The sequence below is a fragment of the Misgurnus anguillicaudatus genome, chromosome 21, assembly GCF_027580225.2.
Source record: "Misgurnus anguillicaudatus chromosome 21, ASM2758022v2, whole genome shotgun sequence".
NCBI classification, from domain to species: domain Eukaryota; kingdom Metazoa; phylum Chordata; class Actinopteri; order Cypriniformes; family Cobitidae; genus Misgurnus; species Misgurnus anguillicaudatus.
The window spans coordinates 31021064-31290570 of record NC_073357.2 but is presented as its reverse complement, the minus strand read 5'-3'; the positions used below and the strand labels follow the sequence as shown (position 1 = coordinate 31290570).

Below are 269507 nucleotides of genomic sequence, written 5' to 3'. Positions count from 1 at the left end.
TGTCAAATGACCTCTGCCAATAATCTGACTTTTCTTTGTTAGCTTAAAATTTCTTCTCTTTATTTACATTGAACGGGTAAGTCCAAGAAGGCTTCCATGTCGTTCCGCCATTTTGAAAAACTATAATAGCAGAGAGGGAAAAAACAAAAAGCACTAGCCTACCACAACACGTTTTCGTTCAGAACACGTAAACCAGCTGAAACGGAGATCAGTGATTACATAACGGCTACTGTAGTTGCAACACGCATTTGAAAAAGCGAGGCACTAGAGAGCACTATTTGTTTGAATGCAAAATACAATTTCACCACTAGATTGGGGAAAATCCTACTTACTGTCCCTTTAATGTGAAATATTTTACTAAACAATGTGCAGTACTGAACTAAGAATTCATAATGTTCAGTACTTCAGTCTGAACCTTGCAGTAAACATCTGTTGATGTGTAGTATGTTGTGGTGTTTTGTTTCTTATAATTTTATCGCTATATTTTGTACTCATTTGTCAAGTGTTTGTACCTGAGCACCGATATTAAATCTTTCCACCAATACCGATTATTCAGACTAGGGATGCTCCGATTGATCGGTATCATCCGATCATCGCTTTAAATTACTTGATCGGTACTCGCTAAATTTGCCGATTTAATGAACCGATCTTTCTGTTTACTTTTTTCATCATATGGCTTCTGAATGTGGGTGCAATTTGAGACCATTTTTACGTACTGCATTTTTACAATGCGTTGCTCACGTGTGACCTGCAAATTTGGATTTCTTTATTTCCCTTTACAAAGATTTGTGTATTTTCTTTGAGGATGCGCTCTGGTTCAAACATGCAGCGCAATGCGTCTTCACATCCCATTAAACAGCGTATACACTACCCAGTCTCACAAAGTTTCGTGATATAGTCACGTATTTTTTTTTAATTCTTTTTTCGTGCTATTATCACGAAATTTCGTGTTTTTTCGTGATCGTATAACGAATTTCTGTTTTATTGGTTACACGACTGTAACATTAAGTAACTTGAACAAAGATTTCTTTGTTGAAGGGCGTCAATTGATTATTTTGTGTTCACTGAATGAAAAGAGCATAATCATTCAGCTAACAAATATTATTTTGTTGACTGGACTTAGATGTATAAGTTTTTTTGTCCAATTCGTTCACCCAACTTGCCAAACTGAGTAATCTGAACAAGCAATTAAAAAAAAAACAATGGTCGGAATGGTTCCCAGCATGCATTGCGACATGTTCACTTCTTTTGTGTATATTCACTAAAAAAGATGACTTTTAATGTTTGCTGGATTTATTTTTGTTGTTATGTTGTTAATGTTAGTTATATGTTGTATTTAGAGTAATTTTTAACTCTTTCACCACCAGCGTTTTTAAAAAAAGTTGCCAGCCAGCGCCAGCGTTTTTCATGATTTTCAGAAAAGTTTAATGCCTTCCAGAAAATGTTCTTCTTCAAATATATAAACATACAATATATCAAATGAAAGAACAGACCCTCTGCTTTCAAACAAAAAAGAACGTTTCATCCTACCTTCAGCAGTTCTTTTATAATCAGCTTTTGAATATGAGTAGGTTTCTGCAAAAACACCACATTTTGAGCAAAAAGCAGTGATAATTCAATTTTTGTGACAGACTTTTCATAGAGATCCCATTCAGAGCGATCTTTAAAACAGACACGGACATGCAGCAGCTTGCCATAGGGCAATACTTCCGGGTTTCAAAAGTTGCGGAAGGTAGATAATAGCGGTATTGCGGAAAGACGGAAATACTCGTCATTGGCGGGGAAGCGTTTTCTCTTGATTGACGAGATATCTTGTCAATGGCGGCGAAAGAGTTAAAGAATTATGTTTGTTCATTGTTACCATGATTGAGAACTGTGTGTTCAGTGTAGAGGGCAGCACAATGAGTTGGCGCGCATCATTGTTGCTTTACAGCAAAAAGGTCTCTGGTTTAAGTCAGAGAAAGACTTTGTTTATGAGACCTTTCTGTGTACCGTCCAAAACACGTAGATTAGTTAAATTTGGATATACTAAATTACTCTTTACCCAACTTAGTCACTAGTTGAGTAAACATAGAAATTTGCTTATTACCTAATCAGTTTAAGTTGGTTCAACTTTTTGGTGTAAGTTGACATTACTCAGTAAATTGAGTTAGGTGAACTACATCATCCAAACTCAAAAAAGCTGTGCAGCAAGTTGCCTTGAAAATTTAAGTTAAGTCAACTTTTTATTTTTTACAGTGCATTGTCGCTTCGGTTTAGGGTTAGATTTGGTGCTTGCATTAGAATGTCATTTTATATATTGATCTATACTATTTTTTCTTATTTTTTTTATATGTCGCCTGGCGTTAGGGTAAGAGTTGGGTTTTGTTATGGATGTCATTTTATGTAAATCTAACCCTAAACCGAAGCGACAATGGTAAGAAAATAGGACAAAACAGTCAAGTAACCAATACGTGATAATCACACGAAAACAGGAATTCGTTATACGATCACGAAAAAACACGAAATTTCGTGATAATAGCACAAAAAAAGAATAAAAAAAATACGTGACGTATACAACACATGTCTATCGCAGACATTGCATCTTCATCCCGAAAGTTTATAATTTGCATGCATTTTAAAGTTTTGACACTTTAAACTTTCATTTTACCTTGCAGCTGCTCTTGCACCCGACGCGCGCAAACAGACAGCATGTCATTCAGCACGACATAGCAAAGTTTTCTTGCATCTTATACCTGATCCATTTGTCAATAATATTAAAGAGAAAATCACATTCTGCTCTTGACTGAAGAACTGTTTTACTTTAATTTAAAAATGCATCTATATTTAATTGTTTTATTTTCATCACTTTTAACAGGCGTAAGCCTTTTTATTTGCATATTAAATTGCTCTTTGTAGAATGAATATTTGTTGTGCTTATTTATTTGATTCTCTAAAAAACTATAATATACCTGATTAAATAATATAACAAACGCAACATCGGTGCTATTACTTTATCTAGTAAAAAGGTTAACAGTTACAATCATCAAAATGCTACATATCAGCTTGAAGAATCAGTGTCGAGCATCACTAATTAAGACTGATATCTGCCAATACCGATGCTGATATACCAATAGTTTGGTAGTTATATTAAATCACATTAATTGAGCTAAAATCTATTGCATTTTCCTGTTCTATTTTGATTGACAGGATATATCGGTCATGACTATCGTCTGTTTTGTAACTATTGGCTGATAGTGTAAAAAATGCTTTTATCGACCAATACCAAGTGCATCTCTAGTTTGTACTGATTGCACCTTAGGTTTGCACTTTCGTTGTACTACATTCTATTCTAATTTTCTTAATTATGTTGGATCTAAGTTCATTTTTTGGGTTTTAATCTTCTGACACTTATTTTATACATGTATTGATGTCTGACATTGTGTTCTCATAGATTTTTATATCGTTGTCCTGCTCTGTGTGAGAGAAATGGATTTAGTGGAATGAGGACCAGGCCAGTTTCCTCCATCCATTGTGTTATAATTGGCTAAAGGCTAAAAGGGAAGAATCAAATTGACCCTCATATAGAAAGAGTGCTTTTATGGAGGCTTAAGTAATTTAACAGCTCCCACCATCATCATCAGCCCTCCTTCTCTCTTGAGGCCACGCACCTGTGGAAGATAGAGACACCAGTTCTTGTCCATCCAGGTGTCAGACACACTCTATACCATCTTACTTGTAATGTAAAATTACACTACATTGTCAACCAAGGCATGTTGATGGTTTGCACTTGCAGAACAAGCATACACGTTAATCTCTGTGTCAAAATCCTTTTTAAACCAACTGTCGGCACATTTTGGGATTTGAATAGAAACTGGTTTGGCATGCAATTATTCTAATCTTCAAATGCAAGTACTTTATTTGTTAAATCATCCGCTTGAAATTCCTTAAGCTGGATAGTTTCATGGTAGTACAAAGTACATTACTCATTACTAATTATCTTCTCATTGACTTTGCAAATACAATGACAATAGAACAAAGTTTACTCCAACAAAGCACAGAGGAGATAATCCCACATACAATAGGTCAGTTATTGGCTCCTGACATTGGGAAGGACTTAACGCAGATCAAAGAAAGTCACGCCATTGTTATGACCCAGCAGAAAATTTACTCTTCCTTCCTGTCTGTGCAACATTGTGAGAAAAGTTTATAGAAGCTATTTTAAAAGCTGGAGGTAGTTTTGGCCATAATAAATATTAAAATTTTCTGCTGTATTTTTACTTGCTAAATATTGTTTTAGGATCATACTGTACAGTTAGGTTCACAATTACAAGGTTTAATTGATCAACATTATGCGTAGTTGTCAAAAACTAACAATATAACTAATATATTTTACAGAATTAATAATCTAGGTTCATAACACATGATAGAAATAGAAATAAAATACTAAAAAATTAAATACTTTAAATACAGTTTCATTCGTTCATTCTTTGAACCTGTATGTCCATTGGTAATGTCATTACCACATTAACTAGGCTATGTTTTACATCTTGATATTTTTATATATATTTACAAATAATATGGTTTATTAATGCGTTTTTAGATTTAATTGCTGAAAAATTTTAACAAATTGAAACTTATTGGAAATTAGTGTGAATAATAAAACTTATAGCATTAGTTAACAATTCTTCTACAGCATTTATTAATCTTAATTTATGTTAATTTTACCGTTTACTAATACATTTATAAATCAAACGTTGTAGCTGTTAACATTAGTTAATTCACCATTGACTTACGTGAATAACTATATTGACATTAACTAAGATTAACAAGAATTAATAAATGCTAAAAACTATTCATTGTTTGTTTATGTTAGTTAATGCATTTACTAATGTTAACTAAAATAACCTTTTTGTTAAGTGTTACCAACTTATTAAACTGAGTTTAGAACCGTGAGAAATCCCAGCAGCCACCTATTACAGAAAGATAATAAAAAAGTTAAACCGTAAAAGGCATAATTTGGTTGTATCTCAAGGGGCGAGCGGAATGGCTATTAGGTTCTTGTTAGTTCAAGCTCTGGGATTCTTACAAATATTTGACTCAAAGCTGGAAGCGGCACCTGACCTCAGCAATTCATATCCCCCTCCGCATGTGCCCCCATCTCGCTAACCTCACATAAGCGTGCTGCCCTCTGACACCTCAGGTGTGACTGGGCCTTTGAAGTGTCACAGAGGTGTTAGTTTATGAGAAACAAAGAAGATTCCTGCTTGGCCTAAATCAAGCTGTCACTCAGCGGCTGCAGGGGAAACAGCAGTACTCAGTCTGTCATTACATTCACACAAACATCATCACAGCACCTGAGACCCAAAGACGCCCTAGAGCTTCATATAAGAACTCCAGTTAAGCTGGGCTCTTCATCATTTCATTATTAGTGTGAAAATGGCTGTTTGGGTGATACCGGTCCTTAGGAAAGAGTGACGTGTCCTGAAGCGTATGTCATATTAAGGCGTTATTTTTTTCAGTATTTTATCCAGTTAACGGGTGATGGGTTGTTATACATCCTATGATTGAAATATTGGTTATACTGATGACATGTTGTCTAAGCCTGTAAGTCTGAGCAGGGTTCTAACAGGATAGTTTCTTACTGGAGATGTTAGTTTCACTTATTTAAAATCCAGTAGTTGATATATTGACAGTTTGAGTAATAATTCATCAAACATGACAAAATTAATTCATTGGACACCTTTGGGATCCAGTAAATGATATTGTTGCATCTTGCGTGTCTCCCTCAGCAATGTATGAAAACATTGAGCAACAGATGACTTTGAGCTGGAGGCTCTGACATCTATAGAGCGCTGTCAGTCATTTAAATGTTGTAGAGAGGACGTGAAGGGTCACTGGCGCCACCTTATCAGATCTGAATCTGATATAAGTATTCACTCAACCTTAAGGGCTTCTTTGCTTTATCTTAATTATTATACGTGATCTGAAATTGTTTGAATGTTGATTTTATTTCGAATAAGACTTCTTTTGTGTTTTTCGCCATTGAACACACATAAACCAAATTGTGTGCTGTAAACTAAAAACTCTAATGTGGCACAAAAGGGTGCCGTTCTTCTCACTGGAGGTCTCTTCACAAGACAAAGCATCTGCATTTGCCCACTCAAAACACCAAACACACAGACATAAAGGGGATTGATCACTTAGACCAGCATCGCTATGTCAGTGCAACCAGTCGCCTGGCAACATGTTAAAAGGCCTAAAGTGCATTGACAGGAGACAATAGTCCTGGTCAGCATTTGTTGGGTGCTTTATGGCTGACCAAACAGTCTTCGACTTTAAAACTTTACTAACAAGACTGCAATTTAAATTGTACTGTGATTCAATACAATGTCAGTGTGATGCATCTAATTTGCTCTTTTAAGTTTTTAATAAATTATAAAAGTTTTTATTATAAGTCATTTTATGGTGTCATTTTGACAATATTTACATATTGGTCTCCGTAATAGATGGATTCTTAATCTTAACGAATATTAAATTTACTTCAATGGTCTACAATTGACCATTTAGCAGCTTAACAAGCTGTTGTTGAGCTAATATTGGCAGTCCCACCCAGTGTTGTAATTTGTCTCACAGTCTCCGTTCAGGAGCATGAATTAAATGTTGACACAGTGATTTCATGCACACACAGGCGTTTGGGTGGACAGACCCAAGAGTCTCTCCTACACCTGTCGCTGCTTTCAGCTACAGCCATGCTGATTATTACGGCCGTGCTCAAATATCCTGACACTTTCAATTGACTGGAAGAATCAATGGTGACCAAACCTTAGCCTATGATAAAGAGGCTGTACTGTTTGTTGGAAATGGCCAAAGAAACTGCAGATTTTTCAAAATTAGGCCCATGCATTTTATGCTTGATTTGTAATGCAAACTTTGCACAAAAATGTAGATTATGTAGGGCAAAAAGTTTGATTTATTACCTTAATTCCTGCTTAAATTATCAAAGAGAATAAGGTTAAACCAATCTTTACAGACAAGTCTGTGAACATGTGTGTGTCTGTGTGTGCGTGCGTGCGTGTGTGTATTCTTCACTTTCCAGTCTGCAGAGCTTGTTGATTTATTACCATATAAATATCTTTGCCACCCCCTGTCTGAACATGTTCAGGTATTTTCTCATAAATATACACGCCCCAAATTAATAATGTCACCACGAGAAATAAATAAAGCTATTTGGCCTCCTGCTGCCCATAGTTTCCTTCAAATAAGTTCTGTGAGTTGATTTCAGGCTTGATGACATTAGTTTTCCTACAGTGTGATTATAAATAACAGGTTGCTGTCTTTTTTGTCTCCTGCTGCCCGGGTTAGTGCTGGCACATTATTCAGGCCACTGCCCACATGCATTAAGAAATTGATAAATTGTACATGCTAATTACTATAGATGCTTCTCCACTCTAATGAATTAAAACTGTTCTTTGGTTTGTACGGAATACTGTATTAAATAAATTATCCTTTTCTATTTCATTTTAGAGCTGATGTTTCTGATCACACAGTTAAGCAGAAATGTCTTTTTTACAAACTTTTTGCTTTACAGTTAATCACAGGTGTAGTTTAGCACATATGGTTGTGTTTCACAAACATCTGACAATCAGAATGCAGATAAATTTTTTGTACTGTATATCATTTAAAAACAATCAACATATATTCAAATGTTTTGCTGTGTAAATTTGTATTTAAAATAAATGGCACTTAATTAATTTGACATTTAGTTATCTAATACAATGTCATACATTATTCATTTTTTTGAGGGTGAAACCGAGAAGTGTTGTAATAATAATAGACTTTACTTATACTTCTACTAACATTGCATAAAATAGGTCAGTAATTGCCTCTATTTTTACACTAAATTACTCAAATTCACTGTGGTTAAAAAATAATTATTTTTTGTTCGTTATAATAATTTATTTGTTTAAAATTGGTTTTCGATTTTCTTTGTTTTGAATGTTTGCTGTATGTTTTCAATTTTAATATTTGCTGTATGTTTTCAATTTAAATTCGTAATTAAAATTATATATATGGGTTTATTTCTATTTGTTTACCCAATTTAAAACGTCATGTGTTATAACGCAGCGCATTTGTAAAAACAGCAATAGGCTATTTGTGCTTGACACTTTATAGGGGACCAGCTGATAAATGTAAGGATATTAAATCTTAGTAAATATGTTGGATCACCGCAAAAACACTGCGTTACAGACGTTTAATTATGATAACTGTTAAGTAAGAACACTACACTTTAATATTTGATTTATATATGTTGGCAAAAAATATCGAAATTTTGCGCAGCACTATGCGTTTTTAAGGCAATTGTCATTAAAAAGAAAGTCTTGGAAAAATGTTTAGAAACGCCACCGGTTAGGAAAGTTGGCATAGGTAAATCCAGCTATTTATTTAAGTTAAGGAATGCTTAAGAAATTTTTAATACAACTATACAAATTCGAGCTAAATTTGTTTAATACTAACAACAGTGACATCTTTGCCGTCCAATTTTCTGCTCCATAAGTGCACAGCTGAACTTTAACAAGCTTACTGCAACTGTGACCAACAAGTACCTAAACGAGTTCAGAGATTTATTCGTCTGTCTCATCCATTTTACAAAATGTGCATCTCAAATTTAAATTATTATGTTCTGATTCTTATTATTGATTTCCTTTATTTGCAAAATCAATAATTATTAGCCTAAAATTCCCCGTTCCTGAAAACGACTTGCGCGTATATTTCTAGTATGAAGTAGTTTTAACAGAAATGAATTGTTTTAACAAATATGACAACCCGATTAAACTGTAAGTTTTAAAAATCTTAATGAGGTTTAATGACAAATTTTGCATTTTATTTCATACGCGTGAAAAGCAGCATGCTATAGCAAATACAACAGAGCATATTAACATTTACAGGAAACGTATATACAGCTTTCATAATATATTTTCATCGAAGCGGATAAGTTAGGCTGAGCTTTATTCACAGAACAGTAGCTCTTGTAACATCACACCAAAAGTGCATTGTAAAAGTTTTTCAATGTTTTTTTACTGTGCCACATGGAAACACCGCAGCATCTGTGCTTATTCATGCAATCCTATTTACTCCATGTACGTCGACGAGCCCAGGCAAACAAAGCCCAACTTTAAAATGATCTACATGAAGAATATCAAATTACCTTAGGAAAATTAACTATGGTTTTACCACACACAAAAAACATGGTTACTGTATAGTTATCTTAAGATATACAACAAAATAATATGTTTTTGTTACAACAACCATAGTTTTTGTAATAAACAATGACTTTAAAAATGATAACCAATACACTAAAAACATGTTCCTATACTTTTATATAATAAAACCAAACGGTTAATTTTCGTAAGGGTCAGATTAAACCTGTAATGAACTATTGCCCAAAACTTCGAACTCGACGATTGTTCACTTATTTTCATTTTTGTTCCTTGTGCATTTCTCTTCAATGATTCTTATATAAACATGATGAATAATATGAGGTAGCCTAACTTTATGAATATTAGAGAAACAGACTTAACAGAATATTTAGCTCCAGATAATTTGTTATAGTCTGTTTAAACTTTTAGAGTTTGTTTTGGTTAAGCAGGCCAAATTTATTTTCCTTTTCTTGCCTTTATTCGTCGTGTAGTTGATGCATGAAAGTCTCTTTTTTTTCTAAAGTTTTAAGTGACCTCCTGACAGTGAACGGCGACCGAGTGGATCAAGGAGGTCGGGGACGGTGTGACAGGGCTGCTCTGGCTCGTCGCTGTCTGTGGAGACGTCGGGCTCAGGGACTGTGGAGTGCCGGAGAGGAAAGCTGGAAGGTGCGCATGGAGAGCCGATGATGGAGTGGGTTTGATCGGTACAGGGATCGCCGGTAAACTCTGTGTGCCGTGACTTAAGGATTTAAGCGGTACTCCATAGGCAGTACTATACTCGGCACTGGACATCGTGTCAATCACATTACTGCTGTACATGTGGGGCCAAGCTGTGCTCAGCTGGTTGTGTATTTGGTAACCCGTAGACATGGTCTGCATCGTGGAGAAAGCAAGACTTCCTGGCATTTTGTAATCTCTGGCAATGATGTTTTCGATGGCAAACGGATGTTTGAAGGTGGACGGTTGAGAAACACTTAAGTTGTAGCCGGTCATTTGAGGTAGATGTGTCCCTAAAGCAGTCAGTCTCAGTTTTGCTTGTTGCTGGAGGTAGTGCGCAGCTTCCGTGGGTTTTTGCAGGTGCTCGGATGTGATCATCACTTTGAATCTCTTGCGGCGTCTTAAGAAGCTCCCGTTTTCAAACATGTCACCGCACCTGGGATGCAGAGCCCAGAAACTGCCTTTCCCTGGCTGGTCGGGTCTCCGCGGGATCTTTATGAAGCAGTCGTTGAAGGAAAGGTTATGGCGCAAGGAGTTTTGCCAGCGCTGCGTGTTTTCTCGGTAATAAGGAAATCTGTCCATGATGAACTTGTAGATTTCATTGAGCGGGAGCATCTTCTCAGGGCAACTCTGAATGGCCATAGCGGTTAGAGAAATGTAGGAATACGGCGGCTTCTGATCGCTGTACGTGTTTCTTCCAGGACGAGGCATTTTCCGAATTACCTTAAGCTTAGAGAGAATGTCTTGAAAACACTCCGAGTGCACATGTGGAAATTTTACGTCTTGATAAATTCGGGGACTTCATTTGTCAGGTACTTCATGTCTATTCTTGTAAAAAGTTTTGAGCAAGTTATGCAGTGCGTTTCATTCCGATGTTGCAAACGTCTACGTTTGTTTAAAGAGTAATTGTAAAAAAAACGATATGCACAAAAGGCTACATATAGTTAACTTCAGCGTATTCTCCTAGTTTCTGCGATGTTCTGACTCTTACTGTGTGTTAAAGTCTCCGACCGTCTGTCCTCCTTCTCTATCTCTTTACAGGGCTGCGCGCTGTCACATGACAATCTTTCTGAAGGAGGGGCGCGCGCACGACATCTTCAAAACCGTTTTCACCACTTTCACGCGACCCCTTGAACCAATAAAATTAATCTCTGCCTGGGAATAGAGCGCGGGACGTCCGGATGTGAGATGTCATCTATAGCTAGTGTGCACGTGCGCTATTTAGCTAGCCTACGTGAACTTTGTAAACACGTAGCAGAAGTGAAAATGAACTCGTTGAGATTATAATTTAAGTCCTATAGTTTTTAGTAAAGTCCTTAATAATTATTCTGTCATCATCATCATTACAACAATTCTAGCTTGTTCGACTTTTACATCCAGAATTGCATTTAAATTGCATCTGAAGCAGAATTTGATTTTGTGTCTTATTTATATAATTAATTGTGATGTTGTACTATTTATAATAACTAGCCTATATGGTCTGTTATAAATCATATGTATATGTATGTGTGTATGTGTGTGTGTATATGTGTGTATATATATATATATTTATTATATAAATTATAAAAAAATGTTTACGAGTTTTAGAATAACGTTTATCCAAATTTTAGAAAAAAGCACTACTATAAAGTCGCAGGACAGAGTCCATTTGTGTGTGTGTGTGTGTGTGTGTTCCTTCAAATCATTCTTTTCCAACCAAATAGCTACAACTAGACAATCACACCGGACCACACGCACGCAACACCCTCACACTTCTTTATTTAAGTAGCCTACAAAGAAAAACGAGTGTGATTCATGCTGTAATGTAACAAATTATTGTTAAGAATATATATTTAATAATAATAATAATCGGACATTACCTTAGTTGTTGATGAGGCAGCAAAATGATGGTGAGAAATAAGTTGTCATTATAAAGAGTGAGCGCAGGACTTGATATACTGAGGGACAAAAACAAAGGTCATGACACGAGAAGGATCACCTCGAGAGACTGATCTCAGGAATGCACACAATCATAAATAAAAGAAGAAAACGATGCCCCCAAAAGAGTCAATTAACCCTTTCAAGTGAAAGAAACGCCTAGGATTAGTTAATACTTTGATGAACAAACAGAATATATCTCATAAATGTAAACACAATGAGTTTTTTTAAACACAGTGGATCAATGGGCACAAATTGAAGAATTGAAAATGTATTTAATCGCCTCTGCGTTTGTCCTCCTGATATATTCCTTTAAAACATTTAATTTGTGAATTGTAGTTGTTTTAGTATTTGAGCTTATAGTTAATTGCTTATTTTATAATTATATTATTATTAAAATAAAAAATACTACTTACATTTTTTTATTAAAAAATAAATGTTATGCTATAAAAACACTGTTTTAAATAATTTAAAATAATTAGTAAAGTCAGGCACTTTGTGACTTCTGACAAATGAAAATTAATCGATTTAACTTTGTAAATTAAAAAAAAATTGTAATGCATAAATTACCCACACTAGTAAATTAAAACTTTGTTAAATATCATATAAATTATTAAAAACATAATAAATAAATGTTTATATATTAAATACATTAATAAATAAATGTTAATTTGCAGTAAAAAAAACGGGTGAAAAAGATATTTCATGCATCTGGTCTATATTTAATATATATTTGTTAAACAGCTCCTACACAGATAATTTATATAACATTTTTGGAACAACCAGGCCACTGCAGGCGTGAAGACATGCTGGAGGAGGGGCTTTAGAGTACATGGGTTTTTTCATCATGGAAGCAGGTAGGGCTGTCATGCATGGACTGAGAATGAGTGATATCACTGCTATTTCTGAAGACCTCATTGCACAGTTAATGAACATAGTTAACAATGATTAAAACCTTTTATGCTTTTATAGAACTAAAACAGACAAAGTAACTACAATTATATATATATAATTCATGTAAAAGCAGAGTACATCAAATAGTTAAAAAGTGTGTGTTTATTACTTCTGTATTGTCTTTTATTGTTGTCATCATTGTCGCATTTCGAAAGCCCTGTAAGTGCTGAAGATAGAAAGTGATTAATAATCTGGTGTATACCAGCTCTATGACCTAGCTGCTCCTGATGTAGCGCATGTGTGTATGTGTCAAAATGTGTATAGATGCTGCAGTTAACCCTTGACCACTAGCAGGTTGTTGCTGTATGTTGTGATAAATGATATTTAGTCTAATGGAGTGTCCTGCTGAGAGCTTGTGACCCATCTGTGTCTGATAGATGAGACTGGCCTGTAAATACAGCCCTCTTATACCCATGTTGCCTCATTATCAGTCACCCTATAGCCTCACTGCTTTCATTGCTTAGTCAGAGAGATAGAATTCTTATTGCCAAATCAAGATGACACTTTATTTTGTTGCCATTTTGCATTTGTTTTGACGGTCGCACCCAGATAAGTTTATTCTTTTGTAGTCTTCTGTTTAGTACTGATGTATTTGAATTAAAACATGTTTAATCAGTGCACGCATGCCTTGAAATATATAATGTTTTTCACAATCACACAAGGGTCATATAGTAAAACCAGAAATATAGAGGGTAAACAATGCCTGTTACTATACACAACTTGAAGTGCCTATGCTATCTATACATTAAATATTATAGCACTTGTTGAGCAGTCATGACAGTTCACCTAGAGTTCATGAAGATAACCAAGACATTACAGCATTCAGGCCAGTCCACATAAAAACTACAGGACAACAATTTGTAGCGACAACAGTCCTGATGAAGGGTTTACCATTTAGTGTAGTGCAGGCAGAAGATAATACAACAGAGTATAGTAAAGAAGATGGTCCTGAATTTAACCATGTCTGATGCTCAGCCGTTTGAGTCAAAACATTTGTTAGGTTCATATTGCATTAAAGAAACCGATTATGGCTTCTGTTGAAAGGAACAGATATACACTTAAAGTGATCGTTCACCTTAAAATGAAAATTCTGTAATCATTTACTCATCCTCATGTTGTTCTAAACCTGTATGAATTTCTTTTTTTCTGATGAACACAAAAGAAGATATTTTGAAAAAATGATGGTAAACACACAGCAGATAGTGACCATTGACTTCCATAGTAGGAATAAAAAATATGATGGAATTTAATGGGTACCTTGTGTGCTTACCATCATTTATCAAAATATTTTCTTCATCATTTATCACAATACTTCCATAATATGTTTTTCCTACTATGGAAGTCAATGGTCACTATCTGCTGTGTGTTTACCATCATTTCTCAAAATATCTTTTTTGTATTCATCAGAAAAAAAATTCATACAGGTTTAGAACAACATCAGAAAGAGTAAATAATGACAGAATTTTCATTTTAAGGTGAACTATCCTTTTAACAATGTAAACTTAAAGGAATAGTTCACCCAAAAATGAAAATTCTGTCATCATTTACTCACTCTCATGTTGTTATAAACCTGTATACATTTCTTTGTTCTGATGAAGACAAAGGAAGACATTTTGAGGAATGTTTTTAACCAAACCGATCATAAGTCCAATTCACTTCCATAGTAGGAAAAAAGAAGTAAATGGTGCTCATGAATGGTTTGTTTACAAACATTCCTCAAAATATCTTCCTTTGTGTAATGTTTTTTAAGGTATTTGGAAAAACAACGTCTTAAATAACTTCTAAAACAAATTCTAAAACTAATTAAGGCCTTGTTTAATGAGGCCTTGTTTAAAGGATTAGTCCATTTTCTTAAAAAAGGATTTTTCGCTGGCGCGTCACAGAACTGGACGAAGACGAGAAGTTGTGGTTTAAAAGTGCATATTTTTTATATTTCTTGCCAAAAATGACAATCATTTCGCTAGATAAGACCTTTATGCCTCTTTTGGGATCATTTAGAGTCCTTTGAAACTGCAATTTTAAACTGCATTAAAACTGTTAGGTGTTGGGGTCCATTAAAGTCCATTAAAATGAGAAAAATCCTGGAATGTTTTCCTCAAAAAACATAATTTATTCTCGACTGAACAAAAAAAGGCATCAACATTTTGGATGACATGATGGTGAGTAAATTATCTGGATTTTTTTTAAGAAAATGGACTAATCCTTTAATCTAAACCCTGTCGTTATTTAACATTTGATGTCATGAAAAGAAGGTGGTCCTTACATGGTGCAGGCTATTTTAAAAAAGGCTCCAAGATTTAATGGGGCAGATTTGAATTAAATAGTTACATTTCAAAATTGTTAATATGGAGAATTGATTATTTATCTTTGATATGTCATTACAACCTTTGAGTCATCATTTCCATAGAGCCCAGACTTATTGTAATGTGATTTGAATGCATTATTTACTCTCAGTCGACATTTGGTTCTCAAGAGTCATATAACATCTCAGTAGTATTTGGTTCTGCCCTCTTGTTTATTAATGCAGATGTGTTTTCCTTACTTATGTATTTATGTGTCTATGCGCATACATTCTGGTATATTGCAGGTTTTGAATACAAGTCTGAGTAAGTGGCTCTGAAGTGTGATGGTCGATGATAATGTTTCATGCAAGCATGCAGCTCCTTATCTACTAAAGCCTGCTATGCATCTCTGGTACGACTGCAAATATTACCAAACGAGTGTGGTGTTAATGCGTGACCACGCTGGTGGTGACATTTCATTAAACAGAGCCTCTGTTTTTGTATTGAGTTCTTTTGGTCAGTGCTGCAGATTTATTATTTTGGTATCTCCTTGCTTTCATAAGAATCTTGATACTACCCTCTTTTAGGGTCCCAAACTTTAAAAAAATCCCTTGTTGCACTTAAATTTGTAATTTTAATCATCTTGAATTTGCAAGGCATTTTAGCCAACTATTCTTTTCATTACTTGCTGCAACTTAAAAAAGGTAAATTAGCTGAAGTTATTTAAACTTATTTTTATATAACAACTCATGCAAGAAAGTTTAAATAAACTTAAAACATTTAAGAGCATGTGACAACATTTTTATTTAAAATACACTTTATTTAAAGTGTACTGATGTTCTGATCTATAAATGATCTAAAATCAGGCCTGTTAAATGATTGCAGCTTGAAGATTGAGTATTCAGGTTGAGATACAAAGATACTTATATAATGCAGGACATGTGTAAACACAAATGCACATTCCACATGCACACACTAGGCCAAGCTCAGTATAATTCGGTAGCTCAGAGCGTGATATTAAGCACCACTCCATGTAAGGATATTGCATCTCATAAGCTTCTCTTCTTTAAGGATGTCCAATGTCTGTGAATGTAGATTTGCATATATCTATATGAATTTTGTCTCTCTGTTTAAATAATGTCACGTTAAATGCTCCAAATGTGCTCCTTTTGATCAACACATATAAAACCTGTGCCATTAAAACAATGAAAAATCTCCTTTATGTCATGTATCTACTAAGATTTAAAAAATGCTGTACATATATATCACTGTACATACTTTTATGTATGTATATATGTGATACATGTATTTCTGTATACACACTTGATATTAGTAATTCACAATAATAATAATTAATCCACTATAGGTATTTCACCAAATACGGAAAATTTAATTTATGTTAATATGTTACGAAATGCTAATAAATTTAGGATAGCTGATCAATTAAAAGGGAAGCAATTTTGAATGCACTAAAGTGAATATGCTCAGTTATCCTCCATTCGCTGAGGGGATCATGAATATTTAATCCGTAATTAGCAGCGTAATTTTTCCTCGGGAGTCATCACACCTTTAATTGGATTTTGAAGTAGTAAATGTTAAGCAATGTTATGGGTGTTACTCGTTCTCTGTGATGTCAGGACAGCTAACGTACAATGACTCAGATCAAAGACCCCTAATCAGAAGTCTGAGGCAAACGCTCCCCGAGTAATATGTTAATGAGATATCTCTTTCGAGAAAATAATGGGAGGAGATATTCTAATAAGGAGGATTCAGAATAGCGGCCCTCTCACTTACACTCGCATGTTCATTACAGTAAATGCACTATGCTAATCTAATGAGGTGGTTTGGTAATGCCCTGTTAATTTATTCAGTTTTATTAGAAGAATGAAATGGAGCACTCTAATATTGTGGTAGACACTTATCTAGATGTGCAATTTGAGTTGTTTTTGGATAAGATCAATAGTTAATGCCGAGTGTAAATAAATTTCATTTGTTAATTTCTATGCAAAGTGCATAATTATAGAATTGACCTCCCTCAAGAGGCGAATTTGTTATCAGTTATTGAAAGGAGAAAAATTCGTGAAAGTATAACCTAAATGAAAAAATTTAGTAAATATAGACTTTTTTTATATTATGTGGGTTAAAATGAAAAAAAGTAAATACTGTATTGTTATTAGACATCAGTGAGTAATAACACAAGATGATCCAAGAAGCACATACATCAATACACTCTAAAAACAAACGGTGCTATATAGCACCAAAAGTGGTTCTTTGCTCGTAATCATAGAAGAACCATTTATCTATCATACACATTCACAAAGACACACACAACCTCTACCAGACACAGACCTCCCCCTTCCACCCATTCTCCACCTGCCATATTAGCAGGGTGGATTTATGACATCGTTAGCTTAAAGTATTAGATATGCAGAGACAGACCATGACTTTTATTAATTAGATTAATCTACAGTCCTTTACTCACAGTCTGATTAAGTCTGCATGGCTCAGAGAAACATATCTGTCCCCTTGCTGACATGAGTGTCATCGCTTGACCTCCACCTTACCAATTAATCATCAAAACCTGGGTTCATCTTAAAGATTGCACTAATTCTGTTAATCTTAACATTTCTAGATTAGCTTTTTATAATCAATCTTTTGCAGCGAATAGTTGAATGGTTATATCTGCAGAAATGAAGAAAAAAAAATTATATGTAACCTTATTGTATCCAAATATTACCACGTGACAGACATATAGTCTATTCTTAATCATAATCGTGCTGTCTGCATGAAACTGCATAAGCGACGGAAGCCGTCCACAGTCAAGCCATAGAAAAGATAACCGAGTTGAGGTGATGGATACGCCACCGTGAGCAGGAATAAGTGCGTTCGTGTGCTTGATAAAGACGTGAGAGTGACGAGAGTTGCAGACTGACTCTGATTAAAGGAGGTAGAGGCTCTACTTCATCTTGTCTCGTGTCTCGCGTGTCTTATGATATCTTATCATTAGTTCCCCTGACAGTGATTTAGCAGCTGCTATTCTCTTTCATTGCCAGGGAACAATGTTTAAAAGTAACCTTCTTTTAATAATCATGCCCATCTATCAACCCCAGTACTGTCAGACTACAGTGGCGACTGTGTAAAGGTCTCTGAAGACTCGAGGAGTCATGAGGCCTTCAGAAGAACATCTGAACCCTAACGTCCGCTCATGAAGAGTTTAAAGAGTAAACAGATGAATCGATCAGAGGCTCTTATCTGCATTGTTTTCTTACCCGATCCCCTTAAGGTCCCCAGTACGCACCAGAGCGTGTGTTTGCTGTCATCGGCTGCGTGCGTTTTCTCTGTTTGTTGTGCGCTTATGTACGGTAGGGTAGATGATGTCTTGTATCTTCATCGAATGAGATCAATGACCCTGCTATAGTGTAGAGATAAGGTTAATCATGAGCCTTTCTGACAGCACTCATTATTTCCCAGCCATTTATCTCCAGGGATGAGACAAGCTCTTCATAGTCATCTGTGTTCGGTATAAGGCAGTTCAGCCCTGTGAATGAGCACAGAACGCCTTCAGTATTCCTATAGTCTGCATTTGTAAAGTACAGATGTGTGTGCGCTTGCCTGTGAGTTTGAGGAGAGATAAATGAGAGCGTTCGGGATCCGCGTTGTTAGTGTGAATGTGTTGACATTTGGTCAATACAGTATTGGCATTCCGGTTAAGCAGAGGATTAGGCTGATAACAGTGTAGTAAATAGATTGTTTGTTGTTCTGCCCACCATAAATCAGACAGTACAACCAAACACAAAGAGATGTAAGTTTTTGCATCAAAGGAATATAGGTCAGATTTGGCCCATGTGTTAATTTATTTAATAGGCTAAGGTCACTTTTTAAGCAAATTTATTGAGTTTAGCCCAAGTATGAAATCCTAATTTGAAATCTCTCATGAGTAAAATAACTTCATTTTATGTGATTTAGCTGTATCTCCAAATTCATGTGATGTGTAATTTTGTAAAAATATTGGATTATCTATGCACTGCTTATTTTCATAATCAGGGGTGTTAACATTAAATCCTTAATGTCGTTTCGCAAGGGTTAGAAGAAATGATAATCTATATGACACTAATTGAATGTGCTCTCTGTTCGGTAGAGGTTGGAAAAGTTATGAATCAAGAAATAATCAGTGTGCTAGATGAAAATATGTTCACTTAATGAAATGGACATTGGTAACTCTTCTAACTTGGTGAAAAGAGATGATTAACCCTCATAAGACTCTATTTTCCTGTATACGTTATAGTCCCTTGGGGGTAAAAATGACCCCAGAGATTATAAGAGTAATTACAAAAAATATATAAATTTTTAATGATACAAATAATATATAATTTTTTTTCATTTACTTCCCATCTATGCATTAATGCTGTTTTTTGGGAGATATGAAGTACTTTTATACCCATTTACCACTCAATTCCTCAACTACACCATTAGCTTGCCTGAAACATATCAAATTTTTATGAAACATTCACATAAATTATTATCTAAATTTGATTTAAATTGTTTTTCAGATATTGATCTAGATGTTACGTGTTGAATCCAGCCATTTGGTGTTTAGAAAAAAACAGTTTTATGGTTACAGTTTAGGAAATAAATCACTTCGACCAACAGAGGCCCATAGAGACCCATTCTTTATTCATACATTTTGTGAATTTATGTTTATATAAACATTAGAAAGGACAATAAAAATAAATATTATTTCAAATAGTATAATTTTTTGTAGTTTTTGATGCATTTTGAAATGTCTGTTTTTTTACAACTCGCCTGAAAAGTCCGCTCCCCTTCTCCCTCTCATAATGGGAGAGGGAGGGTGTTACTGCGCCGAGTCGAAGTACTCCCAAAAGTGCTATTCCGCCATACAATATAGTTACCCTTTTAAATCCGCTTAATTTGTACCACGTTTTATTTTGTACCACCAAACTTGCTCGTATAACTACTCGTCTTAAATAGAAAAACCGTTGATGTGTTTGGTCACTTCCGACTTTGTCTCTGTTTGGTGCCATTGAGTGAATGGGGCTAAGCTAAATGCTATCGAAGTGTCGCAGCGCGCCCCAGCGCTTACGTGCACGCACGAGGTATGTATCAACTCTTCTTAGTTAAGGTAATAACATAGTTTAATATGGAAAATGGATAGACTATTCCTTTAAGGGATGTACAATATGGTCATGCAGAACAAGGCATTAATATGTCCTTTATAAGCACTAATAAACAGCCTATATGGAAGCTAATAAGAAACTAGTTAAAAGTGAGAATTGGTCTCTACTAAAGTGTTACCGATTGGATGTAAAAAATTTGATTGTATGATTACTAGGGCTGGGTATTGGCAAGGGCCCCACGATATGATACATTTCACATGATGCAGTGTGTCACGGTAGGGTACAATACGTTGCAATACTTTTTCTTTTTTTTTATCAGAAATGTAAAAAATGGAAGTGAATTTTTTTAAGTCAAAGTGCTTCCACACTGCAGGCGTTTTTACATTTTTACCATTTTCTCACTCCCGCTAACTTCTGAGACATTGGCTGAATGGCCGTATATGACAGACATCTGGACAGCGACAACTACAGCAGCGGCGGAGGAGGTATTTTGACTCACACAGAGGGATTTTATGATTTATTTATGTCCATAGTAGAGATTAAAATATCAATACACTATCATGGAAAAATCACAATAGTTAGCTGTATTGATATTTTTGCACAGCCCTAATGATTACTACATCTGAATCAAATCACTTGCATCAATACGTTGTAGTAAATAGTCAGGCTAGGGCAAGCTATTGGATAAAGTTAACCACAAACAGCCTTTAAAGGTGCAGTGTGTACATTTTAGTACATCTAGTGGTGAGGTTGCAAATTGCAACAAACGTTTCAGTCCATCGTTCACCGAAACGCATAGAGAAGCTATGGTAGCCACCACCGGACAACCATGTCATTGTTGTAGACAACTTAGTAAAAAAAGTTTGTCCGTTAAGGGTTTTTGTAGAAACAAAATAACGACTTCCATGTAAGGGGACCCTCTGTGTATGTAGATAAAAACATCTCATTCTAAGGTAATAAAAACATAACACTTCATTATACACCACTGATTATATAGTTATGTATTTTATATTGCATTTCTGTCAAGAGATCCTTTAAAGGTTAAACACTGCACCTTTAAATTGTAAATTTCGTTAATGTAGATTCATTCATTATTGTGTAATTACAAAGAATATTAAATGTGTTGGTGATACATTTATGCAAAAAACGTATAGGTGGAGTGTTTTAGGCACTCTGATTCTTTTGATTATTACCTGAATTACATTAAATGCAATTAATGAATCTGTTCATAAAATGCATATATGAATAAGTTCAGGGATGACTAAGAATTGAAAGTAATAAAGATGACATTTCAATCAGATGTTAATAATAACAATAAAGAGAATACGAAGCAAAAAGGACATTGAGCCTGGGGCATTATTATAATTTACAATAAAAAAATAAAGATGTGCCTTATGAGTCTTTTTAAAATCTTGCTCTTTGTATATTTTTAAAATTAAATTAAATCAATCAATTTCTTGATTATTAATAATGAAAAACCACAGTTCTTTGTCTCTAACTCAGTGTATTTCAATGCTACTTCCAGGAACTATCTGAAGTCTACACAAGTCCTTGTCTTTAAACGGCTCTGGATGAGATACATATACAGTGTAGCCTATGTCCAGTGGGTTAGCAGTGCAAGTGGACAATTGTATGTACAATTTAGGTGCAGCTCTATTAAAATTTTTACCAATATTTACCTTTGAGGTACTAATATGCACTTTTTTAGGTATGAAGGTGTACTTTTTAAAAGGGGTACCGCCCCTTTGGTACCTAGTACCTTTTTACTATATGTTTAATGCAATCAGTGCGGTTTCATAACCTTGAATGTGTGTACTTGTGTTCTGATGCACTGTTGTTTGTGTTAGTTTGTTTGCATGTCATATTTATTTTAAAATATGGGTCAGGCATTTCATTGTGTGGTGTGTATTTATATGTGTAGATGGATTGATGTCTGCATTGATTATCAGCATGTACTGTATCATTAATTATGTAGGAACTGCTCTCAAGGTCACAGGGCTGGAAATTTAATTACGCTGCCACTTTATTAAGTGGTCCATTTAAAAATGCTGAATCGCAGTAATTAATTTGGGGGGCAGTATTCCCACAGGAAATGATTACTTTCGCTCCTCCTCCCAGATTAAGGGTTTGTGTGTGAATGTAAATGAACATGCATAGATAATATGTCATTTCCTATGTGGTTGGTTTGACAGCTGCTTCATATGTGAGTTGTGGTGTTTATGCTATGGCAGATTTTTCAAAACTATAGGACAACATAGACAAACACGTCGTCGGTTTAACACAGGGAATCGTGTTTGTAATCAACACAACCAGGATTCCACGCTGTAGTGCAGTGGTCTTCACTATTTTTTCATGAGAGCCACACTGATAGGTCAGGGTCAATAGAAAAGCCGCCTTTACTGCGAAGTATCAAAAGTTACATTCAGTCATAAATAGCATGTCTGCTTATCAATCTGTCAATCTGTTGCAATGCAATAAATACAAGGGCAACTTGATCTAATAGGTATGGTTTTCTAACAAAGTTAGCGTCCCGAGCAGAAAAGACCGAAAAAGCGCATGCCTGCATGATCATATCATTGGATTTTTTACTGCCATGCGAGCCACAAATTAAAGCTTGCCGAGCCGCGCAATGAAGAACACTGACTTAGTAAGTCGTAAGCAGAGATGTATAAAGTACTAGGGACCTAGACTTGAGTAAAAGTACAAGTGCTCTATCAAAAAAGTGACTTGAGTAGAAGTTGAAGTGCTCTTTAAGCACAGCACTTGAGTGGAAGTACTAAAGTATTAAACATGTTTTGTACTTAAGTATTGCAAGTAGTTTATTTTAAAATATACTACTCAAGTACTGAAAGTAAAAGTACAAGTATTGTGTAATGTAGTTATTAAAGAAAACAGTCAAAAGTTTGAATATAATATTGTTTATATTACTTCAAATGTTTAAGCTAAAGGACACTCACAATTCCTTTGGCTGTAGCAGGAGTACAAGGACATGAATGTTCAGATCATTCAGATTAATTTAACTGATCTGGCGATAGAGAATTCAGAATGAATGAAATATTAGTCGATATAATGGTAATAGGTAAAGGTACAAGGTGTTTCAATGAATTTAGGTTTCCTTCTTTCGCGCACACTCGCCCTTTCTCACGCTTTCTCTCTCTCTCTCGGTCTTTCTCGCGCACTTTGGTTCTCTCTTCGCTTCACATTTGTCCACAACCCCAGCTCATATTTGTGAGTGAGAGGGAGGGAGTGGTCCGCCCTTCACTATCTCCGATTGGTTTAGACCACCATGTGTGTGTGTTTAATGTGTATCACCGCTCTGGCAGTAATAATGTGGGTTTGGAATGATTTGTAACATTTTATTTTTATAACAAGTAATGATGTAGCACATAAAAAATGTATCGGAGTAAAAGTATTAAACTCATCGAAAATGTGTACTGAAGTAAAAGTGGAAGTAGGAGAAAAAAATAATACTTCAGTAGAGTACAGATACTGTCTTTTAGTACTTAAGTACAGTAGTGAAGTAGTTCAACTTCGTTACTATACATCTCTGGTCGTAAGTCATAATTATGACTAAGTAAGTCATCATTACGACTTCCGACTTACCAAGTCATAATTACAACTTTCCTCGTCATCATTACGACTGTCAGGAATGGTGAAGGCTGAACCCAAGTGCACACAACATGGATGAACTCAAGGACTTTATTTGAGAAATACACAGAAAAAGCAAAACCCACGAGGGGGCAAAATAACAAGAATAGGTAAATGACAAAAAAACTGACTTGACTAAAACAAAAGAATAAACTTGACAAAGACTTCACAACAGGATCACTTGACTGACTTGACAAACTATAAACTAGATACATGTAAGTTTACAAAACAAACTGGCACAAGACAGCAAACACAAGGGCATTAAATAAGGGAGCAAATCAAGAGGGGAACAGGTGATATGAGTCAAACAATGATGAGGGGATTGACGATGAGAAAGAGGGGGGCAGGGCCAGAAAACAAGACATGCAAGCACACAGCCCAAACAAAAGTCGTAATGATGACTTAGTACAGTGGTCTTTACAACTTACTAAGTTGGGGGCGGGGTCAGGAAACAAGACACGCAAGCACACAGCCCAAACAAAAGCCGTAATGATGACTTGGTATAGTGGTCTTCACAGGGGTTACGACTTACCTTGTCATTATTCCAACTTCCGACTTACTAAGTCATCATTCAGACTTCCGACTTTTAATACCAAGTCATAATTACAACTTCCGACTTACCAAGTACGACTTACAACTTTCCAAATCATAATTACGACATCTGACTTTTATTCAATCCAAGTCATAATTACGACTTCCGACCTACCAAGTCATAATTACGACTTCCGACCTACCAAGTCATAATTACGACTTCCGACTTACCAAGTCATAATTACGACTTCCGACTTACCATGTCATAATTACGACTTCCGACTTACCATGTCATAATTACTTATTCATAATTACGACTTACCAAGTCATCATTACGACTTACCACTTACTACTACTTACCAAGACATCATTCCGACCTCCGACTTACCAAGTCATTACGACTTCCGACACGTTATAATTACGACTTCCAACTTTTATTACCAAGTCATAATTACGACTTCCGACTTACCAAGTCATAATTACGACTTACAACTTACCAAATCATAATTACCAAGGCATAATTACGACTTCCGACTTCAAGAGGAGAACAGGTGATATGAGTCAAACAATGATGAGGGGATTGACGATGAGAAAGAGGGGGGCGGGGCCAGGAAACAAGACATGCAAGCACACAGCCCAAACAAAAGTCGTAATGATGACTTAGTACAGTGGTCTTTACAACTTACTAAGTTGGGGGCGGGGTCAGGAAACAAGACACGCAAGCACACAGCCCAAACAAAAGCCGTAATGATGACTTGGTATAGTGGTCTTCACAGGGGTTACGACTTACCTCATCATAATTCCGACTTCCGACTTACTAAGTCATCATTCAGACTTCCGACTTTTAATACCAAGTCATAATTACGACTTCCGACTTACCAAGTACGACTTACAACTTTCCAAATCATAATTACGACATCTGACTTTTATTCAATCCAAGTCATAATTACGACTTCCGACCTACCAAGTCATAATTACGACTTCCGACTTTTATTACCAAGTCATAATTACGACTTCCGACTTACCATGTCATAATTACGACTTCTGACTTACTAAGTCATAATTACTTATTCATAATTACGACTTACCAAGTCATCATTACGACTTACCACTTACTACTACTTACCAAGACATCATTCCGACATCCGACTTACCAAGTCATTACGACTTCCGACACGTCATAATTACGACTTCCAACTTTTATTACCAAGTCATAATTACGACTTCCAACTTTTATTACCAAGTCATAATTACGACTTCCGACTTACCAAGTACGACTTACAACTTTCCAAATCATAATTACGACTTCTGACTTACCAAGTCATAATTACGACTTCCGACTTACTAAGTCATAATTACTTATTCATAATTACGACTTACCAAGTCATCATTACGACTTACCACTTACTACTACTTACCAAGGCATCATTCCGACCTCTGACTTACAAGTCATAATTACGACTTAATTACGACTTAGTACTTACAAAGTCATAATTTCGACTTACGACTTACCTTGTTATTATTACGACTTACCTCGTCATCATTTTATGACTTGGTAATAAAAGTCGTAAATCGTAATGATGACTTGGTAAGTCGTAAGTTGTAATGAGTCAAACAATGATGAGGTGATTGATGAGGAGAAAGAGTTTATTTTTATAATTTTTATAAAGTATCTCTGGAAAAACTACTTTCAAAGCATTTCTAAGCACAGCACCTACTGACTGTTAATGTGTTATTGTTCTAATGCAGAAATTATTTATCAAGTTTACTGCTCCAAGTAAAATAAAAACTGTTTCCCAAAGTGTGCGCCATGATCTGGCGTCTTAATACTAAACAAAGCACCCCATAAAGTTCAAGGATTTATTCACTTTATTTATAACATTTATTTTGTTTGTTCTGGGTTTTAGAATTCTTACTAGTTTTAGTCCAAAAGTATAATTAAAGTGTTATTTATATGGCAATATATTTAAGCAATAGACAGGGTAGCCAGCAATGTTTCTCATACACCATGCCTAACACAACAACTCTGATGCTCTGAATGTAGATAATAAATAAAAAGTAACTAAATTCAATCATGCTGATTAATCATCATGTTTTGTATTGTTTATTATTACTAAATGTATTCTTATTGTCACACATTGTCATTACACAAGATTCTTTTACTTCGTGGCATTGAAATAGCAGGACGGGTTACAATTAACTCTGAAACTGAATAAAGTCAGAGGAGCAGAATAAGTGGAGGTTAATCTGTCCTGCTCCAGTGGGGGAGGATGCTAACCTATCCTAACAAGAGAAAAAACAACATCATGGTGCTTGTGGCTGTTGAGGATGAGCTTTGGTACAATGGACAGACAAGCAGTCATCTGCAACCGAATGACACAATGAGCCATCATCAATGAGCGGTTGACATCTTTCTATTTAAACTGAATATGAAGGTTTTCCTGGACTTATTCAAGATATCATAGTAAAAATCATATTAGGGCTAGTGTGTTATCAAACGTTTTGATTTTAAACATTAACTTTAACTTAAATTAACTTAAATTTCATGATTCAGATGTTAATAAAATGTAATTTTATTTTACGGCATTTTGTTTTATATCAATGACAGCTTTTAGTAAACCAAAACAAATGGCCTCAAATGATGTATTATTATGCAGTCTTAATGTTTGAAAAATATCCATTTTGTGCTTAATCACTCTGTAATATGGCAATGGGGAAATTAATTAGGCTTATCCCAGTCTCAGGGGCATTGTTGTGTTAATTGTTCCCATTGACTCGCATAATTATTTGTTTGCTGATCACATTTGCATACTCTTGAAAATCCTGCTGATATATGGTCTAATGATTGCTGATAAACTCTACTGTCTGTAACAGTTCATGCAACCAGATGTATGAGACAGAGAGAGAGAGAGACTCTTAATGAAAATCAGCTTAACTCATGATTCATGAACAGTACATTGGCAGCATCCTCCCGCATGCTCTGGTCTATAAGCAGGGTCCTTGTGTTGCATGTAAATGAGAGATGCTCTGAGAGAGGTCAGAGTTCAGAGGGTGAAAGTTCCCAGTGAATCACAGGTTACTGAGGTCAGTAAAGAACAGTGTTGATCTCAAACAGATTCATTCTTTTTTACCCATGTGTTTTGGACAAAACTATGTTTCAACACAGAATTGTTTTTAAATTGTTAAATATTTAAATATTTTTGAATCCACTAGTTAGAAACAAACCAGTTTCCTCACAGCAATAAAAATTGACTAAAAAAAATCAAAACAGTAAAAATGAATCAATCAACTGCAACTTTGTTTCTTTCCATTTTAAATATGTTTAAAAATCTACTGTGCTGACTGCGGAGAAAAATACAGACACAGCACATCAGGCAGGGATAAATCTGACTTAATCTTACTCATTTAACAATATTGTTGCAGTTTCATTAGAGAGAGCCATTACGCAGCAAAACAAGAAGTGAGATGCTAAATAAATGTTAACCAACTCTGCATGCCAACAAATAACTGAAGAAATGCATCAAATTGAGAGAAAAAGCAAAAGGTCTAACGCAAATGAAGTCTAAATAAATCTGTGGTGTAATGTTCACGTATTCTGATTTCTAAAGTAATTCAGTTTGACACCGTAATTAAATGAAGGAAGCAGCTTCCATTCCTGCCGGCCTCTCTGTATCCATCATCGTTTAAAACTCACCATCCTCCACTGCACACAAACACACGCTCAAGAGGAGATGAATAAGCTAAACGAATGCCATTATTCCAACACACAGAGAACAGAACCATTGATCAAATTTGATGCTTTGGTTTGTGTTGAGCCCACATTCTTTCATTGTATCCAAATAATTGCATACCATGTTTTTATCTATTTACCAGGTGCCTTATTTGCATTCTCTTAAAAAATGAAATCATTGCATGGATGTGTCATTTCAAAAATCTCAATAAACACTTCCATTCATTATGAAACATCAACTAAAGCATGGTGAAAATCTCCACTAAACAATGATTTATCTGTGTTTTTCTATGTGTAGATGCTTATTCGGGCATCTACTGGCATCTTCATTTTTCTGTGTTAAGTATTACTAATGAACAGCTGAATTTAGTCTCATTTTGGGCTTTTAGTTGAATCTGTAAGCTGTAGTCTGCCATTTCTTACTATAAAAATGATCAGTCAGTAATTTAGTTTGCCAAATGAAAGATTTAAAATTTCTAAAGGAAAAATATAATTATTATAATGTTTAAACAATGGGTTTGTGTCAGAAGTGTACAAATTAATACAATAAAATGAGTTGGTAATGATATTGAATTATAATGTCTGGGATATAACTTGTATTAATATAGTAAAAGTCTGTTATTTTTTATTTTTTTTACTTATCAGGTATCTTTTTTGTATGCAGCACAATTATCTGTTTAGCCTATACTGAAATATTTTAATATACATATTTTTAAACATAATACATATTAACTTGTGCTTTCAATGTCTGTAATTATAAGTACAGTAGCATCCAACGAGGGAAATGTGTACTATGCAGCCATCTAGTGGATATTTACTGGCAAACGTTGTGTGCCGATTATTTAGCATGTAGCATCAAATATCGCGGGAGCCATTCAAAAGAACAGCTTTCGAATCGCTATCGCGGTGCTTTGATGTCATAAGGTGCCGACCAGACTGCGCAGCATAGAGTCGAACACGTCTATGCTCACATCGAACACAAAGGGAAAGTAACAATAGAAAATAATAACCATTTATTGGCATATGTAATTAAAGCAAAATAAATGTAAAAGCAGGATACTATTTATACCTTTCATTATCGAAAGACCGATATGCGTAAAGGTGCGTTTCCTTCCACAACTTTGGTACAGGACCTTTTTGTCCCTCGTGTGTTTCCGTAGCTCGAAACGTCCAAGTTTGGAAATTGAGGAAGTGCGCAGACAGCGGGCAAATCACAAAGCATCACCAAACATCCAACGGTTTTTTAAACAGTTCATTCACTTTCGCACAGAAATACACTATGGCATATCAGCTTTACAGAAACACGACACTTGGGAACAGTCTACAGGAGAGCCTCGATGAACTAATTCAGGTAAAACTACTGATTCTTAGGAATATTTTCTAGCTTCAGTGCTAGCCAGCGCACTTTAATGTGTGATAAACAAATATCTAAATAAATACGATGGAATAGTTGCACATCCAGACATTCACGCTCAGTTGTTTATTATATTATGCTTTCGTGCAGGTTGTTATTTGTATTGATTGTAATGTTTGAAGCCCATGGTAATGTGTTTTGTTTGTTAGTAATTGAGTGTTAGCCAAAACCAGCTGTGATTGTAATCGAGTTGCTCTTTGGCAGAACAGTCCGACAAAAACAAGTAACGAAACTTTTTATGAGTCAATATTTTAATATGTTTATTATGCTTACTTGTAATATGTTTAGCGGCATCGAGAGCAGTTTGGGTTTTAACACAAAATAGACTGTCTGTGTTTAATAACAACAGTTACACTGTCAGGGTAACATACTTTGATGTTATGAAAACATCCATGATTGTGTCCAATACTCAAACCTGAGATACTTTAAAAATGTGGCTGTATATGTTTTAAGTCAGTGATGATGATGCACCAGAAGGTTTAGGGGGTTTAATCATAGTCTAGGTACATATATATTCTCTCATTGTTGATAAACAATTAACAATCTTTTTTTCATTCCACAGACCCAACAGATTACTCCACAGTTAGCCCTCCAAGTGCTCTTACAGTTTGATAAAGCTATCAACACAGCTCTGGCCAACCGGGTCCGCAACAGAGTCAATTTTAGGGTAAATCTGTTCTGTTTTGAGACCTGGTATTAACATATGTTCTGGGTTTGTTTTCTGTTCACTTAATCCATCATAAAAAGCACCCTACTTTCCTGTCGAGCAGTCAATGTGCTAAGACAAGGGTTGTAAACATGTGACTTATTGAAGGGTTGCAGACCTTCAATATTCAGATAGTACAGATTATTCACTTTGAAAGTGCTTATTATATAAATGCACTAAAATAATGTTTTTTAGTGTTGTGTCGCAATTAAATGCAGGTCTAGACCTAATTTTTGCAGTTAATGGTCATAGTAGACAGGTTTGGATGCTAATACAATTTGTATTTTTTGTACAATAATATACAGTGAGGAAAATAAGTATTTGAACACCCTGCTATTTTGCAAGTTCTCCCAATTAGAAATCATGGAGGGGTCTGAAACCGTCATCGCAGGCGCATGTCCACCGTGAGAGACACAATCGGAAAAAAATCCAGATATCACATTATATGATTTTTTTGTGACTGTTTATTTGTATGATGCAGCTGCAGATAAGTATTTGAACACCTGTCTATCAGCTAGAATTCTGACCCTCAAAGACCTGTCAGTCTGCCTTTAAAATGTCTACCTCCACTCCATTTATTATCCTAAATTAGATGCACCTGTTTGAGGTTGTTAGCTGCATAAAGACACCTGTCCACCCCATACAATCAGTAAGAACCCAACTACTAACATGGCCAAGAACAAAGAGCTGTCCAAAGACACTAGAGACAAAATTGTACACCTCCACATGGCTAAAAAGGGCTACGGGGAAATTGCCAAGCAGCTTGATGAAAAAGGTCCACTGTTGGAAAATGGAAGAAGCTAAACATGACTGTCAATCTCTCTCGGACTGGGGCTCCATGCAAGATCTCACCTCGTGGGGTCTCAATGATCGTAAGAAAGTTGAGAAATCAGCCCAGAACTACACGGGGTTGCTGGTCAAGAGCTGGGACCTCCGTTTCCAAGGTTACTGTTGGTAATACACTAAGACGCCTTGCTTTGAAATCATGCATGGCAGGGAAGGTTCCCCTGCTTAAACCAGCACATGTCCAGGCCCGTCTTAAGTTTGTCAATGACCATTTGGATGATCCAGAGGAGTCATGGGAGAAAGTCATGTGGCCAGATGAGACCAGAATATAACTTTTTGGTCATAATTCCACTAAACGTGTTTGGAGGAAGAAGAATGATGAGTACCATCCCAAGAACACCATCCCTACTGTGAAGCATGGGGGTGGTAGCATCATGCTTTGGGGGTCTTTTTCTGCACATTGGACAGGGCGACTGCACTGTATTAAGGAGAGGATGACCAGGGCCATGTATTGTGACATTTTGGGGAACAACCTCCTTCCCTCAGATAGAGCATTAAAGATGGGTCGAGGATGGGTCTTCCAACATGACAATGACCCGAAGCATACAGCCAGAATAACTAAGGAGTGGCTCTGTAAGAAGCATATCAAGGTTCTGGCGTGGCCTAGCCAGTCTCAAGACCTAAACCCAATAGAGAATCTTTGGAGGGAGCTCAAACTCCGTGTTTCTCAGCGACAGGCCAGAAACATGACTGATCTAGAGAAGATCTGTGTGGAGGAGTGGGCCAAAATCCCTCCTGTAGTGTGTGCAAATCTGGTGAAAAACTACAGGAAACGTTTGACCTCTGTAATTGCAAACAAAGGCTACTGTACCAAATATTAACGTTGACTTTCTCGGGTGTTCAAATACTTATTTGCAGCTGTATTATACAAATAATAGATTTCTGGATTTTTTTTGGATTGTGTCTCTCGCGGTGGACATGCACCTGCGATGGCAGTTTCGGACCCCTCCATGGTTTCTGGGTGGGAGAACTTGCAGAATGGCGGGGTGTTCAAATACTTATATTCCTCACTGTATATAAAATTAAATCTAAACTAAAAATGTACTTTATTCTTCTTTTGTCCACAGGGATCACTGAACACATACAGATTCTGCGATAACGTTTGGACATTTGTTTTAAATGATGTTGAGTTTCGAGAAGTGACTGACCTGGTCAAGGTGGACAAAGTAAAAATTGTAGCATGTGATGGCAAAAGTAAGACAACAAGAAATATGATTAACTGTTGTTTGTTTTTATTGCTTGATTTTTGTATTTTATGGTGTTTGGATGTATTGTTACATCATATAATATTTCTTTGTAGACACTGGTTCTAATGCAGCTGAGTGAGAAGCAGCGGGAGAGCGAGGAAGAGAGGAAATTGCTGGCTGATGGAAAGGATGAAGAGAATTAAAGACGAGGCACACAGCAGCGAGGACTGTGTATATATAATTTATTACAAGAAACAGTTCTCCAGCCTTCATACAACATCCTGCTCAGTGGAGGACTGACAAAAGTATGGAGCACACAAGGCCTTGGATGTCACATGGATTTTTTTCTTTTCTTTTTATATATAAATATATATAATTTTCATAGAATTGCCAATTATTTTCAGTTTGTTACAATTTAGCTTATTCTCTAATAAACTTTTTTTAAAGTTTGAACATTTAACCATGAACTTTTATTATTTGCACATACCATGAATCATTCAAAACCGTCAAATTAGTAATGATTAATTTAATTATGTAAAATGTGGTCCTGAACAATAAATCAGTCGGAGGTGGAGGTGCCTTTAAATATTCCATTAATACATCACATTAATTGTGTTTATTTACTAGGCAAAGCTTTTTTATTGATAAGTGTGTAAGAGAATTCTGATAAGGATAGGGATGATTAATGTTTAAATAATTGGTTGAAAAATGCCACTGAGGTCAGTGTTGCAAAATGTAAAAGTAATTCTGTTACATATGCATACAATTGCATAATTGATTCCATCACATGGAGTTCAGTAAATGATAAACTTGTGCTTGGATTACAGATTAATGTGCAAATATGTATGCAATATTTTTGCTTTAGTTTTTAAATATTTTCATTTCTGGAAACTTTGAGCTTCTCCATCTAAATCTATTTCCTGGTCTACTATTACTTATCAGGTCATGGCTTAGCTATGCATAACTGTACTATATTTAGCATTAGACCCATTGTTGTTTAGACTTTTACCCAAAGTAGATTTACCTTCAATCACCATTTATTAAATCTCCTGCATTAAAGGGCATCACTCGTAGGGCGACTCCATTAAGCCTGATTACACACTCACATAGTGTAGCTGAGGAAGAGGGTCTTTGTGTCATACAGTTTGGATTTCTGTGGCTTGCTCCAGTGGGACATTCTCTGAGGAAGTCTTAGTTGTCAGCTTTGTTTAGTAAGGCTGGGTGGGGATGGACGTCGGAAGGTCATAAACTTAAGGAGTGAGTGAGTGTCTGGCCAGACAGTGGGAAAAGCATCTGGCTCTGTTATCATGGAAAACAGAGGATTTGGAGGAAGAAGAGGCAAAGAGGGTTCATTTAAGCGTGCATCTATCAAACGTACCTCATCTGGCTCTCAGAAGGTAAGAGATCTTTATTAGCTATAAACGCCCCCAACTTTACCCACCATAAACAACAAATTAACTTGTAGTGGAAAAAATGTGTATTGTTTTTGGGAAAGTAAGTGATGTCTTTTTACTCTTGGGATGCATTGCATGCTGGAAGATTTGACTGGGGTTCATAGTTAATATCTGAAAGCTGCTTACAGTAACTTTCAAATATTTATAGTTTTAACAAAAATTTGGTTTCTCTGTTGTTATCTTAAAAATTGGCGAATAATTCAGATTCAGTCGAATACATGGGTGTAAACTAATTCCCAAGTTGCTCTTGATTTGTAAGAGCTTGCTTGCAAAACCGCACACATGCATACAGTGCTGAACTTGATTTCTGTTCAGTTATGAGCACTGACCTAGGTGCTATAAATCCCACTTTAATTCTCAATCTTATGTGATTAATGGACAGTTTTGTGAAATGAGACCATGACCCCAGCAAAAACGCACAAACAAATGCATACATTAATCTGTTTTAGGATTTTTAATTGAAGAAGTTAAAAAAATCAAAATTTGTGGAAAATGTTAGTCTTTTCTTGCCCTTTGTACTTGAAAACGGATTACTTTTAGTTGCCTTTAAAATTATGATAAAACAAATATTCAAGAAGTGTAGTTTGATTTGCTTAGAGAATAATCTGAACACAGCTCTTTAATGTTAAAGGGGTAGATGTCGATTATTGTTAGAGCTCTGGTGGAATTTATTTTACTCATGGATTTTTAGGAGAATTCATTTTTTTTCATTCTGTTTGATTTGGCCAAACTCCTTCAGGAAGTTGTTGTGTGGACTTTTTGAAGCACCGTCATACACTGTAAAAAAAACGTAAAAACAGAAATTCAGGCAGCTGGGGTGCAGGGAAAATACCGTAAAATAACGGGCACAATAAATGAGTAAAAATTTTCCGTAATACAAAATTTTTTCTGTAATTTTACATTAAGTGAATTTCAAATTGAATAAAGCTCGGATAATGCAGAATTATATTACAATGACTACAAATAAATTATTGAGAGGTTGAAGAGAGCTCTTTTCCCCTCCTGGGAAATTCCACATCTGTTTCTATTACTAAACCTTTTAGGATTTGGCAGAATATGCCCAAATCCAAAGATGTCAAAAGCTGCCGACAGATGTCTGTACACAAATCTCACATGAACATGGGACAGAGGCAGATTATGTTTCAGCGATATACTGCTCTTTGTGAATGAGAGAGCTTTTGCTTAATTTGATTCCCATTTGAGTTTAATATGGGGATGCCACAGTAACATTATAGGTTACCTCTCTAAAAAAAGGCAAAAACGTGCTTGCAGTTTTCGATACAAGCTGTTGGCGAATGGCAAGAGTCTTAAATTTTCATTTGAATATTAGCACTTGAGACATTTCAATTTTTCAAATGATCATATCGCTCTAGCACCATCCTCAACAAATAACGTAATAAAGAGGTGTGGAGGGCATATGGAAGGGATTAGCAGATTAGAGATGGCTAGGTCCCTTCATCTCAGAGTGGGCTGTAGTTTGGTGGTATTTTAGTGAATTGGTTCAGTGAAGAGGTTCAACCAGGGATAATCTTCAACAGTGGTCATGGGATGTTGAGACTGAGGTCCAACACACGTGATCCAGTTCAGTTTAATAACCACCTCTTAAAGGCGGAGTCCACGATGTTTGAAAAACGCTTTGGAAAATTAGACGGGCCGTCTACCAAAACACACTTATAGCCAATCAAATCAAATAAAATGCCGGATTGCGTATGTGTGGGGCGGGTCTATCAACAGAAGGTCCAGATTCTATTGGGGTAGGGGCGTGTTTGTTTAGGTGATTTCAAATATCAACATTGGCTTTCAAACATCATGGACTCCGCCTTTAATAAATGAAGGCCACAGGCAGTTGAGATTAGGGAAAAAACTGACAAAAATACAGGTATGGCATTGTGCAAGACCACTGTCTCACTCTTCAGCAGACTTCATCAGAGGTCTGCCCTTGAAAGTCTAATATACATCTAACCATAGCCCAAGAATAGACGATGCATATACTTTTAGAACATGTAAAAGAAATAAAAGCAAACACCTTGAACAGCTGTTGACTTTGCTTACATGTTGGAATATCATACATCTTCAAGTTATTTTGGCAAAAATGGCATGCAACCAAGTTCAAGATTATTTAGGGTAGAAGTGGGTTACTCATAGCCGGACTATATTGGGTCTATATAGCCGTCATTTCAATGTCTTGGTTTTTGCTTGCTGGGTCATGTCTAACAATTCATTTAAACTTGCATTACGATGTAACAGTATTGGGTGTTCACGCTCGTAATTGTGGTCCTCTCAGATGTTTTACTGGAGGATGTAGTTTCAATACATGGTTGGGTCGAAAATTGACATTTTCTAGGCAAATTTAAACCCAACAGTTTGGTTTGTCCATATTTTACCCAACGCAGCATTTTCAATGTTTATTTAAAGAGATAGTTCACCCAAAAATGAAAATTCTGTCATCATTTCCTCACACTCATGTTGTTCCAAACCTGTATGAGTTTTTTCTTCTGTTGAACACAAAATAATATATTTTGATAAATGATGGTAGCCTCACTTTATTTATATAGCATATTTAAACGTCATAGGACTGACCAAAGTGCTGTGCAATAAAAAAAAAAAATCAAAGTAAAAATACACAGAGAAAATAATAAGAGCAAATAGAATTAAACGATATAATAATACGCAAAGAAAAACTACTAAAACAAGAAATAATTACAACCTATGTAGGATTAAACCAAATTAAAATGAAAAGGAAAATGATTGATATGCCAAGGAAAACAGGTAATTTTGTCGACACCACAGAACAGAGCAACATGATCTCACTGGAAGCTGTGTTAGTCATGCAAAATGGGATTAATTTATTTGTGTACATGGCACGAAATTCAGCTTTTGTCGTGCCTTAAGCACGAATGTATTTTATGTGACACTAGCACGAATTTCTATAAATAGTTTCCCTTGTCTGTGGCACGACTTTCTTTTTCATGCATTTTATGTATTGTTATCTCTTTTTTTTCCCCAGTTTCAAATCATTGACGCTTGGGGATGGGGTTAGATTTGGGGTTTAGGCTAGAATATACTTTTATGTTTTGGTTTCTACATGTTTTTTGTCCCCTTTTAAAACTGTTCTCGCCTGGATTTGGGGTTAGGGTTTGGGTTAGGATGTCTAAAAATGTAACATAAAGTGATTCTAACCCCAAACGACAATGGTAAGAAAAAACAATGAGAAATGATACATAAAATGAAACAAAAAGTCGTGCCACGGACACCAAAAACGATTTATAGAAATTCGTATGAGTGTCACGAAAAAGCTGAATTTCGTGCCACGGACACGAATAGATTAATAAAATTTTGCTATAGCACGACTTTCTGTGAGATCAGGTATGTATACACTGTAACAAATTTCTGTAGTTTTCACAGCATTGTTACTGCAAAATGAACAAATCCTTAGTGTAGAACATTTATACAGTAAATATATTTATCCTGTGAATCATAATTCAGTTTATAGTGGTTCAGTTTAAAGAGGTTTTTTTTAGATGGTTTAACCAACTTGAAACACATTAACATGCACATATTTTTTCAATTTTACCAAAGAAACATATAGGTGCTCATTATTTTTTGGTAAAATATTTGCTTTAATTGAAATTAAAGTATGTGATTATTACTGCAATTTAAATTTCAGTAATGGATTTTGACTGTGACTAAATCGTAAGTTTACTGAAAAGTAGATTACAGGAACTTACTTGCCAATTGCTGCCAGCAAGTTAATGTAGATTTCATAGTTTTTTTTTACAGTGTACTGGAGAGTTGCAATAATCTAGACGAGAGGTGTTTGGGCATGAACTGCCATCTCTCAGGTTTTGTCAGTTAGAAAGTGCTTAATTTTTTATAAAACTTGATCCAATTACAGCAGAGACTTGTTTATCTTAAGTACTCGTCTAACTGTGGGTTTACACCAAACACGAAGCGTGCAATCGCATTGCGTTGCTCGCTTTAGATTACTCGTGGGATTTAACTTCGTGTCATGCGAATTTTTCGCTCGAGTTGAATATTTTCAACTTGGGCGAAGACGCGTTTGAGGCGAATAGCGTGTATTTTCACGGCAAGCGCGCCGCCCATATCGCGTCGTTTGCATCGCCCCGCGCGAGGGCGTGTCTGGTCGCGTCTTTCCATTGGCTTATGTAATCTACTCGCGCAAATCGTTGAACTCGCATCTGGTGTAAACCCACAGTTAGAGAACACCCAAATTCCGCACCTGCTGAGACCTAAAGACAGAGAGACATCTTAAAAGTCGAGGTTGGTGGCCTTTTTACTTTCTGTGGGCGAAACACAATCACCTCAGTTTTATATTCATTTAATGACAGAAAGTTTTGGGCTTTTTACGTATTGACTTCCTTAGTATGAAAAACAAATACTATGGAAGTCAATGGTTTTCCTCCACTGTGCTTTATCTAAAATATATATCAGAAACTGATCTTTAAAACTTTTTCATTTTTGGGTGAACTATCCCTTTAAGTATATTTGACTGTATATTGGTCAGAGAGAGATGTTTTTAAAATTTTTGTGTCATTATCTAAAGTGATTTACAGGCCAACTGTTAACTCACACATACCTGCACACGTACTGTAAATACTGCATATGTAAATATAACAAATTATGCTATTGTGCTTTTCTTATTTGTCAGTAATAAATTATTTCAATAAACAGATAAACTGCCAATTTTCTCGATCACTTTTCTTTACAAAAACACTAAAAAGAAGTAACAAAGATTTAGGAAATCTTTAGGCTGAAATTGACATTAGTTGAAGTGACTGAAGTACATGTTTAAAAGCAAAAACGTATCTTCCGTGTCTTACAGGTTCAGCGGGCATGGATTGAAAGGACATTTTTCAAAAGGGAATGCATTTGCATATTCCCCAGCAGAGAGCCCAACAAGTCAGTTCAATTTGTTTTTCTCTGTATAATTTAGATTATTAGGTCTAAGTAATCTGGTTAATAACTTTAAGTAATCCAACATGAAGATATAAAAAAACTTTGATAGTACAAAGTAGCTTGTTCTTGAAAAAACTGCAGAAAACTTTTCACACTAGCTTTGGTTGCTCACGGGTGCTTTTCCCCTATCTGTTGCAGGTGTTGTTGCGGTCAGCTGGTAAACCAGCATGTGGCTATTCTTCCTGGTTCCACCAATAAGAGTGCAGATGAAGGTCAGGGATTACAGACTGATCCTCCCCATGAGAAATGGTCCATTGCTAAGCACACGCAAGCCACGCCCACCGACGCATATGGCATCATCGAATTCCAGGGAGGAGGCCATGCCAACAAGGCCATGGTAGTCCTTTATTACAGTTTATAAGAACACTACAATCCTTAATATTGCCCTAAGCAGTGGAGTCACTATCACTTTTTTCCTCTGTTCAGTACATCCGTGTATCCTCTGATAGTAAACCTGATCATCTTCTGCATCTGATGGTAAAAGAGTGGCAACTGGAGCTGCCCACCCTACTTATATCTGTGCACGGTGGCCTGCAGAACTTCGATTTGCAACCCAAACTCAAGCAGGTGTTCGGGAAGGGTCTGATAAAAGCAGCCGTCACCACTGGGGCCTGGATCTTTACTGGGGGAGTTAGTACAGGTGATTAACTCAATTAACAGCAGCAAAAATAAGATAAAAACAAGTTACTATTGTGGAATTCATAGTATGAATCAACTAAAACCTTCATTTTCCTGATGCTTTATCATGTGATTTTAGTGTAAAGCAATAAATTGCATGTGACTCCACCACATGACACTGTAATGATGTGCATTACCAAATAATGGACAATCCTTCCTTTCATATTACACAGGAGTGATTCGGCATGTAGGAGATGCGCTGAAGGATCACTCCTCGAAGTCCCGTGGGAAGGTGTGTGCCATTGGAATTGCACCCTGGGGCATTGTGGAAAATAAAGAAGATCTGATTGGACGAGATGTAAGCCCTACCTGTAATTTCACAGGAGCGTGTACTTGTATTCTGCATACTGTTTGGGTGTATGAGCAGGGGCTTCTGTGTTTATGGTTTGACCAGGTGACTCGACCGTACCAAACCATGTCCAACCCCCTCAGCAAACTTTCTGTGCTTAACAATAGCCACTCCCACTTCATTCTGGCTGACAATGGCACACACGGAAAGTATGGAGCTGAAGTCCGTCTGCGCAGACAGCTGGAGAAACACATCTCGCTGCAGAAGATCAACACACGTAAGTCAGCGAAACAACTTTTATAGGACAAACTTTGTTGAAGATGTAATAATTAATAATACTAAAAAAATGCCTATAATAAAGGAACAACTTTATAAACTGTTGTTAGTGTCCATGAATGTTGGATTGATGAAGAAAGAGCCTATATGTGACCTCCTGGGTTTCCCTTTGTCATCCTATGCCTGAAGTTTCTAATGAGGCAGGGACAGCAAAGGGAGGTCCAGCCGTCAACTTATACTGCAATCAAAATAACCATTTAAAGTTTTTTTGTCTTATCAGGTTTGTATGAGTACATATTTGTGTGTTTGTACAGGTCTGGGACAGGGGGTCCCTTTGGTGTGTTTGATCCTTGAAGGAGGGCCGAATGTAATCTCCATTGTGCTGGAGAGTTTGCGCGAGGACCCTCCTGTCCCTGTGGTGGTGTGTGACGGTAGTGGCCGAGCATCAGATATCATTTCATTTGCTCACAAGTATTCGGAGGAGGACGGGTGAGGAATACATTGATGATGATTCACACTTGTTGCCTGTTTAATGTGTTTTAAGTGGTTAAAGAGTTATGAGCACATTAGTGAATGCTTTTTTTGTCAAATGCAAAAGGTTGTTGAATAAAAGTGTTTTGGTGCATTTCTAAAATGCCTTTTTTATACTGAATTCCCTTTGAAAATAAACGTATTTCCGTCTTTAATGCATTGTTCTGGCACAGGCTGATTAATGAGAGCGTTAGAGATCAGCTTTTAGTGACCATACAGAAGACATTCAACTACAACCGGAATCAGGCACAGCAGATTTATCTTATGGTGATGGAGTGCATGAAGAAAAAGGAACTGGTGAGTAAATGAAAAATGACAAAATAACGCAATAAAGAAAACTTTGTGCCTTTTGCTGTAGTGTACCGTATAATACATGCAATATTTTATGGGGCTGATATTTAATAAGACATCTTTGTTGGATTGTGTTATATTTTACAGATCTGATAATAAAAATCATTATCATTTGCTTTTTTTTAGATCATGCATTTTCCTGTCTCATATTTACAACAGACATTTTAATTTCATCCAATTGAGCACTTCCCTGCTTTTATAAAGACATTCAATGCTGTGTGATCTCAGCCACTAAAGTGATACACACAAATTTTATATTTGTAGTCAAATAGGAATCGGTTGCTAACATTGAAAATAAGCATGTTTGTGCATTATTACTCAATTCTTCTATGTGGCAATTCTGTGACTTTTTACTAAGTTTAAGGTTTAAAGAAAAATTCCACTATTGCAAAAATATGTTGTTTATTGTTCCTGAATTTTGCATGCTGTAATAAAATGCATATGTTTTGGATTTATTGTTATTTTTCTTTTGTTCAACTTTTTCTCTTCTATCATTTGATTAGTGCTGCCTCACGATTAGTCGCGGCTAATTGTTCACAGAATAAAAGTTTTTGTTTACATAATATATGTCTGTGTACTGTGTATAATAATTATGTATAAATACACACACGCACACACATGTATATAATTAAGAAACATTTGCATGTTTATATTTATATAATCTATATTATATATAAATATTTATTATATAAATATATTTTTTTATTATACACTCACCTAAAGGATTATTAGGAACACCATACTAATACTGTGGTTGATCCCCTTTCGCCTTCAGAACTGCCTTAATTCTACGTGGCATTGATTCAACAAGGTGCTGAAAGCATTCTTTAGAAATGTTGGCCCATATTAATAGGATAGCATCTTGCAGTTTATGGAGATTTGTGGGATGCACATTCAGGGCACGAAGCTCCCGTTCCACCACATCCCAAAGATGCTCTATTGGGTTGAGATCTGGTGACTGTGGGGGCAATTTTAGTACAGTGAACTTATTGTCATGTTCAAGAAACCAATTTGAAATGATTTGAGCTTGGTGACATGGTGCATTATCCTGCTGGAAGTAGCCATCAGAGGATGGACATGGTCAGAAACAATGCTCAGGTAGGACGTGGCATTTAAACGATGCCCAATTGGCACTAAGGGGCCTAAAGTGTGCCAAGAAAACATCCCCCACACCTTTACATCACCACCACCAGCCTGCACAGTGGTAACAAGGCATGATGGATCCATGTTCTCATTCTGTTTACGCCAAATTCTGACTCTACCATCTGAATATCTCAACAGAAGTCGAGACTTATCAGACCAGGCAACATTTTTCCAGTCTTCAACTGTCCAATTTTGGTGAGCTTGTGCAAATTGTAGCCTCTTTTTAATATCTGTAGTGGAGATGAGTGTTACCCGGTGGGGTCTTCTGCTGTTGTACCCCATCTGCCTCAAGGTTGTGCGTGTTGTGGCTTCACAAATGCTTTGCTGCATACCTCGGTTGTAACGAGTGGTTATTTCAGTCAAAGTTGCTCTTCTATCAGCTTGAATCAATTGGCTCATTCTCCTCTGACCTCTAGCATCAACAAGGCATTTTCGCCCACAGGACTGCCGCATACTGGATGTTTTTCCCTTTTCACACCATTCTTTGTAAACTCTAGAAATGGTTGTGCGTGAAAATCCCATTAACTGAGCTGATTGGGAAATTCTCAGACCGGCCCGTCTGGCACTAACAACCATGCCACGCTCAAAATTGCTTAAATCACCTTCCTTTCCCATTCTGACATTCAGTTTGGAGTTCAGGAGATTGTCTTGACCAGGAACACACCCCTAAATGCATTGAAGAAACTGCCATGTGATTGGTTGATTAGATAATTGCATTAATGAGAAATTGAACAGGTGTTCCTAATAATCTTTTAGGTGACTGTACATGTGTGTGTATTTATATAAACATAATTATTATACACAGTACACACACATATATTATGTAAACAAAAACTTTTATTCTGCAAACGATTAGTCGTGACTAATCGTGAGGCAGCACTACATTTGATTCCTGTCTATATATATAAAGATATATACAGTACATTCATGCTATCTATACCACAAATCCATTCAAAAAACATCACTGGAATGGTAATGAAAATACTTGAAACACATCCACAAAAAAAAAACAAATACGGACCTATGTGTATTTAATGCATTTATATTACACTCTAAAAAATGCTGGGTTGTTTTTAACCCATTGTTGTGTCAAATACAATCATTTTCTGGGTTAATTTGATCCAACGCTGGGTTAAAAATAACAGAATTTATATACAAATGGCATAAATCTATGCTGTTCATCATATATGATATATATGAAAAGTTTGGAATGAGATAACTGTTTAATTATTTATTGTCCTACTTGGCTTATTTTGAGTTATCTTATTTTGGAACCAAACTCTTAATTTACCATACTGTACATACGGCACTCTCAATGAAAATGGTACAAAAGCTGTCACTGGGACATTAAAAGGTCCTTTAAAGGTGTAGTGTGTAATTTTTAAAAGGATCTTTTGACAGAAATGCTAAATAATATACAAAACTATATTATCAGGGGTGTTTTTATCGTGAACCGTTTTGTTTTTATTACCTTAGAATGAGACGTTTTTATCTACATACACAGAGGGTCCCCTTACGTGGAAGTTGCCATTTTGTGCCGCCATGTTTCTACAGAAGCCCTTAACGGACAAACTTTTTTTATTAAGTTGTCTCCGTTGATGACATGTTTTTCTGGTGGCGGCTACCATAGCTTCTCGTTGCATTTCAAAATCGATGGGTGAGCAGTGGACTGATCCGTTGGTTGCAATTCGCAACCTCACCACTAGATGCCGCTAAAATTTACACTGCACCTTTAAAGTGCTAACATGCACTGTTTTGATACAAATGTGTACTTTTTTTAAAAGAAAAGTACTGCCCTAGTGACAACTTTCATACTTTTTCTGAGAGTGTACAGTCTAATTTGTTATTATATGCATTTGACACACTTTTTACCTTTGTGTTTTAACAGATTACAGTGTTTCGCACAGCCTCCGAGGGTCAGCAGGACATTGAGATGGCTATCTTAACTGCTTTACTGAAAGGTATAAAGCCTGATCATTCGACAGTATCATAATCTATACTAACATAACAACTGGTTTTCCATATGCAACTTTATCATATTTCTTCATTTTTATTTTTATTTTACACCTCCTCACTATAATGGGTGATATTTTTTCTTTGGGTGTATCAGGCACAAATGCCTCTGCTCCAGACCAGCTGAGTTTGGCTTTGGCCTGGAATCGAGTGGACATTGCTCGCAGTCAAATTTTCGTCAATGGACAGCACTGGCCTGTAGGTGATGTCATACACACATGGCTCATAACACACAATTCGCCTGCAAGTGCAGTCCTTTTTTTTAAAGAGGTCAAATAAAGTAATGTGACCCAAGTTTGTTTTTCCATACAATTCATTAATCTATGTTGTCAGCCTTCTGGGTCCCTTTCGACACCGTCCACAAATCAGCAAGATAAACCAAAGAGCCCAACCACCAGCCGTGCCAGCAAGGGTAAACCTGTCAGAGGCAAGAAGGGCAAAGGTGCCAAAGGTAAACCTGAGGCTCCTGAGGAGACAGACCCCAGAAAACTAGAACTGCGTAACTGGGTAAAACATTCCCTTTAGTCACTTTTTGTTGGTGTACACATGCTTTATTTACTTTTGTGTATTATTCAGAAGGCAAAGCAGTACTTTTTTTAAACACATCATACTGTTGGTTTCAATTTTGTGTAAATGTGTGTGTGTTGATGTGTAAAATAGGTCCATTCTCTGGAGCAAGCCATGATGGATGCGCTCGTGCTCGACAGAGTGGATTTTGTGAAGCTCCTCATTGAAAACGGCGTCAATATTAATAATTTCCTCACGATCCCGCGGCTGGAAGAACTCTATAACACGGTCAGCTTGCAAACATGAAACATTAGAGATTTACATGTTCTCAGTTTCCCTTTACTGTTACAAGGATGCAAATATAATGACAACACGGTGATGTGTCCCACATTTCCAGCTATTAAAGCTTTCACTGAACTCTAATCTACTCATTTCATGCAATAGGGCTTAAACGTGTCATTTGTGTGTTCAGCTTTCCATTACTGTATTAGTAATCTGTTGTTTAGAAAAGAGCACTTAGTCTGCGTACATCTGTGTTTTAGTAAAGCTTACTGAGCTTTTCTATGAACTATGGACGGTGTTTTATAAGTCTTTTTGTCATTCAGAGATTAGGACCGATCAACACACTGCACTTTGTGGTCAGAGATGTGAAAAAGGTACATTTTATTATTAGTATTGAGCTTGACTGTGATATATGTCCCAGTCTTTTAAAATTTACTCTTTTCTACATCAAATCAACCTACGTATTATAAAGAACATTATGTAAAAATATAATCTTGATATCTTTATTATTGACATAATCTTGACATATTCATTATTATTATTATGAGTAACATCGTGTCAAAAATTGAAATCATAGTGAAATCAATGACCAAAATCAAACTTTGATGCTAATTGTATAATCAAATTATGAGACTTTGGCTTTCACAGACAGTGTCACATATTTTAAGTTCAACTGTTAATACAGTAGCATAAACATTTGTTTTGAACTATTATTATGTCTTCTGTTGCTTGTTAACTATAGTAAAAAATATTATTTTAATCTTTTAAACTGTGAAAGTAGGTGTTTATTTGGTGTGTGTGTGTGTGTGTGTGTGTGTTTCTGCAATCCTCATACATTAGACTGACTTTGCACAAATGTAACAGTATGTACAAGAGTTATTTTATGGCATTATGCCATTAATGTTTCTAGGGCAACCTACCACCAGATTACCAGATCACTCTGATTGACATTGGGCTGGTTCTGGAGTACCTCATGGGAGGAGCATATCGATGTAAATATACAAGGAAAAGCTTTCGTACACTCTATAATAACCTCTATGGGCTTAAAAGGGTAAGTTATCGCCAACCCCTAATACACTTTTACAAATAATATATATACAAGAATATATCATTATTTGTAAATTATATATACATTATTATAGTTAATGTTTCCTGCGCACATATATAATATTTTCTTTTTAGTTTCGACATTTTAAGGAAATATATTGCTTCTGCACTGTTTATAAAAAAAGTTTCAGCCATTTTTTATTTAATAATTTTTACTAGTAATAGTCATTTAAATATATAAAAGCTCAAGCAAACATCTGACTGACATTCCTCTGTTCTTTTTCAGCCAAAAGCACTTAAACTTCTGGGTATGGAGGTGAGAAAAGTCACCACTATCTAGCAATGTTTCCCAACAAGGAGGCCAGTGGCCACTAGGGGGCCTCAGCTGACTTCATTTAATTACTTAAAATGAGACAAAACAAACACTAAAATAAGATAGAATTAAAATATTTAGTTTTGTGATTGTGGGAACAATTATTGTTGTGGACTGTGATGCGTGAATTTAAAAAAAGTTGAGATCTGCTGCAACAGATTTCTTTTTTTACTCCAGTTTTCAATCTTATCCTGTTCCCTCAGGACGATGACCCAAGGCCCAAGGGGAAAAGGAAGATGAAGAAGAAAAAGGAGGAAGAGATCGATATTGATGTTGATGACCCTGAGGTCAGTCGGTTTCAGTATCCCTTTCATGAGCTGATGGTTTGGGCTGTGCTCATGAAGCGTCAGAAGATGGCGCTGTTTCTCTGGCAGAGGGGAGAGGAGGCCATGGCCAAAGCTTTGGTCGCATGTAAACTCTATAAAGCCATGGCGCATGAATCTTCACGGAGTGAACTTGTGGACGACATCTCACAGGATCTCGACAACAATTCAAAGTAAGCAAAACCTAATATACTGAAACATTTAAAGAATGCTCACTGTGATTTTAATTGAAAAATAACTGGGATATGGTATTGTACTGTATGGTGGATATGGTATAATTGTGGTAAAGTTATGGCTAGCCAGAGTAGATCCGGTTCTGTATGCTCATTGGTCAATTAGTCAATAAACACTTTACCAAGATATTAGTATCACTACGCGATTCTCGTTACTTTTTGTTGCAAAGTTACGCTCTAACCTACTATTTATTTATTAGGGTCAGGGATTACCTTCCAACTAAAGGACTGTAATGTTTATTTTAAATGCCCTTAAATTTCACAAGACTTTAAAAAAATGTAAAATAAATCTTTGGTGTCCCCAGAGTAAGTATGTGAAGTTCTAGCTCATAATACCATATAGATAATTTATTATAACATGTTAAAATTTGAGCAAAAATTTGCCGTTTTGGGTGTGTCATTTTAAATTCTATGATATGATCTTTGCATTTAATGGTAGTGCTGTGGTTGGATAGTGCAGATTAAAGGGTGGTATTATCCCCTTCTGACATCACAAGGGGAGACAAATTTCAATCATCTTTTTTTTACATGCTTGCAGAGAATGGTTTACCAAAACTAAGTTACTGGGTTGATCTTTTTCACATGTTTTAGCTCTTCAATATGGAAAAAGTCAGATTTTCATGATATGTCCCCTTTAATATCCTCCAGAAGTGGTTTTACATTTTAAGATTTTTTGTTAAATTATATTTGAGTATTGTCTTATGCTTAAAAATGTTTTGCACCATCTTTAGATTAAGCCAGATTTTATTTTACTGCAAGTTATAGTTTATATAACTGTAATTTGTTGTGTGTGTGTGTGTGTGTGTGTGTGTGTGTGTGTGTGTGTGTGTGTGTGTGTGTGTGTGTGTGTGTGTGTGTGTGTGTGTGTGTGTGTGTGTGTGTGTGCATACCAAAGCAACAAGAGCCTTAAACAATTTTAAAGCTTGAAAAGCAAAAATGCTTTACATCGGTGCCACAAGAAATACTATGGTATTACTGGTAGTGGTATGGTATTTACTAGTAAAATTCCTAGATACACTGCCAGAAAAAAATGGTCAAATAATGGTCCCAAGCGGTCACTGGCATTACTCATTGAGAAGGTCCTAATCTGCATCATTTAGGTATACATTTGGCACCAGTGTACTTATAGATAGGTCTGGTAATATGAACTCACTAGGTGCAAATGTGTACTTTTTGAAAGGGTACAACAACAATGACAGCCAGGGACCATTTTTTGACTATTTTTTTTCTTATTGTGTACTATAGTGTGAATTTTAAGGTACACTCTAAAAAACAAACTGGGCTAAAGACGGTTTCATCAGACGCACGTGATACACGTCTGGATCCGAACTTTACTTCCGGTTTCGTTTGTTTAATGGTCTGACTGTTTGCTAAACTGATCTCTTGAACAAATGCCTCGTCGAAAATAACAAATGTTTTGGTTTCCTAGGTAATCTATGTGTTGTTTTTTTGCTTGTTATATAAATAAACTATGTTTAAAAAACTTTGTTGTTATTTATTCTTAGCGGAGTTTACCGGAAGTTACGTGTGGACCGCGACAGCCGCTTGTTTATGTTGTTACTGTTGAAACGGTCTATATAGCACCAAAAGTGGTTCTTTGCTCATAATCACAGAAGAACCGTTTTTAGTGCCATATAGCACCAGTGAAGCACCCGTGTAGAACCATATGGGGGCCATATAGCACCACTATAGCATCACATATGGTTCTACATAGCACTATGTGGTTCTACACAGGTGCTTCACTGGTGCTATATGGCACTAAAAACAAGCAAATAACCACTTTTGGTGCTATAAGCACTGTTTGTTTTTAGAGTGTATATCACACTAATTACTATACAACTTACTTACTACAGTTTACTTTAATACTAAAGTATAGGCTACAACAATATTTTTTTCATATGGGATATTGCAAATGTAGTGAGAACTGAAGGGGACTGTACTATCCTCAGAAACTGGTACCTTATCCTTATATAGAATGTGTCTTTATTGACAGAGTAGGTTTTTTTGGCTATTTTCTAAATCACACACAATGTCCCATACTTTTCTTTCAGGGAATTTGGTCAGTTAGCATATGAACTGCTAGATCAGTCGTACAAGCACGATGAACAAGTAGCCATGAAGCTGTTGACTTATGAGCTTAAGAACTGGAGTAACTCCACCTGTCTCAAACTGGCTGTGGCTGCCAAACACAGAGACTTCATAGCTCACACCTGCAGCCAGATGCTGCTCACCGACATGTGGATGGGATGTCTGCGGGTGGGGAAGAGCAACGGGCTCAAGGTCTGCAATAAAACACACTACATTCAATAAACATTGGCTTTAAACGTAATTTTTATTCATCTTTGTATAATTCCATATCATCTTTAGGTGATCCTTGGAATAATCTTTCCTCCAGCCATCCTTCTCCTGGACTTCAGGACTGGTGACGATCTGTCTTATCAGAACTCCAAAGACAAAGAAGAGCTCAAAGACAAGGAGGATGATAACAAATCCGGCAAGGTAAAGTTATGTGCATACAGTCAGTGGCGGCCAGCGACTCTTTTTTTTGAGAAGTTCGTCACAACATGTATGTAGCCCGTCATGTGTGTGGTTTATAATTTCAAAAAAAGTGTTCTGCGCGTCGAGTGATTCTAAGTGCATCACGTGTCTTGTCAAAATAAGTGCCTGCTGAAGATGCGTCTAAAGGGTTTATGATAAAAGAGACGCTCGTGTTTGCCAGATACTCACATAATCTCATTCGTTATAAGAGTTTAGTGTTAAGAGAGTGTCTTGCGTGCATTTTGTGAATGTGAGCGTCTCTTTTATCATAAACGGTTTTGACGCGTGTGCAGCAGGCACTTATTTTGACAAAACACGTGATGCACATGGTTCACATAACGCAAAAACAAATATTTGCAAAACACGAGCAAAACACATGACACTCCCAACACATATTTTGAATTTGCGCCCCTCGGATGAGCAGTCACGAGCCGCCACTGCATACAGTACTTATACTGTGGATCTTAAAGGGCACCTATTATGGCCTTTTTTACAAGATGTAATATAAATCTCAGGTGTGCCCAGTCTGTGAAGTTTCAGCTCAAAATATTCCACAGATCAACAGTGAGCGCTTTCAGTTAAAATAGATTTGAATAATACAGTCTGAGACAATAGTATCTACTGGATGGAGTACAACCCGGTGCTAAGGGTGGAAACTATGGTAATGCAGGACTGTAAGTGGGTGGGGCTTTATCAATGTGACCGCACATTGATAAGAGAATCAAAAGGGCATGTATAATGAGACTGCTTTGGTTTAATGGGCATTAAAAACAAGGAGCGGGTGGATTTTTTTCATCGTAGGGTGGTTGTGTTCACACACTGCCAAGATACATTATGTCCTTGTAAAAGTAGATTTTGCATAATAGGTGCCCTTTTATGATGTGAAACCACATAAAAACTCTCAGGGTCTGTGTTTATTTTCAGGATGGCACTGTAAGCGTAGAAGCAACATCTAAAAAAGGTGATGAAGAGGATGGTAAAAAACAGAAACGTGTTCCCATTGGAAAGAAGATTTACTATTTTTTCAATGCACCGTATACCAAGTTCTGGTTCAATACGGTATGCAACACTTAAAAAGCACATGAAAGACAAAGCACATAAAAACATAAATAATATTTCCTAGATTGATAAAAATTTATAATAAATATGTATCTCCTCAGACTGCTTATCTGGTATACCTGATGTTATATAATTACATCATTCTGGTGAAAATGGAGAGATGGCCATCCTTACAGGAATGGATTGTCATCTCCTACATCATCACTCTTGGGCTGGAAAAAGTTAGACAGGTTAGGTACACAAATGTTTAAATGGTTTGATGCTATATTAGCATTGTTGAATTCCTTTGTTTTATACGTGTTTGTGTGCAGATTCTGATGTCAGAGCCTGGAAAGCTTAAACAGAAAATAAACGTTTGGCTAGAAGAATACTGGAATATCACTGACCTTGCGGCCATCTCCGTGTTCCTAATCGGGCTGTTGCTGCGCTTACAGAATGAGCCTTACTTGGGCTACGGACGGGTCATCTATTGCGTTGACATCATCTTCTGGTATATTCGTGTCCTTGACATCTTTGGTGTTAACAAGTACTTGGGACCGTATGTCATGATGATTGGTAAAATGGTGAGAACTAAAAGATTAACATTAATTTTATAGGCTCACATGCTTTTGTATAATATGATTTTAATGTGTGTGTGCAGATGATTGACATGCTGTACTTTGTGGTGATCATGCTGGTGGTCCTTATGAGTTTCGGCGTGGCACGTCAGGCCATCCTGCACCCTGACGAGGAGCCAACGTGGCGCCTGGCGAGGAACATCTTCTACATGCCCTACTGGATGATCTATGGAGAAGTGTTTGCTGACTCGATAGACCGTAAGACTAGAATTCATAGTAAGATTTTGTTTCCTGATTCATGTGTGGGTGATCCATATCATTCTCCTTTGAAAGTTAATGATTTGTGTCTCGTCTCATTTTCATGTCATCATTTAAGCTTCAATGGCATTTGCCCTCTACTGACTCATGTGTGATGAGCGTGTGCCAGTGCTGGTCTTTATTTACCCTGCTTGTGAGATTTTGAGGTTTGCAGCCTTTTGTCATTCCCAAATTGTTTCTTTGCCACTTAGCGGTTGTGCCAGAACATCTACCATCTTAAAATTACAAGATGGTAGATGGTTCAACAGGAATATGTAAACATATCATTAAAGGCGGGGTGGGTGATTTTTGAAAAACAGAGAGTCGGGCCGACTACCAAAACACACTTGTAGCCATTCAGCAGTAAAGGGCGTGTCTACTAACCAACATCATTGCCTGGATTGCGTGTGTATGGGGCGGGTCTATCTAAAAAAAAGTCCAGATTCTATTGGGGTAGGGGCGTGTTTGTTTAGGTGATTTTAAATGTCACCATTGGCTTTCAGAGATCATGCACCCCGCCTTTAAATAAATTACTTGTCTGTATGACTGTCATAAAGTATTTTTCCTCTTTGTAGTTAATTTCTCAAAAGCTTACACTACCACAATTGTTTAAATCTTCTTAAAAGCAGGTCATCTTTTTCTCTTTTTCTTTTTACATACATTTTTAGTCTATGCAATGGAGATCAATCGTGAGTTTAAAATTCTTTATAAAACAATTATATTTCATTATCAAACACTGCAGTCACGTAATAAGAAATTCATCATGGTTGTGTCATATTCATTGTTTTGTGTGTATTAGCACCTTGTGGTGATAACATGTATGATGAAGATGGGAAAAAGCTTCCTCCTTGTATACCGGGGGCCTGGCTCACTCCTGCCATCATGGCCTGCTACCTGTTGGTAGCCAACATCCTACTGGTGAACCTGCTTATTGCTGTGTTCAAGTGAGTCACATAAATTAACAAAAAAATAGAACAAGAACCTTAGCAGTGTCCTAAATAGCCCCATATTCACTATTCCCTACATTTGTCCACTAACTTAGAAGAGTCAATAAAACGAGTGAGTGAATTCGGACACCTAGTGCCCTGGAAGCTCTGCGGGCACCATCTTGTATCAAGACACAGGAGTTTAACTGGCACGTGGCTCACAGCAAATGGTTAGCAGCTAGCCGTGTTTTGTACATCGGTTGTAGACTCGTTATTTCACATGATATAACATCCACTATGATTTTGGACATCACTCCAAAATGGCTGTCCCCTCAAAAAGTGCACTGCATAAAGGTATGAGGAGCTATTTCAGACACCGCTCTTGTGTACATAAAGCTCTATTATGTTGTTATACTGCATATGAGGTGCTCAGATGCAAAAGCCGCTAAACGCCGCCTCCGTCAAAAATGAAATAATGATTAAAGGGGACTTTTTTCATGTTTAAGTGCTATAATTGGGTCCCCAGTGCTGCTATCAACCTAGAAAATGTGAAAAAGATCAACCCAATAACTTAGTTTTGGTAAACCATTCTCTGTAAGCATGTGAAAAAATAGGTCATTGAAATTTGGCTCCCTTTGTGATGTCAGAAGGGGATAATACCGCCCCTTAATCTGCACTATCCAACCACAGCACTACCATTTATTGCAGAGATCAGCTCATTTGCATTTAAAAGGACACACCCGAAAATGGCACATTTTTGTTCACATCTACAAAGTGGCAATTTTAACATGCTATAATAATCTATATGATATTCTGAGCTAAAACTTCACATATGTACTCTGGGAACACCAAAGATTTATTTGACATGTTAAAAAAGTCTTGTAAAATGTCCCCTTTAACAGCACGTGTAATCCCTTCATAGCCTCAAATCCGCTTAATCCCACCCTCAGACCATTTAGACATACCTCTTTTTTGGCAGAATCTATTGAGAGTCATGAATGGTCATTTACAAGCAAACATCTTAGACACACTTATCTGAGCTCTTCATATTTGTTATTAGCATTATAATGTTAACAGAACTCAAATATCATTCCTTTAACAGTAACACATTCTTCGAAGTGAAATCCATCTCCAATCAAGTGTGGAAGTTCCAGCGCTACCAGCTCATCATGACGTTTCACGACCGGCCGGTGCTGCCCCCTCCCCTCATCATCTTCAGCCACATATACATTGTGTTGAAATGCCTGTGCTGTCGCTGCAGGAAGAAACCGGAAGGAGAGCTGGATGAGAGAGACCGCGGGCTTAGTTAATATTGTTTATTGATGCTTAAGTTAATAGTCGATTTTACACACAAAGCCTCTAAACGTAATTGCAGTTTTGAATTGTCATGCCATTCTCAGATTGCTGACCCAGAAGCCCTTTATCCACCCAAACATATGAAGAAAACAACAGATTGCTAAAACAGATAGAGATTCTCATAGTACAACTGGCAGCTGTTTTGTGTTAAGGGTTGCAATATGGTTAGAAAAATCAAGCAATTGGAATGCAATTTAAAAGGTTTTATGTGTGAAAATGACTAATGTTATAAAGGCTGCATTACTCATTTTTCCTTTTAAAATTTTAAGCATCTAGCATCACTTATATCTACTTGTTTCCAGAACTGACCCTTAGTCCAGAGGAATTGAAGAGTCTCTATGAGTTCGAAGAGCAGTGTGTGGAGGAATACTTCAGAGAGAAAGAGGACGAGGCACAGTCTTCGAATGACGAGCGAATCCGAATTACGGCCCAGAGGTACTGTGTGAAAAACAAACAGTGTATATTCCATTTAGATTGGGTCACTGAGTTATGAGTTATTCCTCTTGCCGTTACAGGGTGGAGAACATGTCCATGCGTTTAGAGGAAGTGAATGAACGGGAGCACTCCATGAAAGCCTCTCTGCAGACAGTGGACCTGCGCTTGGCTCAGCTGGAGGAGTTTTCGGGCCGAATGATGTATGCTCTTGAACGACTGGCTGGGGTTGAACGGTGCGAACTGGTCCGCACCCGATCCGGGAGCTCATTAGTATTGGACCAATCCGGCTTGCATCGCCGTAGTAGCATTAACAGCGCCGATGGCTACAGTTTATACCGCTTGCATCTTGACACGGCAGAAGACCGTGCAACAGCTGAGGATGCATCAGGAGACAGAAAGAGCCAGACGGCATTAGACAATCGTGGCAGTATTGGTAACAATGAGCCCCTTCTCAATCCTCAGCAAGTTCATTCCTACGGTCCCACCTTGGATGTGGTCCCTCATCAGCAGAGGACCCGCTCAACCTCCAATGTGGACATTTTTATCTCTCCTTGTGAGTCACAAGATGGGGGCCTGAATTCCCAACCCCCAAATGACCCACAGGCTCTGCCAGATGTAACATCGTTCCAGGTTGGAATGGTGGTAAAAAGGGGGAAATTGGACACGGCACTCTCGCATCCTCTGGAGAGAGCACAGTCCCTGAGACAGTACACAACTGAACCACACATTAGCTCACTTTGTTGCACAAACCGATCCCAAAGCGGTACAGTGTACACTTCCAAGTTTGGAAGTGGTCAGGGGAATACATGGGCTTCAGAGCCCCAAGGTTTACAGGATCAAGCAAGTAGATCTCCAACGTTAGGTCGTTGGCCCCCACGCTTTGATTATAAAGTTCATCCATCCCCGTTTCCTCTTTTACTTTCAGAGAAATCGAAAGAGATAGAAGCTGAAGAAGAGGCTTCTAGAGGGGCAATGAGAATGAAAACAGAAACCCGTATTGATGAAAGTAAGAGAGACATGAATGAGTCGGAGGTAAACAGCAGAATGGACGACATCAACACAGAAAGAGAAAAGGAGATGACAGATTCAGATCACTTGTATGTAGCAGAAGACAAGATGTATCCTTCTCTCAGATCTAAGAGTCTGAACACCAATCCACGAAAGGTAAAGGCTGTAAAAGACATCACAGAGAAGCCTCGGGCAGCCAGCAGCGTTAAAGACCTGGCTGGGGTCTTTGATGTCAACACCAACGACCACATACACTCCAGAGAGAGAACAGGCACACAGACATGAAATCTCTTGGGGGATTTGTATCTGCAATAGCAAGATGTTAAATAACTTTTAAATAAAATGTCAAATATATTGTTATCTGTTTACAATGCAATTAAAGGAATGTATTATTTGCAGCTTGTTTTACAACACATTTAGTTAAGCTCCTTCATTGTTTTTAACTATGGCCTTGTCCACACGGACACGGGTATTGTTATAACCATGACGTTTTTTAAGCGGTTCGGCCGTTCGTCCACACCGAAACGCAGTATCACGTCACTGAAACCGAACATTTTTGAAAACCCTGCAAGGGTGAGGTTTTCCAGAAACACCGGTTGCAGTGTTGTCGTGTAGACAGTACAGCCGGGGTTTTTGCTTCTGAATTAGGCTTCTGATTGGCCAACGTGGTTTTATGATTAGGGTTATATCACTGTCTGCTTATGACATATGCTATATGCTCAAGTGTTTTTGTGTGTTCATGTAGGCGGAGATTTCTTTTAAACCGAGCATGTGTGGAGGGAATTTTTTAAACCGCAGGAGGAAAAACTCAGGTTAGAAAAATACCCGTGTCCGTGTGGACCAGGCCTAATAGAAACTATTTAAATACATGATGAAGAGAGACATTTGTCATTTTAATTATGGAATGTTAATGAAAAAGGGAAATCAAGAATTTAAATAAATATAAGCATAAATATAAGTGTCCCGTTTTTTCAAAATAAAAGGAACGGTTAACTTTAGTAGTGATGGTGTTTCGAAATGTACTGTAAAAAATACAAATTTTTGTCAAATCAACATATTTTTATGTTACTTTAAAGAGCACCTATTTCACTGCTAAAAAACAACATTATTTGGTGTAATACAATGTGTTCGTGTGGTTTATGGTTAAAACACATTATTTTCCACATACTGTACAGCTTTTGTAGCTTATATTTCACTCTCTTCCTGAAATGCATGGATTTGAAAAGCTCTGTGTCCCTGATTATCCAGCTAATCTGTACGTTGTGATTGGCCTGAATACCTCTGACGTCAGTCGGAAACGTGACGCTCCTTACCATGTTTAAAAGATTTGTGCACAATGCAGTGCTAACAGGAGTTAACTTACAGGCTGTGAGTCTGAAGCGGGAGGAATTATGATAATGGCGATCTTGTCATCACCATTCACAACTTGATTTTATAAGTTATGTCAACTTTTCACAAGCCAAAACTTAAAGGGATAGTTCACCAAAAAATGAAAATAATGTCATTAATGACTCATCCTCATGTCGTTCCAAACTCGTAAGACCTCCGTTCATCTTCTAAACACAGTTTAAGATGTTTTATATTTAGTCCGAGAGCTTTCTGACCCTTCTTTGAAAATCTACATACGGTGTACTGTTCATGTCCAGAAAGGTAATAAAAACATCATCAAAGTAGTTCATGTGACATCAGTGAGTCAGTTAGAATGTGTTGAAGCATTGAAAATACATTTTGGTCCAAAAATAAAAAAAATTATGACTTTATTCAGCTTTGTCTTCTCTTCCGGTTCTGTTGTGAAGTGCATGTGCGAGACTAAAGTCACGTGATTGCAGTGACGCAGATGACGTGTTATCCTCAGACATATTTGCAACGTTTTTTTTTTCAAACTTACAGCGTGCGTCTCCATCAGACTGTAAACGAAGACTGGGCGCACAGATCAGCTGGGGCGCACCAGATAACACGTTAGCCGCGTCGAACGTCATCCGCGTCAACGAGAAGACAATGCTAAATAAAGTCGTAATTTTTGGACCAAAATGTATTTTCGATGCTTCAACACATTCTAACGGACCCACTGATGTCACATGGACTACTTTAATTATGTTTATTACCTTTCTGTACATGGACAGTATACCGTTACTAGATTTTTAATGGAGGGTCAGAAATCTCTCGGACTAAATATAAAACATCAGAACTGTGTTCTGAAGATGAACGGAGGTCTCACAAGTTTGGAACGACATGAGGGTGAGTCAGTAATGACATTATTTTCATTTTTGGGTGAAATACACAGCAAAATCACTGGTGTTAAAATAACACCCACAGTGTCAAATTTAACACCGGCAAAGTGTGTATATGTGTCCACACTACACTGTGTTAATTTAGTCAAAAGTGTAGTGTTAATTTAACAACACCCATTATATGTTAATTTAACACTCAATATTGTTAAATTTTACACTTTGTTCAACACTATTCATTGTTGTTTCCACACTACACTGGTGTTGGCACACAAATACAGTGTTAAAAATTAACACTCCTAATTTAAGGTCAACACCAGTGTAATGTGAATTCAACAATGTTAAGTGTTAAAATACTGAGTAATACCCACTTTTGTTGCTAATGGGTTGTTTCTATAATAGAAAAATGACAAGAAATATTGCAAAACCTCTTTTTATTAAAGTAAATCACATTTAATATTTACATTGATACACACAACACTTTGCATTTAACACTGCTTATTTAAATACCTTAGCTACAATTAGAATACAGAATACAGTATGGAATAATGAAAGTTATCTTATGCCACAGCGCAGTGACATGAAAACCACTTATTATAAGGTCTTTAATATATCAAATGAGAGTTTAAAAAAAATTAGCCACCCTACTCAAAACTTGAACATTAAAATACATGCAATTACCTTATCGGCAAGCAGAAATGCTTATCCTTCACAATACTAAAGATTTTTCCATAACAAAACAGACATTTCAATTCAAAAGACGTTTCATTTTTCTTAAACACGTTCCAACCTGGTATTCAGTTCTGTAGTTGTTTTACTTATGATGTAGTGGAAGGCTGCATCAGTGGTCTTCATCATGGAGGGAATGGCTTTTTGGTCCAGAATGATGCAAAAATCCTGGATGCAACTTTTGTTCCCAACGCAGAGCAGGCAGGGCTGTGCTGATCCATCCACCTCAAAGCATGGATTGATGCTCATCACCTAAGTGTTTTAAAAGAGTGTATTTGATGAATGTATTTGATGTGTATTTATGAACTTGTATGCATTTTCATGGGGTGAACCATGCAAGCAAACTAACTGCTGAATAAATAACTAGAACAAAATACCAAAAAACTTACACAGCACAATCAGTAGCTTCAGTTGCACATTGACCCTCTCCAGTCTTTCTTCCTTTCACAAATGAAGGCAAGAGGTGAATGAGCCAGGGAAGAGCTGCCACATAACTGTCCCGTCCTAGCAAAACAGAATTTAAACACCATGCGTATACAGTTAAACTTTAAAACCGTAAAAGCAGCAAACCCATGTACACTTACCATATTTAAACTATTGTTGACCAGACAGAGGGTCATCCATATCTTCATCAGGATATAGGCTGCAATTAACCTTTAATTGTTGTATGTTGGCTATTTTGCAATACATCACCTCAGCATATTTCTGCAGATTTTCAAAGACAAAAGGGGTCAAGAAAATACCAAAAAGGATGCAGTTTTAACCGTTATTTGAATCAAAATCATCTCAGTATAATCATGTTAGAGACAGTACTAAAGTACTGTGTGTACTCACATAACTAGTTGGTAAGCTCTTATCCTCCAAACTGGGTTAAGAAATAACAGTTCCAGAATTCATGGGTATGCCGTATTCAAATATAGTCTGGTAGGGTCCTATCACAAAAAAATGACAAGAAAACTCAACATTCTTTTTATATTAAAAACAGCACTCAAGACAATATGAATCTTCAATTATACATTTTCAAAATAGTAATCAATTTGATTGCTATTTAATATGATATCAATAGCAAAATGATGTATGAGAAGATAATATATTTTTATTAAAGTTGGCAGCAGGTCATGTGACTTTCTTGCCTGATTAATAACCATAATATGTACAAAAACTACATATACTAAAAAGATTGGTTAACTGTTCAGTTATGTCAAATAAAATGATTTACATGTATAAATATATAAACTTACCTTCTGTAATGAATTTATATAAGTATTAGCAGTCGTTTCTCATGGGAAGTCATCCATGTCAGGTCTTCTTTAATAAACTGCCATAAAAACAGCATCTCTTCTGAATGATTTGAAGCACTCAGTGTGTACTTTCACCAAACTAGCATCTATAATGACAGAAAAACAAATGTTCGCCATACACGTTTTACACTTTCGTATGTATTTGCTATTTGCATCTGTCTGACATCTAGCGCCACGAAAAGCTTACAACATACAATGCATCCAATCTGTGCATATTCTGAGGTAAAATGAATTGTTGGTTTGGCGATATTTTCCCTGTTTGCATACATCTAAAAAAAAAAAAAAAAAAATAACGTTGCGGTTGCGGTTTTATCCGTGTTTTTCAGTAATTTGAATAATTAACCTATATCCGTGCACTCACGTGCATGAAAACGACCTCGTTAGGTATCTAGCCTATATGATTACCTAATAACGAGAATAATTTGGTTAATAAACGAGTTTTAATTTAACTTATTTTAATACCTTCAATTTGTAGTGCATTTTATCATGGTTCAATTCTTACATTCATTCATATCTCCTGTTAAAATTATCCTTCTTGGTTAAAACTTTTAGCTAGCAGTTTAACTTTATACCAAACTAACAAGGGAACAACGTAACACAAGGTAGCTCTGATTAAACTGAACCAAATAACGAACAAAGGGGAAATAAAATGGGAAAAATATCTTATTTAGGTTTTTTGGCAAATGGCTGCGTAGAGTCAGACAGAGAAATAACAGTTTAATTTAGCTAAACCATGTGAATATTATGAGATTTACCTGCTCTCTTCAGTCCTCCTTTGAAAGAAAATGGCGGTAAAATCCCTGACAGGATATGTTTAGTGGAGGCGTGGCTTGATTTACACCGCTCAGAGTGAAATCTGATAACACCCTTGTTTTACACTGACACTGTCGTGAATATAACACTGGCCAAGCAATGGCAGTGTTATTTTATTACCAGATAGTGTTAAAACAGCATCAACACTGTGTATTTAACACCATCCCTGAAAATTTAACACTGGTGATTTTGCTGTGTATCCCTTTAAAACAGCAGGTTAAATTGACTTGCAATACCAAGTTGTTTCAACTTCATGCTGCATTTTTTACACATCACATCTCTTGCCTTTTAACATTACAGATACAGTAGGCCTGTATGACAAAAAAATTAAAGACCTCTAAATAACTTATAAAAGATATTTTATTATTTTTACATCATCAGTTAACACTGACATATTACAGAACAGAACAGACAAGAAAGTCAAGGAAGACATGTTAGAAAATGGGACATAAGTTGCATTGAACAGTAAGACTTTATGTTCATTCAGGAGGTTGAGTGCCGTCACAGTTTCATTGTAAAATATGCAAATGCACCTGCATGCATATTTAGATCATGACAGCAGGGCCATTAAGTTGGCATGACTTTGAGCAAGAGATTTGTCAATGGAACTCAAGCAATCGTTCACCTGTAAACATTAACAGTAGACTGAATCATTTTGTTATTTTGAAGAAATCATTGATTGTGATTTCAATGATATCTAAACCTGGCCCACATGCAAGAATTTAAACACCTGTCATTTTACAAAATTCTGACGATTTCCTGCCCCCTTGTGTGTAGTTTTATAATAAGAGTTAAGTAATCATATCTCGTTTCAGCACATTCCTGAAATCAGTGCAAAAAAAAATAAAAATCAAGTCCATCAGTTCCGTCTAGGCCTGGTAATACTTCTATAAGCTCAGGGGATGAGGGATTCAGGCGAGTACAATCCTGCATTATTTTAAGACAGACAGACTTTACAGGCAGGACCTCAGTGGTTTATGCAGCGAGGAGGTTCTACGAGAGAACCTCACACACACAAGCAACAGTGCATGACAGAAAAAATACCATTGCAATGGTACTGTAAACACTACATGACCTCACGTTCAGAGTCTTATAAAAGATGTATTAAAAAAAAAGACTAGAATACTGTGATGACATGAATATGAGTTAGAAAAATAAGTATCAACAATACATCAGTCACACAAAAGCACATGTTAACATGCTTTAGGTGACTTTTATGCAGTGGTAAGTAAAAGATGCATACGTATATGCATAGAGTATAAAAATATAATACCATTAGTAAATGTAATACTGTATATACTAATATACAGGGCCTAGCTGGCTGCTGCTTCAACAAGCGTTAGACAAAAAATGGTCTTGACCCTTTCTCGTTATTCTTTAGTACTGCTTAAAAGATTAAATTAAAGAAAATTTGACTGCGGAAAAAACAGAATCCAATCACAGTTTGGATAATGTCTGTTTACTTTGGTCTACGGTTAATGGCGTAAGGTGGGTAAAGCGCAGGGGGGAAGACTGCAGCTCGTGGAACATTGATTTTGATTCCACAGTTTATTGCGGCTTTGGAAGAGTAACACAAAACAACAAAGGAATCGTATTAAACTATATATAAAATGGACTTCAATTCAACAAAACATAACATTTAAAATAATATATAATATATATATATATTTATATTGCATGTCCTTCATTTTGACCACTACATTTAACTATCAAACCATCCAAAGTCTTTATTGCTAAAAGCCTGCGTAATAGCAAGAGTTTAAAATTCTCTAATCTTATTGTATATTTTTCTTCAACAAATAGTGACAAATGACCATATCAATGTAACTACCATTAATTTTTTGTCTAATGAATTATTAATCATTTGGAAAATAATAATAAAGTAGCTCTTTAGAATTAGGCTACATTAAGCTGAAATTGACCCAGACTGAGTGGGGTATAAGGTGGCGAATGATGGATATTTTGGTTTAAAAGACACTTTTAGGAGTCCTTTATCTACCATAATCTTTCAGGCCTTTAAAATATGTATAAATGAGAAGGCCAAAGCTCTCAGCAGCAGCTAACAGCTGAAAGTCCATTGGTACTGTAAACTCTCACACAGACGCACACATACTGAGCTCACGCACGCACGGGAAAATGACATCGTTCACACAGAGGCCGCGGGAGCTGCCGGGTTAGAGCAGGGTGCAGCGGAAGAAGCTGGGCTTCTTGGATCGATTCTCTGTGATTTTCACTGCTCCTCCGCCTCCTGAAGGGTTATTCTCATTCTGAATGCAAACAGGCAAGTGGAAAAAAAGCTTAGCATTAGTGTTGGATATAAATGCACATGACTCATTTAAATTTTGATTGACACAGTAAAGGCTTTTTATATTCAAGCAGAACTTAATATTACAGTACAACAGTTATAATATTAACAGTATGCTAATTTATCTTAGATAAGATTTTAAACAAAAGTTGGGTTTTCTATAAGCATTCTCACCATTTTTCTATTTAATCTGGTCATGATGTCTCTAGCAAGTGTGACAAAGGCCTAGCATTGGAAAAAAAGCCAAGGTATAAGATCAGAGATTATGAGGCTTTCTAAAGACAGTAATATTAAATCTTTAAAAGGAAAATGTACCCCACCTCTTCAACATTTGTGCTGGATTTTGCACTGGTTTCCAGGAACTTGATTCCATAATCAATAGCTAACTAAAGAAAAAGAGACATTAAGCTTGTTAATGTAACTTGCTCTCTTTGTTGTATTGTAATAAGATATATTAACAGAAGAGATACAGTACTCATATTTTAGTCATTTAAAAACTATCATACCTTTTCTCCTCTTTCTTTTGAAACTTGTCTCTTATCATTCATGTCACATTTATTCCCCAAAACCATCCGTTCCACATCTGATGATGCATTCTAAAAACAAACAAAGAAAAACCAAATTACTTTAAAAGGAAAGGCACTAGTATCAAGCCCCTGATGTTAGAAATCACAGGTACAGGTGTATCTTGCTTTAAACTGTTTAATACATACAATTCGGGTAAAATTTACCTATGCACTTGTCTACTTTCTGATATGGCTAAAAAAATGTATTATGCAAGTGTATTATGCCACTATATTCACAATGTCTCGAGTCATGAAATTATTATTTTTAGTCATGAACTATGTTTTTATCATGTTGTTTCATGTTCAAGGCTATTTTAAGCAGGCTAGACTAATCACTTTTTTTTATCAGTGAATACAGGCTGAACTGCCATGACAATGAGAACTAGTAGGAAATAAATACATATTTAGGTACTGTAAATTATAATACATAAATGTCATTAATCCTATATTAAATGTGCAGTGTGTAATTTTAAGAAGGATCTCTTGACAGAAATGCAAAATAATATACAAAACTATATTTTCAGGGGTGTACAAAGACCTTTCATAATGAACCGTTATGTGTTTATTACCTTAGAATGAGACGTTTTTATCTACATACAAAGAGGGTCCCCTTACATGAAAGCCGCCATTTTGTGCCGCCATTTTTCTACAGAAGCCCTTAACGGACAAACTTGTTTGCCAAGTTGTCTCCGACTATGACATGTTTGTCCGGTGGCAGCTACCGTAGCTTCTCTATGTGTTTCAAAAGCAAGGGGTGAGCAGTGGACTACGCCGTTGGTTGCAATTCGCAACCTCACCACTAGATGCCGCAAAAATGTACACACTGCACCTTGCTATTTAAATACTAAAATTAGACAGTAAAATGAGCCTAATTAGACAGTAATAATCAATAATAATTCAACCCATTGTATACAATGTATAGACTGTTTCATCGGACGCACATGCGTTTTGCGGTTACATGTCTGGTCGGAACTTTACTTCCGGTTTCTGTTTGTTTAATCATCTGACTTGTGGCTAAAATTAACTCTGCAGCAAATAACTTGTCGAAAATAACAGTTTTGGTTTCCTAAAGACAGGGTGAGACGGCGATCATAAATCACTACTATGTAAAGGGAAGTTTGGCAGCCGGTTCGTAGTTATCATTGCATACATTATAGTACATATTTTACACAGCAACGTTAGCTCCGTGTCATTTTTTACGATTTAGCTATGAAATATGAACTAAGGTAATATACTTGTTGTTTATTTTGCTTGTTATCAGAAATAAACTACTCAGTCGAAGCTGATGCATTAGTGGGCAGCGCTCCGACATGTGGTGCTTTCGCACTTTCGGTGACCGGAGTTCGATTCCCGGCTCGTGGTCATTGGCCGATCCCATACCTCACTCTTCTCCCTGTACTTTCCCTTACTCTCCCTAATCACTGTCAAATAAAGGCCAGAAAAATAACTTTTTAAAAAAATATAACTTTAAAGAAATAAACTACTCTAAAAGGACTTTGTTGTTATTGATTCTTAACGGAGTTTATCGGAATTTACGTGTGTTCCACGAAAGCCTTTTGTTTATGTTGTTACTGCTGAAACCATCTATAAAGCAATGACAAATTCAAGCAGTTTTACCTAATCATTTTTTTGTTGTTGTTAAATTATTTATAATTGGAGTAAGACATTGAGTGTTAAAATGTAAGCATTGTAAAAATGACAGTGAAATTATAAATGCATTAGGTAAATTTGACCGCTGGCACTTATAGGTATAAATGCTGTGTTTTGTTATCTTGTTTTATCTAAACAATTTTTAACAACAGGGGATTGTAAATAAACAATTTTAAGAAAAGGCAATGATTTGGAGACTTGAATACTTTATTGCAAATCTATTATGTATTGTACATATGAAAGACAGCAATGGGTAAATTCTACCCTGTGGCGGTTCAAGTGTCAAGGTTATTTTCTCAAACATCTTTGTCTCACCTCCTCAATGTTCCTGATCCAATTCTTAATGTTGTCAAATGATTTCTCATTTGTGATATCATACACCAGCATAATTCCCTGTGGACGAGACGGAAAAGAGCAAAACTTATAAGTATTACTTAAGTGTATAACACAATTATCAAGTCTATAAAGTAAATATGTCTTACCATTGCTCCTCTGTAATATGCAGTGGTGATGGTTCTAAACCTTTCTTGCCCGGCTGTATCCCTTTAGGGGAAAATTAAAACACAATTGTGACCGTCATTTTTTTTGTGATTGACTGTTTCCTACAAAAATCATCCTATATAATGTAAAGAACATTCGGTGAAAATATAACCTTGATATCTTTTAAACGTTATGTTCTGTCGGATCCCATTTTTAAACTTTAGTTAGTGTGTAATGTTGGTATAATAGCATAAATAATACCTGCAAAATGACAAAAGCTCAAAGTTCCCTGCCAGGCGATATATTTTCTTTAACAGAATTCACAGCGAATGGCCGGTTTGCACTACAGTCCTTTACTTCCTGCTTTAATGACGTCACTAGAACAGTTTTTTGACTAAACTCCGCCCACAGGAATACGTCAGTCGCCAGCTAAGCTAACGGCAAGCTAAGCTGCTGTCGAATCAGAACACACTAAACAAGCTACACAATCAGAACTCGATACGTATTTCTGAAGGAGGGACTTCATAGAACAAGGAAGACATCAGCCCATTTTTAGGACAGTGAAAACAGCGCTATACAGATAAATAAAATGTGTGAAAAAACACTTTTTTTACACGTGAAACATAAACACATGTTATATTGCGCACTGTAAACACAATCAACGCTTCAAAAACACAGAAAGAATGGGACCTTTAAAGAAAAACACCACCGTTTTTCAATATTTTGAGTTTTTTCTTCAACTTTTCTTCAATACATAAATATCTTTTACATACCAAGCACTTCGACCTTGGGCGCAGTAATATTCATGGAAGTTTGAGCGAGAGGGTGCTCTTCCGCCATACATTATAGTTCTCATTTTGTCCTTTAGGATTGTTACTTGCCACACTGTGCGAACAAGATCGTAGTTAAGTCTCATGATCTCAGAGGCTGTTTACACTTGGCATTAACATGCGTTTTCGTCGATCGGATCACAAGTGGACGACGTTAATGCCAGGTGTAAACGGTGTTCAAAACGTTTTGAGCTCGTCCACTTTCGACCACTTTCAACCACATCCAGAGGTGGTCGAAACCACTTTCGATCGGATCGCTTTGGAGTTGCGGAACGCACATGCGGTTGAATGTGTTCGAACAGCCACACGCGACCGCCTTCTCTCCACCCATTTATCTAATCTGAGGTATTAAACACAAGTTTTACGTCTTTTTTTGACTTCTGGCGTGAACAGCGCTATTTTGAGCCTTTCATTGATAAAACTAAAGCGGCTAATCTCCGTAGTTTCGTTTTGAAAGCGTGTAAAGTTGCGCGATCCTATTTCATCAATTGCGCTGAAAATTCAGAGAGAGCTCTTACATACTCATATACAAAACACTGTGCAGCATGTTTACTTGCTAAACAAGCAGTGGACTCCGACATAATATTAGTTTGCGTCCATATAAACTCATAATTACTCCCGCTCGCGTTTGAATGACAGCAGAGAGACTCGCCCACCGTCTCACAGACCACCCCCTCAAAGTATTCAGGACAGAAGCGGTCAAAAGTGGACACAAGAGACGGATTTAAATACCAGGTGTAAACGTAATGCGTCTCTCTCGTCCACTTGTGATGCGATCGATGAAAACACATCTTAATACCAAGTGTAAACAGCCCCTCAGTTTCCATCAATGTCAGACTGTACGAGTTTAAAGACTTTTAAAAATTGGACACACGTAAACAAACACGTCTATAGTTTTACGTCATCAGTCGGTGACATAACGAACACACGCTGAAGTGAAGGCTAGCAAACCAAAACAACATCTAGCGTTAATTTTAATTATAACTTGTCTCAAGCATAAAAAAAAACAAAAATGTCGAGTACCTGACATTTATATTTCCAGTGCAATTTTTCTACAGGCTGCTTCCTTTTTTATCCTATCATGGTACAGTGGCGATGACACGTTGTACAAACACTCTTTATCTCTCCATAACACCTCCACAAGTTTCTCCCACTGCTGTACAGTCCACCTGGCTCTTTTCGACATTTTGGCTGCGTTCCACTCTAGTTTTAGACACGTGCTTGCAAACTTCCCTAAACACTTCCCCTCGGGGAATCCCTGTCACCATTTTGAAGTGCGTTCCACTTCGTCAAGTGGACGAGGGAAGTTTATATGGACAGACCCTCGCGCCGTCGATTTTGACCAGGGAGTCGTCACTTCAGCAGCTCACGCTTTGCACAGTTCAAATGATGGTGGGAAAAGTAGTTCACACCTGTAAGTTAGGGTGTTCCATTTGAACCCACTTCAAGTGTTCCGCCAGTAGTGGGCACTCGTACAACGTAAGCAATGACGTACATCCGACTAAACGAGACTGCAAAAAAAACGAATTGTAACACAGCCCTAATCTGCAGTGTTTTTTTTGTAGTCACACTAATTGTGTCAGAGTTTTGTGCTTCTATTGGTTCTTGATCTGTCGGTTGTCGTAGAAGATGTCACACAGCAGGATAGTTTCTCCAGTTTTTTGTCGGGGGATAATTTTGATCGCAACGGTCATTAATCGGCTGTCTGTAAACATGCCAAACTAGTGATTATAAGACGGCAGATTTTAGCATAGGATTCCAGTTTTATTTTAGGATTTCAAAATTTGTCTCAGACAGCTAAATTCTGGCTGAAATCTCACAGTGTGCATCCGTATACTCGTGTAACTACGCATGGGACAGTCTTTAAATAGGGAAAACATGGAAACGTTTGAGGGCTTCTAAATTCATCCCTGGTTGGATCCTAAGGAAGGAATGGGGTTTGGCTAAATGTATGTATTAATTTGTCAAAGTTGAGGTAAAAACATAGTAAAATATTGAAAAACAGTGGTGTTTTTCCTTAATATTGACTGGGTGAGGTCACGTCAAAGTGATGCTCCTACTCTCATAACTAGCTTGGATTTTACAAGGAAGGGTCACATTTTGAAATTGTGTCTGTACAGACAGATATTTAATACGGTGAAACACTGACTTGATATACTTCTTACCAGATCTGAAGCTTGATTTTCTTTCCATCCAGCTCAATTGTTCTGATTTTGAAGTCAATTCCTACAATATAAATGTTTAGATTTTAGTTACAGTCTAATTACAGTCGAATAAAATACAATTCCAACAAATAAACCTATGAAATATTGGCACAGTGGCGATCACAGTGTGATGACAATGTGTGAAACAGACTCATTAGGGAAAACCCAGCACAGCACTTTCCAATGAAAAAGGGAATAGGCGCGTTTAACATGTTTTCGTGGCGTAACCCTAGAGATGGAATGTGTAGAAAGGTCAGAATGTCGTAACGTATGCCTGAGCTGGTGATTGTTGCCCCTTCAAATCAATGCATTGCCTACTAAATGGTTGCATGGTTGCTAAAGGCAGGCTTTACAAACGCATGCAAACTTGTTGCATTCAGTAGAACCCGATCCCAGATTATGGCAATTAACTTGGCAGTCTATAATGAACACCAGCAGAGGCATACAATCCTGCCACCAATGAAAGCTCGGACAGGACATGGGGTGGGAAGTGACACAGCACTATTGTCCATGGCAATAGGGGAAGTCTGTGGCATAACAATGACAAAAGGTCAAGGAACTCTCGCTCAGTTTCTCACAGGAAATGACATATTGGACCATGATGCAGATAGGCCTACACCTTAACGTCAAAAAACATAACTGAAAGGCGTAATAACAGTCTGCTGTAATGCATGCATGTACTGTATGTATAACTTATTGTATGCCTGCCCTATAAATTAATGTTTCATATTCTGAGAAAGACCTAACTTACTGATTAAAAAAAAGTTGGACGTTTAAAAACAAAGATAACAAAGTTGACAAAGATAGTGGTTGGTTAAATGTTAGCAAGATGAGTAAAAGAACTAAACAGCATGTCCAACTTAACATCACCATTTAACATTACAAGCAATCAGATGAAAATATGAGATATGCTATCTGTGAAGTTACACAACTCCATGTGTGTCAATCTTGGTTTGTCACTTTAGCATTAGCATAGTGTGTCATTGTTTAACCCTTAAGTGGTAAAATATCAGTCTAAACACGTAGATTTCTTTTTAAGCACACAAACTAAAGAGCACTCCACAAAGCTAGCATACAGCTAACTGTTAACCAGACCAGCTGCTTTGCTAGTTCGACAAATGCGGGAAATTCTTGTGTCTTTGTAAAGTTGCAGATAAAAGCAGTACATCCATTTGATTCATACATTTAATAACGTTAAACATATGCTCTGTCACCTTAAACAGCACAATAAACGACGTGTAAGTTAGACTCAGTAACAGTCTGTTACATCTTTGGCCTCTTCCTGTCATTTCAACATACAGACACACGCATTAACGTTACATCTCTGTAAGCGCTAATTTCCCCTCCCATGGACGTACAACAATAAACATTCCTGTAATGTATATACACAAATCAAACAGTGATAGTGCGATAAAACTGACCTATAGTTGAGATAAAAGTGGTGTTAAACGCGTCTTCACTGAATCGAAAAAGTAGACACGTCTTGCCCACCCCACTGTCGCCGATCAGCAGCAGTTTGAACAGATAATCGTAGGTTTTCGCCATGTCTTGTTCTTTTCTATCTGGCTACCTTGTTGTGGTCCGGTAGCAGAGTAACGGTATTCACCTAACGGAACATAAAAGATGCGCTTGAACTTCTGTGAACACAGCAGTGAGGAAGAGGCTGCTGGGCGTGTCTCCACTGACGTCATCCCGAAAGCATGAGCGTCGAGCGTCAAAAGGGAACAGAAACATAGGCGTGTTCGACTATTTGCAACGCTGCGCATACCGAACCGCTATCGATATCAGAGCACCGCGAGAGCTGTGCGTTCGAATCGCTCTCGCGGTACTTTGATGTCATACGCCGGTCGATTTGCGCATGGCTGCATGAAGTCGACCACGCCTACTTTTACTTTAACATTAGGGAAACACCCAAATTTTTGTTTTTTAGATGATTCATAGTTATTTACCATGACAGGTTATTTTATTATACCACTTTGAGAGAAATTTCCCCCTGCTGTAGTAACGATAGTTTCAGCCAAATGACAGTACTTTTACTTTTCTTTTGTTTTACTTAAAAATGTTATGATTGTATTGTATTAACTGCCATTATATTTAATTTTCTTTATGTATCATGAAAATCCACTTTGAAAAACACTTTTAATATAGTAGGTCTTATTATAGTAGTATATTATTGTAATAAAAAATGTTAATATAAGATTATTTTGGCCAATTACTATTAAGCGTTGCCCATTCAATAAATGTTTTAGTCATTTATTCACCAATTATCTTAAAGTCATTTTGAATTATACACTTTCAAAATCTATTTTGTCATCATTCTTATTTTATGTTAGCCTAATATCACCCCGGCGGATATTTTAGTATTAAATCTCACCCCAGGGTATGTTACTTCCAACTAGTTTGAATTACATTTTGAATGCACTGGCTAAAAAGAACTCCAAGATACAGACAGAATTGTCTGTTGAAGAAGTTACAATTATTCTCGGTCTCCCCTATTTTTTAAACATATAATTGTTTATCATTCAATTTGTTTGTAAATATCCTAATGAATGGTTTTATTTAGTTAACAATCCCAAAGCATTTATATAAACTATTTCTTCTGAATATTTCTATATAAAAATATATTGATGGGTCCAGACATAAGCAACAGGGAAACTATGCTGTAATTGTATGATTTTGAATGTACAATAGCAACGCCTGCTGGAGGACCATTCTTAACTCATCCCTGCCAGTATTTTTTGTGATATTCAAAAATGCCTTCCAGGAAAATTATCTTCTACAAATATATAAACATACAAGTATATCAAATGAAAGAACAGACCCTCTGTTTTCAACAAACAAACAATAAACAAACAAACAAAACAGGAAAAAATGTTTCATCCTATCTATATTTTTTTCTCTGCCCATAAATTCTTAAAAATTAGCTTTTTTCTTTAGCGAAAAGGTAAAAAAAATTGCATTTTTGTGAATTAATTTTGTTAGACATAAGTTTAAAACGGTTATCAAAACATACACAGAGTTTAAAATTAGTAAATAACGTTTTGGCTTCAGTTTTTTCATAAAAATTGCCCACAATTTTTCATTGAGTATGTGTTATTGTTATTATATGAATGCAGCAGTTGTGTTTATGTCTTAGCCTCAGATGGAGCAATTCATACTCATAATGTTTTGGGGAGTTTTGTGTTGTTTTTGCTTTATTTGCTGTTTTAGTTAAAAAATATATATATATTTTTTAATCCGTTGTGTGCAGGAGATTTGCTTTGGGGACTTTGGAGGAGCACAGAAATAGGCCTAACGTTACATGAAAATTTCTTCAGACGAAGAGCAAAGTGAGTATTTTGTGCAACACATAAATGTATAATTAATTATTAAAGTACTTTGTAATGTGTTCTGTATGTAAATTCTGTAATGTATATTCTGTAAATATTAGTTTTTTGTGGTGTTATACTTAGTTATTAGTTGTTTTTTAATCATGCATTTTTCTCTTTTATTTATGTTTTATTAACAGAAAAGTTCAATATCCAGTCTAAAGGTCTGACCGGGGATCATATCACCTCCTTACAGCTACTGGTTCATCATATTCTGCTGTTATTATGTGAAGATCAACGTGGCTTTTGGATTGAAATTAAGTAAAACTTGTTTGTAAAAAGTATTGTAATATGCTGCAGTCTTTACATTTACCATATTAACACCATAAAATTAAAAATATAACACTACATTTGAGTTAACAAATTACACTGAGGGAGTTAATTTTTTTACAAATAATATTTAACACTGATTAGTGTAAATTTATAGTTAGATTTGAACTCTTTATAGAGTCAATGTGTTAACACTTTCAAAAGTGTTGAAATAAGTCTATTGGGAGTGGACCCCATGAGACATTTTTAAAGTGTTGAAATGAACTCTTATAGAGTTATTCTGCACTGTAAAAAAAATCTGTAGAAATTGCAGCTGGGTTGCCGGTAATTTACCATAGATTTAAATTCATGTTATTTACTGGCAACATTTTGTTCAAAGTTAAATGAAGATTAAACATTTACAAGTCTTTGTCTTTACAGAGTACAACTAAAAAAACAGCATCAAGCAAAACATTCTGGAAAACAAAATCTGAAGCAAAAAACAGAAAAAGGTTGATAATGATTTCTGGTTCCCAGAATGCTTTGCATGAGGCTGTTATTGTATAGTTTTATTCTGTAAAGATAAAGACTTGTTAATATTTAAAATTTATTTAACTTTGAACAATCTCTTGCCATTAAATAACATAAATTTAAATCTACGGTAAATTACCGGCAACCTAGCTGCAACAACATTGTAATTTCTACGGATTTTTTTTACAGTGTGAGGTTCCAGATGGCTAGTCATTTAGTACACACAAGTAGTAGGACGATAAGATCCAGGGAAATATTGCAGATGCTATAATAAGAATAGATATGATCTGAGCAGTTTAATTAATAGAGTTTATTAAAAAATACACTATATTTAATCACAATCATCAAGTTAAAATAACTTTATTTACAACAACAATTTTCATCATTTTGGAACTGTAGAGGATACTCCATACTGAATGATTTTTATACAGCAATATGAAAATGATGACTGAATCATATAGAAAGGAAAAGTAATAGCTTGCATTTGTGCATTCATTTGTAACTGTAGCAGAGATTAAAATACAATAATCCCTTTACACTTTGATACCTTTATCGTCATCTTACTTTTTCTTGCTTTCCGGGCGCAATTTCCACCACTTGTGATTCTGTAAAAAACAGTTGTTGCGGTATTTTACACAACATATATTGTAAATTACTGCATTGATGTGTATATTTGTTTTGTAAATCTCACCTTCTTCTCTGTGTATGCTTGCATTTCCTCCAAACTTGCATAGGTGTTGCTGTCTGACGCCGGGACATCGTCACAGGTATTGCTTCTGTGGATTTCTGGTATGTGCTCATAGGTGTCATTTTCACATTGGTCAGGTATGACTTGATAGGTGTTTTCAGCTGAAAGGGTTTTGTCTTTCGTCGTTGTAGGATTGTCATATTCTGACTCAGGTTGGACCTCCTTCTCAGCGTGCAACTCCTGGTAGAGTGGATTGGGCTGCAGTGCAATCTGGCCAGTATGTGGCAACTGGTCATCTCCAGTATGGGCCTTTGTAAAGCCAAGGGAAGCATAAGAGCTGGAGGGTGAAACTGTGGAAGGTTGCGCATGGCTGGAGGGTGCAGGGTTAAAGCGCGGAGCCTGTGGCTTTTCAATGTTTTCATCGTGGAAAGGCAGCAGACAGTTTATTTGTATAGAGGGAATGTTGCTGTTCTCTGGCCGCTTTAACTGAAAATCACAGTCCACGGGGTCCCGGGAATCCCTCCTGCCGCTACCAAATCTCTGTTCGACTCCTGTCTTTCCAGATGTTGTTGGTTCAGAGAAGCTCTGCTGATCGTGACAAGGATGTGAACCAGCAAAATCAGCGCTTAAAGAATTTCGAAGTAGTGGGTTTTTCTTTGGCAGGGTTGGTATCCTTATGGTCTGGTGATGCAAGTTATACATACAGAAACATTTAAGCACCGGATATGTTAATAATTGGGTTAGGGTTAGGTTAGGTTAGGGTTAGGTAAACATTACAGTAATCTGAGAGTAAGACAGTTACCTGTGAGAGGTTGTCTCCGTCAATGGAGGTGGACGTAGTGAGCTTGCGGTTGCTTTTGGAGGGTGGGTCAGGAGATGTCTCATGATGAACACCGCTAGTTTGTTCCCACAAACTTCTTAGCGCTCTAACACTAACTCCTAACGTAATAGTGGGCTTAATTTGAAACTCATCGTAAATATCATTTTTGGGATCCTAGAAGAACGAGAAAAGGACAGTTGCTGTAACAATTTAATACAACATTCCAGCATTTTTTCCAAGTATGTAATGCTTGAGAATGACCAACAGCTCCACCTTTTCCATAGATTCAGCCTCCGTGTAGTATGAAGTGAGGTACTCTCCATAAGGCTGTATGGGTGTGGTTGTAAAGTGATCTATCAGCTCTGTGAGACTGTTATGAGTGGTGGAGTCACCAGAGACGATGACCTGGCCAGTTTTGGTTGGATTTATGACAAAATGTCGACAGCGATCCTGTCCTCTGTCGGAACACAGTAAGCGGTCAAAACAACACAGTTAAAAACAACATAACTGATTATTCAACAGCATTTCTTTATATATATGTTTTCCCTGGGATCAAACCCATGACCTTTTGCGCTGCTAATGCATTTACAGGAACCAGCAGATGAGCTACAAGAAAGAATTCTTACTTGTATGAAAGAATGTATCCAATGCCTTTTTCACTGAGTCTGATAAGGAAACCGCCAATAATCATGTCCCTGAGGTGATCTTCTGCCTCCCTACAAAAATTTACAGTTACCGCAGTACCCTCATTTACATAGCAGAGTACAATTTGTTTGAATTTTTTCGCACTCAACATTATTATCTCATTAGTTCTTACTGTCTAGAGATGAATCCTTTAAACCAGGGTGGAAAACTTCCATCATACAAAAGTAGCGCAGCCTGAGTGTCCACAAACCACCTGATGATGTGTTCCCTCTGTCCTCCCTGCATAGTAAGATCTCTTTCCACTCCCTGCATACTTTCCATCTGCTTCCCAGATATCTTCATCTTTTGGTACATGGCAGCCTCAATTTGCTCCATTGTGAGCATCTCCTTTTGTCTTCTTGCAATCGAAAACAGAACTGCACAGCACACATCCAACAAACACTGTTTTTACTTTCAAACATTCATAGCATGATCCTTCAGTGTGACAGGAAATCTGCCTAATTTGCCTATTTTCCTCATACGTAAATGTGTTAGCGACCAACTGATAATGGTACTATTGTTTCAGTTTATCCGCATGCAGTCAGTAAGGCCTTGCTGGTTGTGTGTAATCTTGTTGCACTATCTTTGGCTTCTTCTGTTTGAGCTGCAGTCCTGTATAAATATAAAAGATTACTTGATTTAAATCAGGAACTAGGTCGGCACTGAACATTGACTAGCCTATATTAACATATATATTTGAATATTCTCAAACGTAATACATTTTGAAAGGTTTATTTATTGATGTGTCTAAGTATAAATAGATACATGTAATTTGTGTTCTGTCAGGTACATTTATTAATAGCCATTCATAAATTCAATATCATAAAGACATTCAAAAGTATATCTTAACTAACAGACCAACTGTTTGGTGCAAAACAGGAATATGGCTTTCAGCAGAATAGGGTAATGTCAGAATATACAATCACTTCTGTCAGGATTATGGACTTGTGCTGGCCACTAGAGGCTCCCATTGCGGCAGTGGCTCAGTGGTTCATGTAGGTTGTCTACAAACCGGAAGGTTGGTGGTTCGATCCCCAGCTCCACCGGACCAAGTGTCGAGGTGTCCTTGAGCAAGACACCTAACCCTAGCTGCTCCTGACGAGCTGGATGGCACCTTGCATGGCTGACACCGCCGTCGATGTATGAATGTGTGAGTGAATACATAAACTGAATTTAGTTTTAATATTTTTGAAAGTTTCCTGTCTCTATTGAAAAGCTCTTTTGGGATCATATTCTCCTGGGTTAACGGTTAATCCCTCCCATATAGACTATTGATACAGAATACAGAGTCTCTCTCTCTTTCTCTCTCTCTCTCTCTCGGCCTGAGAAGCTTGGCCATATTTGCATTTAAGCTAAAATTACACACTTTATTTTTGGATTTCATATTAAACAAAACAGCTACATCAGACAAATTGAGCAGAGTTTGCATAATGGGCTGCATTAAAATTCACTCTTACCTGCAGGCCTGTTATTAAGGGTGACAAGTGTAAACATTTTTCCAGGCTCTGACAAATTACTATCAGGTCCCTGATACTCTTGCAACATATACGATATACGTCAAATATATTCAAACAATTACTTGAATAACTCTTCTATAATTAACATGTTAAGGGACTCGTTTCAATGACCAAAACTAAATCAGCTAAAATGAAAGTCATGTGTTAGAAGTTGATGAAACTTACTTTTTTGTCAGCAGTAAACATGTTAGAATGAGCCAACAGAGTACATTGATTATTTTCACAGCTCCACAGTGCCTTTGCCTCCATGGCTGCATAGTCGTGGTTTTTCTTACCGTAATCTTGGAAAATGTATTAGCATGTGAAGAGTTTGACCAACAGGCTACTTCCTGCACATATAAGAAAGATAAAAACAGACTGTTTGATGTTACATATAGATAGTAATTTTAGCAGATGTATTTTATTTCTTATACGCTGAGCTTTTATATTAAGTAAAATGAGAATGTATAGGCCGTAGCCTACAGTAAAGTATGCACATTTGTAATATTATCCAAGCCACATCCTAAACATTAATTGCATTATATTGCCCTTAGTCAAAAAAATAATATTTGCTTTTTCTTAATAATAGATCCGTCAATGTTTTACTTTAATGCTTGCTTTTAAGCATGTTTGAGTTGGAATCAGTTCGTTCTAGCTTTTTATAACCCTTTTAGTTAATCTGATAATTACTGTGTTTATATAAGAAACTAACTATATATATTAAGGTTTAGTTATTTTTTAGTTAGTTTTGGACTGTTGTTGTCGTGTGTTGCCGTCTTTCACATGCAGCTGCAGCGCTGTCAGTCAGGCTCGAGATCAACAGTTGTCGCGTCCTCTTTTAGAAACACGCTCGTGTCCCACAGCTCTGAGAAGAATACGCGCGTGAAAAGATTCAGAAAATTACATTTATCGGACAATGACAGGTAGGTTATTTTAACTTTAAGGGTTAAGTGAACTTATAAGAAATTATATTTTAACGATTGACGCTATATGAGAAAAACGTAGGAGTAAAGCATTTTCTCTTTATTAAACACATGTCGTTTGTTGTGAAATGTACTACAAGTAGCCTAGTTTAAGTTAAGTCATGCTTTACTGATAAAACAGCTTTTTGAGAAATAGGTCTCTGTTTTGTTCGTTTACATTTAGTCTAAATATAGGTGAGGACTCATCATTATCTTGCACACATGAAGGTTCTAAAACAGTCTGGCCATCATGAATGAACTATTTAGGTCACGCGATGTATTAGATTCGTATGCAGGTTGTAATTCTAATAGACTGATGTGATTTTTGTTTCTTTATTAAGACTAGAATGGCTGTTTTCAAACAACAGCAGGTTGAACATTTCTACGAGATTGGAGAGGAACTTGGAAGGTCATTTACATTTATGCTGGTTGATGTTTTAGGCTACATTATGATACACATCCGATTTTATAGTTCCTGCATTGATTTGAACCGTTACATGTCACATTAGTAGCTGTTGTTGTTATGGCTTTTTACTTGTCTTCCCTGCTGAAAAAAACAATAAAACCATTACAGAAAATTCTAATGGTTTCCATTAAAATGCCAATAGGAACCATTAGCTTTTAACATTAAAACCATTACACTAGAAACAATACATATCATTAGAGACCAACAAAGACCAATTCAGTGTGTTTTGGGCCATATTCCATTAGGACCAATAAAATTCCCAATAAAACCAATAGACTTTCTGTGATGGGTCTATTGTTTTTTAGCAGGGTTGAGTCTTTATTTTAGACTATTGGGAATTTACAGTAATATTATGATATAAATCTGACATATTTATCTATGATTCATGTTTGTGTTAATTTTAAAGCTTAATGATCTTTTCCTCCTGCATTACAAATACATTTTGTGTTTATATACACATTTTAAATGTTTTCTGTTTGGTTATTTCCAGAAACATGAAATAGTTGTTTATCTGTTTTTCTTGAATGTTTCTGTTGTTCAGTGGGCAGTTTGCGATTGTTAAACAATGTCGAGAAAAAAGCTCAGGCCGGGACTTTGCAGCAAAGTTCATAAAAAAGCGTCAGAGTAATGCCAGTAGACGAGGTGTGTTGCGAGAAGAGATCGAGCGGGAAGTCAACATCCTGAAGCAGATACACCATCCCAATATTGTAATGCTGCATGATGTGTATGAGAACAAGACAGATGTGGTGCTGATTTTGGAGCTGTGAGTAGACCTTGCACGTGTGCTACTTCAAAAGACTTCATTATTACAATGATATGCAGTTAACATGTTGTTGTTACAGTAAATGTGTTTTGCACAACATGAAAATAATAGTAACATCTTTATAATGTCTGTATAATAATATTTTTCACTGTCTGCTGTACATTTACATTATAGTTATGCATTTGGTGAATGATTTTATCTAAAATGACTTAAAATAAATACCTTGAATGCACTCTATCAGTGAATCAACAATCCTGGCATTGTTAGAGCTATGCTGTGCCAGACAAGCAATGGGAACATCTTGTTGTTGTTCTGTTTTTTTTAATGCAGTGTTAAAGGTGCAGTGTGTAAATTTTAGTGGCCTCTAGTGGTGAGGTTGGAAATTGCACTTTTCACATTCGAAGCACATAGAGAAGCTACGGTAGCTGTCACAGGACAAACATGTCATCGCCTGAGACAACATATAGTGACAAATGTGCTCTGTAGAGCAGTTTGTCTGTTTAGGGCTACTGTAGAAACATGATTGCACCAAATTTTGCAGCTTCCATATAAGGGCACTTGCCGTGTATGTAGATAATAATGGCTCATTTTAAGGTAATAAAAACAATACAGTTAATTTTGTAAGGTCTTTATACACGGCTGAAAACATTGTTATGTATATAATATTGCATTGCTGTCAAAATATCCTTGTAAAATTGACACACTGAACCTTTAAAGTTTTTACTATGTTTAAAGGAGATTATGTATTTATGTAGAGTGTCTGGAGGAGAGCTTTTCGACTTTCTTGCTCAGAAAGAGTCTTTGAGTGAGGAGGAGGCCACACAGTTTATCAGACAAATTCTGGAGGGGGTGCACTATCTGCACACAAGGAATATCGCTCATTTTGACCTGAAGGTACACCTGTTGGCCTCAAAAAGCTGAGCAGCCATAACACATATTAACCATTTGTATATTTGTTCAAAAGTGTGTCTGTATGTATGTTTGAGTGTTAGTGTACTCATGTGTGTATCATGTTTATTATCTGGTCGGCAGCCCGAAAACATCATGCTTCTGGATAAGAATGTTCCCCTGCCCCGAATCAAACTCATTGATTTTGGCTTGGCCCACAAAATTGCTGAGGGGGTGGAATTTAAAAACATCTTTGGAACGCCAGAATTTGTTGGTATGATCAATACTCTGTCTCTGTCCAAAGCTTAATGTCTGCAGCCACGCTGACACATATTTGTTTATTTTTATGCTGCTTGTTATTTTATTGTCTTGTTGCTTAATTTTCAGCTCCGGAAATTGTAAATTATGAACCACTGGGACTTGAAGCAGATATGTGGTAAGATCAAGTGAAGTGAGGAGCTCAAATGCAAAAGCAGCTAACTGTAACCTTTACAAAAATGAGAGGATGATATTAACCGAATGCTTTTGGCACGTTTTATATGTTCATCAAAAACCTTCACTTCAAATCCACTTAATCCTGCCCTAAGGCCATTCAGAATATTCACTTTGTTGGCTTTGTTGGTTTTTCAACAAAGTCCTTAAAGTGCACAAAAGATGAATTGGATGAAGGATGGCAACCGTGGATCACATTCAAACATGGGTCTTTGTGTGAGTACTTGGACATGAATACAGCCTGAATGTGGCAGTGGAATGGATCACAGCGCCCCCTAATGTGTGGTTCAGTTTCTTAATTTTTACATTCTAATTTAAACCGTCCACGGCATGAAAATCTGACTTTTTCCATGTTTAAGTGCTATGATTAGGTCCCCAGTGCTTCTATCAACCCAGAAAATGTGAAAAAGATCAACCCAGTAACTTAGTTTTGGTAAACCATTCTCTACAAGCACATGAAAAAATAGGTCGTTGAAATTTGGCTCTCCTTATTATGTCATAAGGAGCTCTTATTATAACATAGATATGTACACTAGATGTCGCCTTGGCTTCGGCAGTTCATTGGACCGAATGCGTCAACTAGAGCCGCCATCTTGAAACAGGGGAACCCCGCATCAGCGTCATTGTAGGCAATGGTGTAACAGAAATAAAATCACCATAAATCGTCATGGACACGATTTTCTTGGTTTTCTTTTGGTTCGTTTCAACAGTCAGACATGTATTTAGCATTTAGTCCAGGAAAAAATTAAAGTTTTGATTTTATGAAAATTGACCTTTTTTAACTGTAATGCATAGTGCTAGTAGCCCTAACATCCATACGCAGCACAAAAGTCTGGCATCGTCCATGAATTCGAAGTACAGGCGGAGATAGCAGATTTACCTAGATACTTCCCATGACAAGACCCCTGTTCTAAGATGGCGGTGGTTTTCTGTAATCGAAAAAAACTTGCCGAAACTTGTACGAACCCTGGCGAAGTGCGTTCGGCACAGAAATACTCTGTAACACGTCCAACTGCTGTTTTGACACTTTGCCTACGTTTAGCATGAAACAACTCTATAACTGTGTTAATAAGTCAGAATGCTTGAAATACCATTAAACCCCCCCACCACCATTTAATTGCAACAAACCACCATCATTGTGATCAGTGTTTGAGTTTCATCAGCTCATTTGCATTTTAAAGGACACACCCAAAACGGCACATTTTTGCACACACCTACAAAGTGGCAATTTTAACATGCTATAATAAATTATTTATATGGTATTTTGAGCTAAAACTTTACATATGTGCTCTGGGGACACCAAATATTTATTTGACATCTTAAAAAGTCTTGTGCCATGGCCCCTTTAATTATTTGCAGTGTTTCTAGTTGCATCTTTAGTGATTTTGCAACTGCTTACTATGTATTGTCCAAAGAAGTGGATTTTTTTTAGAAAAAATGCTTGCATGTACTTTTGCAGCGTCAAATTTACAATTTGTAAGATATTTGCAGTAAAATATCCAAAAACCACTATCCGGTGTTATATATTTTGTCCAGCTGATTACTAACAATATCTATAATGTTTTTTTAACTACTTGTGAATTATGAGAAAATTGCCATTTAAAACATTGACATGGAGTTGCCTGTAAATGACGTTAATATCTACCCTTTGTTACGGACTTTACTGACGTAAAAACCACATGACAAGAGTGTCATGGACAAATGCGGAAGTAATCGCGTCTTTTTTATGGTAAGTTTGTTCATCTGAACACTTAATTCTGTGTGTGTTAACAAACCATCGTACTGGACTAATACTGTAACATCTATGACTAACAATTGCGTTTTGAACATTACCTGAAACCTTACATAATGAAAAAAAACAATGTCATCAAACACAACATTTATAAAACTTGATTACTTTACCTCATGTGTAACATGATTTCTCGTTCCCATCTGATTGATGGCCATCAGCGTTTGAGTTAAAGACAACAAATCCCATCAGTCCACGCTGCTTCAGAGCATCATTAATCTACATCATTGTTATTGATTTGATCTGGCGCCATCTAGCGGCACAGATAATACAAATTGCATCTTTAAATACCAATGAAATTACTAAAGTGACATTTGTGAAATTACACAATTACTGACTCGTAACCTTTTCATTGCCATTAAATTGAAAATACTGAACCTAAATATAAGACCCTGATAGAAAGACGCACTTAGACGGTTTTGCATCTGAACTCCTCAATTGTTAATGAAATAATTATCTCAATTATTTGTTTGTGTTGTCTTTATAATTACAATAAGTTAAATATTTCTTTACTGTTATAGGAGTATTGGTGTTATTACATATATTCTGTAAGTACACATGAAGATTGCAACATGCATTACTTCTTATTTTTTAACTTACAAAATCATTTGTTATTTAAGTGATATTTTCCTAATAGGCTTTCTAACTGTAGGTTGAGCGGGGCATCTCCTTTCCTAGGAGAAACAAAGCAAGACACACTGGGAAATATCTCAGCCATGAACTATGAGTTTGACGATGAGTTCTTTGGCCACACCAGTGAGCTTGCCAAAAATTTTATACGACAACTGTTGGAAAAAGACACCAAGTAAGTGCATAGGTATATTTGTGTGAGGGTGTGTGCTTTGTGCAACTGCTATGCATTTGATATAACTTATATGCTAAAAGTTACCATTTCAATTATGTATTACAGAAAAAGGCTCACGATTCAAGATGCCTTGAACCACCCTTGGATCAAGGTATAATATCAGCCTTATGTTGTATGCATCAATAGTTGTATAGAACCATGCATGTTGTATATTTTTCTAAAAAAACTTTCCCCATCTCCGGCCATCTGTCTGTTTTCAGTCTAATGAGCACAAGGACGAGCGCAGTAAAGCTCCAGAGAGAAAGAGAGAGCGAAGGCAGCTGAAGACCAAACGACTCAAGGAGTACACCATTAAGTCCCACTCCAGTATGCCTCCTAATAACACCTACGTCAACTTTGAACGCTTTGCTCAGGTGGAAGAGGAAATCTCAACCATGGAAAGCAGCTTCTGCCAATTGACCTCGACCCAAGACTCCCTGCAGGAAGACATTGATGCTATGGTGTCCGTCTACAACGAGAAGGAGATGTGGTACAAAGAGGAGAGCGAAAGCATCCGACATGAGTTATCCCAGCTTCGTTACGAGTTTCGTAAAGTCGAGGCACAGAGGAAAAGCGTTGAGGAAGACATGAAGAGCGTGGATGCCAGCGTTAGCAGGGTTAGTGAGCAGTATAAGGAGAGGCAAACACGGTTCGATGCCCTGCAGGTCGAGCTGTGTGCCGAGCTGCAGTGGGTGCAGGAGGTGGTGGCATCGTTTCAGGTCACTTTCCCGAACTGTAGCTTTAGCAGCGTGTTTAATACTGATGTCAATGAAGCACTGAAAGAGTTGTTGAATAGATCATGTGGAGGAGATTTGCTGACAGGTAGCAACCTGGACCAGCAGAGATAACATTCATAATGAAAAAATTATCGATATATAAACACATACAAGTTAAACACTCTGACTTGACTAGAAGAGTCTTAAAGAGCAGTTATGCTCAGTTGGAGTAGCTGATACATGAAATATAAGATGCTATTATGTACACTTACCTAAAGGATTATTAGGAAAACCTGTTCAATTTCTCATTAATGCAATTATCTAAACAACCAATCACATGGCAGTTGCTTCAATGCATTTAGGGGTGTGGTCCTGGTCAAGACAATCTCCTGAACTTCAAACTGAATGTCAGAATGGGAAAGAAAGGTGATTTAAGCAATTTTGAGCAGGGCATGGTTGTTAGTGCCAGATGGGCCGGTCTGAGTATTTCACAGTCTGCTCACTTACTGGGATTTTCCCGCACAACCATTTCTAGGGTTTACAAAGAATGATGTGAAAAGGGAAAAACATCCATGGGTGAAAATGCCTTGTTGATGTTAGAGGTCAGAGGAGAATGGGCCGACTGATTTAAGCGGATAGAAGAGCAACTTTGACTGAAATAACCACTCGTTACAACCGAGGTATGCAGCAAAGCATTTGTGAAGCCACAACACGCACAACCTTGAGGCGGATGAGCTACAACAGCAGAAGACCCCACCGGGTACCACTTATCTCCACTACAAATAGAAAAAAGAGGCTACAATTTGCACAAGCTCACCAAAATTGGACAGTTGAAGACTGGAAAAATGTTGCCTGGTCTGATGAGTCTCGATTTCTGTTGAGACATTCAGATGGTAGAGTCAAAATTTGGCGTAAACAGAATGAGAACATGGATCCATCATGCCTTTTTACCACTGTGCAGGCTGGTGGTGGTATTATGGTGTGGGGGATGTTTTCTTGGCACACTTTATGCCCCTTAGTGCCAATTGGGCATCGTTTAAATGCCAAGGCCTACCTAAGCATTGTTTCTGACCATGTCCATCCCTTTATGACCACCATGTACCCATCCTCTGATGGCTACTTCCAGCAGGATAATGCATCATGGCCCAAAGTTTGAATCATTTCAATTTGGTTTCTTGAACATGACAATGACTTCACTGTACTAAAATGGCCCCCACAGTCACCAGATCTCAACCCAATAGAGCATCTTTGGGATGTGGTGGAACGGGAGCTTCGTGCCCTGGATGTGCATCCCACAAATCTTCATCAACTGCAAGATGCTATCCTATCAATATGGACCAACATTTCTAAAGAATGCTTTCAGCACCTTGTTGAATCAATGCCACGTAGAATTAAGGCAGTTCTGAAGGCGAAAGGGGGTCAAACACAGTATTAGTATGGTGTTCCTAATAATCCTTTAGGTGAGTGTATATTCATGCTCCAAACTAGCTTGTCCTCTATAGAGATGCTATTTATATATTTATATTTATAATTTAAACAGTTTCCAGTTTTAAGTTTAAGTGGTTAAATTTGAATAAAAATGTATTTCATATTGTTTTTAAATGCTGCTCCAAAGCTCATTTGAATGATTTTTCCTTTAGTTTCACTGTAAAACATATCTGATCTAGTGATGAGCTGTTAAAGCTGTGAGATTTTAAATTATGTTTTCTTAATAAATAAATAAAATCATTGCATGGTCTGTAAATTGACTTGTTTCGTAACTCACTGTGTTTACAGAACATGGTGTCCAATGTTAGTTATTTGTTTACAAGAACTCATCAAATAAGGTTTAAATGGCAAGTGAAACCAAGTATACTTAAGTCAAGATAACTTGAATATGTCTCAGTTGTTTAATATTTTTGTACATTCTTCTTCTGTGATGTTTCAAAGTAGAGTGCATTTACAGTATTTAAAATGCTGTTATGTGATTTAAGATTATATTTAACAATAAGATTGAATGTACAGGGGGCCAACAGATAGCATTTTGTTCTATACAATTTACTAGATTAATGGGACTACTGAAAGCTATGTTAATTCCTGCTCAGCTGTTGGGGGAAGCTTATGTGAAACTTGGTCACTGTACAGCTGTTGTTATTTCATAACCCTGTGCCTCTAATATTTTTTACTAGATTATGCTTATATCTGGTAAGTAATACAGTAAGCTTTAATGTTTATATAAGACTTGGCAGGATCATGTAGGCATTTTCAGGTTTATTTTATTTTAATAGCTTTATCATATTGAAAAGCAGATTATAGACAATTTGTCGCACATACTCATAAAGGTCTCTATAAAGCTGGATCCTTTAGTAACTTAATCATTTTTTAAATCACAATTTGACTTGTTTTGCTCTTTTAAACCACAGAGTTTTTTTCAATAGGCTGCAGCTGGTGCTGTTAACCCTTCTTAGTAATGATATATACTTGACTTGAACAGAGAAAGCAAAACCCTAGATATGCTCAAATGATTTTTAGCTTCCAGAGAATGTATTTACCAGAAGTAGAATAATATCGGAGTCTTCTACAGAGACAAGCCATGTGGTTGGAGCAATGCCAGTGATTATTTGTTTCTTTGCTTTGAACCATACCTTTGTTTTTGCCTTATTATTTTGTCCATGAGGGGGCACTATTCACCTTTCCAATTTGGAAAAAAAAAAATTAATAGATCAGTGCCAACTTAAGGGCACTGAACCAGAAACCAGGCTGTGTGACTACAAGTAGATGGGAGCCAATACTGTAAAATTTGTGGGGCTTATCCTAGTCCCAGACTCAAATGTATGTGTGAGCTGCCTTAATTTAAAAACTTCTTACCCTGCCATATCTTAACATATGTTAGTGCCATTCTTTTGTTTCAAGATGCACACCACTAATATTGTTTTTGTATGGTATGTTTGTTAAAACTACTTAAATGTCCTATTATAAGACAAAGAAAACTGCCATTGTGTGTGTACCTGGTAATCCCTACGGTGTGGAGACCAAATGTCCCCACAAAGATAATACCAGTATTTTTTGTACTTTGTGGGGACATTTTTGGTCCCCATGAGGAAACAAGCTTGTAAATCAAACAGAATGATGTTTCTTGAAAATCTAAAGTAGCAAATTTTTTTGTGATGGTTGAGGTTAGGGTTTGGGTTAGGGAATAGAATAAACAGTTTGTACGGTATAAAATGCATACGTCTATGGACCAGTGGTCTCCAACATGGTGCCCTGGGTTGCCCGCAGGGTCTGTGAGGTGCCCGCCACAGCACATATTAACAGTCCCAATTATAAAATGTATTACTTTTTTATATTAGCTTGGCTTCTTGTATGCATGTTAACATTTTAAACAATGATAAAACATATCAACAAGTAAAATAAAATAAGTAAAACAAAAATGTTTTGCGCAGACTCAAAAAGTAGCCCTCCAGATTGTTTTACTTTTATCCATTGTGATAGCCCTTGCTCACAAAAGGGTTACAGACCCCTGCTCTATTCTTTATAGTAGGCATTAGTCTACATGTGTTTGCTGAGATAGTTCTGGACAATATTTATCTGAATGTGTGCAGTAAAGATATACACCCTTTTTTGAAGTCATTATGCACCACCATGTTGTTTCAGAAAATTGTGGCTAAAAATATGGCATAGTTATATTTTTAACCTTTAGTGGGCAAACCCAAAACTGTTTTGTTTGGTAGCAATAGTGTTTGTGTATTATTAACTGTATAGTAGAAAGATCCAAAGCTATCATTTACATTTAGCAGGTGCTTTTTTCAAAGTGACTTGACTAAAATAAGAGAAATGAGGGAGCATTCAACATTTTGTCTTAGGAGTCAACAAGCATAAAATACAAAGTGGTGTTTACCCGTAATAGGTCACAAGCAGAGCCTGAGGCTTTAGTTGCTGTCATAAGCAGAGGCTTTCATGTTTTGTTAAAACAAAAAAGCAGTAGATACATTTTGTGCAGGCCTATCAATAAGTAGAATTACATCTCAAATTATTTCAAATAAACATAAAATATTTTGTACACTACACTGCAAAAAATTACTTTCTTATTTAGTATTTTTGTCTTTTCTAAATATTATTAAATTAATATGTATTCTTGATGAGCAAAATTACCTAAGAAAATAAGTTCAGTTTATAGACAAAAAGTATAAAATTTAAGTGAATTTATGTTTAAAATAAGCAAAAATATCTTAAAAAATAATAATAATCTAAAAATAAGTTTACGTTTTTCTTAAATGCTTAATTCAAGAAAATATTTCTCACCCCATTGGCAGATTTTTTGCTTGTTTAAAGCACAAATTCACTTAAATGTGATATTTTTTGTTTAAAAACTAGATGTATTTTCTTAGGTCATTTTGCTCATTAAGAAAATATATCTTGATTTAAGAATTTTTAGATATTTGGACTGAAAACAAAACAAAAAAAAGTTATAAAGTCATTTTTTGCAGTGTATAGCATGCATTGTTTTCTGTGTGTAGACCAGTGGCTCTCAAACTTTTTGGCATGCGCCTCCTTTGTGTAGGGTGCATCCCTTCGCAGCCTACCCAAAGAAAATTTATGACATTAAATAATCTCAAACTTAGAATTTATATTAAATAAAACAAAATATATTAAATGATACAATGTAGTGTTGATAGTTAGTAGCCTTATTTTTCTGAGGTTTAATTACACAGAATATTTAATAAATTAATGCATTTTGTAAACTGGGGCCCCCTTGGCACCACCTCGTGCCCCCCAAGGGGGCCAACTACTGGTGTAGACGCTCGGGTTTGTGAGCGCTGTTGCCTTGTGAAGCGGGTTATGAATGATAGGGAGGGACTGAATCTGCTGCTCACTGCACAGCAGCGCTGCTGCTGTCCTCTCTGAACTCTCAGTATTCAGCCTTACCAGATCCTCAAGCAAGCGGTTACAAGCTTTCTCTATCACGCACTGTCACATTCAGGTGTCGAGGAATCATTAATAACCATGAAAGACACTTTCGCCCATGCACTGAATAGGCCTTTGGCAGTTTATGGTAAGCTTCAGCCTCACCTTTCAGTTCTTCATTACCACAACAGCCGACAAGCTCAAACCATTTCAATTGTGATTTTATCGTAAACGTTTTAAGCTTGCATTTCGAGTGAACGGAATATCCTATGTTTCAAATCCACGCTTTGGTCTTTGTTAGGTGATGTGCATGCTTTCACGGTAAAATATCAGCAGCTGGGTTGACTCAGTCAGTGGCGGAGGGGAGTTGATAACAGCCTGACAACCAGACACAGGCAGCTGCACGTCGGGGCTAATAAGACAAGCTAACGTACCATTGCTAAACAGTCATGCATTTACTGAGCAGTCGTTGCAGTTTGACATTTTACACGAGACTTTATTAACGTAAACATTCAATCTAGTAACACAGCATGCGATGTTATGTTGGTAAATAAGTTCACTGCATTGGATTAGCTTAGCTTACTGGCTTCTGTTCTTTTAGCGCCTGTCATGCTAACAGGCTAACGCCTCTAGTTGTTTTACTTACAGACGTGAACGCATAACAATTCACTTGGCATGAACGTACTATACTACCTTTAAAACCCCAATTACAGATGTGCTGCTGGTCTTTAGTAGCTACATATTTAAGCAGAAACAGATGTTGTCTGGAAAAAGAGCATTGTATGCAAAGCTAGCCGCTATGTGATTCAGTGGTTAGCCTGCTGAATGATTAAGCAAACCGCAAAATTGTAAAAATTAACCATGACAATGACCGGAAACATGAGATGCTCAGATAGTTAGATGAAAGTCAAAATGTTTTCACAGAAATACAAAGTTGACTTTGTTGACAGGATATGTGATGTGTAGGATAGAGAGATGGGTTAAAATAACCTACATTACATGCTGCACATTAGCTGACAACTAGCTTAGATATTCACTTAAGATGGATTATGCAATTTAACTGGTAGATTAACGAAATTAGCAATGATGTTTAAATTTATGAGACAATGCATGCATTGGAAAACATTTGAATGCCCTACTGCATGCGTAATACTATTATAAGTAGTGTATTTTAAGATAAAGCAACAGCAACCTACAAAATCTAAATTTAACCTACTTATGAAAGTTAGCTTACTAGGAAAATAAGTTAATAATCAATGGGTTGACCCAAGACCTAGATTTATTCACATGTTTGTGCTAAGAACCTGTGTGAGGCTGTCATTTTGCTGAACGTACCACCTCCCTGCCAAAAAGTACTTTGGCAAGCTGACAGGTATGTCATCATCACGGGCTCTTCCAGACTTGAAGAACATTAGTTGTAGTTGCATAAAAATGCATGCATATTTTATCATGGCTTTGGATAATGCTAAGCTTTGTATTAGCTGTACAAACTTGTCCAGAGATGGATATCTAAGATTGTATTTTTTGTTTATTTGGGTAGAAAACATGTTGGTTTTGCTTAATTTGCTAAGCCAGGAAAACAAGTTTCTCTGGTAACGTGTGTTGATTTTTCTACCTGTTTAAATCTCAGATGTGACTGTGCGGGTGTAAGGTGGCACAATGGCTGCGATGATACCGCCAGTAAAGCTAAAATGGCTGGAGCACCTCAACAGCTCCTGGATTGCTGAGGACAGCGAGTCCATCTCCACCCGTGAAGGTGTTGCTCTGCTGTACGGCAAGCTTTTGGCCAATAAGGAGGTGGTTCTTCTCCCTCAACAGGTGCTATGTCTAAAAGGCCCTCAGCTGCCGGACTTTGAGCGGGAGTGTTTGTCTAGCGATGAACAGGAGCATTACCTGGACGCGTTGCTTGCCAGTCAACTAGCTCTGGCCAAGACGGTCTGCTCGGACTCGCCTTTCGCCACCGCCCTACGCAAACGCCTTCTGGTCTTACAGCGAGTTTTTTATGCACTTTCCAACAAATACCATGATAAAGGCAAGGTCAAGCAGCAGCAGCACTCAACGGAAAACACTCTGGGTTCTGCCGACTTACAAGCAGTCAGTGAGCGACCCCGCTCGAGCACAGATGCCCTTATTGAGATGGGCGTGCGGACGGGTCTCAGCTTGCTTTTTGCTTTGCTCAGGCAGAGCTGGACGCTCCCACCGGCTGGTCCAGGGATCAACCTCTGCAACGATGTCATTACCACAGCCATCGAAGTAGTGGGCTCCCTTCCACCACTTTCATTGGCCAACGAGAGCAAGATTCCACCAATGGGTCTGGACTGCCTGGCACAGGTGACCACATTTCTGAAAGGAGTGACCATGCGAAACTCAGGGGCGGATGTTGTGGGGAGGAGGCTGGCGTGTGAGTTGCTCTTAGGGTTGGCGGCACAAAGAGGATCACTGCGCTACCTGCTGGAGTGGATCGAGATGGCGCTAGCCGCATCGGCCTGTGTCAGCAGTCTGGAGCCTAGTCAGGCTTCACAAAGCCAGGAGGGACTGATGGGATATGACTGCTTCATGAATATTCTGATGCAGATGAGACGTTCTCTGGTACTTGCTCACTATACTTGCTCACTTTTTCAGCAATAGTATTCACAAGTGTTTTATAGTTTCAGATATTGCTTATGACACTACAGGGCTCAACACAAATAATTTTTTATACTTGGCCAATAGGGCCAGTGGTTCAGGTTTTCACTGGCCCCAATAAAAAAATGTCAGTGTCCCATATTTAAAAAATAATTCAAAAGTCAAATATATATACAACAGATATGTTCCAACAAAAAAAGGTTCCCAACTTTTCTGCTTTACCTGTAAACTGGCAGCAAATTGTGCAAAATATTGCATTGTTTCTTTTATCATGTTTTACCCAAGTAAATGTCTGCTTCCAAGATGTTAAATAATATACATTGATGAAAATATATTTTAGTGACTGAGGGTTAAGCACTGGCCCGATCGGGCAAGTGACAATACTTTATACTGGCCCGAACGTCTCTCACGTTTGCCCCAGGCCACCGGACAGTCCTTTGTGTTGAGCCCTGCACTAGTGAAAATGCTAAAAACAAAGCCTGATTATGCTGTAGGGCTGTCACAATGGTTAAATAATCGCGTCATCGCGATGATTTCAGATCACCACAATGATTGCACATCTCTCTAAAAAACATAAGGGGGAGCTGCAGCGCCTGTATAAACGAGACCGTATCAAATGGCGCTGCTTAACTGACAGTGCAACGCGATACATTGCAAAGCCATTCAATACATTGGAAAAAAACAGCATTTAAAGAAATGCTGAAAAAAATTGATAAGCAGTATGAACTGCCATGTAAAACATACATTTCCAAAACAGCTATTCCAAATTTAGGGAAGTGAAGGATGCTATTCTTAAGGATCTGTAAGGAAGAGATTTTCTTGCAGCTACTACAGACACTAATATGACCTTAGTAGGATTGGCTACTATTTAAGGCCTGTTCTAGTATAGTTTATTTTGATTGCATTTTTTTTAGACACTTAATTGTGTTTATTTCTTATGAAGAAGTTTAATTTTCGAAAGATATATTAATTAAATAATGACTTTTAAATATGTGTTATGTGTATTAATATTTACTGCCAGGTAAACCTTGCAAAAGATTTAACTTAAATAATCACAAAAATTATTTCATAAACAAACAAAAATGTATGAGAATTAAATTTCAAAACAATAAAACAAACAATTAATCGTCATAACCGGCAAAGTCCTAAAACAGGCAATTAATCCTCATAATCGTCACAATTTATTAAGCAATTAACCGTCAGCCAAATTTTACAATCGTGACAGCCCTATAATGCTGCTTTGATTTTTCTTAGAGTTTGTTTGGGGTTTGCAGTTACTGTTGTTGAGGACACATCATGGTTTTGTTTATAGCTGTACTGACTTATGTTTTGATTATACTCATGGATGTTTGGTGTTGTAGGGTTCATCTGCTGATCGTAGCCAATGGAGGGAGCCGACCCGCACACCCGATGGCCTCTGTTCCTTATATGAGGCTGCACTTTGTCTGTTTGAAGAGGTAACAGATACATAACATTTTCGTATAGCGCATAAAGATATGTGACGCAGTCTGTGATGAACTGTTTCCTTTATAAATCATGCTACATAATGTAAAGAACATTCTTTAAAAGTATAACCTTGATATCTTTAATATCCACTTAAGTAAGATAATGTCAAAGATTGAAATCAATGTGAAATCAATGATTCAGGACATTGTGTCGGGAATGGTACAGGGTGTTCCTGATGATTTGCAATGTTTTCCTTACGCTAAACATTTTGTTTAGTCTGATGGCCAAACTCATGGTCTTCATCAGACTATAGAACATTGTTCCAGCTAGCTTCAGAGTCTCCAATATGCCTTCCAGCAAGCCGTGTCCAAGAAGTCATTTTGTCTTTCTCTTTTCCACTACCACATTATGTGTGAATACTAAAGCACCATCTAAACTAAGCCACAGAACTCCTTCAGAGCTGTCATTGGTCTTTTTTGTAGTCTTGCGCATACCAATTTCTTTTTTTTTATGAACACCAATGATATTTAATGGCTTGGAAATTGTATATGCATCTTCTGCTTTGATTGTTAATTCTGTTTTTATGGAAGCTCTTGGTGTGGTCTTTTTCTTGATGATGTTTTATACATTAATTTACCAGAATTTGGACATTCAAGCTGGATGATGTCTGTTTAACAATTTATGTGACTTCTAACAATTTGTCTGCACCACTGTGTCATATTAAAGGGGATGAATACTTAAAGTATAATTTATATTGAATTTTACATTTGTAGATAGATACATTTGTGGAGATCAGTTTTTAATTTTGACATAAATGTGTATTCCTGTGGTGCTAGTGGTATCACACAAAATCAGAAAACTATTCTTTTTAAACACTTAAAGGTGCCACAGAATGCATTGAAAAAATATGTTAAATACTTTTGATATCCCCATAGAAGGTATGTGCTTTATTAAGTGCAAAAATTATCCAGAGATGACATTTTTACATGACTGTTTACAACCCTAGTATTAAATGGTCTATTATTACCTTATTTGAAAGGATCATGAATAATAAAACTGAGCTCTGCTCTGATTGGCTGTTTCTCAAAGCAGCTCTTTTGAGTAGCTCTGTGTGTGTATAAACAGATCTTATGTTTGAGCCTGAATCAGAAGAATATATGGAATTTGCGAAATAATGAATTGTTTGGAGATTGTTAATTGGTATTTCTAAGTAGTATGTTTGTGTTTTGTCAGTATGGACCTGCAAAACCTAACTGTAGTAGAACTTCAGCCTAAACCTAGCATATAGCATTAACTAGCATGTAGCACTAACTCTACAGTCACAACTTTGTTTGTAGCATTGTAACAACATTGTACTTAATTTAATGTGTAATTTAATATTGGGGCGTACATCTCTACTGTAGCGTAACAGTTTACATAAGGAGGAGGAAACAATTGTGTTTGAGGGTCATGATATGTCATTAACATGTACAGAGCTCTTATTATTCATCTATGCCTAGGTAAATACAGTTTTACATTCTACGGCACCTTTAAGTGTAAAACATTGCAATTGGTTAGACAAACAGATTGTCCAGCCCCAAACTCACACCACAAGTTGAGCCTTTTGGGACGTTTTTCTTCAATTCAGTGCTCTGAAATGAAAAATCCTTGTAAAAATGTAATCTGATGTTATAGGTGGGTCGTATGGCTTCAGACTACTCAAGAACATGCGCAAGTCCGGACAGCATTCAGGCGGGTGAGGCGGCTATGGTTTCTGAGACCTGCGAGGTGTATGTGTGGGGTAGCAACAGTAGCCACCAGCTTGTCGAGGGCACTCAAGAGAAAATCCTACAGCCCAAACTAGCTCCCAGCTTCAGTGATGCACAAACGGTGGGAAGCGTCTTAATATTAACTGGTCATACTGTTATGGGAAGATACTTCTGTGTGCCCATAACGAATAATTTTCTTCCTTTTTGACCAAACCTTCTGTCTTTTCTAGATTGAAGCTGGCCAGTACTGCACTTTTGTCATTTCCTCTGATGGTTCGGTCCGAGCATGTGGGAAGGGTAGCTATGGCCGCCTGGGACTGGGAGACTCAAATAACCAGTCGACACTTAAGAAGCTGACTTTCGAACCTCACCGTGCCATTAAGAAAGTTTCATCATCCAAAGGCTCGGACGGCCACACGTTGGCCTTCACCAGTGAGGGGGAGGTGTTCAGCTGGGGTGATGGAGACTATGGCAAACTGGGTCATGGAAACAGCTCAACCCAGAAATACCCCAAACTAATACAAGGTCCTCTACAAGGAAAGGTAGAAGTCATGCAATTATTATTATTTTTATTTAACAAATTTTTGAGTTTAAATGATTTACATCTTTAGTGTGCATTTGTGATTGTGTGTTTGTAGGTGGTGGTTTGTGTGTCAGCAGGTTATAGACACAGTGCTGCAGTCAGTGAGGATGGAGAGCTCTACACATGGGGAGAGGGGGATTTTGGTAGATTAGGTAAATTCTGACTGTATTATTTCTGCTGTATATTGTTATCCGTAATTGTTCAGATGTGTGTTATTGATTATATTAATGTAAACTTTATTTAGGTCATGGTGATAGTAACAGTAGGAACATTCCCACACTAGTTAAGGACATTAGTAATGTGGGTGAGGTATCCTGTGGAAGCTCTCACACCATTGCGCTGTCTAAAGATGGACGAACTGTGTGGTCCTTTGGAGGCGGAGACAATGGTGAGCTGCGCTTAACCTGTGCAACTGGTGCTACTGAGCAGATATTTATTTGGGATTGATGTCCTATTTGTGATGTCACTTGTCTACTCAATGTGTACAGATGTGCTTTGTTACTTTTTGTTTAGGTAAACTGGGTCATGGAGACACCAATCGTGTCTATAAACCTAAAGTGGCAGAGGCGCTTCAGGGAATGTTCATACGCAAAGTCTGTGCTGGCAGTCAATCATCTCTGGCACTCACATCCACTGGTCAGGTATGACACGTTGCACCATTCAATATTTACCATGATCTGGTATTCTGGTTGCATTTGAGTCACATGAATTAAAAATTAGAAAAAATGTAGGGCAGCACTTGATTTCATCAATTAAAAACTGATTAGAATTGTAAAAGGGGGTATCCATATATTGTGTAGTTTCCTGGACAGGTTTTAGATTAAGCCAGGACTAGCCTTAGTTATATTAAGACAATAAAGTAGTTTTTATAAGCATACTGTACAACAAATGTTACTGATGTGAGACTCAATATATATATATTTACATTTTAGTGCAAGCTGTTTTCTGTAAACATTCAAGTTAGTCTTGGACTAGACTTAAAGGGATAGTTCACCCAAAATTAATTAATGACTCACCCTCATGTCGTTCCAAACTCGTAAGACCTCCGTTCATCTTTAGAACACAGTTTAAGATGTTTTATATTTAGTGCGAGAACTTGTTGACCCTTCATTGAAAATCTATTTACGGTATACTGCCCTACAAAGCGAAAGCGCAGTAACTACGCATTTGGTCAAAATTGAGTTAAGGGTTAAAATGGGCTTTGTGAGATCTGTTGTGTCTTGTGACAAAGTCTCCTGGTTAAATTTTGTCCCATTTCAGAGAAATGTGTGTTCCAAAATTGCAGTAACATGTTTGACTGGCTGGTGTAAAAAACTTTAAAGCCATTTTTCTCAGTTTCAGTGTTTGCGTAGTTACTGCACTTAGCCTTTGGAGGGCAGTATACTGTCCATGTCCAGAAAGGTAATAAAAATATCATCAAAGTAGTCCATGTTACATTAGTGAGTCAGTTAGAACTAGGGCTGCACGATTCGTGCTAAAATGTGAATCACGTTTTTTCTCCATGGGAATTGAGATCCTGATTCTCTCAAATGATTCTCAAATTTTCTACAAAAAAAAACATTTATTGCACTCAAGTAACAAAAATGTGCTACACAGGACTTTTAGTTATAATAAAGTGTCTTCAAAGTCTCTTTTCCTTATTTTAGAAGATGAGTAACTTAAAATGTGTTAGCTGTTAAACATAAACAATAGAATGTTGACAGTAATAAATAAAAGTAATTGTACAAAAAAAGCACAGGTACCATTTATTTTAATCAAACTGGTCAAGCTTAAAACTTTAAAAACACAAAACCTTTAAAGAACTAAACGATGATACAGAGGCCGTTTCTCAATCTGAAGGCTGCAGCCTTCCGGAGGTCGCATTTCTAAGCTGCATACGTCATCAAGACGTATAATTACTTATTTCAGAATATTAACAATTATGAAGTAAATTACCATTCTTAGATACGTTTATGACTTGTGAATGTAATGCTCAGTTAAGTTAAACCAGGCTCGATGACGTATGCAGCCTGCATATGCGACCTACGAAGGCTGCAGCCTTCCGATTGAAAAACGGCCAGAGGTAACTTATTTCCTTGCCTTTTTTCGGAACCAATATTGTTGCATCGTCACTCTCTCAGTCACCAGGATCTTCCGCAATAGCGCACGTTTTTTCCTCTCATTTGTTTTATAATTGCCGCTCCAAATCCATCAACTAAATCGATGCGTTAGGTTTGCCGCTTTGTTCCAAAAATTACGACTTTATTCAGCATTGTCTTCTCTTCTGCGTCTGTTGTGAAACACATGCGCGCGACTAAAGTCATGTGACTGCAGTGATGCGGGTGACGTGTTATCCTCAGACATGTATGCGAATTTTTTTTTTTCAAACTTACAGTGTCGTCTCCCTCAGACTGTAAACGAAACCCGCACAAAAAAAAACAGCTGGGGTGCGCCAAATAACACGTCAGGTGGGTCGTACGTCATTCGTGTCACTGCAGTCACGCTACTTTAGTCTCGCGCATGCCCCTTTATGTTGACTGAACATCAGAACAATGTATACTTATTTACTCTTCAATCATGTGTTTATTTCACAGGTTTATGCTTGGGGCTGTGGTGCATGTCTAGGCTGTGGTTCGTCCGAGGCTACAGCTCTAAGGCCAAAACTGATAGAGGAACTTGCCACAACCAGAGTGGTAGACATCTCAATAGGAGACAGCCACTGCCTTGCTTTGTCACATGGTAAGACATCACTTTAAACCCATTGAACCGGTGCATATTGGTCTCTGTGCATAATTATATGCAATATGATTAATGGTTGCAATTGCAAAAGCATTACGTATATAATGTACGTATATTAGGGGTGCACCGATATAACGGCCGATGATGCTTGCTATGCTTCTCAATGAATTATGGTGAAATGGCGTTACATCCAAAAGCCAGAGGGCGCTCTAGTGCAGAAACTCAATATGCGCTGCAGACGAAGAACCATACACACGCAGCTCCAGGAAATTGCTTAAGGATACATTTATATTGCTGTTCTTAAAACCTTTTCAGGTATTTTTTATGATAATAAAGAATATGTGTAATGATTATGTTTGACGACTGTTGCTTTTTCAAATGCATGTATTAAGCGACTCAAACTAACAGTGATTTCAGATCGATAAGGACTTACTGGTCAAAAGCCGTAGTACATGAAATAGCTGTGAATAATATCGGTTGTGCGATTCAGAATAGTTATATGGCATTTATCGGCGCACCCCTAACGTATATCAGGGCTCCAGACTAACATTTTTCAATAGGAGCAGAGTGGCCCCCAACTGAAAATTTTAGGGGCGCAACCAGAAAATTTAGGGGCACACACTGTAAATCATCATGCTATCCAAATATTCAAATTTCTACAAATTTCCACTGTATTACTAATAAATACTTTAATGATATAAGCAGAAAGTACAATGTGCTGTTTTCAAAATTCAGTGTCACATCACATAAAAGGTCAAATTTACTGGTTGCACATGTGGTACACTCTCAAATTTTGATGGCAAAATGCCCCCATTTGCTGGCAGTCTGGAGCCCTGTATATACGTTATTTTTCTGCAAGTTACAGCGTATGCTAAACAAACCAATGCAGTGTGAATTATACAACGTATGTAAGCTAGGTTTATGTTTCTTCTTAAATGTTATATTTTCCCTTTCAATCTGTTGCATAAAGCATTATAGATAACTTCCATCTGTGAACTGAATAATCAGCGGGTAATAATAAGGTGCTGCTACTAGGTTATTGAGGTTTTGTTTAACTGTACGTTGTGGATTGTTTGAACTGAAGTTTGAGAGAGGGGTCAGATTACTAGTCGAGAGTTATGTGCTGACTCAGAGCAAGATAAGGTCTTCGAGGGGCCCTCACGCATGTCATCAGAGACAATTTGACGCTGTGTGCTTAAACAGAATGTGCAGCTCACTTCACGTGTGTTAGAAAAACTAGACATGCTAGACTTACACACCTACAGTTCAAAGTAGTAAAGATTGTTTTAGCTGCTTATAAATGCTGAATCAATGATGTGGGTTTGAATGTTCTTTTTTTATTTTATTGAAGACAATGAAGTGTACGCCTGGGGTAATAACTCCATGGGCCAGTGTGGTCAAGGGAACTCCACTGGCCCCATCACCAAACCCAAGAAGGTGATTGGATTAGATGGAGTGGCCATTCAGCAGATCTCTGCTGGCACCTCCCACAGCCTGGCATGGACTGCTCTTCCTAGAGACAGGTTAGCAAAACCTTTGGACCCCTGATGAGTGGAATTGATTTCATAACCTCTATTTAAAAGAAAGATAAAGAATATTTTGTACTTTGTGGTATCTAAAGGCATCATATTTACAATGTGTTTCCCTCTTTCCATGAAGTCTTATTCAAAACTTCTCTGTCCTTATGCATGACTTGCTCTTTGCCGTTTCAACACTTTCAAATCTAATCTAGTCTGTTTGTGTAACAGGCAAGTCGTGGCCTGGCACAGGCCGTACTGTGTGGACTTGGAAGAAAGCACTTTCTCTCACCTCCGCTCGTTTCTGGAACGATATTGTGATGGCATCAATAATGAGATCCCACCGTTGCCTTTCCCATCCTCCAAGTGTGTATTCTGCCCCACCCTAGTGGAGTTTGTTTTTCTTATGCTCAAGTGTAGACCATTGATTTTGGATAGAGTATCATTAGTGCTGCTTCTGCTAATGTGATTGAGTTAAGGTTATAACCAGTTATAATCGATATTAAACATCCTGAAGGTTATTAATATTGAATATGTGCTTTCAGAGTAAACTTTTGTTTTGTGTTTGGAAACAGGGAGCATCATACCTTCTTGAAACTGTGTCTGAGACTCTTGTCCAATCACCTGGCTCTAGCACTGGCAGGGGGCGTGGCCACCAGCATCTTGGGGCGTCAAGCACGGCCACTACGCAATCTCCTCTTTAGGTTGATGGACGCATCAGTGCCAGATGAAATTCAGGAGGTCTGTGTGTGGGTGATTCTCACAAAATGTTTTTTTTGCAAATATAAGATTAAGGTCTGAACTTACTATAACCATTATTTTTAGAGGATTTAAAACATATTTCCTATAGAATTATTTGCATTTTTTAGATTATCATTATAAAAAATTATCATTACCGCAAAATGATATTACATTAAATATATGCATTTACAAACTCATGTTTCGGTAATGAGAACTAAAAAGTTGTCATGTACTATGACAAACAAAATTTCTATTTTTATCTGGAGAAAAAATAAGAACTGCTTACCTGGTAGCCATCTTGAGTGTCACAGTCAATTATGTCCCTTTCAACAATTTTTTTTTTTGAAAATGTTTATTGAGGGCTTAAACAATGATTGAAAATTGTCGCGGAGGATGGCCACATTTATGACACATTTATATTCCTTATTATTGTCTCTACATTTACCAATGATCACCAAATACCACATGTTTCTTTACTGTAAATGTTTACAGTATAACGTGCACTGAAGCTTTTTATTTTTTAGATTTTTTAATTATAAATATTTCCATGTCAAAGAACCCAAATCCAGTCATGGACACGTTGCGGTAATGAAAATTTTCAACAAAATTGTTTTGTTTGATGTCATTTGAAATCATGTGCAAAACCGTACATGAAGAGATGTTTGTAACTTTCTTATTTTGATAGTCTTACTTTGCATTTACTTTTTTATCAAAATGTTTTATGACACCTCATAAGTCTAATTTCATGAGAATCACCCGGTTTTTTTTTGTTGTACATTCATTGTCTCAGAAAATTAAATGCAACACATGTAAGACTTTGGCCTGTAAAGTTTTTTTTGTCTTCTGTAGGCTGTCATTGAGACTTTGTCAGTGGGAGCAACAATGCTGTTGCCTCCGCTGAGAGAGAGAATGGAGTTACTGCACTCGCTCCTTCCTCAAGGACCAGACCGCTGGGAGAGCCTCTCTAAAGGACAAGTACGTTCGTTTGCCAATTTGTAAAAAGTCTAAAGTTAACTTTCAGAAGTCAGTCGTACTCATCTGTATGTGTGTTTCTGTCACAGAGGATGCAGCTAGACATAATTCTCACTAGCCTGCAGGATCACACTCATGTGGCATCTCTGCTGGGCTACAGCACTCCTCCAGATGCCCCTGAGCCTCCTGCTCAACCCTCCGACTCTACGCACGTGCCTGGCACACACGCTGATACACATCCTGACACACACTTAGCAGAGATCCTTATGAAAACTCTTCTTAGGAATCTCGGCTTTTACACGGTCAGTCCCTGGCACGTCATGAGCTTTTGGATATAGGGTGCTTCTCAATTCTCAATTGTGCATCTTCTTTTCGAAGATGGAGGAGTTGAAGCATTAAAATGGCATATATCTTCACTCTCTGTATAAAGCTCAATCTCTATGATCAAATGATCAAGTGCATCAAAACTAAAAATATTAAACAAGATAATAAAGTTAACACACACAGTTACCATGGGTTCACATCAGCCACATTTGAGGCGTCAAATTCACGTTTGCAGCTTGAACATTTTGAGTTTACTCGCTTCATTCGCGCGTAAAAGCCTCGCGTGAAATTCTAGTCATCGAGACATTCACGTGGAAATTCGCATCATGGGAGGGGCTTCTGCGACTCCGCTCGCATCCTGTAATCACGTCCGTACTAGAGCAAGCTTCTGAGTGGTTAACGCGGCGTGTTTTTCCGCCAAAGTTCCAATTGTTCAACTCGCGCGTTTGCTGCGGCAACGTTCAATTTGCGAAGTAGACGCGCGAATAAGTCGGAATCGCGTCTACCGCGCCACGCTTCACGTCTCATTCGCGCCACGAGACCTCCAGATGTATGTCAACGCGTCTTTACATTGACTTAACCTTGAAATCACTCGCGCTTGACGCCTCTACCGTGGCTGGTGTGAACGCAGCATTAGAGTTCATAGCCTCACTACATTAAAATAAAGACATTCTTAAAGTGCTCTAACTTATGATATGTGCCTAAACGTAAATATTAAATATACTGTCTGAAACGAGTCTACATTTACAAAATTTTTATGATAAATACTAACATTTATGCATGTTATGCATGTGAGGGGTGGAGATGTATGTGCGTCAGGTTTAATCAATAAAACACTTCCGCATAGGATTCACTTGTGTATCCTCGCTCAAGAAGCCTCCTATATTTTAAAAACTTTTGGCATTTTGCCAAATGGTACTCTAGGTATCACACCCATTGCAGGAAATTTGTATGCCTCACAGATTTGACATATGCGACTGTAGATATAGCATAACAAATAATGTAAATATATCCGTACACTCCTGGTTTATTTGGTAAGTAATCAGGCTGCTCATTCCTACAGTCTTTAACATCAGTCTGTTTTGTTGTGTGTTAACTTGCAGGACCAGGCGTTTGGAGAGCTAGAAAAAAACAGTGATAAGATCCTGCAGGAAACGTCATCATCTGATAGCAGCCAGCCTGCACATCTGCATGAGCTGCTTTGCTCTTTACAGAAGCAACTACTGGCCTACTGTCATATTAACTGTGTTACAGAGGTACACACACAACCGCATACAATACAAACTGGCCATGCTATGTGTTTTAGTGTGTTTGAACAGTCTGATGTGTTTGTCAGGACTCCAGCAGTGTGGCACTGCTCCATAAACACCTGCAGTTACTGCTGCCCTACGCCACTGATATCTACAATCGATCTACAACTCTTTTGAAAGAAAGTTCGGGGAATGGCAGTGTGCGTGAAAAGCTACGAGGTATAACAAATGTATAGACTCAATAATTTTTATACAGATTGACTTGTTTCTTACAGTCTCCCTATGGATGTCTGTGTGTGATTGTGTAGATGTGATCTACATGTCCGCTGCGGGCAGTATGCTGTGTCAGATTGTGACGTCCTTGCTGTTATTGCCTGTATGGGTTGCACGGCCACTGCTCAGCTACCTCCTAGACCTTCTTCCCCCTCTGGACCGTCTCAACAGACTTCTGCCTGCCGCTGCTCCTCTGGAGGAGCAGGAGCTTCAGTGGCCTTTACATGGTAATACTCAATTCAGATCTTCTGGTCAGATCTTTGGATCAGTTGTACAGCTGTCAAGATTCAATGAGCAAGATTCAATGTTTAGTCTTTTTCTATCTTTTATCAATGCGTGCACTTTTAATCTTTGTACAGTGCCTTGTGAATCTGTTAGCATTTAGCCTAGCCTCATTCATTCCTATGACTCCAAACAGGGATGAATTTATAAGCCACCAAACACTTCCATGTTTTCCCTATTTAAAGACTCTTACACGAGTAGTTACACGAGTAAGTATGGTGGCACAAAGTAAAACTGTTGTTTGGAGCCATAGGAATGAATGGGGCTAGGCTAAATGCTAATACATTCACAAAGCGATGTACAAAGATTAAAAGTGCACGCATTGAAAAAAATAGGTATGTATTAATTCATCTAAGTTGAGGTAAGAACATAGTAAAATATTGAAAAACGGTGGTGTTTTCCTTTAAATAGCTTTATACAAAGCACATTGTCAAAATGCTATACAAATAAAATTTAAATTGTGCTGTCATTCATACATGAAAGAACAATGTTTTTCTTTTCTTGTCTTTCTATAGGAACCCCAGATCTGGTTGATCCAGTGTGTGTGTCAGGACTGGCACAGTGCTGGGTGTGGCTGGTAGATCTGGAGCGTACCGTAGCCTTACTTGTTGGACGCTGTCTTGGAGGAATGCTGCAGGGAGCTCCGCCCTCACCAGAAGAGCAGCACACTGCCCATTGGCTCAAAACACCACTCTTCAGTAACGGCTTAGAGACTGAGATTCCCCAGCTTGGTATGCACAATCACACATGCTGTCAAACACTTGCAGAATACATCGATCATAGCAGAAGCGTGTGTTTGTACATGACTAACCGGTTCCTGACTTAAATAAAAATTACAGTCTTGATGCACACACTTGATGCTCTTATAATAAACAAATCTGTGCATGTTGTTCCTAAGAAATTTTTTTTTAATTTTTCTTATCAAAGCCGAATACATTTTTTCTCATTGATTATTGGGAAATAACACATTATGGAAGGACAATGGGTTGTGAAAGCTGTTTCATGTTGATGAATGTGCATATGTGTTTAAGATGCTTGTATCGGCTCTTTGCTGGAAGTGGCTCTCTGTGGGAATGAAGAGCAAAGACCGTTTGACTGTCAGTTACGTGCTGATATGACTGTGCTGGTGGATTTGGCCCTTGGATCGACTAAAGAGCCCACACACAGCCTGTGGACAAACATGCAAGACTATGGCATCAGCAAGGGTATGACATCACACAACCTTAACACATATCCTGCAATATAAAGCCTAATGTGTGCACGACCTTAGATGTCACACATCAACACATTTAATTCATCTTATCCACAAGTTTTCTGCATCAAAAGTGGGCGCGTCTTCCGGTTCGAAGTGAACAATTGGGACGCGTAGCGGGACGTGACACTCGTTCATTCATTAGTTGACAGTCACTTAAGATATAGCGATCCAAACTTGCTAACGTCTAACGTTGTGGGAACACAACCTCAACGAAATATAAAAGGGTGAAATAACAGTACGCTCCGCAGTAGATGGTTGGGTACGGGTTATCCTTGTGTTGGCTTCCTATCCACAAAGTGAAACGAGCACACAAACAAGTGTTTTGAGGGTGTTTTTAAGTTTGAATTCTTCAGCCATATTCTTTTTGATTCGTCGTCTTTTGGGAGGTGATGGAAACTGAACAGTCATTGGCAGGAACACTCCAATTTAGTTTTAGGCTTATGTTCAAAACACTCGCGTTTAAGCCACTGACTTAGTTTATTCCGGTTATATGTATAACCACGAACAGCACATGTTGTCCCTGAGCTCCGTAACGACATCTCTCGTAAAGGTTTGTGACTTTAAATGGTAAAAAAAAAATTCAGAAAAACAAAATGCCCTTTATTTACTACTTCCGCCGCCTCACCGGAAGTTTTATCCACTTTCTTTTTTAAAGTAGTGCCCCCCAGAAACTTGTGGATACCACAGGGCTGTTGAATGCTTTATTCTGATTGTTCGATAAATGCACACCTGACCTAAAATGTCTTAAAATAACCACCAGAGCAATTTCTGTGGTAACCGTGGTATATATGAAATAATTGACCTCGGTCCTTTGAACTATTGGAAAATAGTGCACACCCGCGGTGTAACGGGTACATAACCACCTTGCTGTTGCATTTTTTTCGAATAATTCAACGGCCTGTTGTCAATTATTTCTTAACACAATCTGTATCCTGTTGCTAGTAGCTCAGCTGATATGTTGAAACAAAAATAGACCTGATTTTCTTTGGCATTAGAAAAAAATCTATGGCTTTATCTTTGTGCATACCTTTTCTGTTGATACAGTGTGAATACATGCTCATTTAGTTGTGTGTTTGCAGATTTGGACAGTGCATCGCTGCCCAACGAGGCTCTGTTAGACACGGTGTCCCGCTTCGTTCTGGCTGTACTGCTGAAACACACGGGGCTGCTGGGACAGGCGTGTGGAGAGGGGAGGTATGACCTGGTGTATCATTACAGCCACACCAGAGAATGCTCAGTTAAGACTGTGGGCACTACTTAAACATTTTGTCTCTTGTTCTGCAGATACCAGCCTTGTAAGGTGTTGGCAGAGGTGTATCGCAGTGTTTATAAGGTGCGCAATCGCCTCCTGGCTTGCAAGAACATGGAGCTCATCCAGACCCGGTCATCGTCCAGAGAACGCAGAGTATGAACTCACACACCCATTTCTTATGCTAATGCTGGGGTCCAATGTCTGAGATTAATTAGAAAATAAAAAGATTTTTTTTTATTTATCAGTAGTATAAGAATTTGAGTCAGTTAAAATAAAATAAAAATGTGATATTTCATATTTGGTATGTCCCCTTTTTGCTTTAATAACAGCAACCTGGTTTGACAAGTTTGTGTCTAGTATTATGTGTATAGAAAACGTTGTTAACTTCAGATTTTCTTGCTTGCACAATGTCACAGATTTACTTACATTTAATAAGTGACCTAGATAAATCCATTTTTTATCCTAAAACTTAAAATAATATTAAAAAGTTTAGTGAAAAAGTGCCCTGACTTTACAGTATGTATATATTTACCTCATTAGCTCTCCTTTGTACAGAATTTCTGATAATGTGGACTCAGTTGAAATGGACCCTCAGGAGCACTCATTTACCCGCACCATAGACGAAGAGGCTGAACTGGAGGAGAGAGACAGAGAGAGAGATAGAGAGGAGGGACACCAGGAACAGGAAGATGATGAGGAGGAGAGAGATCATGAGGTCATGACTGCAGGAAGTGAGTTCAGACTGTGATAAGCATGTGTGTGTGCTGGTGTTGGCTGATGCTTAGTGTGGCAGTTTGTCATACATGACCGCGTCCTTTCTCTGATCCGAAATCTTAAGATTTATGTTATATTTACATTTAGTCATAAAATTATGCTTTTTCTTCCTTTAATTCACCCCCATTCTAGCTTATGCTATGCTAAGCAAGGTCTGAAACTTGTATTGTGTGCCTTTTCACAATGACTCGCTTCTTGTATACCTCACTTGTAAGTCCCTTTGGATAAAAGCATCTGCTAAATGAATAAATGTAAAAATTTAGAAGATGCTTATACAAGTTAAACAGTGGCCTGACTATGGCTTAATAAAAAACAATAATAGCATTGTGTAGTAGACAATTTATAACAAGCGCACGCTTCTTAGCCGCTTCCCTAACCTGGCGGTTCTGTGTCTTATGTCTTGGCGGACACAGAAATCTTTCAATGTTTCTTATCAGCACGGGAGGCAGCTCGCGGAAGAGACCGGGATCGACCCAGCAGCATGAGCGTACAGGAAGAGCCGACTCAGCCTGATCAGGAGCGTAGGAACAGCACGGCCCCTCAGGAAGGACAAGATCTTTACACCACCGCATGCAATGCTGTCATCCACCGCTGCGCCATGTTGCTGCTGGCCGTCAGCACACCTCTTGCTCACAGCAGTCAGCAACAACTGGTGGGTGGGGCCAATCAGGATGGAGGCGCATTCATGACGAGGCAAGTCGCATTATTTTGAATTGAATTATTACATCAAAACAAGCATAAGCATACCTTAAAGGCGTTGTGCAGGATTTTTGAAAAACACAGGGAGTCAGACCGGAACCAAAACACACTTGTAGCCAATCAGCAGTAAGGGGCGTGTCTACTAACCGACGTTGTTGCCTGGGTTGTGTATGTATGGGGCGGGTCTATCAAATGAAGGTCCAGATTCTATTGGGGTATGGGCGTGTTTGTTTAGGTGATTTCAAATGTCAACATTGGCTTTCAGAGATCATGCACCCCACCTTTAATCTATTAAACCATACATGTGTTTATAACCGGGGTACCTTTTAAGGTCTGTTTCCAGGTGTTTCTGTTACCTCCTAATGCTGTGCTACTGCACTTTTCGCATACCCATATGCCTGACCTACTTTATCCAGTTTAGACCTTGTGTGCTGACCTAATTCTGAAGCACATTTTAAATACTGACTAAGTTGCAATTCGTTTAAAAGCAGTGGTTAGTGAATGAAAAATGCAGTTGATTAGTGATATTGTTAAATATCTGGGTCACATTTTTTTATGTGTTATGTAGGCATTAGGGGTGGGCGATATGACCAAAATCTTCTATCACGATAGGATTCATTTTATATCATGATAACGATATGTATCACGTAGGGGTGACCCCGAATAGTCGAAGATTCGATGCATCGATAAGAGAAGCCTGATTCGACTACCAATCTCACAGTCGAATCGTCGGAGATGTGTTATGAAATGAGGATCATTCAATTTTGGCCGTATATGGGTGCACACATTATCTGATTTCACATCTAACAGCTTTCTCACAATATATTAATATACAGCACATTATGATAATGCTGCAAATAGTATGTGAAGTAACAGCTTTCAATAAATATTTTTAAAATGCGTTAATAAATCCATCCCCTGTGACCGGGCACGGAGGTTTCTTCGTTAATAAACCATTGCCTCTTTGTTTCTACATTTAAAAGACAAAGCTGGCAATTATATTATGGCTATACTTTTCTATTCTTTTAATAATTTATTTTATTTTATTTATAAATCACTCTGGGTTATCTGATTTAACTATTTGGCTTGTGTTTTGTTTCTGTGCACTTGAGGCATTTTGCAAATTTGTTCTGCAATTTGTTACTTCTGACCTTATTTTATTAAAAAAAATGTATCTATTATAAACGTAAATTCTGATCTAATTTAAGTCTGTTAATTTTGGATAGCTTTTCGTTGTCTCGATGTTGCGCTATTGCGTGCTGGCCATGCTTGCGCATGTAATTTAGCCGAACGGGCTAGGTGTTCTGCGTCTCATATTTAGGAGTTCATCAAACTAAACATTAAAAAACGGATGTTTTTCGACGGGTATACGTTTTTAAAATGTATTACTATTTACGATACATTTTGGTTATCTTGTCAAAAGTTAAACTACAAAACAGGTAAGCCGTTTTTTTAAATTTCGGTGATGAAACGGAAACTATCTGCACCGAACCTATTTCTGCCTGACACGAATGTCTTTCTTGTGATTTAATATTATGGTTGGTGTTCACTTTCAAATGATAGCAAAGAGATTCCTGAAATAAATAATATCATCCGGTCTTTCTGTATCTAAAGTGAATACAGAGATGATCAAAGTCAGAGCAAGCAAGCAGGTATTTCTATGCTAAATAATAACGCATAGTGTCTATAAAATCATTAATTTCAGTGTTTTTCATGTTATAAATTAACGTTTAATGAATTGTAAATAAAGATTAGTTTACAGTCACAATCACAAATTATTTGTAATTTCTCATTTGTCGGGGGTTTTTTGGTCATGACTGCTTTGACGCGCTATATCTCCAAATTAAATAAAAACACTTAATTGTAGCCGGGGTTTCCAAGGCAGAATCACCTTTGTTGTTTTTTTTTTAGGTTTAGTTATCAAAATGTATTTTTGTGTGATTATCTGTAGATCGTGGCCTTAAAATGTTATGAGGAATAAATAAACAAATGTTGCCTTATATATTTTACCATAAAAAAATAAATATATAAATGCATCGTCAGTTTTGTCTTCGTTCATCACTTGAAAGACAGTTTTGGTCACTTTAACAGAAAGTTGTTTATGTGTGCTGCTTGTGAAAGAAAATAAAAGTTACCAATTTGTACCTGGTCTGGCCCCCTCTCAACCCATGCACACACACATAGATGATTCGACTATCGGTCGACTATGGAAAGATTCGACAATTCTGATTCGAATATGTAAATCCTTAGTCGAGGACACCCCTAGTATCACGGTAGAGTTTTTTATGTTTTAATAAGGTTTGAATCTTTAATACCATAGAAATGTTCATAATTCTCACAAAAAAACATATACAAGCATAGAAAGAAGATAAAAACAAACAAAACTCAAGCTCTCTGAAGATAAACAGTCAATGATATAAGAATGATAATAAATAATTATGCATGTATGTATAGGCCGATATATATTTTTATTTAAGGTAGAAAAGTGATTTAATCAGGAGCAGTGAGAGATTTTCTCTTAATACTGTTTGATTCACACGAGTGACGGACAGGAGCAAAATTAGGTAACTTCCCCTTTAAGACCAAAGCCCAGATTCAATACACTTTTACACATGCGCTTTCTCTTTTAGCTGTTTACTTTTTCTTAAGACCTGGTCATGTTTATGAGGATGCTTGCAAAGACGGGAATTTTGACGCATATGTGTATTTAAGGCCAGTAAAGCGGGAAAAATGCTCACGAGCTTAATGAGCAGCGGTCGCGCGACTTGCGCGCTCCTCACAGACAGAAAGAGCAGCGGTTGCGCGACTTGTCCACTCCTGACACACAGAAAGAACGCACGCATACAGATCTGTTGTCTGTGTTTCAATGGATTAAAATAACTTGAAATACTGAAAAGGCTGAAATACGTGTACAAACGTTACGTTTTCGCGACCACGCGCATAGGAGCATGACGTGGGGATGTAACTTCGATAGAAACGATAATCCAATATCTCTACCGGTTGACAAATTTCTACCGGTTAATTATGTCTACCGGTTTATCGCCCACCCCTAGTAGGCATGCTCCGATTATGATTTTCCAGACAATACCGAGTACCGATTTCTTGTCGTCATAATCGGCCGATACCAATGCCGATACTGATTCTTCAAGTTGATATGCGAGCTCTTTGATAACTGTAACTTTTAACCATTTATTCTAGATAAAGTAATAGCACCGATGTTGCCTGTGTTATATTATTTGCAGAAATTAAGTATATTGTTGTTTTAAAGGACAAGTTTGGTATTTTACACTTAAAGCCCTGTTTTCAGATTGTTTATGATGAAATAGAACGGTTTTGACTGAAATTTCGACATTTGTGGCTGCCCCGAGAATTTTTGGGTGTTTGTGTTTCAGCTCCTACCTTTACAATGGGATTAATGGTTCCCTTGAACAATACTTTCTAAAATGCATTAAACTTTCGTTTACAAAGACGTGAAACTTATCGAGTGGTCAGGGGTGTTCAATGATATGCTCACACAAAAATCGCGTTAAAATCATACAGATGAACTTTCAGCATGAAGATGTAATGTCCATATGTGTTGTTGATGCTGTTTGATGGAATGTGAAGACATGTCGCGCTGTTAGCCCTCATAAAAATACACATATCTCTGAGAAGGCAGAGAGAGAAATCCAAATTTGCAGGTCGCACATGAGGAACGGGTTGTGAAAATGCTCGCACTCCGTAAAAATGTTCTCAAATTGCAGCCGCAATCATAAGCCCTATGATCACAAAAGTAAATAGAAAGATCGATTGATGAGATCGGCAAATTTGGCAAGTAACGATCGAGTCATTTAATGCGATGATAGACCGATATCGATCTGCGGCCGATCAATCGGAGCATCCCTAGTGTTGTGTGAGCTCACGGGAACATTTCTCCATTTGTAATGTTGTTTGTTTTTGTGTAGGAGCGAGAGCCTGTCAGCAGAAAGTCGGTCCATCCAGAGTAGTCCCAGTTACAGACTCACAAAATCCAGGAGTGAGTCTGATCTCTCTCAACCAGAGTCCGATGAAGAGGGATACTCACTGGTGGGTTTCACCACGCACATCTCCTGCTATCTTATTTGCTTAACTTTTTGTAGGACTGTATGAATTGCGGTTATATAACCTGTTGTTGTGATCTGTTTCAGAATGCGAGGAGGAATGTGGATCTGGATTTAGCTTTTAGCCCTAAAAAAAGAGGTAACAGCTCCTCACCAACACTCTCAGCCTTAACGGTACATTCACACAGGGCATAAGCGTTTACACTTGACGGAAAGCTTGTCTGAAGCCTGGCCAACAGCCAATCACAGTGGACGCAACACGTGCTCCGGTCTTGCATTAACGTAATTGGTTGGCTCGCACTAGGTTATTTGCATAATGCGATCTGATTGGTTGACGCACGTGTTGGCACTTGAAAAGTTGAGAAATGTTAAACTTCTGCTGCAAGCAATAGCAGTGACACAACATTGACGGATCCACAATTCAGTTCGGCAATGCATGACGTCACCCCTTAAAAGTAAATGAGAAGCATAAACGCTTTCGCTCGTGTGAATGTACTGTCAGACTCTCTAGTGTAGGGGTGTCAAACTGCCGGCTCACAGGCCATTTGCTGATCACCCTACCCCTCTATGCGGCCCACATCTACTGTCAACAAAATAACATAATCGAGAGCAGTTTCATAATTGATTCATAATTGATTTAAACTTGTAAGGGGGAATGTACATGTCACATCTAAAAAGGCATGTTAAACGAGGTTCAAGCCGCTCCTGTGGCGTCTTCTGTTGCTAAGCAACCTTAAGCCGCGCTGTCCATAGTGCCGAGGAAAACCAATTGCATGATTGGATTTTATTCGCCCATCTGCACCTCACGTCAATCACAACATAATCACCATGCAATCAATTAATCTGGATTGTTCGTCCAGAAAAGAGCTGTCACTCAGAAGTACGAGAAGAAGGGGCGGGGTTATTTCACGTAAAGTCATAGCTTCCAATTGCGACACCTCATAGGGAGGGAAAGGGGGAAATGTAATGTAACACACATTGAACGACAGATGAAAAATATGTTAATATGTATAGAGTTTATCTAATATATCATTATGTAGCTTGCTATGCCGCTTCCTGTCGACTGTGTGAATTAAACCAGTAACTTCTGGGTTGCAGGCCTGAATGTGTAGCAGTCAATTAGGCATTGACTGCTACATGACTCCCCAAAATATTAAAGCTGCTTATGCCTAATTTCATTGGCTGTATGTGGTGTACACAATACTTTTTCTAGTTTGTATTTTTTTTCTTTAGCTGGCAATACTTTAAGCTAATACATGATTGATTGAGCACCCTTAGCATACTGTAGAAGCAATTTTTCTTTGTTTATAATAAGCATCAGCTAAATGATGAAGACTTCTTATCTGTGTTACTGTATGAATGATCATATTTCTTTCTTGTGTCTTTTAGACCATCTCTACAGTTCTCCAGATTCCTCTGCTGACTGGTTTGTGGGGCGCTCTGGCCGTGAAGGTTTGTACAGCTCTTCCCAGTCCTACGGGGAGTCGGATTTCGATCTGAGTCACTCGCTCAGGCTTCATGCGCTCATCGAAAACATAGTAAACTTCATCAGTGGAGATGTCGGAAATGCACCGGCATTTAAAGAACCAGAAGAGAGTGTATCCACCAACCCACAGGCCATTATTACAGCCATGGGTCAACAGCAGAGCCGAGCAGAGGTATGAGAACATATTTTAACACCCCAAATTAGTAGCCAAATTTGAGCAGCTCCTTCGTGTTATAGGCTACTACACTTCGTTCCACTGCTTCAATTTATTTATTTCAACTTCTGTTCATGTTTTTATGATTTCTTTAGTTGCGTCTGGAGGCCCTTCATCAGATTGTGGTGTTGATTTCTGGGATGGAGGAGAAGAGCAGTCAGGCAGCTTCTGGAGGAGGAGCCGGACGCGCAGGCCTCAGTTTTCATTCTGCCTCTTTGCTCACATCGGTCAGACTACAATTCCTGTCAGGATGTTTCGGCCTGGGTGCCGTCAGCTGTGGGGGATTGAAGGGAGAGAGTGTCCAGCTGCACCACTACCAGGTAATAAATACATATGTCTAAATTGATTCGGAAAGAAATCTGGACATCATTGACTATACTTACCGTACATTACACAATTCCGTTTGTGCTTTATGCATTGGGTAAAAGATCCTGTGAAAGATTTGATAGATTTGAATTGTACATGTCATTTAAGGTCTGCTTATAACATGCTTTTTCTTTACCTGTAGGATGGAGTGAGAGCAGCCAAGAGAAGCTTACAGATGGACATTCAGACAGCTGTTCATAAGATATACCAGCAGCTGTCAGTCACATTAGAGAGAGCCCTGCAGGCTAACAAACACCACATAGGTGATGTATTCAGACGCACATATGTTTGCATGCACTATATTAACGCTGAACATTTATTCACAATTCTGTGTGTTTCCAGAGGCCCAGCAGAGGCTACTATTGGTGACGGTTTTTGCTCTAAGTGTGCGATATCAGCCTGTAGATGTGTCGTTGGCCATCTCCAGCGGGCTCCTGGATGTTTTGTCACAGCTGTGTGGCACAGAAACTCTACTTGGACAAACTCTGCAGCTCCTGCACAAGCCTGCAGGCTCTCAGCTCAGCACTGCTCTCAAAGTGGCCAGCACCAGACTGTTACAGATACTGGCTATAAGCACTGGGTATGACACTGTTCACTAACAAACTGTTAACTTCAGATTTTTTTTTATTGCTGGTTTATTCATGATTATTGTGTGGAGGAATTTAGCCTCGCTTAAAGCCCTTCTGGTGTGCCCTTCTTTTATCAGAGTCTTAATGGATTCTGCCAACAAATTGTTATTTTTTGTTTTGTTTTCAATGTTAATCAGTTTTGTACAGTATTTCCGACATGATCAACATGCAAATAAAATCCTTAGACCCTTACCTACTGTTACAGTACTTTATAGATTATGTTATGCAAACATGAAAACAATGCACCTAGCAAGAGCGCAATACAAGATTGATTCCCTCACCCCCACTCTTTTCTTGTGTTTTATTAGGACGTATGCAGACAGGTTGAGTCCTAAAGTGGTCCAGGCACTGTTGGACCTCCTTTGTAGTCAGCTGAAGACTCTGCTGTCTCAGGCTACTGGAAGCACACTCGGTACAAATACAGAACTGCAGGAGAAAGCAGAAGACTGTGCAGATGCTCAGAAAAAAGATTTTCGAGGTATGGCTTTCAAAGCCCTTACATGCACATTCACACACCTGCACACACTCATTAAAGGCACACTCCACTTTTTTTGAAAATATGCTAATTTTTCATGCTCCCCCTCCCTCTCGGGTCTGGCGCTACCACTTTTAGCATAGTTTAGCATAATCCATTGAATCTGATTAGACCATTAGCATCGTGCTAAAAAATAACCAAAGAGTTTCGAAATTTTTCCTATTTAAAACTTGACTCTTGTGTAGTTATATCGTGTACTAAGACTGAAAATTAAAAGTTGTGATTTTCTAGGCAGTTATGGCGAGGAACTATACTCTCATTCTGGCGTAATAATCAAGGACTTTGCTGCCGTAACGCTAGTTACGTATGTAACTGTGGTTCTGTGAATTCCGGATGACCGCCAGAGGCGGTGCAAAAGCACTAGTGGATTATCGCAGCGCCAGCTAGATAGGTCGAGAAAATATACCAACAAAGTCACATGGTGACATAGGCTGAGCCCTGAGCAATAAATAGCCAACCAGCTCAGCCTTCTGCCTCATGAACGCCTTTCTCGCGCATTCCGCATGACAAAGAACTCTGGCGGTCATCCGGAATTCACAGAACCACAGTTACATACGTAACTAGCGTTCTGTTTCATTCCTCCTGACCGCCAGAGGCGGTGCAAAAGCACTAGTGGATGACTCCTACCAACATAGTCATGAGGAATGCCACCCACCTTAAATCAAGGTTGTCCTCTGAGAACCGCAGAACAGACAGCATGAGGGGCAACAACGTTGATCTTGTAGAAACGGGCAAAGGTACATGGAGAAGACCAAGTAGCAGCTGTGCAGATATCCGCCATAGATACACCCCTGAAGGCAGCCCAAGACGTAGACACCGCCCTAGTGGAATGACAAGCGACACTACCTGGCAAAGGTCTTTGAGCATGCTTGTACGCCATAGTAATAACCTCCACAATCCAATTCGACAATCGTTGTTTCGATATGGCGGCCCCTTTCCGCACGCCGCCATAACAAACAAAGAGCTGATCCGTTCGCCTAAGGTGAACAGTAGCAGACACATAACGTTTCAGGGCCCGCACGGGACATAAAAGATGACTAGACGACCCGTCCGACTGCGGCGTGGGCAGAAAAGACGCCAAAGTGATAGACTGGTTAATGAACTGCGGGAGCAGGACTTTAGGTAGAAAAGAAGGATTCGGCCAGAGAACAACACCGGAATCCTCTGGCAACCAACGCATGCATAAGTCACTAATGGACAAAGCCTGTAACTCACCCACACGCTTAGCAGAGGCCATTGCCAACAAAAAAGCAGTCTTCAAAGATAGCCATCTCAGGTCAGCTGTCTGCAGGGGTTCAAAAGGTGGCAGACAGATAAAATCCAGAACAAGCTGTAAGTCCCATCCAGGAAAACGGGGACTACGAGCGGGCCTCAGCCGCCTAGCCCCTTTCAGAAAACTACACACGAGGGCGTGGGAACCAAGTGAACAACCATTAACTGGTCCATGATGCGCAGAGATGGCCGCAACATACACCTTCAACGTGGAGGCTGCTTTGCCTGAATCCAGAACGTGTTGTAAAAAACTAAGAACGTTTGGAACATCACAACATACCGGATCAAAACCTCGCTCCTCACACCATGAGGAGAAGAGCTTCCAACGTGCGGCATAAAGCTGACGTGTAGATGCTGCTCTAGCATTAGTAATAGTCTGGACGACAGCAGGTTCCAGATTAGCTAAAGGACAGTCCGACCCAGAGGCCAAACCCAAAGTTGTAGACGGTCCGGATTGGGGTGCCAAACAGCTCCGTCCATTTGAGACAACAGATCCCTCCGAAGCGGAAGCTGCCATGGTCTGCCCACCAGCATGGAGAGAAGCAAGGGGAACCAAGGCCTGGCTGGCCAACGGGGTGCCACAAGCAACACAGTGTGATTTCCCAGCGCTATCCTGTGTAGTGTTTCCCACAGAAGTGGAAGCGGAGGAAAGGCATAAAGCAGCCGGCTTGGCCACTCCTGGGATAGAGCATCCTGTCCCAATGGGCTGGACGTCTCTACTCTTGCGAACCACCAGCGACAATGAGTGTTCGCCTCTGTTGCAAAAAGATCCACCTCTGCCTCCCCGAAACGCTGCCATATCATCCGCACCACATCCGGGTGGAGCCTCCATTCCCCCGGATGAAGAACGTCCCTGGAGAGAGCATCCGCTACCTGATTTTGCAACCCTGGCAGATGAACCGCCCTCAATGAAGCTATTCGAGGGAGCGCCCAGGTGAGTATCCTGCGGGTAAGATTCAGGGACTCGAGGGACCTTGTCCCACCCTGATGGTTCAAGTGAAACACTGTTGAGGTGTTGTCTGACCGGATGAGGACATGTCGGCCTGCCAGAACTGGTAAGAAATGCTGCAGAGCCAGAAAAACTGCCCGTAGTTCCAGAAGATTTATATGATCCTTGGACCGGGTTGGGGACCAGCGTCCGCAAACACCCCTGTGGTTCCACGAAGCTCCCCAACCGAGCAGAGAAGCATCGGTTGTGACCACCTCTCGACGGGAAGGAATGACTCCTAGAGGAACACCTGACATCAGAAAAAACGGACGATTCCACTGTGTCAACGCCAGCATACAACCGCGTGAGACAACAATCAGACGATGAAGATGTCTGACAGGGCTCAAACGAAGACTGTTGTTCCACCGTTGGAGAGGTCTGAGGTGGAGCAAGCCGAGTGGGATAACCGGAGTAGCAGCAGTCAGCATCCCCATGAGCCGTAAAACAGTCTTGTATCTTAAGCTCGCTCCCAGCCGGAAACGAGCAAGCAGCTGTAGAATATTGTCCACCCTGGCCTGTGAGAGGGTGGCCGACATTGCGCAGGAATCCAACGTCATTCCAATGTAAGTGATTTTCTGCACTGGACTTAGATGACTCTTCGCCTCGTTGACGACAAGGCCTAGCCTTTGAACATGCATCAGAAGTAGGCTGGTGTCTTGCACAGCCTGCCAGCTTGTGCCTGCACACAGCAGCCAGTCGTCCAAGTAAGGCAGGATTCGCATCCCCCTGGACCACATGGGATGTAGGGCTGCAGACATGCATCTCGTAAACACTCGGGGGGCCAGAGACAGGCCAAAAGGAAGGACCCTGAACTGGTAGGCTTGGTTTTTGAAACTGAATCGGAGAAACTTTCTGTGCTGAGGAGCAATCGGCACGTGAAAATAAGCATCCTTCAAGTCGATGCTTGTGAACCAATCCCCCTTCCTGACAGACCGAAGAACGTCGGCTGCCCGCAACATTCGAAAGGGCAGATGTTTCAGGAACTTGTTTAGATGTCTCAAGTCCAGAACCGGACGAAAACCACCATCCTTTTTTGCTACGAGGAAGTATGTTGAATAAAAACCGTCCCTTTGAACACAGGGATGAACTCTTTCTATGGCTCCTTTCTCCAGAAGAGAACAAATTTCCAGAGAGAGGGCCACTGAACGTGCCGGATCTTTTATGACCGTCTGAACGATCCTGGAAAAACGTGGGGGCCGGCGTCGAAACTGTAGAGCATACCCCTTGCTTAACGTGGTCTGAACCCAGGGATCTACAGTCGTCTCCCTCCAGTACGACAGCTGTGTATTTGAGAAACGGTCGACCACCGGCCCGATGGCTTCAAGCGTTGTGAGTGCGCCCTTTAACGGTTGTGGGGGGGCGCTGATGTGGACCCCCTGAAAACTGCCGTTGCTGTGGACGAAAACCTCGAGTGTCCTCAGCAGCACGGGGCCTCTGTGACCCTTGAGGTTGCGGGTTAGGACGCTGGCGGAACCTCTGATCCTGGGTTGGAAAACGATGACGAGCCTGAGGGCCTGGCACTTTAAAGACTGGATTACGCTGCGTCAATTGTCGAGTGGCCTCGGACAGTTTTAACCGCTTTTCCAGAAGCTCTGGAACAGTAGGTCCGAACAGGTGACCGGGAACAATTGGAAGGTCACGTAATGTCTTCTTGCAGTCTCCAGGCAGTCTTGCTTGGGCGAGCCATACCTGTCGACGAGCTGCCAGGAGTGTGGCCGTCAGGGTACCCAGCTCACGGGTAACATGACCCATAGCCAAAAGGGCAGTTTGAAGAAACTGCGAGACCGAGGGGTCAGGTTTAGACGACTCGAGAGTGTTAGTAGTGGCAAGGAGTAATTGACAAATGGTGTTCTCTGCCCGGGTAATATATGCAGTAGACTCGTATGCCTTCTTAAGTAACGAGTCGGTGCGGCCACACTGGGCACTGGGGCATCGCACATTGCCTCGAAGAGCCTCATCGGGTGACACCACTAGGGCAGCGACCGCCTGTTCGATCTCCGGAGCACGGCCAACTCCAATAGTATCTGCCCCAACCATAGATGCCAGAGTACGGGCTGTCCTTGGTCGCCTTCTCGAAGCATTAGAACTCGTAAGGGAGTTGGAAAACTCTGCAATGAAGTCCTTGCAAGGTGGCATAGCGAAGCTGGATCCGGCTGCAGTCTGTCTGAAAAAGACACTGGACTGTGCTGGCTGAGTTGGCGATTCATCCAGCCCTAGGCGTGCGACTGCCATCTGAAGCACAGCCACAGTGTTATCTGTGGAGGACATAGTCTGCCCTGAATGAGCTGATTCCCCACTAGAGCCCCCAGCTACTGAAGAGGCTGCGTTCTCCAGGATGGGAGATTGTGCAGTAGCATCTACCACTGTCATATCCTGAAACAGTGCATCAGATGCACTTGTGGAGAGCACATCGAAATCTGAGTGATGTGAAGGGGAAGATGAACCCAGATGTTCAAGAACCCTAGGATTAATGGAATTGGAATCCTCCTCATCCTCCTGTGAAATGGTAGCAGGTGATGCAGGAATCACAGGCTGTAGCGTCTGGAGAAGGCGCTTTATTTCCAACATCTCAGACGAAAGTACAGCAACCGTTTTAGAAAGAGAGGCATCCTCTGGCTGCTCGCTATCTGTAACATTAGCCTTCTTCTTAGCTGGAGGGGCACCGGCAGCCGCCGATGCACTGCGTTTCCCTTTCCGTTTGGCTGACTGCGACTCCTTTTCCCCAAGTCTGACTGCACATTTAGGGTCCAGTTCGGCCAGCCGAAGCCGTCTCTCTGACATGGGCAGGAGACTACAGTGCAGACACGGGTTCGTGATAGCCTCCTTTAAATGCTGCAGTCCCAAACATGACGGACATACGTCGTGGCCGTCGTCCGGCAGGAGTGAGTTAGGGCACAGCTTGCATGTTAAGGGAATAACCGTGGCAATAGAGCTATGTGCCATAACTTTCCCCAAAAAAGAAAATGAGGGATAAATAATTTCAAGTCAGTGACAAATGTTAGCAGGGAACCGCTAACATAAAAACGTGGCAAAAAAAAAAAAAAAAAAAAAAAAAACAAAAAAAAGACCCAAAAAAACAAAACAAAACGAGGTCTTGAAGTGAAAACCCTCCGTATAAAAAAAACCCAAGGAGAAACTAACGAAAAATCACCGGGTAATACCGAGAGCTTTAAGGGGTTAACGGGAAACCGTAACTATTGAAAACACCGGCCGTCGGATAGCCCCGAGAGGCCCGAGCAGTTACAAAACGAAACCAAAAATTATGGGGAACGTCGGTATAACCGTCCGTAGAAAAAAACTCTGGCCCCCGGATAGAACCGAGAGGCACGAGCAGTCACACAAATCCGTCTGAAAATAAAAATGACGGGGAACCGTCACTAAAAAAGCCCGTAGGAAAACACAATAGCCGCCGGGAGCTAACACCGAGAGGCTGAAACCCCGTATATCCGTCATATGTAAATATGTAACGATGACGGGGAACCGTCATACAAAAACGCCCGTAGAAGACACTAGCCACCGGACGGCACCGAGAGGCATAAAGTGTTGACAGAGACCGAATGTAATAAACCCACGACTCACCGATCGATGCAAAGAAGAAAAGACTCCAAATAGCGCGCTGTCACAGCTTGCGAGGACGAAAAAAAAAAAAATTCGCTGCTCAGGTAAGCTGCACTTGACGGCGCGAAAATCGAGGAAAAACGACCTATCACAACAAGCGAGAAAGCAAAAGAGGCAGAAGGCTGAGCTGGTTGGCTATTTATTGCTCAGGGCTCAGCCTATGTCACCATGTGACTTTGTTGGTATATTTTCTCGACCTATCTAGCTGGCGCTGCGATAATCCACTAGTGCTTTTGCACCGCCTCTGGCGGTCAGGAGGAATGAAACAGAACATGCTATTAAAAGTTACCAAGGGGACTATTTTCAGGCACTGCGTCATATCATTGCACCTCCTACAGCCATGTTACGGCAGCAAATTCCTTGATTATTAATCGCAACTTTTATTTTCTGTCGGTCTTAGTACACGATGTAACTACAAAAGAGTCATGTTTAGAATATGAAAAATATCAAAACTCTTTGGTTATTTATTAGCACGATGCTAACGGTCTAATCAGATTCAATGGAGTATGCTTAGCTATGCTAAAGTGGTACCGCCAGACCCCGAGATCAGCTGAATGGATTCCAAAACGGTAAAAATCAAATGTTTAACTCTAAGGGAGCTGAAAAATGAGCATATTTTCAAAGAAAGTAGAGTGTCCCTTTAAGTCTGAAATATATTCTGTTATGTGGTTTTATGTATAGTTTTGATGTGTGTGTTTTCTTTGGTTATAGCATTATTACGTAAGAGGCACACTGCTGAGCTGCACCTTGGAGACTTTCTGGTGTTTCTGCGTCGAGTGGTCTCTTCCAAAGCAATCCAGTCCAAGATGGCCTCTCCCAAATGGACTGAAGTCCTTCTCAACATCGCAGCGCAGAAATGCTGCTCAGGTAAAAGCATCCCATAAATATATAAATGGCACACAGATTGTTAGTATTAAAGGTTAGTTAATTGCCTGTTTTTCAGGGATTCCGTTGGTTGGTAATTTGAGGACACGGCTGTTAGCGCTGCATGTTTTGGAAGCTGTACTTCCTGCTTGTGAGAGCAGTGTGGAGGACCATCAAATGACCCAGGTATGACTCCACACACTTCTATTGTGCTCTTTCTTTATATAATATTATTTTATTGTTTAATTGATTTGTGTTGTAGGTGGTGGAGAGATTGTTCTCGCTACTCTCTGACTGTATGTGGGAAGCACCTGTTGCTCAAGCCAAACACACCATCCAGCAGAAAGAGAGAGAGCAGGAGCTCAAACAACAGGTGAGGGAGATATAACCACTAAAGCTTACAGGTGTCACTGCTTAAACTCAGCATTCACCTCTCAAAGATTTTATTAATCACATTTTTATTAGGGTGAGACAGAGGAGGAAGAAGAAAATTTACCTATTCAAGAAGTGACTTTTGACCCAGAGAAGGCACAGTGCTGTGTGGTGGAAAGTGGACAGGGGCTGACACATGGCAGTGGTGGCAAAGGTTACGGTCTGGCCTCCACTGGCATTTCTTCAGGCTGTTACCAGTGGAAGGTTGTACAAACATAGTGCATTTTTTCATCTTTAATGTAAAGCCTGCTTTGAAACAATGTGATTTTGTAAAAAGAGCTATGTGAATAAATTTGTGACTTGGACTGGACCACAAAAACAGGTTGCACAGGTTGTCTTAGGTTGCACAGCTATATTTGTAGCAATAACCAACAATACATATTTAAACTATAAAATTATTTAAAAAAAATGTTATACACCAAATAATAAGGATATTAAATAAAGATCATGGTCAGTGAAAATATTTTGTAAATTTCCTTCTGTAAATGTCAAAAATGTATTTAGCATTAGTAATTAGTAACTGTGCATTCACACCAGACGCGGAAGAGACTTAAAGCGCAAGTGATTTACATTGTCAATGCAAAGAAGCGAATAGGCATCCTGCGGCGCAGTACACGTGGATTGAGCGTTGCCGCGGGAAATGCGCAAGTTGAAGAATCTGAACGGCCTGATTGGCCACGTTAACCAATCTGGAGCTTTCTCTAGTAGTGACATGATTACAGGAAGCGAGCAGAGTCGCAGAAGCCCCTCCCATGACGCGAATTTCCGCGTAAATGTCTCGAATGACTAGAAGGCGAGAGGCGCTTTTTTGCCGCCTCTACCGTGTCTGGTGTGAACGCACAGTAAGGACTTAATTTGAACGAATTTAAAGGTGATTTTCTCTTAATAGATTTTTTTGCACCATCAGTTTGATCTCAACCAAATAGTTTGTTCTATCCTAACAAACCATACATCAATGGAAAGCTTATTTATTCAGTATTCAGATGATGTGTTAATCTTGCATAAGCAAGTTGGAAAATTTTGTGTTATTTCTCTACAGTTCTACATTGTGAAGGAGAATCGTGGAAACGAGGGCACATGTGTAGGTGTGTCACGCTGGCCCGTGCATGACTTTAACCATCGCACAACGGCAGACATGTGGCTCTACCGAGCGTACAGTGGCAACCTCTACCACAATGGAGAGCAGACACTCACCTTGTCCAGCTACACACAGGGAGACTACATCACCTGTGTGCTGGACATGGAGGCTAGGACTGTGTCCTTTGGAAAGAATGGAGAGGTGCTGTCACAAATACAAACAGCTGCTTAAACAACTTTTTATACAGCTGAGCTGTAAAACACATTTACCCAAATGACATTATCATGTTTATGTGTTAAACTATGCTGCTTTTTTGTCAGGAACCCAAACTGGCTTTTGAGGATGTTGACGCTACAGAACTCTACCCTTGTGTCATGTTCTACAGCAGCAACCCAGGAGAGAAGGTAAGACAAAGAAGAAGACAAGGCACTGATTAAATAATGGCACTGATCTTTTGTCTTTATCTACAATAATGCAAAAGAACTTGATTTATCTCTAATTGCTTCACCCTGCAGGTAAAAATCTGCGACATGCAGATGAGGGGCACACCCCGTGACCTGTTACCCGGCGACCCCATGTGCAGCCCCGTCGCCACCGTCCTTGCAGAAGCCACCACCCAGCTGGTCCGTATCTTACACCGCTCTGAGCACTGGACCCAGACCATCAACCACAGCATCCTCCAGCGCTTCCAGCAGATCAGGGGCTGTCTGCGGGACGGAGCCTCTCCTGCAGGGGCCACCAGACTGCGTAAGAGCCGCTCAGCGCAGAGCCGAGATGAGCAGGACGAGAAAGAAGAAGAGCGAGAGGAGGAGAGGGGAAGAAGCGGACGACACGCTTCGGCCGAGCTGTCGGAGGCACACCTGTGGACACTGTGCCACCAGGTGTGGCCAGTGTTGGCTGTGATAGGGGGAGTAGATAGTGGGTTGAGGATGGGGGGACGGTGTGTGCACAGGCAGACGGGGAGACATGCCACTCTGCTGGGTGTTGTGAAGGAGGGGAGCACTTCAGCCAAGGTGCAGTGGGATGAGGCAGAGATCACCATCAGGTGAGACATGGGTGTCTGTTTGTCTGGTTTAATGCACTCCGGATATTAGATCTGTCTGTAAACTGAGGCCTTTTATCAGTCACTTCTTTTACCTCGTTCCTACCTCCCTGAGGTCTCCCATTCTTTGGGAATCTCCCTAAGTTCTCTGTCCACTTTTTCTTCCTCCCTGATCATTTCATTGCTTTTTTCCTATGCATTAGCTCCATGACGTTGCATGTCCCTGACCCTCCTCCCTGCCCCCTCACTTTCTCTCTCTTCCTCTTTCTTGTTGGTTTGTCACTCCTTGTCATTGAAGCTTCCCCACTTTTTGGTCGCCCAGTGACACGCCGCTGTATAACTTGGAGCCGATCGATCCTCTGCCATTCGACGTATCTCGTTTCCGTGGGCTCACCGCAGCTTTACTGCTGGACCTCACAGCTCTTGCGAGCTTCCAGGACGACGGCCCCAAGCCCACCTCTGCTCGCCGGCACGAGCGCAGACATCGGCACGAACCCCAGGAGGAACGCGAGAGCGAGCCACGCACCAAACCAAAAGAGGGAACGGGGGACCTGCGCGTATCCCACAGCTTAGATGAGGTTCGAGCCCGCGCACCTCCCAATTCCCGCTCTGAGAGTGAGCTGGCAACCTACACGCATGACGGCACGCAGCAGGCTCCAGCAGAGGGACGTCGCAGGCTGCAGGAGACGACAGTGTCGCGGGGAAGCTCGCAGGAGGCAGCTGCGCAGGTGGAGGTACATGCGGTGCAGCTGTCGTACCTGTATCTTGGTGCAATGAAGACTTTGAGCGTACTCCTGAGCTGCAGCAAATACGCCGAACTGCTGCTGATACCCAAAGTGATGCCGGATAGTGGCCATAACGCAGATTGTGCCAGCCCTGGCGTGAGCATCTGTCAGGAGGAGGCGGAGTTGCGATCTGCTCTGCAGTTTCTGATGCGACACATGGTGAAGCGGGCAGTAATGAGGTCGCCCATTAAAAGGGCACTCGGGCTGGCGGATCTGGAGCGTGCACAGGCCATGATCTATAAACTGGTGGTCAATAGCCTACTTGAAGAACAGGAAGGACAAAGTGCCAAGCCAGTTAATAATACAGAGTGCGAGGAATTAGAGGGAGACCAGCAGTTTCAGACGCCAGTCACCACCTCCCCCTCGGCCTCCAGCAGCACCTCCTTCATGAGCTCCTCACTGGAGGACACCACCACAGCAACCACACCCGTTACCACAGCAACCACACCTGTTACAGATGCTGAGACCGCACCAGCTTCAGAGTCACCTGGAGTGATGCCCCTCAGCCTGCTCAGGTACACTCACACAGGCCCTTTTTGAGAGCGTGTGAACATTATATTGTACTTTGTTTGATCTTTATGTGCATGTGTGAGCAGGCAGATGTTCTCCAGCTATCCAACCACTGCCTTGCTGCCGGTGCGTAGAGCGCAGACACCTCCCGTATCATCGTTGCCCACCTCGCCATCAGATGAGCATGGCCGTAGACAGAGCCTAACATCACCTGAGTCCCAGCCTGCCAGGACCACCAGCAGAACAGGTACAAATGTATATTTATCATATCATTAATGCAAAGGGGTGGCCTTCAAAATGTTAATATTCCAATTAAACTTTACAGACATGTATGTCTCACTTGAGCGTAGTCCTGTACAAAACATCTGTGTGTGTTTGTTTGCATCAAGCATTATCAGACCCCAGCAGTCGTCTCTCCACATCTCCACCACCTCCAGCTATCGCTGTTCCACTGTTGGAAATGGGCTTCTCACTCAGACAAATCATGAAGGCTTTGGAAGCAACAGGTACCTTGAACTCTTCTTGTCCTTTGGATCATGTTTTTCAGTTTTTAAAGTATGTTTTGTCTTGGTCTTTAGGAGCACGTGGTGAAGCAGATGCTCAAAACATCACTGTGCTTGCGATGTGGATGATCGAACACCCGGGGACAGCAGACTCTGAGGAAGCTTCGGACCCCTGCTCTGGTGCTGCGGGAGGAGGTAAGAGCGCAGAGAGGGGTTATCTGCGCTCTCCAGGAGACATCCCAAATGCTGATGCTGCTGAAATGGAGGAGGGATTCAGTGAGAGGTATATTGCGATTCATATAATTATTTGTTTTTTGCTCTCCAAAACTCCCAAGACCTATGAGCGAGCCCAATGTCACCAATCCTGAACAAATATGGTTTTAGTGACCTTTTTAGTTTCATGTAATAGTGACATTAATTCTAAACTGATGTATTGCAGCAGCTTTAATCTCCCTTTTTATAGTCCTGAAGGGCTCGATCAAGATGCGGCCTCAGCTGGCCCCACTCCCAGGAGCCGCTCTGCAGCAAACAGGAAGCACCGCTTTGATCTTGCTGCACGCACTTTACTAGCTCGTGCAGGTATGTCAATCATCAAACCTGATCGTCTTTTGGGCCCTCGTGAACACATCAGTGATTTTATGGGTTTTTTTTGTGTAGCTGGGCTGTACCGCTCAGTGCAGGCACATCGAAGCCAGGCCCGTCGAGAAGGCTCTGCTCTGCAGCAGGAGGCTGGACCTCTCGGGGCGCTTTACGACTTTAATCTAGATGAAGAACTGGAGCTGGAGCTGGATCAGGAGGCCATGGAGGCCATGTTTACTCAGGAACTGGCTACCGACTCTGACATTCTGGGAATGTGGATCCCGGAGGTACTGGATTGGCCAACATGGGTGTGTGTGACAGCAGTCTGGGGCTGCAATGCTTTACTACTCACATCTAACCCCACTGCACTGCTTTTAACGCAAGCAAAAGTCTACATTAACACTAACTTGCTCGTATTCTAATGTTACCATCACAAAAAGCTCAGCAGCTGTCCACTAACACTGATGCATGCTTTGTTGGGGCTTTCGCTGCGTCCGAAAACTCAAGGCAGTGACTCATTGCCTTGCTGCCTCATGAGGAAATGACTTCGGAGGCATGAAGGCAGCTCAGAGAAAGACTTTCGGACGCACTTCAAAGGCAGCGTGTTTGAAATATAAACAGAGAGCGCCTTTATGATAACTAATCACATATTTGAAAACTACAATACTAATTTCTCGCTAGAAATGCAATTAAAAGGTGTAAAAAGTGAACATCTACCTTTATCTACACTAAATTGGTGGTCCAGTCGCGTCCTTGGCCGCCATTTTATTTTTTCGAACTCGACCGGGCTCGACCAATCACATTCTTATTGTACGCTTACGCATAGGTATCTCAGGAGACAGGAAGTAAACCTAACAATGAATTCGGACATGCCTTGATGCCTTCCTGCCTTGGAAAGCTGCCTCAGAAGTCAGCAATTTAGAGTTTTTGGACGCAGCCTTTATTTCAGTGCTTATCTCTGGCCTTCATTTAGATTTATGTGTTGCATAAAGTCTAACACATAGAGCCGAACTGACGTCAGTTTTGTGTTGCCTTCCTGCACCCTAGCACGTGTGTGAGTCTGAAGATCGTGATGAGGTGGTGGTGTGCGAACTCTGCGGGGCGAGTGTGTCCAGCTTTAACCAGCATATGAAGAAGAGTCACCCGGGCTGCGGCCGCAGCGCCAACCGCCAGGGTTACCGCAGCAACGGCTCCTATGTGGACGGCTGGTTCGGCGGGGAGTGTGGAAGCGGGAATCCTTATTACCTGCTTTGTGGCAGCTGCAGAGAGAAGTACCTCAACATGAAGAGCAAGATCAAAGGACCACTGCCCGAGAGGTGAGGTCAAGTGCATCTGTGAGAGAACAATCGCATGCGTTTATTGTCATATGATAATGAGTGACGTTTTTCCCTGTTGTTTAGGTATAAAGGGCAAGCACCAGACCTGTTGGGAAAGCAAGACAGTGTGTATGAAGGTATCGAAAGCTTTCCTCTAGAATGATTCAAGAACAAACACTTAACGCTTTGGTCTAACCATACTGTACTGTATGTGGTGTTGTCCCGCAGAAGACTGGGACATGCTTGATGTGGATGATGCCGAGCGTCTGACAGGTGAGGAGGAGTTCGAGATGCTCTCGGCCCCACTAGGTCTCAGTGAACGGAGACCCGTCCCCGAGGCCGTCCACTTTCCAGACACTGACCCTCTCGGAGCATCGGTTGCCATGGTTACCGCCACTAATAGCATGGAGGAGACTCTATTGCAGATAGGTAAGATAAATGCATCCTAAAGCTGAGAATATGTGATCAATGGCTTTACAGACAACTTGACGTTCTTAATGTTTCGATGTATGCTTTACTCTTTATACAGGTTGCCAGAGTTCGGTGGATAAAAGCTCATCAGGTCGATTGTCTCTGGGAGAGCAGGCGGCCGGTCTGCAGACGTCTGCTGATCGTCTCGTGGCTCTAAAGAGAGTCACTGCAGCTGCGCAAGTTCTTTTGGCCAGAACGATGGTCATGAGAGCACTATCGCTGCTGTCAGTTAGGTGTGTGTGCTGCTTAATGTGTCTCTTTGTGATATGTGTGTATTGTGTGTCTTTTTAATCCAGGTTAAAGTCTCATGATTTAATTATTGGGAGCATCAAAGTTTAATTTCACCGATCCTGGCCTTCTGGGGGCCCTAAGCAACTTTTTGAGGGGGCCCTGTCATCGCGTTCTTAAAAAAATTCACTGTTTCTGCAAAATGTTAACTAAAACACGTATTATCCTATAGCTGTACATTTTTGCCACATGTAGCCTACATTACTGTGACACTCATCAGAATACATCCTTTGACACATTTTCTGAAAAGCCCTTAATCTGTTACATTAGTACTTAGAAAAGAAGGTCTACTGCCAAATATATAATTTTTTTAAGAGATGTAGAACATCAGGGAAACAAATTTAAAATTATAAATAAAATAAAACCAAAACAGCTGTCAGATAAACTATAACAAACAACTCAACAGATTTTATTTAAAGACTAAAGGCATGATCAGACTCCACAAATAAACATACCAAAATACATAAATAATTCTCTAAATATGCAAACATTAGACCTAATGTGCATTGTTTTCAAATGCTAACAGGAGTCACACAACATCTTGCATGAATAAATGTGTTTATTTTTTTTTATTATTAATGTGTACAAGCATTTCTAACAAAACAGACCAGACTAAAACTGAATCTAGGGATTTGGACTGCAGTGTTTGTTATAAATCCATTGCATGGTTAGTCGAGACTAAATAGGAATTTAAAACGTTAATGGGTTCTTAATCTTTTTACTTCACCACCTTCATGCCACTTGTCTTTCCTGCTCTGGGCGGATAGCTTTAAACCATATTCGAATGAAGACGCATGTAGGCGCGTCAACCGCATGCGGAGCTGCATAAATTCAAATGGCACTCGCGGCACAATGATGTCACTCGCCAGCTGGTCTGTGCAGCGCTGCAGGAAGTTAAGAACAAGGGGGCCCCCTAGTGGTGCGGGGCCCTACCCAGCTCGTGTAGATAGGGAGGATCAGCTCTGGATATAGCTTTACTCAGATACCAAGGTTTAATTTTCACAGAATGTGATGATTTTATGTAAAAAAAAAAAAAAACATTTATTATGTAAATAAAAAAATGGCTTGAGCTGGTTTTCATGTTTTTACATATACTGTATGTATATCTCTATATTTGCTTCTCAGTGGGTCTAGTTGCAGTCTGGCAGCAGGATTGGAGTCTCTGGGCTTAACAGACATTAGGACTCTGGTGCGCTTGATGTGTTTAGCTGCGGCGGGTAGAGCCGGACTTTCCACAGGTCTTGCATTAGGTCCTGGATCCTCTGAGCGCCCACGAGGGGCCAGCAAGGCCACCAAACCCATCTCTTGTTTGGCGTACCTCAGCACTGCCGTAGGCTGCCTGGCATCAAACAGCCCCAGTGCTGCCAAACTACTTGTCCAGCTGTGCACTCAGGTTGCCAAATGTTTTCATAAACCTCTACCAAACCTATGTCCAGCATAGAGACTGTGGCTGTAGACCAGTGGTTCTCAATCCTGGTCCTGGAGGCCCACTGCTCTGCACATTTTGTATGTCTCTCTTATCTGACAGACAATGAGATCTCTGCTAATGAGCTGATGATTTGAATCAGCTGTGTTAAACAAGGGAAACATACAAAATGTGCAGAGCAGTGGGCCTCCAGGACCAGGATTGAGAACCACTGCTGTAGACAAAGCCCAAGAACAGGTGTCTCCAACCCTGCTCCTGGTGAGCTACCGTCCTGCAGACTTCACTTCCAACCCAGCTCCAACACACCTGTCTGTAGTTATCAAGCAATCCTGAACACTTTTATTAGCTGGTTCAACTGTGTTTGATTGGGGTTGGGGCTAGACTCTGCGGGATAGTGGCTCACGGGGAGCAGGGTTGGAGACCCCTGCCCTAGAATGTCTAGTAGGTACAGAAAAAAAACATATTTTTTATTCGTTAAGCCACAATTAGATGGATATCTGTATACCTACTAGAGAGTTAAAAGTGATACATCTTTTTTTTCCTCTGTAGAATCTTATATCAGCTGCCACAGGGATGAATCTGACCACAGTGGATGATCCTATCCAGAGAAAATTCCTGCCAAGTTTCCTAAGGGGTGTGGCTGAAGAAAACAAGCTGGTGACGTCACCCAATTTTGTGGTGACCCAGGCACTGGTGGCCCTGCTTGCCGATAAAGGTGCCAGACTTCGGCACGGCTACGATAAAGCTGAACTAGAAAAGAGAGGTCGGTAATCATATAGCCACTGCTTAATAATGTTCGATGTATTGTGCACATGTTTGTCTGTTTGTCCAATTTTTTCTTTGCGTACTGGGTTAATTTGATTACAGATATTCACTTTTTTTGTTTTGGCAAACTCTCACACATTCGTTTACTTTTCCACATTCTCACCTTTATTTTTTCATTTTGTGTGTGTGTCTATCTGTGTGCATGTGTGTGTTGTTTTTCTCGTCTATGGCCTGGCTTTGTTCTGCTCGGTCGTCGCAGGTTTAATTTCCCCTCTCTATGCCCACCTTTCCTGTGCCCCCCTTGCTGTAGGCCCTCTGGAACTGGCAAATGCTCTTGCGGCATGTTGCCTCTCGTCCCGCCTGTCGTCGCAGCACCGCCAATGGGCCGCGCAGCAGCTAGTGCGCACACTGGCTGCTCATGACCGAGACAACCAGAGCCACCCGCAGACGTTTGCCGACGTGGCAGGAGACCTGCGGAAGTGGTCCACCTTCAGACTAGAGGCTCATCAGAGCAGGGTACGATTCATTTCGTTTTGAGTTTCATTTGAGTTTTGTTGCATGCTGCTTTAGGTCTAAGATAGTATTTTAACCATCATTAAACCTTTTATAACTCTTTATAACTCCTTAATAAGTACTGCTCTCCTTCTGAGCCCCACTCTAGTTTAGACTCCAACCAAAACTATGATATTCCCAGTATAAATAAAAATGCACAGCTTACAAAATACTCAAATTTTTTCTTCTTTTTCCATTTTGGTTTTGCTTTTTGATGCAATCCCAGAATGCATTGTAAAAAGAAATCTATCAAATCAAAAAGAGGTCTTTTAGGATAAATAAAATTATAAAATGCACAAAAGCTTGCCAGGTTTCAGAACAGCGCTCAAATGTTATTGTGATTGCTGTATTTTAAAGGCTTTAAAGGGACACTCCACTTTTTTTGAACATAGGTAAATTTTTCAGCTCCCCTAGAGTTAAACATTTGATTTTTACCTTTTTGGAATCAATTTAGCCGATCTCCGGGTCTGGTGGTACCACTTTTAGCATAGCTTAGCATAATCCATTGAATCTGATTAGACCATTAGCATCGCACTCAAAAATTACCAGAGTTTCAAAAAATATTTTTTTTATTTTAAAACTTGACTCTTCTGTAGTTACATCGTCCAGGTGTGTCTGATTATTGTTGTTGTGACAACAATAATCAGGTACACCTGGATTAATCAGTTTTTCCAATAATGGCAGACAGGAAACAAGGAGCTGGCTGAAGTTCAGGAAGTAGTGCAGCTGGGCATAAAGCCTATTAAAAGTTTATCACGCAGCAGGCGCAATGATATTAGGCAGTGCCTGAAAATAATTCCCTGTAAGTTACCAAGGGGACTATTTTGGGGCACCGCGTAAATATTATTGTGTCTGCTGCAGCCATTGTACGACAGCAAAGTCCTTGATTATTACGTCAGAATGAGAGTGTATAGCCCTAGCCATATCTGCCTAGAAAATCACAACTTTTAATTTTCCGCCGATCTTAGTACAGTGTAACTACAGAAGAATCAAGTTTTAAATAATAAAAATATTGACACTCTTTGGTTATTTTTGAGCGCGATGCTAATGTGGTCTAATCAGATTCAATGGATTATGCTAAGCTATGCTAAAAGTGATAGCGCCAGACCCGGAGATCTGCTGAATGGATTCCAAAATGATAAAAATCAAATGTTTAACTCTAGGGGAGCTGGAAATTTTTTTTAAAGTGTTTTTTTGCCTTTACCAGAAGTCTTGGTGGTTTAATCATTTGGTCTCTTGTAGGTGTTTACATGTGGGTGGTGTAGTAAAAAAGGCCTCCTGGCCACCAGCGGAAATGATGGAACGGTCCGAGTTTGGAACGTAACCAAAAACCAGTACACACTTCAGCAAACATGTGTCTTTAACAAAGCGTAAGTTTCTCCCTTTCTCCCGCTTGGATGTATAACAACAATAAGCCTGTTCTTCATATTTAAAAAAAAACTGGATTTACACAATTCTTGTGTTTTGTCAGTGATGACACTTCTGAGGAATGTTTGAACAACTTGGGGTCCCCAAGTGATCCAAACTTTGCTCCAGTGGCCTGGAGTGTCAGTGGGAAGTATGTGGCTGCTGCCATGGAGAAAGCTGTTAACATCTGGCAGGTCAATGGTAAGTCAGGATAAAGCTACTAATTAAATTATTTTATCTAATTAAATTAAATTATTTAGTGTAAATAACTTACATGATAGCATAATAAGTATACCCATAATAACAGGATTTAGTGCTAGGTCAAATATGTTTATACAGCATGCCTAAAAGTATTGTGTATGTATTGTGTGTTATCTTAAGGTGGGAAAGCCACTTTGGACCTGCAGCCTCAGTGGGTATCAGCGCTTGCTTGGCCAGAGGAGGAGGCGGGGTCTCTCTGGGGAGGAGAACCTCGAGAGCTGCTATTGGTGGGTCGTATGGATGGGACACTGGGCCTGATTGAGGTTCTGGATGATTCTAACATCCAGAGAACTGAACTTCAACACTGCTTTAGGAAAGACGGTACTGACATGATTAACATTCAAAATCATAAGATTATACTTGAAATGTGATCTATAAGTAAACATGACTTGTGTATCTGTTTTTGTTCTCAACAGTAGCTGTGATGCAAATAGCATGGTACAGTGAGGACCGCCCCTTTGCAGTTGGATATGCAGATGGAAGACTTCTGATTGGCTCTAAAGAGCCTTTAGAAAATGCATCTGTGGTGGTCATAGATGCTCACAAGGTTATCATGATGCACACATCATATACACAAATTTGAAAAAAATTGTTTTTTATTAAATATAAAAAAATCTATTTTTTAGGAAAGCATCTGTTCAATGCACTGGGCTCCAGGTGGAGAAGTGTTGCTAAGTTGTGCCAAAGAAGAGATTGTACGTCTGTGGGCAGGGTCAGGATCAGGTTTGGGCCAAAGCTGGACATGTCTGCAAAGTATCGCCCACCCTGCTGTTGTCAATGCGGTTGCCTGGTGCAACCTGCCTGGTCAACGACCTAAACCTCTCAACATGTTTGCCACGTATGTCCAAACATGCATTCAGAAAACACATAGGAAGATTGTATGATCTAATTATGGCTTAATGCATGAATATTTGTATGTATTGCAGATGTTGTCAAAACGGCCTGGTGTCTGTGTGGACGGTACCACAGGACCCTTCATCATACTCGCAATCTGGCACTCCGTGTCCTGATGCGTGGTGGGAAGCAGAATCCAAATCCAAACTCGTGGTATTATACTTAGCATCTCAGCATTTTGAGTTAGCTAACTGTGCTTAGTCTCTAGTCTTGAGACGTATTAGGGCTACTGTAATAGGCTTGTGTTATAAATCTCTCCAGCTGGACCCACAGCGGTGTGAAGGAGCAGTGTGTGTATTCCAGCTGCGAGGACACTTGACTCCCGTTCGGACGGTAGCGTTCAGTCCAGATGGGCTGGCTCTGGTGTCTGGGGGGGTTGGTGGACTTTTGAACATTTGGTCATTACGGGTCAGTGTCTGTCACACACACACATCTTTATAAAAATGTACAAATCCAGCCAACTTGAAAAATATAATGAATATTATTTTCACACGCAGGATGGATCAGTGTTGCAGACAGTAGTTGCTGGATCTGGAGCTATTCAAAACATTGTTTGGATTCCTGATGTAGGTGTAGCGGTCTGCTCCAATCGCTCAATGGTAAAAGAATCCTAAATGTTTTAGTTCATTTTAGTTCATTTTCAATCAAAGAGATGTTTGCTTACTACCATCTGTGTTTCTTCTGTAGGATGTGCTGGTTGTTAACTGCTCAACAGAGTTCATGGCAACCAATCACGTGTTAGCAACCTGTCGCACAGCTCTGAAAAAACAGGGTGTTGTAGGATTGAACATGGCTCCATGCATGAGGGCCTTCTTGGAGAGGCTTCCCATCATGCTTCAGGAGCAGTACGCATATGAGAAGGTACGCACACAGTAATACGGAGAATTGCATTGGTTTACCAATTGGTTATTGATGTCATTTCTAGTTTTTCCAATCACATTTATCTGTGTGCCTCAGCCTCATGTGGTTTGTGGAGAGCAGCTCGTCCACAGTCCTTACATGCAGTGCCTGGCGTCTCTGGCCGTGGGTCTGCAGCTGGATGCTCTTCTTTGTCACCCACCCGTCCCGACTCACTTGGCCCACTGCCCACCTGAGCCTGGCATCTCACCCACTGTCGGATCCTGGGCAAGCAGTGAGTGGGCGTGGCTCCATTGCTTCTCCACCACCGTCAAAACGGCAGAGGCTCTCGCACGTGGACACACCTTTCCAGAGTCTTTTATTGTACCGGATCTGGAACCTGTGGCCAAGGACAAACTAGCACTACTTATGGTGAGATGGAACACAGATTAGACTGCAATCTGTATCAAATTTTTTAAAAGTGCTTACTAGTAATCGTGAATTCTGTATTTGTATTATTTTTGGACTATATATTGTTTTCAATGAGATCTGATGCGCATACCTGTCTGTGAAAACCTAGCTAGTATTTTTTTGTGATTTATATAAAATCATCCTTTGTAATGTAAAGAACATTCTCTTAAAGGGATAGTTCACCCAAAAATAAAAATAATGACATTAATAACCCTCATGTCGTTCCAAACTCGCAAGACCTCCTTTCATCTCTTCAGAACACAGTTTAAGATGTTTTATATTTAGTCCAAGAGCTTGTTGACTCTTCATTGAAAATCTATGCACGGTATCCTGTCCATGTCTAGAAAGGTAATAAAAACATCATCAAAGAAGTCTATGTGACATCAGTGGGTCAGTTCGAATGTGTTGAAGCATCAAAAATACATTTTGGTCCAAAAATAAAAAAATTACGCATTGTCTTCTCTTCCGCGTCTGTTGTGAAGCGCATGTGCAAGACTAAGGTCACGTGACTGCAGTGACGTGGATGACGTGTTATCCGAAGTTTTATTTTCCAAACTTACAGCGTCGGTCTCCCTCAGACTGTAAACGGCACACACAAAAAAAACTGCTGGGGCGCACCAGATAACACGTCATCCGCCGTCACTGCAGTCACGTGACTTAAGTCTCGCGCATGTGCTTCACAACAGGCTGTGAAGAGAAGACAATGCTGAATAAAGTTGTCTTTTTTTTTGGACCAAAATGTATTTTTGATGCTTCAACACATTCTATCTGACCCATTGATGTCACATGGACAAATTTTTTTAGGTGAGCTATCCCTTTAACATTGATATCTTTAATGCTAACTGAGTAAGGCCAGGTCATGTGAAAGGTGCGAAACGTTGATGCTCCGAATCTCATGTGTAGATTATGAGACTTTAGCCTGGATTTCACAGACAGGGTCACATTAACTTAATGTGAAATACTGTTGGTTATCATACACAGGACAACAGCAAATGGGTGTCTGGGATGGATGAGCAGATCATGTCTTGGGCCACTTCCAGACCAGAGGTGAGAGCAAACAACCAAAACAAATATTAATACACTATCACTGTTCAAAATGTATTGAATATACTGTGTCTTTAAGGACTGGCACCTCGGAGGGAAGTGCGATGTGTTTTTATGGGGCGCTGGCAGACACGGTCAGCTCGCGGAGGCCGGACGAAACATTCTAGTGCCAACTCTCGCTCCCTCTTTCTCACAGGCCCAGCAGGTTTGTGTATCGAAGCATAAACACACAATGAGATTTTACATGCTGTCGTAGCATGCTGTCTTTATTTACTCATTTCTGTATTGTCAGGTTATATGTGGGCAGAACTGCACTTTTGTGATTCAAGCTAATGGAACGGTGTCCGCATGCGGAGAAGGAAGTTATGGACGACTTGGACAAGGAAATTCAGATGATCTGCACGTCCTCACTGTCATATCGGCGCTGCAAGGCATGCAAGAATTATTTGTATACATTTTGGTTACATTTTGGGTGACTGATCACATAGATGCAGTCAAAGATGAATGTAATCACATTGGATTTGTAGCGCTCACTAGACCTCTTGTGATCAGACTACTTAAGATTGATCTTAATGCTGCTATAATTCAACATTTACAGAATGCACTGAAAGTATTCAGATCAAAGTGTTTGTGCAGGGTTTGTGGTGACCCAACTGGTAACATCCTGTGGGTCTGATGGCCATTCGATGGCTTTAACTGAGAGCGGAGAGGTGTTCAGCTGGGGTGATGGAGATTACGGCAAACTGGGCCACGGCAACAGCGACAGACAACGTAGACCACGGCAGATAGAGGCACTGCAAGGAGAGGAGGTGGTGCAGGTCAGAAACTATGCCAATTTTTTCTGCTATTTTATTTACTTAAAGGATTAGTCCATTTTCTTAAAAGAAAATCCAGATAATTTACTCACCACCATGTCATCCAAAATGTTAATGTCTTTCTTTGTTCAGTTGAGAAGAAATTATGTTTTTTGAGGAAAACATTGCAGGATTTTTCTCATTTTAATGGACTTTAATGGACCCCAACATTTAATAGTTTTAATGCAGTTTAAAATTGCAGTTTCAAATTACTCTAAATGATCCCAAACGAGGCATAAGGGTCTTATCTAGCGAAACGATTGTCATTTTTGACAAGAAAAATAAAAAATATGCACTTTTAAACCACAACTTCTCGTCTATCTCCAGTCCTGTGATGCGCCAGCACGACCTCACGTAATACGTCATCACATCAAGAGGTCACGGAGGACGTATGCGAAACTACGCTCCATTGTTTACAAGTGTGGAGAAAGAGGACCGTTCTGACATTGTTGTATGTCGAATGATACTAATTAATGTCTTTGTGTCAGTTTATTGTTTAAAATTGTTAAAATTGTTTAATTTCATATATGTAACACGTGACCTTTTCCACGGCATTACGCAATCACGTGAGGTTCCGCTGGCGCGTCGCAGGACCGGAGATAGACGAGAAGTTGTGGTTTAAAAGTGCATATTTTTTATTTTTCTTGTCAAAAATGACAATCGTTTAGCTAGATAAGACCCATATGCCTCGCTTGGGATCGTTTAGAGTCCTTTAAACCTCTATCCTGGAATGTTTTTCTCAAAAAACATAATTTCTTCTCAACTGAACAAAGAAAGACATCGGCATTTTGGATGACATGGTGGTGAGTAAATTATCTGGATTTTTTAAAAAGAAAATGGACTAATCCTTTAAAGGCGGGGTGCATGATTTTTGAAAAACACTTTGCAAAAGGGAGTCGGGCCGAGTACCAAATCGACATTGTTGACTGGGTTGTGTATGTGTGGGGCGGGTCTATCAAAAGAAGGTCCAGGTTTTATTGGGGTAGGAGCGTGTTTATTTAGGTGATTTCAAATATCAACATTGGCTTTCAGAGATCATGCACCCCGCCTTTAACCACATACCTCTAATAACAAAATTTAATTGTAAAGTTTCTTGTAAAGTGTTTAAGGATATTTGGTAATTGTGTGCAGATGTCATGTGGCTTTAAGCACTCAGCTGTGGTGACTGCAGATGGAAAGCTTTTCTCCTTTGGTAACGGAGATTACGGCAGACTTGGACTTGGTAACACCTCTAACAAAAAACTGCCAGAGAAAGTCAGCGCTCTGGAGGGCCACCAGGTCGGACAGGTAAAACTAAATAATAACCTCTCCTCGGAGCTATTATAGCTATTGTGTTTCTATTCATTTGCATTTATATGTGTAGGTTGCATGCGGGTTGAATCACACTCTGGCTGTATCAGCTGATGGAATGACTGTCTGGGCATTCGGTGACGGCGATTATGGAAAACTGGGACTGGGAAACTCGACAGCCAAATCCTCTCCACAGGTACTTGTACATGTCTGTGAGAAATCGTTGACACAAAAACAATAAAGCTTAATACGTTGTCTTTTACGTCCTCAATAAATCTGGTCAGTGTGTCATGAAGAGTGTGTGTTTTTGTTTAAAAGAAAGTAGATGTTCTGTGTGGAATTGGAATTAAGAAAGTGGCCTGTGGGACTCAGTTCTCTGTTGCTCTGACCAAAGATGGAAACGTCTACACTTTTGGGCAGGGTAAGTCATAAACACACATGGATTTCCATTTATTAAGGTGCATTTGAATTAAGTTAAAAGACTTATATAACTCAGATTATATAAGGAGCTCAGATGCAAAAGCCGTTAAACGTCACCTCTGTCAAAAATTAGATAGTGATATTAACCGAATGCTCTCAGCATGTATTTTACGTTCATCAAATACTTTTGCTTCAAATCTGCTTAATCCCGGCCTCGGATCATTCAGAGATACCTCCTTGTTGGCAAAATCAATTAAAGGGACGCTCCACTTTTTTTTGAAAAATCCTCATTTTCCAGCTCCCCTAGAGTTAAACATTTGATTTTTACAGTTTTAGAATCCATTCAGCTGATCTTCGGGTCTGGTGCTAGCACTTTTAGCATAGCTTAGCACAATCCATTGAATCTGATTAGACCATTAGCATCGTGGTAAAAATAACCAAAGAGTTTCGATATTTTTCCTATGTAAAACTTGACTCTTCTGTAGTTACATCGTGTACTAAGACTGACAGAAAATTGAAAGTTGCGATTTTCTAGGCAGATATGGCTAGGAACTATACTCTCATTCTGCCGTAATAATCAAGGACTTTGCTGCCGTAACATGGCTGTATATGAGAGTATAGTTCCTAGACATCTATGCCAAAAAAAGCAACTTTTAATTTTCTGTTGGTCTTAGTACATGATGTACAGTAACTACAGAAGAGGCAAGTTTTAAATAGGAAAACTATCGAAACTATTTGGTTATTTTTGAGCGCGATGCTAATGGTCTAGTCTGATTCAATGGATTATGCTAAGCTATGCTAATAAATGGAATATGAGCATATTTTCCAAAAAAGTGAGACCCTTTAACAGTCTGATAAAAATGCTTATTTAACCAATTTGCGCCTGATGGGTAAAAGAAGACATGTCAGACGTACTTAGAGGGTTTTGCATCTGAGCTTTTCATATCTTCACAATATAGGATAATAATAGTCTTGTAATCTTCTATAATCTTGATGAATTTGCATTTTGTCCTGATTTCTGCATTAATGTTTTTAGATCGTTTGATTGGTCTGCCGGAGGGCCGGGCGCGAAATCATAACCGACCTCAGCAGGTCCCTGCTCTGATGGGCGTGTTCATAGAGGACGTAGCTGTTGGGGCGGAGCACATACTTGTACTTTCATCCACTGGAGATGTTTATGCCTGGGGCAGCAACTCAGAAGGACAGGTGTGTGTTTATGCGTGTGTATAAACAAGGAAGTTTGGGCCACATCCACACAAAGCCAGAGTTTTCCCTATCCAATCTTTTATTTTCCTTGTTCTAAAAATAAGTCATTAAACACGGTGTTGTCTCAAGAAATATCTGTGTGTATATTAAACCAGTAAATCCTTCTCAAATTGATGTAGTAAACATGCCAGACCAGTATGTGAGACTGTAATTCTGCCACAGAGATACACTAAAAACGGAAAAGAAAACTTGGGGAAAGTCTTACTAGGGCGGAGATGTGGGGTGATGACATCATCGTTTCTCAAAATATACGGATAGGCTATACGCATGAAATCGCAAGTGTGTCATTTTCAGATTTATCCACACTGAAAAAAAATTTTTCAAACTCCCAAAACTCTGGATCTGCCTGAACAAAATGCTGATACGATACAAATTTTTTATAAATACAGCTACATCCGTCTCATGTGTGGATGGGCTCTTAGGCTTCACTCAAATTATAAAAACAGCAGACTGTTTTAATTTTGATGAGATGTCCTTACTGACATATATATCAGTGTTTATATTTGCATGCTGCAGAATCAAATATTGCAAATCATTAATTCTTTTAACATCTTTGTGTTCATAGCTGGGCTTGGGCCACACCAACCATGTGAGAGAGCCGACCCTCCTGACTGCTTTACAGGGCAAAAACATCCTACAGATCTCAGCAGGGCGCTGTCACAGCGCAGCATGGACCGCACCGCCTGTACCACCACGTGCTCCAGGTTCAAACACATCCAAGCTTGGTGTGCATCTGACGAACCTTATAAAAATAAGCACAGGTTTGACTTTCTGCCATCATCATCACACACCTGTATCTTCAGGTTCATCAGTGCCTCTGCAGCTGGGTTTGCCTGTGTGTGTGCCACCTCAGTACAGTGCTTTAAGAGAGGTCAGTATAGAGGCTCTGAGAGCAAGGCTGCGCCTGCTGTACCACTTCTCTGACCTCATGTACTCCTCGTGGAGACTGCTCAACCTCAGCCCTAACAACCAGGTACACAGTTTTTGTATTCGCATCTATCATCTAATATTCACAATGCGTTTGAATCTGTTAGACACAATCTTCTGATCTGTGAAAACCCTGCTAAACAATTTTTATTGTGATTTGCTGTTTTCTACATAAAATCATCTAACATCAGTGGCGGCTCGTGACTGCTCATCCGAGGGGCGCAATTCAAAATATATGTTCAGAATATCACGTGTTTTGCCAAAATAAGTGCCTGCTGCACACACGTTAAAACCATTTATGATAAAAAGAGACGCTCATGTTCACAAAATGCACGCAAGACACTCCCTTAACAGTAAACTCTGATTACGCATTAGATTTTGCGAGTATAAGTTACACGTGTCTGCAGTTGACAAGACACGTGATACACATAGGATAACTCGACGCGCAGAACACATTTTGAAATTACGAACCACACACATGATGGCCTACATACATGTTATGACGAACTTCGTATCGTGCGCCCTCGAAAAAAGAACTCACCGGCCACATAATTTTGATGGTGAATTCATCAGTGCATTTGATCTGTTGCAGAGCTGCACGTCACGCTATAATGCAGGAACATGGGGTATAGTCCAGGGTCAGCTGAGGCCCCTGTTGGCCCCTAGAGTTTATACACTGCCCATGGTGCGCTCCATCGGTAAAACCATGGTGCAGGGGAAAAACTACGGGCCACAGATCACCGTCAAACGAATCTCCACGAGGTCAGTCAGAATTATAGCCAGAACCATATATGCATGATTTTTAATAGCTTCTTCCACAACATTTTGGAGTTGTTGACCATAATACATTTTTTTCTTTTTCTCTCAGAGGGAGGAAGTGTAAACCCATCTTTGTCCAGATTGCCAGGCAGGTTGTGAAACTGAACGCATCGGATTTAAGATTGCCATCCCGGGCCTGGAAAGTCAAGCTTGTGGGAGAGGGGGCGGATGATGCAGGGGGAGTGTTTGATGACACGATCACAGAGATGTGTCAGGTAGAGTAATCCAATGTGATGTTTACTGCTCGCTCTTGTCAGACCTATATCCTAAATGTCAGGAACCCTATAAGAAATGACATGTGTGTCTGTGTGTAGGAGCTGGAGACGGGAGTGGTGGATCTTCTCATCCCTTCACCCAACGCCGCAGCAGAGGTGGGATACAACCGAGACAGGTGAGCCAACACTGTTGTTTACTATTGCATTACTTATTGGCCAAATTGTCAACAGATGCATGTGTTTGAGTCATGATCTATGTGTTTTCAGATTCCTGCTGAACCCCTCAGCCTGTCTGGAAGAGCACTTGCTGCAATTTAAGTTTTTGGGTATTCTGATGGGAGTGGCCATTCGCACCAAAAAGCCTTTAGACCTTCATCTGGCGCCGATGGTGTGGAAGCAGCTCTGCTGTATTCCTTTGACCCTGGAGGATCTGGAGGAGGTGGATCTGCTCTATGTGCAGACCCTCAACAGCATCCTGCACCTGGAGGACAGCGGCATCACGGAGCAGAACTTTCATGAGGTTGACCATCCACCCACAGAATACACAAAACACATATTGAGGCACACAAATGAATCCATAGTTAACTGTCTAGCGACTTAAAAAGATTGATTTAAATCGTGTTTAGGTTTAAAGGGCCCATATCAGTCCCTCCAAAAAACGCGATTATGCAATCGCATGATTCAATGCAAAGTCAGCATATTTATGCGGGGGCTGCATTTTTTAAATACGCCGCACTTTCTCCGCATGAATTGCAGATTTCTGCTCGCAAAATATTGCATTTAGAGGTCTTCACGGGTCCACTTAGGGTGTTTTCACATATACACTGTTTAGGTCGGCCCAAATGACGTGTCGCTCCGAGTACGGTGCGTTTGGGTCAGTGTGAACACAACAGCCGCACTCGGGTGCGCACTAAACGGCCGCTCCGAGACCGCTCTAAACAGGTGGTCTCTGAGCCGCTGTTGCCGAACTCTGGGGCGACCCACCTGTGGTGTGAACACTGCCGGACCTCGGACCGAACCAAATACAGGAAGTTCTCCACACGTTTGAGCCACTGGGCTTCCGTTGTGACGTGAGCCGGGTGTTATATTGTGGGTTAACAACAAACAAGCCAATCTGGTCCGTTGCAGAGAGATTCGCTGTCTCCTTTACGTTTGAGCTGATGATTTTATAAATGCATAGCTGTCCTCCACACACAAATAGTGACATTACGGGCTTTTTAGCAAACGGCTCCGTGAGAAAGGCTTTAATAGAACAGCTACGCAATTTCGCGTTAAAGCAAAGAAACTTCGCAAAGGCGTGCAACGTTTATCTCCACATCTTGATAGCTGCGCTCTCCCTGTCAGGCTGGTTGTCGTGGAAACGTGGGGGTGGTCATGAGACGGTAAGAGCTGTCAGAGACCAATGACAGCGCTGACCGTTGTCACATGGCGTACGGTGCGGCATTTCGAGTAAAGTAAAAAATATATATATATGTGAACACGGACCGCACTAACTGAAAAATGATACAATGTATTTTGGTGCGCTCCGAGGCCGCACCACGGTGCGCACCAACATATGTGAAAACAACCTTAGATCCGAAAACCCGAGGTCCAACCTGAGACCCGATCGGGTTCGGATCTAAAAGTTTCACACAGGTCAGGTATAATATTAGCTGCATCGGGTCTTGGGTAATTTAAAATTAATGTGTTTTTGCCGAACGAACCTGAACTTTCTCGCGTGTGTGCGTCAATGTCCTTTTCAAAACTCTCATCTGTTTGCCAAAAGCGCTTGCGACATTGTGTGTCTGGCGGTAGGTTAATTTTAGTTAAGACAGACATGTCAGTCAAATTTAAAGGTGCAGTGTGTAAATTTTAGTGGCATCTAGTGGTGAGGTTGCAAGTTGCAACCAACAATTCAGTTTACAGCTCACCCTTTGGTTTTGAAATGCATAGAGAAGCTACGGTAGCCACCACAGGAAAAACATATCACTGTTGAAGATAAATAAAATTAGTAAAAAAGTTTGTCCATTAATAGCTTCTGTAAACAACATGGCTGCACCAAATGGCGACTTCCATGTAAGGGGACCCTCTGTGTATGTAGATAAAAACGTCTCATTCTAAGGTAATAAAAACATAAGGGTTCATTATGATCATCTTTGTAACCTCCTGATAATATAGTTTTGTATATTATTTTGCATTTCTGTCAAGAGATCTTTCTAAAAATTACACACTGCACCTTTAAATGTAACGTACATTTTAGCGGTTACCTGGGTGTCATCTTCAGATAACAAAGTAAAACAAATGGATCAGCTCACCAAATTGGTTGCGAGACCAGTGGGGTTTCTTTCCGTCTGACTGCTGCGTGTGGGTGTGCCATTTACATTCGGGTATAGTCGGGTTAAAAAAAATTCCACTGGTTCGGGTCAGACTTGGGTCTAATTTTCTCTGGTTTGTCTCGGGTCAGGTCTTTCTTTAAGAAAAAATTATTTATGCACGTCGGGTTCGGGTATAAAGTGATTCGGGTCGGGTACATTCTTTGGACCCGAGAAGACCTGTACTTGCATGATTTCATAATACCCGCATTTTTGTAGCAAAAAGTCACATAACAGTTATATCTTAGCAGAAAGTTGAAAAATGTTGCATTTACTTCACACATGCGCCGCCATGTCTCCTGTTGTCATGGGAATGTTAGGAAGTGACGTAATTAGGCGACATGAACATCAATCAAAAGCTGCAAACAGTTTTTCTCGCAGTTCCTGCAATTTTGTCAAGTTCCCGCAATTTCATTGCATAAATATGCCACATATTTCTACAGATTTTTTAAGAAAATGTGCCGCAAGATCAAGGCCTGCAACAATCACAAAAAAAACTTAGCGTTTTTCTGGAAGGACTGCCATATTATGCAAAATCCAGTTACAAGGTGTTTGGGCATAAATGTGTGTTGGCGGTGTGTGAACAAAACCACCCTACAATGAAAAACATTCACCCACTTCTGCATTTTTAATCCCCATTAAACCTGATCACTCTCATTAGACATGCTGTTTGGATTCTCTTGTTAATGTGATGTCACACTAACAAACCCCGGCCATAGCCACTGACTGACTTTTTAACTTTACCCAAAAGCTTTTCTAAATTTAGCACCAATGCAGCTATAGATACTATTGTCCCAGACTGTATTACAAGAATCTGATCTATTTTAAACTGAAATCAGCTCATTTGCATTTAAAGGTAAACTTCCGCCAAAATAGGGGCATTTTGGACATGCTATAACAAATGATCTGTTTAGACACATTCTAGGCACACATGAGACTTATATTACATCTTGTAAAAATTGACATAATACTGACTTTTACTGACCAGGTTTCTAGCTCAACTGAGCATCACTGGACATAGTAAACATAAAAATATCTCATGATTTGGATGTGTTTTTTTCTATAATAGATGATCCCTCTGGATTCATTCGTTGGTCAAAGTGCAGATGGAAAAATGGTTCCCATCATCCCAGGTGGAAACAGCATACCTTTGACCTTCTCCAATAGAAAAGAATATGTGGAACGCGCCATTGAGTATCGACTCCATGAAATAGATCGGCAGGTGTGTGTTTGAACCTATCATGTCCAATTGTACGTATCCTAGTGTCAGATGTGTGGGAATTCATCCACGCCTGCTGTTAAAAGGCAGTTGCTTGTAATCCAATCTGTGTGTTATGCACAATGACAATACATCTCTTCACAATCCTCTATCTACGTGTCAGGTGGCAGCAGTACGTGAGGGCATGTCGTGGATCGTGCCCGTTCCCCTGCTCTCTTTACTGACCGCACGGCAACTCGAACAGATGGTCTGCGGGCTGCCGGAAATCAGCGTGGATGTCCTGAAGAAGGTGGTCCGCTACAGGGAAGTGGATGAGCAGCAGCAGTTAGTGCAGTGGTTCTGGCAGACGCTTGAGGAGTTCTCCAATGAGGAGAGAGTGCTGTTCATGCGATTCGTTTCGGGACGATCCCGTCTGCCGGCCAACACCGCAGACATCTCACAGAGGTTCCAGATCATGAAGGTGGACCGGGTAAGATTGAATGTGTTTTTGTATGCATTGAGGTGTATTTGTGCATATATGTTTGGTAATGCATATTGTTTGTTTGTTTTTCTTTCAGCCATACGACAGTCTTCCCACCTCTCAGACGTGTTTCTTCCAGCTCCGCCTCCCACCTTACTCTAGCCAGTCGGTAATGGCGGAGCGGCTGCGTTACGCTATAAATAATTGCCGTTCTATCGATATGGACAACTATATGTTGTCCCGCAATGTGGACAACGCAGAAGGGTCGGACACAGACTACTGACCTCCACCCAAACACACACACACATAAACGCACAGTTTATGCTGTGTAAGACTTTGTTTAGGATTCGGTGCAGGCTTTTATGATTTTTATTGTTCACAAACATTTTCACTTAAATACATAATCCAGTTTTTATTTTCACATTTGTTTCTTAGCAGAACCCGCATGGGCCACGCAATCTGTTTACACACATGTATATTCATTTTCTCTGAAGCTTTTGCCTTTTTCAGGATGTTCTGCATGAAAGTGATTTATTTTAATTTGTATAGAATAATGGGGGAAAAGAATATTGTACATTGTGTATAATGCTTCATTAGGAAATTCTTTTACATGAGTATCTGTATTTATTTGAATTTTTGAATCGCCTACACCAGGTTTCTTATGTCAAAAGATGCAATAAATGTTTCGGTCTAAAAATGTCTTTTACTTGTATCATAAAGCAACAAATGATTTTCGCTTCTCCTATATAGGTTTAGCGGTAACCTGTTTAAGTGCTTAATCAGTGGTTCCCAACCTTTTTAGCCCTAAGTACCCCCAAGGCCCCATCAGTAAGGCGCAAGTAAGTACCCCTTCAAAACTAGACCAAAGTTGTGTTTTAAAGAAAAATTATTAGTAATATTAATTAATCAATTAATTTTAAACATTAAAGTAGAAAGCACTGACTGATGAAGGCATGTTTATTTGTCTTGAGGTTTGAAACCAGGGATAGAGCGTACTGTAGGTAAAAACTCAGTCTGACATTATTATGAATTGTCATGCAGTCATTCGGAAAGTTTAGTGGATGCAGACATTTAAAGGAACAGTATGTAGGATTGTGGCCGAAACTGGTATTGCAATCACAAAACTTGTGGCTAAAACTGGTATTGCAATCACACAACTGGTGGCCAATACACAAAATGACAACATAAACATCAGTTGAGGGGTGCAACTCCACTTTTTAAATGACAATATCCTGGCCATACCACTGTTGTCAGTGATATAAGTATTTGAAGTGAAAATGATTTCTTAATGTTCAGTGACATATCGGGGTCATTTTATGATTACTTGATATAAATTTCTTACATACTGTTCCTTTAATATACATTGATCTGCAAATAAGCAAACCTTTTATCACCAAAACCGGCCAGATTTACTAACAGCTTGCACTTGTGCAAACCATAATTTTGGCATTAAATCATGACTGAACTTACTAAAGACACGCAGTGGATAATTAGCTCTGAAAAGGTGTTAATTTAGTGACATTGTTGCATAATGCATTTGTTAAAGTTTTCCTTTCAGACGCAACATTAATGGGAGAAGAGTATTTAAATTTAGTTTGCCAAAGGAAAATATTTTTCACAAATATCATTTGCCGCTTGTTTGGAATTGCGCTCTCACACAGTTTAGTAAATCTGGCCCTAAATATACTAAAATCTCAATTGAAGTACTGCCTTTTGATAATTCAAGTGTGCAGTGAATTTAAAATGTTCCATTAAAAATATAAATAGAAACAAAATAAACTGTGTTTTTAGAAACGATTCAGGTTCATTGAAAATGGTCAGTGTGGTGAATTTCGGAAACTAGACGACTGAGCTGCAGCGAGGGGGATAAGATTGATTAAAAAACATGTGAGAATGAAGTCGCAGCAACTCAAAAAGACTTTGTTTCACAATTACTCTTAGACAATAATGCCAATTTCGCACTTTGTTTTACAAAGTTCGTGGCGGCTTGGAGCTGCATAAAAGTGAAGGGCACGAGGCCGCCTATGCCGAGTCAAGACTGAGTCCGTTGGTTTTCAAATACAGTCGAGTCTGAGTCGAGACCAAGATCATAAAAACATGTCAGTTTTCATATTCATGATTTAATATCAACAGTTAGGTGTACAGACTAAGCTAGATTGGGAATTGTGAGGAGAAGTCTTAACATCTTAATATGGACTATGCTTTTACTATCATAAAAAAAATCCCTAACACATATGCATCATCTTCTGCCTATTTTTTTAAACTGCTTCAACAGTGCTGCTCTGTCATCAACATGTTAAGCCCACCCTGACTTTTTTAATCCTAGTTAGGACATGCAGAGCAAATACAAATTTTCTAGTGGTCTAAATTAGTAGGCTTAGCTACTTTATAACATTTTCCAATATTTTCCAATTTTATGCAGCATCATTGCACCATGGGATGTCATTTTCAAATAATGCCTGTCAACATAGCATTTTATTATTGTTATGTGTTTTTTAAATGAACATAAAAAACGCGTTGGTCTTGAGGACTCACAGTCTGAAATTACGAGTCCTTCTCCTCCCACTGTGGTCCGAGTCTTTGAAGGAACAAGTCTGAGAACGCATAAATCTGTCATGAGACCGGACTCGAGTACTACATCACTACTGCATACACAGTTAACTTATGTGCGATAGAGCTATTGGGCACCCCTGTTTTAGGTCAAAGACGGGACAAACAAGAGACATTTTTTATTAAAAAAAAGATCAAAGCAAAATCTAAATCTTTTTGTGTATCCCCTGGAAACTCTTCACGTACATCCGGTTGGGAATCACTGCTTTAAATCAACATACATCAAGTGGTGCTAGTTTAATTTTTCAGTTGTCTTTTTTCCAGATTTTTTATATAGGAGTGTAGTACAAGCACTGAACCATTTACAACAAAGCTTTAATAGGTGAGATTGAGGTTGATTCATTATTTAATACACACAAGTAATAATTCCCCGGCTGCTTTATAAGCAACAGAGAAAGAAAATTCATGCAGTACGAATGAGACATTTCACGAGCAAAATAATGTGCAGACTACAGTATAATGGATTTGATCTTAAGCTACTTTAATGCAAAAAAAAAAAAAACACTTCACAGCCAAGTGTCACTACGCATGACCGTCAAAAATGACATCAATATAAAATTCTCAGGTTCCAGTAATTAAAAGTGTTTTCATTTAAGGAATGGCCACTACATTTATCATCTGGGCTGTTTAAACTTGTGTAACACTAGGTTGGAAATAAACAGTAAATAAGACCACCACTCAAGGGCCTCTGAGATGGGCGTCAGAAAAAGCTAAAAAAACTGTGGGTGGGTCCAAAACATTTACTGAAGTAGATGTCTTTTAATTAAACAACTGCTTTTATAGCCTAAAAGGTTTGTTTACATTGTGTCGCAGGAGCGCAGCAAGCGCAAGTAGTGAAAACACAGTATGGAGTATGGACTTTAAATGAGACAAGTGGAATGGATTTGACTGGTGGAGCTCTGACAAGTCAACAGACATATGCACTAAATTAAAGAAAAAGTGAGTGGGTCCAATATCATTGATCTTAAAAAGTGTGGGTCTTGTCCCACCCACATATAATGGTTCCGACGCCCATGGAGATGGGTCTTTAAAAAGTCAAATGTTCAAAGAAAAGTCAAGATCACAGAAACGTGGATTAAATAGAAAACACAATGCTACATGTCCAACAATAAAATGGTGAATAATGCCTTCCAGGAATGATGGGAGGATAGTGATTTTTAGCTTTACTGATCAGTTAAAATGACAGAAAAAAGACTTACTGGGAGAATAAACCAACTTGCTCAAAACCATCTAACAGTGAGAATCAGACATGAAAGCAGCTTTAGACGTTTACAGGATTCATTAGTATAAAACGCACACGGTCTTGCTCATATACAGAACAGAAAATGGAATAGGATTTACAGAAAGTGCCAGATTTGCAAACGTACGATTCCTGTTAATCGGCAAACATTCTTATGCAGACTACCCAAACCATAAGCTTCCCAGTGAATAGTGTTCAAGGCCGCTGACAATGTTGTTGGCCTATTGGCTCAGTGAGCCTGTCTTTGGAGAAAGTCCTGTTTGTGGTTAATGGGTTATCTAGGCCTGTGGTTGGCCAGCAGGAAGTCTTTATCCTTACAGGTGAGGCAGAGCTTTAGGTTCCTAAAAGAGCCTCCGGCCCATAAGTACGCCCAGGTTGCCATGATGGACAGTAGGATGTAGGTTGGGATCAGACTGCCTTGATAGTGTGGGTTCACAAACGTCTGTAACACACAATAAACAAAGCCTTTAATTCAAGGGAAAATCATGTGATGCATTTGTGATCAGTATTAAAGGCGAGTCTGTTTAAACTCTCGAGTTGTATAATTCATCGTATGATGTGTGGTCACTTACCAAGCATGATACTAGTAGATGAGTGATAACCACAGCTCCAAGAGCCCACCATCTCTGTCGCTCACACGCCTCAAAGAATACAACTCCCCAAAACATATGCAATAAGATAATGGCCAGTGTCATAAAAGCTGTGAAGGAGAGCACACACGCTTAATACTTTCAGCCACAATGAAAAGAAATCTCTGGGTTTAAACACAAACTGGCATCTCATTACCCGATGATATGAAGTAATGCTGAGAGTCTCCATGGATGCCGACCGTCCCCGGACCCAAAGAGTCAGAGAGTATATTCGCCACAGAAAAAGCTCCACTCATAAACCCAAAGCCCAGGCCAGATACTGCAAAACAAAAAACAGTTCAAATACCAGCCAGTCACATCACTACCAGCGGCAACATGTGATTGATGTATACATATGCCAGCTGCCGCATGGAGATGGGCATGGTGTCCTCCTGACTGAGTGCCAACAGGCCTTCATTTGCTTTCCTGCAAAATAACAGACGATAACAAAACGCTCATTGCGACAAGTCTTTTACAACAATCGATCCATTCAAACACAGAAAACAGACTGTGAACTCTTACTTCAGCAATTTGTAGTAACCAAATCTGAAAGCCTCTTGGAGCAGTACAGAGAGCACCACTCCGAATATAAGCAGTCCTCTCTGCTGGGTGGCACTGTCCTTGTTGCTGATCTGAACTGTGATGAACCACACAAGAGAGGACAGCAGCAAAGACACCAGCCAAAAAAATGCCCTACAGCAAACAACATGATGTAACGTGAATTGCCACATACTGCACATACACATAATGTTAAGCATTAGATGAGGAATAGTTCACACTAAAATTTACATTTTGTTTATATTTACTCACCCTCATGCAGTACTAGATGTATATATAACTTTCTTCAGTTAAACACAAACGGGCATTCGTCACAAGATATTTATTAACCTAGTGGAGTCAAACGGATTACTTTTTGTGCATTTGGAGCTTCAAATAATTGGAGACCATCCAATGGCATTACAAAGACAAGGAGGGCTGGTATATAATTTAAAATAAGTCTGTGTTCAGTTGAAGAAAGTAAGTCATACATCTCAGATGACATGAGGGTGGATAAATGATGAGATCACAAGAGATTTATAATTTGAGGTGAACTATTACTTTAACTAGGTTAAAAACAATTGTGGTTAAACACTTTACAATAAGGTTGTATTTGTTAACAATTAGTTAATGCATTAGATAACATGAACTAACAATGAAAAATATTCTACAACATTTATTAATCTTAGTTCATGTTCATTTTGGCATTTACTAATACATTTTAATTGATCTTTGTAACTGTTAAAGGAATATTCCATTTTCTTAAAAGAAAAATCCAGATAAATTACGCACCACCATGTCATCCAAAATGTTGATGTCTTTCTTTGTTCAGTCGAGAAGAAGGACTATAAACGATCCCAAACGAGGGATAAGGGTCTTATCTAACAAAACTATTGTTCTTTTTGACAAGAAAAATAAAAAATATGCTCTTTTAAACCACAACTTCTCGTCTAGATCCGGTCCAGAGCGACCTAACGTAAATGCGTAGTGACGTAGGGAGGTCACGAGTTACATATATAAAACGCAAATTTGCGGACCATTGTAAACAATAAACTGGCACAAAGACATTAATTAGTATCAGTTGACATACAACAACGTAGGAACGGTCCTCTTTCAACACATTTGTAAACACTGGGGCGGAGTTTCGCGTTCGTCCTCTGTGACCTCTTGACGTCATGACGTAATGCGTGGGGTCACGCTTGCGCATCACGACTGGATTTAGACGAGAAGTTGTGATTTAAAAGTGGATTTTTTTTTTTCTTGTCAAAAATGACAATCGTTTCGCTAGATAAGACCCTTATGCCTCGTTTGGAATTGTTTATAGTCATTTGAAACTCCATTGAAAAAAACTGTTAAGTGTTGAGTTAAGTATTAAATGTTGGGCTCTATTAAAGTCCATTAAAATGAGAAAAATCCTGCAGTGTTTTCCTCAAAAAACACAATTTCCTCTCGACTGAACAAAAAAAGACATCAACACCTTGGATAACATGGTGGTGAGCAAACCATCCTGATCTCTCCCCCAAGAAAATCGAACATTCCTTTAAGTAAGGAATAATTGACAATGGGCCGTTGAATTATAATAAAATAATGCACACCCAAAATGGAGTGTGCCGTTACACCGCGGGTGTGCATTATTTTCAAACAATTCAAAGGACCGGAGTCAATTATTCCGCTTATACCACGGTTATCACAAACATTGCTCTTTGGTGCCTATTTTTAAGACATTTGACAAGTTAGGTGTGCGGTTTACAGAAAAATAATCAACACCCATAGAACATTTCTTAGCCAATCAGAATAAAGCATTCAACAGCCCCGTGGTATTTAATTACATTAATGAATGCTCCATGAACTAACATGAATAACTGTAATGACATTCAATTCAATTATTGTTATATTGTTATAATATGACACAAAAAAGTTTTGTCCTATTAATGACAATTAATTTTGATATCAGGTATTTGGGGATTGCATTATACTTATACTTATTCATTAAGAGAAGAAATTTCTTTTTAGATTTCTAAATGCATTTTCTTCTGCATATTTCTATAAAAATATTTTGGTGGGTCCTGAGACAGATTATACCTGTCTGGGTCACGGAATGAAAAAAGTTGAAAATCACTGGCTTAAATGGCAGTGGTAAGAAAATCCTACAGCAACTGGCTTTGGTTAAATGATTCAAATCAAGTTTTAGGCACTTAGCGCAGGTCGATCTCTCCTTAGTATAGCTTGCATTCAATTTCAAAGGTGCTTCCTCATTCCTTGTTGAAATCTAAACTTAGTATCTCTTTAAAAAACTTTTTTACAAATGCATTTATAATTTGATGAGCTAGTTTGCCCTGTACTTATGTCTTGTAAATTTTGTCTATCACAGATCTCAGACAATCTATTAGTGATTCCACGCTTTTCAAGCAGCAGATGTAACATTAAGGTACGTCTCGGGCCAGATTTAATGCTGTATCACCAGATTTGATACCCGCACTAAGCCAGCAAACCGAGGCGATTTATGACTTGATACATACCCTGCTATGAGGAAAATCACTTTCAGCGGATCCCGGGCGATTGTAAACAGGAACAAAGAGATGGCCGGGCCGAAAGCGATGAACGTACAGCCGAAAAACACCGCCACTGTCATGATGGTGGAGCTCAGTTAGCCTTGCTAATTCACTCAGAATACTGCACCTTCACACGAATAAGTGCCCTCAGAGGAGATCAACACTTTTCATCCATGAAAGAATATATAATGTTGTCAGCCGGTTCGTCTAAACAACATTGATAAAGAGACAGAAAGCACTAGTGTTGTTTTCTTCGTGTATGTTAGGGGTTCGGCGCTACGAACCGATCATACTTCCGGTTCCTGGTCATCATGTGACCGCGTTTCTAACATGCTCATTTACATTAAATTTCATAAACAATAAATACATTTTTTTTTACTTTATTAATGTTTTTAAAGATTTCATTTAATTTAATGCCATGGTTTATGTAAATTTGTTGTTTCACATTTTGTATCATCCCACATTAAAAAATGCTACAGTGTTTATTTTATTAAACTGTAGTAAATTGTGGTATACTATATTTTTTGTATTATTAAAATGTTGAATGAATCAACTGTAGTAAATACTGTTGTATACTTTTCACCATACCATATTTACCATGGTAAGGTTCCCTACATTATCATATTTTTGAATGTTACTATAGTAAACACAACAGAAGAATAGAACTTTTTCATATGGGATTGCATCATATTTGAGATAGGAATATTTTTCTTTATTTATTTTAATAGTTTCTATAATATGAAAAAGGCCAATGTATGCCATTTTACTTTTTACATTTCCAGCAAATGTCAACAAAGTAATTCCTCATATTTATATACATACACTCATTTCTTTTAAGACATTTAAAGTTATTATTCTTTATTATTAAACACATAATACATAATTTAAATTGCATTAAATTACATCAAAAGGCACAACATCCACCAAATAAAATATCATCTGTGCGTTGCCTCGACCTTAAACTGAAACCTTACTACTCACTCATCCTCAATTTCATGCTATCAAAATAAATATCATCCATCAATTTATTTATTAATAACTTATTAATACACTTTGCATTGATCAAAACTTGTGCAACAGCTCCATAACAGCAATAGTGGTGCTCTGGCCAAAGATAAAAGCTCCGATGACGACAGTGACCACACCCCAACCTGTCAAGAGGGTTCTGAATATGACAGAAATAAAGACTGTGTAAAGGGTGAGAATTAAATGCAATTTTCTGAAAGCATAATATATAAATAAATATAGAAATGAAAAGGTCAATTATTTGACAAAAAGGAGCCAGCAAATTAAAATGAAATCACTTGGCTCTCTTAAAACATTCAGGTATTACACACCTTATCCTGTAATTTATAGGTTCAGTCTGCATGGCAAAGATAAGGCACATTCCTGTAAAGAGTGAGCTTGATCAGTAACATCTTAATCTCTGAGTATGTGTGTGCGTGTGTGTGTGCTAGTATATGCTGGCTGTTAAAGGTGCAATGTGGGACTTTTAGCTGCATGAATTAAGAATTGCAACCAACAGCTCATCCCTCTTTTTCAAAATGCATATTGCAGCGAAGCTAACCGCCACAGGACAAACATGTCATCGTCTGAGATAACAGTGAAAAAACAGGATCTATAAAACACTTTGTACATTTAGGGCTACTGTAGAAACATAATGGCGCGAAATGGCGACGTCCATGTAAGGGGACCCACGGTATATGCGGATAAAAACGTCTCATCCTAAGGTAATAAAAACATAACGGTTCATTATTGTTATTAAGCTAAGGTCTTTATACACCACTGATAATAGTTATGTATATTATATTGCATTTCTGTCAGAGATCCTTATAAAAGTTACACATTGCACCATTAAATGGCTCATATTGAATTGTATCATGGAGTGTCTCACCAGGAAAAATAAAGATAAAGAAGGCACTAATCCCTCCGATGACACTGATGATCTCACTCATGTCTGGTACATAGACGGCAATGAGTAGTGTGATAGCGATCCAAAGAAATGTCAAAATTGTACGGCACCGACACTCAAACACAGAAGTGATTATGGCCCGTCTTCCCCAGAAACGCAATACAAGTGCAAGAATTACCGACCTGTGAACAAAACGCAAGCATTGACACAGTGTCTGTATGCAACCAGTAAACTTTTATTTGTGGTTTACAGTACCTGCCCAACAGCAGTATTATAGGATAAATTGTAACGATCGAAATTCCAAACAGCAGCCTAGCAATAATCATCACTACATCATCTCCAGGATATGACATCAGGATATCTGAGGCTACTTCCCGTCCAAATGTAAGAAATCCAAACACACCTACAGTATTGTGACAATTTGTCAGTCTTTAAGGAAAGCATTAAACAGAAAATATCCTAGTTTTCACAAATAATGCTTTATAAACATAGACGTAGACTCACCTGTAAGAGTATAAATTAAAAGGCAGAAAGTCATCGAAGTAACTGAGATAAATACCCAGTGTGTGATTTTTTTGTTCTCCATGCTGCTGTATATAGCAATGGATGCTTCATGACACTGTAATTTAAATAGTTAAATATCATATACTTAAGAATAGGTTTAAAAAACATAATGTTACAAATAATCGTACTAAATGTGTGCATATGCACATGAAATTATGCACAATGTAAATAAATAAAGATTTTTTAACAATTTTACCTGAAAACCGAAACAAATCGTTGGAACCACACTGAACATGGAAGCCCATGACACCAAGCTGTTACAAACACAAAACATAAGCACAAATAAATGCTTGATATGCACTTATATACAGATGTACACAAAACATGGCACATAAAAACACAAACATATTCACATGCACTTTCAAAACTCACCCTTCGCTGTGTTCTGGTGTAAGGTCAGCACTGTGCTCATCTTTTAGGTAATACTTTACAACCACAGCCACGCTCAGGTATGTTGCAGCCAGAGTCCCCAGAACACTAATAATTAAAACACATAAAGAAACTTTAGTGGGAGAATGGTACCAATGGTACAAGCAGTACCATGAACTGCATACCTTTCACCAGACCTTCAACTGGTAACAATATTATATGGGGTACAAATATTTAGGGACTAACAAAAACATATCAGCTTTTAGCACACACCTGGTGTATTTCTGAATGCCGATCTCTTTGGGTATTGAGAGTGGGAGGATGATAATCAGGCACATGATGAAGAGTGCGAAACGATGATCTGTGTACCAATGATAAGGCATCTCTCCTTCTGTAGTGCCAGTCACCGCCTCATACAGAGACAGGCACACTAAAACACATAAACACATTTTAAAGGGGACATGAATTGTGCATTAACTCTCTGTTTTCACATCTTCTCAGAAATAGGCATATATACACAGTGACTTATATGTGAAGCAAAAACATCACACATATTATACACAACTCACACTTATCCAGTTGATCCTGAACAACCACCAAAAAGGCGACAGAGATCATGAAGAGGTTGAAAACATAGCAGATCTCACACAGATGTCCAATCCGCTTTCCACACACCTCGCGTACCACATCATGATACGTGTTTTGCCGACTGATCGATGAGGCATAGCCAAGTATGACCAAGCCACTGATCAGAAATACCAGAGACCCCTGAGAGAGAGAGAGAGAGAGAGAGAGAGAGAGAGAGAGAGAGAGAGAGAGAGAGAGAGAGAGAGAGAGAGAGAGAGAGAGAGAGAGAGAGAGAGAGGTGTAAAATTGCAAAATGCACATAGCTCTGCTACATCCAAATTATCAGCAATGTGTTGAACCTTATGTGGGTTGGCTAGCAAGTAACCTCTAGTTTTCAGGAGGCCACTAAAATCCGACGAGCAACCTGACACATAGTGACCACACCGCAACAGTTATGGCACTGTCACTCACAACCAATGTGATTTTTTCTTAAGGGATGCAACCCTGTTTAAAGGAAATAAGGCTTTGTCCACATTGAACGTATTACTTTTATCTAAAATACCTATAGAAGTGACAAAAAAACAGTATGAAATTAAATAAGGAAGATAAGCTCAACAAATACATAATAGCCTACAAACAATACAAAAATACCCAAATGCTTGTACATAATTCCCCAGACTGAACTCAATGTACTCAAAAATTATAGGATAATAAAAACAAATTAGTTTAAGATTTGAAAAGGTAAAAAATGACTACATTTTTCACAGTGTTGTATCTGGATGTAAGTTTGAAAATAACCTATTTGTCAGAATTACAGTAATACATACCAACTCCACACCGATGGCTGTATTCACACCACCTGCCTTTTCAAACGCCCATGGGAAGTTCAGTAGTCCCGCGCCGAGAGCAGATTTAAGCATAATGAAAACAGCTCCAAACGAGCCGAGACGTGGGACGTCCGAACCCCGCGCAGGTTTGGATAGGAGACTGATGCTGCGTATACTTTCCCGGGCCAACTCTTCCATGATCAGTACCTCGAATCTTAGAGATTTTTAGCCTTTATATCTAATGTGCTTAATTCTGTTCTTTAACGAGTAACAATAAAACAAGAAGCTTCCTACTGATATCATAAACTTATCCAAAGCATCCTCACTCTCGTCCAAAATCACCGTTCTAGTTAGGCGACCTATAGGCTGGCTCAAGTAAGACCCCTTAAATATGTCACTGCATAGTGAGAAATGTTGTAAAGACTTGTTAGCGTTTTTAACAGTGGGCTCCTAAATGTTTTCTTTCCTAAATGTGCATTTTAGGAGAAATTTGCTTTAGGATGAAAAGAGCGACCTGTCCAGAACGTTGAATGGGGCAAATTTAATTAGCGCTCATGTTGCGACCCTGTTTCAAACGCATGTGTAAACATTTGACGAATTTACTTAAGGCACGTGTCTCCATGAAGGGGCAAAAATGAAAGGTTCATTATCGTTCGTAGCTTTATTTTGTTTTTTGTGTGACTAAACTAATTAATTATTTATTCCTGACAAAAAATTTACACCATTTATAAATCATTCGGAAATTAGATATTTATGCTATACAATTCTTATGCTGGATATAAATTATCATTTTTAACAGATTATCTCTTAACGTTCTAATATTGTTTAACAATGTTTTGTAATAGTAAAGATAGGCAAATTGTTATTATTAACACATCTTGGGTGTATTTATTTAAGGTAACAACCAGAATAAATACCTGGTATTTAATAATCATTATATATAAATCACTTCAAAAGTATCCCAATGCTGGTTACCAAAAATATAATTTGGTTCTGTCAGAAGGAAATGGGCAAAAAGGAGGGGTACCCTTTGAAAAGATATACTTGTATGTGCCATTTAGGTACAGATATGTATACATTTTGGTACCAATATGTATCTTTGAGGTAGGCTATGAACTCTTCAGGTGCAATGTTACACTTTTTAAAAAGATACTGCCCCAGTGTCTTGTGTTGGAATCATTTTTGATCATTTCTTCTGACAGTGTATAATTAGGAAGAGTAGACAATACAAAATATTTTATGTTTGCATTTTTTTAATAGACTGATACATTTGCAATCAGTATTGTGCACTGTATGTCATTTAAAAAGATACAAGCACAAAGTTTTGACAGTCTTCATCGTCACATTTCATTAATGTGATGATCTACTACCAAAGAGTATAGAAGCACAAGAGAGGAAACTCAATAGAACGTTCCATTGCATCACCGGCGCCCAGCAGCAGCCCCACGAATCCGCCATTATGGAATGAGCGCGATTAGGGCTCAGTCACACCAAAAGCGCTTTAAACGCTTGCAAACGCAAGGCGCGACGCACTGCCTTTTTTAAAAAAAGAGCAGTGCAGCGCGGCTTTTCATATTGCTAAGCAACCACCGAGTCAGCTGTCTTGTCAATCAAATATTGAAGCGTGAGCGCTATTTTGCTGTTAACTGTCATATTAGCAGAAACTTTAAAAAGAGGGCGCTTGCTCTGACCTTGTTTGAGGATGAGAGGAACACAAACACGCAGGAGAGAGTGAGCGAGTGGAGTCCGGTTCTTCAAAGCAACTGTAAACTTCCCTCGCCACAACGTAAGGCCCGCCTCTCCCCTCATTCGATTGAACAATGGAAGACGCGAATGACGTCAGGCGCTCCTCCGCTCTCAGCGCTCCTTCAAAAACGCGTGCGCGGCAGGCGGCAGAAAACCGCAAGGCGCTCGGCGCGCATAAACAGCGCGCAAACGCGTCCTGCCCATAGAATATCATTCAAAAAAGGCGCCTGCAACTGCCATAAACGCTTTTGGTGTGACTGAGCCCTTAGGCAGTCAACTAGAAGTAATGGCAATATCAGCTACTTTGTACATTAAAAGATCAAATTCAAACTGAATGATAATAACACAGAATAACATACAATCAGACCAGTGATCATTTATCCCTTTTTACAGCTTATTTTCAGATATTTAGACAAGTCTTCCACTTTTAAAACAGGTTAATTTTACATAGCGACATAAACTCATCCACACATAATATTTTGGCTCCATATACATATACACACATATACATCTGAATTGCTCAAAATGGATTAAGTAAAAAAAAAACACCGTTTTAGGATAACAGACAGAGCAATGCATCATGTTCTATAAGATTATAATTTTTTGTAGCGGGATCCAGGGGATTAATATGTACAAAATATATTTCATACCTAGTGAAGTTGGTAACTAATAATATGTAAAGTAGCATAAAATAGAATTACATAATAAAGCAAGAAAAACTACCTCAAATGTGTATCTATTTAATGATTGGATTCCACAACTGATAAAAACAACAAATCAACACATACATACATAACAATACAGCGTTTCGTGTAGGTGTAGCAAGTGAACAAAATTTTAATTTAAGAAACTTACTATTGCGCTTTTGGTTTGGCTGTGAGATTCGCTGAGAATGAATTGAGAATGAATTGGCTGTGAGAATTTTCATTCCAAAATGGCGGCCGCGCTACTGACGCGTCACCTAGTGACTGATGCCAAAAACGAATGAGAGTTTCCTCTCTTGTGCTTCTATACTCTTTGCTACTACTGTTCATAATGTGATATCTAGAGCAGTGTTTATCAACCAGGAGACTATTTAAAATAAGATCAAATTAAGATAATAATGTATCTTTCAGACTCCCACTTAAAAAAAAAAAGTTCAGGGAACCAGGGAACGTTTAGCTTTGTGTCATGTCACGCCTATCCGACAGATGGCGGTAGAGCATAACTCGCAATCTCCTTCCGCAGCCTGTCCAACGAACAAGATCTAAACAGCGAACTGAAAGTTATGTCTTCGTAAACACGTGGGTTTATTGAAAATGCCTGTCGACACAAAACGTATTCGTGGACCAGAGGAGTCACAGTCCCCTCTACTTTTTCTTTCCCCAGACAAAGTTCCCGAAGCCACAAGCAGGAAAGGTGTCCGAGGTAACGGCGATGTCCGGCCCGTGTTTGCGCGCTGCGGACTCATCAGTCAGGCGAAAGGTTCGGCTTACCTCGAGGCTGGAAACACCAAAATCATATGTTCGGTCTACGGCCCAAAAGAAATGGAACGCAAGGACGATACAGACATGAAAACGGGTCGCCTTGTATGCGACTTCAGACTTGCACCGTTTTCCTGTGTTAAACGAGGTGCCTGGATCCAAGGCAGTGAGGAAAGAGACCTGACCGCGGCGTTGCTGGAGAGCCTCCAGCCGGGAGTTTGCCTGCACAAATATCCGCGCTCTCAGATCGAAGTTAATGTCATGGTTCTGGAGAATGACGGTTCGGTTCTTGCACACGCGGTTACCTGCGCCTCGATGGCACTGGCTGATGGCGGTATTGAAATGTACGATGTGGTATTGGGCTGCACGCTGCGACAGAATGGAGAATCATGTCTCGTTGACCCGTCATACACGGAGGAGTGCGGGAACTGGCAGGCGGGATACGGGGAGAATCAGGGATGTGTCACCGTATCTCTGCTCCCCAATCTAAACCAAGTGTCTGGTTTGAATGCAGAGGGAGAGATGCGGGAAGAAACGCTGACAGACGCCGTGAGAACATGCATGGACGGCTGTCATAAACTCTACCCGGTAGTACAACAAGCGCTGATAAGGGCTGTGAAAAGGAAAGCTCCCCCACCAGAGAAATAAACTTTCTCAACATTGGCTGATGGTTTTGTACCTTTGTATTTGCGTTTGTAATAAAATAAAATTTTAAATTGTTCAAATGATTATGTTTCCGTTTTACCATATGTATTTTCTCATCAAACGTATGTCCTTTAGATCGTTTTAGACCTGTTACAAATATATGAAAGTTCAGCTGCCATAAACATAGCTATAGAAGCTGGCATGGCATTTAAAAGAAAGAAAAGGTTCTTCACAGCGATGCTATAGTTGTTTCTTCAGTCCAGTCCTCTGGACCCCCTCCCAGTATGTTTTAGATATCTCCCTATTTAAAACACTAAAAAGCTGATGACAGGAATCGGGTGTTTTATATCAGGATACATCAAAAAACATTCTGGGAGGGAGAGGACTGGACTGCAGTTGATAAACACTACCATATAAGAACCATTTTGGTTCATCTGTTACTTACCTTTTTATAGTCTAAAGAAGAAACTTTTGTGAAACAAAGGTTCTTCTGACAATAAAGTTTTTTTATGGAACCATTCAGCCAAAAATGGTTCTTCTGTGGCATCATGAAGCACCTTTATTTTTAAGAATGTAGATCTCTTTGTCCCATTTAAGTCATGAAGCAGAAAAAAACTATATTGAGACAGATGATTTGCTACATCAACTAACTTTAATAATCAAAATAATCAGAATTTCACATAATAATGGAATCCCTGACTTTAACTGTGACGGTTAAAAACAGTGCAATGAGTTTAATTAGTGTCACAATCTGCAATTTAAATATAAAACATATGGATGAGTTTAAAAAACTGGCACTGGCACTTTTAAAATTAGATTTTTCATAATAATGAGCTTTAATTACTAAAATGCTTTGGCAAACAAATTATAATACATTACCACACTGAAAAAGCTATCAGGCCTAGTAAAATAGACCGCTTTCCTTATTCATTAAGTCATTGTACAATGTGTAAATGTTATGCATTATTTCAAAATTTCTCTGTATGAGTTGCTTTACAATGTTTTTTTTATAAATGACATATATTACTATGTAATTAGATTTGAGTGTGTAAAATTGTATGTGGCAGCATACACAGAAATTAGGTAATGAATGTGTATGAGGGAAAACATGCATTTTATCCCTGCATTGTGTTGACTGAGTGCTATCAGGCACGTTTCAGTATAATTTTTGTGATTTCTGAATGGCTTGCAATTCTCATTGGAATGCCATAATAACCGGTCCCAGGGGTAACATAGACCATAGTATGTTCAGAGACACGGTAGAGTCCGCAGAAAAATGGATTTGCCAGGTATGCCAGGATGGTGAGGGGGAATATCTGACCAGCATGTGTGTGACCTACACAAACATAAATTTGCACTTTAGGCCCATTTAGGTCAAACTGTGGACGAAACTGTCATTGTTGAGTTACATGCATTATTAAAAACATCCTCAAAGACCACAACATAAATCTAGGCACAGTACCTGAAAGTACCAAGCTGATGTCTGGTCTTTGCTGGAGAGCCTGTTTTCCAGCATGGGGTTGATGTGCGAGCAGAATAATCGGGCTATCTGCACTGCATCCATCAAGAGCTTTCTCAACATCCATGCCATGGCCTGGGTATCTTTAACCAAAGCAACACCACTGATATAAGCCCAACGGAAAATCGTATGGAAAGCACTGGATTTGTATATATTCAAAGAGTCGCTTAGTAGTTTTTGATGACTTTATATTGTACTAACCGTAGCATGCGTGCCTCAAGGTCATCAATGCCTGCAAGGCAAATCCAGTCCTGAGTGTTTTCCGGCCGAAACACTTTAGCGTGGCTGTTGTGAAGAGGTTCAATGCCCATTGAGCGCATGAGTTCAAACCAGCTTTCAACATCAGCAGTGTAGTAGTCATGATTGCCTCGAAGCCACACAAAAAAATATGTTACACATAAATCAAACAGGCATTTTCTATCCAATTTATGTGCTATTTATACTAAGACTGACCTGTGGCAAAATAAGATCCAAGTCGAACCTTCATCTGTCCCAGTGGTTCTGCAGCGCTCCTCAACCGAGCTACCTGAGAGTCGGTCAAATCACCCACAATGACCACAACATCTACAGAACACAAAGTAAGAAGTTATGCTGAGTACATTTAAATATGACATTAAAACCTCATCATGTTGAGATGCAGTCACCTGGATCCAGCTCATTCACCATGGTAACGATGCGCTGCAGTTTGGTGCGACCTATCGTTGGTCCCAGATGTATGTCTGACAGAAGCACCAACTTGAGTCCATTCAAAGACTCTGGAAGTTTTTCCATTGGGATCTCCACCTCGACTACCCGGGGAGGCTGTGCTGCATTCACCAAGCCATACACTGACAATATTGCAGTTACTATTAATGCCAACACTACCTGGCTGGTCGAGCCACTTGTTACCACATCCTCACCACTTCGTCTGCGTGAAAGAAGCCCGCGAATGCGATTTAAGCAGCCAAAAACCACCAAGAAGAAAAGCAGGATTACAAAAATACCCAAACACGAGAAACTAACTAATGAAAACCAGTGTGGTTCCGTGTCCACAAGGAAAAACATGCTTAGGTAACTGGCATGAACGAGAATGAGAAACAGAAAGACAACAATACGCCAGCATCTCTGCGGGAGTGAAGGCGCTCCTCTGGTGCTACACAGTCGTCTCACCACGCGCTTCCAGATGTAAAGCGAGCCAATGAGCAGGAGGGTGCTGATGAAGAGGAAGAACTGAACACGAAATAATAAAGCACGCGTGTCTTTGTTAACCCGCTCTGAGATTAGCGTCCTGGATATAAGCATGGAGAAAAACACAACCCCCGATGCGATTCCCACTTTACCTTCGGCGGAAAGGCGACCGAACCCAAACATACTGGCCACCGGCATATGCTCGGTCATTGACCCAAGCGATGACTATAGCAAATACTGTGCGGTCATTTTGAAGAGCATTCCTTAACTTTTAAGAATTTTAAGAGTTTGTCGTACCTTTCAATTCATAGTACAGTAAGTATGCATACTCCTTCTATATCTATAACATGTACGTTATTATCTTAACTGGGTCAGTTAAAGAAAAACATTACAGTAGGCTACTTCCGCAGATGGCCGCTGCTTGACAACACGAAGACTGCAGTCATAGCTCCCGGACGGTCATACAGAAATTGCTGACTAATATATAAACTGTCCTCTAAATCATTCACGTCGCTCTTTCGCACATTTAAACATATACACACCCTTTAATTTGGTTTCTTTCCTAGCTTGTCTGCGAAAGGTAAGTGTGTGCGATAAAATCATTGGCTCGTTACATTAAAGAGGCGTGGCTAATGTGACGCTATTCATCTGGATTGGTTAGAATCTTTACTATATTTTATTATAGCTCACTATAATTTATTTTTCATGTTAAGCATAGATTTGACAAGGATTTATTGAATTTGAGGGTTTCATTACAAGCAATATCCTAACAACTACCTAAAACATAATTGATTCATAAAATAGATAATTCTCCACGTTATGAAAATATTTGTAATAATAACAACAAATGAGTTGTTAGATATTTGAGTATTTTCCATCATGACATTTTACATTGTATTTTTTTATTATTACTCCTGTTTTATTTTTGTTTCATTTTTACTTATTACATTGGGAATGTTGTCTGTATGTCTACTGTCTTGTATGTTTGGTGAGCCAAAGAAAAATGTATATTCTATTCTATTTCTGCATTTATTAAAAAAAACCTTCCAAGTAAGCCCTGTAAATAATGAATTATATTCAACGTTTAAAACATTTTGTTATCCTAACAACCAGTGGTGGAACAAACTAGTTAGGTAATGTTTTATATTTATTTTTTTTACTATACATGCAAAAATAAATAAATAAAATAAAAAAACCTTACATAGCGAAATTTGCTGGCGCTTAGCGCTTGAAAACTATCACCTGGATAAATGATAAAAAAATCTCCATTTTAAATCGACCACTTCCTAGATCTCCCCAACATACTCAGGCCTGCTAACAACATACATAGGTGCGCAATGAGACCATCACTGAAAATGTTGAGAGAAAATTTGGTCATATCTGACATTGTTTTACATTAATCAATCAAGCTTTTGTTTTGGTTATTTTTAACTCGGATACAACACTCATTAAAAATACAAATGTTACGTTTACTTATATTTACTCAAATTGGAACAACAATGAATTACGATCAGGTAAGTACGTAATATGCCTTTATTTAAAGACCACAGTCTTACAGGTAGATTCATTTGCAGCAATGCTTGTGTGTGTCGCAAGCCTTCTTCTCCTTGTCCTTGCACGCACTTTCACAGCCCTTCGCACCTTTGCTGCATTCAGACGAACAGCCAGTGCCACCTACCGAGACGAATAAAAGGAAATTTGTCTTATTCTGTACAACCTTGCGGCGAAGTCATTTTAATAACCCGTGGGATTGTTATTCGACTCACCTTTCTTGCATTTAGCGCAAGCGCAATTCGTGCATTTGCAGTTTTGCCCGCAGTTACAGGATCCGCCTGCAAGACGGACATAGGTGTTATGTCTCAAATGTGCGTAGTTATCGAATGTTCTTATTTGTAACACAGAATTTGTTAACTACTTATACAAGACGTGGTTTTAGATTATTTTATATACTTACTCTTAGAACAGTCACATGGGTCCATTTTCCAACCTTAAGTCCAAAGAATCTACGATGCTTTCGTGGACGAGTCTGGCACGTATAAATAAATACAATCGCTTTTGACCTGCGTCACTATTACGTGTACGTCATGTGAGCGCGCTCGTGGATGAACTTCGGTTCCTAGTAACAGGGAGTCACGTGGGCATCAGAGACATAACAACTGAAGATTTGATACAGATAACTGTGGATTTTTTTTTAAATTATTGATATTAAAGGAATAGTTCACTCAAAAATATGAAAATTCACTCCTAAGTTTTTGCAAACCTGTATACATTTCGTTGTTCTGATGAACACAATGGAAGATATTATGAGGAATGTTTGTTTGTAACCAAAGCGATCATGAGCCTCATTCACTTCCATAGTAGGAAAAATAATACTATGGAAGTGAATGGGGCTCATGAACGTTTGGTGACAAACATTCATCCTCCTTTGTGTTCATCAGAACAAAGAAATGTATACAGGTTTGTAGCAACATGAGAGTGTGTAAATGAAGACAGAATTTTGATTTTAAGGTAAACTATCGCTTTAATAATAATTACAGGTGAAACATTGGATACCATAATTACAATGGAGAAACATATTAAATGTAGGGTACAAATCAGGACACAGACACTGCTTGCTGCTAGTGTTTTCTCTTTTTTTAATGTAAACATTTCATTGGTCAGTCAGAAGATTAAAACCAGCAGTACAGTGCTGTACACCCCAAGGGAGGAAAAGAGAACATTCAGTGCACCAAACAAAAAAATCCATTCACCGCAAAGAAAAAAAAGAGGGGTAAACTGGAAAAGAAATCTGGGTTAAGTAACAGGTCATAGGTGAATAGACTGTGCATGCATAACACACACATCTGTACACACTCACATATTACACAATCAGAGTGAGATAAAAAAAAACTGTCAATTTTTTCACCTAGTAATTCAGTAATCAGTTATATATGACTTACTGTATTACTGTAATATGCATACTTATTTCAACCTAACATCTGTAAGCTAGTTCATTTGTATTCATATTAGCCAGTATTTATTGTATTTGTACCGACAGGGTGCAGAAAGTGTGGTGCTATACAAAATATGTATATACATGCGCTTACAGTTTAATAAGAAAAATAATAAACTACAGCATCATCTGCACAGAAATAAACAACTGAAACTTTTTGTAACTATTTGTGCTCATGTTGAGTGAGAATGTTGTCAATATCACACTTTGTGCTTCATTAGCTGTAAGGCATTTTATGTCACAGCCTGAAGCCAGTGAGCACAGACCCATTAAGGGGAACAATGCTTGGTTCTCAAACAACTTTGGCTTAAGAGCTGCCCCTGGACAACATTCAGTTTATGAAATGACATTCAGCCACATGATTAGCCATCATCAGTCACTCGTATTTCATAGATATTTTTAGATGTACGTTTTTTGAAAAGCCCTGAAAGTCTGCCAACTGAACATAAACAGCAGAGAACTTTGTGTGTTATTACATGACTGACACTCACACACATGCACTCATGCTTAAAGCATCTATGCCCGGCCACACACATTTTATGCTACACATGCATACCCATACATTGTTTACTCCAGCAATGTTCTTACAAACTACAAAAGAAAACAGTCAAAGAAAGGATCAACAAACAACAAAACTAAAATAAAACAGGGACGCCTTGGCCAAATTCATGGGGTGCCAGTTCAGTCACTCATTACCATTTCAAAGAGCAACAGGTGGATCTGGAGCTCAATAGAGGCCACACCCACGCAGGTTATTGGCAATGATGATGTCAGTGACAGCATCAAAGACCACTTGAATGTTTCCTGTGTCAGTAGCACAGGTAAGATGACAGTAAATCTCTTTATTAGGAGAGCGATTCTTACTCTGGAACTGAACCTCTACATATGCAGTTGCCGCTTCAAATGTATTTGGACCTGTAGGAATGAAAAAATAGGTTACGAATACTATTTTTAGGCATTTTTATATTAAAAAAACTTACTTTTATATGATTGTGCATGATTTTTATACCCGTGTATTCTGGAAAGCAAATATTCAGTGGAGATTTCACAATCTTTTCTCCAAAAAGGTCCTTCTTATTGAGGAAAAGAATGATGGAGGTGTCAACAAAGAACTTATTGTTACATATGGAGTCAAAGAGCATAAGAGACTCATGCATACGGTTCTGTAGAAAGGAGAAGGAAGATATAGATTAGCATAATTTAAGTATTACATTAATATTAAAAGTTTAAAGATTCTAACTTTGGAAAGCTGACTTAGCTGCTTATATATAGCTTATTATTAGTAAATAAATACAGTTGGATTCCTCTATAACTGATAATAGCAAAAATTATATCAAATTATATTAATTGTTAATGAAATTAGTTATATATACCACATATATTTATATATAATAGACTATAGCCATAGTAATCATAAGTTTGATAGTAGCTCACTGTGGTCTCATCTTCATGCAGCATTTGGTCGTATCCACTCAGTGCAACACAGAAGATAATGGCAGTCACATCCTCAAAGCAGTGAATCCATTTTTTTCTCTCTGATCTCTGTCCCCCTACATCAAACAGCCTGGGGACAACAGATCACACACTTTCAAAACACATGTAAAGCCATGTACGCATGTGTGCACACTGTCCGATCAGTCCAACTTACAAATATACAGAAATAATACAAAATGGTTTAACCAAAGTTGTAGCTTATTTATTTTTACACTAGTATGAAAACTGTGTAATGAATTTAAGATTTCTATGCTATTTAATCACAAGTGTGTCACAATAGATTTGGAGGACAAACATAGTGGGGTGTAACCTATAGTTGTGGACAAAAATATTGGCACCCTTGCTAAATATAAGAAAAGAAAGCTGTGAATCTACAACGTTTTGAGCTTCGATAAAAAAAATCACATAAATAATTTTTTTATTGAAGTAAAACATTTGAAATTGAGGGGTTTACATTATTAAATAAATGTTTTTCTATAATACATACTGGACAGAATTATTGGCACCCCTAGAAAAATGTATCAGTAAAAAATCTTTAAAGTATATTCCCACTAATATTCACATTTTTTTAGCACATCAAGGTGACTAGAAATATTATGTTGTCTAGGCAAGGGGAATAAATATTAAGTAAAACAAAGCCCAAATCCACTTATTCATTCATCATCACAATGGGTAACTCCAAAGACAAAGATTTTTGAGCTAAACAAACTAAAAGTGGCTTTGAGGAAATAGTTAAACTATTAAAACATCTATTTTCCACAATCTGGGCAATAATAAAGACGATTTAATCAACTGAAGATGTTGTAAATCTGCCTGAAAGAGGACATATCATCTTAATGCTCAGCAAGGAGAGTAATTTGAGAGGCCAAAGACTATCCAAGGAACACAGATGGAGAACTTCAGAAATCAGTTAAATCCTGGGGTCAGAAAGCTTAAAAAAATTAAGGAAAACAGCAACTCCATCACTACAAGTTGCTTGGGACACAGTTTAAGAAACAAATCCTCTGCTCTCATGCAAAAACAAACTCCAGTATATTCATTTGCCAAACTGGAACTTTGTCTGTGGCCATATGAAACAAAAAGAGTTTTTGGCAGCAGGAACACAAGACGGCTTTGGTGCACACAGGAATTAAAAAAGTAATCCATGTTTACAGTTTAATATACATCTGGATCTTTATTGTTGTGAACCTACTTTTATACCAGAGATCTATGACATCTTATTTGATAAATTATATCAAATACCAACAGATAGAAAAGTCAAAACTTGACTTGCTCTGCTAGAAATCTTATAATGGGTTGTGGTTAAATTTTCCATCAAGACATTGGTTCAAACAAACATCAAAATAAAAAATAAATGGGTCACTAAGCACCAAATCAAGGTTCTACCATAGGCATCCCAGTTCCCTGACCTAAACCATGAAGAAAATAACTGAAGAGTAGAGAGCAGCAACATTTGAAAGGTCCTGTATGGAGGAATAATCTAAGATCACCTGCCATGAATTCTTCAACCGCATCAAACATTATAAAAAAAGACTCAGAGCTGTTATTCTTGCAAATGGAAGTAGCAAAGAGTATTAAATAAAAAAGGGGAAGGGGGTGTCAATAATTGTGGCCAGCGTCTATTTGAGAAATTTTTTTTATGATGTGATCCCCCCACTTTCATTTTTTTATTAAGCTCAAAAGGAAAAAAAAGTTGATTTTTTTCACAGCTTTCTTTGCTCATATTTACCAAGGGTGCCAATATTTTTGTCCACACCTGCACTTTATAGCTCTTTAGCATTAAAGGCGGAGTGCACAATGTTTGAAAAGCGCTTTGGAAAAGGGACCGGGACGACTACCAAAACACACTTGTAGCCAATCAGCAGTAAGGTGCGTGTCTACTAAACAACATTGTTGCCTGGGTTGCATATGTGTGGGCCTATCAAAAGAATGTCCAGATTCTATTGGGGTAGGGGCGTGTTTGTTTAGGTGATTTCAAATATCAACATTGGCTTTCAAACATTGTGCACTCTGCCTTTAATGTACAACATTTATGTACCGTTTCTTTTTACAAAACTAATACGCTATTAGTAAAATACACTATTGTAAAATGCAAACTAATTAAAAACTCTGTATATACATACCTAAAATTGAGGTTCTTAAAGGAGAAATGTGTTTCAACAATGCCAGTAGTTTTGACTCGAGTTCTAAGAATATCCTGTTCAGTGGGAAGGTAATCTGGAGATCCAATGCGTTGCAAACTGTCCAAGTAACTGAAACACAAAATGTGCACACATACATACGTTTATGTATAAAAAAAAAATACCATGTATTTGTAAATGCTTATAAGAATACACGTTATTGTGCATGAAACGGAAAAAAAATGTGGTTTGTGTTTTTTTATCTGACCTTGCATGTTTAAAGTTACAGCTGATAATGATATAATCATTATATAACCTCATTGCATTGTGTATGTATAAGAGAGAGACTCACTATTGGGCAGAGTCGTTGAGCTGGTACTCTCGTGATCGGCTGAAGCAGGCCTGAGTTCCAGAATCAGACCATAGACGTATCATAGCAGCCAAAAGTTCTGCTGAGAATGGCTCAGTGTCCTCCATACGAGTGACCACATCAAATACCAATTTAGCATCCGCCTAAAACACATAAACACCCATATTTTTTTTTAAATGATTTGAAAAACTTACTAACTGCATACAGGTGTGCAGAATAATGTCTACTAAAAGTATGGTGCTTTTAGTGAAAGCTATGATTTTTTTAATCATTTCCACCACTAGATGTCACTGTTACTAAGCTTCTGAGAAGTCTTTAGCCAAGCATAGGGAATACGCTGGTCCACACTGAAACTCAAATCAGGTGTGCACTGGTACATTAACAGCAAAAAAATTGTTATGCATCCTTTGTCCTGTCTAATAATTGTTAAGTTTCTTTAAAGATTCACTTAAACCACGTTTTTCAGGTTAACATATATCACACCATAACACTGCTGTTTAGAGTTTGGCTTATTACCTTTTACATTGAATGTACGTGAGTGTAAGCAGGTGTGTATACATACAGTTCTGTCCTTTTCTCCATACTCTATACCAAGAGTCTCCACTGCTCGCAAGATAGCAGCAAGGCTCTGAATAGTGTTGCTATAGACCACAGTTTTGAACTGCTTTACATCATCTCCAGAGAACCCATCTTCATGGATAATCCTGACGTAAGGACACAACAGAGAAAAGCCATTATATAGAGACACACATATATAAACACGAAAGACAAGACAAGACTGACAATAATGTGCACATTTGCATATATAACAATTAAATGAAACTTAATATAAAAATCTGATACTAAGCATACTGATCTAACTAAGCATAGAGCAAGCAAGCAGGGAAATCACAAAAGTAGTTATGATCAATTATATTATTTACATTAAATGAATGGAATTTTAAATATTTCTTAAATTTTGTTTATTATTATTAAGTCTCATGTTAAAGTTAGATTTTAAATCCTAGATTTTCAAGTTGATCTTTAAATGTGGTCTCAAACGCCACTGTACAAGCAATGTTGGAATATGTGGTGGTAAAGTATTAATAAGGTTTATGCAATACTCTTGTATTTTTTAGCTTTTGGTCCTTTTAGGTAAAATGATAATGCAGCAATACTTGTATAACAGTAAATAATAGTAAGTAAAACTGTAATAGTGCCCATAAGAGTGTACTAAAAAGTGATAGATTGTATGTATCTTGTTATCTGTTATAATTGTATAAATATGGATGCTTTGATTTCCAAAACTGTGTAGTGTTGTAGTACTGATATAAAATTGATTTAAATAAATCTATTACACAAAAAATGTAGTGTGATTTGAACCTCTGTATTTATGAAAATGTAAGGGTAGGTGCATGGCAAAGTCCCAGTACATCCGTTTAATGTGCGGATAACGCTAAACGAGACTGCGGGGATCAGGCACTAAAAGCCACCCATTAAGATTAATAGAGAGAAAGAGTCTAATACATCACACACAATCTCTCTCTCTCTCTCTCTTAGTCAAACACAAATGTCTGACACACTGGACACATGCCTTAAACGGAAAAGATTTAGGAACCTTGGAAAATTGTCCAACATGAACAACAACAGGCTTCACTGCACACTTATTCACAGTGGGACAGACAAACGCACAGCGGTGTCTCATGGGGTTGTTTGTATTTCAGCACCAGCACACTGAACAGCGCAAGCCAAACACTTCTCAACCTTAAACTGCCCTCTCAGTGCCCAAACAAACCATGTAAAGCAGCCCCTAATATCTTAAAAGCTCACTTACTTCATCTGTTTGACGATGGTGCTTTTGCCTGACTCCCCGCCGCCTGCGAAGACACGAGCTGTCAATGCTGTTTTGCGCGCACACACACACACCTGCAGTCCTTATTCAATTCACTCACTCTTAATAAAGCAGTCAATCAGACCAACGTCTTTTTCTGCGTGACTTACCGAGCAGCAGTAATTTCACATCTTTGGCTGCGTTCATTCCGTCTTCTTTAAGGTTTTTCTCGATGGCTCTGCTCCGCTCCAGAGCCGCGCGCTCATCTGCACTTAACGTGCATCCCATTGCGAGAGTCGGGACGCGCGAGAGCTGTAGCCCAAATATCCGTCTCTGTCCCACACTCTCCTCTCGTGCCTGCTCAGTGTGCCTCTCGTTGCTAAAGCATCCGAGCCGAATTAAGGTCAGGGACAGGCTCGTACCTCGGCCTCTTGATTGAGATGAGGTCGTCCTGCTCGCGCTCCGAATCGTTGGTGTCTATTGGGTGGCGGCCAGCACGAGCTCGTCTCTCATCCTGTAGTTCCCTCCTAATGCGCGAGGGGCAAACCCCTCTCTCATCGACCTGACGTCACTGCGAGAGCATCTTTCTGCTTTTGTGACAGCCTTTTCAGTTATTTGTATGATGATCTCATACCGGTTTTTCCCATTTTTTTTTACTAGTGATAAGTTGCTGTAACTTAGAAAAACGATTTTAAATGGATTAATTTGATAAGCTAAGGTGTAGACCTAATTTAAAATAGTATGTTGACGTTAGGACAGTTTTATTAAATGTTTTAGGCTGCCTAAATTAGACATCAATAAAATTCACAGTGGATTTGTTTTATATGTTAAACAAATTGTTTATATTTAGACATTTTAAGGGGAAATTTCACAAATTTTTTAAGATGTCAAATAAATCGTTGGTGCCCCCAGAGTATGTGAAGTTTTTGCTTAAAATACCATATAGATAATTTATTATAGCATGTTAAAATTGCCACTTTGTAAATGTTTAAAATGCAAATGAGCTGATCTCTGCACTAAATAGCAGTGCCGTGGTTGGATAGTGCAGATTAAGAGGCGGTATTATCCCCTTCTGACATCACAAAGGGAGCCAACTTTCAATGAGCTGTTTTTCACATGCTTGTAGAAACTGGTTTACCAAAACTAAGTTACTGGGTTGATCTTTTTTTACATTTTCTAGGTTGATAGAAGCACTAGGGACCCAATTATAGCACGTAAACATTGAAAGTCAGATTTTTATGATATGTCCCCTTTAAAGAATACCTATTGTCCGATTCACATTTTTAAATTTCCTTTGTTGTGTAGGTGTGTAGTAGTACGTTAACGATATGCAACGATGACGTGAGATATCGTCTCAAATGTTTCTTTTTTCTTGGACTACAACAAACACACGGATTGTAGGCAACATTTTACTTCCTGGGATTGGTGATGTAGACAAGACCAACATTATCATAATTCCTCCCGCTTCGGACTCACAGCCTGTAAGTTAGCAACCGAATCTTTCAAACATGGTAAGGAGCGTCACATTTCCGGCTGACGTCAGCAGTATTCAGGCCAATCACAACCTACAGATTAGCTAGCCAATCAGGGACACAGAGCTTTACAAATCTTCGGGTGAAATCTAGAGCTACAAAAATGTACAGTGTGTGGTAAATAATGCATTTTTAACCATAAACCACGCAAACACATTGTATTACACCAAATACACAAAATAACGTTTTTTAGCTATAAAAATAGGTGCACTTTACGGAAAAACTCTTGTTCACTGATTACAATGTAATAGACAATATGGCAATAAAAGACGACATATTTGAGACAGCCTGATCAGTTGTCATTTGGTGAAGATGTGTTGGAGATGCCCCTCTTTGTTTTTCCTTTATTTTAATGTTTTACAGAAGACTATTCCTTAAACACATTTGTGGAGTATTTATATTTGTAACTAAGTGTTATGTAAATGTATGTTAAATAGTTGTGACAATGTAATTACACTCTTAAAAATAAAGGTGCCATAAAATTATTTTTTTTGACTGAATGGTTTTATAAAGAACCTTTACTCTACAGAAACTTTCTGTTTCAAAAAAAGCTTACTCCTAAAAATAAAGGTGCTTTAAAAGTTCTTTACACAAGAATGCCATAGATAGAAGAACCATTTTCGATTCCCTACAGAACCATTAATTGTTGAAAGAACCATTTTTCATACATTTTTATAATTTTTTACTTTTTTACTACAAAGACCTGCTTAAGACACTTCAGATTCTAAAGATTTTCTATGAAACCATTTAGCCATTAATGGTTCTTCTATGGTATCATAAAGCACATTCATTTTTAAGAGTATTACAAGGGTTCTTTAGATTATGAAATGGTATGAAAGAAGCGGTTCTTTGAGGAATCAAAATGTTTCTTCTATGGCATTGTTGTAACGTTAAGAACCTTGCACCTTTATTTTTAAGATTGTACTAACTTACCTAACACATAAATATATAATAAAAATAATTAATCATTTTATCTATATTACAAACCCTTACACTCAAAAAGATTTAAGATTTGTTTAAATGCCTAACCTCTGTGCCAGATGTTCTGCTTTGTTGTCAACATATAATAAAGCTTAAATTTGTACTTCAGCAACTGCTTACTTGCTGATTTTTTAAAAATCTGACACATAACCAAAATCTGAACATGAATATTCGAACATCCTGACTTATTCTGATGACAAAATGTTCAGTATCACATTGCAATATGGAACGATTAAAAAAAACAGAAACTGTGCTTTTCCTTAGGTTTACCAAGCAGACAAGCCAACAGAGGAAAACGGTAGCGCATTTAAATAATGTGAATGTTTGTGGGACAAAAGTGCACATAAAGGGGCGGTTTTCAGGGATTAGACTAATCCTAGACTAAAATAAATGTAAGAGCTGTCCAAACTGAAAACAACTTGCACTGACATATTTTAAAATACATCAGTGCCCTGTGTTTTGCCTCAAAATGCACATAAGTTTATTGTTTATTGCTTAAACTAATCCCTGTCCGGGAAAGCACCCCGAAGAGTTTGGTTCCAAAACGAGATGACTCGTTGTTTTGAATTTCTTTGTCGAAACATGTTTATAATCATGTTTTTATTGTGCTACATAGCTGTATCTTGTTTTTAGTTATGAAGGCTTAAATCAAAACAAACCAACTGCAGTTTGATTGGAATGCACAATCAAAAAACAAGATTTTTGAATAACAAAAAAACTGAGTTATCTCGTTTTGGAACCAAACTCTTCACATACAAAATGAAAGCTGCACAGGCCTCTATGTAAAAATAAATGTCTAACTGATACTATGCTGACACACACACAATTCACTCTGATGGATTACTTGACTAAGATGAGAGCAATATCAAACCACAGGGTAGCTTAATATGCTTTTATCATTATTACCATGGTGGGTACAGCATCATAGACCCTCTTCCATAAGCCTCAACTTCATAAATATGTTGCTATATCATTACATTATCATATACAAGTAGCATAAGCAGGGCTCAACACAGAATTTTTTATACTGGCCCAGTTGGGCCAGTGGCTCAGGTTTTCACTTGCCCTGCCAAAATTTTTATTGGCCCCATCAAAAAAATATATTAGTGTCACATATTTAAAATAATAATTCCAAAGTCGAATATAATTGTTTAAATTTACAATTTATTCATTATTTGTTCAGACAATTGGCAATAAAGTTCAGTGGACCAGATAAAAGATTATCTGAGAAGTTAACATTTGCAATGCTTAAAATGTCTCTCTGTGGTAACATTACATAATACATACAGAAAATATATTTTAGTGACTGGGAGAAAAGTACTGGCCTGATCGGGCAAGTGACAATACTGTTTACTGGCCCGAATGTCTCTCACACTGGCCCCGGGCAGTCCTTTATGTTGAGCCCTGATAAGTATGTATAAGTATGTATAAATCGTGAAAAACTTCACTCTTACCCTTACGAAAATTAACCATGGTTTATTGTGGTAAAAGTGTAACCATGTTTTTTTGGTGTATTGATTACTATCAGCAAAACCATGGTTTAACTATGGTTGCCAAAACCATGGTTGTCAAAACAATGGTTATTTTGTGGTTACCATGGTTTTACTACAGTAACCCTGGGTTTTTGGTTTTAACTGTAGTAAAACCATGGTTAATTTTCGTGAGGGTAGAAACGTTTATTGAAAACGGAACTGTTGGGTAACATTGTCTTTTGTATTTAATCACTAGGTTTCTCATAAATGAAAATGTTAGATTTCACTCTAGAAAACGACTATAGGAGCTTCTAAATCCCCATAACTAAAATGAATGTGATCTCTTAACCATCTAATACTTTAATGGCAGGTCTGTGTAATGCTTTAATGGAGAAAGGCCTCCTCCATTTCATTAATCTGACCGCTCTCAATAGATACCATTAAGCTAAAAATGAATTTCAAAGAATAACGGCATTTCATGTCATATTAAAACACAATCAGATCCAGATGCTGACTTATTTTTAATTTTTGCCATTGTTTCAACTTAATAGTCTCTAAAAAACATTAGATCAATATAGGTGACCTATACCTAGTGGACAGTTTTATAATCAGATCAAGCATGTTTTGGACTAGAAAGCTTATTTCGTATTATAAAAGCATAGTTCACTATCCTTAATATTCACACAGAAGAGACACATCTAAAAATGCTAGGTTGAATGGGTTTAAAAAGGGACAAACCCAACTGTTGGGTTACATAACTCAGAAAATGTTTAGGCCTATATATGTCCCAACATTGGGTTCATATATAGGTTCAATAATATCCCAGTGGGTTGGGGTGGTCCCTTTTTGACCCAGCAGTGGATCAAAAATAGCCCAGCAGAGTGTATTCCTTATAATTTTTCCAGAAATGTAAGGAAGCATAGGACAATTGAGTTTCTTAAAACATGTATGAAAAACTTTATTAATCATTTAACAAATAATTTGGGACAGTAAAACAACTTCTGAGACAGATTAAACTCAAAATCACAAACATCAACAGGCATGCTCTTTAATTGTTGCTGTATATCTTGGAAAAATTCACATACGCACACATACAAAAATACACATCCATCATTCATAAAGGCTCAATCTCGTGGCTGAATGCCCAACATAATCTCTGCCATGCTGGTCAGTTTTGTCTCCTCTAGCGCACTTATAAGGCGGCCCAGCCTGGCACTCCTGCCTTCTGATTGGATGAAACGTCCAAGCAGTTGATAGGCCTGTTCATAAAGCCCTTCCCTTTCATACTCATAGGCAAGATTATCGATAGCTGGGCCTTTAAGACCACGACAGTTCTTTTGTAAAGCCCTTCCCACTCGCCTCCAATCCCGTCCAATGTGAGCTGCAAATCGTTGTTGGTCTGCAGATGTCAATGGCCTATCATCTAAGAGGATTGGAAAGGGATGCAGACACTTAACATATAACATTTTAATGGGGTTTAAGCTAAATTTTGGAATAAAACAGTATATTGATAATATAAAATGGATAATACAGTCATTTGTGACAGTAGATTATGAGACTTTATCCTGGATTGTACAGAAAGAGTATGATTTTTTGTAATTTAGAAGTTACACTCTATAATGCATTATGACAAATATAAACACCCAAATTTCTCACCAAACACTCTTTTCTGAAACAGAAAGCAGTTCTTTGGCAGTTCTTGTGGGGGCTGACTGGGAGGGCCGTAGCTGTTCTGCAGCTGCTGCTCCAACTGTGTGACCTCATCATCTCGCAAACGCACAGGCTACAAAATAACCATCCATCAGATTAACCAATTGCACGTAAACAGCTGCTAGGTTTAAACAAAACAATGATGTATTTCTTTAACTCTAAAAGATTTTTACAGGAAACTCAGAATGCATGAATTTTTTCACAGTTGCCCCACCTGAGCAAGGCTGATACATCAAACTGCTCCATCCTTTCAAAGATGTTAGATGTTCCTCCTGAATGTTAGACATTATGAGTTCACCAAAAGCCCCTCTGGTTTTCTTCATTAACAAGTTAAGCACTCTTCAGTCAAGCCAAACAGCATTTTATTTTAGCTTAATTTAGTGACAGGACAATTCCAGGCCACCCCTATATAAATCTGTTCTGAAAAGGGCTTTTCACACTGCGCTTAACCCGGGTCAGAGTCATATAAAGAGAGAGTTACGAAACGCTTTGATCTCGCCGCCGCGCGGTCACGTGATTCATGTAACGTTCTACAGTTCCTAACCAAGCAGGGCTGTCAATCTGTTTGCATAGGTTTTCAGCTATTTTAGGTAAATATTAGCTTGTAATGTGAATTGATCACTATACTTACTATGTTTATAACGTTTTGTTTTACTAGGGAGTGATGGAAATACAGTAAATCAGTTAATAAAGATAAACAGTTAATGATGACCCAAAGATAACTGTGGTTATCTATACCAACTACAGCAACACAGTTAATCTTTTATTTTTATAGCAAAAATATGGCTATATAAATGGCTATCAATCTGCTAAAAACATAATTCCTACACTTTTACTATATTAAAATCACAAAAACCAACGCGGTTATTTGTAACAGTGAAGCATAACAGAAACACACTAAATTCATATTTAATTGTATTTAGAGTACACATTAAATGTTAATATAATTATACATGATTTTCGAGGATACATCACTCGTATTACTTACCAAACACAATGAAACACATAGCAGCATTGTGAAGCAGTGTGACTTTCTTATAAGGCATTAGCTTGTCGCTGTTGCCCCCTAGTGTTACTCGTAATATATAAAAAAAGATAAGTATAAAGTAGATGGCCACCAGTAATAAAATATTAAACCATTAAATCTATATTATTCACACATTATACACAACTCATTAAAATATAAAAAAAATCTAGTTATTATTAACGATAATCATTACCTACAGCAGAGTTCATAAAATATCACTGTTGACTATATTCATAAAATGTCTGAAAATGTAAAGAGAAACGGTAATTTCATCGATTTACCAGCAGGTGCTATTGAAATGAATGGGCTTCAGTGCTGCGTTTGGAACTATGCGTCACTACCGGTCACTACATGACACGCTGTTACTTCCGCATTCCATTCTTACAACGGTCGTCTATGTGAGTGTCGTAACTCTATTTTTATACGACTCTGGCCCGGGTTATCTTCATTCTAAACCCCGCTTTTAACCCTAGGTTAAGGAGCATTTCACACTTGTAATTTAGAAGTGGTGTTATCCTAAAATTTACCTAGGGTTATAAAACCTGCTTTTGAGGGGTTAACCCTGCATTGCGGTGCCAAACGCATGCAGTGTGAAACCATGACTTGATGCTTGACAACAGACAGCCAATCAGAAATTGAAGTGCAAGTGCCTCATATCACGATCTTTGTAACGAAAACATCCGAATTGAAGTAAAAATGACATCCCAAGAGACTTAAAAGAGCCAAGAGAGATTTACGTTGCGAACCGTTCACTGACGCGGAAGCACAATATAAGTGGTTATTTAAAGCAACAGCACGCTATTTTAATTCAATCAGTTTGACATTGCTTTTATCCAATCATCACTGTTGAGACCACAAATATGCAAATGATAACGTTAATTTAGGATTTAGGAATGCACAGTGTGAAACGTCAGATTAAAATACCCAGGGTTTTCTCTTAACCCCTGATTAAGTATAAACAGTGTGAAATGTGTAACGGATAACCCAGGGTTCTGTTAACCTGGGGTTTAGAATAACCTGGGGTTAACTATTTCAAGTGTCAAAAGCCCTTAAGAATGGCTAACAGATGCTAACATTCTCTTTCTTTCTCTATCTCTCGCTCTCTGCGCCTGAGGCCAAAGTGCTGCAAACTAAGTGCTCTTCCGCCATACAATATAGTTCTTATTTTTTATTTTGTGCCATCATACTTACTTGTGTAACTACTCATGTAACAGTTTAGGGAAAACTTGAAAGTGTTTGGTGGCTTCTAAATTCATCCCTGTTTGGATCCTATGAATGGGGCTAAGCTATATGCTAACACATTTATGATGCACTGTACAAAGATTAAGTTCACATATGAATAAAAATAGGGATGAATTAAGTCATCTAAGTTGAGGTAAGAACATAGTAAAATATTGAAAAACGGTGGTGTTTTCCTTTAAATACATACATAAATATTACACACAGCACACACTCATATATTATGCAAAAATTCACTTTTATTTTGTATCCGATTAATCGCTGCCCACCACTAATAATATATATAATATATATAATATATATAAAAACGCACAACTATGAAGTAAGTTCCAGTTAATTAATAAAATTAAAAAATTAAAATGAATATAGTAAATAAACCATGATTTTTTATTTTTTTTCCTTCACCTGATCATTTAAACTAGACCAAATTATCCATAAACACTGAAGAAAAATAAATAAATATAAATATTGATAGGCCAACTTTTTCCCATTACTGCAAACACAAGTGCAAACAATGTGGAAGGCTGAGATGTGCTACAATCTCTCTTCCTCCCTCTCTCTCTCACACGCTATCAAATGACGTTTTGGAATTATCAACTACCAAGTTCAAATCAGTACTCGCAATAGCCTTTTAAAGACTAAGTCTGTCAAATGTATTAAAATAAAACATTCAAACAATTTCTTACGGCGTGGTAACCGTGATATAAGCAGAATAATTGTCTGTTGAATTATTTTTTTTAAAATGCACCCCGAATTACCACCTCAGATGTGCATTTTTTTTTTTAAATAATTCAAATGGAATATTGTCAATTATTCCTTACTTATAATGCAGGGTGCTCTGTTCTTTGTGGTTGTGCAGCTGATTTAGGATCAGTCTCCGGATCAAGATACTTCACTGACACTTCCCTAACAAGTGGACTTGAGGAAAATTATAGTCATTTTCAAAAGCATGAAATGACTTTTAACCCTGAAAACAAATGTTGGATTCCATTTTTGTATTTTTGTCAACAGTAAATGTGTAGGTTACGAATTGAGGTGATTCAACAAACAAATAAGCATTAGTATTGTGACATAAAATGTGGTAAATATGATTTCAGTATCACTTCCTAACTAACTCTCGAAACTAACTCTCAGAAAAACTGAAACTTGTATTTCAAGCTATTGCGCAATTAAAGGCCCTTACAATCTCTCATGGCTGTCATATTTATTATATTAAAATATTTATTTGTAAATGATTTAACTCATTAAATCTACTTTGAACTGTTTGTGCATAAACACACATACCTGTGATTGGCGAACATGCTCTAGGCAGATGTCTAGGTCATTTAGACTGTGGTCCATCGTGTGCGCTCCAGCTTTGAGTTGTGTTTCCATGACAACCCCATCAGGAATGCTAAGAAGCCGTGAGGCATGTTGGGACAAAAACTGAAGGAGTGAACCACATGCATAGCTCTCCAGGAATCGCTGACAGAGATTCATGTCCATAAACTTAAGTTCCACTCCGAGGAAGGGATCAGCATCATGCAGTTTCAGGATTTCGTAGCCTTCCAGTCCACCAACAGAATCTGAATTAAAATTCAACCAGGACTTTATTAACCGCAAGCAACAAACAACTGAAAAGGGCTATAATATAATGTGTATATATATACATATATATATATAGGCAACATTTAATACTATATTAATACAAATACTCTCTTATTTTCAATGTAGGTGTCTTTGGGATTTTTATTGATACATACCTGTAAGGGTAAGCTTAATAACCTTGAACAAACTAAATTTTCCCTGCTCATCTTTGTAAATTGACAGAAGGTTATGTGCTGGACTGCTACACCCCAAGAAAAGTACAGCACACCCAGACCACGCACGATCATCTAAGTTGCTTTCATTTAACCTCTGCAACACAGATACAATCAAATACTAATTGTTAATGTACATACTCTAACATCTGGACAGACACAGATGTTCACAACCTACAATACAAACATATACCTTCGTGTCTATACTGTCCATCTCCTGAGTTAACTCTCTTCACAACTCCTGTGAGTGTAAAAAAAAACAAATCAACCCCACAAAGAAAACATACAGAGACAAAGAAATGTTACACCAATGAGCTTCTTTGTTAATCTTTTATCTTGTAAGCATGTCCTTATAAGGGTGTGAGTGTTGGCTCGTCGTCCGCATTTATTAACGAGGTCAGATTGTAACAAACACGAAATGCACATGTTTACAGGTAACGCAAGACGGATTGACGCGCATGCGTCACGGGATAAACTTGAATTTTTACACATTTTAAGTGATCAGTGGATTAAATATCTACAGATATGATAGTTCAACCGTTTTTAATGTTAGTTTAGTGTTATATACTTTAATTTCTACTTGAACGCACAATATTTCCCGTATGAATGTTTCACATAACTTACGTGGTTTCAATTTATATCATATCGAATATAAACCTACGCTTTGTTTATAACGATAATAAATTATGATATAATTACTTACAAAACGATTTGCTGGATTTTGGTTGAATAATAAGACGGACGTCTGAAAACTTAACCCGAAGAAAACTTTTGAGATGTCGAAGCACTGTCTTTGGCCGCTTTAAGACACGCCCACTAATGTGTGCAGGGATTGCGCTGATTGGCGCATAGCAGGTCGCGTTCAATGGTGATTGGTTAAATGCTTCTTATCTTGTTTTACTGCTGCTTTTGAGAACGGAACTCGTGACGGAGGAGGAAGTACAGAACTGCAAAGTTTGAGAACGCAAAAAGGTCCGACACACAGACAGACAGCACAATCCGGATAGATGTCTAAATTGGGGATTAGGAGGTTTTGTGTATGATACCAAATAGCTGATCTTTTGAAGTGATAAGTGATTTGTAATTTAATGGAGCTGCCAGAGGAAATCCTTGCATATATTTTTTCTTTTCTGCCTTTGCATGACAAATGCAGTGCATTTAGTGTTTGTAAGGCATGGTCTAATACAATGACCCATCCAAGCTCATGGAAACACACGGAAGTCAGGTAAGAACTGATCTTATTTTAATTATTATTTGTTTCTACTTTATAAATGGTGAAACACCCTTGAAATTGACCTTCACCCTCTTGCTCCAATGTTCTTATCTCTTTGTCTTAGGTGTGAGTCAGGGACCAGTTTGCCTGAAAGATTTTCTGATCTTCTTCCACTGGTCAGAAATTTGAAGCTAAGTATGAGTCTGACAGATCCAGACAAGCGTAAAACAGGGCTTTGGGTGCTGAGGCAGGCCGTTGCCATGGGTGATGGACAGCTGGAGTCGCTCTCCATCTGTTGTGTTGGGAGTCCACCCCTATTTTACGCTGGTCAGGACCTGCAGCAAGGCATAGTTGATATACTCACAAATGGGTCATCGCTTACTGTGCTTGACCTTAGGGGTTTACCTTTCACCCTCAACGACTCCTTCGTCAGGAGCGTATCCGTGCTTTGTCCCGCTCTGCGAAATCTTTACATCAACAACCATTCTTTGGTGTGTGGGGTGGTTGCAGAAACACTAAGGCAAGCGCTTAAGTCCTGCCCATCGCTCAACGTTCTCGGGGTTTTTCAGGCCAGTCTCTCTCAAGACGTTTTGAAAGATCTCATGTTGCCAGAACGGCCAGCGCTTAAGAAACTGGAGCTTCGTTGTGAACGCTCACTCAAGTACACTACACCTCTCAGTGACCAAATATGGTTGGAGTTAAAACGGCGACACCCACATCTGTGGGTGGAGCTTGAACTAGACCACACCCTCCCTGAACTGCACGTTCCAGCGGTACTGCAGCCCAGCATCCCAGTCCGATGCCTACGCCTGCTCACTTGGACATTGCTGTTGGAGGAGATTCGTCTAGTAGAGAAGAGTTACGCCAACACACTTGAGATTTTAGAGTTGCAGACACCTCCATCTCCTCAATTAAACGCTGCCCTGATATCCTTAGCACATCAGTGTGTCAGGCTTCGGGAGGTTCACTGCTTTTGCTTGGTCTCACAAGAAGTGATAACGGCATTCATTACGCACTGTCCGAACCTCAGCAAATATACACTTAAAATATATAAAGAGCCTCATCCATGGACCTACACAAAACTAAAGTAATAAACAGATCTGCTTTAGCTGAAGCATTCTTTGCACAAGCTTGAATAATGAAATTCATACATTTCATCAGTAGGTGTAATCCATGGGGATCAAGACCTTTTCACTGTTAACGCAAATGCAACTGAGTTACAGAAAGACTCAAAACAGCTACAGGGACAGATGTAAATAGTAAAATAATAAGAAATCTAAGAAATATTTAAGATTATGCATTTCTAGTTCACTAATGTAAGGATTAATGTTAACTCCATTGCTGTGGAGGATGCACAAAATTATTTCGAAATTAAGATGAAATCACATGGATTATCAGGGTTTGCACAATCAAGAGTCTAGGCTAGCTTGATATCATGCTGTAAACAAAAACAGGATGTATTATTATGTAACGGTTTTATGGTGATAATTTATGCTGATTGATATGCTGATAATAATTTGTATGAAAATGTGTTAAATTAAAGTATCATCATTAGTGGTTTCAAACTTTTGAATAATGAACACATTATTTAAGTGTTGTCTATAATACATTTATTGACAGAGCACAGTGCTAGTGCTTTTTTAGGGGATAGAAATACTTTTTATGTGTGTACTGAGCCCTTATAACTTACATCAGTGGTTCTCCTCCCAGAACATTTTAGATGGCTCCATATATAACAGCCTGATAGTACATAAGCTTGTTAGTGTGTTAAAGAAAAGTTTTTTTTAAACATCCAAAACATTCTGGGAGGGGGGGCCCGAGGATCGGAGTTGAGAACCACTGATTTACATTATTATGGCCAATGCGCTTGCACAATGATGTCACAGACATTTACACAATCAGTCAATCAACCAAGCCATTCTGATTCATCATTCATAGTAGTTAAAAGAGAAGTCATAAAAAGCTGTGGTATTTTGGGCAGAAAGGTGTGTAGAGCTGCTGTCATTGATATGTTTGATGAATTTGAGAGTGTCTTTGTCTCTGTAGACCAGAGCAAGGGAGTTATCTTCCGGATAAACTGTCAGGAGCTACAGGACACACAAAAACACCCATGTTGTGTTATCTTTGTGAATTAGTCTCCTGTGTTTGCAATTATAATAATACAAAAAAATAAAAACAATCTTGTAACATCATCACTCACCTCCTCATCTTCATCATTAGCAATATAGGACGTAAATCCTCCAAACTCCGCCTTCCAACCTGACAAAAAGAAAAGAAGCTGATATCTCACCGATATGCTTTTGTTAATCCCCCGATTCATCCTAATGTTACATCACGGTGTTGTACGTTTCTAATCTGCTCAAATTTCAAATGGCTCATACTGAACACACGCACTCATTAATTAATAGTAAATAAGGTATTTTAAAGGTGACATAGAATGATTGAACGGGGTATTTATCCTTGTTCTGTGATGTGACATGTAGACAAAAATGTTTTTGTTTGGGTCTGTAATGCCTTAGAAGCTTCCTAAAAACCTCTCTCAGATAACTCTATTAGGGAGGGGGATTTTAAACAAGTGGTTTTGCACCTATTTGGCTCCCCCTACTGGCTTAACTTGCAATCTCATTACTGATTGACTGACTTTGCTGCCACTCAAAAATTGTAGCCAATTATTTTAAAGTGAAAGGGCAGTTAGATGCCTGTGATGTCATAAGCATCAGTTTTTCAGATTGGGCCGTTTTCTGGCTGACATTTCTAAAAGAGGAATTTCTGTGAGACTGAGATGTTAAACATGTTTAGCACTTTTTGTATGTTTGTGAATGTGGGTAGACTACCATTATTCAACAAAGACAAGGTAAAAATGGTTTTTCATTCTCTGTCCCCTTTAAATGAATGGATTTTGCTTTAATGTTGTAGAGCCCACATACCTGCACAACCAACGTGTAGCTGAAGATCCAGCGCATACTCTCTTTTGACCGAGTCGTGTAATAATGTGTAGTCACCATGTGCCCAGCGATGCAGTTCTCCCACACATGTAGGAGGTCCTATCAAAATATGCGTTTGCAAAAAAGGACTTTATTTGGGATGTAGTAATTGACCTTTTCTAAAATCTACAGAAATGCACAGGGTGCGCACCTTTGGGTTTCTTCTCAGCAGAAGTTGTTTCCGTTTCTGTAGTACTACTGCATCCCTCTGCGTGTGTATTTCCTTCATCTCCATTCTCTGTCTCTCTCTTTTCATCTTCGCTCTCATCATCATCATCGTCATCATTAGACTGGGCCAGAAAGTGCAGATGGAGACCAGTCATGTTTGACAGGAGGATAAAAAACGGTTCAGAGGCGAGAAGTTCCCAGCATTCTTTTACACACGAAGGGACCGTCTGCATATCTGCACAGCCATAAGACCTAAACACGGAGATATTATTAGTACACAAGCAGATAAATACCAACCAGCCTTTTCTAAAAAGAAATGGTTACTATATAAAACACAAGATCTCACCTCTTATTGGGTGGACCCCTTCTCTGCCACTGGATCTCAGACGACTGCAGTGCACTGCGCACCTGCCTTAATTTTTCTTCCTGACATGACAAAAAAGACAGAATTTAAGACAAATGTTCAGTTTCTGATAAAAGCAGGCAATATTTTATACGTGTGTATGTGTGTGTGCTTCATAGTAATGTGGAGTTTGGCACTTACTATCCCTGTTGTATATAAGCATACTTACATGCCAAGTCGGCAAAGTGATTCATGAATGTTTAAATGAAAAATAAATCACTTAAATACTTTATTATTTACAATGTACTCTGGCTACATGCCTTTAGTGTGGGCATGGGACGCGTCACTAACACTTACCTTCACAACAGCACAGACAAAAGAGGGCTTATAAAAGCCTTTTTTCAGATTGAATACATATTACAGTACATATTTACAATACAAGGATGCTTAAGCACCCATTTTGTTTGTAAAGTGCATCACTACACATATGTGCATAGTTCTTCCTAGATTAATTATTAATGCACTGCTGTATAATAATAGAAATGCTGATAATGGCTCACCTGTAAGAAATTAGGCAAACAAATCTCTGAACTATCTTCAAATTCTTCTTGCACTTGAGCCTGATAGCAAGGATCAAGGTACATCTCATTCACCCATTCAAAGATCAAACTCTCCTGTAAAAAACACATTTGGTAGATACTTTTATCCGTAGTTACTTGCAGTGCATACAAAATATATATTTTTATTGGTGTGAACCAACAACCCTTGCAATGCTATCACAATGCTCTACCAATTGAGCTACATGTAATAGATAAATGCTACACGGTAATCCGGTCACTAAACACACACTCTTCTGCTATCATGACTTACATCTCTAGGGATGTGTGTGTGACGAGGGATCGGGGGTTCGATGTACCGCGGGGGTCTCGGCAGGGAAGGGCCATGAAACCAACCGCTTAGAGATAAACGGCACTTCTCTTCAGCAAGCACCTCTGACACCTTAGCGAAGCAGATTTACAGTTCAGAGGATTTACTTTTATTATTAATGACTACGATGTATGCGCTCGTGACTACCTGATGGAAGGAGACCGGGGACACTTCAAAAAACATCAGAGAGTTCCAGCAAGGAAGCAATGACTTTACAACACTCACAGGCTGAAAGTGATCTGGGGCACATAAAGGATGACCAAAAATATTAATAAAAATAAATATATAATAGCATAGCATATTGAAAGTTAACATCAACATGCTATAAATGTGTTATTAAAATAGTTTTACGCCCTTATTTTTATTCAGCTCCTTTCTTCCAACCTCTTCTTATATAGAAATGACTTTCATTATGCCATCAATTTCTTATTGTTTATCCTGTTTCACTATGTAACATTACAGACTGTGTGACTAAAATGACACCATCACGAATTATGTTTGTCCATCACAAACCATCAGTGCTGAACAGGTCCAGTGTTCCTCCATCTTTCGCCTCCCAAGGAGGCACCAGGTAGAGGATAAACGCAACTCTTCGGCCCTCTAGCTCATCATCATGACACAGCAAAACATCTGCAGGAAAAGACGCAAAGTGGGAGTGAAAGAGATGTCAAGTAAACCTTTGAGAATCCAGCATCTGCACCTCCTCTCACCAACACCCCAGTGACGTGACGCTCTGATTGGTTGTCAGATGGTTTACCTGTATGCTCATACTTGGCACAGGATATATCAACAGTTTCCTCCAAATCCACTTGCAACACCTCTGACAACCACAAACGAAATTCTCCAAAAATCACTGACCTGAGATTTAAACAAACAACAAATCGGTCAACAAAGTCCATGTGTCAAGGAAATATAAAGTCATTGTTTAAACGTGATTTCACCTGATCTGTGATATGTGATGTTCTTTTCTTTTCCTTAGATCATCTGACTGCAGAATAAAAAAAATTAGGACTCAGCAAGCTTTCAACCAGGGCCAGAAACAATATAATAGGGACTTGGGGAACATGCAAAAAAAAAATTATGAAACTTGACTGATACCTGTTGAAACTTGTACAAGTCATTTGACTTGCTGTTGAAGTTAAGCTGCAATAGCTCTGCCTGTAGGCTCTCCACAAAGCTGTCACTCTGTAGGAAATTAGTGATCTGACAGTGAGGGAAGGGCTTGCAATCCAGATTGACATTACCTGGAAAGAGAGGAAAGGAGAATTTGTGTGACAATGCATTCTTTACCTCTCACAAGTGAAGCAACTTATTTTCTTGTTTAAAGTATCACGTGGATGGTCAAAGATACCATTAGAAAAACTGTCTTTCCTCTGCCACGCGTCTCTCATGCCTTTCTGGATATCTTCATCTCTCAGATCCGCGTTTATCACAGCGACTTCGCCTCGTTTCTCTTTTTTGTTCTTCTTAAGGGTATTTGCATCATTCTGGCGCTTTTTAGGTGACATGTCAACACCATGAGGGAAACACAGTCCTATGGGACTTTTATTTTCTCATCGTCGATGTCTAGAAGCGATTCCGTTTCCTCTTCTTCGTTTATGTTTTCCGTTCAGTTAAAGGATTTAAAACTCACGACAGCCCCTGCAGGTCATCTGAGGAACAGGCGCAAAATCTCTGAAAACCATTAGAAGTTTCTTTAAAACTTTTTTGAGTTAAGGGACTTAATCATCAAACCATTTCAGTCTACATGTCCCACTTTGATAAACACTAGAGCTGTCACTATCAATTATATTGAATAATTTTGCGATTATTTTGACAATTAATTCAATTAGTTCAAATATGTTTTTTTAATTCACAGTATTTCACAGTGAAAAAAGGAATTCAATGGTGTTCATGTTCACTGATAAATACTTTTACAAACGTATACATATATTATGTTTGGTCAGTTTAAAGTCAGCTGGGATAGTTGGCATTAATGCTTTATCCATATCCATTGTGTGTGAAATCCTAAACCCCCATAAAGCAAAACTACTGTAGGTATTTTGGTGATCAATGCATGGTCAGTTACCTTAAAATTAACCAGCAGTTAACATCACTATAAAAGACACACGTCCATATCAACCTTATTTTGTATTACAAAACTGTATCCAATGTTCATGCAACATGCACAGCTTTATCCATTACCTTGTGGTAAAGGGGCATGCCATTCCTTTAAAGGGGAAATCACGACTTTTTTAAGATGTCAAATAAATCTTACGTACGTATACGTGAAGTTTTAGCTCAACATACCATATAGACAATTTATTATAGCATGTTAAAATTACCACTTTGTAGGTGTGAGGAAAAATGTGCTGTTTTTGGGGTGTCCTTTAAAATGCAAATGAGCTGATCTCTGCACTAAATGGCAGTGTCGTGTTCAGTGTTGGGGGTAACGTATTACAAGTAACGTGCATTACGTAACGTAATAATATTACTTTTCTGAAGTAACGAGTAAAGTAACGCATTACTTTTTAAATGTACACATTAATATTTGAGTTACTTTTTTAAAAAAGTATTTAAAGTTACTATTTTAGTTTCATTAATTCGATTTTTTTTTAAAATATGTACTGAATTAAACTAAACGTAGTCACATTATGCACTCTATGCGTACACACCGAGGGGCAACCTTCCGATCTCTCTAATGAAGCCAACACGGAAGTGACTTAAACTGCAATTCATCGACTGGCCGCGTGAGGCTGGCTCCAAAAGGGAGTCAATTCCCATAGACTCCCATGTTAAAAATGGCCAACTTTACAGTAGAAAATAATATGTTTACAGCCTGGTACAAACCGTGTTTTTGGCCTATATAGCTAAATTTGCCCTTCATGACAACTGTGAGTGGGGTGAATTTTTTTGTAACTCATCCGTTTAGATTATATTAAGCCTTAAACTTCTGCATAATTAAGGGCGTGGCCGCTTGAGGGTTGAACAGCCACTGCTATCACTAGACCATAGACCGTAAAAAAATATGGACGTAGTGTCCGTGACGTCACCCATTGGCTTGTGAAGATCGCTTTTGAAGCTTAAAGTAGGCGTTGCCTGCCGTCGCCATCTTGGCCGCGCGTCCCCGCGAATTACTCGCGGAAAACCGAAAATGGGTAAAGAGGCGGGACATGGGTGAAGCTGAGGTGAAACCATGCCCGCCTAGCGCGAGTCTAGTGACAACAGTGGCTGTTCAACCGACACTCAAGCGGCCACGCCCTTAATTATGCAGAAGTTTAAGGCTTAATATAATCTAAACGGATGAGTTACAAAAAAATTCACCCCCCTCACAGTTGTCATGAAGGGCAAAATTAGCTATATAGGCCAAAAACACTTTTTGTACCAGGCTGTAAATATATAATTTTCTACTGTAAAGTTGGCCATTTTTAACATGGGAGTCTATGTGAATTGACTCCCTTTTGGAGCCAGCCTCAAGCGGCCAGTCGATGAATTGCAGTTTAAGTCACTTCCGTGTTGGCTTCATTAGAGAGATCGGAAGGTTGCCCCTCGCACTAGACTCGCGCTAGGCGGGCGTGGTTTCACCTCAGCTTCACCCATGTCCCGCCTCTTTCCCCATTTTCGGTTTTCCGCGAGTAATTCGCGGGGACGCGCGGCCAAGATGGCGACGGCAGGCAACGCCTACTTTAAGCTTCAAAAGCGATCTTCACAAACCAATGGGTGACGTCACGGACACTACGTCCATATTTTTTTACGGTCTATGGTACACACCTGTGTGGGAACAGTTTGAGTCAGAAACTGAGATAGCAGGCCAAAACTCAACATTTTTGTGATGAAATAGGCAATTTCTGAATGTTGAACTTTTCAGTCATAAAAACACCTGCAAGGCCTGAAAGAGACCGGCCCATGCCTAGCCTTAGCCAAGAAAAAGTAACGCAAAAGTAACTAAAAAGTAAAGTAAGCATTACTTTCCATGAAAAGTTACTAAGTAACGCAATTAGTTACTTTTTTGTGAGTAATTTAATATTGTAATGCATTACTTTTAAAAGTAACTTTCCCCAACACTGGCCGTGTTTGAATAGTGCAGATTAAGGTGCGGTATTATCCCCTTCTGACATCACAAGGGGAGCCAAATGTCAACAACCTATTTTTTTCACATGCTTGCAGAGAATGGTTTACCAAAACAAAGTTTCGAGCCGTTTCTCAATACCAAGTACGCCAAGTTCGGACTTGCGTCCTTCCTAGTTCGGACTTGCAAGTTCAGACTCGGAAGAACGAACTCCCGAGGACGGGAGGACGTGAGTCCGGTAATATTGCAAATGGAACAGAAGAGTACTTGAGGTCGTCATTCAGTCTAACCAATATGTGCAGTCCTGGCTATTCTTATTTTAATGTATTTAAACCACCTGGTGATTCAACGGAACTCATGTATCCAAAAGGAAATTTTAATATAGGCATTATCTTTACTAACTGACCACGTATCTGAAGTTAATTCATCTATATTCTCGACTAAACAGCTCTTAAAACTACATTTTATGACACAGAAAGAGTAATATTTTGAATATTGTGCAAGCTTTAAAGTTACAGTATGTAGGATTAAGGCCAAAACTGGTATTGCAATCACAAAACTTGTGGCTAAAACTGGTACTGCAATCACACAACTGGTGGCCAATACACAACATGACAACATAAACATCAGTTGAGGGCTGCAACTCCACTTTTTAAATGACAATATCCTGGCCAGACTACTGTTGTTAGTGATATAAGTATTTGAAATGAAAATGATTTCTTAATGTCTAGTGACATATCAGGGCAATTTTATGATTAATTGATGTAAATTTCTTACATACTGTTCCTTTAAGCTTTATAGTCGTTGACGCGAAATGCATTCTGGGAAACTTGGCTGTCAGAAGTCCGCACAAGTCACCTCCTGATGCATCCTCGATAAAATGGGCGGATCAAGAACACATCCGAGGATGTTATGTGAACTTGGCTTGATGCGAACTTTGAACAGTACTTGGGCCGCGACTGATGACGTTTCACAAGTCCACAAGAACACAAGTACAGACAAGAACGCATATTGAGAAACGGCTACTGTGTTGATCTTTTTTACATTTTCTAGGTTGATAGAAGCACTGGGGATCCAATTATAGCACTTAAACAGTGAAAAAGTCAGATTTTCATGTTATGTCCCCTTTAAAACAATAGAAAGGCAACTAATCCAATCCCAGATTCCTGAATAGTACAGTCAATAAAGGCTTACAAGAGATAAATGTGGTTACATAAGTAAGAATTGTGAATAAATAGTATAAATTGTGACACAGGTCATAGTATTGTGGGATTAACATTTATTACAATCAACACACTGCTGAATTCACTTAATAAAAAAAGGTAAAGAACAAGCATCTATTAACAATGTGTTTTGTTTTTTAAAAAATATAACTGTTTTCGGATTATATACAAGTTTAAATAAATAAAAAAGATACAAAAAAGTAATAACATTGTGTCATTTGAGGTAACAGGCAATGGTTTAAAAATCAGCTCCTGCGTTGATATCTGCCGAGTCAGAGGTCCCCAGATACCTCACCGCCCATTGTATTAGCTGCCCTGGGATTCTACACACACAAGCATGCATAGAGAGAAACAATCAACAAACAGACACTGGATCTAAAATGGTGGTGTTAACTGAGGTTAACTGAAATGTTACTGAAAGTCATTGACACTGTTGTTTAATTTTACTACACATACTGTACTTCTGATAGTACACATAATTACTGCTGTCCTCCAGATCTCATTTTGATTTAGTACTAAGCTGGTAACTGTGTAAAGGGTTTTTATAATTATAGATACTTGTGGAAAAAACAAAAACGGATATTTAAAGCTTTTAAATACACTAACAGTCAAACATTTGGAAACACTTGACTAATGCATGTTTCATAATCTTTAAAATGGACAATTTAAAGGGACAGTGAGGTGTGTATGGCAAATATATAATCAGCATGGACTATAAGGAATTATAATCACTATGTTTCATTAGGAAAGAGATTACACTCACTGTAAACGGCTGAGGGCTGTGGCCACCTGAGGGTCGGGATGATACAAATAAGAAAAAGCTTTTCCATTTGAGTGCACCTGTAAGAAAGAAAGTGGGAAAATTTTCATAATCACAATGAATTGTGAACACACAAGAATTTTATTTTGTGATGGAAGCTTCCACTGTACAGATCCAAGTACAACACCAAAACATATAAAATGAAACATAAAAATGTCAATCTTAATTTATATTAAACACTCACATTCTTGGGTTTGGTGGGTGGAGAAGGTGAGTTTGGATTTGTGGGTGGAGCCAGTAGGGAAGTGCATTTAGTGGGTGGGGCTGTGTTCTGGACGATCCATGAGGGAGGACTCGATGGATGTTCTCTCTCATTCTCTTCATTAGGGTCTCTGTCGGACTTGCCACTCAAGTGGGACGGGCTGATTGGGGATGCCTGTGGTCTCTGAGCCAGAGTAATGGCATCCTCTGACACCACATCTGAAATGGGCTTTGAGATCAGGGATTGGGTGCTTGTTGCTAAGGGCAACGGAGTAGTTTCTTTTAATAGTGATTGGCTTTCTGGCTGAGAATGGGGCTCTAGGTCTGCAAAAATGATGAATAAAATCAACATTGCAATGATCCGATACATTATGTAACTGTGCAACTGTCTAAGCGTAAATGCATAACATTTTTCCTTTAAAAATTACTCCTTGAGGCAGAAATGGTATGTGTACCTAATAGATCTGGCGCCGGAGTGAACATATCCCATGGGCTTTCTTCATCCCCAGACAACTCCCCTGTTCCACACAAAACCTCTGGGAGACAAAGGGCACGAGTTCAATAACAGATAACCTTCCTGTTTTACAATGACTCCTTTTGTAAAATCTCACCTGATCTTGTGTGGTCCAGGGTGAACTGTATTTCATTCGGACCTGAATCATTTAAGTCCTCAGCGGCTAATGTTTGGTTTGGTGTTGATGAGCTGGCTTGATACGATTCTTCTAGAGGCGGAGCCACAACACCTGGACTCTCGCAATCGGCACCTGTGAGCATCCACGTGCTTAATATAAAAACACATATAACACGGCACGCTCCACACAGAGTAAAATCTGCTCGAATCCCCAAAGGATTCTCATGAAAAAAGCAATTAATTAGAAAGCAGACAGTACTGGGATCAGCTGTCATCAGCTCCCTCTGCTCCTCTGGGATGAGTAGAAAATGCACAGGGACAGCGAACTGCTCCTGTACCTGGAAAAACACACACACCCATACACAATCATAATTTGTCTGGGGTCAACAGCTGGTGCCATTCAGTTGCCAAGGATGCAGCATTACCTTCCAGTTAAGTCTCTCTCGATGCCAGCGAGTAGGTGACACACTTGGACAATGTGTCGCAGACATTGTTATTTTCTCCATTGCATCATTCAGCATATTTACAATAATGTCACTATGCCACGCCCCCAACAGAGAGGAGAGTGAGACCCCTGAGAAATTAGGTACATATTGCAGGTCTTTATCATTTCTGTGAAATAGCATTTGTCGTCACTTTCCAAGCAACATGCATTTACAGTTCAGTGAGAAAAGTGTGTATGTGAGCTTCTCCGAATAAGAAACAATTAAAGGGAGTAAAGTGTGATAGGAACAACACTTACCAGATGCTGAACTAAGCGAGTTGGCTGAACTCTCTCTGAGAGATCTGACCAAAATACAATTAGTGCAAACTGGTAAATACACAATCTTGCAGTTCTTCAATGCTCATTAATACTATAAGTACATTTCCACCCACCTCCATGTCTTTTCAATCTGTTCTCTAACTGATGGGAGTGATGTACTAATAAGGTTGAAATAAAAAACAGTGAGTGATTGAGTATAACTAACTGTTAAGATCATGTTATGTGCATATGTATTGATATCAATGTCTTACCAGCTGGGTGGGTGGTGGCCTTTAAAGGAAACGCATGTGCTGCTGATCCGATTGACATTTAAGTAAAACTGGCAAGAGGCCTGTTGAAAAAAAATGACCCAAAATGCATCTTATTTATAAGCAAAGTACATAAAAATTAGCTTTTGGTGTTTTTAATGTGTCTTAATATAATGAAAAATATTTGTGCATTTATATTGCTAAAGCATAAGCACTATTGAAATAGATAATATTGGAGGCTGGAATAAAAATGGCACATTAAACATACCAGATCAGGGTTCATGTGAAACTCCAGTTTGAAGTCACGTACATAAATAACAGCATTGATCAGGCCAGAAAAGGAGTCTATATCACTTATTCTAAAGAAAAAACAGACTCGGATCAGAGACTGATATTTCAGTGGATGGCTTGATTTTATTACAGTCACTTGTTAAGTGTAATGGTGCCCCTTCTAGGAATTGCATTAGTTTGAAAGGAAACTATAATTGTCTCTGTGGGTCTCTACTGGTAATGTGTTGAGTTCTATTGCTGGGATAGTGTATGGAGACCAATGCAGCATCATTAAATCCTAATGGAATACTGCCCGAAAACACTACATAAAGGGTTTTGGTTAGGAAATGGTTTTAATACATTTAACCGGGGAGTTATTGACTTTAAAATACGGTTTGTTTAAACGGTTACATTCAGCATGGTATTTGTTACTCCAGGAGCAGGTAAGTAAGATAAAAACAGGGGCTCAGGTGTGGTGTCATAATAGAGGTTTAATAAGTCCCTCACTTCAGCAGATGTTCCCACGCGGCTCCGCTCAGCACCGCGGGAATGAGCGCGCTCCCGTCGGACAGGAACATCATGCAGGTGTCTGTGTGCTCCGTCCGCTGCGATTCTGTCAGATCACACACCTGCACAGCACGCACACGCGTTTCCTTACACTTCACCGTTAAGACAAAATATTTCCACTAGTCTTTAGCATTTATACAATACTACTTACCCCGACAACATGAGCTTTGACAGTCTTTAATTCACTGTCGTTTTTGCCGTAGTCTTGAATGAGTTTCTCGACCCACGGCTCCAGCTCTCCCATTCGGCGACGTTTGATCGTTGGTGGTCCCATGGCTTAAACTGTGTATCTGATACTTTACTCTAATGTAAATGGGTAATCGGCCTTCGCGGATCCCTTCTTGAAAAGTGATGCAATGTTTTTGTTCCGTGCAGAAAGAAGAACCAAACAATTTGAGTTCCGCTAGAATTCGGATGTGTTCAAATAAAAGACATGTTGGTGCCCCCTTGTGGTAAACAAAACGTTCGGAATACAGGTGCTGGTCATATAATTAGAATAGCATCAAAAAGTTGATTTAGTTCACTAACTCCATTCAAAAAGTGAAAGTTGTATATTATATTCATTCATTACACACAGACTGATATATTTTAAATGTTTATTTCTATAAATTTTGATGATATAACCGATAACTAAGAAAAATCCCAAATTCAGTATCTCAGAAAATTAGAACATTACCCAAGACCAATACAAAGAAAGGATTTTTAGAGATCTTGTCCAACTGAAAAGTATGAACATGAAAAAAGTATGAGCATGTACAGCACTCAATATTTAGTTAGGGCTCCTTTTGCCTGGATTACTGCAGCAATGCGGCGTGTGGCATAGAGTCGTTATGAGAGCCCAGTAATATTAAGTAATATCTTATTTTCTGAGATACTGAATTTGGGATTTTCATTAGTTGTCAGTTATAATAATCAAAAAAAAAAAAACATTTAAAATAAATCAGTCTGTGTGTAATGAATGAATATACAAGTTTAACTTTTTGAATGGAATTAATGATATAAATCAACTTTTTGATGATATTCTAATTATATGACCAGCACTTGTATACTATTGAATAAATCTGATATTTCTCTCCTAATTTACTCAACCTCAGTCTTTCCCAAATTCTTCAATTGAACACAACAAATAATTCTGAATTAAAATGCCATTGTGTTATCTTCTTTTGTGAGGCTCAACATCGAAGCTACTCTGTTAAGTTAATGTATGTCCTCTTATGACAGAAAACTCTTATTTTGCGTTTGTTGTATATCCATTAAAACATTTAGTTTAACATTAGGAGGCGCATTGAAACCATCATATGTCATGGTTCTTTTACGTGTTGTGAAAGCTTTCTGGAGCTTTTCTATGTTGAACCCATATAAAATAACATGCCTGCAATTTAATTAAAAAACTATACTTAACTGAAGAAAGTAGGTCAAATACATTTGGGGTGGCATACAGGGAAGTGAATTACAAGATAATTGTTATATTTGGGTAAACTATTCCTTTAAAAACAAGATTAAATTTGGGCAAGCACTAGTTTAAGATGTCATGTATTTTATTTAAAAACATTCATATTTCCCTTAATAGTTTTTAAATTTTATGTCACCTGTAAAACAATGTTTACATAGGTTTTATGACAGTGTACAGGCATTTAACCTTTGACAAGGCCAGTAAAGACAGGAGTAGACTTGATCTTTTAGTGTTTCAATTTTTATATTACTTTTTGTTTTTACTTTATTTAATGTTAAGAAGAGAAAGCCCTGGAAAAAAACCTATAGCACCTCTGAAACTGACAGCTCCTACAATGCATCTAGGTTCTACAGATGCCGCTTTGGAAAACAGGCAAAGTAAGTTGAAATGATATTTAACGGATAGTTCACCTGTTATTGGTATGTAAAAACTGTTTATTAAAGAACAAAGTCACTCTATTAACTAAACATTGCTTTCCTAAAAACTGTCAAACTCAATTCATAGGAGCACACAAACACACAACTGCTGAGTAAAATAAAGTCAGCAAAGTTTGAACTAAAGCATCATTGTAAAACAGCAATAAAATCATTCTTAAAAGCATTACCACTTTCTTAAAACATTTCTTATAAACATTCTGCATAAAATCCTCCAAATCCTACGTCCTTTTACTTCCCATGTAATGAAATGGCACGTTAGGGTTTCATCTGTGAATCAAAGAAACCAAACCAGATAATATGCAGAGATGAATATACAAGTATTTCTGTATTGACTGCATGTACATGTGGGAATAAATATGTTACCTGCAAATCCAATGGTTCCTTTAGAGTCCCACCCATCTTTTGGAGGCTCTCGCGAAGCTCAGCTTTCAGATGGGAGTAATCTGGTTTCTCAGGATATTGCAGGTTCATCACATTGGACAGGTATGCCATTAATGCACCTAAAATCCACCCAGGTATTCTTTATTACAAAAAACTAATAATACAAAATCTGTGCATAAACCAGTCTAGTTACTGATCAGGGTTAGTTTTTATGAATATGTGTGCATAAATGCATTTAGACCACTGAAATATGCAATGCTCACTTGAAGCCTTTCTCTTTTGGTAACAGCAACTCACAAGTCCAGGAATATCAGAAATATACCTGTAAGCAGAAACACATTAAACTCAAACTGAGAACTTACAAGTCTAATATTTACTTTGTTAAAAACTGATGAATTGTGGTTTGTAATGCAGTTTGTTTAAAACTAGTAGTATTCCTTTTTGATTACACATAAAGACAGTTCCCCGCTCAGAGGTATACTGATGATATCTATTATTTCACATCTCAGTGGGGATCAATACAGCAATCTTGCATTCACACACACCGAGCTTTAACCACTATACCACACCAACCTAAAAAAATATATGTTAGGGTGCCATATACGCCCTAAATGCAAATAATGCAACTGTCTTCCGGAAGTCGTATTTGTAGACTGCATACGTCATAGAGGATTATTATTATTTTTATGACAGGAAAGCATCCGTTACATTTTAAGGTAAGAATGAAACTACGATTGTATGTCTTATGTTTTTAACTGAATGCCGTATGCGGTCAACAAATACGACTTCCGAAAGACGCACCGAAATCCTGGCCTGGACACGTCCAAAAGAATGCCACGTATGGTCACCCTAGAGTGTGTTTTGTTTACCTCTGCTTCTCTGCAGCAATAGCATTTGTGTTTGTCATGTGACTCCAGGGCAGATTGCCTGTCATCCAGCTCAGCATACAGTAACCAAGAGATTGCAGGTCACTGCGCCGAGAGGGACCTAAAAAACATCCACATGCATGCAGTTTAGACTTGCTTTCTAAAATATATACAATGCAAATAGGGCTGAAAGCTAAATCGCATGCTAAAAACCAGTAAAGCCGGTTCCTTGATTAATAGTAAATCGACATCACCTGTTTTCAGATGGAGCAGCATAGCTGTAGTTCACTGACAAGCATACATATCGCAGGTAATACATCCGCGATAATTAATGCAAAATTGACCTGATTGTCAGTGAACTACGGCTTTGTGTAGTAAATTCTGCTCCATCTGAAAGTAGCTGATGGCGATTTATTACTAATCAAGGAACCGGCTTTACTGACGAGATGCGCATGACTAACGCATGTGATTAATTTATCTTGCAGCCCTAAATGCAAATAATGCAACTGGCATTTATAAGAAATGCTTACCAGCACCCTTGTGTGAATCCAGGCTGATGAAGTGGACGTTACCCTGGTGGGCAGTGCGGCTACCTTGCCGATATTCCACGTGGTTTCTGCCTGGGCAATATCTGAACGCGTAACCGAAGCCAGACAAAAAAACCTACAACATAAATAAGTGCTTGAATATGAAATCCTATATAAGAGATCATGCTTAAGTTCATTAAAGACATGCTTACTGACCTCCGTGTGACCGTTAGTTTTGATGTAAACATTTCCAGCATGGATGTCTCCGTGAGTATATTCCTTCTCGTGGATATATTCAAGTGAATCCAACTACAAAACATGGTATTGATTTGCTGTGATAATATAACAAATTTAAAAGTAAAGTCTTTAAATGGTAAACTCACTAGTTGTAGTGCAACCTGGAGAACAGCTTTCTCAGACAGAGAACCAGTCTTTTCATCCATGATTGACTGTAGAGTTTGTCCCATGCTAGGAAAAACTAAAAACCTACAAGGAAGTGTTTATAGTCAAAGATTTTGCTTTGGTCTTCAGATATTGCACCCATGTGTGATAGGCTTTTAGTTTATAAAAATGACGTCAGCTGTGAGATAAGGTCGAGTATCATCAGTTGTTTGCAGGAGCTGCATGGTTTGATACTTTTTACATTTACAGTGCGACTTACTCTGTTCAACGAATACAAAAACATGTGAACAGATGGACACAAACCTGTAAGCTTCATGAAGGCCGAACCCCAGACATGGTGGAATCCCAAGGAAGTCCATTTTGTGCAGTTTCACCCATTTCTCCACTATTAAAACAGAGAAGCATGTTTTGTGCACTTATCTGACTCTATTCGCTATATAGTACATGCTGAGATCAGATGACTGACCTGCATCAGATTTGGCTGCTCTCAGATGGAAATTCTGCTCATTAAACAGGAGTCCTTCTTTAGCACCCTAAGGAAGAGGACTTATACTGTAACAGCCACCGTCTCAAACACACATACACACAGATATAGTAGTATAATAAATACTGTGCTTACCAGTTTCAATATGTACTCATATTCATTTGAGTCGGAGCACTGATTCGCCTGGCACACTTGAATGCAGAGACAGAGAGTTTTATAATGACCCGTTATGTTTTTATTACCTTAGAACAGGGCTTAAAAACGAAAAAAATTAGCAATCGTTTCACTCCGAGCAGAATCGATATTTTAACGTTTCCGTTTTTGCGTTCCTCATTGAACATTTACGTTCCGAAAACGGTTTACTTAAAAAAATACCGGTTAATAACGTTATTTTAATTCAGGCTATACTTTAACAAATGCATGCATACAGACTAATTTTTACACAAAAATAATAACATAACACATGATATAACTTAACTTCAACATTTCATTAATTGTTAAAACCCAAAAAGAAATACGTGAATTTTTTTTAATTATAAACAGCTTAAAAAAACGACCCGTTTTATGCCGGTGTTGTGTCGAAGTCTGTTCCCCCTATGTTCCCCCTATTTTTCCCTTCAGTGTAGTGTTTTTATGGCGTTTTTATCACGTTATAGGTTTTATTATTTATATATTTAAAGTTTTAATGGCTACTGAGATGTATATGTGTGCATTTCTGTAATGTATCTGTATTGTTCTTAATGGTAAGTCAATTATTTTTACAGTATGAATCATATTATATGTATAATATTTATTTAATTATGTATGCAAACATTACATTTTTAAAACAACCAGTAAAGTAAAAAAAAAGAAAAAGACAGGCTATATTTTAAAAGAAATACCCTAATAGAAAACTGTCAAATGTATGAAATATTTAATAAATTGTATTATAATAAAATACATGATATTATGCCTTTTAGTATAACCAATTCAAATCTTTAATCTTTCTAAATGTAACGTGATGAAAACGTTATAAAAGCACTACACTAAAGGGAAACATAGGGGGAACTGAGTTCGACACAACACCGGTCTTTTACTGGTTGAAACCGCAGCATACTCTGCTGGATGTTTACGTTAAATGTGCCTCTGTAAGTTACTTCAGTGAATCCCGGCTACTGTACTTCTCCCCCACATCCTTTAATATTGCAGACAGACTTGTTAAGACAGCTTGTCGTAAGAAAAATAATAACGAAAAGGAATTTCTTGGTGGCGACCCATCTAAAAAGTAATTGACAGTGGTATAAGTCCCCTGGCTTTTTTGAGTTACAGTTTACATCTTCATATTTCCAAGCAAGTTTTAACTTAAACATATTTGAACATTTGATGGGTAGCTTTGTGGTTATTTAAGACAAATGCTATCGGGCCGGAGACTCGATGACTGCGGCGCGGGCATTTCACTCATGCTATGTGTCAAAGTCACTCACGCTTGATGCGTCAAAGTCACATGTTGTACTGTTCAATTCATGATTGGTCACTGATAAAGTACAATATTAAAGAAAACGATAAAATAACGTTATTAACCGGTTAATGGTAATTTTAAATAAACATTTCTGTTCAGAACAATTAAAATTGATTTTGTTTTCGTTTTCGTTTTTGTTCCTGTTAAAATTTCGTTCGTTTCCGGTTTTCGTTTTCGTTCCTTGAACCGGTTCAGAGCCTTGCCTTAGAATGAGACCTTATTATCTACATACACAGAGGGTCCCCTTACGTGGAAGTCGCCATTTTGTGCTGCCATGTTTCTACAGAAGCCCTTAACGGACAAACCTTTTTTGCTAAGTTATCTCCGTCAATGAGATGTTTTTCTGTTGGCGACTACCGTAGCTTCTCTATGCATTTAAAAGCGAGGGGTGAGCAGTGAACTGAGCTGTTGGTTGCAATTCGCAAACTCACCACTAGATAGTGCTAAAATTTACACACTGCACCTTTAAATAGGCAAAACATGGAAGTGTTTGGTGGTTTCCACTTTTATTCGCCACTAGGTAAGAACATAGTAAAATATTGAAAAACAGTGGTGTTTTCCTTTAAATGTCTTGCATATGTGTGGTACCTGCATATGTTAGGTCTAATTCTGTTTGCCACAGAAGTTCAACAAGTTTCCATTTTTTGCTTGACTGGTCGCAGACCACTGTGCCCTCCTGGACAGGTATAACACTGCTCACCCGCCTCTTGGGTTTGCATTTAGCTGGAAATCCATTTAATAACAAGGAACATTTCAGCTAATTAGAATCAAACACATTATTTTTCAACATATTAAACATTTTTGCTGCACAGCTTACATGGACTTGGAGACATAACGGAAGTTTGCAGTGTCTTCTCTTCATTAACCTCTTGAGAAGCCTTACGTTTTAGGGACAAGTTGAAAGACTTATCTGGAAAAGAAAAACATATACAGTAATATTTCAGTTCACACCAACACCAGTGCTGTGTTCAGCCCCGACAAAATGTTGCACAATGTTTATTAAACAGAAACGGTGATGTGTTGAACACCCTGTTGTGATGACGCAAGAGTTGGAACTACGATAGCTGAGAGGCCATTCTTTGTGTTCTTTTTTAAATGTTTACAAAGCCTGATGAAATTGTTTTAAATGTGTGTTTAATACTTTAAAATACCCTCAATGTTACAGTCACAGACCTTGCCGACAACATTCCAACTTGAACCCATTGAGCGAGCTCTCTTTAGTACTGCATGGTTTATATACATATTGCCGCTGATTGGGCAGACATTTCTGACACACCCACCAAACAAGAGAAAACGCATCTAAAACCTGTTGCACACTATTTCCAGGAAACATGTCGTTCAACCCGGAAACCGTACCAAAACTTTGCGCACCGGTGTGAGCTTGAACATGCCCCAGCTCTCTTTATTTTCCATTTTTGTGGTCATTTTCTCAATTTAAATTACCTGAGGTGTAAAAAATGTAAAAGTATAATAAAATAAAATAGATAATGCCAAGAATTCAATCAACTGTGCATCTTATCTGGAGTTTGAAGTGTAACCGAAGAGGTTTGCATGGTCACCTCTTGTTCTTTAACCTGATTGGACTTTTTCCCTTTTCGCGGAGACTTTTTATCTGTAATAAAGCAGAGGCATTTCATACAAATCTTCAAATGGTCCTTTAACTCAGTGGTTTTCAAACTGGGGCCGCGACATGGTGCCAGGGAGGCACCAGTTTTATGACAATTTATGGAACACATTAATTTTTCATGAATTCTTTGTAATTAAACCTAAAAAAATAAGGCTACTAACCAAAAGCACTACTTTTTTGTATAATTTAATGTTTTTTTTATTAAAGGCACACCGCGGAACTTTTTGGCCACTAGTGGGCGCTAGACATGTATTTTTCACGCCTAGCGCCCCTAGAGGCCACAAGCGCCGCAGCACTGTCGCAAAGGAAAAGAACTGGCCAACCTTAAAACTAAACTAAAAACTAAACCTTTAAAACGCTAAACGATCAACATTTTGAGGCATCAGGGAGAAACGCAGTCATGTTACAACTTTCTGATGAGGAACTCGTCGTGGCAGAAGCCATTTCTCAATCTGAAGGTTGCAGCCTCCGGATGTCGCACCCCCAAGCTGCATACGTCATCAAGACCGTCTTATTTCAGAATATTAACAATTATAAAGTTGACTATTATACTTAGTTAATCGTAAATTGTTGAAGTATGCTTATGACTTGCGTATGTACTGCTCAGTTTACCTTAATAAACCAGGCTTGACGACATATTCAGCCGCCATATTTGACCTCCGGAGGCTGCAGCCTTCCAATTGAGAAACGACCAGAAGGATTTCCTTGCCTTTTTCTAAACAAATATTGTTGCATCGTCTCTCTCTCCCTCGCCAACAGGATTTTCCGCAATGGCGCTCGTATTTCCTCTCTTTTATGTGAAAATTGTCGCTCCAAATCCAAGTAAACCGAAGTGTTTAGGTCTGCCGCTTTGTAATACGTCACATGAGTGACAGCGGAACGCAGCAAATGAGGAATAGAGAAGAGAGAAACGCTCGGATCTGATTGGTGAATGAATAGGGTTTGGTTTTACACTGTGTGAGTTTGAGCAAGTTTGACTGCTAAAGCATCCTGGATTGTAATGTAAATATAAGTAAAGACAGTAAAAGAAAGGTAAATATGTGAACACAGCATCTGAATACAGGGAACTATATGCAAGATAATCGCCGTCATTTATAAAGAAGATTGCATTTATGTATGAATCAAGATCGTGAGTTTATATAAAAAATTGCCTTAAAGGGGAATCGAATCCGGGTCGCCCGTGTCATAGGTCCGTGACACTAACACGGTGCCACAGATAGACCCGCCCCACACATACGCAACCCCGGCAAGGATTTGGGTTAGTAGACACGTCCCTTACTGCTGATTGGCTACAAGTGTGTTTTGGTAGTTGTCCTGACTCCATTTTCCAAAGTGTTTTTTAAACATGGTGCACTCCGCCTTTAAGGGAAAAGGTGTTTATAATATACTATTTGCTGTGTGAAATAGCAGGATAGTCTTCTCTATCTAGCTTTGTGTAAAATAAAACAAGTTACTCCGAATTTAAAGATCATGTTTATTGTTCTAGATGTTTGTGAGTCTAAAAATGGAATGTTTTTCTTTGACACTATCCTCTTTAACCTGAATGCCTGACCTTTTCATACACGAAGACTTCTAATCTAAAGTTAGAAAGTCTAACAAGTCTAACATGTACACATAGTCTTCATCACAACTATGAAACCACACAACGCCCTCAAACTTATCTGTACACCTCACAGCTTCTGTGGGTGTGGCTGGGCTACCCAATGTCTTTCGCCGTGTTGAATGCAACGGTGGCCGAATCAGTGCAGAGTCCTCAGCAGAACCTACTTGAGAAAGCAGCTGATTATTTTGTTGCCACTTTTGAAGCGACAGAGGTTGAAAAAGAGGCCTATACATTTACATAAATTTACATGTATTATGCATATAAAATCTTCCCTATGCACTTTAAACTTTGACAAAAGCATACAACAGTGCAGACATCAGAAAAACAGCATAATGGGAGTTCATGCTCAATGTCATTTTAAATGACTGAGAAATTGATGATTTAGTTAACTTTTGTTATAACATCAAAATATTTTATAGTAACTTTAAAACTATTCAATACTCTACATTACAACATTCTTTAAAATGATTAGGGCATGTGCATGAATGGGACCCTCACATTTACATATAGAGTTGATACTATTTTCACTAAAAGCCAAATTATTTGCGTAATGATGATGTATTCGTTCCTCGTGAGGAGTCGTCAAATTAACTATGCTTAATAAAATGACAAATATTTACCTTCTGTGCAGCTCACTGACTGATGCACAGGTGAGTTTAAATGTAGCTCAGAATAGATCGCTTGTAAAGGTTCTGTTGAGTCTTCTGGGAGCCTATCTCCACACGAAGGACAGAACTTGAAATCAGGCTGCAGCTTTGAACCGCATTGAGGACAGAAATTTACCATTCTGAAGACGTATTAGATCCAATCGGGTGGAAATGTGTCCCAGTAAACTGTGCGGTGGATCTCCTGTCAAAAAAGGAACGCTCTAGCATCGATATTTTTTCAAATGCTACGACTGAACAACCAATACAACATATCGCTGTTGACACATGTCACGTGGTGTTCTTTTGCGGTAGACTTACTACGGCAAGTGACGAGGTTCAAAATTAGCTGTGTTGATGCGGCGCTGCGCAGCCCGATCAGCATATGACATCACAATACCGCGAGAGTATAGCTTTCAAATCTGTTCAGTTTCGAAACTTTTTAAATACTCTCGCGATACTTTGAGACATGCGCAGCACCGCGTCAAATAAGACAGTACTTCAGAGTTTGCAGTTTTTTTTTTTAAACAAACCGTTTATTAAAATCGTTCAGTTTTTCTTCTGCTTAATGCAAAGAATGGCTTTGAACTAATGATTTGATTTATATAAAATTTGTTTTCAGAATGTGATACTAGCTTCACTAAGATTACATTGTGTAATTATAACGATACGTTTCTACAGTAACGACATTTTCAGTCTTAAAATAAAAATGTAGCAATGCAATAAAACATTTCAAATTTAGAATTCATAAAATAGTAGTATTATTAAAAAGTGATGATATAGCTAGGCTTACAACCCAAATGACTTGAGAAAGGTAGTTTGCTGAATGTTTTCTTTTTATTTCCAGTGCAGAAATGTACAAAAACAACTTACATTCACACACTGGTCCACTTTGGAACATCAAAGCTTGCTTTTTAACAATTATGTACAGTATGCGGATAGCCTTGTCATGATAAATCTAAACTATAATTTACCCTTTGGGGGCAGTTTATATTTTGCATGCATGTGTTTGTGTGTGTGTTAAGCATGTCTGAAATTCTAGAAGATTAATGTTAACTTTCATTCAGCTAAACAAAATATAACAATATAATAACATCCCTGTCATCTCCCCTAGTCCCACAATGCCATTTTCCCCAATCCAAATGAATTTCGTTAAAAGATAAAGGGGTAAGGGAAAACTATTTCCATAAAAAGGAAATCTTGTTTCCATACATGAGGTATATCAACAATTGTAAAATCCAGAGGTCTGTGCCTGTCCCTGAGCATTTTTCCAGGTGTCCAGTTCCTGTTTCTGCTTCTCCAGCTCCTCCTTCTCCTTCTGAAACGCATCCCTCTCCTTCTGCATCTCTTCTTTTTCCTTTTGCAGTTCATTCTTCTCCTTCTGAATCTCTTCCTTTTCCTTTCGCAACCTTGCATGCTCCTGCTCTTGTTCACATTTCTGATTTTGAAGTGCCCTCCTTTCAGCATCCATTTCACGGAATTGCTGCAGTAACTCCCTCTGCAGCTGTATGCTCCGCCCTTCCTCCTGCTGGACGCGCCTTAAAGCCTCCGTTAGTTCCCGTTCTCGCTCCAAAATACGCACACCCTCAGACCACTTAGTACCTAAAATAGAAGAACTTTTCAGAAATCCAGAAGCAAAAGAGAAAATTCCTGTCTTAAATCATACTGACTGAAAAACTCTGAATTATTGAAAGGGTTTGCACAGACTGAGGTAGAAATCAAAACAATGCTTGCAAACATTTTACTAGCAAAAAATGGCAGGACAACCTTTAACATGTAATATTAGTGAAGAAGTTATTACCTGGTTAAACATTTAAAATGTAAAATATTGTGTACCTGGATATTTTTCTAGGCTGGTACTGCTTTGTGTACGAACATCACGCACTGGCGACATAATCTGAGACCTAGGAGGGGTCCCAGTTATAAGAGAGGAGGGACTTTGGCTTGGAATTTCAGATTTACGCTTGCACGGACGTTTTTGCGGGTGCTCCTCGAGTTGTGCGAACTCAGTGGGATGCTTATGCTGTAGATGTCTGATAAGATTACTCGTACTACTCCGGTGCTGTATCTTCTCTGTGCAGAGTAAACACATGGCTCTAGGCTCCTGCCCAAGCTTCCTATAATGTACCCACACCGAACTCCACTTTCGAGTGCCGGGCATAAGCGGCGCGGTCTCATCGTCTTGTGCGTCTTTCCCCACAACTTCATCAGCAGGTCCCTCCCCCTCATCCTCAGGTACCTCTCCTTCAGTCGCCCCCTCACCTGCTGCAGCACGGAGGATCCCTCTGATGGCACCATCCATTTCACCATCTTCTCCCACAGACTCCACCTCCACCTGCTGTTCATCCATCAACACTGTAACTTGGCACAGAGAAAACAGAAACATTAGATGCCCTTGGAAAAGGATATAACAGAATTGTAAACATCACATCAACCAATCTACTCTGACTGAACTCCTTCATACACTTCACAGACTGTACTGTAATTTCAACTCTATTCATTTTAGTGACCTTACTATAACTACAATAAAATGGTTAAAATACATGAGATTTGCAAGGGTACAGATGCAATGGTCACATTCAAAGTATGGGTTACCATACATTGGCAAATACGTCACTTTCACAACAACAAAATACTGCCAAATAAAAAACTTCTGTAAGAGAACCTAAATGCAGTGTAATACAAATGTAATTACGATGTATAAGCCACAACAACATCACAAATGTGATTTTAACCAACAGCATTTCAGATTTTACAAAGCAGCGCCAATCCGGGAATAACGCATCACGTGACAACGTGCGCTCAGCATTGAACAGTACCGTACATTTCATAATGATTTTTTTTTATATTTACAAGCTTTTTTTATTTAGTACTAATTGCCAAAATTTTATTTAACAAGATACATTTATTTACACCAAGTCGTTTAACCGTTTTTCCCCAGTTGACGAAGGGGAGGGGGCGGAGGACTCTATTGAGCACCGTGTAACAACTGATCCAAATCAGTGACCCGATTCAAAAGATCCGTTCATTTAACTAAACGAATCGATTCGAATCGCCTCATGTCGCTAAAAATAGTTTCACTCCGCATCAGACAGACAATATTATCCATAAAACAACGTGTGGCGTAACAGACAATCGTTTGAAAACAACATGGCGGCTTTGCAACATCCACATGAACCCTTGCTATAATGGATCTTTCATTGCTTCGACAAAGACTCTATAAAGAGAGCCTTACCTTAGGAATGAGTCGACACTGAAACTCACAATGACAACAAGCGCTAGTTTACGCGGAAAAGTCTCACTGTATTTGCTCGATTACTTATATCTGGCGGGATATAACCACATACCAGGCCAAATTATGGGGGCAAAACTAAGCATCAGAACAATATATTGGCTGTCACATCTAAGTTCCCTAATCAGCCAGATATCTGTAAGATATAGCATGGTTTATAACGGTAATGTATATTAGGGTAAACACTAGAAAATTATTATTTAATCCTTCATACCTTCCACACAATCATTCCGCTTGGATGCTGCATCTGTCACGGGTTTCCTTTTGTCCAAAGAGGAAAAATCAGCGGGGTGTTTCGTTCGTAGATGGCGAAGCATATTCGTCGTGTGACCAAAATACAAAACCGTCTTCATACAAAGAAGACATAATACTCTCCTGTCATCTTCTGCTTGGAAAAATGACCAGACTATACTTCGCTTTCGTGCCGCCATTTTCGAACTGCTAGACGTTGAATGGAGACTGACTGAAGGCTTTATTTGACTGCCCTCTTCAGGACAGGCGCTGTATCGTCCGCTGACTAGCAAATACTGACAATACTGAAGCATTTTCAAAAAAAGAAAAAAAAACTATTTTTATTTAGCAGGTATTTGTTAACCCCACATTTTAAATTAGGTAAATACTTATTATTATATAACAATAAAAACAGTCCATACATAGCCCAACACTCTCTTAAACAATGAACAGACACAAATTCTGCAATAAAATATAATTCAAGAAACTTTGTGCAGCTTATTAGAACCATTAACATGTCCAATACACTGGACGTTACTTATTTAAGTCACGGGCATATTACAGTAATGATATCTAGTGTCCAGCATAGGAAGTAAATCAGTGCCACTGAACTTTCTCGCATATACAAAACATCAGCAGAAATAAACCTTATAATCAGTACTTTATACAAATATAAAAATGAGCTCAAACTTAAGCAGTATAATGTAAATTAATCTCAAAACAACATAAAATTAGTAAGAGTTTCACAGCTAAGCTTCACACATCTTATTTGTGTTACAGTAAATTAGAAACAAAACAGTCCTGAAACTAAAATTTTTCTATGTTTAACAAGCACAGACGTCTTAAGTCCACTGATAAAATTCGAACGTAGTTATTTTATTGTAAACTCGGGTCAATAATGTTACCAGGCCTAATCTTCTTAGGCATTGTAAATTGTATGTGTAGAACGTAACAGTGTGTGGTTTTAGTGTAATAGGGCTCAGTGGTTGTGGTTAGGATCCACATCCTGGATCTTGACCTCCACTGACTCCCACTCTCCAGTGCGATTTGACCGTTTGATGGCATCGACAACAGTCTGTACATATAGGCCATCCTCAAATGAGGCTGCCATGGAAACAGGGTGCCGCACCCAAGAGCGCCTGTCCTCCTGTGCCTGAAAAGAAAGTCTGAGCTGAGTCACCATGGCGTTCAGTCCCCTGACAGATGGCCCTACTCCTCCTCCATCATCACTCAGAAGAATCTCCTCTATCTGCATGCTCGTCCGTTGACCATATAGCTCTGTTCCTCGAGCAATCAGACGCCCTGATGATCCCACAAGCATGACCTCATGCATATCTGTGCCGGGCAAATTAAAGTTTAACGTCACGCTGCAGACCACACCTCCGCTCATCAGTAGCTGAAAGCAAGCGTAGTCATCTGCAGTTACAGAACGAATTCCTCCCCCTTGACCACCCTGACGTGCAAAAGTCCGGAGCATTCCGTGCACCCGCATGGCCCGACGCCCTGTCAGATGGCTCATCAGGTCAATGATGCAAGAGCCAATAGTATGAAGGCCACCTCCCCCCATAAGCTCCTCCCATGCCCATCCATATGACTGACTGAGCAATGAGCCTCCATATACACGTGCTTCACATACCTTGAAAAACAAAATGAGTAAATAGGTTGATGTGTGTTATACAGTAACGTGCCTTTTAGCAATGTATACCAACTAACTTGGTTTTGACATTTAAAGGGACACTCATTTTCCCATTTTCCCATACCCATTTTCCAGCTCCCCTAGAGTTAAACATTTGATTTTTACCTTTTTGGAATCCATTCAGCTGATCTCTGGGTCTAGCGCTAGCACTTTTAGCATAGCTTAGCATAATCCATTGAATCTGATTAGACCATTAGCATCGCGCTAAAAAATAACTAAACAGTTTTGATATTTTTCCTATTTAAAACTTGACTCTTCTGTAGTTACATCGTGTACTACGGCCGACAGAAAATGAAAAGTTGTGATTTTCTAGGCAGATATGGCTAGGAACTATATTCTCATTCTGGTGTAATAATCAAGGATTTTGTTGCTGTAACATAGTTGCAGGAGGCGCAATGATATTACGCAGCAGCCGAAAATAGTCCTCTGCTATTGAAAGTTACTAAGGGGACTATTTTCGGATGCCGTAATATCATTGCGCCTCCTGCAGCCAAAGTTACAGTAGCAAAGTCCTTGATTGTTACGCCAGGATGAAATCACAACTTTTAATTTTCTGTCGGTCTTAGTACACAATGCAACAACAAAACAGTCAAGTTTTAAATAGGAAAAATATTGAAGCTCTTTAGTTATTTTTTAGCGTGATGCTAATGGTCCAATCAGAATCAATGGACCGTGCCAAGCCATGCCAAAAGTGGTACCGCCAGACCCGAGATCAGCTGAATAGATTCCAAAAAGGCACAAATCAAATCTTCAACTCCAGGGGAGCTGTCACTTAAAACAAAACAGTCAATGATAGTTTTTAACATCATCAAATAATATTTACAATTTTACCATTTTAAATGAATCTAATATAAATACATCACAAATTTTTATGGTAAAAAAATCACATACCTGCAAGGTCCCACAATAACCCTCCCCCAGCATGCGTTTCATTTGGACGAAGGCGGGCAAGAAGCGCAAGGAATTTCCCATAATACTCATAAGCTGTGGGTAATATCTGGCCGCTGTCACCATCTTACAAGCATCCATCAATGTAGCCGCCTGCTCACTGATCACATTTTTACCTATACCTATACAAAAAGACAACAGAGAAAGAAATGAGGATGCAAGAATGTTCAAACCTAAAAATCCTTTTCGCCTAACAATGTCCTTCTTGCAGTACAAACACTTCAGCATACTCTGCTGGATGGAATGGGGGTGATTTCATTGTGTTCTTCCCTGGATACTATTTATATTCGACTAGCACAGAGTGAAAAAATCTGCTTTGGCCTGTGCCAAGAAGTTAAGTAAACTGCAGAACAGTAAACACTCTGGTTAAATCCAGGAAGGAACCCAACCCAATCCCCAGAGTCGACATGGACAATCAAGATAAGAAGCGGAAGGGAAATATGCAAATTTTTACGTCTCACCTAGAGCTTTTACTGCGATCTGCCGTGTGTGTGGTGGTGGTGTCAATATACAGACAAGATGGACTTCTGGATGTAGCAGTACATCATCTGTTTTGCTGGTGGAGAAGGGAATGTCCAACTCGTTGGCCAGTGATTCTGCCTCCTCTTGGGTACGGCCCCAAACGGCCTGAACAGGGAAGCCTTCTCTTTGGAGCAATGGCACCAGGGCACGCACTGTCTGCCCTGTTCCAAATACACCAACACCTGGCAACATTATGCTAACACATGCATGAGCAATGAAGACACTTGCAACCAGTCTTCCTCACAGAAAATGCTCATGCCACACTGCAGATCTCTTGTGAAACAGATGCCAACCCTGTGAAAACAGAGAGATTAAAAGTTATGACGCAAAACGTCTAAAATAATCTGCAGACACTTTACACAGTGCATGAGTGCATATCTGTTAGAAGCGATAATATAATAAAAACACAAAGCCTATTTTGGAGACCAAACATACCAACACTTAGCAGCACTAAGGTTAAATAAACCTTAAAGCTACTTAACGCAATACAGATAAGAGCTGAATCACCCCATTGTTATCAATGGCTCGAGTGACAGCTGTCAGATACAAGGTTGTCCGTTGTTGACCTACCACCAGATGCCATGTAAATTACAGTTAATTTACATGTGAAAGGCTGTGCACCTGCCCGACATAGGCAAATGAGAAGCAGGCTTGCTTTTCCTCAATTGTTTTAACCACAATTTCCTGGTAGTATCAAATGATTTAAAAAATCCAGCTTTGTACATTTTACTTTTGATGTATATAGATCAAGACAGGGATATAAAGTGTTTAGACAAATGTTTGAGAGAAGCCACTAAAAAACGAATCTAAAAATAAACTATAACGGTTAACAGGACAAATTATTCAATAAAGCACTGTAAACAATATCAGTAGTACAAGCATCACTTCCTTGCTCCAACCCGGATGACGAATGAAAAGGCTAACCCTCAATAAGTTTAAAAGTTTATCATTTAAGGACACACACAGATTAAATATTATTTATATATAAAACCTTAATAAACTATCAAGCCAGTCGCTGTAAAAATAACTACTCTAATTTCCAGCAATCCAATACTGCAGGTCGTACCTTAGAAGCTTAGCCGAGACTGGTGCTCAGCCACACACAATTACGCGACATCCTTGCGGATCTTTTATGGTTTTCCTTGGATTTTAACTCCATACTGGATGTTACTTACTGAAACACAAAGCTGTGTGATGCGATGGCGCCGGGTACTCTTGAGATTGATGATGGCCAGGGGATGATGGCCACCTCCCTCCCTCTCTGATCAGTCAGTGATCTAAGCTCTCATTTCAACAGCAAGAAGAAAAACAGGACAAACTCGTCACGCCTCCCACCCTTCCACCGATTGGGACATTCTTCGTCTGTTTTGAAATCACCACAAGCTGTCTAGTGTGTGGCATTTCTATTGTGGCTATACGTAGACCGCTGTTGTGCTGTCTGCTTACTGCCCATTGCTGTGTATGTTAATCACTAAAGCGATACTCGAAATGATGTGCGCATGTGCGAAGCCGTCAAGTATTTCTGCCACGCCCATACCGGAGAGGGGTGACCACCACTCTCATTTGAACAGAAACAAGCGGCAGAAACAATGCTTCCTTTAAACTCACGAAAGTGCAGATTTATAACTCCAGACAAATTTTACTGACAACTTTAAATGAACTCTTTATCTTAGGTACAAAGTAATATTTACGCAGTGTTTTAGGCTTATCATTAAGATAAACTCACTAGATTGACCTTTGAGCAGAGATTTTGTCGTTCATTTTTTGTAATATAATTGTATCAATGATTTTAACCATAATAAAAACTGATTAAATTTAATTTCAGATCATTTTGAACGGTTAATAGCAAAATATATATCTCATCCATTTAGCTAATCATGTTGATACTGTAACATTTTATTAATTAGAAAGCATTTTTTTAGAGAAACAAAAATGAAAGAATATTTTTTAAATATTAAAATCATGTTTATAAATATATAAATGGGTCTCGTCAAATATTAAATATGATCTTAATCAGTATTTAAAGAAACTGAAACTTTTCATGACAAGTGTATTGAAACAAATGTGTTGTTGCATGCACCACATAACTAAACAAATTTAATACATATTTAAGTGGCAACATGCAAACTTCAACATTTTAATAAAAAAAACATTAATTGTACAAAAAATAGTGCTTTTGGTTAGTAGCCTTATTTTTTTAGGTTTAATTACACAGAATTCATGATAATGTATTTCATAAAATGTCATAAAACTGGGGCCCCCCTGGCACCATCTCGCAGCCCCCAGTTTGAAAATCACTGTCATAAACTACATTAAAATAAGGACATAAAAAGTGGTAAATATAAATGTCTTTGTTAAAAGTTAACAAACATTTATTTTGTATATTTTGTATTTACATGTGTTGCCAGATACTCCTAATTGAGACTATCGATAGAGTATCACCACAGATGTTGTAAAAACAATACTAAAACATGTTTTCCAATTTTAAATACGTTTGTTACTTACCAGCCCTTATTCCTATTTTATTGGGAAAATGTATTTTGAATAAACAACAAAAAACGGTGAGTTTAAAAGGTTTAAACTTTCTCTGGGGTCCATGTATAATTTTTTTTTTACTAATTTTTACATCAAATACATTAAAATTAATAGGCTATTTTCAATCAAGTTTTAGCCAACTGTAGCCCAATTGTGAGTAATTGACACATAAAAATGTATTTATTCTTGCTTTATATATTTTATTTAACAGTACTTGATGATTGCCAGAAGTCATTAACCCAAAATAGCTTAATGTGGGAATTTAGTTTTTAAGGCGCTTTACAAGTGAAGTCGCTCATGAGGAGTCTTTCTACACTGCTTACGTAATCATCTCGCTTCAGAAACTAAAACAGGAAGTCGTAAGTATTGTGGGACGTGTAGTTCCGCTTGTAGGCCGCTGCTCTCGATAATAGCGCAGGAAGGAACAAAACAGAACAAAAATAAGCGAACTTACACGGAATTGCAGTAATACTAATAGATTTTCTACACAATAATGCCCGGGTTCACTTGCTGCGTGCCTGGATGCTACAATAACTCACACCGAGACCGCGAACTGCGATTCTACACTTTTCCCAAGGATCCCGATCAGCGCGAGATATGGCTGAAGAACATTTCGCGGGCCGGGGTGAGCGGCTGCTTCAGCACCTTCCAGCCCACCACCGGGCATCGCGTCTGCAGCGTACACTTTACGGGCGGCAGAAAAACATACACTATTAGAGTCCCTACTCTTTTCCCTTTGCGTGGAGTGAACGAGAGAAAGAACAGAAGGGGCAGAAACAAAAAGGTCTCCATGGTCGTACCCATCATTACTAACGTCGTTGGCTCGTGCGCCGATGCGGGAGCGCCAGTGGAAGAAGAGACGGATACGAAAAACGTGACCTTTGTGCAGATAGATCAGAACGGCGAATACATGTCGCCCGTGGACCTCACCGCTTCAGGGGACGGCTCCTGTCTCACTGCTGTAGTCTCGGGCTCGAGTGGAGATCTGCCCGGGGGCAGCGCGACACCCGTGGTTTTCTCGCAGGCCGATATCGGGTTGTGCGGAGCCGATCACTCGTATTCGCTCACCACCGGCACGACGTCCGCAGAACTGCTGAGGAAGCTGAACGAGCAGCGGGACATCATTGCGCTGATGGAGATTAAAATGAAGGAAATGAAGAACATCATCAGACAGCTGCGGATCAGCGAGGCGCGTCTGCAGGAGGAGCTGCGGGAGAGGGACCGTATGATGCCCGCCAACACCGCCACCAATACCACCACCACCATCATCAAGAGGAAACTCTGACGAGCCACGCAAAAAGGATGGACTAAACACAGGACGGTCTGTGCCTGGTGCTTCTGTAATATCACAGCAACAAAGCGACGACAATTGAGTTACATCGTAGTTCTCATTTGACTTCTCTTGTCTTTTTCCAGATTAGTAGATAGAAAGCTGTGTGTTTCAGTATACACAAGTTGAACCTGTATTCACGGGCTGTCAGGCACAGCGCTACATTATAGGACTTAGATGAATTCAGGAGACCGGTCCTTTCTGTTTCATATTTAATAATATGCATTTGGGTTTAATCTGTGATGAAGGCCTTTTATCTGTTTGCAGCAGCCCAAGTCCTATCTTGTTACATACACACAGAGACTTCTTCATATAAGTGTGTAAGCATTTGCTTATTTCCTTTGTTGTGGTTTTTAAATGTCCGAGTACTAAGATCTGAACTACTTGTCCAGATGGAGTGATTTATTACAAGTAACTGCATTTAAAAAAGGTGAATGGTTTGAAGTAAACAGCTTTTGAACTTTAAGTTGTTGGTCTTTTATTTTGGTACAGGGGCATGAAAAACAAAATGGCTCTAGTTTAAATCATTTGTTAAGACTATGTTTTTTGTATGCACAGAAACAATTCTTTCTGTTAGGATGCGGTCTTGGATTTTTGTATGTTGTAGCTATTCTGGGAACTGATTTCAACTTTTTCAAAATGAATTGTCAGTAATGTATTTATGATTAACTAAACTTGTCAGTATTCATCAAACAATTACATTTGTGAGCACATGTCATACACATTTACCTTCAGATGTAAAGAGGTCTTTCTGAATGTAAACATTAGAATAGCTGAAGGACATACGATTTGTTTTTCATTTAATAAATTTATTTTGTACATGTATAAAACAGGACAAATCTTCATGTGTACAATATTCAGAGATAACACATTGACTCAAGTTACCCAAGTTCTCCATTTTGTATGCATAAAAAGTCATGTTGAAGTTTGTTAGAGTCGTAATCTTTTTATGTCCTCGCTGCGGAAATCCACCCTGAGGGCCAAGACTTGCCGAACCTCAGCCGGGGTCAGACGCCAAGTCAAAGGCCCTGAGTTGGGCCCCCAATAATCCAGAATCTCAGATACCTTAAAAAAAGATAAATATATTATTCACCAATAAACAGAAAATCTGTCTTTACATATATACACACACTACTGTTCAAAAGTTTTACAAGACAACTAAAATCAGCAAGCAATTTTGTGTTTAAAAGACAACAGCAATCTAGGGCTGCATAACAACTAATCGCAACTAATCATTTGCAGAATATAGGTGTGTATTGTGTGTACCTGGTAATTATCACATTGTGGGGACCAATTGTCCCCACAAAGATAGGAATACCAGTGTTTTGGTGACCTTGTGGGGACATTTTGAGGTCCCCATGAGGAAACAAGCTTATAAATCAAACAAAATGATGTTTCTTGAAAATATAAAGTAGGAGAAGGGTTTCTGTGATGGTTAGGGAATGGGGTAGGTAAGGGGAATATAATATATACAGTTTGTATGGTATAAAATGCATTACGTCTATGGAATGTCCACACAAAACATGGAAACCAGAATGTGTGTGTGTGTATGTATATATATAAAAATTATTATACACAATACACACACATATGATGTAAACAAAAACTTTATTCTGTAAACGATTATGGTAGTTGTTATGAAAATGATGACTATTGCTTGCTGGAATGATTTATATAATTCTAAAAATCATTCAATTTGAAAGTGTTTGCTTAAATGTTTGAAATTACTTTTGTAAACAAAAATATAATTGTGCCAACATAGTAATTTCTTTCATTAGAAAACTGCAATCTTACTAAAAAAATATTTTTTAATAGATGACTTGGACTGAATAATAAAGAAAAAGTAATCAATATGAGTCTTGAATAGAAGCTGCTTGATTAAATGGCAAAAGTTAATTTCTGCAAACTCTGACCTTTTGAACGATAGTACATGCATGTTTATATACAATATTAAACATTTACTAAACAGTTTTTTCCAAAAAGTCACATACCCTCTCTAAGTTCAGAATAGTTGCCATCTGTGTCAGTCTGGCAAATTTATCTCTGATGGTCCAAGATGTAACAGAGGAGAGATATGCAACCAACGAGCGCAATTCCTTATCGAACTGTAATCCACCAAGCTAAAAACCCGGAACAGACAGGACAGTTAGGACTCTGTGACATGAAACAAATTTTGTTTTTATATAAACATTAAGTCTCACCCTGCTAAAGGTGCATTTGAAGACGGTCTTTTCCATCTCCATGGCGATAAGGCTCGTCATCAGGCTAGATAAAGTATCATAGATCACCCCTGACAGGCCAACCTATACAAAAGAGAATTAAGAATCTGTTCATGATTGTTTGTGTGTATGCACATAGAATAAATATAAAAATAAATATAGCCTACCTTAAACTCAGCCATGAGCTGCTCCAGCTGTACAATAAGCTGCTGAACCCAAGGATCATTGGCCTCATAATCACTAAACTCTTCCTAAACATAAAAATAACACAGATTGCAAGACCTTAGAATGTTAAATTCAACAAGACGTTATTGCAATTTATTAACATGGCAATATTATCATATCGCACCTCCTCAATATTGTGTGAGACTGACAAGAAGCTGCTGATCCAGGGTTTTACTTGTGGTCTGATGGCAGTGTTATTAAGCTCCTGGAGACCCTCCTGTATACACACACCCACACCATTAAGATGCATAGTACAATAATTTACAATAAAGAATTTTTAAAACCCTTAATTCATACCTGGAGGAGGTCCTTAAACCTGCTGGAGGTGTTCACCAAATCAGACAGACAGCTGTCTATCTTAGCTTTAGCATGCTCAGAGCCTGCCCCTTGGCTGAACAACTTGGCACAATCACTCTGGAATACAGAGGAAAAGAACGGATTCAGAAAATACTTTTTTCTGAAGTAGTGTACTGGGTGATTTTGAAGTATAACCTTGTCTATATAAACAGTTGCAAGTTCCCACAAACATGAATATATAATTTTACAAACATTTACATAAGAGCATCTTAAGGGTCTGCCAATGCCAATTCATTAGAAAACTCACCTCTAGATTTTTTTTCAGGGTGCTGATGTTCTCACTGCAGACTTCTACATTATTGAGAGTCACCTGAGAATCAAATAAATAAACCATTATTACACTTAGACAAACAGTATGATGCGAAAACTAGGCAGAAAGAGATTAAAGAAAGAGATGTGCTGACCAAGTAGGCGGTCTTTGCTTGGTCCTGACTCTCGATGCCGAGCGTCTGTGTTAGGTTTGTTATTTTGCCTTGTTGCAGGCTGCTCTGCATCAGGCTGACAGCACTGCTGACCCCACGCTGTAAGTCCTGCAGAGCGCTGACTGGATATCCAGCTCGCAGCTTACACACCAATACCTCTCTGCACATGATGTTCAAGATGAAAAATTAGACAAGAACAATACTATTTCCACGTGAATGCTATGTGAATATCTATATTAGCCTTGACTTTGACATTAGTCCTGTAGCTCAGTTGGTAAAGCACTGGATTAGAGGCACAAAAGTCTCATTCCCAGGGAACACACATAATGACCCAAATAAATGTATAATTTAAATGCATGAAAGTCGCATTGGATAAATGCATAAATAAAAATACTCAAAAATAAAATCCCATTCAAATAACAGTAATTTAATTGGTAAATATACCTGAAGTCTGTCTCCAGAACACTAGCTGCATGATTTATCATAGCGCACACGCAGTCAGAGCTATTGCTGGTTAAGGCTCTGCTAATACATTTCTTCACAATGTAAAACACATCATCCACCATGCTGGAGCTCAGCTGACCAACCTCAGCCGTGTCCATGACAACTGCCTGTAAAGTTAATCCAGCCTATTGGTTAATACATTATGCATACAAATGAAAAATAATGAAGATAACAGAAGTACATCTAAACATGACAGCACATCATGAAGTGTAATGAAGTGTGTGTATGGGACTATGCACCTTGTTTACAGACTCTCTCATGTAATACTCCTCCATAGGAATGTAATAGCCAATCAGCTCCTGCATAGTACGACTCAGCTGGCAATCCTTCAGTAACTGTTCTAAACTCTGCTGATGCTCTTGAAAACAATCAGAACAAATTTTAACCTCAAGAGAAAATGTTACTAAAGTAGGAAATAAGTTATGAGGCTGTGCTGTAGCAAAAGTCATGGCTGAAGGGTGTTGTTGCATTGAAAATATGCATCAAAAATCACTAAAAGCCTTTCTAGAAAAAATAGTCCCTGACTAACTGTGAACAGCAACATGATGTTTCACAAATGTTTATGTTGGTAAGGGTGCTGCGCAGTGATACACAGAATAGTTGGGTGCAGATAGTTGTGTTTTTTATAGTACCCAAATTATAAAAAAACTGAAGCATCAATTAATTTAACAACATGGAAAACTTTGTGTTTGTTTTGAAAATCATTTTGAATCTGATCTCCAACAAAATTCCTTTACAAAAATGCAATTATTTTTCCAGTTTTGTTTGTTTGTTTGAAAGCAGAGGGTCTGTTCTTTCATTTGATAAATTGTATTTATTTAAGAATATTTTTCTATATATTTACTGACAAACGCTTTACAGATGTAAACCCATGGCACCTAAATAATATGCAATATGCATATGCAACAAACATTATGCCACAGCAACGACATTTATGCTCATTTACATTTTTTTAATTAACTATTTTACTATAATACAAATTAATTTTGTACATTCCTGCAGTAAAACACACAACCCAGAAAAGACATTTTATTGTTACCTTGAATAACCGCTTCATCTGCCATTGCATCTGCAACCTCAAAGTCAGCTACGATACGCCGCCTCAGAAATCTGAAGTACAGCTCTGCTCTTGAGTTCATTAATGTAACCTCACATAACACAGGATCCAGATCCCTACATAAACAATTACAAATGCTTAATACTAGAATTCAAAAGATACCAATTATAGTTATTATTATTAAACATTCATGTAATGATATATGATTTTATACCACAGGACTGATAAATACTTTATTCTGATTGGTTGAGAAATGTTCGTATGCATGAACTGTCAAATGTCCCAAAATAATCACCAGAGCAATGTCTTAAGGGGGTAGCACACCGGACAAGAAGCACCGTGCCAAAATAATTGACTCCTTACATAATACACCTTACATAATACACACCTGGGTTCAATCTTTTCTGTAGTCATGCCCCTCATCATGCTGCTCTGGACAACCTGAAACTATTGTAAAAGAAAAAAAGTTTTTACCCCCCCATACGTATGAGCACATAAGAACTTTATGCAAACACTGATTATCTTAAAACTTTCAAGCTGGCAGTACATAGACACAACTACACGCACCTTATTGTAGTAATCTCTCTGTTTAATGAATTTGTCCACAATTTTCTGTGCCTGTTTATCACACTCGTTTTGAAGGTGTGCGAGGAGTGTGTGTAGTCGGCCCGGTCCATAGTACGTTTCCACTATGGGCTGATGGGTTTCTACAATGCGTGCAATACCTAACACATACAAATAAAGTTTGATTGATCTCCATTCTCCAGTGTTTCCAAGTTAAACAGCCATGTGTCTGTGGATGTGTTTTCGCGCTTACCTTCAAGCAGCAGTGTGAGGGTGTCAGCAAAAATGACCGGAGCTCTGCGCTCGCCAACATCAGAGCCAAGAGCCAGGAGCAAGTTTTCCTCTGCCTTACTTGCCAACTACAAGAGAAGCGAAGTAAAATAAATTTGACCCTCAAACCAATGAATTCTTTTAAGATCTGACCGGACATTCATGCACGTACTTGACTACACAGATATTGAGCAAACCGTGCAAGTCCCTGTTCGTGGAGTCCCAGTAAAGGGAGGATCTTGAAAAAGCGCTCCACTTGGGGCAGATCATTTGTTGCAACTGCCTCCTCGAGTCGCTTGGTAACCAGCGCCTTCAGATTATGCTCTGCTTCCTGAAGCAATGCAAGACTGGCTTCAACTGCACTGCCTGCAAAATGTATAATATACAAATCATATTATAAGTGCATAACCTCTGTGCATCCTTTAAAATTACATTTGCATATATATCTTTATATTAAATGGTAAATGTTTACATAAACTATGGCTGACAGTAGAAACGTGTCAACTGGTAAAAACTCTGAAGCAACTTTTACACCACAGTAGACACTGCACTGTAATTGTAATAATACTGTACTTTCACTGTATTGTGTTTTTAAGTCAGATGTTACATAATGTGAATAAATTAATCCGGTTTATCCTTCATTGTTACTTATTACATAAAAAACTGAGATGATCACGAGAAAATAAAGCACTGAAATGCATTAAGAAGATGCCTTTTAAATACTTGCATCAGTAAAGCAGTAATTTAGCTGAACAATGCAAAAGAAAATTATGCAGTTATTAAAATTCACTTCTTTTTTTTTTAGCAAAAATAGCTATTAACACCATTACCAAGCTACAAATAATACAAATATGCTTTTGGTCTTCAGTATCACAGATCTACATTTTGTAGAGTAATTTAGTAAAAGGCACTTGTACAACAGCTGTAATGGTAATATTTTTCAAAACAAAGCCCCTGGACTCACCTTCTCCTCCTTGCTTGCTGAGCTCAATCACTGACTGGTCAAGAGAAAGATAGCGATGAATGTGAGCAGCAGCCTGCTCATAGTCTTGGTTACGCATGGCGGTCTGAACGCCGTCGGTGCAGAACTTTAGGTCAAGAATGTCATCAGCTCGCTGAATTGCTTGATACAGCCTTTTCTGTAATACAGTGCAATACTCGGATGTAAAACCTGATTGGGTCTCACTGCTAATGTACTGCACATGTGAAGTGTATACACATGTTGGGTACCTTGGTGAGATCCAGCTGTCTGACTTTACTGCTGACATTCTCCGCCAGGCTGCAGGTAAAGTTGATCATGCCAGAAAGCTGCACAGCATCCCCCTCGATCAGCTGCAGATTGGGACTAGAAACAAATACAGAAAAACAACTGATTATGACAGGCACATTGTAAACCAAAGATCGTGGACATTTTAACCCACTGGAGTCTTAAGGAGTACTTTTATGGTGGATGAATGCTGGATGTGCTTATGTAGGCTGTTACTATTTTTATAGCGCTGCTTGTGTATGTGTTTAAGATGTCACACAGCTAGATCTGATAAGGGTAAATAATTGATAATATTGATGACATTTCTTTAAGTGTAACATGTACGCTCACCCCATCCTCTGCAGGTCGAGCATCTTTGTTTCTATGTTGCTCTGTTGTCCCATAAGGGCGTCCAACTTCACCATTACTTCCGTCTGTTAGAGAAATGGAAATCATATTATGTGCCAGTTAATACTGACCTGCGTTTAAAGACGCGACAATGTAATTTGTTCAACGATAAATGAACTGCCACAATAACCTGTCATTTATTTAGACTTCATATTCTTACTCTGCTGGTGTTGATGCATACAGCTCATAGGAACATGGGTACTGACAGCGAATTTGCAAATAAATATTCACCTCTTCGGCACATAGTTGCGCATAAACTCGGTCCAGATCATCCAGCTCGGTCAGGCCCGCTATGGTGTCGGACTGCACGGCAGAGAGCCCCGCTGAACCACCGCGACGAAGAGCCAGTGATCCAACTTCATCCATGACAGCCACACATCCACACAAACTGCGTCACTTCCGTACACGAACCCCCTTTGATTTTGACTAGAGAGGATACAGCTACGGCCAAATCTCGCGAGATGTTGTGTTTAGGGTTGGGTTGGGTTTGGGGTAGAGCGTTCATCCGGCGAGATTTTGGACATAGCTGTTTCTCTTCTAGCCACAACAATCTCCCTAACACGCGACTTTACTATAACCAAATAATGGTGGTTTTTAAAAAGCAATTTCACAAGAGCAAAATATTTGTAATATCACAAAAATTACCTTAATAATATTAAAAAACATCAACAGTCACAAACAGCTACTTCTAATCTGCTCTGTGGTGTGGCAATACAGTATAGGCTAAATCACACAAACGTTGACTCAGTCATAATAATATATATATGTACTATGGTACTTTCTTGTAAGGTTAGTATACCCTTGTCTATTTTTTGTTTTGTTTTTTATTTACACTCGATGCTCCCACATGAAAAATACTGTACTTTGATATTTATAGTAAACTGTAGTAATTTATAGTAAACTGCTTATTTACAGTAATTACTCAATTTTGTTTATCTTTAGGACAGTATCCTGTACTTTTAACAACAGTAAGTTGATAAACTGTTGTAAATACTGTAGTATAGGCTTAGTATGATGTTTACTATAGTAAGTATAGTGGGCTATACTAAAATATTTGAGAAAATAAGATGAAATCAAGGAATATGGTGACAGGTGCAGAATGAGAGAGAGAGAGAGAGAGAGAGAGAGAGAGAGAGAGAGAGAGAGAGAGAGAGAGAGATGAAACTAATGGCTTTATATAAGAGTGGTCCTAATCCATCATTATTCTCCTATCCCTGTAGATTTATGCAATGGCATAATCCAAGCCTGTCAATCACAGAGGGTTGCCCACTGTCTATATTTAGAAAGTACCATGTTGGAATTAAATGCCAGTAATTCTTGTTTTTTTTCTTATTTGTTTGGGATATGTGTGTATGAAAGGGGCAGAGAGAGTGAGTGAGAGAAATTTTAGGACAGACAAGCACATTGTCACAGGAGGTATGTTCTGTGCTGCCATAATTGATCTTTAATCCTCCTCCCTTAGTAATCAAATGTTACGAGCCCCTTTATCTATCAGACTCAACAACTGGGTCCAAAGCTGCAGTTTTTCTCCAGAACAGAAAGGGTTGATGGGATCTCTAGAATGTTTGGATGATTGATACATGACTGTTTGTTATAGTGTGTAACATTGAGGTGCTTGTCTGTGTGTGGCCTTCAGTTCATATTTCTGGTTTGTTCAGCGGAATGCATCTGCTGCTGTTTATTTCATTCTGCCTCAGTGAGTAAAACTCTTTCTTGTCTTTAAGCATCTCTTTGTGAGTGTTTGCTTGTCTTGTGATGTAAAGCTTTTTTTAATATAGTTTTGTTTGAATATGTTGTTAAAGATCATGCAGACCTTTTTTATTGGTTGATAAAATAAATTTTTCACGTTACTGGACGACAGATTAAAAAAAGCCAATAGTCATGGCCAATATACTGTCAATGAAAAGACAACTGAAAAATGCAATGAATTTGAGCTCTGTGTATAGAAAATGTCAAGAAACATTGGTAACACTTTGAAATAAGGTTCATTAGTTAACATTAGTTTACTACATTAGTTAACATGTACTAATAATGAACTGCACTTATACAGCATTTATTAATCTTTGTTAAAGGGATAGTTCACTTTAAAATGAAAATTCTGTCATAATTAACTCATCCTCATGTTGTTCTAAACCTGTATAAATTATTTTTTCTGATGAACACAAAAACTATATATTTTGAGAAATTATGCTAAACATACAGCAGTAAGTGACCATAGACTTCCATAGTAGGAAAAACATATTTTGGAAGTGTTGTGATAAATGACTAGGAAAATATTTTGATAAATGATGGTAATCACACAGTTGATGGTACCCATTAAATTCCATCATATTTTTTTATTCCTACTATGGAAGTCTATGGTCACTTACTGCTGCGTGTTACCATCATTTCTCAAAATATCATCAGAAAAAAGAAATTCATACAGGTTAAGAACAACATGAGGATAAGTAAATGTTGACAATTGTAATTTTAGAGTGAACTATCCCTTTAATGTTAATTTCAACAATTAGTAATACTTTATTAAAATCTTGTTAACGTTGTTTATGCACTGTGAACTAACATGAACAAACAATTAAAAGCTTTATTAGTAACTAACATTAACAAATATGAATAAATATTGTAACAAATGTATTGCTCATAGCTTGTTCATTTTAGTTAATAAATTAACTAATGTTAACTAATGAACCTTATTGTAAAGTGTTACCGAAACATCACTAGTTTAATGTTCAATAATAATGGTCATTATATAAATGAATAACATTCCGAAAATGTAAACTTCAGAATTTAGTTAATGCAGGTATAACCACCAAACTGTCATTGGTATGAGTAGATATCAGTTTGAATAATCGTCTACAGGTATCAGTTATCTATAATAGTAATATTATAAAACTTTGACAACTTGGCATAAGAAAAGATTGGATTTTGATGCCTTATTTAAGTTCAAGAGTTGCCACTCTTGGAGTACGTATAATATTCCTGAATTATTACATTTATGAGCAATAACTTTTATAATATATTTATTTATTTATTAACATATTTATAGATGATTTGAGAACAGAAATGCAAAAAAATCTGTATTACTGAGCTGCTGTGGTGAGATTTAATGTGGCTTTGGCTCTAATCCTAGGATTAACCCTGGTTATGTCAGGCAACATATACTGTAATAGTAGACTTCATAATAGAAACTTAAAAACAGCATTTGCTTTGATGTTGTAACATAGTTCATGGCTGAAACAATGAGGGATACTCTTCAAATTTCAGTGCTTTATGTATTCTGTATTATTATTCTGTATTCAACCCACTTTAAAATTTGTCTTCAGGTCTCTGCTCCTCTGTGCTGAGTGCAGCAGTAGAACCTCCATGTAGCGTTGTATACAGGGGCTTTGCCGATTGCCTGGTTACTCTGGGTGACAGTGTGAGCTCGAAGACTGATAACCCACAAGACATCAACTCTATTTGCAAGTGAGACATATTCGCGGACACAAACCCACATATACACAATCACACAATTATGATAAGAAAATATAGTAGTAATATATACTTACATTCATTTTAATATCAGGCAAACTATATTTTCTTTGTTATACCACTAAACCTCACTCTAACCTCTGCATATCAATAGATATGTATTTAATTTCTCGTGAAGACCACAAGTTCTTAATTTACTTCACTTGTTGACAAGACATTTTAAAAGGAACAGGCAAAACTTTTTAAAATATGGTCCCTCCCAATATTGTTAAACCTGTCCACATACACACAAAAACAATTATAATATTTTGAATCCCTTTACATTTGTACGCTTAACATCTGCAGGTCATGGGATGCTTTCCAGGTGTGTGTGAGTGACGTGCTCTCAGGTTGCCGTGGTGATGCAGCAAAGATTTGGGAATCTTTAAGAGCAGAGTCTCGGAAAACAGCATTTGCTGGGAATCTCTATGACATGTGTGCTAGACGTACAGAGGCTGTCACCGCAACCACTCCTCAGGGTCTTCCCAGCACTGATCAGACCAATCAGGAGTCACTCAAAGGATTTGCTCATTCTGGCAAGCACTCGCCGAGCACAGAGCTGCTGCTAACATGCTTCACTCTTCTCCTGCTGCTTTCATTAAACTGGACTGATGCTATTGTCCAATGATAGTGTTACATGCAGATATCACAATAGATTTTTTCTCTATAAATTGTATTTTATGGTCTGTCTGAAGTCTAAATCTGTCACATTTCCACCAGTACTTGGAGTTTGTCTCAAAACTGGGTTTTTGTTTGTGTGTCTTTGTGTTTTTAAACAGTTTTACAAACAAATATGTAGCAGCATATATTTGTTTTTTTATGTGTGAAATAATAAACAAAATGTGTGATGTATTTATAACACATGGTGATATTTAAAAAATAAAACATATATTTTATATTTTATTTTATTGTTTTTGTCATTTAAAAGGTCAATTTCACTTACAATTTAGTTCAACACCTAAACAAAGAAAGCTTTAAAAAATATAAGACAGACATTAATAAAAAAAAAAACATATCCAAAATTTAGTTCACTATTCAGCCATAAACATTCAATCTAGTTCCTCAATTAGGACGGTGGTTTTGTTTTCTTTTGCCTTTGGAAAAAAAAGAGTCACCTTGCTGTTGCATAAAGACAGTGCTATTCTGCCTAACTGATGAGCTCCTAGTGGAAACACTAATAAGCAGCTGTGATTGGTCAGGGTCTGGTGCTTCAGACTGAGCCCGGTGATACAGATTAACAGCTTCTGATTCTGCGTCATCACCAGAAATGACCTCAATCATTGGATGCAACACACTCTGAAAAATAATCCAGGTAAAAAAACTTAGATCTGTCCTATAAATGCCCACTTTAGTTTGATGATAACAGTTACAGTAATTACATTTTCAACTATTTGCTTTAAACCCTGTAATTTTATATTTGTATCACCATTAAATAAATGCATTCTTACCTGTGCACCTGTTGTTGGGAGCATCAAAGTATTTTCTACATCTTCCAAGTCTGGAAGATCCTAAAGAAACAAACATCAGATTAAAGAGATGTACAGATGATGGTAAGACTTTACTTGTTAAGATTACTTAATGCATGAAATAACATGAATTAACAATAAATTACACATTTTTACAGCCTATATAGATATAGGTGAACTGTTTGTGTATAAGCTTTCATTGTAAAAAATATTGGTATAGTGTTGTTATGTATATTGGCACATTTATGCAAGCACTCACATCAATTGTTAACAAGCCATCTGACAGGTTGACAGTCTCTATTTCATCTTCAGAAATCAGTTCAGTGATGAGGGCACCAGGACCAGTGATTGAAGTGTTAGACTCTGATGGTTTTGCGTAAGCACTGCACACTTTCTGGTGCTTCTCTTCTTGTGAATGAAAAGTCGCCTTGCTTTCCTCTTTCGTGTTTATTTCTGATGTTACTGACCTGCCAGTCTGGTCCAGGTATAATGTGGGTTGCAGAACCTGTTCTGACGCTGATAAGTCAACCTCTTGCCTCTCTGGTTTTGATTGATCAGAATGAATTTCCTCAAATGTTGTTTCGACACTCTGCTCCTCATCAGATGTCAAGCTATTAATGTAATCCAACTCTGATGTGGGGGAATCAGTTTGTTCACGTAACGAATTTGATGGATCACTCTCTTCAGGTGCAATTTCTGATGGAGATTTATAAATGTCGTTTTCGGAGATCAGATCATCAATAGCAGGATTTTGAAGCTCTGTGATTCCTGTGGGTAAACCAGAACATTTGAATGAATGTGTATGTCAGCAAGAAAGATATTGATATGTAAACAGAAATACGTGTTTGCCTTTTTCTAAAAACTCTTGAGCTTGCCGCCGTTTGAGTGCATTCTCTTTGATAGCAGCCATTGCATCCAAACTCTCCTGAACTTTCCTTCTCTCTCTGCTTTGCCACAATTCCCTCTCCTGTCGCTCACCTTCCAAACCACCAGTCGCCCATGCCTCTGCACAAGCTCTGTGAACAACAATATATGCTAGGACCAAGATCAGAGTCCCAAGTAACTCAAAAACAAAAGATCAAAGATCTGGGGTCTCATTTATAAAACATGTGTAGGATCCTTACTAAAAGTCTACGTACTACGCACAAAGCCAAAAATGGCACACGCCCAAAATTTTAAGACTTTATAACTATATAATTCCCTTTATAAATCACAGATCACCTGCAAATGTGTAAATGAATCATCCTCAGATCCCACCCTGCAAGTTTATTCTCCTGTCAAGTTTGCTTTTTATAAATCACAACCTTTGCGTGGGAACTGGCGTATGCAAGTTTCCAGACCCATTTTGTGCGTATTCGCACGCTTTATAAATGAGACCCCTGGACAGTCACAAGATTACCAAAGGATATTCAAGAACAGTTTTGGGTTTCATACAAGTTAAGCTTAATGATCAGGATTTTTTTATTATTAAAGGAGCATTTCACCCGTAGAAACATTAATCTTTATTGAAAGTGTGTCATATTTGTAGTCAAAATGTAACATACATTTCAAATTTAGTGCCTATTTGACCGAGAAAAGGGGTGTTTGTAGTCTCACTTCCTCAACAAAGATATTGGACTTCCTGCTTTCAATGATGCAAAATTATGATTTTTACATCATTGAAAGAAGGAAGTGCAACACTGAAATCCATATTTCTCATGTGTCAGCGGCAACTGAGTAAATGATGCACGACCATTCAAAAACATGACTGGGGTTCTAACTATACAAAGCTTAATGCAAATGGGTGAAGTGTCACCCACTTATCAATTTGAATAGGAATAAGTTGATGAACTATATAAATAGTTTTAAAAAGAATAGCTAAACACTATGGTGCCGTTTTCCGGACACGGCTTATCCTTGTCCCAGACTAAAATGCATGTTTGAGGTGCATTCATTTAAAAAAAACTTTGCATTGACATATCTTAACAGATGCAAACCAGTAATGTTTTTTGTAAGACATGTTTGTGGAAAACTACTTTAATGTCCTAATATAATTAAATCTAGTACATCATGACTAGTTGTCATTTTGTTGTTTTCCTTACAGTACATGCAACAACCAGTGATATTCGAAGTATGTCTGATGTGCGCTGATCTTTGATATCAGCGCACATTAAATGCTGATAAGAAAAATGTTCATATTTGTGTCAACAATTCCTTTTACTAAAGAAGTTGGAATAAAAATTGTGGAAGCACATTAGTTCAAAAACACTTAGCGGCTAACCTGTCTTTTGGGAACACAGGCCGGTCATCAAGATAGGTCAGCTGCTTTAGACGTACGATCATAGTCTTCCTGTAGTTTGGTATTTTTTTGATTACTTCATTACCCATTAGATTTAGCACACGCTGTCAAACAACAAAAAGCTATTCAGTCCATATCTAGAAATACGAGTAATCATTTATGTTTTTGTGGGTCAAATATAATATTTATACCAAATCAGGCATCCTCTCTAGACTACCAATGATGGCTGGATCTTTGATGCGGTTGTGTGAAAGATCAAGAACACTGATGGATTGACAGCGGGACAGCTCCTCCATGTCACAAACATTCTCCAGAGCATTATGGGAGATCTGCAGTGTGGACAGCTCACTCAAGCATGCTAGAAAAAAAAGAGGAGAAAGTGAACACGACTTTAAAGTGTAATTTTAAGGTACAAAGCATGTTTAAACAAGGTACAGCGTGTTTCCATTTGTGCAAGCACTCACATATGTTCTCAATGACCTTGATATAATTGTTTGAGACATTGAGTGTGCAGAGCTTGCTTAGTGGTTCCAGGTTTTCCAATGTGTGAATGAGGTTTTGATGGAGGAACAGGCAGCGAAGCTCCGTCTGATGCTCCAGATTCTCAATCGACTGAATTCCATTACATTCCAGCCACAAGCAACGCAGTCCTGTGTATTCCTCCAAACCCTCAATACAGGAAAAACCTACATTTCAGAAGTATGAGTAGGTGGTGTCATTTTGTTTAAAAGAAAAATAGCAACAGAAAAAATTGCATGAGATGTGGCAAACCTTTGTAGTGTAGATAAAGTGTGTCGTTCAACCTTGGAGTCAGGTACAGTTTGTTTTTCTTGCAGTGATCTCTTAAAAACGCTTTGGTAATTCTTAAAAAAATTAAAAAAAACAATTTAGTAGTACATTATACTGTTTATGATTGCAGATGGATTATTTTTGTGAACATTATACGGGTTAGATAAATATGTGGCTGATCACCTGGGACCTGAATGCATTTTCTCAGACACTTGGGTTTCGCCAGTATCCGCGTTGACTGTTTTCATATCGACTTTCATATTGACAGCTGCGTTTTGAGGCTCAGGACCTATATTATTTTAATCATACATATAGGTACAACAACTTTATCCACTATTTAAAAAAATGCATGTTTTGCAAGCTGTTTGAAGACATTGAAAATGTGACGTTACCTGGGGTGAAAAACACGACTCCTTCACACTCTTGCCGTTTTCTACAGATTTAGCTTTCCCGTCTTCCGCGTTCACTTTTGTCTGCATTTAACGTTAGCAATTATATTGGAAAACAATTTAGATCGAGATTAAACGTATCCGAACTGTACTGTACACTTGAGTAGATCTTGAAACAGCGAGAAAAGTTTGAGGTTTCCATAGAGACCATGCAAGACAACCGTTGCCTTCGACTTTATGCGGCACCGCGCAGACCGATCGGCGTTTGACATCAGAGTACCGCGAGAACGGCTCGAAAGCTGCACTCTCGCACTATTTTGATGTCAAAAGTCATTTTGTCTGCGCAGCGCCGCGTGAAGTCGAGGAGACACAAATAACTGTGTGCGAGCTCCCCGCGACTGTGCATTATCTCGTTGGGTTGGTTCTGGCTCTGGCTAGAGAGGCGATACAGCTAAAATCTCGCGAGATGTCGGGTTTAGGGGTAGGTTTAGGATGAAAAACAGCGGTTCTGGCTACATAGGATACAGCTGCAGCCTAAATACCATCAAATGTTGGGTTTGGGTTTAGATTTGAGGGTCGGATTAAGTTGAAAACATCACTCATCTGACGAGATTTCACGAGGTTTTGGCCGTAGCTGTATCCCTTCTAGCCACAACCATCTCGTTGGCAGCCAACTACTGACGCCTGCTATTTCACGTGCTGGTTGTTGCGGCGGGCCATATTAATAACAGGAAATTTGCATACGTTTTCTAAAAGATTTGATTTATATATGCGGGACTACATATAATGCCATCTTAAATGAAGGTCTCAGAAATGCATTTATATTTATTTATTTATTTTAAGTTACACCTTAGAATTAAAGTATTAAATCAAATCATGTGACTTTTAATGTTTCATCACTTTCAGTCTGTGTGCAGTGAGTCAAGTATGTGGTCTACACAGTCCAAAATACAGTTAGAAACAAAATTATATACAGAATACCGATTATACACAATTGCAAGATGTACAAAATGACATTAGAAGATGATGGGAGAGTTGATTTTGTTAAAGTGCCCAACATTAGATGAAGTAGGGATGTGATGTATAAAAGCATATCAGTTTTGGGTGTTCAGCAGTCTGATAGCAAGAGATAAAAGCTGTCCCTCATTTAGCTTGTGCGTGAATGTGGGCTTTGGTATCGTTTTCCTGAGTGCAGCAAAGATCAGTCCATGGCTTTGGCGACTGGAGTCACTGATGATCCTTTTACACCACCTCATGTAGTCGTCCTAAAGTGAGGGAAGTTCAAATCCTAGGATTTCACAAAGAAATGTAACTGATATCATATATTAAACCAGCTTTAATCAAAAATCCTTCTGTGGCTTTTATAACACAGAATATACAGTAATCTTCTGGCTGAACATTTCAAGGAAGAGCCGAAAGAGAATATTTAAAGCCTGTTCCCCATACATTGTTAATTTAACTGTAATGATTCAGTCTACATCATTTTTACAACTAATTGTGCCTACCGAATTATATCGATATTAGATAAACTATGCCAATATCATTCAGTACATAACTCACCTCTGTATGATTTCTATGTCAAATGCGAGATGACTCTACTTGCTGCACCTGATTTTCACGTAGCTGCTTACAACACAAACATCTAAAAATGCTATCCTTTCTTATAAAAACATACAACAAAGAATCTGCAAGTGGATTTAAATACACCAAGATTCCACAGAGTGCCTGTAAAAAAATCATACCACTGTTTTGTTCATAGGATAATGAATAGATTATGCCATGAACAATGTTCGGCAGGAACAACACGGTGTAATTGAAAAGTACAAGAGCCAGAATCCTCAAAATTCTCTTCTTCTCATCAGGGGTGACTGAGACCGAATGAGACAGTGCGCTCCTTGAACCCACATAGCAGAAGATGACCAGCGGATAAGGCAGCAAGAAAACAATGACACCTAACTGACTTGCATAGGCCAAATGCTGTCCATATGCAAGAATCCAGATAATCCAAATTTCAATGAAAGATATTGTCCAAACAACGACGCACAGCGGAAGAGAAAACTTAACTGAATAATGAAACCGATACCAAACAGGATATTTTATCATTACGTATCTTTCAAGAGATACACAAACCATGAAGCCAATATTAGCCACTATGCTGCTACAATAAATATACCAGACAAGCTCATATCTGACAGTGACTTTACAAAGATGCAGGAAAGGTCTGAAACAAATCTGTATGATATCAGAAATGAAGATGTTTACAACAAATATCGGAATAGCCTGGTGAGATCTAAACAGACAGCACAGCCTGCAAACTGCCAGAGAGATGACAAGGATATCGGTGAAGAAAAGAATCCCGATAATCACAATTTCAACTAGAGACAAACAAATAAAATTTTCTAGTAATGTCCTGTGAAAGTCTTCCGTTATCCATGGAAAGTATCTTAAATCCAGTTGAAATGTCCTATTGGTTTCAGGAAAAATCATCTTTACGTCTTGGACTCTGCAACAAAACAAGTGATTTTTTACATAATAGGTAATGATGGTAAGCACACAGCTGGCAGTACCCACTGACATCCATAGTAGGAAAAAATTTGAGCTGGGCATAGATTAATCTAGATTAATCTCATACAAAATAAAAGTAATTTTTTGCATAACATATGAGTTTGTGCTGTGTGTAATTATTATGTATATATAAACACACACACATTCATGTATGCATGTAAGAAACATTTACATGTGTATATAGATTTATTTATATTTTTATATATTCTATATTATATATAAATAAAAAATGATATATAAATAAAACATTTCTTAAATGTATAATATATGTATGTGTGTGTGTTTAAATATACATAATATTTACACACATCACAAACTCATATATTATGCAAAAAATTACTTTTATTTTGTATGAAATTAATCTAGATTAATCTATGGCCAGCCCCAGAAAAAATACTATGACAGTTAATGGACACTCCCAATTGTGTGCTTACTTTCATTTATCAAAATGTCATCTTTTGTGTACTAGAATAAAGAAACTCATAAAGGTTTACAATAACATGAGGGTGAATAAATGATGACATCATTTTCATTTTTGGGTGAATCCCTTTAAGTTCCACTTAAGCAAGGATTAAAATAAACTTTCCATATACAGTGCATAAAAAATATTATTAAAGGTGGTACACAAGATATTATACATACTGTACATTCTTAAATCTTATAATGACAGCCAGAAAAGAAGGGAAACAGTAGAAAATTTGTATTTAAATATACATATTATTGTCTAAAGTGCATTAGTGCATTAGGCTACCTTGATTTTCCTGTTGTGATGACTTTTCTTTTTTCTATTCATTCAGTACAAGAAGAGAAACTTCTCTTGAGCTAAAATTTAAAACCATTCATACATAAACTTGGCATCAAAAACCTTCAGCATACAAGTATGTAACAGTCAAATTTAATCACAAATTAATTGAGAAGAATGACTGAACAATAAATAAAATATAAATTAAGAACACAGGCACAAAGTAACAGTTTTACCTGATGCTGAGCTGAAGTTGGAGGATTTAAGCGATGAAGAAACAGCAGCAAGAGCGAGGACTGAATACATTAATTTCTAACAAGATCCATTTTCCAGTTGTGTGTTTTTGTCATATAATGATTATGTAATCTGACTAAGGCTAACATTTCATGTAATTGGATTATAATCAAGAAGATTGACAGACATAATAGAGGATTTTAAAAGTGAGTAACGATGAGTAGCCAGAAAAGTGATCAAATTTGCTCAATTGTTTCCTGTACTGTCCATGTTGTATCTATTACAGATATGAAATGGGATGAAATGAGAATGAGAACATTTATGTGGTTTGCACAGTACATTTTATTATACAAAAAATTTATCATACACTGAAAAATGGTCAAATAATTGCCCCACTTAAACTTTATAATACCATTTATACAGATGCGTATATACCAATATGTACATTTGTGGTACTAATATGCACTCTTTTGTATCTGTATGTACTTCTGAGGTACTAATAGGACTTTTTGAAAAGTTACCATTGCAGTGACATGTAGAAACCATTTTGTCTAAAATATACAAAAATCCTAATACATTTATTTACATACTAAATGCTTCACTTTTCTCACGCTTTAAGTCTAAATGTGCCTCTCTTGACAAAATCCACATAATTTTTTGTCTTTCAAATCCTATCAAAACAATATTACCTTTATATCCAAAGGCCCAAAACATCTCATGAATAAAAAACTTACCCAAATTTTACTTTACCCTGACAGTGCTTTTCACTAATGTTTACAACACAAATATCTAAGCATGCTAGTATTGTCCTGCCTTAAGAAAACATACAGCAAAGAATCGGCCAGTGGATTTAAATACAATATGATTCCAGACACTACTTGCAAATAATCATAATTTAGTTGTTGTCCACGAGAAATAGATACTGCCAAAATCCCGTTCCGGACCATGTTCGGGAGGAACAACACAGTGTAATTGAAAAGCACAAGAGCCAGGATCCTCAAAATTTTCTTCTGGTTTTCAGGGGTGACTGAGACTGAATGAGACAGTGCCCTCCATGAACCCACAAAGCAAAAGATAACCAGTGGATAAGGCGTCAAAAAAATAAAGACACTTATAAAAAATGCATACTCCAGACGCCCATTAAATATAAGATACACATCAGCCCCAATGCAACCGCATGATATTGCCCAAACTAACAAGCACAACAGAATAGAATGCCCTAAACTACGATGAAGTCGGTACCATACAGGATATTTTATCATCACATATCTTTCAAGAGAGATGCAGACCATAAATCCAATGTTAGACAGTATGCTGATGATGTAAATCCAAAAAGCATAAAAAATTATTTTTAATGCACAAAAATTCAGAACAGGCCTGATGCAAATCTGCATGATATCAGTTATGAAGAGGTTTAGGACAAATGTTGAAATAGCCCGATCAGACTTAAACAGATAGCACAATCCATAGAGGGCCAGACAGATGACAAAGAGTTCAACGAAGAAGAGAATCCAGATAATCACTATTTCAGACGTGGATGCGCAGTACACTTCTTCCACAAATGTCCAATTCAAATCCTGCATTATCCATCTTAAGGGGTTTGACTCGTCTTGTAACATCATGCTAGGTGAGCTTTCAGGAGAAACTATTTCCTCAGAAAATTCAAACTGTAACGAAAATCAATCTGGTTTTGATTTGAGCACCTCATTGGTTTTATTTATCCAAGCTGATCATGAAGTTGGTCATATACATTGTTAGGTATCCAACTGAGATACCCATTTTGAAAATGTTAAAATAAATAAATATTTAATAATCTCCCAGTGTCACAGACAAGGCTTAAGGCTAGACTAAAACACAGCTGTCTTAACTGAAAATAACTTGCACATACAGATCTTAAAATACGTCAGTGCCATTGATATGTCTTAAGATACGCACCTGTAACGTATTAGGCAATTTTATCCTCCTAAGACCCGAGCTTTGGTTTGTCTTTTTTCCAATTTTTCCAGCTATTTTGGGGGAACAAACAAACAAATATTTTTCTTTGAACATGAAGCAGTGTTATTGTCCACCTTTGTGTACAACAGGTTCCCAGCTACAAAGAATTAAGTATTATGGTGCATATACATATGTGGACATCCAGGTCTTAGGAGGTTATAAAAAATGCTTGAATGTCATAATTGAACTAAAGTATAGTACTAGCTTTAACTAAGCCTTGTTTGTTAAACCGGGCCAATATAATTATAATGCTGCTTTGGAACCTTGTAAATGAAAGGATAAATGAGATATAGCCAAAATTAAAATGAAACCCAAATTGATTTGTCTGAATTGTTCATATATAGTGGTTTCTAAACCTTAAAGCTAACAATACAAAAAAAAAGTAATCTATCAACAATATGTTCATTCATTATGCATCAAAACTCTAAGAATGATGACTTTATAGGCAAAAAAGATCAGGTTTTACCTGACACTGAGATGCTGATGGTATCGTGATGGTTGGCAGTATGAAGAAGAAACATTACAGAGAGAGAGAGAGAGAGAGAGAGAGAGAGAGAGAGAGAGAGAGAGAGAGAGAGAGAGAGAGAGAGAGAGAGAGAAAGAGAGGCAGCCACTGTTGCTTTATTAGATCCACCCTTTGTGATTTCTGCACTCACAACCAAACATTTGAAAAGTGCTGCTTTGTTTTTACACAGGGTTGGGTCATTATTGGACAGAACACACTGCTGGGTTAAAATGACCAAGCATTTTATCGAGATTCTGAAATTTTATTATAAACACAGGGTTGGCCTGAGGCATAAGCAAACTTAGCGGCTGCCACCAGGGGGCCCCAATCGTTTTTTAAACAAGTAATATAAATAAATTAATAAATACATACAAATTAATAAATTAATAATTCAAGACAAGAAAATTCTGATTTGCAGACAACTGCTGTGTGTCTGAAGTGCTAGCATTTGAGTCATGTGCAATATAGACACCTTGCGTGCATTGCAAGTGCGTGTCACTGTAATAAATAGTAAACCATGTCACAAAAAAGGATGTATCCACCTGGTGCCGAAAAGAGAAAGAAAAAAAGGACAGAGGAGGAGAAAAGGAGCAAGATAAGCATGATTATTTACAGTATTTTTTATTTGTGCAGCAGCAGCTAGTGGTGTGACAGATCGCAGCTTATCCGTGATGGACCCACGGTTCGGCTCGCATGTGATTTGCGGAATAATATGCAAATTTAATAGGAAAATTGTATCATTTGCACGTGTTTCAAAAGCTTGCAAATGTTAACATTTTAAGTGATTTTAAACAATGTAAACTGCAAAAAGATGCTTAAGTGAGCAGCTTTCTGGACGCACATGGGGTTGAATGCAGCACCGTCCAGCTCGAGTCAGACCTCACTATGCCCTTCAGAGATCAGAACACTTGATGTTTAAACTTTAGAGAGAGTTACGCTACTGTGTGTCATACTGTAGGCCATTAACATACATTTGCACTGAAAAACAATGTAACGTTTTTATGCTGCGCCGTTTGTAATTCGTCCTCCATCTGTGTGTGTTGCTTTACAGAAAGCAAGCGAACATAAAATCTTTCTGTTCTTGACAGGGCACATACAAACAAAATAAACTCCACAGTATTCTTTTTTCAATAAAAACATTTGTTTATGTCTTAGGTTTATGTATAGATTAGACAGAAACCAGGTCCATGCTTCTCTTAAAGAGACAGTAACCTCAATTAACCTACTTAAGTCTGTGTCATTAATGTTAATTAAACAACCCAAGACACAGAGAAAATCACTTCTGTAGCTCTAAAAAATAATAATTATATTTAATTCATACAATAAAGACAGTCTTATGATTAATTTGATTTGATTTATGTACCTAATGCTAATTTTAGACCTTACTTAATGTGTAACTTTGTTCTTTTTATAAATGTTTGTAATTTCTAAAAAAATTGGTAAGAGGGGGCCCCCCAAACAAATTCTGCCTAGGGCCCATAAGAGGCTTGGGCCGGCACCGTATAAACACACAACTTGATAAAGGCTGCTGGATTTCGACTGTGATCCGTAAAGTGATTGACTTGGTTTCAGCGTCATTTGACAACAGTACAAGATACAGTCTCACTTTGTTCACAAACAACAAATAGTAATATCCTTTGTATTAACCTATAGGTGTTCGAATTCATTTAACAAAGGTATTCTAATGAAGCTTAAAAACGTTCCTGTTGGATGATAAATGTACAAATATATACCCATGTCCCAAACATGGTTACAATAATCATATATTTACATAAAGTAGTTAAACGTTGAATATGTATGGCTTTAAAAATGGAAACCGGGCTCTTCTTTACATGGACATAATACTAAGATGATTGTTTTCTGTGGATTGATTGCTATTACTTGATTGTAACTGATGAAGCAACAACATTAAAGAAACTGTGAAGAGCCACGATGGCCTAATTAAATCAATCCTCCATGACGTATGCAATCACCATTCTTGTTATTGAAAACCGAACAAGAATCGAACTTAAATTAACTGAACCATTTTGTCATGGCACAGAAACACTCACTAAAGAGCAAATTAGACCCAAACAAGACAAGAAAACTAGAAAAAAAGAGTAAGAGTATATTACCGCTTGTAGTGTAGGGAGGACAGAAGCAGTAATCCGGAAATGAACTGAGGGATGAAAGAGTGTGTGTGTGCCACAGCATGCCACCAACTACAACATAAAGTTTGCTTTCTTGATCAATAACACTGGATTGTACTCTGCCTTCAAATGAACAATGTGAGCAATGATTACCAGATCAATCTGATGAAATTGAAAGTATAGGTCAGTCGGGAGTAACTGATGGTTAATCAGGCCACTCAGACACAATCGCCTGCAATACTCACATCTAGTCAAAGTGAATGTGACATACTGAGCTTCAACTGGTGGACAGCCACCCTGACATTATCCTGTAGGATTTTTTTACTTAATAATTCATTTTACCCTCGATGATGACAAGTGGTCCAGGCCATGAGGCAGCAAAGCAAGCCCAAATCATGATGTTCCCTCCACCATACTTCACTGTTGGGATGATGTTTTGATGTTGGTAAGCTGTGCCCATTTTGCGCCATAACATTTTTCCCAAAAAATTCAACTTTTGTTTCATCAATCCATAAAATATTTTTCCAGTAGTACTGGGGTTTGCCAAGGTGCTCTTTTGCAAACTTCAGGCTCACGGCAATGTTTTTCGGGAGAGCAGCGGCTTCCTCCGTGGTGTAGTCTGTCATAGACACCGTGCCTGTCCAAAGACTTGCGTATGGTAGACTCAGGAACAGAGATGTGTGCCCGTTCCAATGATGTCTTCAAGCCTTTAGCTGTTACTCGTGGGTTCTTCTTTACTTCATTGAGTATTTTGCATGGTGTCTTAGGAGTCATCTTGGCTGTGTGCCCACTTCTAGGAAGGGTAGCTACAGTATTTAACTGTCTCCATTTATAGACAATTTGTCTAAGTGTAGACTGATGGAGGTCTAAACATTTTGAGATTGTTTTGTATCCCTTTTCAGCCTTATGGAGTGCAACATCTCTTGATCAGATATCTTTATATGAGCATGGTTCAGAAGAGCTGATGCTTCTTAAGGACAGCAATCTTAAAATGTGTGAGTGTCTTAATATCAATCAAAGTTGCACTAAACCACACATTTAAACTCATTTTATTAATTGGACTCCAGTTTGCCAGCTTCTGACAAAAAAGCTTTCAATAAAGTAATTAGTCCATGGGCTCACTTAAATTTTCCTTCAGCACTGTGAATGTTTAATAGGTGTTTCCAAAAAAGACACAAGAAACTGGAATTATGTATGTCTTGTGAGCTTATGCACATCGTGTTTGTTTATTGTTGTGACCTAGATGAGGATCAGATAACATTTTATGGCAAATCACTGTAGAAAACCAGTTCATTCCTAGGGGTTCACATACTTTTTCTTGCCACTGTATATATATATATATATATAGGGTTTTACCAATGGAAAAAAGTGAACATGTAAAAAGCAAAATAATTTTTCATTTTATAAAAAAAAATTTTGTTTTATTGAAAAAAGCTGTAAAATATTATTACAGAACACATGTCATTAAGCAATGAAAACTCATGCAATGAATTCCTCTTGATTGTAACATGCTCAGAGGTAAATCTGAACTATCGCAAAACTAACACAGCATCCAGTAAATAACTTTCTATTTATTGGTTTATCTCTAACAAATACAGCACAGAAATGTGTGCTTCAAGCAAAGTTTTCTATTATGTCTAATCATGATTGTATGGACCTTCATGACATCACTCTCATGAACATATGTTAGTGTTAACCTTCAAAGCAGTGCTGATGTTTAGCATTGAGACAGACATGGAAAACATCACAGAACTTGATTTACTAATGCCAGCCATTGAAGCTTAAGGACCAAAATCTCTTCAGGGAACTGCTGGACTCAATGTACAACAACAAATCAGAAAAAGTTGGGACACTGTAGAAATTGTAAAAAAAAAAGAGGAATGGATAACACGGTCTCACACCCATGGCGTCAATATTTGACGACACTTGACCATGCGTCAATATGTTGACGCGGAGGGTATACCTTTCGCGTCATTTTTTGACGAGCTGGGGACTTCAATACTATTAGGTACGCGAAATTAAACAGTTGTCGCCTGGCATTGGGGTTAGGGAAAGGTTTGGGTAGGGATGTCATTCTGTAATTCTAACCCTAAACCGACGCGAAAATGGTAGAAAATGGTAAGAAAATAGGAAAGAGAATGCAACGGACTTAGTAGTGTTGCAGTCCCCAGTTCGTCGGGGAATGGCGCGGGGGGTGTGCCCTCCGCGTCAGCATGTTGGCGCATGGTCGGGTGTCGTCAAATGTTGACGCCATGTACAAATCTCATCAACTTATATTTTATTCACAATAGAACATAAATAAGTTATCAAATTTTTTAAGTGAGACTTTTTGAAATGTCATGCCAAATATTGGCTGATTTTGGATTTCATGAGAGCTACACATTCCAAAAAAGTTGGGACAGGTATAGCAATAAGAGGCCGGAAAAATGTAAATGTACATACTATAGACCCTTTCACCGTTCACGTCACAGGCGGTTCCCACTGCGCATGTCAGGGTCAGAAAAGTCATTACAGCAGATTGAGTTTTGTATTCGGTATCGTCAAAAATGCCTACTTGCGTCGTGGGCTGTGAAAATCGCACCAGGTCTGCCGTAAAATTTTTCGGGATTCTTGCAGAATCTCAAAAACAAAAAATACAACATCTGTGGCTACAAGCAATTAACGTGCAGACTGGAACAATGCAAATATCAAAGAGGCTTGTGTTTGTAGTGCTTACTTCATTTGAGGTAAGTCATCATTTTTCAGCCCTGTTAGATTAAACTAAAAAGCCTAAATGGTATGAACAGTTTGACCCCATGCTGCGCGCGCACCCGAAAGTCATTCATTCAATGTTTACAAACCTTGAAGGGGTCTATAAGGAACAGCTGAAGGACAAATTTGCAACTATTGGCAGTGGTGTCAAAAGTATTCATATTCATTACTCAAGTAGAAGTATAGATACTAGGGTTTAAAAAGACTTTTGTAGAAGTTGAAGTATCAACTCAAGCTTTTTACTCAAGTAAAAGTGAAAAAGTACTGGTTTCAAAACTACTTAAAGTATAAAAGTAAAAGTAATGTAAGGAAAAAAGCCTATGCCGCACCACAGGGGCCTTTTGGGCACTACCCTATCTCCTCTAAAAAAATTTTCTAAAGGCCATAATAACTACAGTGTTATTAAAATGTTAATGTTAAAAAATTTGGGATGCACTAGGGCCAGGGGTAGGCAACGTCAGTCCTGGAGTGTCGATGTCCTGCAGATTAGCTCCAACCCTTATAAAACCTTGGTTACCTGCACTGTAAAAAATCCAATTAATGAAATGTTGGAAGGGCAAAAATATATAAGTTAAACCAATTTTCTTGTTGGGGCTTAGTTGAGTAGACATATTATTTTAAGTCTAGATAAATCTGTGTTTAAAACATTAAGTGAATGGTTATTTCCAAATTCAGTCAACATTCAGAATGGCTAGTGTTGACTGAACTAATTAAGACAAATCTGGTCAATATGTGGACTTATGACAGCTATGTTTCCTGACAACAAAATGCTCATAATATTACTGTTATTTGGTAACAAAATGTAATTTTAAGAGTTGTTCAGGCGTGAATGTATGTGCTTTAAGTTTAAATATGCGGTCGGTTAATATAGATAGCGTCTATTTAAAAATGTGCTCGGACACTTTCGGACGGAGAAGAGCTCCAGATGAGCTCCAGAAAATCACAGACACTTAAGCGCTCACACCCCGCCCAGCGCAGCCTCGCCTCGGCAAGCCCATCAGAAATCGACTGCTGGCTCTGATATCTCTGTGGCGTGTAAACATGCAATTTAATTCATTTTAATTTCTCATACTCAATAATAAAAGGTTTATCGGTATGTTTTAAATCATATTTTAGGATTGCACTTAAATGATATCGCTGTTCAATGATATTTCATATCTTTCACATTTGTTATAGCTGGGCTGCGTACTGCCTGCGAATTTGAACTACAGAGCTGAAGGTGCGAGTGGAGAAATAGTCCCAATATCATAACAATCTTAAAACTTCTAAATATACCCGTGTGTGTAGTACCCGTGTGCGTGCGTGTGTGCGCGCGCGCGTGCTCGCGTGTGTGCATGTATGTATGTATGCGCGTGCGTCTGTGTATTTTGAATTTAAAATGTTTTAACTCGGAAGGATCTGGATCACAGGTCATTTCATCTGAGATCAATCCGCACGCAACAGCTGGAATCACTTACTGATTCACACAAGGAAGGACACAATCAGCCGTTTCCTCAAGTTCACGTCAGGTAAGTGGTTGTAATTAAATGTTAATTTTAGAATATATTAATTGGCAAAGACGCAAATACTCGACGTTTTTGTAATTATATTTTTGTAAAGATATATTAGAAGTGTGTTATGTTATGTGACCTAAGTAAAGTGGAGCTATTTTAGTTAAGATAAAAAGCCTGGATATAGGGTTGGTTTACCGGACAGAGTTTAGAACTTGGTCTTTATTATTATTGGGACATTTTTACAAACAAACCTTATATAATACAATACTGGCGTGCATTTTGAGACAAAACAATAGCACTCATATGTTAAGAGATGTCAGTAAGTTATTTTAGTCAGTGAAAAGCCCTGTCCGAGAAAACCGCCCAATAGTGTTTAATTATGTGTGATGTCTGAGGGAAGTTTGGCCTAATATTAACGTTATTTAGGGAATAAAGTCTTTCACCGTCAAACTTTATTATATTAAACATGTTATTTATGTATATGTGTGTGTGTTTATATTCCTCTGTTTATCAAACCAGAGCGGAGATGGTGTGAGAGGCAGACCCGAGACATAGCGAGACAGTCTCCGCTTGGACTGGCTGAGGAAAGTCTCCTAAATGGCCCTGGAGATGCTCTGACTGACTTTGGAGGCTTTTTGGACTGTTTATGCCCTCTATTTAAAGAAGACTTAATTCTGTATGTTCAGTCTGTATGATAAGTGAATAAGTGAATAAAAAGCTTTTGTTTTTATGTGACTGAAGTTAATTATTTTGTTTACAACACCAGCATAAATTATTTGATAAATAATTTAAAAATGTTATAAAAAAAAATCCCAAATAATAAATATTAATTGAAGTAACACATAAAACATTGAGTGAATACTTAAATTTTAATTGACAGAGTCTTTGCTGTAAGTTTTTAAAGATTCAACTGATTAAAACATTTTAGTTGAATGAACTATAAAGCTAATTGAGCCAACATACTTTTTTATATTTGAGTCAAATTTGGGCCAACTAAAAAACATCAATCCAGGTAACACTTTGGAGACAGAAATTGAGTGAACGTAAAATTTCTGTGGAACTAGTTACTAAAAAATAATTCATTGAGCCAACAATTTATTTTTTACAGTGTGTAGTTTCAGGTGACTTTAACCTTTATTAGTTTGTTCAGGTCTGCTTGATTAGACCTGGAGCTAAACACTGCAGGACATCGGCACTCCATGTTGCCTACCCCTGCACTAGGCTTTCTGTTTCAACCACATACAATATATGCCCATTAAAAATGAATGCATTTTAATACAATGCAAACAAATACATTAAAGCAGTGGTTCTCAAACTGGATGTCGCCAGATGGTGCCAGGGGCCCCATTTTTATAATATTTTATGAAATACATTACTTTATTATAAATTCTGTGTAATTAAACCTCAGAAAAATAAGGCTACTAAACAAAAGCAATAAATTGTATAATTTAAAATGTTTTGTTTAATTCAAATTTTAAGTTTTAAAATGTTTATGTCAATCCACTGTACACAAGGGAGGCCGCAAAAAATGTTTGATAACAACTGCATTAAAGAACCATATATGTGTACTACTGAGCATTAACATGTGTTCCATAGAGAGGAAGATATAATGACTAGTTGCCTATAAATATTGTAATTGTGCAAAAAGTCAATCTTCAGAGCAGTGCCGCTGCTGGCAAAACTTTTACAGTGGTGCCCTCTTTAGTTAAAAAACAACAAAATCACACACAACTATAGTATGTGTGAGAATACAAATATGCTATTGTTATCATTTATAATTGTATTTTGACAGCAATACAATCTACAATTACCAGAGGCGGACAGAGTACACAGCTTCAGTACTTGAGTAAAAGTACAGTTACCCCTTGCTAAATTTTACTCAAGTAAAAGTAAAAGTACTACAGTCAGATGTCTACTTAAGTAAAAGTACAAAAGTACTTGTTTTTAAAAGTACTTGAGTATCAAGAGTACAAGAGTACATTTTCTAAATGTTGCATTACTACTGCCACAGTGCACATTGAACCAAGTGAGATGATTGACAGCTGTACAGCAAATGATAGAGCTCTGAGGTCAAATCTGATGCAAATCAGGGGCCTCATTTATAAAACATGCGTACGCACAGATTTGATCGTAAAGTGTGCGTAAGCAAAAATCCATGGCAAAGTTCATATTTATAAAAACTGTCTTTGACGTGGAAAAGTCCTCAGCGCCACGTCAGGGTCTGAGCAGACGTACGCACTTTTGCTTGTCTGATTGCTGCAGGATTTTGGAAATATAAACCATTCTTGCTGTTTGAAATTGGGTTTAAACATTGACAAGCGCTCTTTTATATGTCCATGACATTAATTAGGCATCGTTTAAAGGCGGAGATCTGAAACTGCTCGGCTGCGCACAAGTTCAAGTTAATTTGCGATTTATAGATTTGAAAGGGGTACGTGCGTTTTCTGCGCGTACGTTCGGTTTATGAATCACACGTACGCATTTTTGATAAATGATCATAAGATCAAATGTAGGATGTTTTTTACGCAGCATTTTATAAATGAGGCCCCTGGAAGAGGAGACACCAACGCTCTGTTCACTGTTTAAGCTCTTCAGATCGCATAATTCAGTGGAAAATTAATAGAAATGTTATTCTGTATGACTAAATATTTTACTAACATGTGATAATTAATCATTATTTCCCCAAATATGCTCACCATTGTCAGACCCCCCAGCAAGCAATTTTGCGGCTAATAGACGTCTAGTAGCCGTCTAAACACCCCCCTGACGTCTAGGCTAAAACAAGGCTAATTTTGGGCTGTCAGTGAAAATCTAGTAGACGTCTATCATAGCCCAAGAATAGACTAGCCGTTAAATAGACGGCTACTAAACGTCTACATATATACGTCTAATAGACGGTGAATGTGGGTCTAGGCTAATAAAAGGCTAATTTTGGGCTGTCAGTGAAAATCTAGTAGACGTCTATCATAGCCCAAGAATAGACTAGCCGTTAAATAGACGGCTATTAAATGACTACACGTGTGTGTCTAATAAACAACAAAAGAATGGCTAAAGAATTATTTTTAATCCATTAAAAAAGGTTCTCATAAACATGTAATCATGCAATTTATTACAAGAAATATTGTTAATACAATAGAAATTCAGATAAGACAAAATGAAAAACTACTTTTAACAAAAAGAATAAAAACAGTAACAAAATAAAAGCATAAATAACAAAATAAAATTTAAAAAATGAAATAACATCTAAACATTAACAAACTATCTTCAGTTCACTTCAACTTATTAATTGTACTAATTTCTATCATTTAAAGGCTTTATTTTAAACTGGCATAAATGTTGTTTGTTGTTTAAAAATAAAATGTATTGTGTCCAGTTGAAAAGTTGATGTTTTAATACGCAGACATTTGAAAATAACACATTTTAGTGTCACAATGGCAATACCGTAACACCGTGGTATTTTTGCTTATGGTTATCATCCAGAATCTCATTCCGGCCCATGCCTAATTGGAAGCATTACATTTTTGCCCCTCTTCTGTGAACGTGTTTTGCATGCCACTTCACACCCTGTTCACGCTCTGTAAAAATAGGGAGAATCAAATAAACTTTCCTGCTGAATTGACACAGGAGCTACAAAACGAAAAACATTTTGAAACAACAACAAAAAACATCTGGATGAGCAAAGAGCAAAAACCCAAATAAACATTGGTAACTTCACTGCTTTTCCGCAAGATGGAAACAGCTACAGGTCTGAAAGGGTCGTTGCAGTGTTTCTTTTGGAAAGGTAGGTATGCAGTGTGATTCTATTTTGATGGATTCAGATTGTATTTTAATGAAACGTGTTGCTTATGTAGTTTGTGTTCCTTTACGAATTAGTGCAATGATATTTATCTTTTCAAATTTCTAAACGTGCTGCATTTAATTCGGATAAAAAACAGTTGTTTATGTTGGTTATTTTGGTAATGTTATTCACTTTGTCAGTCTTACTGGATAATGAGATAGGAGTGTGCTTCTGGTTGGTGCGTGTAGGCTAAAGTTAGTATTTTTCAAAATCAAATACCCTGCCCTTTAAAGGAATAGTCTACCCTTTTGCCATATTAAACTATGTTATTACCTCAACTTAGACAAATTAATACATATCTATCTTTTTTCAATGCGTGCACTGTATAGCGCGTCGTGAATGTGTTAGCATTTAGCCTAGACCCATTCATTCCTATGGTACCAAACAGGGAAGCCACCAAACACTTCCGTGTTTTCCCTATTTAAAGAATGTTACATGAGGAGTTATACCAGTAAGTATGGTGCCACAAAATAAAACTTTTTTTTGGTACCATAGGAATGAATGGGGCTAGGCTAAATGCGAACACATTATTTCAAGCATTCTGACTTATTAACACAGTTATAGAGTTGTTTCCTCATGCTAAACGTAGGCAAAGTGTCAAAAATGCAGTTGGGCGTGTTTCAGAGTATTTCTGTGCCGAATGCACTTCGCCAGGGTTCGTACAAGTTTCGGCTAATTTTTTTCGATTATGGTTCTAACTGACGTTTCAGGGGTTTTCGAGACGTATCACTTCTTTATATGGGCTTCCGCCGGAAAACTTCCCCCGGAAAACCCCGCCCAGCCGTCAGTCAGCGGGAGACGCTAGAGCTTGCTAACAGCTTATCACGCCACTCAGCTTTGTTTAATTTCAAATGTCAACAATGGCACAACAAGAAGTGTGTTTTTGGATGTAAGGAGAAGACATCCAGCCTTATGGAAACAATGGATATAGTTTATTATCCGGATTAGCAGCGGAGTTTTGCGTGTGTGTTTGATGCGGTGGATTTTCAGAACCGGGTCATGACGAGTTACACGTGGTAAGTAAGACTTCTGTCTTATGTTGAAAATAGGCGCGTGTATATTATATAAATGACACGAACATGTAGTGAATCATACGTTATAAGTGTTGTATAGTGTTGCATGACTCGTACTCGCTCCTCCCGTGTTATAACTCCTCCTTCTTCATTTTTTCGTACATTATCGGAAAGATTCGGTAAAGCTAATCTTTCTTTTATAAATCTGATTAAACTAAAGACTCTTCAGAGATATAAAGGATGTCATACTACTCTATAGGTACTCCAGATTGATATCAGAAATGCAGAAACAGCGTGTGTTACGTGAGCTTTAACAACACACTGTGCAGTGCACGCATTGAAAAAAGATAGGTATGTATTAATTCGTCTAGGTTGAGGTAATAACATAGTTTAATATGGCAAAAGGGTAGACTATTCCTTTAAGATGCCAAGCATAAAATATTCACAATACAATCTTATGGACATAAAACATCTAAACAATATTGTATGGGTGAGTTAACTGTTGTATCGGCAAAGAGTAATTTAATCTGGGGCTTTTAATATTTAGAAAATATTAAGGCAGTACCGGACTGTCGTCAATTACACCTCACATAGCCTAATGTCATATTAAATGTATTATTTTGTGAAACACCATTCAGCCTAAAACTACATACAAACACACTTACCTTTAATAACTGAGAACTGATGTTTTTTCAAATGCTTGCTTCTGCAGTGGACCACCACCATTCATGTTGAACTTTGAAATTAATGAATTTTATGGAACTCTAAAATACAAAAGATAATGTCGTTAACATTTGCAGACTTACATATATTTTTGATTTTTTGTGACCACATGAAAGACTGCGTTGACACCACAATGTCTTATTAATATTGCATGTTTATAGAATTTACCTGTCCAGCATTCTTCCGGCACGGTCTCTCAAGTTTCTCTCTCCAGTTTAGCACAGCTTTGACACCTGAATAGCACATGCATATGTCAGTAATTGTACAGTATTGTATGCTTCAGTGTACAAGTGTTTACCAACCTTTAAAGCTAATGCCCACTGACCTGCAAGTTTTCCCTCACTAACACAATAAAAATCTTTTTTCCAACAAACTGAAGGCCTGTGAGTTAAATCCATATGGAAAAATAGCTTTCCCCCACAATCTATCTCTGTATGCATAATTGTAAAGCATAACTGCCTACATTACTGTAAGCAACACAGTGATAACTTAGCTAAGTTACTGCTGTAACTAAAAAGCAGCCTACAAATCACTTATGTAAATCTTCAGTGTAACGTTACATAGACTCATTTACCTCCACTATTTTATTACATTGCAGGTTGTACTGTTTAGGTTTTATAATGGGTTACTTACTTTAACGTAAAGTTACCCGCAAGAATGTCGCGATTCCAACAACAAATAAAGTAAATACATTTTAAACACATGTAAAATAAAAAAATAAAAACCACTTACAAGACCAAACGAGTGTGGAAGATTGCTTTCCCCTTGGCTGCGTGCTGGTTGGTGTTGTTGATTTTCAAACAGCGGAAATCTTCCTCGCGAGATTTGGCCTCGTGTTTGTGGACTGCAGCTGCCATCTAGCGGTTCGGAGTTGTAACTGGATTTTGTATATCAATAATGAATGTTATGCGTGACAGCAGATATTCAGATAAGATAAATACAACCAAACATCTTGAATTCACTGGTGTCTTTGCATGCCTGATGAAATATCATACATCTTGCAAGTTATTTTGGCAAAAACAACATTTTATTAAATTCAAGGTTATTCTGGGCTAAACATGGTTTGTTCGTAGTCGGTCTATTTATGAGCTAAATAGTGGCTATGTACGACGGTGCATAAAACACTTTAAAGAAATTAAACAAACCTTGTAATCGCTGTTAACTTTGCTTACACAATGAAATACCATACATCTCACAAGTTATTTGGCAAAAACCACATGTAATTAAATTAATGGTTATTTCTGGGCTAAACGTGGGTTATTCGTAGTCGGTCTATTTGTAAGCTAAATAGTGGCTAAGTACAGACGGTGCATATTACACCTTAAAGAAATGAAACAAAATACCTTAATCGCTTTGAACTTTGTTTACATGATTAAATATCATACATCTCACAAATCATTTTGGAAAAACAACATGTAATTAAATTAATGGTTATTTCTGGGCTAAACGTGGTTTATTCGTAGTCGGTCTATTTATGAGCTAAATTGTGACTACGTACAGACGATGCATAAAACACTTTATAGAAATGAAACGAAATACCTTGTAATCGCTGTTAACTTTGCTTACATGATGAAATAGCATACATCTCACAAATTATTTTGTCAAAAACCACATGTAACCAAATTAAAGTTTATTTGGGCTAGATATGGGCTAGGCACAGCCCGGCTATATCGGGTCTATACTGAAACGAGACGTTGAAATGACGGCTATTGCTTGCTGGGCCGTCGCCAGACCTCAGTCTTAAGGGGGGCATATGAAATGCATGGGAGGGCACACTTATTATTAGCCTACAGTACGTATACTTATAATAATATATACTCTATTCGCGCAGCACGTAATCACCACGTTAAACAACCATCAGCAATATGACCAGATAGCCTATAGCCTACACACCACATTACATATAGAAACAATTTTATGAATATCCATAAATCTATACAACATATTACACGTAACACCAGAGACATCTCTCAAACATTGCATTTTAAAGCAGTCAACAGAGGGATATGCATTGCTATGAGACACGTGCGCACACACACACATTCACGCACGCAGACTTCGAACCTACGGTACTGTGGAGGCAGCGCTGTCGTCTCACCCCTCCCTCCTGTCAGTACAGCGGCAGGCGGCGTTTCTCCGAGCAGAAGCTCCTCATTAATAAAGTGTCCACTCGGAATTAAACTTGTGAGTGAGGTCCTTTTCAGAAGCAAGCTGAATCACCGCAGTGAACAAGTCCATATCTTCTGAATGTAGTAGTCTGTTAAGCCCGGGGTCGGGCTCCACGGTAGAGGTCTTCACGGGTCCACTTAGATCTGAAAACCCGAGGTCCGACCCGAGACCCGATCGGGTTCGGGTCTAAAAGTTTCACATGTGCCTCGGACACGGGTCGGGTACAACAATAGCGGCATCGGGTCTCGGGTAATTCAAAAATGAATGTGTTTTTTCTGAACGGACCCGAGAAGACCCGAACTCTCTCGCCTGTGTGCGTCAATGTCCTTTTCAAACCTCTCATCTGTTTGCCAAGAGCGCTTGCGACATGGTTGTCAGAAGGTTCATTTTCGTTGAGACAAACATGTCAGTCAATTATAAATGTAACGTTACATTTTAGCGGTTACGTTGGTGTCGTCGTCAGATAACAAAGTAAAACGAATGGAGCAGCTCGCCAAATTGGTTGCAAGGCCACCGGAGTTTTTTTCTGTATGACTGCTGCGCGTCTTTTGGAGACTGTTGTTGGGCTTTTAACCATTTGCGGATAATATCCATCTTAAAGCAGTATAGCTTAGCGAAAACTCATCCAGTTTAAAAAAAGTGCGGTAACTGTTGAGCGGCTACACTGACGTAGGCTACGTCACGTACGTGTCGTACGTAGCCTCGTGATAGGCTGTTGCAGTGTAGCTAGATTCCCATCAATCAAACAAAATCACACCATTGTTTTTTTTTTATTTTTAATGTTTTAATTATAAAGAATACAACATTAATGCAACACAAAATTAGCAACATTAATAATTTAAAATAACAGTATTTTTTTAAATACTGGGGGGGCACAAGCGTCCTTGAGGGCGGGCCCGGCCCCCTAAGGCCCGCCCATAGCGACGGGTGTGACCATTGTACTAATAGCCCTGGCGGATTCTGTATATTTTATCTATTTGAACACAAATAAACCTGAGAAGAAGAGAATAAATGTTTTACGGACGATGATTTCTATTCAAAATAACGAGCGTTACATATTCATTATTTTGGACTCCTGGCATAAATTAAGAAATTAATGTTACTGCAAACCAGTTTAATCATAAACAGTGGTCAAATGTCGAAGCTGGGGTCTTAAACCTGTCTTGTGATGCTGAGTTTGTCCAGATCAAGTAAGAGTGTGATGTTTTGACGAGTAATGAATTTTGAACAACAATAATCCGGGCTCACCAGTGATTCCTGCCACTGAAGTTTTGTTTGGGTAAACACAGCAAACACTTGAAAAGAAAACTATTATTAACTTGTTCAGAAAATTTAAATAGTCTGGCGAAGGGGGGCCACGGGTTGACACATTCCCAGAATGGACCTGCTGCTTCTTCATCCATTGTTTCGTGAGTGGCTTCGTCTCTTATCTAAATCTGACCATGGTGACTTTGGCGGAAAGCTGAAGGTGATTGCTGATAGGCTGTCCTAATCAGTTGCGCCTGCAGAATCCAATCACATTTAAGAGAGGGAGATTTTTATTTTTTCCTTTTTTTTAAGAAAAAGTAACTGGTACTCACGGTTATGGATAGAAATGTAGTGGAGTAAAGAGTAAAATATTTGCCTCTCAAATGTACTTGAGTAAAGTCATGAGTACTCCAAAAAAATGATACTCGAGTAAAGTACAGATCCCTCAAAATTGTACTTAAGTACTGTACTCAAGTAAATGTACTCCGTTACTGTCCGGCTCTGACAATTACACACATATGCAATTATATATTAAAGCCTATATTTCTGCATCTGTACCAGTGTAGCTAATGGACTTTTGTATACTTTACTTTAGTCAGTATAAATCCAAGCAATTTTGGAGAATTACTAAATGTCTTTATTGTAAGTAAATTAAAAGTCAGGTTTAAGGAAACAGCTGATGTCTATTAACAAAAGCAAAAGTTGGTATGTATGGTTATGTGTTTCATTGATTTAACACTAAAGCATTCAGCTAAGTAGGTTTTGTTAATGCAAATAAAATTTTGGGTAAGTTAGTTATTAGCATATACAAAACAACAATGTCTTTAGCATAGATATATTTGCCATGCTTCAAAACGCAACGAAGCACAATGTCATTTAAGTTGAACAACTGAAGTTACATGATATAAATTGGTATTGTTACACTATTTAAATCACACAGATGGATTGGTCTCAGCAGCCAGCTATACATTTACACAGGCTTGTGAATGTGAACTGACCTGAAAGTGATGCGCGAGTTTTATTTCGTACTTTTCCATTTGAAGACTGCCGCGTTCTGTTACTGTACAAACAGATGGCGGATGATATCAAAGCATCGCGAGGGGAGACACTCTGCATGCTTTCTAATCGCTCTCGCGGTTCTTTTATGTTTCTCTGTGCAGCGCTATTGAACAAACTTTTGATCATCTGCAGTCAGCTTGGGGGGGGGGGGCGGGGATTGCGTACAAACCAATAGGGAGTCGGAATGGTGTATGTTTATACTTCTCAACCAACCACAATCGCATTCATCTGGATGATGCAATTTATCAAGATAGGTTTTTTAACGATGACAAGCCGGAATGTAAAAAAAGAAAACAAGTTGAAATTAATAGAAGTAACGAGGCGATTTTTAAAATGTAAGGAGTAGAAAGTACAGATAATTGCGTGAAAATGTAAGGAGTAGAAGTAAAAAGTCGTCTGAAAAATAATTACTCAAGTAAAGTATAGATACCCAAAATATCTACTTAAGTAAGGTAACGAAGTATTTGTACTTCGTTACTTGACACCTCTGACTATTGGCAACATGATTGGGTATAAAAAGAGCCTCTCAGAGTGACAGTGTCTCTCAGAAGTCAAGATGGAAAGAGAAGCACCAATTTCACCAATGCTGCAGAGAAAAATAGTTTTCTGAGTTTCTCAGAGAAAGAGTTTGAAGTTATAATCATCTACAGTAAATAATATCATCCAATTATTCAGAGACTCGAAAACAATCTCTGTGCATAAGGGTCAAGGCCGGAAAACCACACTGGATGCCCGTGATTTTCGGGCCCTTAGACGGCACTGCATTACGTGCACGAATGCTACTGTAATTGAAATCACAACATGGGCTTGTCGGCGAACACAATCCACTGTGCCATTCGCCGTTGCCGGCTAAAACTCTATAGGGTAAAAAAAGCAGCCATATCTAAACATGACCCAGAAGCGCAGGCGTTTTCTCTGGGCTAAGGCTTGTTTAAAATGGACTGTGTCAAAGTGGAAAACTGTTCTGTGGTCAGATGAATCAAAATGTAAAGTTCTTTTTGGAAAACTTGGTCGCTATTTCATCCGGACTAAAGAGGACAAGGACAACCCAAGTTAGCGCTCAGTTCAAAAGCCTGCATCTCTTATAGTATGGGGTTGGATGAGTGCGTGTGGCATTGGCAGCTTACACATCTGGAAAAGCACTGTCATCAATGCTGAAAGGTTTATCCAAGTTCTAGAACAACATATGCTCCCATTCAGACGTCGTCTCTTTCAGAGAAGACCTTGCATTTTCCAACATGACAATGCCAGACCACATACTGCATCAATTACAACTTCATGGCTGCAGAGAAGAAGAATCCGGGTACTGAAATAGAAAGAGGAAGATGCGACAAAGAAGACGTAAGATAGTTGAGCAACTAGAAGTCTGTATTAGACAAGAATGGGACAACATTCCTATTCCTAAACATTGGTCCTCCTCCAGCTGTTCCTTATATATACATTTAACTTTTATGGCCTCTTACCCGTCCCAATTTTTTTGGAACGTGCAGCTCTCGTGAAATCCAAAATGAGCCATGACATTTCAAAATATCAAAACATTTGATGTGTTATCTATGTTCTATTGTGAATAAAATATAAGTTTATGAGATTTGTAAATTATTCCATTCATTTTTTACTCACAATTTCTACAGTGTCCCAACTTTTTCTGATTTGGGGTTGTACAAACATATAACTCACGTTGGAGTAATTCATACACTTGAGGATATAATTTTTCTTTCATAGAAACCAGTGAGATATAGTGGAAATGCTTGGCAAGAAACGATAAAACAATGTTTGGCATGTATATTACTGATGTGTGGTTTGATTGCTGTAAATGCAGTATATGCATTGTGCCGTTTCATCGTATGTGGAACTATTTTGGCAACTAATTATATAGATTGTAAAAACATTAAATATAGTAAGTGTTCGTTTTAACCAATCAAGGGTTGTCACTGTTGAAAGAAAGCACTATACAATTTTCACCAAGAATGTGTTGTTTGTCTTGGGGGGCATCGTGATAATTTCATCTTTGTATTATCTAATATCAACACAAACATTAGCTACAGCTGCCTGTCATTCAGTAACACTCAATAAAATAAACAGCTTATTTTCAATAAGCTCAAGCCCTTTTTAATTTAACATAAATAACACAAGGAAACATGAATAAACTGAATGAATTTATATTTAGCAGCAGGTAACACCCCAGGATTGTAGCTCAAACTAAACAAACTCTGTGTCAGAAAAGATCAGTCAATCACACAGACAGCACACATTCTGTATTGAGCTTTCTTCATTTTGCTTGTACCTTTTTCAACATTTATTTATATGGGTACTGTGACGCGAAAACAGGAAATGATGCAAAACGAGGGTGGTCCTTTCAAAAGACCAGCATAAGATATGTTTTAGATGTTGGTGTGCTTATGTCTTCTTACCGGCACGACTACTTTTGTCAACCACACTGTAAAAAAAAATGCAGCATGAAGTCAATTCAACGTACCCTTTTAAGTTTTGACCTGTAAATAGTTAACATAACAAAAACTAGTTGAAGCAGTTTAACTTATTTTTTTAAGTTTAACTAGCATAAAAATATATGTTGATCTGTGTATTTTTTACAGTGCAGCTTCACCAGTAAACAGCATGGCTATGGTGGTTCACCAGCCCCTCACTTGTTAAAGGATTAGTCCATTTTCTTAAAAAAAATCCAGACAATCCACTCACCACCATGCCATCCAAAATGCCGATGTCCTTCCCTGCTCAGTCGAGAAGAAATTATGTTTTTTGAGGAAAACATTCCAGGATCCCTCTCACTTTAATGGACTTTAATGGACCCCAACACCCAACAGCCCTACCGCAGTTTAAAATTGCAGTCTCAAAGGACTCCAACTGATCTCAAAAGAGGCATAAGGGTCTTATGTAGCGAAATGATTGTCTTTTTGGCAAAAATAAAAAATATGCACTTTTAAACCACAACTTCTCGTCTTCCTCCGGTCGTGTGATGCGCCAGCACGACCTCATACATCATCATGCAAGAGGTCATGGATGACATATGCGAAACTACTCCCCAGTGTTTACAAGTGTGGAGAAAGAGGACCGTTCTGACATTGTTGTATGTCGAATGATACTAATTAATGTCTTTGTGTCAGTTTATTGTTTAAAATGGCCCACATATGTGCGTTTTATATATGTAACACGTGACCTTTCCACGGCATTACAAAATTACGTGAGGTCGCGCTGGCACGTCACACAGCCCTTATGCCTCGTTTGGGATCGTGTAGAGTCCTTTGAAACTGCAATTTTAACTGCATTAAAACTGTTAAGTGTTGGGGTCCATCAAAATGAGAAAAATCCCGAAATGTTCTCCCCAAAAAACACACTTTCTTCTCGACCGAACAAAAAAAGACATCAACACCCTGGATGACATGGTGGTAAGCAAACCACCTGGATTTTTTTAAGAAAATGGACTAATCCTTTAAGTCTGACTTCAACTTCGGGGTCCAAATGCTCCATCAGATACCTTAAAGGTGCAGTGTGTAACTTTTAGAAGGATCTCTTGACAGAAATGCAAAATAATATATAAACTATACTGTCAGGTGTGTATAAAGACCTTTCGTAATGAACTGTTATGTGTTTATTACCTTAGAATGAGACGTTTTTATCTACATACACGAGGGTCCCCTTACATGGAAGTCGCCATTTTGTGCCACCATGTTTCTACAGAAGCCCTTAACGGACAAACTTTTATACTAAGTTGTCTCCAACAATGACATGTTTGTTAGGTGACGGCTACCGTAGCTTCTCTATGTGTTTCAAAAGCGAGGGGTGAGCAGTGGACTGAGCCGTTGGTTGCAATTCACAACATCACCACTAGATGCTGCTAAAATTTACACACTGCACCTTTAAGGAAACAACTGTAAAAAAAGTTGTAAAAAAACTGTACTAATAAATACTCACATTGTAGTGTAAAAAATCATGATCCTACCTTTATCTCCATACTGAAATCTCAGATGGCCAGAAAGTAATGAATCATTTATGAATTATTTAAGTATTGTTGTCTGGAACATTCTGAGCTTGAATAATGTATACCACGAGTTAATATAGCTTACATGTCTGATATAAATATATACTGCTCATAAACGGCTGTTGAGATTCTAGTCTCGTATGAAGCATGTGGACCCAGAGATGTTTTTTTACGTCATAACTTAACAAGCAGATGCAATTAAAAAACTATGGTTGGTTCAAGTAACTTACTTTTTTAAGTTGAACCAACTAATAATTTTTTACAGTGTAGTACGTCAACACCAAACTAGTACAAACCAGTCTGAACAGCATAAAAATGTAAGTTGGTCTTTTAAAGGCGGAGTCCACGATGTTTGAAAAACGCTTTGGAAAAGGAGACGGGCCGACTGCCAAAACACACTTATAGACAATCAGCAGTAAGGAGCGTGTATACTAACCGACATCCTTGCCGGGTTGCGTATGCGTGGGGCGGGTCTATCAACCGAAGATCCAGATTCTATTGGGGTAGGGGCTTGTTTGTTTAGGTGATTTCAAATATCAACATTGGCTTTCAAACATCGTGGACTCCGCCTTCAACAGAGGGAACAAGATGCAAGCCAGACCCAAACTCCCCTTGGCCATATGAGCAACCAAGAAAAATTTATATTATCATAAAAACAGTAATTCTAAAGCTGAGAATACTTCAAAACATGATTTAGTCACGTAATATAGAGGTTTGCAGAAAAATGACAATGGTAAACCTTGGTGATACACTTGATTACATGAAAATGACTGCCTTAGAAAATAGCAGACAAACATGAAAAGCAAGAAGCATTTATTGTGAGGCCTACCACCTTATTTAAGATATTTTCCTCCTCTTTTACAGAGCTGGTACAAACCCCTTTACATACACAACTGCTGAAAGAAAGGAAAATCTACCACACACCTCAATTTGTCTTGTGCTTTGTTGGTAAATTTAAATAAATAAATAAATAGTTCATAAAACAGCGATGTCACATAGCCACCACAGCTGAATATATTTGTTGTTTCTGTTTCTCTCAGCAAGTGAAAATGTTGACCATAGACTGAGCTCATTTTTAGACAACAGTTGCTTTGCTCTTCCTAAAACACAAAGCACATGGATGACATCAGCAGGGAAAGGATTTAACCGTCACTTTCATCCAGATGGCTTTCTTCATTACGTAAGACTGCAGAGACAGTGTATATTGTAACCGCCTTTTAAAGTCTCTTAACTGACAAATGTAAGAAATGTCACTTCCCAAATTCCTGGTTCCTCAGAGTCCTCTGGTCTTGGGTAGGTCATGTCAGTCAGTATTACGATTAAAGCTTCTGCTATTGAAGAGTTGTTTAAGCTTAAAACAGATCAAACTGGAGGCTCTCACCTGGGTCTGTGTAGTTTCTCAGACACCCTTCAATGTAGACCACAGCGACAGGACTTTTAAACTCTTCCATAGCTAAACTGTTTACCTCAGGGGACATGCATAGGGTTGAAGTACGTGCATGAGAATCTATTTAAAGGTATTAAAAACCTATGTCTACTCCCACAAAACCCGGCAAGAGACCATGGGAACCCTACACCTCTCATGTCTTCTTTAGGGTCTGTGTCCAATCGAAGTGCTGTGAGCCTTCCCTCGTTCCATATTAAGTGCCCTCACTATCACTGGCGGGCTCAGGGATGGCTGAGGCAGTGTGGATCAGGCCCCTGGCCCCTGGTGATGAAGAGCTGATGGAAAAACATAGGGCAAAGTGCAGTGTGGAGGGCGATCTAGAGGTAAAAAACAAGAGTGTTTCACTGTGACGCTGCTCACTCGCTGGGATACGTGGGGTAGTGCGTTTGAGGCTGGGTAGAGTGGTGGCCCACAGGAAGAGTCGAGTGGCGTTCTGGAGGAAGGCGTTTAGAGAAGAGGTCAGCGTCCACTCCTGATTGACTATCGCTATATATGTCACCTGAATAAAGATGAAAGGAAAGAAAGCAGTTATAAAATAGATAAATTAAGGGTCAACAAGTGCAAGCACAAGCATTGCCCCAATGATAGTGGGCGAACAGTATGATTGACAACATCATTTATTGAGAGACATTTCCGTGAAAAATAATTCCGTCTTATATTCAGGACAATACAGTAATATCTGAAATATTACGACACACCAAAAATGATATCTATGCCATGCTTCACCCTAAATGCCCCCTTATTGCATTTATAAACTGTATTGCTACATCAATATTCAATAAAAAATGAATATGGTGGAGCAGCAAGAGTAATGCTTTCCTCAAGAGGCCGTTTGTACAAATCACCGCTAGCACTTAAGATTCAGATTTCCGGTAATTGTCTCACCGTTGGCAGAATCCATGCCAGCCTGTGATCCGGTGATGTGGTGCCAAAAAGCACTTCGCGGTAAGATTGCAGTGGGGGTGCAGGGGTAGGACGTTCCCTCTGTACCCTTAGATAGGAGCTGATAAGAGTGATGATGAGAAATTTTAAATGGCCTGATTAATCAGTGAATATTAGCATTATTTCCACCGTAAGTGCCTTAGCAAGATAATGCCCAAACATAAATATCTTAAAGGGATAGTTTACCCAAAAATGAAAATTCTGTCATTATTTACTAACCCCCTATATTGTTCTAAAGGTTTTCTATTTTATTTTGTTAAACACTGAAGAGTATATTTGGTTCATAGACGATAAGCAGACAGTTGGTGGTACCCATTGACTTCCATAGTATTTGTTTTCCCTACTATGAACGTCAATGGGTACTTGTGTGCTTACAATCATTTATCAAAAATCTGTTTGTGTTCAGCAGAATAAAGGGTAACACTTTACTTGAAGGGGTGTTCATAAGACTGACATGACACCTTCATAATCATGACATGACACGTGCCATGAACATGAATGAGATTTTATGCATGTTCATGACAACTTCCATAAAGTGTCATTTGTTCAATTATGTCATTTTTAATGTAAGATGACATTGTTTGAGATGTCTTTGTTAATGACAATTTGTCATAAATCTGTCATAAACATGACATAGCAGAATAATTAGCAAACTTAAGAAACTACCTAGCTTTTTGGGTTAATATTACATTAAACAATCATTTAAATGTCATTTAGTGTTAATACTCTGTCAAATAGTTTTATAACAGCATCATGAATATTTTTCTTGACCTCAACTACAGTGGTTAAAATGTGTTAATACTATGTAAAATAATTTTAAAAACCTTAACAAAATGCATACTTTACATAAAAAACTGACAACTAATAGAACTAATTTAATGCAATTAACTGTTTTCCAGTGATATAGATCCAACGCTGCATGGCCCATAACCCATTATTGTTTTCATGTAATTTTAGGTGAATCGGTCTCCAAATGGAAACTTTAAAAAAAAAACATTATGAACTGAAAAATATTCATGACACTGTTATACAACTATATGACAGAGTATTAACACTTAATCACATTTTAATGACAAATTATATTTGTATCGCTGGTCAAAAGTGGTCAGTTATGTTGTCTTGGTAATGTCAATTTGTCATGACAAATTATAATGTACTGGTTTATGTCAAGTTGTCATAACAAAGACATCTCAAACAATGTCATCTTTGCATTAAACGTGACATAATTGAATGAATGACACTTAAAGGAACACGCCCACATTTTGGGAATTTAGCTTATTCACCATATCCCCCAGAGTTAGATAAGTCCATATATACCTTTTTCATCTCCGTGCATCTTGTAACACTGTCTGACACACTGCCCACTAGCTTAGCTTAGCACAAAGACTGCAAGTGAATGGCTCCAGCTAGCATACTGCTCCCTGTAAGTGACAAAATAACGCCAATATTTTCCTATTTATATGTTTTGATTTGTGTAGTCACAACTGCTACTTGGGCCAGTGGTGAGGAGCACAGAGTTCGCTCAGAGTCGCAGTGCGTCGCCGCCTTAGAAAATAGTTCCCTGTATGTATACTGTTAAATGATTGGTGTTAAAAGATTGCTGTGTCTCATATGACCTTGTTATTTGTACACAATGTGACTATACAAATCAAAAATAGGACAATGTTGGCGTTATTTTGTCACTTATAGGGAGCAGTATGCTAGCTGGAGCCATTTACTTCCAGTCTTTGTGCTAAGCTAACCTAGCGGGGGCTGCGTCAGACAGAGTTACAGGACGCACGGAGATGAAAAGGGTATGTATGGACTAATCTAACTCTGGGTGATAAGGCGAATAAGCTAAATTCCCAAAATATGGGCGTGTTCCTTTAATGACAGTTGTCATAAACGTGCATAAAATCTCCTTTGTTTATGGCACGTGTCGTGTCATGATTATGAAGGTGTCATGAACACCCCTTCAGGTACAGTGTTATCACTATTCCATTAATGGAAGATGCTGTGTGTGCACTTGATTTATGCTTCGTTTACCTTGCTGTTTTTTTCCATTTCCATGAGGACTCTCTTGTGCTGCTCAGCTATAGCTAAAGTGGAAGAATGAACCCTTTGGTAGATCTGCTCTCCTTCTCGTGTCTGAAAAGTATACAGGCCCTCACCACTGTCACACATCCTAAAAAACAAGCAGCATTTATATCAATTACACACACTAAACTATATTTTGTAACTGATGTCCTGCTAAAACAGAACCCATACATTAACAATATATGTGAAACTATAAAAATATATTTTTTTCTTTTTTTAAATCATCCTACATAAATAACATTCTGAGAAAATATAATCTTGATATATTTAATATTGACTGAGGAAGGCCATTTCAAAGATCAGTGTGAAATTAATGAGTGCAAATGAGAGTGGGCCACATATTACTATAATTTTATAATGAGTTACATCACTGTTACACCTCTAGATCCACTTTGTGTGTTTCAGTGTGAAAGCCACTAGGGGGCAGTGTTATATCAGACTTTAATCCTTGCAAGATAAAGGTCTCATGTTCTCTCTCAAAGGGCATCCAGCTGGTGAAGCTTCTTTTATTATTTGATCAAAGCACTGAGATAGATAAGAGCACTTAATTTGTCAGTGAATTTACTCAACAAATCTTTTTAAGAGGCCCACCATTCAATGACTGTCAACATTTCTTCTATGTTTATATACGTTACATCACTGACCACAGAGTGAACTGAAATACTCATCACAATCTCAAATTTCTGTGAATTGGCAGACTTGCTTTACAGTTATGACATGTGCTTTACCTGCCAGCCTCAAAAGTGAAACGTGTAGCATCCCGCCCGTAACGTCGCAACGAGCAAAGCGGCCAGGTTACTAGCTTGGTCCGAGGGTTGTGAATATCCCACAGGTAGATGTTTTCGTGTGTGATCTGCATCATACACTCCCCATAGATGTCAAGATTGGGGCAGGGGAGCAGGAATACGTTAAAGCGCTCTGTAGGAAAATAAAACGGACAACAAAGAGTTACATATATACACATATATATATATATATATATATATATATATATATATAGATATACACTCACTCACACACACACACACACACACACACACACACACACACACACACACACACACACACACACACACACACACACACACACACATATATATATTCCAAAACGCAATAAATCCATTTTGACTAATTTGGGTAAAAATGTGTTTTCTATACCAAGAAAGTGACAAGATGAAAACCACAATTTTCTGTTACAAACTTTCTCATAGCATCTTTAGGTTATAATAACATAAAAAATTCAAATCCATAATTTGATTTCCAAAGACTTATTATAAAAACTGATTATTTTTTCCGCAAAATGCAATAAATCCATGACAAGTTTTTTTTTCAAAATGCTATAAATCCAGTGGTGTAGTCTAGATTTTTGTAGTGAGTATACTGTGATTTTTCCCTCTCACCCGTATGCTCACTCGCCCCAGAGTGACACCCCATAAGCACCACCACACTCACAGATGCATACAGTATAGATCTTCATGTAATCGAGAGCATTCTGAAAGTGTACTCATAAACACATAAACTGAATGTGTTATCAACATGTCAGTTTGTTATAAGAAAAAAAGATGTTTAACAGTCAATGGGTTTACAGCTGGGGAAACTGGACTGATTTTTAGACTGGTTTAGTGTTAATCAACATCTAACTCGGGGCCAAAAGTTACTTAACTGTTAATTAAAATTAAATAAACTGTTTCCAATCTTTAATCCGTGGCTAACACATGCATTGAAGGAGAAAAAAATATCCACTCTTTCAATAGCTATTATCTGACAACTATTACCATGTGTAATTTAATGGTGTAAATGTTTTTAATTAATACACATTTAAGATGACCATGAATTAACTCTAATTTGCACAGTCAATGAAATAAAAGCTTATTTTATGCATATAATACAAGCATTGTCTAAAAATGAAAATAGGCTTTTACTTAATTATTATTACAAGACCATCATGTAGCCTAATAGTGAAGAAAATTATCTTTAATTTGCAAGTCTGAACTGAACATCAACGCAGACATGATTTTCCTCACAAAAGTTTAAGATCATATACTTGAACGTAGATATATAAATTAACACAGAGAAGGAAAGTTTAACACTGTGAACCCAAGCAAACATGCTGAAAGCTAAAACCATCAGGATATAATTACGGGCTTATTTTATTGCATTTGGAGCCTTAACTCCAGATAAAGTAATAAACTGGACAGATGTTTTAAATGTTGTTTACTCACATGTGCGTTGTTAACTCTCCGGATTTTATATTGCAGCAGCTCGTTCACTTCACATGGTTTGTTTACAGTGTCGCGTGAGCAGCAGCTACACTGCAGGTTCGACTTCATTTGGCGCTAAGCAGACCTCTCGGTGATGTCAAAGTACCGCGAGAGCGATTCAAAGCAGATTTCTCCATGTGATAACTGGCATCGCTCTCGCGGTACTTTGCTGTCACTCGCCTGTGGGTTCTTTTGGTGCCACACCAGTCTGCTCCCCAGTTTCTATGGTAATTTGATTTCATACGCGAATCGGATCGCGCAGTTCGGCAGGAATTCAAACACACCAAATATATAGCCTAATATATATATATATGCAGTTCAACCCGCTAAAATAGCAAGTGTAGCATGCTACTGGTCAGTGCTTTACATCTGAATTATGACTAACAGTTTGAAATGTCAGAAAACCATGCTGTTACGCATCCTCAAGCTATTTTTAGTGGGTATACGGAAATCCTTGACAATTTCTAGTGGGTATACGGCGTATACCTGCGTATCACGTAGACTACACCACTGTATAAATCTATTGAATCAATATATAAATGTGCATTCATCTTTGCCATATTATATTCATTTAGTTGACTAGTGATATACACTGATTAAAAAATAAAAATTAATGGCATTAATCAAAACACTTACTTTGTCATATTAAGAACACTGTCATTGCTGCTGTCAACCTTGGGACGTCGTCGCTGAACTTTTTTGAAAGCGATCATCTGTAAAATGTTTTGGTCCTGCTTGATTTTCGTTGACTTTGAGTAAAATAATGGAAAGTTTTTCATAAGATCCCCTGTGCTCAAAGTGTTAGCATGACAGAAGCTTGATGCTGTCGGGAGAACAAGCAACAGCCGGCATTTTTCCGTCTCCCGAGTGCCTCTTGCGTAAATTATTAGATTTTGATGGCTTACGTTTCTTCTCCAGCACAGAAAACCACCACAGATTTATCAATGCCATCAAAAGTTTTGTTTGTTTGTTGATCACGAAGTACAAAGTAGATGAGGAAAATTAGGATTCTGTGTGTATTCAAAGCGCAGCCATTATTGTTTACAATGTGTGCATGGAATGGTGTGCTGTGATTGGTTAAGCAGATTTTTGCATTCTGCAGAGAAGGAGGGCTGGCCTTTATCTCGTTTTGGGGAAAAAGGGAAAAAAGATGACAGAATAACACAGCGTATATTGGAGTTTGCGTAAAATTAAGAATTTGCTTTTAAATATTGACCAGATTTGGTAGTAACTAATTTTTTTTTAATGCCGTTTTGGAACCAAACCTCTTCATTTTTATGTTGGTGGAAAGCTTTTCTCACAGGTAAGCAAAAGGCCCAGGGACTTCAGACTCTTACCTGTGTGTTCACATTGAACTCCAGCTGCCAGAAGGTCTGGTTCTCCGAGACTGATGTCGTTCAAACGCATCCCCAGGCACTCAATAGACAAGGTTTTGAACCACTCTTCGGCCTCCAGCTCTGAGGTAAAGAATATAAATGAATGAATATGTTATTTTCAGTGAATATGTTCCATAACATTGAGAGCAGCACATTATCAATTTATAAGTAAGAATCGAAAAAAGTAAATCTTTAGTATGAGAAAGAAAATACCTGATTCACAAGTGAAGGTTCGAGAAGTGTCATCTGTAAAGACAATGGCCACTGCTTGCCGCTTGGTGTCACGTGGCAATCGCGTCACGTTCTTCACGTTGCTAATTTCTGTTACCTGTGAAAAAAAGTGATACAAAATCCTGATAGAGCATAGTCATTTAGACTAAACTAGAAATGCATCATTCGGAAAATTGTATTCTCTTAATCATCTCATTCATCTCTCATTTTGGTTGTGAGAGTCGCAGGGTGCAGTGAAGCAGGGCAAACGAGACTGATAAACAGACCAAAAATGGGGAGATGTGAGTCAGCAAAACAGCGTGGTAATATAGCTTGGAAGTCGTTGCATCAGGGGCGTAGTTTCTGGGGGGATGAAACCATAAAACTAGCAATTACAACCCTCAATACTTACAGCATATACAGTGTTTAATTACCCCCCCCCCCCAATGTTCAAAATAAATCTATGCCCTTGCATTACCTGGATACTTTTATCTAACGTTTTTCAGTTTATCAGTGCTTCACAGGAGTTGCTTGACATTTTGGGCTCTTGGTGCGGTCATTATAAAGTGACTTTAAGCACGGTTTGATGGGAGGACTTTTTGGTCCTTATGTATTGATTTGACTCACAAGTCACCCCTTCACAAACCCCACAACCCCCCCACCACCACCACCAGACACTGATCGTCTGGTTTCTGTGATCTTTTCCTCCAGTTCCAGTGAAATGAATGCCCTCCATAAGGCTGTTAGTATAATTGAACAACTGAAGTGTCACTTGAATGCCTCTTGTGACATTTTCAGAGCTCAGATTAGAATTCAGCTGAACTGTTGCAGTGAGAAGAAGTTTACCTTAGGACAAGCTCTGATGTAGGCAGACTTCTCATCAGGGTATTTCTCCAGTCGGCGAGGACCTTTACTGGACGACTTCTTAAACACCAGCCAGCAGCGTCGATAAATCTGAAATATATAACCAGATCCCATGTAGTGATACTGTAAATGTAAAACACATCACTAAGGCTGGCCACATGTAAATATTTTAAGCCTGATTTGCATCCTCAGTGATTAAAAGGGGGTGCGACCACTGTATTTTTTAACCGCAGCCAATTTATTGTAAAAAAAACCTTGTGTGTGGTGTCATTGCAATTATTTTACTGCCCCGATGCATTGATGCCTCCCTGATCCCAAATCGTAAATATAAAAAAATGAAATATTTAGGACTCTTGATCGAGAGCTTTAAGCTTTAACCGGATGTTGCGTGCTTTTATAGCTGAAACAAGACATCCACAAGCATGACAAGAAAGACGAGTATTAAGAAAGAATATTGGCTTCTACAACTATGGCAACAACTATCATTTGTTTTTCTCATGTTTGATCTCGCGTTTCTGTGAGATCTCACATCACTTTAAAATCGTTACTACAGTCATCACGTGTGTGGTCTCGCGAGTCGCGGTCTGGTCAAATCATCCAGTGTGTGTGTGTGTTCTAAGGATTATGTTGTTAAAGGGACACTCCACTTTTTTTAAAAATATGCTCATTTTCCAGCTTCCCTAGGGTTAAACATTTGATTCTTATTTTTTTGGAATCCATTCAGCCGATCTCCTGGTCTGGCGCTACCACTTTTAGCATAGCTTAGCATAATTCATTGAATCTGATTAGACCATTAGCATTGCAACAAAAAAAAAAACAGTTTGGATATTTTTCCTATTTAAAACTTGACTTCTCTGTAGTTACATCTTGTACTAAGACCGACGGAAAATTAAAAGTTGCGATTTTTCTAGGCAGATATGGCAGGAACTATACTCTCATTCTGCCGTAATAATCAAGGAATTTTTCTGTCGTATCATGGCTGCAACAGGTGCAATGATATTACGCAGTGCCCGAAAATAGTCAGCTTGGTAACTTTCAACGGCAGGGGACTATTTTCAGGCACTGCGTAATATCATTACGCCCCCTGCAGCCATGTTACAGCAGCAAAGTCATTGATTATTACGGCAGAATGAGAGTATAGTTCCTAGACATATCTGCCTAGAAAATCACAACTTTAAATTTTTTGTCGGTCTTAGTACACGATGTAACTACAGAAGAGTCAAGTTTTAAATAGGACAAATATTGAAACTCTTTGGTTATTTTTGCTAATGGTCTAATCAGATTCAATGGATTATGCTAAGCTATGCTAAAAGTGCTAGCGCCAGACCAGGAGATCAGCTGAATGGATTCTAAAATGGTAAGAATCAAATGTTTAACTCTAGGGGAACTGGAAAATGGGCATATTTTCAAAAAAAAAAGTGGAGTGCCCCTTTAAAGATAGTTTAAGATGTAAAAATCATCCGGTGTGTCCCAGGCCTTAGCTGATAAAATTTGAAATCTTCTCGTAACAAAAGCTTCTTATTCAACCTACACCAGTTGGCTTTAACTTTTGGTAAAACGAACTCTTCCTCTCTCAACCTCCCTCCCATGAAAAGCTATTTTCTGTTTATACCTCTGATGTCCTTCAACAACCAAACCTACAGTTGCCACGGTAACCTCCATCCGTTTAGGCTAGCGCTCCAACCAGCCCAAGGCCAATCGTGCTCACTGTTATCACAGGTCTCCTCTTACAGCTAGATCACCTCAATCTGCTGAAA

The 269507-nt window shown here is 38.3% G+C and overlaps 25 protein-coding genes and 2 long non-coding RNA genes across 43 annotated transcripts in view; 8 read left to right on the top strand and 19 right to left on the bottom strand.

Moving 5' to 3' along the window:
* Positions 1–8826: 8826 nt before the first annotated feature.
* foxb1b (forkhead box B1b) lies at positions 8827–10808 on the bottom strand. Its single transcript, XM_055202457.2, has one exon. It carries the CDS (start codon positions 10605–10607, stop codon positions 9705–9707), a length of 903 nt encoding a protein of 300 aa, XP_055058432.1. The 5' UTR covers positions 10608–10808; the 3' UTR covers positions 8827–9704.
* Positions 10809–29251: 18443 nt separating this feature from the next.
* gtf2a2 (general transcription factor IIA, 2) lies at positions 29252–32699 on the top strand. The gene is made up of 4 exons (XM_055202431.2): positions 29252–29444; positions 30070–30174; positions 32127–32253; positions 32360–32699. The coding sequence occupies exons 1-4, from the start codon at positions 29373–29375 to the stop codon at positions 32383–32385; spliced, it is 330 nt and encodes a 109-aa protein (XP_055058406.1). The 5' UTR covers positions 29252–29372; the 3' UTR covers positions 32386–32699.
* Positions 32700–33467: 768 nt separating this feature from the next.
* Positions 33468–56361, top strand: trpm1a (transient receptor potential cation channel, subfamily M, member 1a). 3 transcript variants are annotated; one of them, XM_055202412.2, is made up of 27 exons: positions 33468–33643; positions 38544–38620; positions 38816–39014; positions 39104–39317; positions 39529–39653; positions 39750–39921; positions 40235–40409; positions 40625–40748; positions 43834–43906; positions 44056–44156; positions 44292–44465; positions 44619–44753; positions 45071–45121; positions 45658–45798; positions 46081–46110; positions 46371–46663; positions 48775–49003; positions 49091–49222; positions 50186–50320; positions 50422–50550; positions 50632–50883; positions 50961–51135; positions 51843–51863; positions 51974–52118; positions 53203–53405; positions 53759–53891; positions 53972–56361. In XM_055202412.2, exons 1-27 carry the CDS (start codon positions 33554–33556, stop codon positions 55182–55184), a joined length of 4941 nt encoding a protein of 1646 aa, XP_055058387.2. In that variant the 5' UTR covers positions 33468–33553; the 3' UTR covers positions 55185–56361. The 3 variants fall into 3 exon arrangements, with proteins under 3 accessions (XP_055058387.2, XP_073715018.1, XP_055058395.2); XM_073858917.1 differs by having other exon boundaries at positions 50961–51153; XM_055202420.2 differs by lacking the exon at positions 51843–51863.
* Positions 56362–57544: 1183 nt separating this feature from the next.
* Positions 57545–60165, bottom strand: LOC129450157 (uncharacterized). Of its 2 annotated transcripts, XR_012359934.1 has the most exons (6): positions 59913–60165; positions 59098–59243; positions 58691–58788; positions 58441–58561; positions 58246–58360; positions 57545–58108 (listed from the first exon to the last, which is right to left on the bottom strand). It is a non-coding gene; the product is annotated as an uncharacterized lncRNA (long non-coding RNA). The 2 variants fall into 2 exon arrangements; XR_012359933.1 differs by lacking the exon at positions 59913–60165 and having other exon boundaries at positions 59098–59409.
* A 147-nt stretch (positions 60166–60312) lies between these two features.
* On the bottom strand, positions 60313–69712 carry rab8b (RAB8B, member RAS oncogene family). Its single transcript, XM_055202444.2, has 8 exons — positions 69427–69712; positions 67967–68027; positions 64974–65034; positions 64807–64884; positions 62782–62871; positions 62596–62661; positions 62450–62500; positions 60313–62237 (listed from the first exon to the last, which is right to left on the bottom strand). Exons 1-8 carry the CDS (start codon positions 69548–69550, stop codon positions 62145–62147), a joined length of 624 nt encoding a protein of 207 aa, XP_055058419.1. The 5' UTR covers positions 69551–69712; the 3' UTR covers positions 60313–62144.
* A 2760-nt stretch (positions 69713–72472) lies between these two features.
* Positions 72473–76250, bottom strand: sh2d7 (SH2 domain containing 7). The gene is made up of 6 exons (XM_055202401.2): positions 74479–76250; positions 74288–74377; positions 73935–74118; positions 73644–73835; positions 72845–73522; positions 72473–72758 (listed from the first exon to the last, which is right to left on the bottom strand). Exons 1-6 carry the CDS (start codon positions 74688–74690, stop codon positions 72714–72716), a joined length of 1401 nt encoding a protein of 466 aa, XP_055058376.2. The 5' UTR covers positions 74691–76250; the 3' UTR covers positions 72473–72713.
* Positions 76251–76612: 362 nt separating this feature from the next.
* dapk2a (death-associated protein kinase 2a) lies at positions 76613–84505 on the top strand. The gene is made up of 10 exons (XM_055202389.2): positions 76613–76764; positions 77145–77212; positions 77811–78032; positions 78788–78926; positions 79065–79194; positions 79308–79356; positions 81723–81749; positions 81854–82006; positions 82112–82157; positions 82267–84505. Exons 2-10 carry the CDS (start codon positions 77151–77153, stop codon positions 82891–82893), a joined length of 1455 nt encoding a protein of 484 aa, XP_055058364.2. The 5' UTR covers positions 76613–76764; positions 77145–77150; the 3' UTR covers positions 82894–84505.
* Positions 84506–87556: 3051 nt separating this feature from the next.
* On the top strand, positions 87557–145334 carry herc1 (HECT and RLD domain containing E3 ubiquitin protein ligase family member 1). Of its 7 annotated transcripts, none has more exons than XM_073858912.1 (77): positions 87557–87793; positions 89276–90234; positions 91632–91727; positions 93391–93585; positions 93695–94006; positions 94103–94199; positions 94292–94435; positions 94561–94688; positions 96621–96765; positions 98117–98288; positions 98514–98648; positions 98858–99023; positions 99873–99998; positions 100085–100297; positions 101423–101575; positions 101656–101788; positions 101878–102069; positions 102640–102855; positions 103156–103329; positions 104459–104573; positions 104664–104784; positions 105188–105362; positions 105819–106098; positions 110049–110169; positions 110271–110322; positions 111573–111841; positions 111979–112203; positions 112392–112512; positions 112592–112829; positions 113187–113356; positions 120003–120158; positions 120235–120341; positions 120418–120528; positions 120621–120791; positions 121627–121866; positions 121986–122069; positions 122181–122710; positions 123006–124007; positions 124089–124249; positions 124392–124508; positions 124581–124788; positions 124969–125084; positions 125163–125392; positions 126132–126400; positions 126485–126537; positions 126629–126829; positions 126930–127104; positions 128285–128552; positions 129135–129348; positions 129610–129866; positions 131145–131272; positions 131374–131510; positions 131691–131891; positions 131990–132117; positions 132197–132408; positions 132497–132617; positions 132726–132872; positions 132962–133063; positions 133152–133325; positions 133422–133733; positions 134754–134819; positions 134896–135021; positions 135109–135247; positions 135453–135634; positions 136802–136957; positions 137034–137156; positions 137279–137381; positions 138417–138586; positions 139212–139350; positions 139450–139619; positions 140166–140335; positions 140442–140607; positions 140707–140783; positions 140875–141127; positions 144028–144180; positions 144341–144646; positions 144735–145334. In XM_073858912.1, the coding sequence occupies exons 2-77, from the start codon at positions 89305–89307 to the stop codon at positions 144918–144920; spliced, it is 14631 nt and encodes a 4876-aa protein (XP_073715013.1). In that variant the 5' UTR covers positions 87557–87793; positions 89276–89304; the 3' UTR covers positions 144921–145334. The 7 variants fall into 7 exon arrangements, with proteins under 7 accessions (XP_073715013.1, XP_073715016.1, XP_073715015.1 ...); XM_073858915.1 differs by having other exon boundaries at positions 87558–87793; positions 105843–106098; positions 131987–132117; XM_073858914.1 differs by having other exon boundaries at positions 87558–87793; positions 123030–124007; positions 131987–132117.
* A 2209-nt stretch (positions 145335–147543) lies between these two features.
* On the bottom strand, positions 147544–152510 carry aph1b (APH1B gamma secretase subunit). Its single transcript, XM_073858909.1, has 6 exons — positions 152173–152510; positions 149639–149809; positions 149470–149542; positions 149274–149397; positions 149060–149187; positions 147544–148929 (listed from the first exon to the last, which is right to left on the bottom strand). Exons 1-6 carry the CDS (start codon positions 152283–152285, stop codon positions 148762–148764), a joined length of 777 nt encoding a protein of 258 aa, XP_073715010.1. The 5' UTR covers positions 152286–152510; the 3' UTR covers positions 147544–148761.
* Positions 152511–153237: 727 nt separating this feature from the next.
* slc38a8b (solute carrier family 38 member 8b) lies at positions 153238–156963 on the bottom strand. The gene is made up of 10 exons (XM_055202268.2): positions 156445–156963; positions 155620–155818; positions 155324–155480; positions 155054–155158; positions 154878–154935; positions 154622–154736; positions 154373–154520; positions 154100–154299; positions 153543–153594; positions 153238–153370 (listed from the first exon to the last, which is right to left on the bottom strand). Exons 1-10 carry the CDS (start codon positions 156640–156642, stop codon positions 153268–153270), a joined length of 1335 nt encoding a protein of 444 aa, XP_055058243.2. The 5' UTR covers positions 156643–156963; the 3' UTR covers positions 153238–153267.
* Positions 156964–159381: 2418 nt separating this feature from the next.
* exosc6 (exosome component 6) lies at positions 159382–160381 on the top strand. The gene has a single exon (XM_055202281.2). It carries the CDS (start codon positions 159489–159491, stop codon positions 160299–160301), a length of 813 nt encoding a protein of 270 aa, XP_055058256.1. The 5' UTR covers positions 159382–159488; the 3' UTR covers positions 160302–160381.
* A 729-nt stretch (positions 160382–161110) lies between these two features.
* Positions 161111–164344, bottom strand: tmppe (transmembrane protein with metallophosphoesterase domain). The gene is made up of 5 exons (XM_055202257.2): positions 162462–164344; positions 162271–162381; positions 162019–162184; positions 161761–161900; positions 161111–161634 (listed from the first exon to the last, which is right to left on the bottom strand). Exons 1-5 carry the CDS (start codon positions 163192–163194, stop codon positions 161444–161446), a joined length of 1341 nt encoding a protein of 446 aa, XP_055058232.1. The 5' UTR covers positions 163195–164344; the 3' UTR covers positions 161111–161443.
* Positions 164345–164499: 155 nt separating this feature from the next.
* Positions 164500–165097, bottom strand: mtbl (metallothionein-B-like). The gene is made up of 3 exons (XM_055202293.2): positions 164939–165097; positions 164751–164816; positions 164500–164658 (listed from the first exon to the last, which is right to left on the bottom strand). Exons 1-3 carry the CDS (start codon positions 164961–164963, stop codon positions 164549–164551), a joined length of 201 nt encoding a protein of 66 aa, XP_055058268.1. The 5' UTR covers positions 164964–165097; the 3' UTR covers positions 164500–164548.
* Positions 165098–165600: 503 nt separating this feature from the next.
* On the bottom strand, positions 165601–172673 carry gnao1b (guanine nucleotide binding protein (G protein), alpha activating activity polypeptide O, b). Its single transcript, XM_055202234.2, has 8 exons — positions 171941–172673; positions 171774–171816; positions 170523–170664; positions 169943–170103; positions 169594–169722; positions 167411–167540; positions 166986–167139; positions 165601–166891 (listed from the first exon to the last, which is right to left on the bottom strand). Exons 1-8 carry the CDS (start codon positions 172056–172058, stop codon positions 166704–166706), a joined length of 1065 nt encoding a protein of 354 aa, XP_055058209.2. The 5' UTR covers positions 172059–172673; the 3' UTR covers positions 165601–166703.
* Positions 172674–176688: 4015 nt separating this feature from the next.
* On the bottom strand, positions 176689–182388 carry tradd (tnfrsf1a-associated via death domain). The gene is made up of 6 exons (XM_055202246.2): positions 182234–182388; positions 181724–181771; positions 181474–181627; positions 181016–181296; positions 177412–177538; positions 176689–177178 (listed from the first exon to the last, which is right to left on the bottom strand). Exons 2-6 carry the CDS (start codon positions 181742–181744, stop codon positions 176880–176882), a joined length of 882 nt encoding a protein of 293 aa, XP_055058221.2. The 5' UTR covers positions 181745–181771; positions 182234–182388; the 3' UTR covers positions 176689–176879.
* Positions 182389–182437: 49 nt separating this feature from the next.
* Positions 182438–184297, top strand: fbxl8 (F-box and leucine-rich repeat protein 8). The gene is made up of 2 exons (XM_055202223.2): positions 182438–182755; positions 182868–184297. The coding sequence occupies exons 1-2, from the start codon at positions 182619–182621 to the stop codon at positions 183832–183834; spliced, it is 1104 nt and encodes a 367-aa protein (XP_055058198.1). The 5' UTR covers positions 182438–182618; the 3' UTR covers positions 183835–184297.
* A 39-nt stretch (positions 184298–184336) lies between these two features.
* On the bottom strand, positions 184337–188776 carry ogfod1 (2-oxoglutarate and iron-dependent oxygenase domain containing 1). The gene is made up of 13 exons (XM_055202208.2): positions 188517–188776; positions 188264–188409; positions 188107–188153; positions 187923–188023; positions 187679–187795; positions 187313–187404; positions 187109–187237; positions 186799–186912; positions 186242–186321; positions 185879–186147; positions 185671–185787; positions 184944–185002; positions 184337–184830 (listed from the first exon to the last, which is right to left on the bottom strand). Exons 1-13 carry the CDS (start codon positions 188671–188673, stop codon positions 184672–184674), a joined length of 1587 nt encoding a protein of 528 aa, XP_055058183.2. The 5' UTR covers positions 188674–188776; the 3' UTR covers positions 184337–184671.
* A 3802-nt stretch (positions 188777–192578) lies between these two features.
* acd (ACD shelterin complex subunit and telomerase recruitment factor) lies at positions 192579–196388 on the bottom strand. Of its 2 annotated transcripts, none has more exons than XM_073858907.1 (13): positions 196088–196388; positions 195877–195998; positions 195368–195458; positions 195103–195182; positions 194965–195009; positions 194831–194874; positions 194514–194662; positions 194348–194426; positions 194069–194221; positions 193913–193993; positions 193435–193781; positions 193200–193276; positions 192579–192759 (listed from the first exon to the last, which is right to left on the bottom strand). In XM_073858907.1, exons 1-13 carry the CDS (start codon positions 196208–196210, stop codon positions 192675–192677), a joined length of 1476 nt encoding a protein of 491 aa, XP_073715008.1. In that variant the 5' UTR covers positions 196211–196388; the 3' UTR covers positions 192579–192674. The 2 variants fall into 2 exon arrangements, with proteins under 2 accessions (XP_073715008.1, XP_055058171.2); XM_055202196.2 differs by having other exon boundaries at positions 193441–193781; positions 196088–196385.
* A 1414-nt stretch (positions 196389–197802) lies between these two features.
* On the bottom strand, positions 197803–206200 carry vrk3 (VRK serine/threonine kinase 3). Of its 3 annotated transcripts, none has more exons than XM_073858906.1 (15): positions 205835–206200; positions 205278–205377; positions 203509–203601; positions 202802–202899; positions 202573–202707; positions 200622–200677; positions 200469–200535; positions 200306–200387; positions 199984–200086; positions 199817–199909; positions 199604–199736; positions 199077–199194; positions 198471–198529; positions 198194–198326; positions 197803–198093 (listed from the first exon to the last, which is right to left on the bottom strand). In XM_073858906.1, exons 1-15 carry the CDS (start codon positions 205998–206000, stop codon positions 198090–198092), a joined length of 1440 nt encoding a protein of 479 aa, XP_073715007.1. In that variant the 5' UTR covers positions 206001–206200; the 3' UTR covers positions 197803–198089. The 3 variants fall into 3 exon arrangements, with proteins under 3 accessions (XP_073715007.1, XP_073715006.1, XP_073715005.1); XM_073858905.1 differs by having other exon boundaries at positions 198190–198326; positions 205278–205374; positions 205835–206199; XM_073858904.1 differs by having other exon boundaries at positions 198190–198326; positions 205835–206198.
* A 476-nt stretch (positions 206201–206676) lies between these two features.
* LOC129442195 (uncharacterized) lies at positions 206677–209710 on the bottom strand. Of its 2 annotated transcripts, none has more exons than XM_055202105.2 (3): positions 209365–209710; positions 207695–208219; positions 206677–207460 (listed from the first exon to the last, which is right to left on the bottom strand). In XM_055202105.2, exons 1-3 carry the CDS (start codon positions 209693–209695, stop codon positions 207081–207083), a joined length of 1236 nt encoding a protein of 411 aa, XP_055058080.2. In that variant the 5' UTR covers positions 209696–209710; the 3' UTR covers positions 206677–207080. The 2 variants fall into 2 exon arrangements, with proteins under 2 accessions (XP_055058080.2, XP_055058083.1); XM_055202108.2 differs by having other exon boundaries at positions 207695–208213; positions 209365–209617.
* A 42-nt stretch (positions 209711–209752) lies between these two features.
* Positions 209753–216151, bottom strand: gfod2 (glucose-fructose oxidoreductase domain containing 2). 3 transcript variants are annotated; one of them, XM_055202172.2, is made up of 4 exons: positions 216013–216151; positions 212487–212841; positions 211969–212147; positions 209753–211017 (listed from the first exon to the last, which is right to left on the bottom strand). In XM_055202172.2, exons 2-4 carry the CDS (start codon positions 212737–212739, stop codon positions 210361–210363), a joined length of 1089 nt encoding a protein of 362 aa, XP_055058147.1. In that variant the 5' UTR covers positions 212740–212841; positions 216013–216151; the 3' UTR covers positions 209753–210360. The 3 variants fall into 3 exon arrangements, with proteins under 3 accessions (XP_055058147.1, XP_055058139.1, XP_055058129.1); XM_055202164.2 differs by lacking the exon at positions 216013–216151 and adding an exon at positions 213614–214417; XM_055202154.2 differs by lacking the exon at positions 216013–216151 and adding an exon at positions 213723–214414.
* thap11 (THAP domain containing 11) lies at positions 215415–216878 on the top strand. Its single transcript, XM_055202183.2, has one exon. The coding sequence runs from the start codon at positions 215576–215578 to the stop codon at positions 216365–216367; it is 792 nt and encodes a 263-aa protein (XP_055058158.1). The 5' UTR covers positions 215415–215575; the 3' UTR covers positions 216368–216878.
* A 322-nt stretch (positions 216879–217200) lies between these two features.
* On the bottom strand, positions 217201–224090 carry cog4 (component of oligomeric golgi complex 4). Its single transcript, XM_055202094.2, has 19 exons — positions 223916–224090; positions 223628–223710; positions 223261–223375; positions 222995–223169; positions 222203–222396; positions 222014–222119; positions 221764–221921; positions 221585–221643; positions 221179–221312; positions 220379–220497; positions 220080–220246; positions 219618–219795; positions 219461–219523; positions 219154–219270; positions 218981–219073; positions 218799–218882; positions 218614–218715; positions 218404–218532; positions 217201–217477 (listed from the first exon to the last, which is right to left on the bottom strand). The coding sequence occupies exons 1-19, from the start codon at positions 224048–224050 to the stop codon at positions 217343–217345; spliced, it is 2346 nt and encodes a 781-aa protein (XP_055058069.1). The 5' UTR covers positions 224051–224090; the 3' UTR covers positions 217201–217342.
* Positions 224091–225042: 952 nt separating this feature from the next.
* nrn1lb (neuritin 1-like b) lies at positions 225043–228028 on the top strand. The gene is made up of 3 exons (XM_055202082.2): positions 225043–225380; positions 227005–227146; positions 227498–228028. Exons 1-3 carry the CDS (start codon positions 225347–225349, stop codon positions 227817–227819), a joined length of 498 nt encoding a protein of 165 aa, XP_055058057.2. The 5' UTR covers positions 225043–225346; the 3' UTR covers positions 227820–228028.
* Positions 228029–228078: 50 nt separating this feature from the next.
* dnaaf1 (dynein axonemal assembly factor 1) lies at positions 228079–232495 on the bottom strand. The gene is given in 11 exon segments (XM_055202073.2): positions 228079–228297; positions 228299–228487; positions 228640–228699; positions 228917–229425; positions 229507–229673; positions 230918–231039; positions 231127–231293; positions 231400–231621; positions 231707–231798; positions 231908–232013; positions 232117–232495. Coding segments are annotated over 10 exon segments (1662 nt in total). The 5' UTR covers positions 231985–232013; positions 232117–232495; the 3' UTR covers positions 228079–228240.
* A 15347-nt stretch (positions 232496–247842) lies between these two features.
* LOC129415460 (uncharacterized) lies at positions 247843–251830 on the bottom strand. The gene is made up of 4 exons (XR_012359932.1): positions 250834–251830; positions 250270–250334; positions 250044–250142; positions 247843–248102 (listed from the first exon to the last, which is right to left on the bottom strand). It is a non-coding gene; the product is annotated as an uncharacterized lncRNA (long non-coding RNA).
* Positions 251831–259372: 7542 nt separating this feature from the next.
* The window catches only part of dok4 (docking protein 4), a 120288-nt gene continuing 110153 nt past the window's right edge, over positions 259373–269507 (bottom strand). For both annotated transcript variants that reach the window (XM_055202062.2, XM_055202052.2), the window contains exons 3-9: positions 267733–267840; positions 266890–267004; positions 266638–266757; positions 263768–263957; positions 262989–263127; positions 260907–261024; positions 259373–260520 (exon numbers count right to left, since the gene is read on the bottom strand). In XM_055202062.2, the coding sequence (XP_055058037.1) occupies positions 260378–260520; positions 260907–261024; positions 262989–263127; positions 263768–263957; positions 266638–266757; positions 266890–267004; positions 267733–267840 (933 nt within the window). In that variant the 3' untranslated portion in view covers positions 259373–260377. The remainder of the gene's footprint in view (positions 260521–260906; positions 261025–262988; positions 263128–263767; positions 263958–266637; positions 266758–266889; positions 267005–267732; positions 267841–269507) is intronic.

What these genes read in the sequence shown, in the direction of transcription:
- LOC129442195 (XM_055202105.2), bottom strand. Translation starts at nt 209,695, where the DNA reads ATGCTTCAGTATTGTCAGTATTTGCTAGTCAGCGGACGATACAGCGCC. An exon ending in GCGGAATGATTGTGTGGAAG is followed by an intron (nt 208,220 to 209,364) that starts GTATGAAGGATT and finishes CTCTGTGCCAAG; the next exon opens with TTACAGTGTTGATGGATGAA. An exon ending in CAGCCTAGAAAAATATCCAG is followed by an intron (nt 207,461 to 207,694) that starts GTACACAATATT and finishes CTTCTATTTTAG; the next exon opens with GTACTAAGTGGTCTGAGGGT.
- sh2d7 (XM_055202401.2), bottom strand. Translation starts at nt 74,690, where the DNA reads ATGCTCACAATGGAGCAAATTGAGGCTGCCATGTACCAAAAGATGAAG. An exon ending in GGATACATTCTTTCATACAA is followed by an intron (nt 74,119 to 74,287) that starts GTAAGAATTCTT and finishes GTGTTCCGACAG; the next exon opens with AGGACAGGATCGCTGTCGAC. An exon ending in AGGCTGAATCTATGGAAAAG is followed by an intron (nt 73,836 to 73,934) that starts GTGGAGCTGTTG and finishes TCGTTCTTCTAG; the next exon opens with GATCCCAAAAATGATATTTA.
- exosc6 (XM_055202281.2), top strand. Translation starts at nt 159,489, where the DNA reads ATGCCTGTCGACACAAAACGTATTCGTGGACCAGAGGAGTCACAGTCC.
- trpm1a (XM_073858917.1), top strand. Translation starts at nt 33,554, where the DNA reads ATGGAAAACAGAGGATTTGGAGGAAGAAGAGGCAAAGAGGGTTCATTT. An exon ending in GCCATGCCAACAAGGCCATG is followed by an intron (nt 39,015 to 39,103) that starts GTAGTCCTTTAT and finishes TCCTCTGTTCAG; the next exon opens with TACATCCGTGTATCCTCTGA. An exon ending in CTATGCAATGGAGATCAATC is followed by an intron (nt 51,864 to 51,973) that starts GTGAGTTTAAAA and finishes TGTGTGTATTAG; the next exon opens with CACCTTGTGGTGATAACATG.
- tmppe (XM_055202257.2), bottom strand. Translation starts at nt 163,194, where the DNA reads ATGACCGAGCATATGCCGGTGGCCAGTATGTTTGGGTTCGGTCGCCTT. An exon ending in GGTGAATGAGCTGGATCCAG is followed by an intron (nt 162,382 to 162,461) that starts GTGACTGCATCT and finishes TGTGTTCTGTAG; the next exon opens with ATGTTGTGGTCATTGTGGGT. An exon ending in CATCAGCTTGGTACTTTCAG is followed by an intron (nt 161,635 to 161,760) that starts GTACTGTGCCTA and finishes ATGTTTGTGTAG; the next exon opens with GTCACACACATGCTGGTCAG.
- rab8b (XM_055202444.2), bottom strand. Translation starts at nt 69,550, where the DNA reads ATGGCGAAAACCTACGATTATCTGTTCAAACTGCTGCTGATCGGCGAC. An exon ending in AAAATCAAGCTTCAGATCTG is followed by an intron (nt 65,035 to 67,966) that starts GTAAGAAGTATA and finishes TTTCCCCTAAAG; the next exon opens with GGATACAGCCGGGCAAGAAA. An exon ending in CAAAAGAAAGAGGAGAAAAG is followed by an intron (nt 62,662 to 62,781) that starts GTATGATAGTTT and finishes CTTTTTCTTTAG; the next exon opens with TTAGCTATTGATTATGGAAT.
- aph1b (XM_073858909.1), bottom strand. Translation starts at nt 152,285, where the DNA reads ATGACAGTGGCGGTGTTTTTCGGCTGTACGTTCATCGCTTTCGGCCCG. An exon ending in GTGATTTTCCTCATAGCAGG is followed by an intron (nt 149,810 to 152,172) that starts GTATGTATCAAG and finishes TGTTTGCTGTAG; the next exon opens with GGCATTTTTTTGGCTGGTGT. An exon ending in CCATGCGGCAGCTGGCATAT is followed by an intron (nt 149,398 to 149,469) that starts GTATACATCAAT and finishes TTTTGTTTTGCA; the next exon opens with GTATCTGGCCTGGGCTTTGG.
- slc38a8b (XM_055202268.2), bottom strand. Translation starts at nt 156,642, where the DNA reads ATGGAAGAGTTGGCCCGGGAAAGTATACGCAGCATCAGTCTCCTATCC. An exon ending in ACACCAGAACACAGCGAAGG is followed by an intron (nt 154,936 to 155,053) that starts GTGAGTTTTGAA and finishes TGTTTGTAACAG; the next exon opens with CTTGGTGTCATGGGCTTCCA. An exon ending in CCTATAAATTACAGGATAAG is followed by an intron (nt 153,371 to 153,542) that starts GTGTGTAATACC and finishes TGTCATATTCAG; the next exon opens with AACCCTCTTGACAGGTTGGG.
- mtbl (XM_055202293.2), bottom strand. Translation starts at nt 164,963, where the DNA reads ATGGACCCATGTGACTGTTCTAAGA. An exon ending in CCCATGTGACTGTTCTAAGA is followed by an intron (nt 164,817 to 164,938) that starts GTAAGTATATAA and finishes TCCGTCTTGCAG; the next exon opens with GCGGATCCTGTAACTGCGGG. An exon ending in TTGCGCTAAATGCAAGAAAG is followed by an intron (nt 164,659 to 164,750) that starts GTGAGTCGAATA and finishes TCGTCTCGGTAG; the next exon opens with GTGGCACTGGCTGTTCGTCT.
- cog4 (XM_055202094.2), bottom strand. Translation starts at nt 224,050, where the DNA reads ATGGATGAAGTTGGATCACTGGCTCTTCGTCGCGGTGGTTCAGCGGGG. An exon ending in AGCTCATGGCTGAGTTTAAG is followed by an intron (nt 218,716 to 218,798) that starts GTAGGCTATATT and finishes TCTTTTGTATAG; the next exon opens with GTTGGCCTGTCAGGGGTGAT. An exon ending in CTATTCTGAACTTAGAGAGG is followed by an intron (nt 217,478 to 218,403) that starts GTATGTGACTTT and finishes TCTTTTTTTAAG; the next exon opens with GTATCTGAGATTCTGGATTA.
- fbxl8 (XM_055202223.2), top strand. Translation starts at nt 182,619, where the DNA reads ATGGAGCTGCCAGAGGAAATCCTTGCATATATTTTTTCTTTTCTGCCT. An exon ending in TGGAAACACACGGAAGTCAG is followed by an intron (nt 182,756 to 182,867) that starts GTAAGAACTGAT and finishes TCTTTGTCTTAG; the next exon opens with GTGTGAGTCAGGGACCAGTT.
- nrn1lb (XM_055202082.2), top strand. Translation starts at nt 225,347, where the DNA reads ATGCATCTGCTGCTGTTTATTTCATTCTGCCTCA. An exon ending in GTTTATTTCATTCTGCCTCA is followed by an intron (nt 225,381 to 227,004) that starts GTGAGTAAAACT and finishes ATTTGTCTTCAG; the next exon opens with GTCTCTGCTCCTCTGTGCTG. An exon ending in GACATCAACTCTATTTGCAA is followed by an intron (nt 227,147 to 227,497) that starts GTGAGACATATT and finishes TAACATCTGCAG; the next exon opens with GTCATGGGATGCTTTCCAGG.
- tradd (XM_055202246.2), bottom strand. Translation starts at nt 181,744, where the DNA reads ATGGACAGTATAGACACGAAG. An exon ending in TGGACAGTATAGACACGAAG is followed by an intron (nt 181,628 to 181,723) that starts GTATATGTTTGT and finishes TCTGTGTTGCAG; the next exon opens with AGGTTAAATGAAAGCAACTT. An exon ending in TATTAAGCTTACCCTTACAG is followed by an intron (nt 181,297 to 181,473) that starts GTATGTATCAAT and finishes ATTTTAATTCAG; the next exon opens with ATTCTGTTGGTGGACTGGAA.
- vrk3 (XM_073858904.1), bottom strand. Translation starts at nt 206,000, where the DNA reads ATGGTAAATTTCTGTCCTCAATGCGGTTCAAAGCTGCAGCCTGATTTC. An exon ending in CCCACAGAAGCTGTGAGGTG is followed by an intron (nt 203,602 to 205,277) that starts TACAGATAAGTT and finishes CCTCTGCTTTAT; the next exon opens with TACAGATAAAAAGTCTCCGC. An exon ending in ATTGCTGCAGAGAAGCAGAG is followed by an intron (nt 198,530 to 199,076) that starts GTAAACAAAACA and finishes TTCTGCTTACAG; the next exon opens with GTATATTTCTGATATTCCTG.
- thap11 (XM_055202183.2), top strand. Translation starts at nt 215,576, where the DNA reads ATGCCCGGGTTCACTTGCTGCGTGCCTGGATGCTACAATAACTCACAC.
- foxb1b (XM_055202457.2), bottom strand. Translation starts at nt 10,607, where the DNA reads ATGCCTCGTCCTGGAAGAAACACGTACAGCGATCAGAAGCCGCCGTAT.
- ogfod1 (XM_055202208.2), bottom strand. Translation starts at nt 188,673, where the DNA reads ATGTCACCTAAAAAGCGCCAGAATGATGCAAATACCCTTAAGAAGAAC. An exon ending in CATCACATATCACAGATCAG is followed by an intron (nt 188,024 to 188,106) that starts GTGAAATCACGT and finishes TTTAAATCTCAG; the next exon opens with GTCAGTGATTTTTGGAGAAT. An exon ending in CCCCGGTCTCCTTCCATCAG is followed by an intron (nt 187,238 to 187,312) that starts GTAGTCACGAGC and finishes TGCTTCGCTAAG; the next exon opens with GTGTCAGAGGTGCTTGCTGA.
- gnao1b (XM_055202234.2), bottom strand. Translation starts at nt 172,058, where the DNA reads ATGGGATGCACGTTAAGTGCAGATGAGCGCGCGGCTCTGGAGCGGAGC. An exon ending in TGTGAAATTACTGCTGCTCG is followed by an intron (nt 171,817 to 171,940) that starts GTAAGTCACGCA and finishes GTGTCTTCGCAG; the next exon opens with GCGGCGGGGAGTCAGGCAAA. An exon ending in ACCATCGTCAAACAGATGAA is followed by an intron (nt 170,665 to 171,773) that starts GTAAGTGAGCTT and finishes TCCTTACGTCAG; the next exon opens with GATTATCCATGAAGATGGGT.
- dapk2a (XM_055202389.2), top strand. Translation starts at nt 77,151, where the DNA reads ATGGCTGTTTTCAAACAACAGCAGGTTGAACATTTCTACGAGATTGGA. An exon ending in GGACTTGAAGCAGATATGTG is followed by an intron (nt 79,357 to 81,722) that starts GTAAGATCAAGT and finishes TTACTGTTATAG; the next exon opens with GAGTATTGGTGTTATTACAT. An exon ending in GGTGTTATTACATATATTCT is followed by an intron (nt 81,750 to 81,853) that starts GTAAGTACACAT and finishes TTCTAACTGTAG; the next exon opens with GTTGAGCGGGGCATCTCCTT.
- gtf2a2 (XM_055202431.2), top strand. Translation starts at nt 29,373, where the DNA reads ATGGCATATCAGCTTTACAGAAACACGACACTTGGGAACAGTCTACAG. An exon ending in GCCTCGATGAACTAATTCAG is followed by an intron (nt 29,445 to 30,069) that starts GTAAAACTACTG and finishes TTCATTCCACAG; the next exon opens with ACCCAACAGATTACTCCACA. An exon ending in GCAACAGAGTCAATTTTAGG is followed by an intron (nt 30,175 to 32,126) that starts GTAAATCTGTTC and finishes TTTTGTCCACAG; the next exon opens with GGATCACTGAACACATACAG.
- gfod2 (XM_055202172.2), bottom strand. Translation starts at nt 212,739, where the DNA reads ATGTTGCCAGGTGTTGGTGTATTTGGAACAGGGCAGACAGTGCGTGCC. An exon ending in GATCGCAGTAAAAGCTCTAG is followed by an intron (nt 212,148 to 212,486) that starts GTGAGACGTAAA and finishes CTTTTTGTATAG; the next exon opens with GTATAGGTAAAAATGTGATC. An exon ending in GTTATTGTGGGACCTTGCAG is followed by an intron (nt 211,018 to 211,968) that starts GTATGTGATTTT and finishes TTGTTTTTCAAG; the next exon opens with GTATGTGAAGCACGTGTATA.
- acd (XM_073858907.1), bottom strand. Translation starts at nt 196,210, where the DNA reads ATGGGACCACCAACGATCAAACGTCGCCGAATGGGAGAGCTGGAGCCG. An exon ending in GCGTGGGAACATCTGCTGAA is followed by an intron (nt 195,459 to 195,876) that starts GTGAGGGACTTA and finishes TTTTTTCTTTAG; the next exon opens with AATAAGTGATATAGACTCCT. An exon ending in CAGATTGAAAAGACATGGAG is followed by an intron (nt 194,875 to 194,964) that starts GTGGGTGGAAAT and finishes TATTTTGGTCAG; the next exon opens with ATCTCTCAGAGAGAGTTCAG.
- herc1 (XM_073858910.1), top strand. Translation starts at nt 89,305, where the DNA reads ATGGCTGCGATGATACCGCCAGTAAAGCTAAAATGGCTGGAGCACCTC. An exon ending in GGAGGCGCATTCATGACGAG is followed by an intron (nt 106,099 to 110,048) that starts GCAAGTCGCATT and finishes GTTTTTGTGTAG; the next exon opens with GAGCGAGAGCCTGTCAGCAG. An exon ending in AGCGCAGAAATGCTGCTCAG is followed by an intron (nt 120,159 to 120,234) that starts GTAAAAGCATCC and finishes CCTGTTTTTCAG; the next exon opens with GGATTCCGTTGGTTGGTAAT.